The sequence below is a fragment of the Myotis myotis genome, unplaced genomic scaffold (assembly GCF_014108235.1).
Source record: "Myotis myotis isolate mMyoMyo1 unplaced genomic scaffold, mMyoMyo1.p scaffold_m19_p_5, whole genome shotgun sequence".
NCBI lineage: Eukaryota > Metazoa > Chordata > Mammalia > Chiroptera > Vespertilionidae > Myotis > Myotis myotis.
The window spans coordinates 43,650,393-43,938,750 of NW_023416357.1; the positions used below are offsets into that span (position 1 = coordinate 43,650,393).

The 288,358-nt window shown below is 43.0% G+C and overlaps 4 protein-coding genes and 2 long non-coding RNA genes across 13 annotated transcripts; 3 read left to right on the top strand and 3 right to left on the bottom strand.

The window, feature by feature from the left end:
• Positions 1 to 6,057: 6,057 nt before the first annotated feature.
• MTX3 (metaxin 3) lies at positions 6,058 to 20,601 on the bottom strand. 3 transcript variants are annotated; one of them, XR_004967637.1, is made up of 10 exons: positions 20,482 to 20,601; positions 19,912 to 19,981; positions 19,455 to 19,531; positions 17,929 to 18,021; positions 17,238 to 17,420; positions 17,016 to 17,092; positions 16,360 to 16,517; positions 14,883 to 14,971; positions 11,994 to 12,195; positions 6,058 to 6,450 (listed from the first exon to the last, which is right to left on the bottom strand). XR_004967637.1 is itself a non-coding variant. In XM_036309877.1 (9 exons), exons 1-9 carry the CDS (start codon positions 20,560 to 20,562, stop codon positions 12,085 to 12,087), a joined length of 939 nt encoding a protein of 312 aa, XP_036165770.1. In that variant the 5' UTR covers positions 20,563 to 20,601; the 3' UTR covers positions 6,058 to 12,084. The 3 variants fall into 3 exon arrangements, 2 of the variants coding, with proteins under 2 accessions (XP_036165770.1, XP_036165771.1); XM_036309877.1 differs by having other exon boundaries at positions 6,058 to 12,195; XM_036309878.1 differs by lacking the exon at positions 14,883 to 14,971 and having other exon boundaries at positions 6,058 to 12,195.
• LOC118656473 lies at positions 20,205 to 48,661 on the top strand. The gene is made up of 4 exons (XR_004967638.1): positions 20,205 to 20,620; positions 44,098 to 44,199; positions 46,231 to 46,314; positions 48,286 to 48,661. It is a non-coding gene; the product is annotated as an uncharacterized LOC118656473 (long non-coding RNA).
• A 9,614-nt stretch (positions 48,662 to 58,275) lies between these two features.
• On the top strand, positions 58,276 to 105,746 carry THBS4 (thrombospondin 4). Its single transcript, XM_036309752.1, has 22 exons — positions 58,276 to 58,594; positions 64,495 to 64,698; positions 81,162 to 81,409; positions 83,722 to 83,830; positions 84,212 to 84,294; positions 84,627 to 84,678; positions 84,889 to 85,091; positions 86,549 to 86,686; positions 89,289 to 89,357; positions 90,213 to 90,365; positions 93,330 to 93,434; positions 93,991 to 94,098; positions 94,510 to 94,669; positions 95,673 to 95,791; positions 96,640 to 96,692; positions 99,168 to 99,361; positions 100,533 to 100,711; positions 101,584 to 101,632; positions 101,732 to 101,928; positions 102,504 to 102,676; positions 104,904 to 105,043; positions 105,524 to 105,746. Exons 1-22 carry the CDS (start codon positions 58,510 to 58,512, stop codon positions 105,583 to 105,585), a joined length of 2,883 nt encoding a protein of 960 aa, XP_036165645.1. The 5' UTR covers positions 58,276 to 58,509; the 3' UTR covers positions 105,586 to 105,746.
• Positions 102,674 to 136,240, bottom strand: LOC118656426. 2 transcript variants are annotated; one of them, XR_004967609.1, is made up of 3 exons: positions 133,728 to 136,240; positions 104,859 to 105,035; positions 102,674 to 103,188 (listed from the first exon to the last, which is right to left on the bottom strand). It is a non-coding gene; the product is annotated as an uncharacterized LOC118656426 (long non-coding RNA). The 2 variants fall into 2 exon arrangements; XR_004967608.1 differs by lacking the exon at positions 133,728 to 136,240 and adding an exon at positions 105,775 to 106,478.
• Positions 136,241 to 145,132: 8,892 nt separating this feature from the next.
• SERINC5 (serine incorporator 5) lies at positions 145,133 to 240,154 on the bottom strand. Of its 5 annotated transcripts, none has more exons than XM_036309970.1 (14): positions 239,958 to 240,152; positions 202,047 to 202,465; positions 195,188 to 195,355; positions 194,248 to 194,286; positions 173,636 to 173,814; positions 172,834 to 172,916; positions 171,284 to 171,377; positions 165,104 to 165,315; positions 162,223 to 162,318; positions 158,344 to 158,470; positions 151,322 to 151,388; positions 148,495 to 148,534; positions 147,431 to 147,575; positions 145,133 to 145,465 (listed from the first exon to the last, which is right to left on the bottom strand). In XM_036309970.1, the coding sequence occupies exons 2-14, from the start codon at positions 202,059 to 202,061 to the stop codon at positions 145,318 to 145,320; spliced, it is 1,413 nt and encodes a 470-aa protein (XP_036165863.1). In that variant the 5' UTR covers positions 202,062 to 202,465; positions 239,958 to 240,152; the 3' UTR covers positions 145,133 to 145,317. The 5 variants fall into 5 exon arrangements, with proteins under 5 accessions (XP_036165863.1, XP_036165864.1, XP_036165862.1 ...); XM_036309971.1 differs by having other exon boundaries at positions 202,042 to 202,465; positions 239,958 to 240,150; XM_036309969.1 differs by lacking the exon at positions 202,047 to 202,465 and having other exon boundaries at positions 239,958 to 240,154.
• Positions 240,155 to 276,331: 36,177 nt separating this feature from the next.
• Positions 276,332 to 277,411, top strand: SPZ1 (spermatogenic leucine zipper 1). The gene has a single exon (XM_036308957.1). The coding sequence runs from the start codon at positions 276,332 to 276,334 to the stop codon at positions 277,409 to 277,411; it is 1,080 nt and encodes a 359-aa protein (XP_036164850.1).
• Positions 277,412 to 288,358: the final 10,947 nt, after the last annotated feature.

Below are 288,358 nucleotides of genomic sequence, written 5' to 3' on the forward strand. Positions count from 1 at the left end.
CCTCAAGAACACTACATTCTTTTGATTTTCCTCTGATCTCATTGCTGCTTCTCTCCCTGATCTTTTAGTATGCAGAATGTCCCTGGGCTCATTTCTAAGTTTTCTTCTTTTCTGACTTAAACCCCCTTGATGATCTCATTCTGTCTCATGGTTTTAAATAACATCTTTATCCTGATGACTCTTCTATGTGTATCTCCAAATTTGTGTCTCCTGAACTCCAGACTCATATCTACTCAAGTGTTTACTCAACATTTCCACTTGGATGTTTGAGGCCCCACAAACTGAACCTTTCAAACACAGAACTCCTAATCCCCCTCAAAAGCTATTCTACTCTGTCTTCCCTGTCTCAGTTGATGGCAACTTGATCCATCCAGTGCTCATGTCAAAAGTCTTAAAGTCACTTGACTTCTCTTTCTCGCACAACTCACATTTAATCAGTCAAGAAAACTTGTTGATAGTACCTGCAGAATATATCCAGAATCCAATCCTTCTTACCACTGCTCATTCACCTGAACCACCACAATCTCTTAGCTGGGGTACTATAACGTAGTCAACAACTTGTCTTCCTGCTTATATCCTATCCCCAGTGCAAAAGCTCAAGTAATCCTTTTAAAAAGTAATAGTGATATCACCTCATTACACAAAGGCTTACAAGTGCCTACAAGTTCTTACCTGGTCTGCTCTCAGCCCTTAGCTCACTGACCTCATCTTTTTTACCTTCCCCTTTGCTCATTCCCTATTTCTCAGACATGCCAGACAAGCCCTACATTGGAGCCATTATTCCACCTATACCCAATGCCTAGAAGGTTCTGTGTCAGATATCTGCAACCCAACACTTCTTTCAAGTCTTTGTTCAAATGTCATCTTCACAATGAAGTCTACCCTGCCATATTTAATACTGTCACTTGGCACCAACCCAGCACTGCCAGCCCTCTTATCCTGCTTTATTTTTTCTTTCCCATAACATTTATCACTTTATACTATATTATATCATCTGCTTATTCATTAGGTTCATTATTGTCTCCTCTGCTATAATGTAACTACCACAAGGACAGAGATCTGTGTTTTGTTCATTGATATATCCTCAGTACCAAGAACAATGCCTGGAAATAGGAGGCACTCAGTAAATACTTGTTGAATGAATGTTTTAGCCACAGGGGTTCCTGTTACAGACAAATATTATTGGGACAGGTGACACATTTAGCTGCAAGCTTCCAATTGAGCCACTAACACATCTTATAAGCTAGAACTGGAACTACAAGTGACATATCTTTGACATCTCTCCTTTACAGCTCATTCCTTCAACATATTCTTTGCACCAGTGTTCTGGTCTTCTCCTCAGGATGGGGAATAGGTACAGTCAACATCACTTGCTTAGGTTTGTCCTCCCTAGAATAATTTGGTCCTTTTCCTCTTCATCTCTCTGGAGTCCTCACTCTGACCCAGTTCGGCAAGTCCATATAATTGAAAAAATGAGAAGTGGTGTCTCCATTAAAAAAAAAAAAAAAAAGGAGATTCCTAAATTAGGCCAAATCTATAGCCTTGAACAAATCTGATTTAGCTTATTGACATCTAGAGAAAATACAAATGGCCACTAGACTTTTATAACAAGAGAGAAGGATAAGGGATAGTAGTAAAACCAGCAAAGGGCTGGGATAGGAGCTCAGTGTTACTAGAGGTTAACATGAGAGCACTGGAAGCAAGAGAGATGAGCATGGATGGAAGGAATGGACCACCTCATGGGGCAGCCATTGTGAGACACAGATCTTATTTTGGCTTAAGCTGGACTCCTGTGTTAACTCACCAAACGTTTTATGGGGCCACCATAGTGCTGCTGGATACCCTAGAGGAAGCTGCTCCAAGAATTCTTGGAAACACCCACTGAATGAGAAATGCCCGTAGAAATATAGCAAATAATCTTTCCTGCTAAAGCTTTTCTGAAGATCCCAGGCCACTTCCACAGTGCTCTCTATACTATAACACTCTAATAACCATATGGATCAACCAGAGGGGAGCTGAGTTCTTGCTTCATTAAGTACTGGGATTTTGCACATAATAAGTCCTCAAAAACTCTGCTTCTTACATAGCACTGAATTTAACCTTGGTCCAAAAAAAAGAAATCAACACTGAAAGTATCAAATCATAGTAGTGGGCATATGTAAGCATTCGATAACCATTAACTCCTGCTTCCTATCTCTCTTATTCTCCTCTGGTACCCAACCCATCTCCTCCCCCCGCCTGCCCCCCCAAACCTCCTTTGAGATGACTATGTTCCATGTTTGTCTCTTTCATGGTGTATCTGTATTTCTTATTTGGCCCCAGATGTCAGATTGGCTTGCATTACTCCAGGATGAATCATATGATTTCCTGTCCATGTTCCTAACCTTTCCAGCTCCTCTTGTATCATTTCTCAGTCATCCCTGCTGTTTACAATACCTCTCAATTTAAAGCCATCTGCAAATCTCATTAACGAAACACTGATCCCTCTCCCCCACAATCACAGGACATGTTGAATAAAACAAGACCTATTCTCTTCCTTCCATTCGAGGTACTAGCACCCTAAGGTACTTTAATTTATTACCATTTTTAATATGACTATATTATGCATTTGCTCCTATTCTCTGCAAATCTAATGTGAAAATCAGGATTAATCATTTTTTAAATTGTTATTCACTTTACAAAAAATGTAATACCTTTAACTAGTCATATTTCTGAGTATTCTTACTCTTTACCTTACAAAAAATAATCACTCAACTTTTCAAGGCTAGGTATAGACTTGGATATAGGTATTTAATGTCCTTTTGCCACTTCAGTTTGTAAGAAATTGTTTCTTTGTAGAGTTTTGAGAAAACTTAAATTCTTCTATTTTAATAGTGAGCTTCTGGGGAACCCACCACTTTTCTCACTGCTGATTCACTGGATCTTGGCTTCAACTTTTCTCACTCTTTTTCCTGATATACTAAAAATGTTTTCAAGTCTTCCTTCCTTCCTCAAAAACTTTCTGAACCTTTTCAATGTTCCAAGCATTGTGCTAGGTGAGGGGATAATAGAGCTCCATCTTTTATGATGTTCTTGATCCAGGAAAGAACCTGAGGGAAGTAACACTGTTGACACCTGCCATATTCTGGATCTGCGGTGTGTTGTCCCATTTACCAGTAGACCACACGAAAGCCCCATTTTACAGGTAAGAAAACATGTTGCAGAGAAGTCCGGAGATTTGCCTTTTATGTGGAATATGAATAGACAAGTCACAGAAATACAAATGGACGACAGCCATATGGGGAAACATATTCAACCTTACTAATTATCAAATAAATGCAAATTAAATAAATAAAAATATTATTTTTTACCCATGAAGTTGGTGAAGAGAGAAGGAATGTGTAAAGCTGGTGGGGTGGCAGTAATCAGGCTCCTCCATAGGGCTGCAGAGAATATAAAGTTCAATCTTCCTGAAAACAATTTAATATGTAGCAAGGACCATTACAGAGGAACTTACTTTAATGTCCCTCACAAGGGAATGAAATAAACAATGCTACATTTATACAATGAAATTACACATAGCTTTTAATAATCATATAGATTATGTAATGACCTACAAGATTTTCTGAATACTAAGTGAAAAAGCATATTACAGAATAGTACATACTATGGGATTACAATATATACAGGGTTGTTCATGTGTGTGAGTACTAGTATATAGAAAAAAAAAGACTGGAAGCATAGATACCCATGTTAACGGGGTTTTCATAAGAGGTGGAATGGGGCTCTTTCTATTAGTATCTTCTACATTTTAATCATTAAAAAACAAACACATAAAAATATTCATTCATTCAGATTCAGTTATTCCACTGCATTGCAATAAACAGTAATGCAGATTAAGAATCAAGTAATTTGCTCAAATCGCCATTTTGGTATCTTGTGTTAAGCCTGGCTTTCAACTCTAAAGTCCACTGTCTTTCTACATCCCATTCTTCATCTCCGTAGTTCCAATTATATCATATCTAAACTTCTGTGTGTGTGTGTTTTCCTCTTAATTTCTACTCCTACTATACCTCTTTTCACCTTCTTCTAAACCATTTTCGAAGTAAAATAGTCACCCTCTGAATTAGCTGCTATATGTAATATAAAATGTAAAACATCTTCATCAGATAGATGAAAAAGGAAATTTCCTCCCTCATGGTAAAACTGGGACAACCCATATCATCAGAATAGGCACAATCTGACAGTCTTCAAATAAGTTAGTTTGCTTCTTGCATTTAAAATAAAACTGAAATCTGTTTGATCTTAACTGTGATATTTAGTAAGTGTCATCTTTCTACACAAAAAGATTTCTTAACTTTTTCAAAGTGGGAATTCTTGAGAGGATCACCTTTCCCAAACTAGGATCTGAGCAACCAATCCTTAATTGTATTCGCACATGTTAACATTTTCCTATTCTTTTCACTCCCTTACTCAAAAAGTAGGATAAATGTAATAATCTCTTTCCCACTTGGAAGAGTACTTTTGGAGCCTTGAGTTGGCTGTGTTGGAAATTAGAAATGTCTTTGATGATGCACAGCTGTCTTCATTTCTTAATCACACAGGTCTAACGCATTCCAGGAGGCTGACTAATGTACCTGGAGAAAGGGACCCTAGTTTCTCATTCTTTCTCCTGAAGTCTTATCAGTTAGATCTAGAAGGGACCAGTGTCTCCTTTGCTCTACAACTGGAAACTTTCTTACATGATGATATTGAGTCAGACAGATCCTTACATTTCCCCACCACCACCCCTTCTTGTTCTCATAACCAGTCCTCTCAAACATATGGGCAGCACTCAGTGATCTCACAGGTTCCCTTGATCTCAATCTTCCTGCTATGGAGATTCACTTAGGACAAGATCCCATTATGACAGAACTTAAGTTTTCCTACCAATAGCTTCTATTATTGGCAAAGGAAAAACAGAGCGCTGTTTATCTTGTAGCGTACCATCACTGGACAAGTAGTTACCCAGGAGTTTCTGAGCACCCAAATGGCTCCAGACCAAAGCCAAGCCTCTGAGCTGGGCAACTAAGAAGCAAAGTTTCTGAAGTTCTTTGTTGTGTGGTTCTCTGGTTTGTGACTCCAAATGCTGTCTTCCCTCAAAAGAATTCCATTATTCCATAATACTATTCTTTCCTGCTCTTTTGCTGAAGATAAGTAATCATTGTCATCCACCTCAATCCACCCAAGGACTGTTCATCTGGAACCCAAAGTTCATAAGCAACTAAGATTTGTGTTCTTTAGGGATAGCGGGCATCTCATATGAGAAAAATATATACTTACCTGAACAGCTCTACTTGGAAGACTGATGCATTTTACTATATGTAAATTATACCTCAATTTAATAAAATACATTCTAACAAAGATACTCATTCTCTCAGGGAACCTGCCCTTACTTGACTAACAGCTCTACCACGGTTCTCTATACCCATATATCCTACTCCAGCCAATGTTGCTCAATGGTTGAGCATCAACCTATGAACCAGGAGGTCATGGTTTGATTCCCAGTCAGGGCACATATGGGGGTTGCAGGCTTGGTCCCTGGTAGGGAGCATGCAGGAGGCAGCCAATCAATGATTCTCTCTCATCACTGATGTTTCTATCTGTCTCTCCCTCTCCTTTCCTCTCTCTGAAATCTATAAAAACATATTTTTTTTAAAAGCAGAAAAAAACGTATCTTCCCTCCTAACTAAAATTGCACTGTTTTTCTCAGTGTATGTCTTCCATTCAATTACATGGGACATTGCTGGACTATCTAGGTGGGCAAAAGGGAAACTTTTCAAAAACTTAGACTGCCAAAGGGATGAGAACTGTAGCCCTGAGAAGTTGTGTGAGTTGTCTGAGGTCATGCACATAGCAGTGGTCTAGGGAGCAGGCCTCTAACCTCACTTGGCCTGGGTGGAAAGAGCACAGTGATCTCAATGCACCGTAGAAGAATAAACATTTTAAAAAGAACAATCCCCTACCTACCTCAGTCCCAACACTGAGTAACTGTTTCAACCACCCAAAAATTCACCTCAAGGAATAAATAACATCAAGTCAGGATTTAATAAACATCCAGGCAATTTGAGATTTTATTGTGAAAACAGCTATTTTGACATTATATCCAGTTTCTCATTTATCAGAATAAATTCTTTACAACATTATCTTCATCACCAATTCTGGGCATTTATATATTGTCTCTGAGTAAAACATACTCACACTAGACAAAGCTAGAATATTGAAATTATGACCAAAATTGCTTATTTTAAGATTGTTTGTAACAAAACCATAGTATTTTTACTGGAACTGATATTTAAAATGTTTACCATTCAAAGATAAGCTTGGTGGATCAAAGCCAATAATTATGTACACACATATATTTCTTACTCATCTTCTCTGCTGTCCTTCTTCCAGAAAGCTAAAGTTACATCCAAACACCTCAAATTTCCACTTCAAGACAAACAGAAAAATGGAAAGACATTATTTCCTATTTTACAAAATAAGATATAAAATCAAAAGAGAAATAAAACTCATCTTTATGTAATTAACATAAAAGCTTGAGTACACCTTTCCTTTGCCAAGAAATAAAGACGCCAGCAATGCAAAAGGAGCCAACAGTGCAAAGAATGAAAGGCCAGCACTACCTTCTCTGTAGTTCAGGACTCGCTAAGCACTGATGCAAATTCTGGCACGTCATTTTCCTTGATCTCCAAGGATCTGGGATATATAAACTCAATGATTAAAAGGCATTTCTCTGACTTTGCATGAGGAAAACTGAAGAATCAGAACAAAGGTTCAACTGCTTTTCACATGGCTAGATGTTCCCCATTACACAACTCAAAACCCAAAGGCAAGCTTTCCATCAAATGCACTCCAAAGCATTGCAGGTGTTCCGAATCTGCAACTGTACACACTACAGAAGACAGACAAAAGCATCCTTGTACCTGATGAGTAACCTGGTTTTATACTGGAAATGAAATTAAACATACTTAGTCCTCTGCAATGTGGAGGCTAGTGAGGTTTAAAATTTGGGGGATATAGAAACTGCTGAGAATTTAATAAGAACTATAAACCCTCATGCCAAAAAATATACAATTCATGTTTAGACTGTCTTCAGGAATGTCTATCAGAACTTGAAAACATTAACCTTCCTTTGCTTTGTTCTTAAAGCAACTAAACTTTCTAGGACACTGTGTGTGTGTGTGTGTGTGTGTGTGTGTGTGTGTGTGTACGCGCGCGTGCCCGCGTGCATGTGTGTATACACATACTTATATACTAGTATGTGCATGTGTATACATACTTATGTGTGTACATATTTATATATATATATATACGTATATAAATATACGTATTATATATATATAAAATAACCAGCTTGTATGTGACTTCAGTGCTATAAAAACGGTTTGGACGATTGTTCTGGAATTCCAAGTTGATTCCCTCTGTCTCCTAGATGCCTATGAACTGGTTAGTTTTCTGAAACCACCAGTTCACAAGCCGACTGGGATTCTAGGGAAGGTGGCGCTCGACTGGCCATGGGTCTACCATGTGCCTACCTAACCAACCAGCACACCTGCAGCCACCCATCTCTCAATTTACGGTCCAAGGGGGTCTTGACCTGTCTCTTCCCATGTACCACCATTCACCAGAGGGACACCAATGGGAAACCTTCGCAGTGAATACAAACACCCAAAACACTCTAGGGCAGCATTTCCCTAAGTGTATTTCTCAGAACACAAATCTCACAAAATACCTATTTAAGGAAATCCACACAAAAATAAGATACAGGTACTTCTTGGAGATTGAAACCACACAATAGCCTACCAAAGGTTCTGAAAGGCCTGCAGTAACTTAACTTTGTCTAACCCAGGGGTGGGCAAACTTTTTAACTCGAGGGCCACAATGGGTTCTTAAACTGGACCGGAGGGCCGGAACAAAAGCATGGATGGAGTGTTTGTGTGAACTAATATAAATTCAAAGTAAACATCATTACATAAAAGGGTACGATCTTTTTTTTTCAATAGTTTTATTCATTTCAAACGGGCCGGATCCGGCCCACGGGCTGTAGTTTGCCCACGGCTGGTCTAACCCGACACTTCCCAAATTTATTTGACTTTATTCATATAATAACGATATATGCTGCCAAAATACACCTTTAGGAACTACTTCTCCAAGAAACTAAAACATGTCTTTAAAAAACTTACAGTATAATTTCCAATCAATAATGAAGATACAAAACGACTTATTTTTCTGTATAAAGAAACTACTTTGTTTTGCTCTGAATACTTTTCTATCAAAACAAAAAACCCTTTCCCCTCTCTATTTAAAAATGTCCACGTCAAAGTTACCCTTTCTTATATCATTGTTCAAGAATGTTAATTCTCATCATTGGCCCCTTCATCTGGAACAAATAGCTGCTGTCTATTTTTGATTCTGAGATTACCTCTCCACCTCAGTCACAATAGTTTTAAGTCTAGGGCAGGTAATCTGCATCCCAACTACATCCCAACAAGAGTTTGGGCTAAATTATTTTGCAAACCCTTATAAAAATATGAAAACATTGAAATGTAAATTCCACAGAACTGAACAAAAACAAAGGCAAAAGATATAATTCCTAACACCAACAACATATACAAAAAGTCCATCCTCACAACCCAAATTATACTCTGTGGCTGTGCTCAGGATTTCAATTAATAAATAAGAAAACCAAGACAAAGTCAATTACTAAATCCCTGTGAGCCTAAGCCAGTGGTCGGTAAACTGCGGCTCACGAGCCACATGCGGCTCTTTGGCCCCTTGAGTGTGGCTCTTCCACAAAATACCACGTGCGGGCGCACACGTACAATGCGATTGAAACTTCATGGCCCATGCGCAGAAGTCGGTATTTTGTGGAAGAGCCACACTCAAGGGGCCAAAGAGCCTCATGTGGCTCGTGAACTTCAGTTTGCCGACAACTGGCCTAAACAAAAAGCACAGAGGCATGCTGCACCTTCTTCATTAGAGTGTGAACCCCCCGTTCATCTCCTAACTCTGGGCGGTTAGAGAGGTAACACATGCAAAGCGAAGGACTACCACCTGGAGACACAGAACTATTTTCAAAATATTTTATCCTCAAGAGTAAACCTAGGTACCAAAGGAAGAAAAAGATAAAAACATTTGTCTTTTTTATGCCTTTTTAATACAAATCATAAATGACAGTTGATGTGGGATCTTTCTCAGGTGGGAATTGCCTGACAATTTTCTAATACTATACCACAAATATAAACACGAAAATAGTCTCTTTTATATTCTCCTCCACCATCACCTCCAAAAGAAAGTAAGTCACAGCAATTTGTTTAAGACTGTGGACCATTTAGCTCAATAAACTCGAACTTTATACAAAGCATATCCTGACAGGCTGATCACAAGCTCTCTGTCCAGTCTGGAAAGCTGTTTCTAGGTATGCAGCATCTCTGCGGTGGTTTGTGCTCACTGATAGCTTCCTAGTATCTCAGTGATTTATACCAAAAGAGCTTAACTAAGTAAACCAACATATAAATTTTCACCTATCTAAACTACATTTTGCATCTTAGAAGTAGTCTGGAAGCATCATGGCCTATGTAGTGTAAGGCTAAAGGCAGTTCAGAGCAGGAATGACCAAAAGGAAATAAATCATATTTAGTCATCTTTACTAATAAAGGACAAATACTTGTTATTCTAAAACTAGAGGCCCAGTGCACGAATTCGTGCACGGGTGGGGTCCCTCGGCACTGGCTGGCAATCGGGGCTGATCAGGGCTGGCCGGCCAGCTGGCCAGGGAAGGGCCCGCGGGAGGTTGGCTGAGGGAGCGCGCGTCATAGCGATCAGTCGACCAGTTGTTAACGGTCGCTTAGGCATTTATATATATAGATGATGTCTTTTGATTAAACTTTCAACACATGAAATCTTACAGTATGCTTATTGGCTGAAGTCTATGTTGTAAGAACATGAGCTCCCACATTCTTATAAAAACTTAAATACATTTTTGTTATTCATGGCCATTAGTGGTTTTACTGACATAAAAACTTACATAGCCCAGTATTATCTCTTTACTTTGCCTATAGAGAAATTTGGAATTAAATTTATCATTCAATTTTATAATCTGTTAGTGTTGGGATAGCTCTTTCTCCCACAAATTTTTTATTTTTTAAAATTTTTATTTTTATTGCCTGTTTTACATGTGTTTGACAATTGTAAGCCACTTCAAATGCGTTTTGGAAGTTTTAATACAAATCATAATGAAAATGACGAACCCTGACTAAAGCATAAACAGATGTCTAGTCAATGTGCTAACCCACCTCCTCCAACATACATCAGTCCTAGAAGACAACACAAAGCCCTCTGGTCATGATTTCTAATGTAGAAATATTCATATGGATTTCGGATTGCTGGAAACTAAAGAAGATTAATGCATAATGTGTACACACTCACTCTCTCCCACCTGTTGCAAAACTTACATGAAATTCATTAGTTACTTTCCCTAAATGCATCCAAACAGATGAACAAGATATTGAAGACCACCTTGTTTCTCACTTTTAAAAAGAAATATTTACAAGGACTTAAAGACTCCTACATAAATAGTTACTGAAATACAGAACAAATTGAGAGAGAGGATGCAGGTCAAACACAGCTGAGCTCACATGAGACAAGTCTTGACTGCAAAGCTGTTTTCTTAGCCTGTGGGTTTCTGCAGGACGTGATAAGGTTTGCTGAGCACCATAGTGATCTTTTAAGACACTAATCAAACACAGGGTCCTATATTTTAAAAATCCCAGAAGTGGTTTTAGGACAACAGAAGCACCTTAGCCACTAAAGTAATATTCTATCATAAGTAAAATTACTTGCACAGCAAATCCTTTAACAGGTCAGCATCCAATAAATAGAAAATATGCTTTAAAATGTACTGCTATTCCCAATTATTCCACTGGATGCTTTAACTATAGTTAAACTACATAAAAAATAATTAGTTGTCATGAAACTTTTAATTACATGATATGCTTATTATGAAAGAGCACTGGTGTGAGCCAAGCATGATGAACTTGGACTGGCACACAGTAGGTACTTCTATTACTCTAGTGGGGTTCCTTTTCAGTAGTGTCTAAGAAAGGGACAAGTTTCAATAAAACTTTACAGCCTGGCATAATAACGATGAGCAACACATTCAGTTCTCCTGAAATCGCTTCCAGAAAGAGATGACCAGAGTTAAAGATATACTGAAATACAAAGGTCTAAAGTTGCCACATTCACCCAATAAACTAAAAGAGCCCTTACTAACCTAGATTGAATATGTCAACAAATACTAAAGTGCATATACATGTCAACAAATACTAAAGTAATACTGAAGTGCATATGGTCAGATTTATATTTATATAACCACTTTTAATATTTACATATGGTACTAACCCCCCCCAAATGATTAGTCTTATGAGAGCATAATTAAAAAGCACATTCCTCATTGCTTTTTACAATTAAATACAGGCTTTTCTATGGAAGTAAATAGAATATTAGGATAGTATATTTTTCCTAATGTCTAAAATTAGGCATCTAATTTCTAAAAAGAAGTAAAAGGCCTCAGCCATAGGACCACATATTAGTTATTTATACTGCTTTAAGAAAACTAAAATTAATAAATTAGCTTGAATAAATTAAGAGTGCACATTCAGAACAGAATTGTAGCTTTTGGTCAGCAACATGTGAACCATGTTTTAGCACAACAGAAGCACCTCAGCCACTAAAATAAGATTCTCTTATAAGTAATTTTTCTTTGCAAAAGGCAAAAATCTGCCAAGATTAAGACTGGTTGTTGTTTTTTAAATATATACAGTACATTATGTTTTCTCCCCCCCCCCCCCCAAGTTCATTTAGTATTTATTTTGGTGGTATTTAAAGTGCATTGCCAGCTAAAAGACAAGCTTCCTAATTTAAAAAAATAGATGTCACAGAAAGTTTCTCTTGCTTTAGAGTCTTCCTCATACCTATTAGCAGCATTTTCTTTTTGTTTTCACACAATTAGTATAAGAGATTACTGCAATGATCATATGACTTTGACACAAAGCATGCTGTCTGTCAGGGTGATAGCCGCTGTAAGGAATCGCTTTCTTCTGCTGCTGGAGTCAATTTAAGTGTTGGCAATTTCCGAGGAGGAAGTTGAGGGCTTTGGCGAAGATTGTCATCCATCTGTGGAAAGCACAAAAGGTACATCTGACTAATGGCTGTGGCACCCCTTATGTGGACTGCGGCTCCCCATCCAAACTATAGCCTAGAAAAGTACAGAACCATATGTCTCTAAAACTGCCAGAAAACCTTTTTCTTGCAAATAATCTCTCAAGAATTCTAAATGTCATACCTCAAATACCAGCTGAATCAGTATATGTAAAAAGCAATATAGCTCATCCTTGGTGCCTTCACAATATTATAGTAAATCCACAAAATGAATGTTCTGTTGAACTCAACCATAGCATGACTTGGTTTAAGAGGTCTTCTAACAGTAAAAGCAATACTTCTGTTATTAAGCTCCACAGTTTACACAGTTTGTACACATACAATACCTCATTTGTTTTTCCCAACATCATTGTGAAGGAAAAAACAGATACAATCACTCCCTATTTTACAGATTAGCAAAATAAAGCTCAGAATGGTTAAGGAATTTGCATTCAGTTGCAAAGCTAATATCAGAGCTGACATTTGAACATAAGTCTTCTAGAGAAACAAATTAATATGGAGCACATTGAAAACATGTCCAAGGGTTTCAGACTTACCCTTAGGAGTACATTAGCATCCCTGGAAACACTAGGAGAGGCGTTATTTAGAACTGAGTCAGATCTTAGAAAACTACCTTTAACCAGAGTACCCTGCAAACAGGGCTCAAGACTCCAGTGCTGGTGCTGAGCTCACTGTCAGTTTCACTTCAAAAAGACAGCTGCCATCAAAGATTCAAAGCCAACAGAATATAGCATCTTTTTACCCACTTGATATGCATGTTTTTTAGAGTTCTGAACACAACTCCCTCTTATCTTCTCAAGATGCTCTTATAAAGCAGAGTGCAAATGTTTCAGCAGAGGTACATAGGACTTGCAGGACAGGAAAGAGAATAAAAGATTAACTTTTAATTTGCCAATGAAAAGAGTATCTCCAGTGAATTCTTTGAATCAACTGTGTTAAGATGTCTTCTTTTCCTTGCCAAAACTAAGTTCCTGAAACATAACTCTTAAAAAAAAACACTCTAGATTTTCTGTCCAAACAGTGAGCAATAGTAGCCATTAGGATTTGTTGCTCTAATGCAGCGGTTCTCAACCTGGGGGTCGAACGACTCTTTCACAGGGGTCGCCTAAGACCATCGGAAAACACATATATAATTACATATTGTTTTTGTGATTAATCACTATGCTTTAATTATGTTCAATTTGTAACAATGAAATTGGGGGTCACCACAACATGAACTGTATTAAAGGGTCGCGGCATTAGGAAGGTTGAGAACCACTGCTAATGACTTGTAGCAAACAGTGAAGCAAACTGAACAGCAGGTATGAAGGGGTGGGGCAGTGCTGAAATAGGGTCAAAAAACTTCCATATATTGATGATGACCCAAGATGAAGTGTACATGAATTTGCCGCATATAGGCAATGGAAACTATACTGGACAGCTTTCACTTAGCAGATAATAGTTTCAGAAATCTTTCCATTATCCATACTTAACAGAATATATTTCCTCTCATGAGAGTTACTGGTTTGGACAAAGAATTAAAACAAACTAGGCTTTTACTTAGCTTACCCAAACTTTAGTAATGAACTCTTAGAATTTTACTGCCGTTTTACTCACTTCTCAAGTTCTAACAACACATAAAATACAATAAAAAGAAACAGAACTGTCATTCCAGAGAGTGGCACTTATAAACCTAGTAGTACTAGTAATGGATACATAATCTCATCCATGAGTTAGATGGCTGACTAACTGCAAAGCCCATGCTGGATTCCAATTTCTAGGGTTCAAACAACCTCTCTAACTCTTGTCACCTGAATGACCTTGGCAGGTGACATAAGCTACTCTTGAAGCTTTAGTATCTTCATCTGTAAAATGGGGATGATAAAGGACTTGTACGCATAGATTAAATGAGATAACTCTTATAAAGCTAATACAATATAGTGCCTCTTACTGCTAGCCAGTGTCATTAGGATACACTGTTCCATTAGTTTTTGAAAGAATTAAGTATTAAGGATAAAAGCTAGCTTACCAGACACTTGCGGGGGAGGGGAGGAGAAATGCATAACTCTCTTGTAATTTCCCAATTAGAATCACCATTGAAATTTTCATTGTTGGCTCTCTTGCCTACCCAGTTCCTCAATATCTCTCTCACCAAATGAATACCCCAAAATGGCAAAATATCCACACTGATAAAAAAAATTGTGCACCACTTTTAGAACAGAGAAGGACAGGAAGGAGAAAATATAAAGCAGTCCATGTGGAAGAAAGAACAAGACATCATAATACAATTAACAAGAAAGGATAAGCACAGATGCTTCCAATCTCAAGAAATGTTAACTTTTAGAGACAAGCAAGCAAGAAGTATTTTTGTCTTCTTTTTTTTAAGCCAGGCTTTTGGTCTCCTAATTTGAAAAATACTAATTGTGTGGTAAACGTAAACCAAAAACCATCATCAGATCTTTCCCCAAAGTTATCAGGCCACTTTTGACTTCAAAATACTATATTATACTATACACTTTAGTAAATGTATATTTAAACAGCTTTCTGAAAAAAAATTAGCTCTTTTTAAAGGTAAAGTTAATTCATATCCTAAATTACAATATTAACTACAGAAAGGGAAATACTAAATTACTACTTTAAAAAATGATTGAAGTAAACTTGACCTTTTCAATCAAGTTGGATTCCTTATTTACAAGCTGTGTGAGTTTCTGCAGATTTGCATCTACCATTTCTTGTCCAGCAGGAGAGATGCCTAAGAAGCCAGGGACAGAAATCAGAAAGACAGGAAAATTTGAAAGCCTTTAAAGCTGTTTACATTAAAAGAATTTTGACCCTCCCAAGTGGCCCACCCTCCAAAAAAAGGCAAAGAGAAAAACCATTCTGCATTCAAAAGCAAACTTAAGTGGGAAAGCAATACTCCAAAACCAAACCCTAAACAAAAGGACTAAATTTGTCCACAGAGTAGACAAAGTAACAAAGTTGGCCAAGTGGGTTGCAGCTAGCCAAAGTGATTAGTAAAAAAGCACAGCACTCCTCATTTCCTTCTCAAATTTAAGTAGTGCCTTTTCCCCAACCATTCCAAATATGTCTTTAGTTACAACTATTTGGATAGCTTTCTAAGGCAGTGACTCCAAACAGGTATCCATCCACCTGACATCCAAAGTATTTGGAGGGACTTAAAACAGAATACGGATTCCTGGGATTTATCCTTAAAAAACTCTAATTTGGCAAATCTGGTAGAGGACCCAAGCTTTTGTATTTGTCCTGTAGACAGGTCTGCCAACCACTGCTTCAAAGTAACAAAGTTGCCTGGCCAGCTGTGGCTCAGTGGTTGAGCGTTGACCTATGAACCAGGAGGTCACGATTTCATTCCCAGTCAGGACATATGCCCGGATTGCAGGCTTGATCCCCAGTGTGGGGCGTGCAAGAGGCAGCTGATTAATGATTCTCTCATCATTGATGTTTCTCTTTCTCTCTCTCCCTCTCCCTTCCTCTCTGAAATCAATAAAAAAACATACATTTTTTTTTAAAAAGGACAATTTCTGCCAAGTCTTCCAATACAAATTTGGTGTTCCAATCACTTAAGCATGAGGCCTTACACTCCTAACAAATCATTTTCTAAATGACAGGTGCCCTCTGTTTACTGTACCTCCAGTCTGATGTAATCAGTTTTCAAGTAGTAGAATTATAGGGGTGTACCTCACCAAAATCAATCTGCTACTGATTTCTGTTCATGCATGAAAATGCTAGAAGCAACATTTGAAGTAATTGCCCATTTGCATTAGGAAAAATGCTATCTAGAAACACCTCAATAAATATCTGTAGTTTAAACTTTTTGAAGAAAATGACCCACTTCAAAGGGGCAATATTTAAAGAAGAACAAAAAGCAAGAAATGTATAAAATCCAAAAGAATAGAAAAAAAAAAGCAAATATTCATTTCCCTATTTAAATAAGAACTAACATATGGGAATAAAAATAAAGTTGGAGAAATGCAACTCTTTGAAGCGTTATATATAAACCAGCTTTTAAAGACAATACACAAACTTCTTTAGTAAGTAATGAATCTTGCTTATGTGTCCTTAGGAAAATTTGCAAATCCTCTTTACAAACAAAGATTAGCTGAAGAGAAGCCACCTTACCTCCAAGACTAAGCCTAAAATAAGTGTTGAGGATGTCATCACAAAAGCGACACAGGTTGGAGAGCTGTTTCAAATGTTCTTGTAACTGAACTTTAGGGAAGCGTACTTTATAAAGAGGTGCGAGAAAACCAAACACATAGGCATCCAAGGTAGAAGGCCTAAAAATAAATTCAGGATTTTTTAAAATCACTTAAGAAAATATTAACTTGGGATTATAAAAAAATTTTTCTCAAATATAGTAATCAATTCTGAAGTATACAATTTAGTGTTTTTAAAAGTTTACTATCCATTATAACTTATAATAAGGATGCAAGTAGAATTTTACTCAGTTGTTTTTTAATACTGTAACCATTTATTTTATTTAGAAGAAAATCAGTTGCAAATTAAAATGCATTTTTACTCACATGTATTATATAGTAACTGGAGACAGGATGGAAATAGTCTTAGATGTTTTCAATACACATATGCAGTATATTAAGTCAATGTTAGATTACCACCAACAGAAAGTTTCCCCATAGTAAAAATCCATTAAATGTTTTTAAAGTGAAAAACTCACTTTTGGGAGAGCGGGAAGACAAGAGGACTTGCTTTAAATAATTGCTCATTGAATATATGCACACAAAACATCAGAATGATTTTTAAGGGAATGCACTCACGTATCTCCAAAGAAAAACTGAGATGTTCCCAATCTGTTTGACAGAAGATTTAGGCACTCCTTGGCATCTCTGTATATCTAATAAGGATGACATTACATCTCAGGAGGAGGACAGATACTCCAGAACTCCTTTTTAGGTAGGTATCTATGGATTAGCTCATCTCTGCATCTCTCTTGTCCCTCCTCAGGAGGGCCCTCGCTCTGATAGTAACCTCGACCGTACCTGTGCTTCCACTTCTCGGAGGTGGTAGAGGGGAGGCTCTCCTCTGGTCAGGAGAATCCTAGTCAGTGCTCCCTTAGACATTCTTCCAGGAAGGATCAAACTCAAGGGAAAGGGAATTCGTGAAGCAAACCATGGCTTTGTCACAGTAAAGTAATTGTCACTTTCAACCCAGAATGTGTGAAGCTGCAAAAGAAGAGAAAAAATACTACAATGATGTTCTTTAATGAAAAGGTCACTCTATTGATGTGCAAATTTTTCATAAACATCTTTGTATAAAATGACTTCATACAAATTTTCCAGGTAGAAAGACTCAAGGATTAAACAAGATTTTAAATGTGTTTTGTTGGTTACTATATCCCAGGCACCCAGAACCAGGCCTATCACATAGAAGGTGCTCAATAAATATTTGCTGAATGAATGGAATATATTTCACCCAATTCTATATATGGAACAATAAACTCCACCTCCCAAAAAGAATTTTTATTTCCAAAATGACATTATTTTTCACTTTATTGTTTTGCATACTAGTTGAATGTCTAACAGAATCCAGTTTCACAGGAACATGAAAGAATCAAGATTAATATATAAGTGAAATTTCCTCTCTTAAGCCCTTTTTGTTATTTTCCTTCTAAACAGACTAAGTGCATTTTTGGTAGATCATTAAAATATTGTAATATTCACCAATGCTCACCACTGCAGGAAGAAGCTTCTCTTCAAGGAGAGCAATGTAAGCCAGGGTATCTGCCCCTTGTCTTGCAGAGAGTTCATAATCAGCATTATATTTCTATTAAAAAGTATAAAATAAACAAAACACCTCAGAAGTCAAGAGCATCCCCAAAGAGTGAAGCTAAATAAACTAGGATTCCTATTTATTCTTCCACAAAAATGGCAAACATGATATTAAAAGGGGGAAAAAGAAATATAAATTTAGTAACAAATGCTGTTTAACGCAAATGTACAGTATCATGCACACAGTAAAGTCAATAACTTACGATTTTTTATTCACTACTACTATTTCAGTAATTATTAATGACCAATTTCATACAAACTTATTAAAAGAAGCTATTATTATTTTTGTTAACAGTAAGGATAAAGTTCTAACTGGTTACATTTTTCCCCAGTAAAAAAAGAAAGAAAAACTTCCAATTTAGAAAAACTCTAAATTTTGTTGCTGCAAAATTTATTTCTTTTTTTTTTAAAATATATTTTATTGATTTTTTACAGAGAGGAAGGGAGAGAGATAGAGAGTCAGAAACATCGATGAGAGAGAAACATCGATCAGCCGCCTCCTGCACATCCCCCACTGGGGATTGCCCGCAACCCAGGTACATGCCCTTGACGGGAATCGAACCTGGGACCTTTCAGTCCGCAGGCCGACGCTCTATTCACTGAGCCAAACCGGTTTCGGCGAAATTTCTTTAAGAGGGAAAAAAAAAGTGGCCCTGGTTTGTGTGGCTTGTTGTCCCATATACCAAAAAGTGGCAAGTTCAATTCCCAGTCAGGGCACATACCCAGGTTGCCAGGTTAGGGGTTCAATCCCTAATAGGGGTGCATGTGGAAGGCAGCCGATCAAAGTTTCTCTCTCACATTGTTGTTTCTTTCTCTTTCTCTCTCTTCCCTCCTCCACCTCTAAAAAAAAAAAAAAAAAAAAAATCACTAGAAAAAATTTAAAGAATTGGCAAAATCAGTGGTAACTTTTGCATTTATATGTCTTAACATATTTATACATTTTGAATACATTATAAAAATCTTTACATATTCAAATATCTTGAATACAGTATTGCATGAAACATTTAACTACAACTATCAGTTAAGTGTTTTTTAAAAACTAAAATAAATAGTTGCTAGTTGGTGGGATTCCAGATGTCATACCTAGCACAAAATGTGTAGCAAGTATGTAACTAAATTGACAATCATGTCAATAAGTGTAATAGCAAAGATGGCTAAATTGAATCTGCTTATATCTAAACTTCAATAAAATCTAAGCAAAGTGCATAAAAATATAAGTGGACTATACCTCACTTTATAACTTCCAAAATCACATTATAACTCATGACTTGAAAGTTTTTTTATATTAAACTCCAGGTATCCTCAGGTGTCTATTAACTTGGCAAAAAGAATTTTTTAAAAATCTGCAAACCTTACGATGTGTTGTGTGTGTTTTTTAAAGCAACATGCAGGGATCAACAATCTACTTCTTCAAAAAGAACCACCCACCTGTTTTCTTAAAAAGTTCAGTATTTTTGCTGGTTGAGAAACAATCTTGTCTTCAGTGGTCAAAATTGGTACATCTCCTATAATCAAAACAACAGTCTACATACAGGAAACATTTTGATCTCCTCTTAAGATATTCCAATACTCTAAACACTATACCAATTGCACATTTGAAGGGGGGAATGAGTAAGCTCATTTTCGTTTTTTGCAATTTCACAAAGAGCACTTGGATAGAACATTTTAATTTCTCATAATTTCCACGGATTTGGCTTGCACTTTGAAGTATTATTCAGAATGATCAAATCATAAGCAAAACACAGCCAAGGTCATGGTAAAAAAAACAAACAAAAACAAACTAAAATCCCAAGGTACTCCATGGCTGTGTGCTTCAGCGCTTTAAGGGGGGGTGGGGGGAGGCCCTTAAAGAAGGTAGAAGGGGCGTTATAAGTTTACACTGTACCTCTTGAACCTCTCCAGGTGTTATCTATGACACTGACTTTCAAGGGTGCGCCAGAAAATTTGGCGTAAGCCTGAAACAGAGTTTGCAATAAAACCTTTTAGACTGAGCACGTAATGCACATCTGCAGAGCTGCTTTACTTCACAGCCGGTTCGAAGACAGAACCTCTCGACGAGGGGGCGCGGCCCTTCCCCCATCTCTAGCCCCGGGAGCACGCGCGCCGCTACCCGGCTCTTGGGAACCTTGTTCTTCCCCGGAGGATGGGGGCGGGGGGGGGGGGGGGGGTGCGGCGCGTGCCCCGCTTCGGGCTTTCACTCCACCGCCCAGATAGCTTTGCAAGGACGAGAATAATAACGCGGGAGCCGGGAGGAGGAGCGGGGAGTCTCCCGCCACGCCTCGGCGGGGTCGCAGGCCAGGGGTAACTCTTCAGCTGCAGGCAGCCCGGGGCCGTGCAGCGCCCTGCCCGCCTCAGCCCGCGGGAACCGCTACCGGCCGCCGGCGCCGGGCCGGCCAGCCTCGCGCCTCCGGCCCCGCCCCTTCCTGCCCGCCCCTGGCCCGAGCAGCGGCCTCACCATGACCACCAAGGACTCGCTGTGGACCGACGGGAGCCCCCAGCCCCCTCCCCAGCAACTGAGCTCCAAGGGGGCCGCCATCTTGCCGGGGCCAACCTCTGCTATCCCGGAAGTACTTCTGCTGCCCGATTTCCGGCAGGTGAAAGTGAGGGGCGGGGCTCGGGAGGGAAAGGGTCCCTTTGGGCTCTAAGAGGTACGGCAAGGACCGAAGGTGGGTACAAAGCACGCTTAGAACCAGCTTGGCCTAGGCGTTAGGAGTCCTGGGCCTTAACTCAGACCCATCAGTTATTCTGTAAATATTTATTGGCTGCCTAATGTGCCCCAAACCCTTAAACCTTACTACCCTGAGCCTAAACTAACCTGTTCGTAAAATAGGTAAAACTGCTTATTCACAAGATTGTTGTGTTTAACATTATGACAGGAGGAAACATATTTGGCATACAGTAGGCACTTAATAATTGCTCAACCCCTTCACCCACACATTTGGCCTCTGCCTCTTTCCACGCTCAGTCTCAACTGTGTCATCCTCATGTTAACTTGCTCCACCCTCCTTGAAAGGAACCCTGTTCCTGAAATTTGTCAGGTGAATTCTGCTGTCTTTCAGGATAAATTATGTTTGTTCCCTGCCATTGCTCTCTCAAAAATGAGCTTAATTGTCACTTTCCCAGGGATGATTTTACAAAGTTAGGAACTACTAGGTTCCTGCAGCCCCTTGTACGTATTTCAATTGTAGCTTCTATCCCTAGATACAGACCTTTTGCTTTTCACTTCAGGAAGCTCTTTGAAGATGGGACAAGGCTGGCTTCATACTAGTAGAAGTGAGACCTGTGCATTCGCATAGGGCCCTGTGCTTAAAAGGACCCAACTTCCTTAATGTTCTGCTGTTATCATGATATTCTTAATTTTTGAAAAAGGGACCCCGCATTTTTATTTTCAACTGGGCCCTGCAAATCACATAGCCAGTTGTGTCTGTGAGCCTAATGGGCATGAACTAAATGTTTCTGGAACATCAACTAACAATTTCTCAGAAAACTGTTAAAAAGAGAAGATAGGTCTTGAGAATGCCATGATCCTAACATGCTTATGGGGTCCTGGAGTTAGGACTTGTGTTCTATGTCTTTTTTTCTAGAAAGCACAGTAGTCTTTCTGGAATACCCTCCCAGTCATTCCTCTCAGTTTTCTTCCTTACCTCTGCCCAGCTGAGATAGATGGGTCCCCTTAAGCAATTGAGAGCTCAAAACAAACCTCTGCAACATTTCATAAAGGTACAATTCAGCAAATAATTGTAGGCACTCCCTTACTGTTCACATATCCATCTAAAGCTTTTTGTCATGTTTCAAAGGCAAGAGTTCTCAGAAATAGGAAGGAAAAGGCATGTCAAAGGTGGAAATCCATTAGTAATATGGTGTAATTGGGAGATAGTTAATATATGTATTATTAAAACTAAATATGAAAACATTTATTGTGCAACTACTGTGTCCAAGACACTGTAAGGCTCTTGGAGAATACAGAGATAAATAAGTCACGAATTCTATCCTCAGGAGTTTATAGTCTACAAAGGAGACATACAACTAGGTGTAACAAGTCATAGTATCATGAGTAAAGTTAGAGATATAAATAAAATTTTATGGAAGCACAAAGCAGGAATGAAGCCTCCACTGTGAGACTAGTGGAGGCGCTCTCTTCAGTTTTCAGTGAACAGAAGGCAATTCAACTTTCAGGGAACTGTTTTAAAGGTCAAAATTCCAAACCATAAAGTTCAGAATCCATATATTACAATCAGGCATTTTAAATATCATACACAAAGAATGTGACTTCCCTGAGTCTTGTCTGTGGGGTAGATGGGGGTGGAAGTGGATGCACATTCCTAGTGGATACATAATTCCTCAGTTTAGCCTTCTCCCTTACTGCTGCTGTTACACATGTCAACTGCATTTGTTTTAAAGAAAAATTAAATTTCTTCTCTTAGTATTGAATTAAGACAGAGAATAGCATGCTGTTGCATCTAATGAGAGAATCCTTCTCACAGGTTTATTTGTGCTTGTTTAATAGCAGTCTTTTATTGCTGCAATTCCTTTTGAGAATCTGTATTTGCTAGATTGAAGTTAAAATCAAAGTGCTGCTGATTTCACAACAGGTTGAATATTGTTCCAGAGAACCACACAGAAAGCTGAAACCTTCAGGAATTATGCCTGGTATGGGTAGTTGGCCCCTGTGTCTTTTTCTGGCTGCTAAAGAGTATTGTTCAGAGTTCATCAAAATCATTTCAGATTTCTGCCAGGAAGCATACTATCTGCAAAACATTCATGTATGAGTGGGATGACCTGAATCACAGCTTTTTAATGAGTATTCCAGACAATGTTTTCCCTGCAAAAGAACTATTATTTTTCAAGAGATGGACAATAAAAATGACTTCATGTAGTCATAGTCATCTAAACTCAGGAGACCTGACCTTGGCTTCTATTCCTACCCCTCATGTATTTCTTAACTTGGGAGCCATGGTGCAGGTTCTACTAGAATCTGTTTATCTGGGTGATTAAGCATCTGTGAAATGGTGCTATAGGCAAAGATGAAAGGTTTGTGACAGTGCTCATGTAGTGTGATCCCTTATGGGGAAGTTGAACTAGAGAGCCTTGAATGGCCCTTTCAACTCTAAACTTCTATAATTCAATTCCATGTTTAGACATAGAATCCTTGGGAAGGAAAAAAGCAAACACTGAGTGCAAGTCAGGACAGCTGGTTTCCTGGCTGAGTCTCCAATTAGCTATATGAATTTGTGCCAATCATTTTACCTTTAGTCCTCAACTTATTCACTTAAAAAGCAAAGGTGTGTGTGGGGGGGGGGGGGGGGGGAGAGTTAGCTCTGAAATACTATCCTTCTATGTGTAATGAACATTTAATAATAGATTATATTCATGGAGCAATTTCTATATACCAGAAATTGGTTGAATTATCCAAAATAACTCATTGGATCTTTATAATGACTCCATGTGGTAGGTACTATTATGTTCCTGTATTTCCAGGAAAGGAATTAAGGCATAAAGATGTTAATGAACTTGTTAAGGTCACCTAGTTAATAGGTGATAAAACCAGGATTTGAACCCAGCCAGTCTGGGCTTATACTCTTCACCACTATGGCATACTGCCTATAGACTTCTACGTAATTCATTAAAAATCCTAGTTTCACTCAAACTGGAGTTATCAATGCCATAATATTGCTATTACAGTGGGGCCTTGACTTACGAGTTTAATTCGTTCCGTGATGGAGCTCGTAACTCAAATTACTCTTATGTCAAATCAAAAAGTGAATGAGTGAGACACGTAATGCTGGGCTGATGTTGTGGCGTTCACTGTGACGTTCGCTGCACCAACTAGCGGTGGGGTATCTGAAGCTGGTTCGTAACCCGATTTTTAGCTCGCAACTCAAAGCAAAAAATCAGCCGAGAGACGGCTCATATCTCGAAAAACTCGTTAGTCGGGACACTCGTAAGTCAAGGCCCCACTGTATTACTTCTTTTAGTAGTATTAAGTCACTAAACAAGTTCACTAAGCAACTTCTATATTTGCAGCACACTGTAGGCCAGTGGTTGGCAAACTGCGGCTCGCGAGTCACATGTGGCTCTTTGGCCCCTTGAGTGTGGCTCTTCCACAAAATACCACGTGCGGGCGCACATGTACAGTGCGATTGAAACTTCGTGGCCCATGCGCAGAAGTCGGTATTTTGTGGAAGAGCCACACTCAAGGGGCCAAAGAGCTGCATGTGGCTCGCGAGCTGCAGTTTGCCAACCACTGCTGTAGGCTATCAGGGAATAAAAACGCATGTTCATAGTTGATAAAACAAGGCCTACATATTTGAGGTAACTGTAGATGATTGGGAGGTACCATTTTGTCAAGCAGATCACAAGTCTAGTGTGGTTTTAGACAAAGGCTGTCACATGCTGCAATGCTTGGCAAAAGCCTAGCGGACAAATTAGGATATTAGCTGACCTTGGAGGGTACAGTGGATTTAGAGCATGGACTACGCTGCAGGAGCAAAGCATAGAGATGGAATGACTATGGGAAAGAATCTGAAGATAAGTAAATGGATGCTGGATTCAATAAAAATTGGGAGAATGATTAGAAAAACTGTTGATTGATTAACCTGAGAACCAGAGGTGGTGAGAGTGAAAGGCCTGGGGATATACAGTTTCGAGAAGGTAAAAAAGAAGAGTAAACATCCAAATACAATATTAACGGATTCACATTTTCATAGATGAAAGATGGAATGCTATGTTGCATAGATAATATGAACCCATAAATTGTATTAAATTAAGCAAAATGTTGTGATAAATGAAGTGAAGAAATGCTGCTGCATAGCATTAGAAGAAAGTTACCTGGCACCCTTGCACTGAGCATTTTTCATTGACTAGGTTGTTACAAATCAAACGGCAAGGGATCCCACTCCAGGAAAAAAGAAAAAAACTGCAAAGAATAACTGAAGAAATTGGTATTAGGAATAGGGACCCCTATGGTAAGATCATGAGGAATGTGACACAGATAAAGGAAGGAAAGATAATGGACAGGAACAGAAGACCCAAAATAAAGTTTTTGCAGGAGATGACAGGGTAAATCTACATACATTGAAGGTAAAATTGGCTACTTGTGAACAAAAGCCTTAAGATGCCAGGGAGAACAGGGATGGGATCCTAGAAATTACCCTACAAGTTAAAAGGCTGAGATCAGTAGCTTAGCCGTGGAGCTGGCATTGAAAATGAGAGACATGCTTTCTCTCTGACACTGGAGGAAGTTTCAAGGGGAGGATGGGATGCTGAGTTAGCTCAAGTCAGTTACCTTCAAATTTCCCTGTTACATTAGGAAAAAATGTAAAAAGCCTGAGAGAAAGAGATTTGGGCTTTGAAAGAGAGAGAATAATTTAGAGAATGTGCCAGGGAGTTAGTAAAAAAATGAGTGGAAGAATTGCTGACGGTGGCAAAGTTTAAATTTAAATTAGTATGAAGGAGATAAATCAAGCGAGAACCATAGGCACGCTAATAATTAGGTGCCCTTTCAAACAGATATTCTTTAAATATTTATTCAACCTTTTTTAAAAAATGGAAATGAAGTTAGCTAGAGAATGTAACAGGATCAATTTATATTTTGCCAATTCTGTCTGTTAGAAGTTCTATGTGGTGACCTGGGCTTAGTTTCCCTTAAAGTTGGGTCCTGAGAATGATGTAGGGAAGAGGGAGGAAACAGTTCTAGGAATTGCCCTAGGAATTAACAGAAGATGGAATCTATAACTTCAGCAATGGGGCTCAGCCATCTGTAAGTCTAGCTAAGGTAGCACAGTTGTGTGGAATCTCCCTATGGTACTGTGCTGTCCAGAAGTTTAAGTGGGGAGACAGGTTCATTTATTCATTTGCTATCAATTTATCAGGCAGTGATATAGATTAAAAGTGATTCATTTTGCTCCTCTAGCATAGTAAGCCTATTGTCTGTATTTTGTATTAAAAAGAATTACATGAAACAAAAATAATATCTTCTGATATAATGATCAATTTATGTAAAAACAGGAATATTATATTTTAAAAGTGAGGATGGTAAAGGGTCCTAAATGGAAATAAGGTTTCTATGCATCATTCAAAGTGATAAAACATCATATACCAGTAGACTGTGATAAGTTATATGTGTATATTGTAATACCTAGAGAAACCATTAAGAAAACTATACAAAGTGACATAGTCAAAAACACTAAATAAATCAAAATAGATTTCTAAGAAATGTTCAAATAACCCACATAAAAGAAAGAGAGAAAAAAGGAATAATTAAATGACTAGCAGGGATCGAACAGAAAACAATCAAATGACAGACTTAAACCCTACAAAAATCACTAATTTCTCCAAATGTAAATGGTCTAAATACATCAATTAAAAGACAGATTGGCAGAGTGAATGAAAAACAAACATATGCTATCTACAAGAAACTTCAAACATAATGACATAGACAGGTTAAAGATAAAAGGATGGAAAAGCTATACCATGCAAATAAAGATCAGGAAAGAAAAGTAAGAGTTGGTATATTAATGTCAGATGAAGTGGACTTCAGAGCAAAGAAAAAAATGCTGGAGACAAGAGGGTATCATATAACAATAAATGGGCCAATCCACCAAGAAGTCATAGCAATCCTAAATGTGTGAACTAAACAACAGTGCTTCAAAGTACATGAAGCAAAAACTGATAGAAGTGAAAGAATAAATAGAAAAATTATAGTTACAATTATTCCCCACTCTCAGCAATTGATAGAATTACTATACATAAAATAAGCAAAGCTCTAGATAAATTAAACAACAGGATCCAATTGACATTTATCGAATGTTATATCCAACAACAGCAGAACCACATTCTACCAGGGTAGTCCATATACTGAGTCATAAAGCAAACCACAACAAAAAATTTTAATAAAATCATACAAAATATATTATTTGACCATACTAGAATCAAGCTAGAAATAAGTAACAAAAAGACAACAATAAACTCTCAAACACTTGAAAATTCAACAACATACTCCTAAATAATCAATGGGTCAAAGACAAAGTCTCAAAGGAAAAAAATACAATTAAATAACGAAAAAACAAATTCTATTAAGAGAATGAAAACATAAGCCACAGACTGGAAAAAATATTTGCAAAACACATATGTATTAAAGGACTTGTATCTAAACATATACAAAGAACTCTTAAGGCCCCACAAGAAAATAAACAACCAAATTTAAAACTGGGAAAAAAGATGTGAATAGACACCTCTTCCAAGAGGATCTATAGATGGACTAAGATACCTCATCCAAGAGGATCTACAGATGGACTCGACATCATTTGTCACTAGGGAATTGCAAATTAAAGCAACAATGAGATATCACTATACACCTGTTAGAATGACTAAAATGGAAAAAGGAAAAAAAACTGACAATGGCAACTGATTTACAAGGGTGTGGAGCAACAGAAACTCTCGTTCACTGCTGACATGAATACAAAACTGCAAGACAGTTTGGCAGTTTCTCCTGAAGCTAAACATTGTCTTACCATATGTTGTAAGTTGAATGTTCCCTTCCCCCTAAAAAAAAGGTATTCTGAAGTCTTAACCCCTAGTACCTGTGATGTGGCCTTATTTGGAAATAGGATTTTGCAGATGCAATCAAGTTACAATGAGATCATACTGAATTAGAATGGGCCCAAATCCAATTACTGTTGTCATAAGGAGAAGGAGACAGAGAGACACAGACACGTACAGAGAGAAGATAGCCATGTAAAGATGGAGGCAGAGCCCAGCCGGCATGGCTCAGCGGTTGAGCATTGACCTATGAACCAGGAGGTAACGGTTTCAATTCCCAGTCAAGGGCACATGCTGGGTTGCAGGCTTGATCCTGTGTGGCACCTGGAGGAGGCAGCCAATCAATGATTCTCTCTCATCATTGATGTTTCTCTCTCTCTCTCCCTCTCCCTTCCTTTCTGAAATCAATAAAAATATATTCTTTAAAAGAAGAGGGAGGCAGATATTGGAGTGATGCACCAACAAGCCAAGCAATACCAAGGAATGTGACAACAACCAGGAGCTAAGAGCCTTATTGTGCTGAGCACATGAGTACAAGAGATATTCAGAAACTTCAATGAGATGGCAATTAAAAATGTGGACCTTTGTATTTAGGACATCTTTTCATTAGCAGGGCCCTGAGATTTAAATGTTTTCCCAGAAGTGCTGCTGAGTGATATTCAGCTGACCACTGAGTGATGTGCAGCTGACCACATGGCTCTCCACAATTGGTAATGATGAATAAGATGTACAGCTGGGATTAAGGAGCTCTCCAGGACACAATTTTATCACTAGATAAACTCCTGGGATTGAGTCTACCTTGGGAATCATCCATATGATATACAACTAATCCAGCATCCTCTATTTTGGCTAAGGACACATTTCAGAGTTTTCTTAAAGAAAAAGAAATGCTATGTTTGAATATATATACAGAGGTGAGCAAAAGTAGGTGTACAGTTGTGAGTATGCCAGTTTATTCTTGTATTATTATTTATTTATTATTATATTATTTATTTTTATACAACTGTAAACATATTTTTGCCCATGCCTATATATCCAAATATATTACATACTAGAGGCCTGGTGCACGAGATTCATGCACTGGGGGGGGGGGGGCAGTCCCTCAGCCCGGCCTGTGCCCTCTCTCAGTCTGGGAGCCCTCGGGGGCAGTGGGGCAGCAGCCCTCTGGGGCAGTTGGACATCCTTAGCACTGCCGCCACCGCAGCTGTGCTTGCCAGCCGTGAGCAGTGAGCCCAGCTTCTGACTGAGCGGCACTCCCCCTGTGGGAGCACACTGACCACCAGGGGGCAGCTCCTGCATTGAGCGTCTGCCCATGGTGGTCAGTGTATGTTGTAGTGACCCATTGTTCCACCATTCGGTCTATTTGCAAATTACCCTTTTATTATATAGGATATTCAATTCAGTGGAGGAAATATAAATGAATTTATATGTATACTAGAGGCCCAGTGCACGAAATTCGTGCACTCAGAGGGGTCCCTCAGCCCCGCCTGCACCCTCTTGCAGTCTAGGAGCCCTTGGGGGATATCTGACTGACAGTGGGCCTAAGCCGACAGACATCCTTAGTGCTGCCATGGAGGCAAGAGAGGCTCCCACCGCTGCTGCTGCGCTCGCCAGCCGTAAGCCCAGCTTCTGGCTGAGCAGCGCTCCTCCTGTGGAAGCACACTGACCACCAGGGGGCAGCTACTGCATTGAGTGTCTGCCCCTGGTGGTCAGTGAGCATTATAGCTACTGGTCAAACAGTAGAATGGTTACTTAGGCTTTTAAATATATAGATATTTATAATGTACATATACACATTATGTTATAAATGACATAATTACATTTTATTTATATAATATTTTATATACTTATATGACAATTAATTATACTATATTTAATATATATTAATTATATATATTATTATATAATTGTGATATTAAATACAATTATGTTTATAAAGTATATTATGCAATAATTTATATGTATATAAATTTATTTATATTTCCTTTAGTGAATTAGTCCCATTTACTAGGAATAAAACACATTAAATTCACAAGCCTCACTTTTAAAGGTGGTAATTAAAAAGTTATGAACAAAGTATAATTTGCTGAAATGTTTGAAAATTAGTTGGTAAAATAATCCTAGTTATTTCCAGAACTTAAGTCATTCCGTGGTATTGTTCAGTTGTGAGGGAGCTGTAGTAACTTTTCCAGGTTAATAGGCTACCAGTAATAATGGAGAACAAATAAGCACTGCTTTGTGAACTTCTGCCATCTGGATAAGTGGGGTTCATTATTGAGGCATTCTTCACTTTATACATAAGTTATTTTATTTTTTTAAATTAAGATCTGTGTGTTTAGTTTATTTTTTAATATATATTTTATTGATTTCAGAGCAGAAGGGAAAGGGAGAGAGAGAGAAAAACATCAATGATGAGAGAGAATCATTGATTGGCTGCCTCCTGCACACGCCCTACTGGAGATGGAGCCTGCAACCTGGGCATGTGCCCTTGACTGAAATCAAACCCGGAACCCTTCAATGCACAGGCTGATGCTCTATCCACTGAGCCAAACCAGCTAGGGCTATACATAAATTGTTTTAAATAGCAAACTCCCCTAGCATTTAGAAATTAATATATATATAATTCTATCTATACACAATTATATCAGTTGTGTAAGATGACACATATCTGGTCTGAAACCCCACTTTATTCCTATTGAAATGTCAACCATTACATCAATGCTTTAAATGTCATCTTAGCAGACTAAAAGGCATTAGTGTATATTTTGAGCAATGGAAGTGATTTAGAAAGATGAAAGAGTCCAATGAGTTTGAAATGGTGTCACAAGACAGTTTTACATCTAGATTATTCACAGCTCTTAAAATCTTCTGCTTCCCATAGTCATCAAGGTGTTGAAGCCACAACATTAGAATCAAGCCAAAGGTATATTGAATAGGTATATAAGAGAATATATGTTGACTACTTGGTGAAATGTCTCTGTATGTGAATACTTGTGAATTACTATTCATTTTGTATTACTGTATCTACTCACACCATACGGTAGCCCACACATAAATGTGCCTCTGGTTTTCTATTTCAAATGCAGAACTAAGTCTTATATCCCCACAGCCCTCAGCAAACACATAATAGATGCTCATAGTTGAAGGAGTTCCCTTAAAGGGGAGGGAAGGACACAACACATGTTCAACTATTTAAAAAATGGAACTTGTATTGCCTATTCAGTTTGCAGTGTCTGACTCATCCATTGCTTCTCATCACAATGTCTACCACTCCTTATAGTGGTTTCCACTGACGTCTGTTCTATCTTTCCATTGCATCTTCTTCCCCACTTTTGGAATCTTCCTTCTTTTGCTGATCCCTGTCTCCAAAAGGTATATCCATCCCTTTGCTTCCCAATACTTCTGTTTCTGTCACCATAGCCTTCCATTTCACACGTCTGATTTCCATTATAAGTATGGGACAATAAGACTATTACATCAATAAACACCATTTGCCCCTCTTTATTGGAGTAGATAATTAAGTGACCTTGAACTTGCATTCAAGACTAATTAAATACTGAAAACCAACAGGATAAAGGAGCATGAGCAAGGCAAGTCCAGAGGGGATTCTCTTGGGTATATTTTCCACTGTGGAACAGTGACTCAGCATAGCCGGAGTGGTGCTCCAAGAACATGTATGTGTGTTCAAGGGTGGGTGGAGGAAGGCTTACAAGGCAGGAATTGTTGTAGAAGCTTCTTCAGGCAAAAGAAATATTCCCAGAGGATCTCCATTTTGAAAATTTTATTTTTGCTGATCTTTTTATGTGTAGATGTATTCATTATGTACATGGACCTGTTTTTAAAACAGTGTCTTTTTCCATTTATTTTTAAGATAATTTGAATCTTTAGCACAATATTAAAATATTACTCTATAATTCAAGGTCATATTTGCACTGAATAAATTAGCTTAATTCAAGTGTCACATTGACTAGGAATATTAAGTATATGAGCACATGCTCTTAGTGCTTGGAGCACCCAAGGAATTGCTAGGTAATCTTTGGATGTGTTGGCATAAACATCCTCTTCAGAGGAAGGAAGATGTTGTTTCTTGACTTTCCTTGAGTTACAGAGTAAATTCCTCATTGGTTGGAATCTGGAGAATGTCTTCCTCATAACCATCAATGATTATTTGAAACATGAAGAATGAAGTACTTCTTGAATATATGGTAAATAAGAAGAAACTCTAGGCATTCTAGAGCAGTGGTTCTCAACCTTCCTAATGCCATGACACTTTTATACAGTTCCTCATGTTGTGGTGACCCCCAATTTCATTGTTACAAATTGAACATAATTAAAGCATAGTGATTAATCACAAAAACAATATGCAATTATATATGTGTTTTCCGATGGTCTTAGGCGACCCCTGTGAAAGAGTTGTTCGACCCCCACAGGTTGAGAACCACTGTTCTAGAGAGTGGGAAATTGCTTAGCATTTAAAGGGATTCTAAAATAATACAGGCCTACAAATTAGTTGCATAGACATTAATTTCAATCTGTAATGCAATAAATAATCTTCATTAGACATAAAAAAGATAATTTGTATTTACAGATATGGCCAACAGTTTATAAAAATTAACACAGACCAGTTGACTCTAAATTAAACTGCTCATCTGGTCCATAAGTATCTTTCTTCTATTTGGATTTCATAAGCCAAATGGTGTCTTAAAATTGGCAAGCGTAGTCCCAATTCTGTTGAATGTATTGAACATATTTTTCTATGGAAAAATGTTATGAGTACAAAAACAACATCTAGAGGTGACTGTCAATATATATATTTCTTGCATGTACTTTGTATTTGTTTTTATATTTGAAAAATACCTTAGGAAAAGTTTGGGTAACAGAATTAGCAATAGAATTATTGGATTCCTCCTCACAATAACTCTAGGGATAGTATTATACTCATTTTATATTTCTATCTCTTTCAGTTTAACAAGCATTTATTGAGTTTACTAAATGCTGGCACTAGTGATACCAAGATAAGTATGATGTAGTTACTGAATGGTTTATTAAAGAAAATAATATGACATCCATTCCATGTAGTTCATGCTGGTGGGGTAAGTTCAGGGTGTTATGAGATATGGAGGAAGGATAATTCATTCACCCATCTGCAGAGGGCTTGGAGATGAAGCAGTGTCAGGTAAGCTCTCTGCAGGCAGCTGACCAGGGGAGGAGTTCTCGGCAGACATAATAGCTTCAGTAAATCCATGGGGCAGAGAAATAGTATATGTGGTTTCAACATTCAAGAGGGCAAAGTGAGCAATAAATAATGATGAGAAATAAGACCACATAGTCAGAGTCCTATGTAGCCACCCTAAGGAATTTGGGCTTGGAGGCACCAAGAGTAAATATTTTATCCTGAAAAGTCATTACATGAAGATTTATTTTTATTTTTATTTTTTTTACCCAGTTCTGTTTGTCTCCAAAGTCTATACCAGTGATGGCGAACCTTTTGAGCTCGGCATGTCAGCATTTTGAAAAACCCTAACTTAACTCTGGTGCCGTGTCACATATAGAAATTTTTTGATATTTGCAACCATAGTAAAACAAAGATTTATATTTTTGGTATTTTTTTATATATTTAAATGCCATTTAACAAAGAAAAATCAACCAAAAAAATGAGTTCGCGTGTCACCTCTGACACGCGTGTCATAGGTTCGCCATCACTGGTCTATACTTTTTACACTAAATCATACTTACTTCATAGGCATTCTCAAAGTTAACTATTTACCAAAGGTGTAAATAAAATAAATCATATTATAACAAGGACAAAATACTAATTTGGAAAATTGCTGGGAGCCGGTCCATCCTTGCTGTTTCAAGGGACCTGGCATATATGGCATACTGTTCTTAATATGTTTTCTCACCTTCTTGGCACTATGTGTTTTAACCAAGGTCTCTGAGAAAGGTTGTTTCCCCAGGTAGGGATTTTCCCCTGAAGTTAGGGAGGGAATAAAATCCCTTAACTAAGTGCCAGGCGGGTAATTAATCACTTTAACTACGAACAATCATGCTTAAGCTACATAATCTTTACTCCCTGGAATGGAGATAAGAAACGCCCTAACCTTTGTAATAGAGATTGATAGGATTGAATCAACTGGTATAAATACAGATGTAACAAGACAGCAAGACACAGAACTTAGAACACAGAACTAGGAGAGACGGAACCTAGGCACAGAACCTACACAGAACGTTCTCTAGAGACAGAAGAACTTCGCTGGAGAGAACATGGCAAAAGATCCTGGACTGAGCCTGACTACAGAAATTGGCAAGAGAACCTGACTAGAACCTGGTGACTGAACCTGGCTGGAGAACCTGGACAGAACCTGGCTGGAGAACCTAGCAAGACAACATGGACACAGAACCTGGCTGGAGATCCTAACCAGAACTTCACTGGAGATCCTGACCAGAACTTGGCTAGAGATCCTGGCTAGGCTGCTGATCAACTGAACGCTGTCTCCGTGTCATTCCTTCTTCGCCAACTCCGTCCACACCTTTGGGGACCCCTGGACCCGCTGGGGTTGGACCCCGGCAGAAAATAATATTATTTGCAAAAGCTAGTATTATAATCCTACTTTCAACATTCTTTGAACTTTGAGTCATTGATTAGACATCTTTTACTCTCATATTTTATACCATACTATGCACTCTATTTGGTTTTGTTAACTGTCATTAATATTAAAATAGCAAACTCTCCAGCATCTAATATTGGACTTACACTTGGTGGCTGCACAGCAGACACTACTGCCTTCAGTAGCTGCCTGACATAGATGTGCACCTGAGACTAGACCTTCACATCAAGGGCACCTCCTTCAAGGCACATCTGCTGGGCCTGATGGGAGCAGAGGTCTCTCCCAGTCCTGGCATCAGGGATTGACATCCCCTCAACGGATGTCAGGGGAGGCCCAGTTGCTAAGGATGACTCTGGTGCCCCTAAACCATTAGCATTTCCCAAACGGGAACAGAGGCCCAAGGACTATGCCCTCGGCTGTGTTTACCAGTCATCCTGACCCAGGAGGGCGGGGAAGCACCCCTCTGGATGACCTCATGCTCCTTCCTAATGTGAATGGTCTTCATCCTTTTTTACCAAGTCATTTAAATAGAGAGGGTGCCGAAAAAGTGAACTATAATCGCTTGGTGCGGAGCAGAGAGAGAACATTTTATATTCAAGAATAAATTGTCCAAGCAGTAAATGTCATTGGGGTGAGTCCTGTAATGAGTCAGGAGAAAAACGTAGGACAGTTGAGAAACTCCAGAAAGAGAAAAAAGGAAAGACTGAGAACTAAACAAAAGAGCATTAAATGCATACAGATTCAGAAAAAGACTTCTGTACACAATGGAGAAGCCTAACTGGTACATACCCCTGCCCAAGAGGTAGGTAGAAGAACTATTATTTCAATGAAAGTTCATTGCAAAACTTTTATTTCATATTTATCTTTGTAAGTTTAATTAAATGCCCTGATTCTTATCATAAAACCAGGGAATGTAATTTTTCAGTAAGAGCAGGTTTGTTTGTTTTTTAGCACTTTGTATTATAGCCTGTAACAGGTGAACGAGCTGCAAGTTCAATATTGTGGTTAATTCCTGGGATGGAGAATGAAGAGTGGAATTTTCAGGAGAGAGATAGAGAAGAGGCTTCAATAATTTGTTGTAACAAACAACTGAATAGTAGGAATGAATGTTTGTTATATTATTCCTTACACCTTTATAAATGCCTAAAACATTTCATAACTTCCAAAAAGTGAATTGGACATTGGGACAATAGTTAGGGAAAGGAGAGACGGAGCAAGACAGGTGTCAAAGGGGTAGGAGATGAGACCAAGAGAAGAAATAGGGAGAGAGAAAAAGAGAAGGGAATATTTTAGACCCGAAGAGCTTTGTGAAGGGTTAGAGTACAGGTCACACCATGCTGTTTGCTAGGGATTTGCCCTGTCAACTATTGCCCTGATTGAATACGCTCTCCAACCATTTCTCACCAAATATGAGGTCAAGGAGCTGCCCATGGCACTCTGATATCTACAACCCAGACACAAAAGAAGTTCTTCCAAAGAAGGAAAAATGGATAGCAAATGCAATTCCCTCAAAAAAAAAAAAAGAAAAGAAAAAAACAATGAACATGTAAGTATGAATGAACCTAAAGCAGCTCTAAACTACTCCCTTTGGGGGCAGAAGCAGATGCCTCAGCCCAGTTCAAAGTGAAATCCTGTATCCCTCAGGACCCCTTTCTTGCCATTACATATAATTTACATGCAAGTTGTCTGCATGGTTAATCTTCAACTATAACATCTGGTGTTTATAATCAGAAACAGATTGGTGAGAGATTTTGGAGTTCTTCATATATTGTGGGTTTTGAACATTTCTCTTCAAGTCTGTTTATTTAAAAGTTGAAAGTGCAGCAGAGTACAGGGAGATATGTGATGGGAAGTAGGAGGACAGGCCATTCATACTTGGGGCTCCCCTAATGTGGCATAATTGAATCACAGCCAGAGAGGCAAAAATAAAGGAAACTAAAAAGGACAACTCTTTTAAAGGGCTTTGAAAGCCTTCCAGCTTAGCTTTCTCACTTTCTACCCACAGCAGGTAGCTTCCACAAGGAACCCTAACTACAGTGGCTGAGCTGAAGTTGGAGTTAGGTCTTCTGAAGTGTTGTTCAGGGTTGCCTTAAGGTTTTGGTTTTCTCTTCAAATTGAGAAAATGGAAAAGTTTTAGGGATCAGCACTGCATTTGACTGGCCTGGGGAAATCAGGATCCTATACCTTGGAGCTAATGCTTTCAAATGTTGGTGACATGGTGCAATTCATCATGCTCATTCTCGAGCACAGGTCTGGGATCCTGCCGGACACATCATGCAGGCGAGGCCTTGGCAGGACACTAGGTTGGACCCTTTTTGCTTCTCACCTGCTGGAGTTTCCCTTTCTCAATGGCCTGTGGATTTGATACAGAAATTCAGAAAAATCTAGAGATAAACAAGTAGATGAAATATGAGAGAAGTGTTTACCCACTGGGGCAAAGCTGCAACTTGGAGCATTTTAGGTCTGAGGTAAATAAAAAGTAATGATCAATTAAAAATTAGGATAATAATAATAACTCAGAAATGACAGTAATTAGACAAAGTTCATGTGGGAAAGTTGCCCTAGATATATTTTGGTGCAACAGAATTCCAGTGAGTTTCCTTGTTGTTTTTCTTAGCTCCTTGTGTGAACATTTATCTTAGTGCCTCACTACCACTAAACAGAAAATTCAGAAAATAGTATGAATACCTTCCTTGTTAATGTAATATTCTCCAGCTTTTTCTATATTGGCATAAAGTAATACATTATGGATTTCTTAAAGCTTAGCAGCTTGTGGTTCCATATGTAATAAAAATAAGTATAAAGGGTAATGTAATTAGTAAATTGGCAGTTATCTGAATTAACTATTCTTTAAATTTTACTTTATCAGACATGCCATATTGTGATTAAATTAAGTCGTCTTTAGTATATTCTAATATTCCTAAACTACAAAGCATCTTCAACTTGGTAAAGAGAGCCTGGCTAGGAAGGAGGGGCACTAGATGTGAATTCTGGTGAGTTGTAGTCTGGGCCAGGTTCTGCCGTGTGTTGGCCTGAGGGGTTCACTTCCATTCCCTGAGCTTCAGAGTCCTGTTTTATGTAAAGAGGGGCACCGATCCCCCTTCTGCCTGGCTGGTGCAGAGCTGCAAGAATCCAGAGAGATGGTACATGTTAAAGTTGTTTGTAACCTGGAACACTATGCACACGTTTATACTTTGTGGCATTGTTTTTTAAGTGAAGGGTTTTGTATACATTTTCATTTTCCTGAAAAATAATAGTTTCCAGAAAAGGAACGTGGAAACTCCTTTTTTGTTGTTACAGCTATAAAATACAAGGAGGTTTCATTTCCCAGCTTGGTCAACTCTCCTCTGCTCTAGTTCTTTTTGGAGCTTGACCTCTCCCCTCGGATTCTCTTACCCATCACCGTCAGATTGGAAACTGTTCCTCCATTGTAGCTCAACACCACCCTGCTGGCACATTCCACAGAGAAAATGTCTGAAGTGGAAATGGCTGAGGAAGGATTCTAACTACAGTTGCAAAGCTGGCTTGGAATGAAGGAGGCATGCCAGTCATTCATTCAGGAAATGTTTACTGGGCACCAACTATGTGCCAGGCACTCTTCTGGGTTCACAAATAAACAAAACAGGCAAAAATGCCTTCTGTCATGGAGCTTACATTCCAGAATATGAGACCAAAGACACCGAAGTCCCAGGAGGATCAGATAAGGAAGGAGAATGGATGATGCCCAATGAATAACAGTATGAAACCCAGGAGGTGTTCATCCTTATTCATAGCTCCACAGGCCATAGACATGCACAGACCCAGACTTGACCATATTGGGACTGGATACTAATAGGCAGTCATTAAGCTTATTTTTTCTTATGCATTTCATAGACATATATAATAACATGGTCTAAAAAGACTAAATTAAACAGTAGTAGTTTTTTCTTGTGTGAATACTTATTTTAGTGCCTCAATGCTACTAAACAGAAAATCCAGAAAATAGTATGAATGTCTTCCTTTTTAAGTAATACTTAGTGTCATTTACCACTGGTGCATCTGCAACCTTGCAAGGAGATCCTCCATGCTGTCCCGAATCACCAAAAGCAGAGCCTAGTGCCGGGGCATCCTCGCACGTCCCGGAATTCGTTTGTACCATAAAGTCAGGTAGCTAGTGTTCAAGGTTAGCTCCCTCTAAGAAGCAGACATTCCTCTGCTACCCACTATGTATGCCCGTTCTGTAGGACTCAGCAGCTACCCAGGTCCTGGTTCTCAGTCAAGTTCAGCCTCAATACTAGAATCCTGTCAATTGACACAGTTCTTGAGGCCCATCTGCCTCAGGGGCCCACCTTGTCTGTGAGTGAAACTGAAGCTCAGAGAATTGATGAGAAGCTCAGGGTGAGCCAGTGGCAGAACCTCAACCAGGATTCAAGTCTTCCAACCTCAGCTCATGTTGACATAGCATTTATTTTTATGAAAAACAAATATTATAGTTTGGGTCTTGTTGTCACTTTTCTTCTGGTGATGTGAATGGTATATTGGATTTTATCTGAGACTAGAGGCCTGGTGCACGGATTTATGCACCGGTGGGGTCCCTCGGCCTGGCCTGTACCCTCTCTATCCAGGACACCTTGGGGGATGTCAGAGAGCCAGTTTCAGGGCTGAAGAGGGACCATGGGAGGGACCGTGGGCGGACTCCAGGGTGTGTCCAGCCTGTCTTGCCCAGTCCCAATCAGCCGGACCCCAGCAGCAAGCTAACCTATGAGTTGGAGTGTCTGCCCCCTGGTGGTCAGTGTGCATCATAGCAACTGGTGGAACAGTTGGATGAATGGTCAGACACTTAGCATATTAGGCTTTTATTATATAGTAATTATCAGTACTGATTATTTATATTCTTCTCAAATAATAACTACTTAGTTTTATTTTAAGGGTGAAGAAAGTAGTAGATGCTCCTACAAAAAAAGGAATTGAAAGACCCTGATTTGTATATTTGGGGTAAAATCTTAGGACAAATTGGGCCTAGGTCCAGAATAAATGTGGACCATTCCTATCAGAGCATAAGAGCATAAAAATGTTTATTATATCACATCAGTGTTAACAAAAATCAGATTGATAGACTTTTCAAAGAAGAAACTAAAGATAATCTCAGGCTGTGCTCATAGTAATATAGTCTTTCTGAAAGATGATTAGCTTGTTTACATACCACGTTAACATAAAAGATTTTTTAAACCAGTGAGCATCTTTTAATTAAAATCTGTGCTTTAAATAAAGACATAAAAGCAGTTCCAGCAGTGAAAAATTAAGGCAAATGTCTCCATCTAAGGTGGGGCTGCCAGATAAATACAAGATGCCCAGGTTAATTTGAATTTCATATGAATAACAGATGATTTTTTTCATATAAGTAAAAACCAAAAATCTAACTCAGCTTCCTGTATTTTTACTTCCTAAATATGGCAACTATAATCTAAGGGGGCAAATTCTGTTTCCAAATACTGCTCCTGAATAAAATCCAAAGTACATGATAGACAAGTAATTTGGAAAATAATTTTATATCTCACTGAAACAGGGTTCCTTGACATCAGCACAATTGACATTTGGGGCCAGATAATTCTTTTTTTTTTTAATATAGTTTTTTATTTATTTCAGAGAGGAAGGGAGAAGGAGAGAGAGACAGAAACACCAATGATGAGAGAGAATCATGGATCAGCTGCCTCCTGCATGCCCTGCACTGGGGATCGATCCTGCAACCTGGGCATATGCCCTGACTGGAAATCAAACTGTGACTTCTTGGTTCATAGGTCAATGCTCAACCACTGAGCCACACCAGCTGGGCAGGGGCCAGATAATTCTTTGTTGTGAGGCTATTCTATGTATTGCAGGATGTTCAGCAGCATTCCTGGCCTCTACTCAGTAGATGCCAGTAGCATCCCTCAGTTGTAACAACCAGAAATATCTGCAGACATTGCCAGGACACTCCTGGATGGGGGAGGGGTGTCTGTGTGTGGCGGGGGGGAGGGGGGGCAGGGGGGAGGGGGAATTAACCTTTTTGAGGACCACTGTTCTGAGGGAGGAAACTTAAGTAAGTGTGATACATGTATTTTAATAGAAAACTAGCCTGTCCTGGACTTGAAGACAGAAGAGAAAGCCATACTCTGGTTTCTTTCTTTTCCTTCCTTCCTTCCTTCCTTCCTTCCTTCCTTCCTTCCTTCCTTCCTTCCTTCCTTCTTTCTTTCTTTCTTTCTTTCTTTCTTTCTTTCTTTTTTAATCCTCACCTGAGGATATTTTTCCATTGATTTTTAGAGTGGAAGAGAGAGGGAAAGACAGAGAGAAATATTAATATGAGAGAAACACATCAATTGGTTGCCTCCTGCACACGTCCCATCTAGGGCCTGGGCCGGGGAGGATCCTCCAACTGAGGTACTTGCCCTTGACCAGAATCAAACCTGCAGTCCGACACTCTGTCCACTGAGCTAATTGGCTAGAACTCTGGTTTCATTTTACAGCACCTTGGGAGAGACACCAACGAGAACTGATGGGAAGTGGTTGAGAGGTTGCAAAGCTGGCGGATGTGGGATTGCTTTGCAATCTGAGGCACTGTAGAGAAGGTCCTGCTTCTCAAGGGCTTTGAGAGGAAAAGGCCGTAGGAAGTACTTGTGAGAAGGCTCTGATTCCCAGCATAGTCTCATCCAGGCTCTGAAAGAACAGTTAGTACAGAGTCTGCTGATTTCTGGAAAAGGAGTGTTTTATTTGGATAGCAATAAGTGAAATTCCAACCTAGACCACCTAGCTGAATAATCATGCGTGTGTGTCCAAAACAAACAAATTGCCAAGAGATGTGTAGAGAACCAGAGTGGGAAACTGTTTACGACATGATTTTCAGAAAACAATTTGGCAGGGAATTTTGCTAAGGTGCTGTTGCTTTTATTTTCCCCAAGAAAACATATGAATTTAGTTTGCTGTCTAAACCAAAAAGGTAATGTGGTTATGCATATTATAGAGAAGTTTTTAAAGCATTAACCTTTCAAGTCCTTGTGACTCTAATTACTGTTCTTTGTTTGTATATAGAGAGTCACTAATCATTCCTTCCTGTAAGGAATTTTCAGTTCTAATCCTATTTTCCACTCAAATTCTGCATGGTTGCCAGATTGGAGTGAAAAATCAAATCCACTTCCAGTGAAGAGAGACTCAAAAGAACAGTAGTTCAAAGAAAATTCCAAAGAAAATGCATGAACTTCTTATTCTGCCTTTATTAGTTTTAAATCTACAACTTCATATTTTGTGAGGATAATGCAAAAAAAAATTTTTTAATTGAGTCATTCTAATTTTTCCTCCTGCATGCCCTCTACTGGGGATTGAGCCCTCAACCCAGGCATGTGTCCTGACCAGGAATCGAACCAGTGACCTCTTGGTTCATGTGTCAGTGCTTAACCACTGAGCAACACTAGCCAGGCTAATTGAGTCATTCTAACTAAATGTAAGAGATGTATTTCTATTATGTCAAGGCAATTCTGCTGTAAGGGTGAAGAAACTCAGTTCTTGTTCTCAGTTCTTTCTTTAGACAAACAAAATAAATGATGCCTAAAGATGCAGCAAAGACCAATTGCCCTTAAGATAAAATCCAGAATCCTTACAGCAGTCTACAAGGTTCTAAATTATCTGACAGGAATAGATCATTTTCCCCAACTCCTAGGGTAAGCTCCTCTAATATATAGACCCCAAATAGAATAGCTCAAATAAAACAAATTTGACCAATCTCTCTTATAACAGATTAGAAGTATGCAGATGGTCAGTGGTCCAGGATTCATGGGGAGCTTGATCCATGAAGTCATCCACTGACCCAAGTAAAGTGTGTCCCAAAATTCACGCAAGAAGTAATTTTGATAGAAAACACAGGTTTATAATTAAAAATTGTAAATTTTTTATTGATTCATAAAGTATACAGTATAGGGTTATGTATGGAATAGCACATTGGGTAATGGAGTCTGGGCCTTGTGTCCCTTGACCAGACTCAAATGGCCTCCACAAATTTGCTGGCACATACGCAAAGCCGTGGTCTTCATTGGTCTTCATTGTCCCTGCTCCTGGGCCATAATTGGTACTTGGTAATGCTTATCAAATTGAAGGGATTGAAATCAAAAGGCAACAGATATTAGAATCTGATTCAATAAACCAACTAAAATTAGGCTTTTATTTTTTGTTGTTGTTGTTAATGCTCACACAAAATTCAAATCTTGCGTGAATTTTGGGACACCCTTTACTTTCTATCTTGTTGCTCTGAAGTCATTCTCCTTATCCATATGTTCAAAGCTGGCTCGCCACTGAGAGGGCAAGGGCTACGCCCTCCATCTTACCCCGGATCCTCCATATTTAGCTAAGCAGCAGCCATCAGCCATGTGCTCGGCAAGGAGCTTCTTCCCGGAAGCCCAAGCCTCTGCTCTTTAAACTAACCAATGACGATCAAGGGAAGTGCGCACCATAGACACAACCACATCCTGTGTAACAAGACCCCGACTTGCACCTGGCCAATCGGCAGGGCCCACAGTCCTCTCTCCTCCCCTTACTCCAACCCCCCTATAAAACCCCTCTTCCCACAGAGCTAGCTCTCTCTCTGCCGCTTGCCGCTGCGTCGGTGAGTATGGTCGGGGAGCCGAGCTAGCTCGAATAAAGACTCTATCTGCTTTTGCATCGGACACGGCGCTCCCTGGTGGTCTTTTGGGGATCCTGAAATCTGGGCTTAACAACCACCACCCTCCTTGTGTTCCAACCTGTAGAAAGGTAAGCAGAGAGGTGGGCAAATAGCTTTCTTTTAAAGATGTGTTACAGGGTGAGTTTCCTAGGAAACAGACTCTGTGGTGTGCATTAGTGTGTAGGAGGTTCCTTAGGGAGTACTCCTGAGATCAACACCTGTGGGGGTTGGAGAAGAAGGGGGAGGAAGCCTAACTGGGAAGAGGGAGAAGTTAAGCCACAGGATAGTCTTAAGGTCTCAACTGACCTTTTGGGGAACACTGATGAAGACATGGCCCTTAGAGTTGGGATTTGAATTTGGGCCTTGTGTCCCTTGACCAGACTCAAGCTATTCTAGGAACAGGGCATGGCCTTGGATGAGTCAGCTCTTTTCAGCTGAGGCAATTCCCAAAGATGGCTGTCAGCTAATAACCTTCCAGGTGGCTAGGTGGCAGCACAACACAGCAGCTATGAAAAGATATAACCTGGAAGTTGCAGAAACCCATTCAACTTACATCTCATTATCTAGAACTCCTAGGGCGGCCACCATAGCTGCCAAGTCGGCTGGGAAATACAGTCCCCGGATGGAGGCAATATACTCAGCTATGAAGGGGAAGGAAGGGGAGAATGGACATTGGGGAACAATTGCAAGAGGGAAGGAAAATCATTGCTTCAGTTTATTCCGTTTATTGACTTTTAAATCAAAAACTATTTTACCAAAGAAGCTACCCACAAAGCCCAGAGGCAAAAAGAGAGCTAAAAATGGGACAAGAACTGAGAGGTGATGTCTTGAGTAATGATGACTACACCAAACTTAGTTAGATTTTGCGAATGAGCCATCACAGATTTCCCAGAGCTCTGTACAAAGGGGTTCCTGTTCCCCGCAACCCCAAGTCACGAGGAGAACTAAATGAAGCAATATCTGACTTTGAGCTCTATTTCTATTTCTACCTCTGGAATTAGATGCTTCTCTAAAACCTTCTACATATCAGAGCAAGTCACTTAATGTAGAATATAAAAGGTACTGAAATGTGATTCTGCTTCTATAAAGAAAACAGTAATTATATTGACCGAAATCAGACACAAATCAGATAGCACTAATACAAATTTATTACTTTCTATTAGTGGTACTTGGGTATTTGGCATAATAATGGTGTGTGGAAAGAAAGGAAACTAAGAAAAGCTTAAATGCCTGCTTCCCCTCTTTCTAAACAAAACAGCTGGACAAGTTCCTGCCACTAACTGGACCAGGGATTGGAACCTATTATGAAAAGCGCCATCTATATGCTAAGCACAAGATCAGCAGCCTCTGAAGAAGCCTGGTAATAAAACTCTTACCAATAGCAGCACTATTAAGTAGCATGGGACTAAACAGCCAACTGATTCTCTCATGAAGTTGGAATATGACAGAGAGAGGAGCCAGTGTGCAGGAACAGGAAATCATAGTAGAACTGTAGAGACAAAAACTGAGGGAGATGAGCGACCAATTTCTGACTTCTACAATGGCCAATGGGCTCCTGAAAGTGCTTTGTTTTCTTCTTTGAGGGCAAATTCCAACCACAGGTTGAAGCTAAGATGCTTATGAAGCCCCAGGGCTTCTTACTGAGACAGCCCCCCACTCCCTAAGGCTGTAGATTCCTGTGCTTCTCTTGCCCCAGCATCCTGACCTCCAGCATCCATCACTTGAAGCTATCTGAGTGACTCCACAACTAATAACTTAAACATGCCTAGTGAGAAAGTCTCCATCCCCACCCACAAGTATGGTGACACTAAGACCCAAGTTTACAGCTCAGGAAACTTCATTCCTACTGAAGTTGTGGTGTTAATATCTTCAGATTAAAAGGTATCTTTAGGAAATAGTCAGTCTTTCCACTGGGACCTCATCCTAGACTCTCCTGCACAGCACTCAACTCTGCCAAAGATCCTCTCTCCTCTTCCCTCTGCCTCGTCCCCCTCCTCCCACCACACCAGTGCTGGCATCCATGGGACTCCTTAGCTGCACATGAAGGGGCCTACGTGGAATCCTATCTCTCCCCACCTCTGGGATTTAGCCATAGCCAAGCACATGGGATAGGTAAGAGTAAGAATTCCACAGGTCTGGGTTTAAATCTTAGCAGTGTGGTCTTGGAAAAGTCATGTATCCGCCCCAAGCCTCCAACTCCTCATTTGTAAAATAGGAACATAATAAAAAGTATGGACTTTGGTAAGAATTAAGTGAGGTAAAATTAGCTATTGGCACAGGGCCTAGAATGTAGTAGGTACCCAATAAATGACAGCCGTAGCAGTAGCTACCTCATAAATAAGCCTATTTGGAGGAAATTTACCCTAAGGTAAGATGAATGTGAACTTGACCCAGTAATAAAACTTCACAGGTAGAGATTCTGAATATAGATTGGTGCCCAGCTCTTAGTTCTGTCTCCTGGCCCAGTTTCCCAATAATTCATTGTCAAGCCCCCTATAGAGGTGGGGTTATACTAGTAAGTAAATTACGAACAGAGCTGTTTCATTAAAAATTCATTGAAGCTTTTGGGTGTTATAAGGCAGTGTTGCTTTGGCACCACCACAACTTCCTAAAATATATATACACCACCTAACCAGGAAAGAGTCAGTCTATTAAACTGCACTTCAAAATGCTGCACAGCTTTGGAATCTCACAGGATCCAAAGCATCAGAGGGTACTCAGCAGATTGGCACTAGTATCCAGCAGACATGACTATGGTCCCCAGCTGATGGGACAACAGTACCTAGTAGACATGAGTATGGTTCCCAACAGATAGAATAATGATCTCCAACAGACATGACTGCAGTCCCCAGCAGGCATGACAGTGATCCCTAGCAGAAGTGGTGATATTTCCAGAAAGAGCAGAAGAGTGCTCTCTTGATATAGCAGGACTCTTGGAAGCAGCAACCAGCTCAGGCTGATTGAGACCAAGAGCAGTGCTGGAGCCCAAGGGTGTGGTGCTGGCCAATGGTTGGGAGAAGAGTGGAAGAAAATGGGGTGGCTGCCCATATTTATTTATGAACATATGCATATTATAGCCCAAGGTCCAATTTGGGGTATGAGTGTAGTGGAGGAGACTGTGAATTGAAGCAAAGTGAGGAAAATGGGCAGGGAGCTATGGAGTGCTCTTCTGTTGCCCAGGATCCTCATAAGAGTCAAATGAAGACCTTCATTTACAGCCCAGTATTTCAGTGAGGAAGTAGAAGAGCACTGGTCTTTCCTCCCAGTCTGCTGCTGACTCTCTGGGGGAAGTAAATGAACACCTGTGGACCTCAGCTTATCCATGGAGGGAAGAGATTGTACTCATAACTGAGAGGCCCTTTCTTTGATGATTTTATTCCATCACTTCCAGATTCAGATAAAACCAAGAGCTTCCTCACACTCCTTCCCTGTTGAAATGTGTAACTCCAAAGAACTTGGAAATGTTAGCATTCCGGTAAGTCATCTTTTAAGGGACACTTTACATCCTTTAAAATAATTAACATTCAATACTCAACCTTAGAACATTATCTTAATTTAGATGAGAAAAGATGAAGCAAGGAAAAGGTGTTACCCTCTCATGGTTTTATTTTTGGCATTAAAACAAAGCTCCAATAGGAGATGGGAAGGTTTTGTTTCTTTAGTACTGAGCTGGTGGCAGCATAAGCTAAGTAGGAGTTGACTGTCTCAGGTATGGACTTCTCCTAAGTGGCCCAAGTATCAAGTGCAGCCTAGATGAAGGATGCCCAGGGGCTTGCATGGCCTGGTCACAAGCGGGAGACCTTCTGTGAAGGTCTACAAGTCCCTGGGGAGATAGGAGGGCATATTCTAAAGAGCTGAAGCTTGCCTCACTGTTGGGGGTGGGAGTGAGATAATCAGTAATCTTCCCCACCACCGCTGCCTCCTGCATGTCCCCTACTGGGGATCAAGCCTGAAACTCAAGAATGTGCCCTGACCGGGAAATCTAACTGTGACCTCCTGGTTCATAGGTCGATGCTCATCCACTGAGCCACACCAGCCAGGCCATCATGTGTTTTATTGAAACTACATCATTCATATCATTAGTAAAATGAGTGCTGATTGTTGACACTCATGGAGCAGGTCCCCGGGAGGCCAGGTGTCACAGGGAAGACTGGCAGATGGTTCCTTTTCATGGTGAAAGCACCAGAGAACAGGCTGGGGATTCAGTCTCAGTGCTGAAACTCTTCTCCTGTCAGTGTGTGAGGGAGGCTGAGGAATCATCAGCAGACTAACACTATTGTCATTAAAAGGTTTCTCTTTCGAGATGGACATCAGCAGCAGCAAGTCCTAGACCAGTGGTTCTCAACCTTCCTTATGCCGCGACCCTTTAATACAGTTCCTCATGTTGTGGTTACCCCCGACCATAAAATTATTTTCGTTGCTACTTCATAACTATAATTTTGCTACTGTTATGAATCATAATGTAAATATCTGATATGCAGGATGTACTTTCATTGTTACAAATTGAACATAATTAAAGCATAGTGATTAATCACAAAAACAACATGTAATTATATATGTGTTTTCCGATGGTCTTAGGCGACCCCTGTGAAAGGGTCGTTCGACCCCCAAAGGGGTCGCAACCCACAGGTTGAGAACCGCTGTGCTAGACAAACTACAAGGAAGCCAATTTAATTGAAAGTTGCTCAGCAAGCAACAAGGCTGATGTTTAATTGGGTCAGCTTATAATTACCTGATGCATCCATTTGCACCATGCGGCCTGTCTTCCTCTTGGACCAGAAGGGCTGTGTGTGGGGCCAGGACAACCTTTCTCTGGACAGTACTCGCATGTCCACCGCCAGCTTTTGCCTCACTGACTCTATCCATGCTACCATTCCCAAACATCAGTGTGTGACCAATTCCCTTTCTGACGGAGAAAGTCTTTCCTTAGATGTGTTAAAACCTTTCATGAGGACAGGTTAAAGTCAAGTCTCTCCATTGCATGAGAGGGGACTGCATACTGGGTTACCCATTACGTGTGCTCAGCTGGAAAAAGGCTATTTCCTTCCATAGCCTAATTCTCAGGGTCACCCCATTGTTGCCCTCCTCCTATGTAACACCTACACTGTAGTCTTAAAATGTCACTTTGTTTTATTTCATTTCATTTTTATTTTCTATGTTCTTTAGAATGTCTCCACTGTTTTTTTGAGTGGGATTGCTCTGGAAAAGGTTGTTATATTTAGCATAAGTTGAATCAAGTGAGATGACAAATTCAACTGCCATAATCAGCTTTAATGCATCAAAGGAGAGCAGATTCTGTCCCCATTTCAATTTCAATTTCAGAGACAAAACTGTGTCCATAAATGATGAGCAAATATACTTACATTATTACTACTAGCTCTAAAAGTTGGTCAGTAAAGTATTACAACATGAGGTAATAAGTTTTCATTTCTCTTTTTCATAATAGATTTTGCTTGTCTTGTTAGAGGCTTGCACCAGCAACTGCTGAAAACCCACAAACATGGACAAATTGCTTTTAATTCCAACCTTGGATGAACTGATTCAAATAGGATGGATTAATCTATTCCACACTCTCTGTGCTGCTGCTAATGAAGAAGACTAAAGAGCAAATGAAATACCTCTCACCTTTTCTTTTGTATTGTCGTTGGGCTTGGGATGCTCCAGACCAAGCTACTCTATGAGGTTGTGACACTTCCCTTAACACAAGCCTCCACTTAACAGCCAGGGGAAACCTTTCCCCTAGATAGCTGAATAGGTTACCATCAGTTTCCTCAGCTGCATGAGCTCCACCTCAATTGATAAACAGGAATATTTATAAAGAAAAATAGAGAAATAAAGGAAAAGTAAGCAAACGTTATCTATTGTGCAACAAGCAAATCTCAGAATCATAGCATTCCATGATACCTCACAGCCCGTGACAATAGAATAATTATTCCCCAGTGTCAATGGCAGTTTATTTTTATTCCGGGACCTTACTTGGCCTGAACCAGCCCCCCAAATTCTCTATTTTTCTGATCTGTATGTTGGCCAACGTATCTAGCTGGACCTGTATACAAAGAGTTACCCAGCAGTGAGATTTCTCTGTGTTTATATATAGTAACACAGCTTCTCCCCTGATTTGGAAGCTCAATTTTTGCCCTAGGTTACCACAGGAGCCAAGAGCACTAATTCTGCTTACAGTCAGGGTACTTAAAATTTCCTCTAAGCCAGCGGTTCTCAACCTGTGGGTCGCGACCCCTTTGGGGGTTGAACGATCCTTTCACAGGGGTTGCCTAAGACCATCAGAAAACACATATATAATCACATACTGTTTTGTAATTAATCACTATGCTTTAATTATGTTCAATTTGTAACAATGAAATTGGGGGGCACCACAACATGAGGAACTGTATTAAAGGGTCGTGGCATTAGGAAGGTTGAGAACCACTGCTAAGCCCTGCTGAACTTTTTTTAACAAGAGGGTTTGGTGCCCCCTTTCTCAGAGAACACACTCTGATTGTTCAAAGATTGTCACGGCAACCTACTGCTTCCCCACTCCTCTCATTTAGGCCCTGGGTAATATATCTTTAAAAAGTCAATTACAAATAGTAGTATCTGAATGAGAGAGAGAGACAGAGAAGAAAGAAGGAGGAGGAGGAGGAGGAGGAGGAGGAGGAGGAGGAGGAGGAGGAGGAGGAGGAGGAGGGGGAGGAGGAGGAGGAGGATTAAACAATATGTGCCAGGAACTTGTTTAAATATTTATATTTATTCTCTCACCTAACAAGTGCTATTGGCATCTTCACTCAGCTTACAACAGGTACCATTAGCATCTCCATCTTACAAATGACATCCCATCTAAGGAATAGGGCCATTAAATAGCCTCCCAAGGACGTACAGTGATGGAGCTAGGATCACAGCCAGATAGTATGGCTACAGAGCCTGCTGCATTACTGCTTGTTTTCACCAGCCCTTTTCAGAAATATTTCAAATTCACAATGCCCTGGGGATTGGCTTCAGGAAACTGAAGTAGATCCCCAACCCTGGAATAAACAACTGCTGTTAAGTGAGAGCCACAGTTTGTAAGGCACCATCCTAGACCTAATTCTCATACAGCTCACACAGTAGGTGTCATTACCATGTCCCAGTGAGGAAACAAACATCACCTACTCCCCAGACAGGAGTTTAGGGACCACTCAAAGGCCATACACCTAGTCAATGACAGGTGGTGTGGCTCTGTGTGCCCTTTCTCCAGATTAGACACAGCATCCATGCATGGACAAGGCTGGGCCATGACATACTGTACTGCTGACCACAGCCATTTTTAAAAATATATATTTTATTGATTTTTTAGAGAGAGTAAGGGAGAGGGATAGAGAGTTAGAAACATTGATGAGAGAGAAGCATTGATCAGCTGCCTCCTGCAAAGCCCCCACTGGAGATGTGCCTGCAACCAAGGTACATGCCCTTGAATGGAATCGAACCTGGGATTCTTCAGTCTCCAGGCCAACGCTCTATCCAGTGAGTCAAACCGGCGAGGGCAACCACAGCCATTTTTTAATGGTCTTTGAAAAGTATAGAGGAAGAAAAAACAAATACTAGAAAACTGAGTTTTTGGCCTCACAAAATCCTATCCAATAAAAGAGAAACATGGTAATTAGCGTACGACCGCTACCCTTCCCATTGGCTAATCAGGGCGATATGCAAATTAACTGCCAGCCAAGATGGCGACCTGCAGCCAGGCAGCTTGAAACTAACATGAGGCTTGCTTGCTTCAGTGACGGAGGAAACCAACATTCCCTGCCTGCCTTGCCGGCCTCTGAGCCTGCAATTTGAAACATTGTAACAAATATAGAAGCTAAACAAAACCCCAAAACCTGCTTTCAGCGAGCCGGGATCTCAGAGCTGGAGTTGATACAGAGTTTCGATTATAGAACCTAAACAAACCAGATACCTGCTTTCAGCAGCAGAGGCCTAAGAGCTGGAGCCTCAGAGCTAAAGCTGGCCCAGAATAAAAAAGAAAAAGAAAAAAAGGAGCAGTTGGGAGCTTCCATCACCCGCCAGCCTGAAAACAGCCCTCAGCCCCTCACCCAGGCTGGCCAGGCACCCCAGTGGGGACCCCCACCCTGATCCAGGACACCCTTCAGGGCAAACCAGCCAGCCCCCACACGTGCACCAGGCCTCTATTCTATATAGTAAAAGGGTAATATGCCTCCCAGCACCAGGATCAGCATGACGGGGGCAGCGCCCAAACCCCCTGATCGCCCTGCGGCTCTGTGTGTGACAGGGTGTGGGGCCACAACCTCCCTATCGGCCCTGCTCTGTTCCTGACAGGGGAAGGCGCCCCAACCCCCTGATCAGCCCTGCTCTGTGCCTGATAGGGGGTAGCTCCCCAACCCCCGATCGCCCTGCGGCTCTGTGTGTGACAGGGGGCGGTGCCCCAACTCCCCTATCGGCCCTACTCTGTGAGTGACAGGGGGGAGCTCCCCAGCCCCCTGATCGGCCCTGCTCTGTGCATGACAGGGTACCGAGCTCCAACCCCCCTGATTGGCCCTGCTCTGTGTGTGACAGGGGGTGGCGCCGCAACCTCCCCATCGACCCTGCCTTGAGTGTGACGGGGGCAGTGCCCCAACCCCCCAATCAGCCCTACCCTGAGCGTGACTGAGGGTGGCATCGCAACCTCCCGATCCGTCCTGCTCTGTGCATGACAGGGGCGGCGCCCCAACTCCCCAATCGGCCCTGCTCTGAGCCCGACCAGGGGCTGCACCTAGGGATTGGGCCTGCCCTCTGCCACCCGGGAGCAGGCCTAAGCCAGCAGGTCATTATCTCCCGAGGGGTCCCAGACTGCAAGAGGGCACAGGCCGGGCTGAGGGACCCCCCCTTCCCCCCGAGTGCACAAATTTTTCTGCACTTGGCCTCTAGTCTATATAATAAAAGCCTAAGCGACTGTTACGGCGGAACGGCCAGAACGACCGGTTACTATGATGTGCACTGAGCATGAGGGGGTAGACGCTCAACACAGGATCTTCCCCCTGGTGGTCAGTGCACTCCCACAGCAGAAGGCCTGCTCAGCCAGAAGCCGGGCTCATGGCTGGCGAGTGCAGCGGCAGTGGCGGCAGCGCTAAGAAGCAGTGAGGCGAGTGGTAAGGAGCAGTGAGCAGGCGGATGGTAAGGCGCGAGGGGTCCCTGACTGCAAGAGGGCACAGGCCGGCTGAGGGACTCCTCCTCCCAGTGCACAAATTTTGTGCAATGGGCCTCTAGTATATTAGAAAGAAATAAGTTAAATTAACAACAAAAAATTCATCCTTAGGACTTCATTCACCTAGTATGCCCAGGAAGCAGGGTTTGTGCATTGCTCAGATGCCCATTCTCCCCAGGGCTGTGCAGCAGAGTAGAGGAAGCTGGGTTGGGTCAGGGGCGTGAGCGGGCGTCCAGGCTCTGGGATTTCCTTGGGAAGCTTGTTCACCCTCCCTGGCCTTTAGTTTTCTAGACTGTACAATGGGAATTATAACCATCCTCATTGTCTTACCTCATTGTCATGTAATTAGGTGAGATCAAATATAAGGCAGGGCTCTATAGCCAACATATTTAAAGTTGATTACTATTATTATGTGGGCTAGCTAATAAGATGCTTCCACAGAAAAGAGAAAAAGATGGGGTGGCCCGAGCTAGTTTGACTCAGTGGATAGGCCTGCGGACTGCAGGGTCCCAGGTTCCATTCTAGTCAAGGGCACATGCTCAGGTTGCAGACTCGATCTCCAGTAAGGGGCATGCAGAAGGCAGCTGATTGATGATTGTCTCTTATCATTGATATTTTTTTTCTCTCTCTCTCTCTCTCACTCTCTCTCTCTCTTTCTCTCTCCGCCCCTTCCTCTTTAAAATATAAAAGTATATTTTTTAAAAAGTTTCACTCTCCTTTAAATAAAAAAAGATGGTGTGTGCGCCTGAGTGCTTATGCATGTACATGCACATATATGCATGCATGAATGTGTGTTCAGACCCATATGTATAAGTAAGTTATGTTGTACAAATGAAAATGAAAAGACTAGCTGATGAAGTATGCTAGGGCAAGTCTGCAGGCTCCTGATTTTAGCTGCCACACTCTCAGATTTGCAGACAATGTTGAAAGCTTGCTGCTGTGACCAAGATAAGACGAACAGTAGCCCTCGAAGGACTAGCACCACAGCCTGTGACCCCACAGCCAACTTTAGGGAGTTGCAATGGACATGGAGCTCCACCCAGAGGGCCCTGGGAAATGAGAGCTTATATTCCAGGGAGTGTGGGGATGGGGGGCGGGGTGAAAGATAAAAGTATTAAATGGGGCATGGGACTCTGACGGGTACTTTAACAGGAATGATCACTCGGTCCCCCTGGATGAAATAAGCTTGTCCTTGAGGGATCCTATACTGCTTCCCACCATCCCTCCCAAAATCCTTCCTCACCCCCTTTCTCTCTTTCTGTTCCCCAGTTCCTCTGCTGTGTTTCCTCACCTCTGTTTTTTCTGCTAAAACGTTTACTTTATTGGATTTGTCATGCCTATTTTCCTTACCTGCTGTCAATCTTTGACTGCAGCGATGAAAATAATCAAATCACTAGCAACCATATCCACGCTCGGAATTACTTTTATGAAGGGACATGCCAGAACTCCATAAGGTAATCTCTTTCTGAGAATTGTATAAGTTGGATTTTTAATTTACATGTATGATAAAACTGTAATGACTTGTGCCCTTCAAATCATAGGTCTGAGTACAAGTCAGGAGGGTAAGGAATGGAGTATCAGCAACGAAGGAGTCCGCTGGTGTTTGCTTCCTCTTCCCATCTGCTTTTCTGCTTAATGAGTAAGTCTAACATAACGGGTAGGATTGCCAGAAAATGTAGGGTCTAGAATAGGGGTCAGCAACTTTGTCTGCAAAAAGCCATAGAGTTAATATTCTAGGCCTTCTCAGGCCATACGATTTCTGTTGCAAACATTCAACTTGGTGTTATGTCACAAAAATAGCCAGTGAGCATGGCTGTGTTCCAATAAAACCTACTGACAGACCTTAAAACTGGAATTTTACATAATTTTAACATGTCAAAAATCATACTTTAAAAACATATTTTTCCAACCATTTAAAAATGTAGAAACTATTGCTAGTTTGCTGACTCTGCAGAAATAGGCAGTGAGTGGGCCAGATTTGGCCTGTGTGCCACAATGGGCCAATCCCTAGTCCAGAACATTTTATATATTAAGTATATTCTTTATATTAAACCCATTGAAATTGAAGTTAATTATCTCTTTTTGCCCATCCACTTCCCCTAAGTCTGTTAATTTCTTTTAAATATGTTTTTATTGATTTCAGAGAGAGAGAGGAACATCAATGATGAGAGAGAATCATTGATTGGCTGCCTCCTACATGCCCCATACTGGGGATCAATCCCACAATCTGGGCATGTACCCTGACCAGGAATTGAACCTTTTGGTTCATAGGTCAACACTCAACCACTGAGTCACGCGGCCAAGCTATTAAATTTTTCCCCACACTTACCTCCTATTCTGATTTACCAGTACATCACTCTTATCTACCTTCACCTATTGTTTTTTTCTCCCTATAAACCTCACATAGAATGCCAAAGCCCCACCTGTAAGCACCCAGCACTGTGGTGGGCACTAATAAAGTGCAAAACACAGAGCCTATGGCTGACCATGTTGGCACAGTCAGTTCTCCATTCTCTTCTCCCCCTTCCTTCCTAGTCCAGTCCAGTCCCACAATAGAAGCTGAAAGCATCAGTCCTCACTTTCCCAATCCTCCCTGGCAGACAAGACGTGGGTATGTCTGTGACCCACTGTGACCTGAGGAGAAGTCTGTTTGGGTGTTCCTAGGAATGGGTTTGCTCTGTGAAGGGAGGCAGGGTGAGAGAGAGAGGGAAAGAGAGACAGAGGGAGAACAAGAGCAGAAGCCTGACCCTTTCCTTGTTTTCTGCTTTTGGATGCTGTCATGTAAAGAGATGATGTGTGGAGCTGCAGCAGCCACCTTGCACCTCAAGGGGAGTCCAAAAGCTGACATAGAGGCATAATATTGTTAATTCACTGAACTACTACTACAACTCTCTGGACTGCATGTTATAGGAGATAATAAACCCGTAGGGTGGGAATTCTGTTACTGTCTTACACAGACAACCTTCATTTTGTAAAGCTTATATTGTTAGAGGGGTGATGTGACACATAAAATGCAAAACTATTAGAGGAAAACACGAAATACTTTTAGTGCCCCTTGATTAAGAAAAAGCACATATCAACTATTCCCTCCTTGGCAGCCCTAATCTATCTACATCAAAATATGTTCATGTCTCTCCTAGTAGTTCCTGGCCTATCTTCATCTTCCACTTCACAGGCAAGCTTCTTGAAAGTTATTTTACTTTATTATTAACCTTACTATCTCCACTTCCTATCCTATCGTCCTCATTCCTCAAATGGCAGTATTCTGCTTTTCTTTCGTCCACACTGCTCCATCAACCCGCTTTCAACAGTCACCAATGACTTCTGTGCTGACTACCCAAGCACGGTTTTTACCTCTTATCTTGTTTGACCTCTCCACAGTGTTGATACTATTCACCAGGCCTCCCAGACGCTGTACTTTGTTGATTTTCTTTTCCATCTTTCCATCTTTATTGCTGACTTCTCCTTATTGACTGATCTCTGAATGTTAGTGTTCCTCAATGTTCTTCCCTCATCTTACACACTCTTCTCAATTAGTCTCATCTATCTCTATGGCTTTAGTTGCTACCTATAAATTAATGATGCCCACACCTATACACCTCTCTCCCATGTAACTAAATGCCTAATGGACAGCTCCATTTGAATGTGTTGATGATGCCTTAAACTCAACATGGCCAAGCCAAATCATCACCTCCCCCTCATATCTCAGGGAACAGCACTACAACATACCAAGCTGCCCAGGTCACAACCCCAGACATCAGGACGGGTATCTTGACATCTCCCTCCTTAGTCTCGCACATAACATGCATTCTCTCGGCTTGCAATGTTCTCCCCTTACTTTGTCACATGGAGAACGTCTCCTCGTCCTTCACGGCCCAGATGAAAAGGCAGCTCTTCTAGGAAGCCTTTTCTAAATCTCTCTACCTATAAGCTGCTTTCTTCTCAGCATTTCCTTCTTTCTTAGGACATATGTCTATGACAGCTTTTATCATACTTTTTATATCACCTGCTTGTCTGAGTAGACTATGAGCTGGAAAACAAGAACTGTCTCATCCATCTTTCTATGCAGGGCACAGTCTAGACCAGTGGTTCTCAACCTTGGCTGCACATTAGAATCATCTGGGAATCTTTTTAAAATCCTGATTTCATGAGGCCCAGAAAATCAGGATTTTAAAAAGATTCCCAGATGATTCTAATGTGCAGCCAAGGTTGAGAACCACTGGTCTAGAAGGTTGTCAATAAATATTTGTTGAATTAATTAATGAATGGACACACAGTAATTATTTGTGGGATAATTGATTACATTAATGAGAAAAAAGTTATAATCAAGCTTTCATGCCTGATAGAAAAAATATTCTTTCTAACACAACACTTTTGTCAATGATTGGATAGCAAACCCACATAATTTTTACATTTAAGATTGAAGAAAACTGCAGATATCCAGATCAGCTGCTTTAGGGCTCATTTGTAATTAGCAGTACTAATTTTCCTGGTGACAGTTAACTACTAAAACCTTTCATGTGTTAGTTCTTTCAGTTAGGTTAAACATGCCCCGAGGAATTCAAGTAATATTATTCATTTGCTTATAAACCTTTTACCCCTTAGATTAACTTCAAACCAATTCAAATCAAATTAGCTCAAATTCGAAACTCCAAATGAATAGAATTTTAGCACATTTTGCAAATTTGCTTTATATCTCATTATTTTGTTGCACTCTGCTTCATACTTTCATAGCAAATACATTCAGACATCTGGCACTAAATTGGGGGTTTTCCTGGCTCAGTCATCATTATTATCACTGGACATTGCAGGAACTGCCATGTGGAAGGATTTTGTATTGTTTAATGAAGGAGAGCAGTTACTTTAAGAAATGCTAATTGTCAAAACGCTCTCTGGAGTTCAAGTTCGGTAGGCATAATTCCTATTTGTAACAAATGTCCTCACAATTGTATTTCTGGTTATTTTTCTAAGGAATGTTTGCACAGTTTTTTAATAAAGTATATTGAAGAAGTTTAATGAGAGTTTTTGGTTTGTTAGAAACATGCACACCCTCTATCTCCTCAGTGCTCTCCTATGTAGACATGTGGTGGCTCATTCCATACAGTGACTTCTGTGTAATGTGGCATTAAATGAAACCTGGATTTGAATTACGTTAGACCTCAAATGGAAAAGAGCTCTGGAAATAGCTGGGAAAGCTCCAGGTCATTAGCTGTAAGTAGAATCATAATTGGCGAGGGGTTACTCCTGCACAGTTTGGAAATAAGCTGGTGAGTTAATCTTCCTGTTTGTGGCAGAGAGCTTCTTAAACTTTGAAAGAAATTATTTGAGACATAAAGGTAGGGATAGAAATACTTTGCTGGATCTTCTCCATTCGTCAAGATGGTTTTGGAGGGAAAAGTTTGCCATTGTTCTGAATTTTTTTTTTTTATTCTAGTTAATTCACATTATTTTGGAGAGCTTTGCCTAGGAGGAAAACTAATTTCTTATGTTCCTTACCTCTCTTTCAAGTCCTACTCCCCTACCTTTAAATTCTCACGAGGGATCTTTTGGGAGGGTGAAACAGAAGTGGGCAGACAGAAATTGAATTGAAAATAAATTCTCCAGAAAGCACCACCGTCCTGGAAATGGTTCTGTCTGAATGGATTCTTTGAGAGGTGTTCTGTTTCCATCAAAAACGCAAAAACTTTCAAACGTTCACTGTTCAGGTCTCAAAACTTGATGAGAAAAATGTTCAACATTTGAGGTATTCAAAAAAAGCCTGAACAAACGAAAGAAACCAATTGCTCTCTGGACCACTTTAGGAGAGAGTTGCTGGAGAGCCTTCATGGTTCGTTCAGAAGGGAAACCAAGATGAGCCTTAAAAAGTCTGTCCAAACGATGTTCTCAAACAAAAGGACAGGAGGTGGGAGCCTGATGGTGCCCAAAGCTAGGCGTCAGTGTCCTTTCTTCCTCCTTTCTCCCCTTTCTCCCCCTTCACCTCCACCCGGTCCCGCACGCCTCCCCGCCAGGCCCCTGCTGCCCATCCTTGCTCCCCCTCTAAACCCCTGGTGGTCTCAGGCGCCTCCACGCCCAGCAGAGAGCCCAGAAGGTCCCGGGCTTCTGGGCTTCTCCACACTCACGCCTCCCTCTCTGCCGCCCTGCTCCTCGCTCCGGCCGCCCCCTCTTCCCGGCGAAGGGGGATCCCAGCCAAGGGGGCCGCCCCAGCCTCGGCCCTCCCCCTCCTCCCAGGGACCCGCCGGGCCATAAAGCACCGGGCCGGACCGCCCAGCCCAGCCGCCAGCCCGCCAGCCCACCAGCTCCGCGCAGCGCCCGGACGCCAGCACCGCCCCCGACGGCACGGCGGACGCCGGTCCCGCACCAGCCCCGCACCGCGCACTCTTCACCTGCGCCGCCCGCCCAGCGTCCCACGCAGACCCGCGTGCCGCCCGGGGATACCGAGGCAGGACCCACGCTGCCGTCGCTCCCGGTCGCCCGCGAGGATCGGGGAGAGCCAACATGCTGGCACCGCGCGGAGCCGCCCTGCTCCTGCTGCACCTGGCCCTGCAGCCCTGGCTGGGGGCCGGCGCCCAGGCGCCCCAGGGTAAGTGGGCTCGAGCCCCAGACCCCTCGTTCGCGGAGCCCGCCGTCCCGCGCTCTTCTTGGTTGAGTGGAGGGACCAGCTTGGCGGCGTGGCTCCCGGGGCCTCGCTGGGCACCTCTCTGTCCCTCTGGGGCCTGAGTCAAAGCATTCTGTGTATAGTATTTCTGAGACTCCATTATCCAACGATAAAATCAATTCCTTAAACAATAGTGGGGGGGGGGGGGCGGTTCCAAACCTTATTTTCAGTCTATGCAAAAACGTGGGGTTTTCTTCAAAGCTGACCCACCACATGGCCCCAGACCTCTAACATACCCCGCCCGGAGTGGGGTGAAACCCGGGTTCTGCCCCCTGAGTCTCAGTCCAGATGGCCCACCCTCTCCCTTGCCCCCTAAATCCTTCGTGGGGCCAGAGCGATGTTCACCCAGTCTGAGACCTACATCCCGGAGAAAGGCGCAGTGTTATTCCATTTGCCCTGCCACTCGCCTTTTTTTTTTTTGCTCTAACTTTGCTTGGACCCCAAAACCTCCTTAGAGGGTTGGCTTCGTCTCTTGATTCCTGAGATAAACAGAACAGGAAGGGCTGAGAAATCCATCTTTCTCTATGAAGAAGTAAACATTCGATAAATACAATAATTGAAAAGACATCTGGATAAACCTCAAACCTCTGTGTGAGATGGGGTGAAAAATAGCCATTAGGCAGAAAGCACTTAAGCTTTAACAGATTTTTTTGTAAAGGACGAAAGGAAGAAACTGTTTTAGCAAGAAAAGATCTTAGGTGATGACCTTCATCTGTTTGAAATTGGTGCCCTGGGTTATTTATTACTGATTAAGGAAATACAGCTGGAAGAGACACAATAAAACTTACTCCTCACTAAGCTAGAATGAAGAACGCCTGTGAGGGCACTCGCAAATCCCTTCCCCTCCATTGCAGTCATCACCCACTGGAACTCTGCATTTCACCAAATAACGCATTTTGATGCCAGATCAGGCAACCAGGATTGTGGTTTCAGGAGGTACTGTACTGCTTTTAGTTTGCATTGATATTTTTGAAATGCTATAGTCTATAATATTTATTCATTGTGACCTTGCTTCTAAGAAGGTAAGGAAAAGTTTTGTTTTTTTAAAAAATTGAAGTATAATTGACATATATTAATTTCAGGTGTATATTCAAAAATTGCAATATTGAAAAATGATCACCACAATAGGCTACTTAATACCCATCACCATACATAATTACAATTTTTTTTTCTTGTGATGAGAACTTTTAAAATCTACTCCCTTAGTAGCTTTCAAACATGTGGTTCAGTATTATTAGCTGTAGTCACCATGCTGTACATTACTTCCCCAGGACTTGTTTGTTTTATAACTGGAAGTTTTTACCTTTTGGTTCCCTCCTTCCCCAACCCTGACCTCTGGCAACCACAAATCTGTTCAGTATCTAAGAGCTTGGGTTTTCATTTTTTTAGATCCCACATATAAGTGAGATCATACAGTATTTGTCTTTGTCTGATTTATTTCACTTAGTATAATACCCTCTAGGTCCACCTATGTTGTCACAAATGGGAAGATTTCATCCTTTTTTATGGTTGAATAATATTCCATTGTATATGTACACCATATTTTCTGTATCCATTCATCCATCTGTGATACTTAGGTTGTTTCTATATCTCAGCTATTGTAAATAATGCTGCAATGCACATGGGAGTGCATATATCTTTTCAAGTTAGTGTTTTTGTGTTCGTTTTTAGATAAGTACCCAGAAGTAGAGAAGCTGAATCATATGGTAGTTCTATTTTTATTTTTTTTTTCAAATATATTTTATTGATTTTTTACAGAGCGGAAGGGAGAGGGATGGAGAGTTAGAAACATCGATCAGCTGCCTCCTGCACACCTCCTTCTGAGGATGTGCCCGCAGCCAAGGTCCAGGCCCTTAGCCAGAATCAAACCTGGGACCTTTCAGTCTGTAGGCCGATGCTCTATCCACTGGGCCAAATGGGTTAGGGCAGTAGTTCTATTTTTAAATTTGAGGAACCTTCAACCTGCACCAAGTTACATTTCCACCAATGGTGCATAGGGTTCCCTTTGCTCCATGTCCTCGCCAACTGTTTCTTATTTTTTTAATTAGCCTTTCTAACAGGTGTGAAGTGATAGCTCATTATGGTTTTGATTTTCATTTGATTACTAATGTTGAGCATCTTCACATATACCCATTGACCATCTGTATATCTTCTTTGATTTTCTGCCCATTGTTAAATCGGATTGGGTTGTTTTGTTTTTTGCATGAGTCCTTTATATATTTTGGATATTAACTCCTTGTCAGATAAATGATTTGCAATATGTTCTCCCATCTAATAAGTTGCCATTTCATTTTGTTGATAAATTTCCTTTGCTGTGAAGAATCTTTTTTATATGAGAAAGTTAGTTTGTTTTTTTTAAATCCTCACTCAAGGTTATGTTTATTGATTTTAGAGAGAGAGGAACAAGGAGGAGAGAGAAAGAGAAAAAGAAATGTTGATGTGAGAAACATCTATCAGTTGCCTCCTATATACACTCTCACCTAAGATCAAACCCACAACCTAGGTATGTGCTCTGACCAAGAATTGAACCCACAACCTTTTTGGTGTCAGAAAAGTTGCTTTTTCACATATTTCAAAAGTTTTCTTATTGCAGACATGATTAGGCGGGTTTGAATTTATGGGTATAGTATTTTGTGTTATGTGAATTTTTGACATTTGAACACACAACTTCCTAGTGTGCTACCAGTACGGATTTTGCTTATCCTTAGAGAGAGCTACCTGTATTGTGGAGACTTGAAATTAGGCTGTACTTTCTAAATTATCTGGTTAATGTAGTTGCTGTAGATTATCTGATTAAGTCAAGTTTCTGATCGGTTCTTTTACTGAGTTAATTATTCTTGCAATTATCAGCTCAAATGGATGATTTGCTTATCTCCTTCCTCCTCTGAGCTAACCTTGTTAATCTTATTAGTATGTATGAATTCAATTTTCATACCATGGTGGTTAGGCTCATTGATAGCAGTAATTTCACCTCTAACACTAGAAGGTTGTGCTTAGATCCTGGTGCTATTACTAAAATGTAATAACATTAAAAGAAAATTATATATCTCATTTCCTTTTCAAAACACTCTCCAAATTCATTACCAACTAATTCCAACTCTGCCTCTTGAGAGAGAAGCCAGTGGATTAGACAAACCAAACAGATTGAAGTTCGGCAAATTTAGCTTGAGCTAAATTATGGAAGTGATCATAGTCAAAACAAGAATCAGGAGTTCTTGAGTTTAGTTATGAATGCTGTTCTCTCACTTTAAACACACATCCCTTTTCCAAAGATGCCTTGTCCTGGAAAGAACTTTTAAACATATTGCCATATTGCCCTCGCTGGTGGAAATGTAACATTTCCATTCTCTGCAAGTTTAAAAATTTCTGTTTCTCTTTTGAAGTATAGTAGAAGTCTTCGTGTTTGGGGAAAGTGGAGTGCTAGGGGGAACATAATAGATATTATGCTTTCCTACACGTCTAGTAGTAAATTCATTATTGTGTAAGGTTCTTCATACCCGTGAAAGAAACAATACAGATTCAGTCTGAAGACAGGTTGTTTTTTAAAAAGAGTAGACATTCTTTTTTTTTTTTTCCTAAATTTTCCAAAAATTGAAAGGGAAAGAGGAAGCAAGAGTAGACATTTGCTTATCTCCTTCCTCCTCTGAGCTAACCTTGCTAATCCTATTAGTATGTATGAATTCAATTTTCATATCATGGTAGTTAGGCTCATTGATAGCAAGAGTAGACATTCTTAAGTTGTTTTTTTGCCTGTTGGTTTTATAACTTTTATTTCTTTTTTCTTATTACTAATGCAATACCTGTTCACTGTTAAAATAAAAAATGGGGGCAGGGACTGGGTAAACAGAAGGAAATTTAAATATTTATAACTGTACAACGCAGAGACAGCTACTATTCATGTTAGTATTTTGTTGTGTTGTCTTTCAAATCTTTTTCTTTCCAAATATATATTTCAAATGGGATCCTGTTATATGTATAGTTTTATATTCTCTTTTTTCCACTTACTCATAAACATCTTGCCATGTCTATAAGTAGTCAGCTGCACTTCCTTTTTTAATACATAGTATTCCACTTTTTGAAAGGGCCAAATGTATTTATCCAGGGCTCTAAGATAAGTTGTTCCCAGTGTTTTGATATTACAAATAATGACAGCCCAGCCAGTGTGGCTCAGTGGTTGAGTATAGACCTATGAACCAGGATTCCCAGTCCGGGTCCAGGAACATGCCCAGGCTGCTTGGGCTTGATCCCTGCAGTAGGCAGCCAATAGATGATTCTCATCATGGATGCTTCTATCTCTTTCTCCCTCTCCCTTCCTCTCTGAAATCAATAAAAATATATTTTTTAAAAACCCACAAATAATGAATTGTCGAACAATTGCAATGCCATAGGATGACTTAATCGCTGTTGAGCCCTTCTTTCTCCGCTAAGGACACTGTTTTCATAACAAAGTGCTGTGCCACAGAGCCTCCAGTTTCTCACCTCTTTCATTCAATTTTGACATAATTCTTCCTTCACAGAAATTCTAGAATTACTACTGGTGGTGAATATCTTTGTACCTAAGTAATTTACCATGCTATCCTTTATTTCCTTAGGATAATTTATGTGAGTAGAATGCCTAAATCAAACAGCATATATGTCTTAGGGCCTTTGATACTGTTATGTAAACTGTCTTCAGAATAGTTATACCAATTAGATCTTACCCACCAGTATATGAGTTTCCACTTCCTGAACCCTCATCAACAGTTAGGTATTATTGTATTCATTGTTTATGCAATTTAGTGAAAGTATTATTAAGTTAGCAATTCCTTCATCATTAGTTAAACATATGAACATTTACGTATATAATTATTTGCCATTGTAACTCTTTTTCTGTAAATTGATTTTTCATGATTTTTGCCCATTTTTCTATAAGGATGATTATTGATTTTAAGAGCTATTTATAATTATGAATAGTACTACACTTTTAGTAACCAGATTATTGTATCCAGGAGACAGCTATGGAACTGTTCAAACAATATTTGCATAAAACAACAGAAATACTAAGTAACTTATAGTGAGTTAGACCCAAATTTGGCCATTGCCTTTTAAATAACTTTAGATGTACTCTCTCATACCTTTAAGTATTAAAAAGTAGGAGAGAAAGTGCTGCTGGTGTGAACAAAAACAACTTAATCCAGTTTTTGTAAACCAACTCTATCAGTCAGGTAACAGGAAATAGAGACCACATTGTCTTGTTTCTGCATTGGGATTTTTTAACAGAAATATTGGAGAACTGTACGTGCATGAAGGGAACTTAAGTCGCACAAAGGAAGCAAACCATTTTTCTGACACTTATCTCCCACCACATCCATGCTTTCCACTGCATCCCCTGTGTCATTTGTCACTGGCCAGGAAAATACAGTTGGCTCTGGTCCAGGAGATGCATAAGGAACCCCAAGGACTCCAGAAATTCACTAGGTGGGGACCTAAGAAAAGCAATGACTTGGATGCTCTCACCTGTTCCCTTGCACTTGAAGCCTCCAGTGCTTTGCCCAGTGGGCATTTTCAGAGCCACTTCTTCAGCCAAATGCACTTGGGACTTGCAAACTTAGTCTTCTCTTGGAGGTTATAACCTAGTGATAAATACTGTGCTACCTCTCTTCTGGTTCCAAATGGCCAGCCACTGTAAGAGTGATAAGACCTGGGGAGTTTGGCAATGTGGAAAATGACCACATTCGTTTACATTACTTTATAGCTTTCTGTCCATTTGTCCCCCCCTCAAAAAAAGGTGTTTGCCCCAAAGTTAAATATTTTACTGATTACCTCTTTCTCTCCATTCTCTCCAGTCTTTGACCTTCTTCCATCCTCCAGCCAGAGGCTGAACCCAGGTGCCCTGCGGCCAATCCTGACCGACCCCACCCTGAATGAGCTCTATGTGATCTCCACCTTCAAACTGCAGACTAAGAGTTCAGCCACCATCTTCGGCCTTTACTCTTCAACTGACAACAGCAAATATTTTGAATTTACTGTGATGGGACGCTTAAACAAAGGTAAGCACATTTGCAGAAATCATTTTCTTAAAAATCCTCTTTTTCTATTCCAGGATTTGAGGTCTACTTTTCTTAAGATGGTTCCCTTGTACAGTTTTTTTTTCTCATCCACTATTTATTTGTTTTCAATACCAAATTCTTCTCATTGTACATTTACCTATACAGAGAGAGCGAGCTGATGTTGGGAGAAAGAATGAAGAAATGCTTGTGGCCAAAATGCCCTCTGATATTGTCCCTCTTGTTATTCTGGATCCAGTTCTGGAAGAGACAAGAGCCTGGACAGTAAGGCCATTATCTTAGTCAGCTCTGGCTGCTTATAACAAACACCATAGCCTGGGTGGCTTGAACAACAGACATTTCTTTCTCACAGTTCTAGAGGCTTGAAAGTTCAAGATCAAGGTGCCAGCAGCTTTGGTTCCAGGTTAGGGAACCTGGGCCCTGGCTTGTAGACCGCCACCTTCTCACTGTGTCCTCTTATGACCCTTCCTCATTGCGTGCCACTGGGAGAGAGTGAGCTTTTTGTCTTCTTCTCCTTAAAAGGACACTAATGCCATCATGGGGGTCCTATTCTCATGACTTGTCTAAATCCATTTATCTCCCCAAATCCCACTTCCTAATACCATCACATTGGGGTAGGGCTACAAGATGTGGATTTGGGGGGACACAAATATTCAATGCATAACCATTTGTATGTTCCCTTGGAAGCATGTGGCTTAGCAGACCTAACTCCTAGCTCTGCAAGCACCTTCCTGGACTTGATGAAGCGACTATACCTCAGCCAGTAAAACTAAATAAACTGCTCTTTTCCACTGTTTCATGCCAATTTACACAGACCTGTCATCTGTTTGGTCCCTTTACTGTCAAATGTTTTACTGTCAAAATGAGTTACTACAAGCACTAAAAAATTACTCTCAAAGAATAAGGTCACTACTTTTTCATCTCTTTCCCTTCCACCTATGCCTTGGGGACAACACCTGTTCCTGCTTATTGAGGAATGAGACAGATATGTGTTTTGCTTTTAATAATAAAAAATGGACCAGTCCTTTTGGCTAGATTTTATATTTATTTCGGTTTGCGTTACAAAGTACATAGATACTTACAGTGCTCTAGGCTCCTAGTTTCTAATTGTGATGGAACACTTAAGTCAGCAGGCATTAGGAGCTGGAAGACATGCCTAATTCTTAGCTTTCATGGGACTATAGAGTTAAAAGCAAGAAGAATGAGGTTTTAACCCCTTCTTTTATGTCACATGCCAACATCCTCTTTTCCTTTTCCCACTCCACTCACAAGTCTGATTTCTCTGTGCCTCGCAGCCTCTCAGGGGTGAGGGTTCCCATAAGGGAGTCTGGGGACAAGGTTCATGGCTCTACATGGTTCATGGTTCAGCCATTCCTCCTCCCTTCGCCCCATCAGCAGGCCTGATGGGAGGCAGTTTCACCCATCTCCCTGCCTTGAATCAGCCCCATTTTGCCACACATCTGTTGAAGGAACTGCTTATCTTCTAACAACCCAGCTACTCAGTTTGTGATCAGTAAACGTTACCCATCTTCATATGAACATCAGTAGCTTCTCATTAAACTGTCTATTTAAATGCATGGAAGATTTTCTTTTAGCTCTCTCAGCCTCGTGGCTAAAAGGCTCTCTGTAGAGTGAAAACCTCTGCTTCTAGCTTTACCCCCTCACTGAATCTCACCCTCTACTCCTGAACTGGTCAGAGTGTGTAAACCCATTGTGGAAAGTCCATTGCCTGGAAACACAAGGAAGCAGCTTACCTTGAACTGATTCTTTCTGTTTGGTAAGCAGGAGTAAAGCTAGATACTATATGGGCAGGTAGATTGATAGGTAAGGGGATTGTTAGTGTGTTTTGTTTGAAGAACCAGCAGTCGTGATTCAGCTGTAAATCCCAGCTGATCACCATGTTAGAGGAGATGATAAGAGGAATGCTGAGCACCTCTGCACCCTCCAACCTATTAGAGGCCATCGGTAGCTCTTAGAAAAAATATTTTTAAAGAGTTTGAAAAGAATCCAGAAATGAAAATTCTCAGAAAACAAAGAGGCATTTATACTAGTATTAGAGTTTAGAGAGTTGAATAATTTCACATAGAGAAGTTTCACTGGAGCAATAGGAAAAAGTACAGAGACTTACCATCACTGGTGAATCAGAAAGTTCTAGGAAGGAGCAGCAGCCCATTCTGATTGAAATGAGAAAATGTCTCTGAGTCCAACAGGTCCAAGGAAAAGACATGACATATGGTTGTGACGCCCCATTGTGGTATTCAGGTGGCCTGACATAGTTTATGGAGGGTGGGGAAAGAATCGTCTTCCTAGCAGGTGAGCCCCCGTCATTACTCAACTGGCAAGGCTCAGCTGATCTGTCCTCTTGATTTGCATGGAGCACAGTGAAACAGTCAGAAATAAAGCATGTGAGTAGGAAATGGGACCCGTCTTTCCCTCCATTAAAGGCAATGAATTGGGAGTGGGTGACTATACAGATGGTGTCAAAGAGCAGGGCCCTTGGAGAGCTCCTACAATAAACTAAAGTGTATCCCATGAAGACTGTGAAAAATAAGTTTGTTACTGGGCAATATCCAAGTCATCTTACCATGGTGGCCTCATTATTATTTGCAGAGCATAAGCCCTGACCCCCGAGACCTTTTGTGGCTTCCCATTCCAAACTGATTAAGATATAAACACCCCAGCTGTGCATTCAGGGCTTTCCCCTGCATGACTCCCACCCAGCCTTTCCTCCTTCCAACCCTCCATGCAGCCTATACTTCAGCTGGATGGACTGGCTGCCAATCCCTGAACCCAGGCATGCTGTCTTTCCTTCTCCATCATTTTGCTCTTGACCTCTGCTCCCTCCACACACATTCTGAAACATCTCCAGATACCAAAATCCTATATATGCAAGACCTACCTCAATCTCCTTCTGACACCTTTCCTTATATGACTTTGTATCTCTGTGGAAGGCACTAATCTTCGTTTGTCTTGTAACTTGAATTACCTCTAGGTCTTTTCTCTGGTAGGTTGTAAGCCCCCTCAAGGCAGAGACTGAGCATCCCTTAAGTCACCTTTGTGTCTACTGCTGCACCGAGCACAGTGCCTCATACGTGGACGTGGTTCATGAGCAGATTGAACAGAATAAATTGAGGCTGAGAAGAATAGCCTTGTTTGTTAAAGAAGACATACACTATTGTGCAAATTCTGGAAGTACAGAGTGTCTGTCATGTTGAGGTCTGATTCAGATTCACTTTTGAATGAATGAGTGTTGAATACCATTTGGATGAGAATAGAAAAGAAATATAGGTAGTACTTCTGATAGAAATTATTTATCAGATTATTAGTAACATGGGTGGTCTAATCTTGATAGAAATAAGCATTCTACAGAAGCATCTGACTGAATAGATGGATATGGTTGCTGCTTTTCTAGTATCTGGCATGGAAGCAAATTTCCAATTAATATCCTGCTTTTGAATTACAGTTAAAATCTTATGGCTGTGCCACCATGAATACATCTCTGCTGTTAGCTTCAATTGCTCTCTGTGAAGTGGGGATGAAATAAGAGCTGCCTCACAGGTTGATTGCAATAAGTGACTTATATGAAGGATAATAACTTTTTTATATTATGAAGCTCAATAGAAATGCCAGTTTCTTCTAGAACAGTGGTTCTCAACCTTGGCTGCACGTTAGAATCACCTAGGAATCTTTTTAAAATCCGGATTTCTGGGCCTCATCTCCAGAAATTCTGTTTCTTTGTTACTAATGTTGTGGCCTCGTCCCCATAACAAAGAAACAGAATTTCCGGAGGATGAGGCCCAGAAATCAGGATTTTAAAAAGATTCCCAGGTGATTCTAATGTGCAGCCAAGGTTGAGAACCACTGTTCTAGAAGGAAGGAAAGAAGAAGGGAGAGATAGATATCTCTGTACCATTTAAGCAGCTGTCTTCCAAAGATGATGATTGGGTGAACTCTTGATGAAAGCTTCCCCTTAAGAAAAAACAGGTGAGAAGAACTGCTTCATTTGTTGTTTTTACTTCTTTTTCAATTACAGTTTACATTCAATATTATTTTGTATTAATTTCAAGTGTACCACATAGTGGTTAGACAAGGTGTCCCCCCTGATATTTCCAGTGCCCACCTGGCACCACACATAGTTACTACAATTGATTATAAACCCTATGTTGTACTTTATATCCCCATGACTATTTTGTAATTACCAATCTGTACTAAGAACTGCTTCTTGAGTCTTAATTTGATCTCTACAGAAGAACAACTTGGTGCTGTGGAAGTGAAGGGAACCCAAGATTTTGCAGTAATTACTGGAGAGTGTCAGTCAAGCTTCTAAGTAAGCGTAAGGGTAGGAGATGTCAGATAGTTCAGGGCTTTGGAGAGATGTAACAGTTTAAAAATTAGAATTTGGAACCCAATAATGACGGGTAAAAAATGAGGCACCTCAAATATTTACAATAATATTCATGACACCCTTATGATGTACCAGGACAGTGCGAAAGACTTGCCAACACTCATTTTCCCTTTTAACTTTCACAATATTCTTATGAGGTACCCTTGAATGAGCTCAATTTTAAAGTGATTATATGCAGAAAATGAAAGAATTTTAGTGAACTTTAGGACAAATGCCCAGAGGGTTAAATAATTATTCATGAATTTATGATTACCTGGAAAGGAAAGCTGGGATTAGGGTTTACTAAAAGTAAGTCATGCCAACCGTTTTTTGTATGTAAAGTTTCTAAGCTAACAGATCAAAAAGATGCTGTGAGCATAATATACACTGAGTGGCCAGATTATTATGACCGACCAGATTATTATGACCACCCCATCAGTACTCCAGTGACACTTCCAAAAATACTGAATATTGAAAACTTCCTACGCAAACACTCTCAAGGTTTTATTATTATTATTATTATTTGCAAAACTAATTCACTTCATTGTACTGATGGGATGGTCATAATAATCTGGCCACTCAGTGTATATTGACTTCAGAAAAGGTATGTTACTCATTATACCTTTCTGAATAATATAAAAAAGAATGAGCTAGATAAATAGTACTGTTAGGAGTTGGTAAGTTGCCTTATAGAAAACTATCTAGTGGTTTTGACAAGTCTCTATCTTGGGCATTTAACTGTTCAACTTATTAGTGATTTAGATGAAAACATGGATAGTATTTTATCATGTTGGTAATTGGCACAAAGCTAGAAAAGACGGTTGAATATATTGAATGCTATGATTAAGATTTATAAGGCCTTATCAGACTGGAAAAATATGCCACCATTAGTCAGATGAAATTTAACAAGAAAAAATGTAGATCTACCATCTAGGAGTGAAAAGTAAATTGCAGAAGTGCAGGATGTGGGACATCTATCCCAAGAGTTCTGGTCAACAACATTAAGAACCAATCAGTGTTGAGCACAGCACCTGACATAGTAGTTGCTCAAAATGTTTGCTGATTGAATGGACAAACAGAGACAGTGATGCAATGGTTTTAAAAAGTTTCTTTAATTATAGTTTTGTTAATGCACAGATGTGCCCATATGAGGGAGCTAATAGTCCCACTGTACTCTGAATTGTCCAGGCCACATCAGGATATTGTGGCTAGTTCTGGACACATTTCACAGGGACACTAACAAGTCAAAGATTACCTTGAGAGTCACCCAAACAGCACGCCCTTGAGCCCCATTTTTCACCACATTATTAGTCAAAAAGTGAAAGAAAATGGAGAAATAAAAAAGCCAGACAGAAGAACAATTTGGTGCTATGGAAGTGAAAGAGATAAAAGTTGACTTAAAATATTTGAAGAATATCATTTGGATTTAGAATAAGATTAAATCTGTCTATAGCTCTGAAGAGTAAAATTAGGACCGTTTGGTAGAAGTCAGAGGAAACAAATACTGGCTCTGTATTAGACAAATCTTGGAGGGAAATCCAAAAGTGGAATGGTTTTCTGCACACAGTAATGAGTTCCTTGTTACTGGAAATGAGGTGGTAGAGGCTGCATTTGTATTGAGGGAATTTGTGAAGTGAGATGTTAAGCTGGATGACTTACAATGACAATATCCTGTGGCTCTTCTAAGGCTAAAGAGGTCAATGGACACTTAAGAAGTTGCTTTTCAGCCGAAACCGGTTTGGCTCAGTGGATAGAGCGTCGGCCTGCAGACTGAAGGGTCCCAGGTTCGATTCCGGTCAAGGGCATGTACCTGGGTTGCGGGCACATCCCCAGTGGGAGTTGTGCGGGAGGCAGCTGATCGATGTTTCTCTCTCATCGATGTTTCTAACTCTCTATCCCTCTACCTTCCTCTCTGTAAAAAATCAATAAAATATATTTAAAAAAAAAAAAAAGTTGCTTTTCAGCTCTCTCTATAACATGACCTTGGGATTCTGTGCTTACACACTGCTTTGTCACCTATCAGATAGTTCTTACAGTGATGAGTCTCACAATTTCTCAAAATATAAAGCTCTCGGCAGATGCTTAATATAATTGCTGTGCTTCTTTTTAGTGGATGATTTCTTTGGGGGGTGTGTGTGTGTGTGTGTTCTGTACACTTTGCATTTGTTCAAACCACTCTAAGAAATTTTTAAAACACACAGATTACATTTATCACACTTGGGATTCACCCAGAGTACTTTCAGGAAAAGCAATTTGATGATTTACTTTTCATATATATCTCCAAAGCACTAAAGTTACAAAGACCTAGTGTATAGGGCATAAAGATAAATAAGCAAAGGTGAACAAGAATATCCATCACAAGAGACACTAATGGCAAGAAGGCTGTTTAAAAATGTACAATTATTTAAAAAGAAGAGGAAAGGTTGACACCAATGGCTTTCATCATGTATTTAAAAGTGTGAAAGAGCAAAGCCATTTGCCAGGCAGAGCAGAAATCCCGAGCTTGCTGCCTGCAGCCAGGTCACTCTGAACTTCTTTGCCCAAGCAGACAAAATATTATCATTTCCAGTTCTTTATAGCTGGCACTCTGCTTCATTGCTTTGACATTCAACACGTAATATTTTTTACCACCAGGTCCATTTAAAAAAAATAAACATCCCCCTTTGAAAATTCATCCCCAAGACAGCAATATTTCACATCTTTATTGCTTGGGTTTGCTTTTTCATCTCCTGCCAGTCACTGAGATGGGATTTAATCAGGTTAGACTACATAGTTCCTGTGTCAGGCTGGTACTCAGACATGGAAATGCAGCCCTAAAATCAGGCCCCAAATTGTTAAGTACACAAAAGTGCTAAGTTTATAAGAAAAGGGTTTATATAAATAAACCAATAGAAACTGTTCCCCACATTTTAAAAAGGATTGTGGGTTACACAGAGTGGACACATAAATTGATATCAGGTAGCATGATTCCTCCCACTTTGTTGTTCTTTCTCAAGATTGCTGTGGCTATTCAGGGTCTTTTGTGGTTCCCTGTAAATTTTTTTATTTATTCTAGTTCTGTGATATTCACCATTGATATGTTTAAAATATTATTTATTTTTTGAGAGAAGGAAAGGGGAGGGAGGGAGGGAGGGAGGGAGGGAGAGAGAGAGAGAGAGAGAGAGAGAGAGAGAGAGAGAGAGAGAGAGAAATATCGACATGAGAGGGAAATATTGATGTGAGAGTGAAATATCGATCAGCTGCCTCTTGCAGGCTCCCTACCAAGGATAGAACCTGCAACCCTGAACCCACAACCTGGCATGTGCTATAACTGAGAACCAAACCAGCAACCTTTCAGTGCATGGGAGTATGCTCAACCAACTGATCCACACTATTGTTATTTTGATAGGAATTGCTTTGGGTGGTATGGACATTTTAATGATGTTAATTCTTCCTATCCATGAGCACAGTATACACTTTTTCTTTTTTGTATCTTCAATTTGTCTGTATCTTATAATTTTCCAAGTAAGGTCTTTGATCTCTTTGGTTAAATTTGTTCCTAGGTGTTTTATTTTATTTATTTATTTAAAAATATATTTTTATTAATTTCAAAGAGGAAGGGAAATGGAGAGAAAGATAGAAATATCAATGATAACAGAGAATCACTGATTGGCTGCCTCCTGCACACCCCCTACTGGGGATCAAGCCTGCAATCCAGAAATGTTCCCTTGAGTGGAATCGAACCCAGGACCCTTCAGTCCGCAGGCTGACCCTCTATCCACTGAGCCAAACCGGCTAGGGCTTATTTTATTTTTATTATGCTGTTGTAAATTGGATTGTTCTCTTAGTTCCCTTCCTGATAGTTCATTATTGGTGTCTAAACATGCAACTGATTTGTGGATATTTATTTTGTATCCCGCTATATTACTGAATTTACTTATCAGTTCCAGTAGTTTTTCGGTGGAATTTTTAGGGTTTTCTATATACAGTATCATGTCATCTGCAAATGACAGTTTTACTTTCTTTCTGACTTGGATGCCTTTTATTTCTCCTTCTTGTCTGATCTCTGTGGCTAGGACTTACAGTACTATGCTGAATAAGAGTAGTGACAGTGGACATTCTGTCTTGTTTCTGATCTTAATGGAAATACTTTTAGTTTTTGCCCTCGAGTATTATTTTAGCGTGGGTTTGCATATATGGGCTCTATTATGTTGAGATGTGTTTTCTCTATTTCTGCTTTTCTGAGAGTTTTTATCATAAATGGATGCTAGATTTTCTCAAAAGCTTTTTTCTGCATCTATTCATGTGATCGTATGATTTTTATCCTTCATTTTGTTTATGTGGTATATCACGTTAATTGATTTGTGGATATTGTATCAACCTTGCATCCCAGGAATGAATCCCAGTTGATCATGGTGTATAATCTTTTTAATGTATTGCTGGATTTGGTTTGCTAATATTTTGTTGAAGATTTTTGCATCTATGTTTATCAGATATACTGGCTCATAATTTTATTTCTTTGAGGTATCTTTATCTGGTTTTGAAATTAGGATAATGCTGGCCTCATAAAATGAGTTTAGAAGTCTTCCTACCTCTTGAATTTTTTTAAATCATTTGAAAAGGAGAGGCATTAGTTCTTTGAATGTTTGCTAAAATTCTCCTGTGAAACCATCCAGTCCAAGGCTTTTGTTTGTTGGATGTGTTGTGAGTTTGTTTTTTAATTACTGCTTCAGTTTCATTATTTGTAATTGGTCTGTTCATCTTTTCTGTTTCTTCTTGATTCAGTTATGAGAGATTGTATGCTCCTAAGAATTTATCCATTTCGTCCAAATTGTCCAGTTTGTTGGCATATAATTGTTTGTAATATTTTCTTATAATCTTTTGTATTTCTGTGGTTAGTTTTGCATTTCTTATTTGACCACCACTGAAAACAAAATGAAGTTGGAAGGGCAACTTTTATTAACTCCATGTAGAAGCTTAAGAAATGGACCCTGAGTAAAATGGACAAGCCCAGGCTCCCATAGCTATTAAGTATCTGAGCCATAACTGGAATCTGAGTCCTGAAAATGCACACCTAGGGAAGTACCAAGGAAGTGTAATGGGAATATGAATGAGACAGATACCTTTCAACCATAAGGAAAAAGGAAGACTTCGAGGCATAGGGTGCATCTGAGCTGGATCTTGGCTTCAGATACATAGGGATATGGAGAAGCAAGGAGAGCTATGGAGAAGAGAACATTCCACACAGAAAGAAAAGGATGAGGGAGGCTGGAGAAAGCTGGCGGGGGGGGGGGGGGGGGGGGGGGCGGGACAGAACAGATTGTTCATCTTGGCTGGGCATCAGCAGCATGGAGAGTTATAAAGTGGTGAGAACGTTGGGGTCAGTGCTGGGATAAGGAGTTAAGACATTATTTAGGAACCACCAGGGAGCTATTGAAGGATTTTATTTACTTGATTTCATGTTGCTTTGAGAAGGCAATAACTTGGTCAGAAGAGGCCTATAAGAAGCTCCGGCTATCAATCCAGAAAAACTGCAGAAAGAGACCTTAAGTAGGAAGGTGAGTCAGGAATCTGACAGAGAAACCCAGGGATGAACAGAGCAGAGGCAGAAATGCCATTTGAAGATCTACAGCCTTCAGTTCTAATCAGATGTGTTGAGTTCTTTTTACTCGCCCTGCGGGAGAACCAGGCGGAAATCACCACACAAACTTGTTTCAGCTATTGAATGAAAAGCGAGCAGAACAGAATGTGCCACAGCTGAAGAAACAGTGCTGTGCCCAGTGACTGTTTTCCTGAGAATGGTGCTTCTGGGGGAGGTGATGGGCAGAGGTGTGGTGGGCCCAGAAGACCACTCCTTCCAGCCTCAGGGCACTGGCCTTTCTTCTCCTTGGAGGGTGAAATGATTGTCTCACTCTATCGTATTTTGATCTCTGTTTGGTCCCCCTCTGCTCTGTGTGTGTGTGCTGGGCTAAGTCAGGGAGAGCTGAGCACTGGGAAAGGGAGACCTGGGGAGAAGAAGGCACCACATCTGTTGTCTCCACTCTGAAGGTGCTGCCGCGGAGAAGGTCACCCAGTAGGCTTCAGGCTCCTGGGCCAGAGCTTAAGCTGTGTCTGGATTCAGTATGACTGATGTGAAAATATTGAGTTTTCTGAGCAGGTGCCTATCTGCCTTCTGGGGTAGTTTTACTGCTCTGAAGATAAAATAAGTATAGAAGCACTGAAGTAAGGAATTTTCAATAAAAAATGAAAAATGGGAGCCATAAGAGAAATGAGAATTATTGGATCAAGTATGAAGAATGGTAAATGTCAAAGCACTTGATAATATTTTTGCTAACAGACGTTGTGAAGATGGAAGTTTCCATAATTCTTCTTTTCCTTTTTTTTCCTTCTTGCTATTGTTACAAGACCTAGGAGCAAAAGGAATTTGTCACTTTATTGTTGCATTGCAACACAAAGCAAGGCACAAGTACCTTTAAATGGCAGCATGAACACAATAGTAGGTTTTCTTACTTGCAATAAATCTTGAATTGCCAGTCTATAAATCGTTTATATTTTATGTGAAAAGTTTTAATGCAATCATTTAATTATTCATTGAAAGTTCATATTTACAACATTTAATGTACACCTGTTATGTATAAAGTATTCACTAGGTACTAGTTATAAAATTAAACTTAGCTATTCAATTATGAGCATAAATCACACCCACATGCCGTGGAAAACCTATTATAAAAGCAAGTGAGATACCCGTGAAAATGTGTTCTTTGAATTTCACAGCCATCTCAGCTTGGGTAGCAAAACCAAGAGTATTTGTTTTAAGCCACTCTGTGTATCCTCTTAAACTGTTAATATGAGGAACAGAGATTGTGGCCATAATGAGACTAATGAGATACTGAGTATACATGTCTGTGACCTAACTGAAGTTTGGTGGTCTAAGTGGTATTTTTATTGACCTATTTAAAACTCCAGGTACTTGCAGAACTGTTCAAAAGAGTTAAAAAAAAAATACCAGTTTAAAAATTAAATCAGTGCATGTTTGGGTTTAATTTGTCCCTCTTTGGGTATTGTATATGTGTCCAAGTTCCAGACATGCAGTTAGTATTATAAATTTTCAACAATCTATATATATAAAGAGCCAGGTGCCATCGCAACTGAACAGACGACCAAACAGGCTGAATGGGGTGACAAGGCCGGCAGGGGGGTTAGTGAGGGATGACCAAACGACTGAACGGCAGGCTGTGTGGGGCAATCAGGCCGGCAGGGGGCACAGTTGGCGGCAACCAGGCCAGCAGGGGGGGCAGTGAGGGGCGACCAGGCTGGCAGAGGGGGGCAGTGAAGGGTGACCAGGCCGGCAGGGGGGGCAGTGTGGGGCAACCATGCTGTCAGGGGGGCTGTGAGGGGCGACCAAGCCGGCGGGGGGGCAGTTGGGAGTGACCAGGCCAGCAGGGGGGCAGTGAAGGGCAACCAGGCTGGCGGGGGTGGGGGGAGCAGTTGGAGGCGACCAGGTTGGCAAGAGGGTACAGTTAATGGTGACCAGGCTGGCAGAGGGGGCCAGTGAGGGGCGACCAGGCTGGCAGGGGGGGCAATTGGTGGTGACCAGGCCAGCAGGGGGGCAGTGAGGGGCGACCAGGCCAGCAGGGGGGCACTGAGGGGTGACCAGGCTGGCAGGGGGGTACAGTTAATAGTGACCAGGCCGGCAGAGGGGGCCAGTGAGGGGCGACCAGGCTGGCAGGGGGGAAGTTGGGGGTGACCAGGCCAGCAGGCAGAGGCAGTTAGGGGCGATCAGGCAGGCAGGCAGGTGCGCAGTTAGGAGCCAGTGGTCCCGGATTGTGAGAGGGATGTCTGACTGCAAGTTTAGGCCCGATCCTGAACCAGCAGTCAGACATCCCCCGAGGGGTCCCAGATCAGAGAGGGTGCAGGCTAGGCTGATGGGACCTCCTCACCCCGTGCATGAATTTCATGCACCAGGCCTCTAGTATTCAATAAAGGGGTAAAATTTCTGTTTAACCCATATTTAAAATACCTCAAGAATTTTAATTCATGCCTATTTTCTTCCCTCCCACTATTTTCTTTTAACATCTTTATTTTCAATATACCACATTTATTTAAGTCTTACCAATGCTTTACTTCAGGAAACATAGTATTATTCTATAGTCTAGGTCAAACATGTCAAACTCAAAGGCTAACATAGGCCAAATAAACAAGGTATAAGTTTATATGGGCCACAAAAAAACAAAAGCTTCAATTTTCATAGAAACATAGGTTTATTTCAATAGAGACATGCTGAATACCAAGGGCTGAAATAAATGAGTAATTGTTTACATAAAATAATAGAACATTTTAATAAAAATTAATATTTTTTCTTGAACATTAACTTACCAGACACTGAATAACTGCGCAAATTAATAAACATAACACAAATATTTTTCTTGTTCTCCAAAAGTGAAATATTTCCTGTTGCACACACCAAACAAGTCACTCCAAGACTAATGACATGGCAATTGGCTGCTAGTATTAGTGGAGAGAAATGATGCTTCTGCACGTAATGTGTGTAAGGGAAATGCATGCAACACGATTATAGTAATCAGTCATTAGCGAATGTTGTAGTTTGTTTTTCATAATTATGAATAACAGGATATTATAAAAATTAAGTTACAAATTTTTATTAAAACGTTTCTTACATACTGTTACATTGGCTGGGCCACAAAAATACTCGTTGTGGGCCACATGCAGTCCATGGGCCAAGTGTTTGACATGCTTGATCTAGCTAGTCTGCCCTGCCAGGTCCCATCAAATTTTATCCTAATATATAAAAACCCAGGGTCCATAATGACTGACCAAAGGCTCGACCAAACACCAGAAATTAGTCCTGCAGTCAGTGCTGGGTCACTGTAACCCAGTGACCCAGCACTGACTGCCGAGGGGGCTGCAGATCAGGCCTGAAGAAAGGCAGGGTCTGATCCGCAGCCTCTGTGGCAGCTGTTGATCAGTTGTAGCCTCTCTCTTTCTCTCCAGGCTTCGCCAGCAGCCCTGCCTCTCTTTCTCTTTCTCTCCAGACCTCCACAGGGACTGCTGATCAGCCTCACCTCTCTGATCAGGCCCGGAGATAGGCCCAGAGATGCTGACTGGCATAGAAACCGACCAATCAGAACCAAATCTGGGTGAACTGTGAGGAGCCAATGGCTGCTTAGGAGGTGGAGCTTTTGACGCTGACTGGCATAGAAACTGACCAGTCAGAACCAAATTGACTGGCAGGGTAGGGCAGTTGGGGGCGAGATCAGGCCGGCAGGGAAGGGCCGTTGGTAGCAACCAGGTTGGCAGGGGAGGGCAGCTAGGGGCGATCGGGCAGGCAGGCAGAGGTAGTTAGGGGCGATCAGGCAGGCAGCAGGTGAGTGGTTAGGAGCCAGCAGTCCCAGATTGCAAGAGGGATATCCGGTTGGAGAGGGTGCAGGCTGGGCTGAGGGAACCCCTCCTCCATGAATGAATTTCGTGCACTGGGCCACTAGTCTCTCCATAAGCAAATAGTCGTGACCACAGATACAGAAGAGATCTTCTATGTGACTCCTCTCAGCATCTCTGTACAACACAGATCCTAATGTGAACTGGCCCTTTCCAATCATGGTCAAATGGAAAAACAAATTTAGTCAGAGTTTAAAAGAGGTGGGAACATCAACCTAGAAATTCTGATGTGGAAAAAGCCTTAAGGTTTCATAGTAGGGATTATTTTCTTTGGCAATACTGCCACATAAACAAATATTCCTGGCTGGCTACTCAGTGAGGCAGCACCAGGTTGGCATTTACACTCTACAGAAAAGGTACCGAAGGAAGAATGGTCTGAATACTTGCTACAAGTCATACAGATAGACAGCAGCACATTCTGGGTATACACATGTAATTCATTTAGTTGTTGTTGTATAAGTAATGCATGCTTCTTGTAGAAAATAGTCAATGAAGATAAGCAAGAGAAAAAAGCACATCATCGGGCACTGACCATACTAACGTTGACATTATCTCCTGGTGATTTTCTATGTATAGGTATATACATCTATATACGTACACATATTTTTCTGAATGAAACTACAATGACTCATAATGTCTTTGCACTCAACAAAATACTGAAAATGTCTTTTCGTGTTTGTAATTACATTTATTAGGGTAACATTGGTTAATAACATATAAATTTCAAGTGTACAATTCTATAACACATCATCTGTCTGTTGCATTGTATGTTCACCACCCAGAGGCTAGTCTCCGTCTTTCACCGTGTACTTGACCCCCTTTACCTTCTTCATCCTCCCCAGCCCCTTCCCCTCTCATAACCACCATACTGATGTCTGTGTCTATGAATTTGTTTTGTTCATTTGTTGCTTTCTATTTTATATCCCACGTATGAATGAAACTATATAGTTCTTTCCCTTTTCCTCTGACATATTTCACTTAGCATGATACCCCCTAGAACTATCCATGTTGTCACAAATAGTAATATTTCATTCATCTTTATGACTGAAGTTACTTCTGCCCCTTCACAACCTGCTTCTACTGCTGCTGCCTCACCCACTTGCTCTGATATGCCCACCATCAGATGTTTCTGCCTTCTGCCTCACCCGTTTGCTCTAATGTGCCCACCATCAGATGTCTCAATGTGTATCTCTCAGACGTGTTTGTGTGTTGGGCAGGGAATCCTTTGTTGAATTATAATTGTCCAACTTGTAACTTTTCAGGGGAGAGACCAAAAGGTTCTCACACACTGCCATGATGCGGTTACTCTCTTTTTGTGTTTTTAATATGTAATAATTCCATAGCATTCCATTTTATGGTTATACCATTACTTAAGTAGCCAGCCCTTTTTGGATGTACATACTGTATCAAATGTTTGTTATAATATTTCTGAAGTGAATGTTCATGTCCATACAGATTGGGATTTTCTTCCCTAGTGTCAATTCCTAAAAGTGGCATTGCTGGGCCATAGGGTCTGTACAGCTTTAAGGTTTTTATACACATCGCTAAATTGCCTGAAGAAAAGTTATACTAATTTAAGGCTATTACACCCTGGGCAGTTGAAGACTTTGACTCTGACCTTTGGAGCTGCAATTATGTCTTTACTACATTAATTATCCAGTGACATTTACACTCAGTATTTGACCTTGTTCCTAGGATTGTTTCTGATGATGAACTTGAGCTTGGCGCTGGTATCTGTGGATGGACCCAGAGGTGTTCATGGTGGATTCACCAAGGCCTTGGAAGCAAATTATTTTGCTCTTTATAGCAAACCTCACCCAATGGGCTTCACTCCCAAAGGCTCAGCATCCAAGAACAGATTTTAGTTCAGGGCTCAATATATTCAGCACAATAATGGAGTAAAAAGCAAGGGAGAAAACCAGAATTTTAAAATTTGCATGAATATTTATTTAGTGAGCTTAACAAGATATGTGAATGGATAGCTACATGCATAGGGGAAAAAGAAAAAAAGAAAAAAAAACAATGAAAAAAACCACCAAAAGATAAGGTAGTGTATCCCACTCCTTGGTTTTTGTTGTTTTATTTTGTTTTGTTTGCAACCATGGATACCTTTGATGTTCAGGCTGAGCATTATTAAATTGAGGATGGATTGCTGAGGGACAGTATGACAGATTACACCCATTTCAGTATATGCTTACAAAGGACTGTCCATGCCTAGCATTCTTTTAGTCATGAAATAACCATCCTCAGTTTCAAATTCTAGTCCTGCCACTTCCTGTGTCCTTGAGCATGTTCCTTCACTTACCTGAGCTTCACTTTCCTCTTCTGTAGATACTAATTTCCAAAGATTGCAATGAGTAGAAATTAAGTGTTCAAAGCAAGTAAGGGCAGCCCCCAGAACCATGGTAGTACTCAGTAAACGTTTGGTGATGAACTCACGCGCTAAAGAGCTGACTTCGATTTAGTGGATTTTTCATGGGTTCTGTTTGCTCATTGTACTTAATCACTATCTGATATTATATTGTTTATTTTCAAGTTTGCTACTTTGTCTCTCCATGAGCACCTTCAGCACAGAACCGACCCGTCCCTCTTATCTCATTGTTTACTGATCTGTGCTTGGTTCCAGCCATCCTTCGTTACCTGAAGAATGATGGGAAGATCCATTTGGTGGTTTTCAACAACCTGCAGCTGGCTGACGGCAAGCGGCACAGGGTCCTACTGAAACTGAGCAATTTGCAGCGAGGGGCTGGCTCCATAGAGCTCTATGTGGACTGCACCCAAGTGGATTCTGTTCACAATCTCCCCAGAGCCTTTTCTGGCCTCACACAGAGTCCTGCGTCCATTGAATTGAGAACTTTCCAGAGGAGGGCACAGGTAGGAACCCACAAATGGTTCTTCGAAGTGAAGAGATGAGCTGTTGAGGCTCAGGGGACGCAGAGGGAGGTTATGAGTAGGTCTAATTCTGGCTGCATGGTAGAATCGCCTGCCAACTTTGATAAACCACAGATAGAGGGCCAATCCTGAAGATGAACTGAATCAGAATCTATAGGGGTGATGCCTAGGCAACAGTGTTTTTTAAAATACTGATTTTTAATGTGAAGTCAAAATTGAGAACTTCTGCCCCGGCCAGTGTGGTTCCGTTGGTTGGGCATGATTCCCCACACTGAAAGGCTGTGAGTTCAAGTCCCGGTTAGGGCACATACCTCGGCTGTGAAGATGTTTCTCTCCCTCCCCCTTCTTCTCACTCTAACATCAATGCATGTCCTTGGGTAAGGATGTGAGAATTAAAAAAATTGAGAACTGCTTTTAATGATAAACAGATTTTTGGGATACAGTTTTCAAGTTGGAAATAAATTACAAAAATTTAAAGACTATCTTAGGATTATCTATTTTTAATTTTTCTATAGTTATTATTTTTAACAAAATTTTAAAAGAATGATTGGAAAATGCCAAGCAATAAGAACATTTTTCACAAGATCTTATCAGAACATCCCTAACAAACAGGATCTTATTGCCAACTTAGTTCCATGTGCCCTTAAAAATTCCATCTCTTCTGTCTTCTTTTTTATGCCATGATGATGGTAATTCTTTCATTATAACACTGCACCTACTACAGAAATTGCCACATGTATTTATTTTAGAATTGCGTGCTAGGAAATACTTCATTTCCTATAAAGAACTACTATTCTTTGTCCTTTCCATTAATTATAACTCTAACTGGTCATAGTTCCTGAATTTTATCTGATATGAAAGTCAGTGCCAAAATCAGTAACTATGTTCATCTGTTGTGGCCCATAATGTTGTCCTCTCACTATCAAGTCTCATTTTCCATTTCTATTTTGTTACATGTGCTTTAGTTACAAGCTGCACTGAGCCCTTTGAACAAAGAGGCAGGGTGTAAGCAATAATTTCCATTACAGCTAAGAATACTGAAACATTTTAGATAATATTTTTTAAAAACTATAACTCTGATACTAGACTTTTGTGCTTAAAAAATAGGAAGCATTTTTAAGCAGAAATTCCAAGAAAATTAAAATCCACATTTTTTATTTTTGTAGAGATAGATATAGCTCTATGCATATGTATTTAGTGTAGATTTATATAAGAGAAAAAAATGAATACTAAACTTTATTTCTGAACTCCCTAAGTAACCAAAATCAAAATGAAATTATGTCACTGACCATTTCAGAAATTAGTGTCTAGCACCAAATAAGTCAAATTTCTAAAAGCCAGGAGTCAGCCGTGACAAGGGTCATCAAAAACTATGCTTATTGGAAATTTCTCAGAAGTCCTAGCTTCTTAGACTATCAGCAGGGACCACAGTGCTCTATCTTTAGTCACCTACTCATTCACTCAGTCAGTCAACAAATAGGCACATTCCAGGCCACTGTGGTGGGCAAAACAGTCATAGTCCTGCCTCCATAGACCTTACAGTCCAATGTCCAACATACTATCTGTTGCGTAGCACATGTTGAATACATCTTAACTTAGCTTTAAATAGTAGAATTCCCCTGCAAATCCTTAGCATACTCATTTTTTAAATAAAAATGATAACTTTACATTTGCAGATAATATAACATTTCTCTGTCATATATAGATATAATGGATATGAGTAAGTTACAAAATAAAGGAGTGAGGAAACTGGCTTTGTGACTAACAATGAATGATTGACATGAACCAGTAAAGTGAAAATATGATGCCAACTACCTAATAATCATAGAATATACTGTTTATTCATTCTCATAAGCCAACAAAATCCGAGACTTTGCTAAAACCTGAAGCCAGTACATTCTGAAAATAATACTCTTTAAAATCAGAATGAATAAGTAAGATATTTATTACAGTCTAAACTTCAGAAACAAATTCCAGATAATTCTTAAGTGGCTCCTCAAAATAACTGTTTACCATGAAGGAAAAAGCCTGTCTTCTTCTCAGAGCCACTTTCATGAACTCTGAGGCCAAGTTGAATGTCAGCGTTTTCCTCAGCTCCTGGCTGAAGTTCCGAGTTGCTTCAGTGAAAAGGATAGGGCTGGCAGGATTTAGGAAAAATGCAAACCCACAACATTACATAAGATGTCAGGGTCCAAGTATACAGGGCTAGTCTGTTAGGAAAGTTGTGTGAATATGCAGACACGTTGGCTTTGAATGCACTAGCACTGTGTGGTATGAATCTGATTTTTCTCCAGGATTTCTTGGAAGAGCTGAAGCTGGTGGTGAGAGGCTCGCTGTTCCAGGTGGCCAGCCTGCAAGATTGCTTCCTGCAGCAGAGCGAGCCACTGGCCACCGCAAGCACAGGTGTGGTCTCTTGGGCACTTTGCATACCTTCTTCAACACAGACAAACCCCCAAGCCCCCGAATGGGCTGGGTCCCGTCACCAAAGGGTGGGCTGTCCACAAAGCGGTCCTACGGGAGGTATCTCCAGAAATCAGGCTCTTCGGCCAAAAGCCAGGGCACAGAATATTTTCATTGCTCTTTTTTTATATTTTTATAACTCACATGGATTTTGAAGTCTCCAGTGGCATCATGACCATTATTTTTGAGATGAATTACACCAAGTTAAATTCCTACACCCTAGAATTTTGTCATGATTATTCTCTGGGAAATCATTTGCTTTTGAGTGACTGTAGAAATGGCTGTCACTGGCTGAATGCTCTTTACCTTTCGTTGTTGCTATAGGAGACTTTAATCGACAGTTCTTGGGGCAAATGACACAACTAAACCAGCTCTTGGGAGAGGTGAAGGATCTTCTGAGACAGCAGGTAACAACCAGGACATACCATCAGAAAAGCCCGAGAAGCTCTGTGTGTGAGCTCCTGGAGCAGCAGGCTTACAGCACAGCAGCGGGCAGACCAGCAGCCAAGCTCGTGCAGCCCACCACCCTGGGACTCTGACACCAAGGCTTTGGAAATGGGGGGCAACCATGTGCTAAACACACCAGGGCTCCAGGCAGAGGGGGAGCCATCAAGGGTTACTTTAGAACTACTTTAAGAAGTATTTAACAGCTTGCTACACGTGGATTCTTTCATTCCTGGATTATGTATCAGGTGCTCTTTTTCAATCTTTTTTTTTTCCCCTCTTCCCATTTCTAAAGGTCAAGGAAACATCGTTTTTGCGAAACACCATAGCTGAATGCCAGGCTTGCGGTAAGTGCTTTTCTAGTAACTGGCTCATTCTGAGCTGGACGAGCAGATGCAGACTGATGAAGGGCCCAACCTGGGGTGAGGCAACATTGGCTGCAGCTTCTGGAGGTTTGGCACAGAGGTGGAGGGAAGAGAACTTCATTGAAAAACCAAATTTTATTTTGTGTCAGTTATGTTCCCTGGTGGTGAATAAGCCTATTGTTTTTCTTCTAGGTCCTCTTAGCTTGCAGTCTCCAACCCCAAACACACTGGTGCCCCAGGCACCCCCTGCGCCCCCAGCACCCCCAGTGCGCCTGTGTGACTCCAACTCGTGTTTCCGCGGAGTCCGATGTACCAACACCAGAGACGGCTTTCAGTGTGGGCCCTGCCCCGAGGGCTACACAGGAAATGGGATCACCTGCTCTGACATTGATGAGGTAAGAGTTCGACTGCACAGGGTAGAGGCTCCCTAAATACCTTGCACACCATACAGCTAATGGAAAAAGAAGCCAGGCTGATGACTAAGGGATGACTTGGGTTGTCCTCCAGGCCACTTAAAAACTACTTCCTGATGAGTCCTTCGAGACCATGAGCCACTGTGAGCAGTGGGAGGAAGGAGGCATGACACATGGTTGTGGCCGTGTTCGTAATACATCTCTCTGTGTCTCCAATTCTTCTCGTTGTCCATGTTGCTACAATACTGAGATTTCAGCTTTATACTCTAACATTGATTGTTTTTCTTAAACAGTCTGTGTTATACTTGTGATTTTTTTTCTGCACTTTTGCGGAGATCTGTGTAAGGGTATATTCCAGAGGTTGCAACTGATTTCTTCAAGCTTCCTAAAATAGAAAAGCAGAGGGGAGTCTCAAACCAACGAGACCTGTTGAGGCCCCATAACCTGTGAGTAACTAAAAGTGCCAGGGATGGAGCCAGAAAGACCCACACAATAAATATAGGCTGGTTGCATGGCTGCCAGATCTGCCGATGCAGACTGTTTCAAGATCATGACTAACCAGTCAGTAGTCTAGTCCCCAAGTAGTGTTCATAGTGGGTAGCAAGGCTGCCATCAGAATGTGCTTTCTCCTCCCAGCCAGCCAGAGGAAGGTCAGAAGGAGACGTGGAGGGGGTGAGGAACATGCAAGGACCTTAGACACACACACACACACCACCCCCTTGTAGGTTTGTGGTAGCTCCACTGATTACCGCCCCAGGTAGTAAGCAATTAAGATGGCCTCTAGTAATCCCTCAATTGCAGACACATCTGTACACAGTTCACAGAACTGCATCTGGTTTTTATCCGTGAGCTGGAAATTTCTCCTTTTGAAAGGGCCAGAAGTGGTCATGTTTTTTACATTAGTTGAACTGGTTAAAAAAGAAAAAAATCTCCTAGACTCCAAGGGCCTCGGAACTGCCATGGGCTTGCTAGGGCACAGAGACAGGCCCAGACTCTGATGGATCACATCCAATTGAGGAAACAATTACCCTAGCTTTGTGTTTTCAAGGTCTTTTCTTTTGAGTAGTTGTGTTGGTTCAATAACGCCTTTGGACTCACCTAACAGCCAGCCATCAAGTGATCTGAGAGAGCTGTCCTTTCATTGATCTGTAAATTCCAAGGTAGAATATCAGGGACTTGACCCTGGGAAGTGGAGGGATTAACATTAAGACCCTTTCCAGTTGGCTGTGCATTATTCTGTAACCCAGCAAACCAACTCCAGATTGTGTGGGTCAGGGATTCCTAGGGTAACTATGACATTGGAAACCTTTATTTCCTTTTACCATTCTGATCACCAAAAACTGAGTTAAATGAATAAACAAGTTGTGCAGCTAGATAAATGGAAGTGTGAGAGTGTTTTCTCCATGGGACTAATGACTTTGAATTTTTTTTCTCTCCAGTGCAAATACCATCCCTGCTACCCGGGTGTGCGCTGCGTGAACTTAGCTCCCGGCTTCAGATGTGACGCCTGCCCGGTGGGCTTCACAGGGTCCATGGTGCAGGGTGTGGGGATCAGCTTTGCTAAGTCAAATAAACAGGTGGGCTGACGTTCATTTCTACCCTGATTGCCAACTGAGAAACCCTGGTTGGTTCCCACCTCCTTCTGTATAAGCCTTTACCTCCTTGAGCAGGCGATGCCATGTCGAATCTCCCAGGGCCAGTGAGCAAATCAGGCATTTACTAACTCATTTCTGAGTATGTTTATAAAGTTTAGTAGGGAGGGAACTCTTAAATTGGGATGACAGAGCATCACTAGAGAAACAGTGAATGAGGTAGCTCTGAAGATGGCCATGATCAGAAGCTGTTTTAGAGATGAGAGGATTTCAAGAGTAGAAATAATTCCCTGAGAAAACCCACCCCCACTCCCACCTCCCCACCCGCCCCCCACCCCTGCTGCTTCTTATATAAGCTGTAAATTGCCCTAAGCATTTGAATACTTTGTGACAGTCTCCATTTGTTTCCAAATGCTCTATATCCTGGTCATTATTTAACTGGCTGACTGTGAAATTCTTTTTGATGTTTTCAGCCCTTAAAAATGGTTGGTCTATAAATATATTTTACTACCTTAGGGAAGTTATTAGCTTTAAAGAAGGGCAGGTTCATTATCTCCTAGCTGCCTATCAAGGGATTCCAGAGGGCATCATTTTTTTAGAGTAGAAAAAGGAGGCAAGCCAGACAGATAGGAATGACAACAAGCCATTAGAGTAATGACCCGGAGTTTTCCTTCCTCTCCTCCAAAAACAAAATCTCCAGAACTAAACCAAGGAAAATAGACGAAAAGAAATAGAAGGTGCTTTATGTAAGCTATTCAGGAGCACTTCCCAGTAGATTTCCAGCAATGTGGTAGTTTGAACTGAAGTAGAAGGGAGTCACCTTGATAAAATTTAACAGGAAATTTTAATGCATCACCAATATCAAAAGAAGTAATAAGAAATGTTCCCAGGTTCTAGAAACGAAGAGGGAACTCAAAACCAGAGCTATGGGTGGAAGCTAATGTCACAGCAGCTCATGGGAGGTAGCACTGGGTAGAGGTCCCAGGGGTGGGGGTCCGGGGTTTTAGCACCTACAAGAGTACAGCAGATGTAGTCTTGAACCATAGGAAGATCTAACAACCCTGAACAAAGCCAGGAGCCTCAGAGAACTATGTTCCCCGTTACAAGGAGATGTGAAAACTTTCCAAGCCCCCCAAATCAACAAGGAAGCCGATGGCAGTTTGGGGGCAAGGTTAACACAAATGAAAACTGTCCACAACAAATCAAAGCTCCAAGCTTGTATCACATACAGTTGTGAGCTCCACACCTGTGTTACACATATAACACAGATATACAAGCCAAACATTAACACGAAAACCAGCTCTGCAGCAGTAAGATCCCCAGAGCCCTGGCTAATACCAAATGCTCATAAACAACAATGGTAATTTATATGAAGATGCTACCATGGAAAATGTGATCAATATAAGTTCAAAAGGATAAAGAAGAAAGGAAGCAGTAGACACCATACTTAAATAATAGAGCATTGCGGGGGGGGGGGGGGGGGGGGGCAGTACGCACATTTGAGAAATAGCCAAATAAAATTTATTCAGTGAAAAAGATAACCATTGGCATAAAAACTTAATAGACGAGCAAGACAACTAATAGGGAGTGTATAGATTTCAAAGGTAGAACTCAGGAAATCAGCCAGAATGCTGCACAGAGAAATAAAGATGTGGAAAATATGAACGAGAGGTTGAGTCAACAGAAGAGATTAATGAGAAAGTCCAATATTTATTTAATTGTAGTTCTAATGAAAGAGTAGAAGGCCCTGGCTGGTTTGGCTCAGTGATTAGAGTGTCAGCCCATGGACTGAAGGGTCTTGGGTTCGAGTTCCAGTCAAGGGCATGTACCTGGGTTACAGGCTGAGCTGGAGAGTATGAGGGAGGCCACCAGTTGATGTGTCTCTCTCACGTAGATGTCTCTCTCCCACTCCCCCTCCTCCCTGCCTTCCACTCTCTCTACAATGGGTGGGGAACATCCGGCCTATGGGCTGTATAAGGCCATAGAATTCATTTGGTCTGGCCCTGCCAAGGCATTAGGGGTGAGTTAATTAAATGTTTGACCAAATATAGCAGGCTAATTTTTAAGTTGATAATTTTCTATGGCCCATGAATGAAAGATGTTATACTAGTAAATGTGAAAAATGGCCCTTGGCAGAAAAAAGGTTCCCCACCCCTACTCTAAATGATCAATGGAAAAAAATACCCTCGGGTAAGATTTAAAAAAAAAAAAAAAAAAAGGAAGAAGAAAAGAAAGAGTAGAAGGAATAGGAGCAGAGGGAAGCTGAGAATTTTCCAAAAATTCTGAGGTAGAAGTACATTGAGTCCCAAGCAGGAGAAAGGAAAAACTTCCTGACTAAAAGGGTTGTGGAACAGATTAATCAAACAAGTTGTCTTTTCTGAACCACTTTAAATACCAAGTAGGCAACTATCACTTGAAATTAGGTTAAGTACAGACTGACACAAACACAGGGAGATGGCTAAAATGGCACCCCGATTTCCATTCTGCCTGAAATTTCCTGTCTTCACTTCAGACAAGTATCAAAACACAGCAAAATTTATTTACATTTCTACTAAAAGGAACGTCTCTTTAAATCCTTCTGCACTAGGTCTGCACTGATATTGATGAGTGTCGAAATGGAGCGTGTGTTCTCAACTCTATATGCACTAACACTTTGGTAAGTATTTTTCATGGCTGATGTGATCAAAGCAGACCAGTTATTAAACCAAGTGTATGTTTATGAATCATAACCCCAAAACACACATAGAACATATGGGCATAACTTATTTGATTGGCAAATGAGTTTGTGCTGAAAAACAGTTTTCAATATGTAAAGTAATTTCATAAGTATAATTTTATGACTGCCAAACTTGTTTTTTTACTCTTCTGCCAAAGTTGCAGTGTTGGGCTTTTTTTTTTTTTTTTTAATATATTTTATTTATTTTTTTACAGAGAGGAAGGGAGAGGGATAGAGAGTTAGAATCATCGATGAGAGAGAAACACCTATCAGCTGCCTCCTGGGGATGTGCCCGCAACCAAGGTACATGCCCTTGACCGGAATCGAACCTGGGACCCCCCAGTCCACAGGCCAATGCTCTATCCACTGAACCAAACCGGTCAGGGCACAGTGTTGGGCTTTTACATAAATATTAATGACAAATATTATCGTTTTTGTATTTTAATCAAACCATCTCCCTTGTCCCAGAGCAAACTCTAACTTCACCTCCCAGAACATGATGGAACGTTCAGCCCTTCTCCCTTCCCCCTCAGTCAGAGTGGTGGTTCACCATTTAGCCCTCTGACTCCTGTTCTATTCCTTCAGGCCGACAGGGCCTGCTGCAGCTTCCAATCTGGTGACGTCTTCCCCAATATTCCCGCCATCTTATAAGACATACATGTAAGCAGAGAGACAGCATGGATCTCCCTTAATCCAGGCACCATTGAGTACACGTGAAAGTAAACACAATCGCAGTACCTTTCTTTGCTCACAGTTCTGACTCCTGGTTCATCATCTTATCTTTGCTCCTTTCAGGGATCTTATCGCTGTGGGCCTTGTAAACCCGGGTACACTGGTGACCAGACGAGGGGATGCAAACCTGAGCGAAACTGCAGAAACCCAGAACTGAACCCTTGCAGTGTGAACGCGCAGTGCATCGAGGAGAGGCAGGGGGATGTGACGTGCGTGGTAAGTTGTTTGTCACTTGCTTTACCGTTTTACCTTCCTCTGTTTTAAACATCACCCCAGTTTCTACTTGCTTCAGGGCAGAAGTACTCAAACATGGAAACATTTCCATCAAGATCAACATAGAATGTAATAGTAGGAGGGTCAGCTGAGTTTGTGGGGAGCAATGGGAAGCTCCTCTAACCAGCAGCTGCCTCTTCTCTCCCTGTTGGCTGTGGGTTGACACTGTCCCCTTGGGCAGCTCATTGGTGGAGCCCCCTGCTCCCAAGCACCCTCTGTGGAAGGCCTGAGAAATGAGCAGCAGGAGGCCAAGGAGCCTCCTTCCCTCCCTTCCATCTACTGCCCTGGTGATTTATGTGTATAACTTATTAGCCTCCTGCTGTCATTTCTAACTGTCCTCACCCTTAAGACATCCCCTTTCAAAATCTGGCCCCAGGAGGTGGGTGGCAGGGGCGAGGTGATAGGCTGCTATAAACCCTCAGAGGGAAACCACCTGTCTCCCCCGGGGGAGGGGGAAGGTGGGGACAGAGCCATTCTCTGTGTCTACCTTCACCAGGTGCAGGAATAGCCCAGTGGAGGTCACTCGCCTTCCTGTGTTTCCCAACCCTGGAGCCGATCCAGGGAGAAGGTGGCTGAGGAGGGCAGGGCAGTCTCAGCCTGACGTGAGTCTCGTGCCACGCTGGTGTCCTGGGCCCTTGGCGAGGAAGGCTTGTTCCTGTCATCCACTCCCAAACCTCAGGCTCCAGAGTCTTGGGGATTCTAGGCACTGAGACATCAGCCATGTTCAGCCACTCACCTCCTCCTCCCTTTGCAGTGAGCCAGGCCCTGGCAGGCGACCCTGAGTCTGACATTCACAGGTTCACAGTGAGCACGTCCGAGGGGCAGGATGGATCTCGGAGACTTCTTCCCTCTTCGCTATACCTCAAACTTGACTTCCTTGAGCCCCCAAAATTTTCTACCACTTTTCAAATAGGAGAAATGAGAAGATTCAAAACTAAGTTGAAGAAATAAATATGATGCCATCAGCTCTCTCTGGCAATACAAAGTGCTGATGAAGGAACAAGCCGGGTCAGGGGGAAAACCAGTTTCCCCAATTCCTACTGATTGGGCACGATTATCATCATCGAGAGGGAAGTGTATATCTATATTTAAATCCTCGTTTTCTGTGAGCAAATTAACAATTTCCCTGGGATGGTGGGTGATCGGGCTCTTAATATGTTTTTGAATTTGTAATAAGGCACAATGACAGATGGTAAAAGATTAATACACTTGGTGTGACTACTAAAATAATTTAATCTGCCAGAAAATAGCTCATTAAAAATATATTTGTTCCTAGAGGAAATTTCTTCTTCATTAAAATGAGTCAAGGACCATACCCCATAACTGAGCTTTTCAGGCCTTCTGAAGGCCCCGTGGAAGCAGCTGAGCAGACATAGGGGAGCTGCGGGAGGGGGTTTTTGGAAACCTGCCTTAAATCTCTGGTCGCAGAAGGAGAGTGCAGATGATTGAGAACAGGCCGGCTGCCGCTTAGGCAGTCACTGGTCTTAAATCACCTTATTTTGATTAGCGAGGCCAGGAAATGTAGCATTTACTCATGTGAAGTTTCTTTTCCCTTGGCCCTGACGCTGTTCCTCAGACTCTTTTTCCTCTCCCTGCCCCTCTAGCTCCCGGTGGTTTTCCAGGCCCCTTCTCCCATGTTCTTCTGTCTGCCCCTCCCATGGGCGCCCAGCCTGCTCCTGGGCTGAGCTCCCAGGTACCATCTCATACCCAGGACACCACTTACGGAATGATTTCTTCTCTCCTTGGTTTGGCTATGGACTATCAGAGGAAGAACTCAAAGTGCCCGTTAACCAAATATACAGGGCAGAAGACCCTGGGCTTGGGTTCAAGTCCCAGCTCTGAGGCCCTGAGCAAGGGACCGAACCACTCTGAGCCTGGTTGCTGCTTGTGTGAATGGGATAACAGACCTTGCAGCAACTTCATAACAATTGGAGACAGTGACTGTGGGGTCTGGTATGGAAGGACTGGCGTTTCAGTGCCCGTTCTGCTGACAGGGAGGCTTGCTCTCGGCGGCTGGTGGAGGCCAGGATACTTGGGTAGACTTTTCCAGGGAAGGAGTGAACGACACACAGACCCAGCACTGTGCCTCTGGAAACCTCCCGGTAAAAGGGTATAAGCAGAGGCCAGGCACCTCAGGAGGTCCCTCCTCTGGTGGAAACTGATCTGGAAGACTTAGATTCAGAGAGAGGACTGTGGTTCACGAAGGATAAGGAAAGCGCCACGTTTCCCCTGAGAAAGGAAATTGGACAATCATATGGAGAACTTTGGACAGTAACTCAAAATTACAGACACCTTGAACCAGGAATTTCTCACTAAGAAACCAGTGTAGAACACGCATACTAGAGTTACTTGTTGCAGCATAATTTTCCATCTAAAAAAGTGTTTAAAACCTAACACCCACCAGTAGAGCACTGGTTGAATTGATTGAGGCACATGCATACCACCTTATGTATGATGTATCTGTTGCCATTTTTAAAAAAGACAACTCTACATGAAGTGGTATGGAAAGAGCTCCGAGATATAATGTTAACTTTTAAAAAATCAAGATGCAGAATGGCATATATATATTTTACCAGTTGTGTGAGGGGATAGAGGAAAGGAATGATGTACATTTGCTTGTCTGTGCGTAGCCTGTCTCTCAGCATGCGTTTGGGAACCGATTACCTTGCTTGCCTGAGCTAAGGGAACAGGAGGGGAAGTTACACTGTAGCCCCTTTGCACCTATTGAATTTTGAACCATTAGACGATTGAAAAAACAATTTAATCGTTTTAAAATCCTTCCCAACAAGGCTGTCTGGCTCTGGGCCCCACTCTGGGGAGGTGCACACGGGAGCAGAGGCTCTTGTCAGCCACCAGCCTCCTGCCAGGCTCCGCTTCCCAGGCCTCTGACAGGCTTTCCCTTCACAGTGCGGAGTCGGATGGGCTGGCGATGGCTACTTCTGTGGGAAGGATGTGGACATTGACAGTTACCCAGACGAAGAACTGCCATGCTCTGCAAGGAACTGCAAGAAGGTACGCGGGGCAAATAGGAATATCTCTCTCTCTCTCTCTCTCACTCGCTCGCTCGCTCGCTCGCCATGACTGATACAGGGGAGAGGTTCTGTCGGTTCCATTGAAATTTGCATTGTTACAGGAGCTACTTCTCAGCTGTAACAAAACAGCGATCAGTAATAAAGTCAGGCAGCCACAGTTGTCCTGAGATTTAGTTTAAAACATGTAGACAGGTGGTGTGGGAAACAGGGAGACGTTGGTAAAAGGGTACAGACCTTCAGTTATAAGATAAATAAGGTCAGAGGATCTAAGGTTTAATATAGTGACTATAGTTGATCACACTATTATAGAGTTGAAATTTGCTGAGAGAGTAGAACTTAAATGTTCTCAGCAAAAGAAGGGGGAAATATGTGAGGTGACAGATCTATTAATTCAATGGGGGAATCCTTTCACAATATGTACATATGCAAATCATCACACTGTACACTTTAAATATCTTCAATTTTGTCAATTATCCTCAATAAAGCTTTAAAAAAGACATATGTAGATGTCTTTCTGAGCTGTGTTTCCCCCTTAGGACAACTGCAAGTACGTGCCAAACTCTGGCCAAGAAGATGCAGACGGAGATGGCATTGGTGATGCTTGTGATGAGGATGCTGATGGCGACGGGATCCTGAATGAGCAGGTGCTTTGTGGGGAGGGCCTGTGAATTGCCACATGCCACGGATGATGGAAGAAAGCCCTTGAAGTGAACTATTTCTATTAATCATCCCAAATGTTAGTTTCCATGCTGCATTCCCACAGCACTGCAACTTTTTATTCTAAGATCATCAAATGTTTAAAATATAAAACTGACAAAGTTGGGCCTCCTGAGTTCTGACAGCTCATGACCATCTGAGCCCCTCTAGCCTAATCTCACAGGCTGTAGGGTGCCTATGAGGTTGGATTATGAGTTTAATGATACCCAAACCATAACATGGAAATTAACCATGGGAAACCTCATGTCCCTTTAGTCCCCAGCATCCACCACAGAACCAAGTACACGGTAGGGAAGCAGTAACAGTCGGAGTGAGTGTTCGGTCTTCTGATCCTGTAGGATAACTGTGTCCTGACTCACAACGTGGACCAAAGAAACAGCGACCAAGATATCTTTGGGGATGCCTGTGACAACTGCCGGGATGTCCTAAATAATGACCAGAAAGACACTGATGGGGATGGAAGAGGGGACGCCTGCGATGATGACATGGATGGAGATGGTGGGTTTGGCTCGTTTTGTATCGTATTTGGGACTATGGTCCTTTTGCCCTGTTGTCTTTGAGGAGCAGGAAGAGAATTTCTGACTAGGAGGGCCTTCCTAGTGGTGGTTCCATGCAGCCTGCATCTGGGGACCCAAAGTCCACTTGTGTCTGTGGGAGGAGACTCCACAGCCCACGCCACTATTTAAGAACCTGGGTGTTTCTGGAACTCTGTATCATTGCCGGAAACCTTGTAGGAAGTACTTCTAGCAGTGTCTTGTCAGGGCTGTGTCTTTGTAGGGCAGAGGTAGGGAACCTCCGGCCCACAGGCTGTTTAAGGCCTGTTAAATAATTTAGGCTGACCCTGCCGAGGCATTAGGGGTGAGTTAATTAAATGTTTGACCAAATATAGCAGGCTAAATTTTTTTGTTGTTCTTAATTCTCACCCTAGGATATTTTTCTATTGATTTTGAGAGAGAGTGAAAGGGAGCGGGAGAGACAGAGAAACATCGATGTAAGAGACACACATCAATTAGTTGCCTCCTGCACATGCCCCTCACCGGGACCGGGGATTGAGCCTGCAACCAAAATATGTGCCTTTGATTGGAATCAAACCCAGAACCCTTCCATCCCAGGGCTGATACTGTATCTACTGAGCAAAACTGGCTAGGGCTAGCAGACTGATTTTTAAGTTGATAATTTTGTGTGGCTGAGGGATGTTATGAATATCCAAATGGCCCTTGGCAGAAAAAGGTTGACCACCCCTGTTGTAGGGTATCTGTCTTCCAGATTATACCTTTCCCCACTCCCCACTGTCCTACACACACGCACACACACACACACGCCATCCTTTGACCTTACCTCCAGATAGCTGCTGGGAAAGTGGTGGCTCTCTGAGGATGGCCCAGGCAGAAGTCACTCACCACATACCTGTGAGGGCCTGATCTCTGCAGCCCCCAGAAGTGTGTGTTCCAGACCCGTCTGTGCTGTTCACCTGACTCAGAGAAGCGTTCCTTTCTCGTAGGAATAAAAAACATTCTGGACAACTGCCAGAAAGTTCCCAATCGTGACCAACAGGACAGGGATGGCGATGGCGTGGGGGATGCCTGTGACAGTTGTCCTGATGTCAGCAACCCTAACCAGGTCAGTGGAACATAGGGGAACTTGAACTCTTGGCTGAGCGCCTCTATGCAAAGATGCCTGTAAGACCAGTGTCTCGAACAACCAGCAGAGCCCAGCAGCTCAGTTCTTTGCTGTTGCCATATGCCTACCAGAGCAGAGGTGGCGAGTTGCATACTTGGGCCTGGAGGGGATAGGAAGACCATTACAGGAGATCTGAGCCCCTCTGGACTAATCTCACAGGCTGTAGGTGCCTATGAGGTTGGATTATGAGTTTAATGACACCCAAACCATAACTTGCAAATTATCCATGGGAAACTTCGTGTCCCTTTAGTCCCCAAACCCTTGCACCGACTGTGTATGGACATTTCAGATTATGTTCAGTCAGTGACGTGCTGTTTCCCTTCCCACTCCTCCTTCCTGTCTGGATAATTGGGGGGTGATGTGTCATGTATTTTAAAGCCTGAGCGAGGGGAGTCATTGTTGCCCTCTGTGACTCGCTTTCACTCTGGCTCAATTCCAAACTGCACAAGCAAAGCCAAGCCGGTGTGCCTTGTCCCCGTGCCTATGGTGGCTCCCTTCCGACCCGTGCCAGGGCTCCGCGTCCCCACCTGCCATCGGGCGGCCCCGGTGCCCTTTCTGATCAGCTCATCTGGTGTGTAGGCAGCCCATCCGTGGAGCCTGATATTTTGGAAGCTTTTCTTGAAAATTGTGCCTACACCAATATGGTGTTGTCCTTTTGCAGTTTTGCACTGTCCTGATTCCAGAGAAATAATCCTGAGACCCAGTGATGATGGGCAGGGTCAGCCTTCTCTGGAACATTCTGTGCACACAGGCCCAGGGATAAATAACATGTTCTGTTCTCTTTGCAGTCTGATGTGGACAACGATCTGGTTGGGGACTCCTGTGACACCAATCAGGACAGGTATGGTGCCTCTCCCAGCTGCACAGGGCCAGAGGAAACATCTGGAGAGTTGCATCCTTCAGAGCTTTCTGCTGCTTTGGGATCTCTCTGGGTCGATGGAGCTGCCAGTGGGACAGTAGCCCTGACCCTGACACCTCACCTCCTTGAAAGTTCTGTATTTTGGCGGGGGGGTGGGGGGGGGGGATGGTATCAGGAGTGCCACTAGGCACTCTAGCAAGGGAAAGTTTATGACAGGAGAGGCAGTCTAGTATCATACTTCAGAGATGGGCTCCAGAGTGACACAGCTAGATATAATCCCAACCCTTCACTTATAAACTTAGGCAAGTTACCTAATCTCTTGCACCCCAATTTTCTCATCTATACTAGTAAAATGGGGATGACAATAGCATGTAGCTCATAGGACTACTATGATGATTACTTTGCGAAAAGTGCACATTATAGTTTCTGTTACATAGACAGCACTCAATAGATATTAGTTCTTCTATTATATTCTCTTGGCTCTGGAGAGCTTCACCCACATCCCAAAATAGAAAGCTGTCTGTTTGCTGCGAGACCACTGTGTTTGTTTGTTTGTTGTTGTTTTCATCGTCCTTGGAATTTTTCATTCCACTTCTCATATTTGAGTGGAACTATTCAATGTAGATGAATTTTGTCAACCCTGTTGGCCCCACATGGTTAGAGTTCTAGGTCAAGGGCTGGAGCAGATGCTGCAGAGACATCACCAAAAAGGCAGACATGTGCAGCTCTGCCCTAGCGGCTCCTGCAGAAGCAGGCTCTAAACCCTCCCAATCTCCACGGGAAGCATGGCACAGGCGGCAGGGCAGGGATTAGGCAGGGAGAGGACTCCAAAAGGCAGAGCAGGAGGAAACATAGCTTCCCTTCTCAACCTCTCCCCAGAGGTTGCCCTACAGGTGGACATTGCTCAGGGTCAGTTCCTGTAAAGCCCCATCTTCGCCCTGTGCTCAACGTCCTTGCTGCACAGTACACACTGGCTACCTGAACTTAAACGTACTGCTCAGTCTCTGAGTCTCAACTTCTCCATCTGCAAAGGAGAGATAATTGTCTCTCGAAGGTTGTGGTGAAATGAGAATGTAGGTAAAGCTCCCGACACAGTGCTGGTCCTCAGGTGCCCTGCGGAAAAGGTGGCTGTTGTTATCACAGCATGAGGAGAGGCAAGTCAGAGACAGCCTGACATAGGAAGTGTCCGCTTTTGGGTGGAAGGTGCAACTGGTACCCTGATAACTTCCCTAAATGATGTCAAGAATGTTCCCTGTTGCAGGTCATCCTGCACTCTGAGTGCCATCTAAAAAATGTCTAGAATATCCTGTCCCATCAGCCTCTAGATATTTGCATAAACTAAATGACTCATTCTGCTACATTTTAATCCCCACAATTCTGAACCTTGGGGAGGAGGCTAGGAACATTTTTGCATGAAAATTTTCAGGGCTACATAGAATGGCTGCTAATGGAAATAGTCTGTCTTATGATTTTAAAAGCAGCCCTGCTACCTGCATGGGAATTCCACCGTGTGAGCTGTGTCATCTCCTGGTTGCCCAGGTTGGCCTCACTTTCTTTGGGTCTCAGCTGGGAAGCCTGGCCTGAAGGCCATAGACTGGTCCCTGGCTTCCCTCCCCTGTCCCATCCTGGATGAGATAGGAACAGTTCCCAGCCCAAGGCAGGTCCTGGGTGGAGCCAGGTGAAAGGAGTTATGTGCTCTGATCCAAGATCGTCATGGGGTGTCTCTGTCAAGCAGGGAAAGCTCTGGGGACAGGGCACTAGGCCTGGAAGGGAGACCAGGTGGGCAGAGAGAGAGGACTCTGAGAAGTGCTGTAGACCAGGACTGAGCCGAGCCCCATGCTCCCCTCTCAGGAAGGGGCTCCCTATTTCCTTTGCCACATCTGATCCTTCTTGGGTCTACTGGCCAGGGACTGTGGAGAGTAATAGAAAAGAAAACATTGTAGGGCTCCCTAAGACCAAGTACTTAGAAGAGTTTTTTTCCTATATTAAAATTGAATATGGAAAATCTTAATCATTTAATCTTCATAACAGCCTTATGAAGGGGGCTCTGTTATTCCCATTTTACAGATGGGGCACTGAGCCATAGAGGGGTCCAGTACCCTGCCTGGGTCCCACATGCTGCTAAAGAGCTGAGCAGTCTGGCTCCACCACCTCTCACTCTGTTCCCTTGGCACATTCTCTCAGTCCTGGGTCAGCTAGTAGCCTCCAGGAACTGATAGGAGCATCTCAGCACAAGATCACAAACTTGACCCTTATTTCTTGCCTAGGAAGTGACCTATTATTTCATCAGTGGAGGAGGTGGGAAATGGTCTCTGAGGCCTACAGGCAGCCTTATCTAAGGACACATGTGTCTGATCAAAGACCAGGCCTGGCTAAAACCCCCAACCCAGACTCTCCCTCCTGAGAGCTGGACCCTTATTGCCCTGTGACTCCAACTGCCTTTCTTTTCTCCCACAGTGACGGAGACGGGCACCAGGACAGCACAGACAACTGCCCCACCGTCATTAACAGTTCCCAGCTGGACACTGATAAGGATGGAATCGGTGACGAGTGTGATGATGATGATGACAATGACGGCATTCCAGACCTGGTGCCCCCTGGACCGGACAACTGCCGGCTGGTTCCCAACCCGGCCCAGGAGGACAGCAACAGTAAGTGGGCTCAGCCCAGGACTGCATGGGACTCTGGGCTCCCTTTGGCAAGGCACAAGGTGGCACACCTCTCCCAGGACACCAGCTTCTCTGAGTAGCCACAGCTTGTGTGGACAGTAGATGTCTGGTAGATACCATTCTCCAACTGTCAGAAAAAAGCTGCTATGCAATTCTGAGGAGCCCTAGGAGGAGAGCACGTGGGCAGGGAGCAGCCACATGCTCCCGCTCAAGGAGCCTGGAAAGCTGCTCTGCCATCTCACTCCCCTCACCAGGAGTCACAGAAAAGGAGGAGAGAGAGAAGGCACAGCAGCCAATGGCTTAGGTGGGGTCACAAACTCAGATGTCTGCAAGGACCAAGCCAATAAGGAAAGGTGTGCACCAAGCCAGAAATGAGACAGCAGTGAGGACTGTGGTGAGCCATGAGGGCCCACCCATCCACAGCCATGCAGATTCCAATATTTTAGTACCATCATCTGAACAAAACATACTTTGGGCCAGATTCAGCCTCAGAACCACTATGGTCTTAGAGATACATGTTGGTGACAATTTCCATGCTTTTTATACGTTATAGTGTAGAGAGTTGTGTAGTAAGTTCTATAGCAGTGATGGCGGAACCTATGACACGCGTGTCAGGTGACACGTGAACTCATTTTTTTGGTTGATTTTTCTTTGTTAAATGGCATATAAATATCAAAAATATAAGTCTTTGTTTTACTATGGTTGCAAATATCAAAAAATTTCTGTATGTGACATGGCACCAGAGTTAAGTTAGGGTTTTTCAAAATGCTGACACGCCGAGCTCAAAAGGTTCGCCATCACTGTTCTATAGGCATTTGCTTATGTAGAGTCAGGCTTAAAACCCACCAGGTGGTTAACCCCACTGTTTCAGAGGACACCCAGGGTTTCTTGTGAGGCCCATTTTGAACAATTCCCCTTCACTGAGTCCCCAGGTACTTCTTTTGGTCACATACAGAGGGTTCACCAGGACTGAAGGGTGGGCCGGGGCAGGCTCAGATGTGACTCATGTCAAGGCCTCCTTTCCCCACTGGTTGGAAGCCCTGCCCTGGGGTGACCTTGGGCTCGCTTCTGTTCCGTATCCAGCCCCCCTTCTCTTCAGGAGTGATGGTGGGTGCAGGCCTTACAAGTTCCCCCCCTCTTCCAACCCACTCAGGTGACGGCGTGGGAGACCTCTGTGAGACAGACTTTGACCAGGACAAGGTCATCGATCGGATTGACGTCTGCCCGGAGAATGCTGAGGTCACCCTGACCGACTTCAGGGCCTACCAGACCGTGGTCCTGGACCCTGAAGGGGACGCCCAGATTGATCCCAACTGGGTGGTCCTGAACCAGGTGGGTCACATGGTTGCCAATGTCTCAGCTTTGCCTGAACACAGACACAGGCCCCCTGAGAGTGGTAAGTAATGTTCAGAGAGTGCTGACTGTGAGTCAGACACATTCCACGTCACAGTTACTCCTACAGTAGCCCTATGACAAAGCGCTTTCACTGGCCCCATTGTACAGATGATGAGATCAAGGCTTGTAAAGCTTAATGATCGCTCGTGATAGCACTGCAGCTAAGAGGCTGAGATTGCTGAATGGGGACCCAGGCAGTCTGACCCCACAGCCAAGCTCCTGATTTCTCCAGGAGACTGCCTCCCCGTGTAACTAAGAAGGAAGGCACATGGAGGCTTAGAATTTCCAACACCACCCAGCAAGACATTCATTAGAAGTGTATGTTCTCTGCCAAAACCGGTTTGGCTCAGCGGATAGAGCGTCGGCCTGTGGACTGAAGGGTCCCAGGTTCGATTCCGGTCAAGGGCATGTACCTTGGTTGCGGGCACATCCCCAGTGGGGAGTGTGCAGGAGGCAGCTGGTCGATGATTCTCTCTCATCGATGTTTCTAACTCTCTATCTCTCTCCTTTCCTCTCTGTAAAAACTCAATAAAATATATTAAAAAAAAAAAAAAAAAAAAAAAAAAAAAAAAAAAAAAAAAGAAGTGTATGTTCTCCAATTAAGGCTTTATTGAGTCAGCTTAAGTGACAGTTTTAGCAAAATTATTTCTATTCGGCTTTGAGCCCCAACAAGGAAGAACAACCCCTCGGATAATGCAGTCTTTACATGGAGGTCAGACGTCGCTGAGCGCTCACCCACGATGCCTGAGGTTCGGGGCTCACTCTGCCCCTTTGAAGAATGCTCCTCACTCCTTCAACTCTCTCCACAGGGCATGGAGATTGTGCAGACCATGAACAGCGACCCTGGGCTGGCAGTCGGTATGTCCAGGGCCTTCAGTACCACTTGTGTAGAATTCATTCTTCCCAGCTACCCGTGTGGCCTTGTCTGCTTTTCTAATTATATTCTGATCTCTACAGGATACACGGCTTTTAATGGAGTGGACTTTGAAGGGACCTTCCACGTCAATACCCAGACGGATGATGACTATGCGGGCTTCATCTTTGGTTACCAGGACAGCTCCAGCTTCTACGTGGTCATGTGGAAGCAGACGGAGCAGACGTACTGGCAGGCCACCCCGTTCCGGGCTGTCGCAGAACCTGGCATTCAGCTTAAGGTACGGGTGAAGTCACTCATGTCAATTCTGTGCCCTCGCCCTCCTTTTAAATTCCGTCGTCTCCCATGTGGCAATGGTTGCATTCTGGCTAGTGTTCAAGTCAGAGAACAGTAGAGTCCACCCAGGTCCTTGCCTTCATTCCTATGTACAAGCTACCTTCTGGGTGGCTCTAGTGGTGAGACCATCAGTCCTAGTAGGATCCAAGAGGTGGAGAAGATTTGGGGGTACATCTCAGGCACACTGTTGGAAACTGTTTCCTCGATGGGGCCAACTTTATACAGGAGGGCTGAGAGCTGCCTCTCCCTCCTGCTGGAGAAAAGGCGTATTTCAGAACCTTCTTGGAGCAAATGTGGGGAGCAATGGATATATAGCAGGAAAAATATGGGATGGGTTAGTGGAATATTAGCCAGTGCTGGTTATCAAAGGGCTAGGATCACCTCAGTAGAAATGGCATCTTCAGAATTTATGCTTTTGTCCAAATCCAAGGCAGCCAGATTGCCTCATCACCACCCCACAGATCCAGGGAGAGTGGCCTGTGTGTTCTGTTCTAAAACCCTGCTCCTGTCATTGTCCAGGCTGTTAAGTCTCAGACAGGTCCAGGGGAGCATCTCCGAAATTCCCTGTGGCACACTGGGGACACCAGCGACCAGGTCAGGCTGCTGTGGAAGGACTCCAGGAACGTGGGCTGGAAGGACAAGGTGTCCTACCGCTGGTTCCTGCAGCACAGGCCCCAGGTGGGCTACATCAGGTAGGCGGACGACCCATCTCACCTTGCGCCGGACGCAAAGCACACCCTCATTCTGCATTGCAGGCCAGGGTTTGAGACCTTGGGCTATGGCTCACAAAAAGAGCGGGGAGGAAGACTCAGGCTGACCCGTGTGGCTGAGTCTCCATCCACACGTCCCGTGATCCCCTGCGCTGTGTGATCACTTACTCATGAATATTTCACACTGCAGTGAATCCCTTAGAGTCTGTCTTTCCTCCTGGACATAAGCTCCACGAGGGCTGTGCCTTATTTCATCTTGGTCTACCAGCACCTGGCACAGTGCCTGGCATGTACCAGTCTTCATGTAAGTCACTGTAATCTGCCTTATTTCCCTATAGGGCTATTTTTAAAACAAACTAAAAACTGTTCTCAGAAGCTAGGATGGCTTAGGACTATAGCTGTGGAATTTAGACAATGTACTCACTTTCTCATTCCTCCAGCTTATGCAGTGTGTTTACGAAGTAGCATGGATTACAGTCTCCTGATACAGCAGCCTAGTGGGGAAAAGGAAATCATGAGGCTAATTCTTCGAGACCTCACATAGAATGTACTGTTTGTCTCACAGTAACATGGTCTTGTTCTCAACCCTGTTAAGTCCAAGGCCCCTTTTTTATAACACATTTTTAACCCCCTCTTCTGTCTCAAATGGAATCATAGAAAACTAAGAATACTTTATAACCAAATCATGTAAATGCTTGCACCTAACCACACCAAAACACACAATGAAAAAGAGACTTGCACCCATCCCTAGGATCACTGTGAAGGTAACATTCTAATAACATGGATTATTGTGATGGTGACTTCAGTATTATAATGGTGTTGCCAACAGGAATGTGAATTTCTAAAATGGTGAACAGCCTCTTTTTTAATCTTAATTTTTCAATTACAGTTGACATTCAATATTATATAGCATAGTATAACATAGGTGTATGTATAGTGGTTAGACATTTCTATAATTTACGAAGGGAGCCCCGCCATAAGCCTAGTACCCAGTTGACACCATACATGGTTATTACAACATACATGGTTATTACAATATTATTGATGATATTCCCTATTTTGTACTTTACATCCTTGTGACTACTAGTATTTTGTAACTACTCTCCACCTTGGATCTATACTTCTTAATCCCTTCGTCTTTTTGTCCCACAAACATCAGTTTATTCTGTATCCATGAGTTTGATTTTTTGCTTGTTTTTTTAATATATTTTTATTGATTTCAGAGAAGGGAGGAGAGAAACATCAATGATGAATCATTGATCGGCTGCCTCCTGCATGCCCCTTACTGGGGATTGAGCCCGCAATCTGGGCATGTGCCCTTGACCAGAATCAAACCCGGGACCCTTCAGTCCACAGGTCGATGCTCTATCCACTGAGCCAAACCAGCTAGGGCCATGAGTTTGTTTTTGAACAGCTTTTTTTTTTTTACTCAACAGTTTCTCAACTTACCCTGGAAAATTCAGTGCACACAGGGCAGGCAAAAAGTAGGTTTACAGTTGTGAGTGCACAAAACAGTTTATCCTTCTATTAATTATTAGTAACTGTAAACCAACTTTTGCCCATCCCTGTATCAAAACAGGGCAGAGAATACATGTTCACAAGTAAAAGGGAGTTAGAATCTAGGCCCCGGTAATGATTAAACAGGCTCCTCACCTACCTACGTGTCCTCTAGAATGAAGGACAAGTGTTGATTGCTCTCTCCAGGGCCTTGTAAGCCACCCAGCAACCCTGGCTTCATTAATGCCACAGTGACAGCCAAATTTCTAAAGCCCTGCTGTAGGGAGTGTCGCTCCTAATGAAAGTCATTGCTCCGAGGTGCCACCAAACGAAATAAATCAGACCTAAGGAAAAGCAGCTTTTCTTAGGCATGGCAACTAGCCAAGGTAACTGTCAGAACAATGAAGCCACAGAACTTCTTGGTCCTGGGTCATATTATGGTTGCTCTGTAACTGACAAGTACCCATTGAGTGGGACTCTGTGCCCACTGTCTTGTTAGGCCTTTGGGAAGACATGGTCCCTGAACTCCTGGAACTTCCCATCTAGTAGGGAAGGGGGAACAGCGAGGGCACAATCCAAGTCTGTGAAAAACAGAATAGGAAACAGAGCAAAGATGCACCTGTCCAAGAAGTGGGAGCTCCAGCCTCAGGATGGGCACATCACCTACCTTGGTTTGAGCCTCATGGGTCTGCTCGGGCTGTGTTGTCCACAGGGTGCGATTCTATGAAGGCTCCGAGTTGGTGGCTGACTCTGGAGTCACCATAGACACCACCATGCGAGGAGGCCGGCTCGGCGTCTTCTGCTTCTCCCAGGAAAACATCATTTGGTCCAACCTTAAGTATCGCTGCAATGGTAACGTACATTCTTGTTACTGCACAATATCACTAGAAGTAATCAATTAATGCCACCTCATTTCTATAGCACACTTTCCTCCCCGAAGCCCAGCATTTACGCCACATATTCATTAAAACCTGGTCGTCCCTGTAGCTGAAGTAAAAGGTAGATCTCATTTTTCCTATTTGATAGATGAGGACATTGAGACCCATGGAATTTAACCTCTTGGCATAGGGTTTGAGGTTTAATTTTCAGGCAGCCTTTATTTGCATACAGCTCTAACATAATCAGACTCAGCATTTACTCTGCCTGCTGATTTCCTTTCAGCCTGTGAATGAGCCCTCCTGGGCTTCGAGGCAATGGTCCCCCAAGCAGCCTGAAGTAGGAAATGGTGGACAGGCTGACAGTGCCCCCTACAGGCTGCCTGCGCTGGGTGAGATGGAGCAGCATTCCTGTGTAAGGACCCGCTCTAACCCCTGTGCCTGTTTTTGTTCGCAGACACCATCCCAGAAGACTTCCAAGAGTTCCAAACCCAGAATTTTGATCGCCTGGATAAGTAAACCCAAGGAGCAATTCATAACTGCTTTTCCAAACACTAAAGCCATATTTTTTTTAACTTCCTACAACTTTCTTTATATACACTGTGGCTTTCTTTTACCTCCCCAAATGTATCAAACTTTTTATATGAGCGTAGCAATAAAGAAGAGATGATTTCTAAAAACTGTGTCACTCAGGCATCACTTACACACCATCAAAGCCTCGGCCACAGCTGTGTTGTCCTGAGGCATCCACGTTGAACCTGCAGGGGGATCTTTGTTCCTCAGACCAGGTCAGTCAACAAGACTGAGCATGTGTGGGAAACAAGGCCCAGGCCAAAGGTCTCATCTTCGGTCACTCCAGTTGGCATCACACAAAAACCTAACAGTTCCATGCTCACCTCAGCAGCCTCCTTACCTGGAAACGTGTTCAGAGACACCTTCCCTATGAAGATTCTTCCTGACCTGTCCTGGGGCTTAGTTCTTCCTGATACCCTCCTCCACTCACATCTCCACAGCGACTTCTATCCCCGCACGGGCAGCAGTTATGCTTATTTATATGTGTATTTGGCTCCCCCTAGTGGGGCATAAGCTTATTGAGCATAAAGGACAATCAGACCCAAATGCCTACTATAGCCATCCTTTGGTATCCACTGGGGATTGATTTCAGGACTCCCTATAGATTCCCAAATCTGCAGATGCTCAAGTCCCTTAAATAAAATTGCAAAATATTTCCATAATGTAAATCATCTCTAGATTACTTATAATACCTAATGCAACGTAAATAGTTGTTAGACTGTATTAAGGATTAATGACAAGAAAAAATGTCTACATGTTCAGTACAGACCCAACCATCATAGACCTAACTACATAGGACACATCAGCAACAATGTAACTCTCCTTCCACCTCCTCTCCCCCACCCCACCCCCATACTTTAAATCTGTGGTTGATTGAATTCACAGATTCAGAATTTGTGGATACAGAAGGGTGACTGTACCTGGAATGTGGTAGATAGCCAGTAAATGCTGACTGCATCAATAAACGCCTCAACTAACAAGGACGTTAGTGTGGATGGATCCCATAAGCCTTCCTACAACTTAAAAAGCTCCTCCCAACATATGCTTACCTATGGTAATATCAGTAGCATCGCTATATGTACAGGGCAGAAACTTGCCTAATTTGTGTACTAGCCTTTCTTCCATTCCATTTGTAAGGCAAAGATCCAAGCCAATTTTTATAAATTCTTTAAGAATTTTGTTTCCAAGAATATTGCTGGGTAGTAATATTGTCTCCTACTCCAAAATTCCTGGAAATATCTTAAATCATAAAGGATAAACACTCACCACAGTTTTATAATTTCAATAGTCAGAAAATACAATGGCATATGCATGGCCAGTATGAGATATGGAGGATTTCAGGACACACCCCTTCACATGTAAAGCCTGCACGCGTATTCAGGACATTTGATCTCCTGAATCACCATCTTCATTGCAACAAAATAGATGGACCTTTACTTATACTAAGTAAAATAAGTCAGAGAAAGACAAACATTGCACTAAGGTGTAGAATATTTTTTTAAAAACAAATAAGCAAAACAAAAATAGGAACAGACCCATAGATATAGAGAACAAGCTGATAGTTGTGTGTGTGTGTGTGTGAGGGGGCGGGGGGGGGGGAGATGGATAGGAAAAAAGTTAAAAAATGATTGTTTAAAATAATAAACTCCACAGCTGAGTGCTCCAGATGGCTGGCAGAGCTCGGTCCCTCCCAACACTGCCAGGAAAAGTCACAGCTCCAGTGCAAAGTACCCTGGAAAAAGGATTCATTTCACTCCTTTACCTAACCTGTGCTCAGCACACAAGTCTCCCCTTCACTAAGTTGTTTAAGTCACTAAATAACATCAAATTTACACATAAAACACAATAGAAAATCACTGTCGGGAGCACATGTGTCCACAAAACAAGAGTTGTCCAAGTGTGAGCATCTGTTGCCACATTTTGGGATTTTTTTCTAAATATTAATTGCTTATTTTATAGCACCCCCTAGAGTAAACCACAGCAGATTGCCAAGATCTAAAACAAATGTATAGAAAGTTTTCATTGAAAAGTTTCTTCACTAGTATGTGTATGTGTGTATGTATATGTGTGTGTGTGTGTGTGTATTTCCACTAGTATATTTTAATGAGTTATCCTCACACAAGTCCATCTGCTCCCACCAGAATTCTGAGGATCAGGGGTTGAGAAATAACATCTCAAAAGTCCCTTCGGTCCTGTAGTCTCCATGAGCTCCTGGAGGATTAGCATTATGCAATATTCATCTCCATGCCCCACCCTCCGCCCCTCAATCAAGTATACTGTATGTTGATTGGAAAAACCAAGGCACAAGACCAATAGCAGAAAGCTTCAAATTCTCGATTCAGGAAGATGGCGGCGGTATAGGCAGACGCGTCCCAGGTCGTGTCCCTGAGCAAATGGAGTGAGCAGCTGAAACTAGTAACATCCACCCCGAATTGGCGAAATTCCTCAGCTGGCGAGACGGTTTACAGCCGGGAAGAGCAGAACTCCCCTGGAAAGGTAAAAAAAAACCAGGGATTTGGGCAGGAAAGTTTGCCAGACCTCTGAGCCCAGAGAGTCGGAGGGAGACCGCGTGGCAGACAGCCGCGTCCCTTGGGACAGGCACAGCCCCTGACGGGGGAAAGGAGAACCGCGGGATTCCTGGCGCTGCCGGGGGAATTGAGAGCTGGGTCTGTGATCACAGAGGACTGAGCCTAAAGGGGGCAGCCTGAAGAGCTGACCAGACCATGCAGTCCCGGTAAGAGAAGAAGCTTACAGAAACCAAGCCTTCCCCGTTTCCGCGGCCGGCATTTGTTTGTTTGTTTTCACTGAACCCTCTTCATGGGACATTTCGGATACAGACACTCACCTGTGCTGAAGAGAGGGAGAGTGTGCGGAGGAGTGGAATCTGGGGAGAGACTGAGGAGAGAAGGGGGGCCGGGAGAGGTGGCAGCGAATTGAGTGCTGAGACACCCCTGAGCCCACGTCTGAGGCAGCCATTCTCTCCGGAGAGTGAGACTCCTCCCCCCAGCCCCCAGGCAAGGAGCACAGCCACACCCAGATTCCACCCTGTAGGAGATCAAGGATTAAAATAACCTGATCAGTCCCTGGGAGTTAACAGGGTCTGGCCTATAGAGGGATTTTCAATCCCAGCAACAACACAGCACTGGTAACTCTTACGCAGCCAGCTCTGGGCAGTGAACTTCCACTGGACAGAGAGGCCCTGTAGCCTCAGAGGCCAACCCCAGAACACTGCCACCCAGAGGCTGACCCACAAACTGACTCTTTGCTAAACACAAAATAAGGCAATCTGGGAAACAAATGCGGCTTGCTTTAAAATAAGGACTGTGGTTTACAACACAGAGGAACAGTGTATCGCAGGGAAACTCAACACTCTCCTGAATACCTGGCAGGTCTAAGGCGAGCCACACTGAAGAATAGAAGAACCGAAGGACCTTCACTACTGCAATATTTTTTTTTTTTTTTCACCTTTTAACTAAGAAACCAATTTTTTTTCTTTTTTTTTCTTTTTTTTTCTTTTCCTCTTCTTCTTTTTTTTTTTTTTCTTCTTTTTTCCATCACCTGATTTTACCCTTTTAATTACTACCTTCTTATTTTTAACCAGTATTATTACTGCTACCATTTTACCATTTTTTTTAAAGTGCCATTTTATTTTCTCTTTATTTTATTTTGGGATTAGTGTTCTCCATTCTATTTTCATCGTTATATTATTGGTTGTTTCTAGTTTGCATTTATCTCCAGGAAGCTGTTGCTGAAATTTGTTGGGATTAATGGCTGTTCTATAGGAGTATTCTCCTCATATTAAAAGTCTCTTCCCCTCTTCCACTTCATTCTCTCTTTTCGCTCTTTTTTTTTTCTTTTCCTTTCTCTTCTCGCTTTTACTTTCCCCCCTCCTTTTTCCCACTTTCATTTTTGCACTCCTTTTTTTGGTCCCTAATTTTCTTTTCTTTTTTCTCTTTTCTCTTTTTCTCTTCCTTTTCCTTATCCCCTAATTCTCTTAATTCAGGTGCTCACCTTTATTTGGGGTTATTAATATCATGAATATATTTGTGTATAGTGCCTGGTATGTGGTGCCTTGTTGTGTTGTATTTTGTGCCTTTAAATCAACACAGCAGATCCAAGCAACAGCAACCTCCTGAGCACCACACCCTCTGCTGAGGAACAGCAGCTGTACGTGAAACCTCGCCCCACCAGCCAGAAGAGCCACCACAGCTGTGAACAGCACCCACCAGAGGAGTTGCTGCCAACTGAAGAGCAGCTGTTACCGCAACCGCCCGAAGAGGAACCGCAGACCAAGGAGTCACTGCCACCAAGGGAGCAGCCACTGAACGACTCAACGTCTAGATATGTCAGTGAGATCAAACATGGGTAGACAAAGAAACCCCCAAAGGAAAGAGAAGGAGGACTCTCCAGAAAAGCAGCTAAGTAATACAGAGGCATGCAACATGACAGAAAAAGAATTCAGAATAAGGGTCCTAGAGTGCATAAACCGGATGGAGGAAAAAATCGACAACCTCAGCAAGAAGCAAGAAGAAACAGATGAAAAAATCGATAACATATGGAAGAAGCTAGAAGAAACAGATGAAAAAATCGATAACATATGGAAGAAGCTAGAAGAAACAGATGAAAAAATCAACAACTTAAGTAAGACCCAAGAAGATATGAAGAGTGATATAGCTGCAATGAAAAACTCCATTGAAAGTATCAACAGTAGACTAGGAGAAGCGGAGGACCGAATTAGTGATTTAGAAGACAAGGAAGCAAAACACACCCAAAATGTACTGCAATTGGAGAAAAAAATGAAAAGACAGGAGGAGAGCCTAAGGGAGCTTTGGGACAACATGAAACGAAACAACATACGAATAATAGGGGTACCAGAACAACAGAAGGATGAACAAGGATTAGAAAACCTATTAGAAGAAATAATATCAGAAAACTTCCCTGAGGTGGGGAAGAAAAAAGTCACACAAGCCCAGAGAGTCCCAAACAAGGTGAACCCAAAAAGACCCACACCAAGACACATCATAATTACCATGGCAAATGTTCAGGACAAAGAGAGAATCTTACAGGCTGCAAGAGAGAGACGGAAAGTTACATACAAGGGATCTCCCATTAGATTGTCAAATGATTTCTCAACAGAAACACATCAGGCCAGAAAAGAATGGACGGAAATTTACAAAGTGATGCAAAGCAAAGGACTGAATCCAAGAATACTCTATCCAGCAAGGCTATCATTCAAACTTGAAGGGGAAATAAGAAGCTTCACAGACAAAAAAAGGCTAAGGGAGTTTATCACCACCAAGCCAGCAATGCAAGGAATGCTAAAGGGACTGGTATAAAAATAAGAAATAAAAAGCTCAGAAAGAAAACAGCCACACAAAAACAGAAATGCCTACAAACAAGTACCTTTCAATAATAACTTTAAACGTAAACGGACTAAATGCTCCAAACAAAAGACATCGAGTGGCTGAATGGATAAAAAAACATGACCCATACATCTGCTGTCTACAAGAAACCCACCTCATTAGAAGGGACTCACACAGACTGAAAGTGAAAGGATGGAAAAATATCTTTCAGGCAAATGGAAAGGAAAAGAAAGCTGGGGTAGCAATACTTATATCGGACAAAATAGACCTCAAAGTGAAGGCCATAACAAGAGATAAGGAAGGCCACTTCATAATACTAAAGGGATCAATACAACAAGAAGATATAATCCTGGTAAACATATATGCACCCAATGCAGGAGCACCCAAATTCATAAAAAAACTCCTGGAAGATATCAAAGGAGACATCAACAACAATACAATCATAGTAGGGGACTTTAATACACCACTGACAGCACTGGATAAGTCCTCTAGACAAATAATCAGCAAAGATATAGCAATCCTAAATGACTCACTAGATCAGATGGACTTAATAGACATCTTCAGAACACTTCACCCGAAAGCCAGGGAATATACATTCTACTCAAATGCTCATAGGACATATTCAAAAATAGACCATATATTGGGTCACAAGCAAAGTATCCCCAAATTCAAGAAAATTGAAATCATAAAAAGCGTCTTCGCAGACCACGATGGCATAATATTAGAAATAAACTACAATAAAAACAACCCAAAATACTCAAACACCTGGAAGCTGAATAGCATGCTATTAAATATTGATTGGGTTACCAATGAGATCAAAGAAGAAATTCGAAACATCCTGGAAACTAATGACAATGAAAACACAACAATCCAAAACCTATGGGACACAATGAAAGCAGTCCTGAGAGGGAAGTTTATAGCTCTACAGGCCTATCTCAACAAACAAGAAAAAATGGTAGTAAATCATCTAATTCTACAACTCAAAGAATTAGAAAGAGAGCAACAAGAAAACCCCAGAGTGAGCAGAAGGAAGGAGATAATAAAGATTAGAGCAGAAATATATGACATAGAGACCAAAAAAACAATACAGAAAATCAATGAAACCAAGAGCTGGTTCTTTGAAAGGATAAACAAGATTGACAAACCTCTAGCCAGACTCACCAAGAAGCAAAGAGAGAGGACCCAAATAAACAAAATCAGAAACGATAGAGGCGAAATAACAACAGACCCCACAGAAATACAAATGATTGTTAAAAAATACTATGGACAGCTCTACTCCAACAAACTAGACAACCTGGAGGAAATGGACAAATTCCTAGAAAAATACAACATTCCAAAACTCAATCAGGAAGAATCTAAAAATCTCAACAGGCCAATAACTATGGAAGAAATTGAAGCAGTCATCAAAAAGCTTCCAGCAAACAAAAGCCCAGGACCAGACGGCTTCACAGGGGAGTTTTACCAAACATTCAAGGAAGAACTAAAACCTATCCTCCTCAGACTACTACAAAAAATTCAAGAGGAAGGAACACTTCCAAGCTCATTCTATGAAACCAGCATCACCCTAATACCAAAACCAGGTAAAGACAACACAATGAAAGAGAATTACAGGCCAATATCCCTCATGAACATAGATGCCAAAATCCTCAACAAAATCTTAGCAAATCGGATCCAGCAGTACATCAGAAAGATCATACACCATGACCAAGTAGGATTTATCCCAGGGATGCAAGGATGGTACAATATCCGCAAATCAATAAACGTGATACATCACATAAACAAATTGAAAGAAAAAAACCACATGGTCATATCAATTGATGCAGAAAAAGCATTTGACAAAATTCAACACCCATTTTTGATAAAAGCTCTCAGCAAGGTGGGAGTAGAAGGATCATACCTCAACATAATAAAAGCCATATATGACAGGCCCACAGCCAACATCATACTCAATGGACAAAAACTAACACCATTTCCCCTAAGAACAGGAACAAGACAGGGATGCCCCCTCTCACCACTCCTGTTCAACATAGTACTGGAAGTGTTAGCCATTGCAATTCGGCAAGAAGAAGAAATAAAAGGCATCCAAATTGGAAAAGAGGAAGTAAAACTGTCCTTATTTGCAGACGACATGATATTATACATACAAAACCCTAGAGACTCCATCAAAAAGCTACTGGACTTAATACATGAATTTGGCAATGTAGCAGGATACAAAATTAACCCCAAGAAATCCGAGGCATTTCTATACACCAATAGTGAACTTTCAGAAAGAGAGATTATAAAAACAATCCCGTTTACCATCGCACCAAAAAAATTAAGCTACCTAGGAATAAACTTAACTAAAGAGGTAAAAGACCTCTACTCAGAAAACTACAGGACGTTGAAAAAAGATATAGAGGAAGACATAAACAGATGGAAGAACATACCGTGTTCATGGATTGGTAGAATCAACATCATTAAAATGTCCATACTACCCAAAGCAATCTATAAATTCAACGCACTCCCCATTAAAATACCAACGGCATACTTCAGAGATCTAGAACGAACTCTCCAAAAATTCATCTGGAATAAAAAAAGACCTCGAATAGCTGCAGCAATCCTGAAAAAGACCAAAGTAGGTGGGATCTCAATACCAGATATCAAGATGTATTACAAAGCCACTGTTCTCAAAACTGCCTGGTACTGGCACAAGAATAGGCATATAGATCAATGGAATAGAATAGAGAGCCCAGAAATCAGCCCGAACCAATATGCTCAACTAATATTTGACAAAGGAGGCAAGAACATACAATGGAGCCAAGATAGTCTCTTCAATAAATGGTGCTGGGAAAATTGGACAGATATATGCAAGAAAATGAAACTAGACCACCAACTTACACCATACACAAAAATAAACTCAAAATGGATAAAGGACTTAAATGTACGACAGGAAACTATAAAAATTCTAGAAGAATCCAAAGGCAACAAAATCTCAGACATATGCCGAAGCAATTTCTTCACTGATACAGCTCCTAGGGCACTTGAAACTAAAGAGAAAATGAACAAATGGGACTACATCAAAATAAAAAGCTTCTGCACAGCAAAAGAAACCATCAACAAAACAACGAGAAAACCCACTGTGTGGGAAAACATATTTGCCAATGTCATATCCGATAAGGGCCTAATCTCCAAAATTTATAGGGAACTCATACAACTTAACAAAAGGAAGATAAACAATCCAATCAAAAAATGGGCAAAGGACCTAAATAGACACCTTTCAAAAGAGGACATTCAGAAAGCCAAGAGACATATGAAAACATGCTCAAAGTCACTAATCATCCGAGAGATGCAAATCAAAACAACAATGAGGTACCATCTCACACCTGTCAGACTGGCTATCATCAACAAATCAACAAACGACAAGTGCTGGAGAGGATGTGGAGAAAAAGGAACACTTGTGCACTGCTGGTGGGAATGCAGACTGGTGCAGCCACTATGGAAGACAGTATGGAGTTTCCTTAAAAAACTGAAAATGGAACTCCCATTTGACCCTGTGATCCCACTTCTAGGAATATATCCCAAGAAACCAGAAACACCAATCAGAAAGGATATATGCACCCCTATGTTCATAGCAGCACAATTCACCATAGCTAAGATCTGGAAACAGCCTAAGTGCCCATCAGTAGATGAATGGATTAGAAAACTGTGGTACATCTACACGATGGAATACTATGCTGCTCTAAAAAGGAAGGAACTCTTACCATTTGCAACGTCATGGATGGAACTGGAGAGCATTATGCTAAGTGAAATAAGCCAGTCAATGAAGGAAAAATACCACATGATCTCACTCATTCATGGATAATAGAGACCATTATAAACTTTTGAACAATAATAGATACAGAGGCAGAGCTGCCTCAAACAGATTGTCAAACTGCAGCAGGAAGGCCGGGGAGGGTTGCGGGGCAGGAGGTAGGGGGGTAAGAGATCAACTAAAGGACTTGTATGCATGCATAGAAGCATAACCAGTGGACATAAGACATTGGGGGATAGGGGAGGCTAGGGGATTGTCTAGGGCGGGGGGATAAAATGGACACATATGTAATACCCTTTGTAATACTTTAAGCAATAAAAAAAAAAAAAAAAAAAAAAAAGAAAGCTTCAAATTCTCCAAAGAATCCAGTAGGGGGCAGCAATCCCTTAAAAATAGCCCTATTCTCAAAGTCACCAAGAAGGTTAAATGAATGTTATTCCCAACACCTTCCACCGGTCTTTTTGTTGTTAATCCTCACCTGAGGATATTTTCCCATTGCTTTTTTTAGAAAGAGTAGAAGGGAGAGACATACAAAAAACATCGATGTGGACATCAATTGGTTGCCTCTCACACGCACCCTCAGGGCGGGGGATCAAACCTACAATCAGCCTCAAATCCAGGACCCTTCCATCTGTGGGCTGACACTCTGTCTATCCACTCAGTCAAACTGGCTATGGCCTACCCCAGTCTTAATCAGTAATGAAGAACAGTCTCACAACTGATTGTCTCAATTGACTGTTTAATAGTAAAAGACTGGTTAGTGATTTCAATGCATTGAAAATCTTCAGAAAGAAAGGAGAATGTTTTGTGGACCAATTGGGGGGTTTGGGGGGGGGGGAGTTTTAAAGTTATTAGTTTTCAAAATCCGTGCCTCTTAATGGAAACAACTTAACCAAAAATCTGTCACAGAATTTTGAGATCCATTAAAATAAAGTTTAATGAGAAAAAAATAGCTCTATTCTGAACAAGCTGCTCTCCTTTAGCTGAGATGATTTCTAAAGTTTATGAAAAGTAAAATAATGACTACAATTTATTAAACACTTCCTCTACTCCTAGCTAACTGCTAATGGTTCTGTGCTTAAGAACTGTTATTTACCAAAACATACAACTAACCAAAAAACAACCACCCACAAAACAACCTAATTTGAATTATTGTGAATTATTCTCTGAATGAACACTGAAACCTCATTTTCTTTGTTATCTTTAAGAATTGCCTAGAGCAGGCTCTTTCCTTGCCCCTCAACCTAAATTCACATGACAGTCTTCTGTGAGAGCCAAGCAAAGAGCTATTCATCCATCGGTTCATCATTCATTCATCAAACACACACTAAGCAATTACTCTGTGCCAGGCATTGTGCTGGGCCCTGTGAGGGATCCAAAAGGGTACACTTAGGCCAGGCTTCTGTGTGAGTGAAAACTATTTTCATTCTAATACTGGTCGTAACTGCAAAAGTACCATTTATTTTAAAATTGGACCTCTAGCCCTAGCCAGTTCAGCTCAGTGGATAGAGCATCGGCCTGCAGACTGAAGGGTCCCAGGTTCAATTCCAGTCAAGGGCACATGCCCCAGTAGGGGGCATGCAGGAGGCAGCCAATCAATGATTCATCACTGATGTTTCTATCTCTTTCTTCCTCTCCTTTCCTCTCTGAAATCAATAAAAATATATTTTTAAAAAGGAATTTAAAATTGGACCTCTAGATACCCTTCCCTCTGACTTTATTTATAAAGCATTTGTCTATTAGAACCCCCACCTACTTAATCCTGAGAGTTTGGGGGTTTTTTTTATCACCACCCAAGAATGTGTTTATTGATTTTTATTTTTTTAGAGACAGAGGAAGGGGTTGGAGGAAGGAGGAAGAGAGAAAATGAGGGGCGGGGGGTGGGGGGAGGAGGGGAACATCGCTCAGTTGCCTCTCATACATAACCAGACCGGGGAGATCAAACCCACAACCTAGGTATGTGCCCCGACCGGGATCCAACCCTAAACCTTTTGGTGTCAGGGACAATGCTCCAGCCAGCGGAGCCACCTGGCCAATCCTGACACTTTTCAGCTGGGTCACAACGGGCCTTGTCCTAATGTCCCACCGGGAGGAACAATTTTCCAGGCCAGAGAGCAGCTTCCCAGGCCAGCATGGGGGCTTGACAGAAGTTGAGTCAGAAACCATTTGGTCTGCACAGTGTTTTCATTCTTGCTGGTTTTTTGTTTGTTTTGCTAACGTGAACAAACATTTAAAACTTGGCAAAGTTCACATAAAAATCTGTATTTCCAGCTTCTCTTTTAAAAGAAATCAAAGGCTCTGGCCACACTCTCTGCATTCCTGCACAGAAAACTTGCAGACTGCTATGTCATTTACACGCCCAAGTCCCTTTCTCCTCAGCGTCTCCTGCCTGGCCCCTCTCGGGGCCTGAGTCCGAGACCCTCCACTCCACACGCCCACGGCTTTCTGCAGGGAGCAATGGAAAGGTTGGACTCCACTCTTCTGGCTGACAAGCTGTTAGGTAACTTGTCCCTAGTCCCACAGCTAGTGAGTGGCAGGGCCTGGACTCTAACCCAGGAGTCCTAACTCCATGAACAAGAGATGGGGGGGCTCAAATTGGGCGATGGAGAAGAGTTTAACAAAGGGGCTAGTTATGAAGGTGGGGGCAGGTTTCAGGAAACTACGTTCCCCTTCCCCTCACCCACCAAGCACAAGACGGGAGCTGTTCCCACCATCCCTGAGCAAGTGGAAAGAGTGTCAGTCTTCCTAAAGAGGGTCGGGGTGCAGTGAGGGCCATCCTGCAAAGCTGTGGCCTTGGGCAGAGGGGTACAGCCATCCTGCAAAGCCCCACGGAGAAGGAACCCAGGGGATAAGTAACCCAGCCTCAATCCTCTCCCCTCCCCCACTATTCACACTCAGCTGAACCAAGGTGCGGACCAAACCTTCATGCCAGCCCCTCCCAACAGAAAGCAGAGTAGAGGCAGGTGGGCCCCACTTTTGCCCCAGGACAAAGGAGACTCCGGTGCACATGTATCCCACCTTAATTAGGCTCCACCTCAGGGCCCTCCACCTCAGGCACCGGATCCCCCGCCCCAGAAAAAAAGGTCACATTGCCAACAAGGACAGGAGGAAAGAAGACTAACAATAATAGTAATGTCTAGACTTGGAGAGCAGTCCACTTGTGCACATCACCTCTGATCCTTACAACACCCTGTAAGGGCAGGGAAGGGACCGGGGAGCAAGAGGATTCCTGTTTGTAACTAAAGAAACTGAGGCGCAGGATGGTAAAGGGGCTGGCCAATAACACCTATTTTACAAGTTGCAGAGGCAAGACTCAAAGCCTGTGTCCCTGGCTCTGAAATCATCCTACAGAAATTGTCATCAGTTGTGCACGGCAGGCCTGAGATGACTGTTCTCCTTCAAAAGCCTCCTTGGCCAGTGGCCTTGATGAAGGACAAGACCCAACGACTTTTTGTGGCTTTTTTTTATTTTTATTTTTTATTTATTTTTTAAAAAATATACTTTATTGATTTTTACAGAGAGGAACGGAGAGGGATAGAGAGTTAGAAACATTGATGAGAGAGAAACATTGATCAGCTGCCTCCTGCACACTCCCCACCGGGGATGTGCCCGCAACCAAGGTACATGCCCTTGACTGGAATTGAACCTGGGACCCTGAGTCCACAGGTTGACGCTCTATCCGCTGAGCCAAACCGGTTAGGGCTGTGGCTCTTTTTTAGAAAGGAAGGAAGGAAGAGGGGGGACGTGGTAAAGGGAGAGAAAAAGATATACATAGATCAGTTGCCTCCCGTACATGCCCCAGAATTGAACCCAGGATCTCTGGTGCATGGGAAGCTCCAACTGAGCCACACCGGCCAGGGCAGACCCAACAACTCTACACAGAGGATCTGATTATCTCGGGCTTGGAAAAGACCTCACTGGGCTCCATCTTGCTTCCCAGTGCACACATGGCCTTGCTCACAGCAGGGAAACTCATTCCCACAAAAAAATACTGTCGCCGATGCTCTGGGTGGCCTGTCCATTTCTCTTACCCTTTGTCACTCACTGATGCCAAACTGCCAGCACCTGCAGTTGTTTCAGAGTTTCTCTGGGACTGAGGCCACTTTTTCTGCCCAAGTAGCCCCCAGCAATGTCCCCAACCAGCCCCTCACCTTGTGGGAATGCCCTGAGCCATGTACTGGAATCACCCCCAGCTGATGGCCTCAGTGTCACTGCCTCCCGTCCCTGCCTTGATCTCCACTCCCCTACCAAGGGTTCCTTCCATGTATACAAGTTACAATGCTTATCGCAGGGTCTGCTTCTGGGGAAACAAAGCAGAAGTAAACCCCCCTCAGCACTGGCCCACACACATTTTACTCCAGAGCCCGAGAATCAGATGTTTGAATGGATGCCCTGTGCTCGTGAGCACACCCAGAGACTCGGACATTTCCAACTTCTCTCTGAACCAACCATCCCAAAGGCATCCATATCCGGCAGCCATGCCCTCTGTGACTAGCCCAGAATCCAATGAGTAAAAAGAAAACAAGAACATAAGGGATTAGTGGTAGAAAAGCCCACAGACCTTGATAGGCACTCCTTAAATATCTGCTCATCAGAGAAGCCAAGGGCAGCAGGTAACCTTGGCTCCCAGCGCCCCGCCCCACCCCTTCTCTCCATGAATAATGGCGCAGAAACTGCACTTGCTGTCCCAAACGATTCTTCTGCATCTTCAGGAGAGGGTGCCAGGAGCACGCTCTCGAAGCAGCCTGCTTGCTGATAAGTGCAGCGCCACTGCAGCGAGCGCAGCTGTCGCCCTGTGGAGGCGGCATTAAGTGGCTCATTAAGTGAGGACCTTTGGCAGGTGGCCTCACCCTTGCCACCTGCCAAAGGGAAAACTTCATTCACAGAAACTCCCTCCCGATTCAGGGATCCTCTCAGGAGTCTCCCTGGCAGTTTGCTTCCATTTCACAAACAATAAGCGACAGGAAACTCACTACTCCATGAGGTAGCCTACCCTATCCTTGGAAGGTTCTAATTATTAATAGTTTTTAATAACAGACATTAATTAAACATTTACTATGTGCCGGGCACTATTAAAAGTGCTTCATCTGTATGAACTCATTGAATTCCCACACCAACCCCATGAACTAGCTGCCCTGTTACCATCCTCAGCACAGAGAGGTTCACAGATTGCCCGAGATCACAGAGCTGACAAGAGGCAGAATGAGATTTCAAACAGAGGAGGTCTCCCTCCAGACCTTCTGGGGCTGCCCTTTTCTTATCCAGGGCAGAAATCTCCCACATGACTTAGCCTGTTTAGACCCAGATTCTTGTGAGATTATGAAGAAAGCCAAGAACCCTCAAGTACCCATGTGCATACGGCCCCAAATTTTTGCGGATAATTTCAGGGAGTCAACTGACTCCAGCCCCTGGCGCACGGGATAGGAACCACCGCCAACACACCACCACAGAACAGGCTGCTGTGGAGTCTGTTTGGAAGTCCCTTTCCACGTCCTCATGTTCCCCCAGGCTACACTTTTACAGTTCCACACGCAGAGTGTTCAACCTCACCAGTGACCCAAGAGAAAGGAATTTAAACAAGAATGAGATTAAAACAATAATGAGTGCTATTTTGTACTTTTGAAGCTCGCAACCATAAAGACTCAAAAATCACGTGCTCGAAGGGGTGTGCTCATTTGTTCTGCTGACACTGGGCCTGCACGCACTACCTTTAGGAAGAGATTTGGCAGCACACAGGGAAGAGTGATGAAAGTACCCACAAGCTCCTGACCTGATAATTCCATTCCCAGATTCCAAGTCAGTGGGTAGATGGAAATGAAAGCCACATGTGGAAAGACAGTCTAGCAAACTCACCTCTAAGAGAAAAAGAGGAAAAACTGAATGCCCAGCTAAACAATCGGGAAGTTAGGCATGCCCTCTTTGGAGTGTGCCCTTCTCTAGGGCACGTTCTTTAAAAAACACAAAAACCTGGGGCCACCATGGGGCTTGCAATTAGGGGAAGAGCAGGCAGCAAAACCCCTGAACCGGTCTCCAAACCCTTTTTCCGGTGAGCCAGCAGCCCCACCTTGGTTCGTTCCTTTCCTATAAGCCAGTGGTTCTCAACCTTGACTGCACATTAGAATCACCTGGGAATCTTTTTAAAATCCTGATTTCTGGGCCCCATCCTCCAGGAATTCTGTTGCTTTGTTACTAATGTTGTGGCCCCACACCATAACAAAGAAATAGAATTTCCGGAGGATGAGGCCCAGAAATCAGGATTTTAAAAAGATTCCCAGGTGATTCTAATGTGCAGCCAAGGTTGAGAGCCACTGCTCTAAGCCATCTAGACGCCAAAGCAGCCCCACCCAAGCTCTCCTGTTGCGTCTTCTGTTCTAAGCCCTTCCCGTTTCACTGTCCCGGCTCTCATAAACATACTCTCAAAGTAAAAATAAAAAATTTTCAAGCCAATTGGGAAAGTACAAGTTAATATAGTCAGTAACATAATGGAACATATCAAACAATGGTAAGTGTTATAATAGTCAGCAGAAAGAAGGGGAACAGGGAAAGCAACATCATGACTGCTGTAAATTAAGGGGTGGTAAGGTAGGAATATCCAGGGAGCCTCAATTTACTTTTTAGTGCTTCATTTTAAAAGATGATGGGCCAAACAAGCAGAATAAAAGCCCTTCAGAGGGGAGAGGCTATAAAAGGATTAGAGGAATACTTAAAAGAAATAAAAAACAACCCTATAAGTAATATTCCCCATGAAATATAAGATATGAATACTTGTGCCTTCCCCCTAAAAATCATATGTTGAAATTCTAACCCCCAAAGGTGAGATGGTCTTAGAAGGTGAGGCCTCTCGGAAGTACTTGGGTCATGAGAGTGGAGCCCCCATCAACAGGATTTGTGCCTTGTAAAAAAAAAAAGCCCCAGAGAAAGCCCTTGCCTCTTTCACCGAGAGAAAAGGACCGGCTATGAGCCAGGAGGAGGGTCCTCACCGGAGGCGACTGTGCTGGCGCCGTGACCTTGGACGTCCCAGCCTCCAGAACGGTGAGCAACACATTTCTGTTGCTTATGGGCCACCCAGTCCATGGTACTCGGTGTTAGCAGCCCGGACGGACTAAGACAATATGCATCCATAAACAAGAACAGAGGCTATATTTAGGGAGGGAAAGGAATCATCAGAAAACAGAAAAAAAGCTCGTGGGAGTTAGGATTATGATAGCTAAAATAATAAATTCACCAGAAACTCTGGAAGATAGAGGACCCGACCCAGTAAAGGAAACAAAATAAACATAGGGTGGGTGTCCCCAAAAATGTATGCACACACTTTGAATAATTATAAAGGCAGTGTTTATTAAAACACATTTCACATTTCATTTTCACAATTGAACTATCAGCTATTAAAGTGTGTATATATTTAGATAGAAAATGGGAGACAAAAAAAAAAGACCAATTACAATATCAATATCTACCTAATAGAAGTCCAGAAAGAGAGAGCAGAGACAATGTTCAGGACAGAGTTTAACTGCCCGCCCCCAGTAGGGCAGGGAGGGGAGGATCTGGCCCCTTTGGGCTCTATAGGGTGAGGACACTGCCTCCAACATGGCCACACTCAGGAGTGGGGTCCCTAAGGGGAAGTGATAGGTGCCTTTAGGAAGTGAGGGGTAGATGATGGGCAGCCCAGAACTACAAATATCACCAAACAGGAGCACATGTTGACACCTAGGAAACAGACATTCTTCTCTCTGTTGATAGAACACCTCACATAGGATCTTCGAAGCTTATCAAACGTAAAATCTCGCCCTGGGGAAGGGTTCTTGTGCATGCCCTTCACATGGGTTATCTCCTTCCAGCCTTACAACCAAGCAAATAGAAAATACTCTTGCCCCATTTTACAAGTGAGAAAACTACCGCCCAGAGAGGTTAAGAAGCAACTTCACCCAACCAATGAGGAGGAAAGCCAGGATTCGCACCGAGTTCATCTGACTGTGGGGCTTGCCTCCTGACCCATACGTACAACACAGGACTTCACATGCCTCCCTCCCCAGGACTTGCCTCCTGACCCATACGTACAACACAGGACTTCACATGCCTCCCTCCCCAGGAGGTCCCGAGGGCTCCCAGAGACCCAGGGGCCCAGCAGCCTGGGCCCTAAGAGGACCTAAGGTGGGTCGATGGCCGTGGGAGCCTCAGCAGAGCCGTGCGCCAGGGCACATAGCGCAGCATTCGTCTCAGAGCCCCCGGCACCCTGGCCACCGACAGGAGGCCGTCAGCTCTCCCCATCACTGTTACTTTCACATTGCATATATGAGTATATTATTTCAGGTGTGAAACGTGATTCAATATTTGCATATATTGTGAAATGATCACCACAATAAGTCTAGTTACCATCCGTCACTACATACGGTTACAAACGTTTTTGTGGTGAGCACTCTTAAGATTTATTCACCTAGCAACTTTCAAACAAGCAATACACTCCTGTTAACTACAGTCACCATGCTGGCATTACATCCCATGACCCGCTTATTTTATAGCTAGAAGTTTGCACCTTTTGACCCCCCGTTCACCGATTTCATCCCCCCACCCACCTCTGGCAACCACCAATCCTGCCCCTCCCCCTCACTCAGGGGCTGCCCCCAGGTGTGCTCAGGCTGTGGGAGAGGACCCCCTGCTCTTTCCCAGCTGGGAAGCCAGGCAGAGCAGGAGCTGGGAAGTTTGGGGAGCCCCCTATACAACAGACAAGCCCCCCAACCCCCACCCCGTGCTTCCCCAGCAGGAGAGCAGTTACACAGGGAGCACCTGGGCTGCTGGGAGGTTCCCAGGCACAGGTGTGGGTCGGGTGAGGCCCCCTCAAAGCGCTGTCTTTTCTGTCTCTCTCCCCTACTCCTTTCCTTTAAAATACGTACTGATGTGGACAGAGAAGTTCTCAGGGTTTAGGAAACCTTCCTTCTAACTCCACGAATGAGAGAGCTCTATAAAAGTTCCTGAAGTGGGTCCCAATTTCAGGCCATAAATTCAGGTGCTCAGAAAACAAACCTTTCCTATCACTGAATTTTTTTTTTTATCCCCATGCCACTGACTTAGCAGAAACGTGGCCTCAGTTTGGAATTTGCCCATCCCCCCGAACTGTCCGAGCGTTGAGGGATGGGGTGTTCAGTGCCTTCTGGTTGCCCATGTGTCTATAGGGTGTCACCTATTGTCACTTACTTTGTGCCCTGCACAACCTCAGGTACACCATCCCAAAATTTTCTGTTGTTAAGGTAACAAATGACCACAAACTTAGCAGCTTAAAACAACACAAAGATACTAGCTCACGGTTTCTGTGGGTCAGAAGTCTAATGGGTCTCACGGGGCTAAAACCCGGTGCCAGCTGAGCAGGACTTCTGTGGTCTCCCAAGATCATCAGGCCTCTGGTCCAATTCAGTTCTTCGTAGCTGAAGGACTGAGGTCCCGTTCCATTGCTGGCTATCTGCCCAGGTCACCCTTTGCTCCCAGAGGTCTCTCTCTGGGCCCTGCACACACAAGGGCTCCTCAGCTCCAGCTACGGGGCAGCAAAGGCTCCTCACACTTGGAAGACCTCTGGCTCCTCCTGCTGCGTCTCGAGACTCCGCCTCCCCTTCTGCTGCTCCATTGGGCCCACCTGGGTATTCAGGCTGATGTCCCTATTTTAGGTCAGCTGATTAGTGACTGTAATTCTACCTGCGAAATCCCTGCCCAGCCGTACTAAATGGTGTTTCGTTGTATAACCAGGGGATGGGAGAATGCGCAGGGGAGAGAAGGGATTCTGAAATTCAGCCTACCACACAGACCCTGCCCCCCACACCCAGTGAGACATCAATACCCTTCAAGGTCATGGCCCCTTAAGGCTGAAGCTTGGCTGCCACTACTGTGGCTGTCTCAGGAAGGAGCTCGCTCAGCTTGAACCACAGGAGGAAGAGAACCTCTGTCTGAACACACCGCACCAGCCATTCCTCTCTGGAGCCTCCCGGGCTCCGTCCAGGCTCAGAGCAGAGTGTATTCCCCTCACACCATAGGAGCCACCATTCCTATACTGTCTTGGCTTTTCCTACCTCCTCCCTTCCCCGGCCCTTTAGGAATCCTTTTTGTTGTGTCCAGAGGAAATTACCCTCTCATCGAACCCCCATAACCTGAATACTTTGGCTAGATCCAGAGTCCTGTCCTTGGCTGGCAGGGGGCGGTGATGCTAGGCTTTTCCAGTCTGAGGCCAGGTCTCGCTCTCCTCTCTGTCACATTCCTCACCTGCGGCAAAGGGCCTGCGAGTCAGCTGCCAGCCCCTTTCAGAGGGAGGTGGAGGCCAAAGTGGGGAGATACGTAATATTTCATTGTCTTCCTGCCACTCTCCAGACCGGGCCTAGTCTTTACAATGCCCTTGGTGCTTAATCCGTCACAGGTCCCACCCTCAGTGACTAAGCTAGAGCAGGCACCTCCCACCCAGGCTTTCCCTTCTCATGGCGGAGAGAGGGGCTGGGGGCAGCTCTGAGGCCTGCACCCTATTTGTCTTTTCTCTTCACTCTTCAGAGGTCACCTCTGTGTGGCCTCTTTCCCTCCACTGCCTACCAAGTCTGCGGTACTTTGTTATGGCAGCCCTAGCAAACCAATACAATGTTAAATTTACATCCACAGTGTATGTGTTTTAAACATTCATTTGTAATGTAAATATTTTACAAAGACTACAACATTTCAGCCAGTTTACATATATTTGAAACCATGCCACCCCTCAGAAAACGCCCGGGCTGTCTCTATATACCTGTGAGCAGCCCCAGTGCAGGGCTTCGGCCGGAGAAAACCCCGCAGCCCAACTGGAGGGCTGGAATGATGGTGTGCCTGGACGCAGCCTGCAGATCTGCCTGAGAGCCAGCTGGCACCATCAGACAAAGAAGGCTCTGAGCTTTCTCATTAGGCTGGCCGCGTCCCAGCTCCCTCCTCCCAACCCCCACAAAACCATCTGGAAAATGAAAATAATATCTTCTGCTTCCTACCGAGCTCCAGGGACCCTGTGAGGGACAGCGAGAGATTAGCCACTAAGCCCCCACATTCCTAGAGAAGGTTGCCCTGGAATAGGTTATTGTTGGGCCTACTTTGCCCTAAACGGCATAAGCAAGACACTAATCCGAGCTTTCTCCAACTGCCCTGGCCTCAGAAGCTTCTAGCCCACCTGATTGGAGGCGAGCTGCCCACAGGGCTCCCTGCAGGTTCAACCACCTGACAGGTGAGTCAGCCGCGCTATGCACTCAGTGAGCTCTTGAGTCACCTGGGGATTCGTTAGCATGCAGATTCTGATTCAGCCCATCTGGCCAACGTCCTGAGCTTCTGCATTTCGCCCTGGCCATGTAAATGTTACTGGTCAGAGTGGAAAGGCGCTAGACACACAGCAGGAGGCACTTCATCTCAAATGCTTTCTGGCAGAAACCTGGATCCCAAGCAGGCAGCCTGATGGTTGTTTGGAGGGAAGTGTGATGCTCTCCCTGGGGTCCTGGCCAGCCGCTTTTCCTCGCACTTCACGGTGGGCACACTGCCCCAGAGTCCGGGCAGGGCTTGGCAGGCTTGCAGCCCAGCACCAGCAATTAACCTTTGGTTAGGGCTCTGGGATGCCATCCGTGTGCACAGCTCAGTTTTAGAGCATCCCTGAGAAACCACGCAGCCCCTCTCCAGATGGGCTTCTGTGCACCTTCCCTCCCTCCAGCCCTGGCTGGCCAGGCCCCAGGGTGGATTCATGCTGGTTAATTGCACTTTTCCTGGCAGGGCTTCCAGGCTCATGAAATTCATCTCTTGCCCAAGGCAGAGGATCAGCAGACAACAGAGAGCAGGGCTGTAGCTAATCAGGTGCAATCACTTCTTAATGACACCTATTTGCCCTCCTAATTATCAAAATCGTGCAACTCACCCTAGAAAATGTAGGAAATGTTGAAAACTATAAAGGAAATGACCTTGCAATTCTACAATTCAGAAATACTCTGTTTTAACATTTGGAAGAATGTTCTTCCGATCTTTTATGTGCTGAAGTATAATTGGTATACAGTTCCACACTGGGCTCCCAAATTCTTTGAAAGCAGGATTTTCAACAGCTGCATAATCGTTTTCCCAAACAGGCTTTGCACAAGTGGAGGGCAGGACTTGTTCCCTTTTTATATTCTTAGCATTTGACAAACAGGGGGTGTTCAACAATTTGTTGAATAAATGAAAATTTCCTCTAAGTTTGCTGTTTACTGCATAAAAGACCACATACTTCTGCTATTTTTCACTTCTTTTAAGGTATCAGTGTGCTGAAATATGATTTCAATTCCAGCTGAATCTCTGAAGGTTTGGCAAGAGTATTACAAAAAAACTATCAGCAGAGGTCAGGCCATCGAGAACTCTTCTTAGGCTCTAGTAAACCTCAGGGGATTCCTGCCCCTGCTGGCAAATGGGGAACATTTTTTAAAAAAAATAATCTTTAATTCTTTAAAGATTAAAAGTAATAGGGTGCTTCATGGATTGGTCACAACAGGAACTCAACACTGGAAGGGTTGGCAGCTGTCAATTCCACACACGTGTAAGAGAAACCCACAATCTGGCCTCCGGGGGAAGCCCAGGCCGGGAAGGCTGGGCCCAGGGGCAGAGCGGAAAGGCTCCCCTTTACAGCAGAGACGCAAAACCAGGCCCCTCGCCTGGGGCCCCTCGGCCACCCTGGCTTGTCTCTCTCCTCCTTGGAAAAAAGCAAGTTAAATTCAAACACCTTTATAAACTTTAAACCAGGCTCTCCTGTCAGAGTCAGAGCCAGAGACTTTCCATTCCCTCTTGTGCTGAGGGTATTTTTTTACCTGGGTCTCCCATCCGTAACACTGATCGCTTCTGGGAAGGGGATAGAACTGCACATCCTCTAACCGAGCAGAAGGTGCACAGGCCCGGTCAGCCCAGATCACTAGAAAAGCCACAGGAAACTCCAGTCCATTCTCCCCATTTCTGTCTCTGGGACTTGCACGTCCTATCTCCGTGCCCCGTGGGCGAGGCACGGAGGGCAAGGGCGTCCTCACCTGCGTTCTCCACCACTGTGGGCAGAAGCTCAGCAACAGAACTTGGGAACTGGTGGCTTACCTCCGAGAGGAGGTGCCGGGGTCCAACCCCAGCAGGTCCAGGGGTCCCCAAAGGTGTGGACGGAGTCAGCGAAGAAGGAATGACATGGAGACAGCATTCAGTTGATCAGCAGCCTAGCCAGGATCTCTAGCCAAGTTCTGGTTAGGATCTCCAGCCAAGTTCTGTCTAGGATCTCCAGCCAAGTTCTGTGTCTAGGTTCTCTAGCCATGTTCTCTCGCTGGGTTCTCCAGCCAGGTTCTGTGTCTAGGTTCTCCAGCCAAGTTCTGTCGCCAGGTTCTCTAGCCAGGTTCTCAAGCCAGGTTCTATTCAGGTTCTCCTGCCATGTTCTGTTGCCATGTTCTCTCGCTAGGTTTTCCAGCCAGGTTCTGTCGCCATGTCCCCTCACTAGGTTCTCCAGCCAGGTTCTGTCCAGGTTCAGTCACCAGGTTCTAGTCAGGTTCTCTTGCCATGTTCTATCCAGGTTCTGTAGCCAGGTTCTGTCTCTAGGTTTCTGTGTCCAGTTTCTGTCCAGGATCTTTTGCCATGTTCTCTCGCTAGGTTCTGTCTCTAGGTTCTGTCTCCAGTTTCTGTCCAGGATCTTTTGCCACGTTCTCTCCAGCGAAGTTCTTCTGTCTCTAGGTTCTGTGTAGGTTCTGTGTTCTAAGTTCTGTGTCTTGCTGTCTTGTTACATCTGTATTTATACCAGTTGATTCAATCCTATCAATCTCTATTACAAAGGTTAGGGCGTTTCTTATCTCCATTCCAGGGAGTAAAGATTATGTAGCTTAAGCATGATTGTTCGTAGTTAAAGTGATTAATTACCCGCCTGGCACTTAGTTAAGGGATTTTATTCCCTCCCTAACTTCAGGGGAAAATTCCTACCTGGGGAAACAACCTTTCTCAGAGAGGTGACCTTGGTTAAAACACATAGTGCCAAGAAGGTGAGCAAACATATTAAGAACAGTATGCCATATATGCCAGGTCCCTTGAAACAGCAAGGATGGACCGGCTCCCGGCAAATTCCCCCTTTTTTATTTTTTAAAAGCAGGCATTAAAAAGAAAAACCCCAAATGCTCTCTTGTATCAATTTTAAGAGTAGGATTAGTGCTTTCCGCTATTACCTGAGTCCTGATCTATCACCCCAGGGAGAGCTTGCCAATCCTTCACTTTCCCGGGGTGGAAAGGCTGCAGTGGGGTTAAGGATAAGGCTCCTTGGGCCTACCTCCTCCCATGCCTTTACATTTACCTTTCCTTCCTCAGAAAAGCATGGACATACTTCTTGTATAAAACATTCTGTCTGACTGGGAGTAACCTTAATTCCTCTGCTAGCAAGCATATGTGTTAAAAGATCAATACAGAGTCTTATTTCTTTAGACTCAGTATGGCACATCTTCTTAATCTAAAGATCAATACAGAGTCTTCTTTCTTTGGACTCAGTATGGCACATCTTCTCAATCTAAGAATCAATACAGAGTCTTCTTTCTTTGGACTCAGTATGGCACATCTTCTCAATCTAAGTTCTGTACTATCCACCTTCTTACCCTACTTATCCTTTATAGGGGGGTCTGCAGTACCCTGGTGGAGTCCTATCCGTCCCGAGTGTGGGGTTCTCAATTGGGGGGGGGGGGGGCTTACCTAGGGGAATCCTGTTCCAGGGATTCCCAAAGGTGTGGATGGAGTTGGTGAAGACTATCCACCCTCTTCCTACGGTGGAGTCCTATCCATCCCAAGAGTGGGGCTTACCTAGGGGTTGCTGTTTGGGCGCCAGATGCTGGGGTCCAACCCCAGCAGGTCCAGGGTTCCCCAAAGGTGTGGACGGAGTTGGCGAAGAAGGAATGACACGGAGACAGTGTTCAGTTGATCAGCAGCCTAGCCAGGATCTCTAGCCAAGTTCTGGTTAGGATCTCCAGTGAAGTTCTGGTCAGGATCTCCAGCCAGGTTCTGTGTCCATGTTCTCTTGCTAGGTTCTCCAGCCAGGTTCTCCAGGTTCTCCAGCCAGGTTCAGTCACCAGATTCTGTAGCCAGGTTCTTCAACCAGGTTCTGGCTAGGTTCTCCAACCAAGTTCTGTAGCCAGGTCCTGTCCAGGATCTTTTGCTAGGTTCAGTCACCAGGTTCTAGTCAGGTTCTCTTGCCATGTTCTATCCAGGTTCTGTAGCCAGGTTCTGTCTCTAGGTTCTGGGGCCAGCTTCTGTCCAGGATCTTTTGCCATGTTCTGTCTCTAGCAAGGTTCTTCTGTCTCTAGGTTCTGTGTAGGTTCTGTGTCTAGGTTCTGTGTCCTGTTGTCTTGTTACATCTGTATTTATACCAGTTGATTCCAATCCTATCAATCTCTATTCCAAAGGTTAGGGCGTTTCTTATCTCCATTCCAGGGAGTAAAGATTACGTAGCTTAAGCATGATTGTTCGTAGTTAAAGTGATTAATTACCTGCCTGGCACTTAGTTAAGGGGTTTTATTCCCACCCTAACTTCAGGGGAAAATCCCTACCTGGGGAAACAACCTTTCTCAGAGAGGTGACCTTGGTTAAAACACATAGTGCCAAGAAGGTGAGCAAACATATTAAGAACAGTATGCCATATATGCCAGGTCCCTTGAAACAGCAAGGATGGACCGGCTCCGGCAAGGAGGTCACACCCTCCTCCAGCTATTCACTCACTCCTTCGCCAACATCGCGGAGCCAGGCCTCTGCTGGCCGGGTGGGGGATGCCATCTACCACAGCAGAGATTTTCACATAAAAATATTTCTTTAGACTCAATTTTAAGAGTAGGATTAGTGCTTTCCGCTATTCTTCTCGTGGCTCACATAAACTAATTACTAAAATTTTGCGGCACAGCAGAATATATTTTTTGCCAATCTGACAGACACACAAAAAAGGTATAATTGGATTCATTCACACTAAACGGCTATTGTCATGTTGGCTGTTGTCATTTTTTTTATTTCTCAGTCTAAGGGAAAAGAGGTCAGTGCCTCTGACTAAAGTCAGGTTTTGTATGTTTTAAAAATTCTTGCAGGGCACTGATTGGAAACCGCTGAACAGTTCCAGAAGACTCAGGTTCATGGAGACTGTTACTCACGCCCCCCCCCCCCCCCACACACACACACACACTCTGGCTCTGGCCACCTGAAATGGTGGAGCCCTTAACTACAATGACTAAGCATGAGCGTGAAAACTAACTGAAAGGGAATGGCTAAGGCTGAGACTCAGGGTAGACAGACTGGTTACCAGACCACTTTGGAGCTGGGAGCTGGCCTTGCCCCTGCACAGTTGGGGACCTTTCCCTAGCTGGGCAACCTCAGTCAGTCCTAAGTCAGGCCCTTCACTTGCCCAGGACAGATTTCAAAGATGAAACAGAATAAGAATAGAGCGAGTTTTATTCGAATAGAGCAGTGGTTCTCAACCTTCTGGCCCTTTAAATACAGTTTCTCATGTTGTGACCCAACCATAAAATTATTTTCGTTGCTACTTTATAGCTGTAATGTTGCTACTGTTATGAATCATAATGCAAATATCTGATATGCAGATGGTCTTAGGCGACCCCTGTGAAAGGGTCGTTGGACTGCCAAAGGGGTCGCAACCCACAGGTTGAGAACTGCTGGAATAGAGAAAAAGAAAGAGGCCAAGGCACAGGTGCCACTGTGAAAGAAGCAAAAAGTATGTGGCAGAGGGGACACGGGCCAACTGGAGAGTGAGTTGTGCACGTGGCCAGTTCTTGGAATTTTATGTGTTTGGGCGGAGGGGGTAGGGGTGGGGGTGGGGGAGGTGTCTCCAAGCTTTGTGGTGTCAAATTCTGACTCTGCCTTCTGGTTGGGAGGGATTTCCTACCACTAATTGTTTCCCTTCGATCCTGCCCAGCAGTGGAGGCTCTGGTAAGAGGATGTCAGCTCCCCGTTACTCATCCCACTTGTCAGGATTTCCCCCTAACTTCCTCTTATCCTGCCTTCGTCCCGGTTCTACTGTGTCACTTACTGGCTGAACCACCACAGATGGGAAACCACCTCATTTGTAACATAGGCTGGCCTGGTCCCTAGCATATGTTAGGTGCTCCAATGTTAGTAACGATGAAGGTGACGATGATATCTGACACAAACAAGAGAAAGGAAAAGTTACTGATAATTGCATAGGGCCAACTGCCCCCCCCCCCTTCCTTAACTAGGCGAGTTTAAGTTTTTAAAAGCTCCCAGTAAAGGTATCATTATGAACTATGGAATATACAAATGCACAATGGCCTGCTTATACATCAAAATAGAACTCTGATCCACAACCTGTAGTAACTATTCCAGGAAGCCAAATAATAACCTTTGTAGCAATCAACCCAAAATGGCCAGGACTTGATTATTAATAACTCACAGCTTCCCTAATTTTTGTCCCTCCTTCCAACTTAGGACTGACTGGAGAAAGTTAGAAGTGCCTTCCGATCAGTAACATGGAATGCCCCACTGCTAGTTAGCCCACCTAGAACTTCCCTGTGCCACCAGCAGCCAATCAGAGTCGAATGAAGTCTGCCTTTTTTCTACTGTCAAGCTTTTCCACGCCCCTGTCTGCCTTTGAGTCTGCCAAGTGCAAGTGAAGGTGGCTGACTCCCCAGCCACATAGAAGCTCAGGTAGCCTTTATTGTTCTTGTTTAGAGAGTCTTCATTTCCTTCCACCATACCTTTTTTTCAGAGGAAGAAAAGAATCCTTTAGGGTCATCATTTTGAAAATTCAGTTCAATACAATGAAAAACCAAAATGGTGGGGTTGGGGGCGAACTAAAAATGAGTTAATTTCGACCACCAAGAAGAATTGGGACAGAAAAATACAACTAGGCAGAGATCCAATTTGGATTACAAAAAGCTAGTAAGATCAGTACAGTACTGACTAAAAGCCAGAAGCAAATGAAGAGTCAATTAAGCACTGAGGTTTTGCTGTGACAATATGCAATGAGATCCAAGATGTACTAAATATGAGGTTTCCTGCCAAGGAGAAACATAATCTTCCCTACTGGCGAAAGTCAGATTTCATGACATCAGCCAGATAACCACAAAAGAATGCATCTTGTAATACAGGCTGTCTCTAAGCTATTGGGAGACTATGCTCTCCCCAACCAACTAACCAACATTCATCATTTACTGATTTATTATTTATTTATTTAACAAACACATTCCATTTCATAGCCACCCTTTTTTAAAGCAGACAGGTTGAATAGAGACATATGTAAAATACAAGCTCTCCAAAGTATATTATTTTTCTTCAATGTTGTGAGTTATATCTTTCTAAAACCCTGTTTTATACATTTCACCCTTCCTATATTAAAAGCCACAAATTATTTATACATTGCCTATTTTGTCCAAATGAAATTTATAAATTTTAATCTAGCTACAAAAGAAATATATATTCATTATAGACATTTCCCCAAAGAATAAAATAATCACGTCTATACATTAGGATACATTGACAACATATATTACAGGGAAAAAGTAAACTGCAAGAATTTTTAAAAATTTCAATTCCCATTATGATAGAGTGTATTATTATTCAAAATAATTGCTGCCCTGCCTGAGGGAAGATAATACTTCCCTGCCTCACTGCATCAGACTTGGGTATGTGATTATGGCAAACTCCTTGTGGGAGGATTATGTAACCCCACTGAGTTGACCTCAAGATTGTCCACGAGGCCCTGGCAGAGTAGCTCAGTTGGTTAGAGTATAGTCCTGATACACTAAGGTTGCAGGTTTGATCTCCAGTCAGGACACATATAAGCAACCAATGAACACATAAATAAGTGGTAAAACAATTGATGTTTCTCTCTCTCAAATCAATGAATAAGTTTTTTAAAAAAGATTGTTCATGAGAGTTGCTTTGATCAATGCAGTGATAATAGAAGTGAAGAATGCCACCTTTAAGCAGAAGTTCTAAGAGACACCATGTGTTTCCACCATGTTCTCTTTCTCTTCCATGAGTGTAGGAGAGAAAAATAATTTTCCTTCATCCTTCTAAGTTCTAGGCTGGGACCTATACAACAAAAGAGATTAAGAAGAGAAAAATAAAACAAACAAAAATGTATTGATATGCTGTAGGGGAGAAGAAATAATTTTTCTCTTCCTTTCTGAGCTCTTAGCCAAGACCCCTATAATAAAAGACATAATAACAAAAAGAAAACAAATAAAAGTTAATTAACGTGTACCTCATGTACACATGGGAGATATCCAGGGAAAAAGAATAACTCTTAGGAGTGGTTCAGGACTCAGGCTTAAATATCTTCTGCTAAAGTTGTGGGGAGGCCAATTATGGGGAAGTACCCAGGGAAAGTGTGGTAAACAAGAATAAGGTTTGTTATGCAGATTTAAGGTAGTGCCTTTTCCATTGATAAGGGTTTAAAGTTGCTTCTGGGGATTAACTTTTGTCCTTTCTGTAAAGAGAGGAGGAAGCGCACCTTTATAAAAGAATGTTCTGCTTTTAGGCAAATAGGGAGAAGGCACAGAACTTTTCTTGTATCTGCTTCTCAATTGCCTTCAGTTCAAAATAATCCTTCAGCCGAAATGGGCTATTTTGCAGCACTTTATCAGCATCAGCCTGGCTCTCAGAATGAAGAGAACTCTGAGCAGAGCTGCAGACAGACAACAGATCTATGACATGAGTAAGAACTAGACTACAGTAGACCTGAGACATGAGTCAGAACCATTTATCACTGTCTACCACTGAGGCTGTTGGAGTTGCTTGTTAACATAGAACTATAACTTACCTACACTGACCTATACACCCAAGTGTTTCCTGAGTTTTCCTTATGTCTAAAGAGAGCTTTTATGCATTGATATAAATAAGTTGAGTTTCAACTTATGTTTTACATATTTAAATTGTATATTTTAAAACTTAGTTTCTAAGCCTTTAAACTTGTTATTTACAAATGGAATTAATTTTCTGTTAATATTTTATTTTATTTTATGCCTATTTATACATTTGATAAAGTCTATTCAAATGTTTATCAAATTTAAAAAATTAAATTTTGGAAAATTTAAAGTGTAATCTAATTTTAATACATCTAATTTTCTCAAGCCCTTCAAACACCCAAAAAGAACTAATATTTCTATAGACAAAATCTTCCTAAACAGTTAAAACACACTAAATCTAAAGTTTAACCTTATGAATTTAATAAATTATAACTTAAAAAATGATTTCAAATTTAATTACCTGTATCTTCTTTGGAATTTTTATTATTATGTCCTATTCATAAGTCTTTCACTCACCTTAAAAGGCAGAAAAACGCACATAAAATACTGTAACAATTACTAGACATAACTTAGCTTGTTACAAAAGGGTCTTTGAAAGTATTATTTTCTGGCAAAAACAAGATATTCCAGACCCTCAAATTTCCTGCCTTAAAATGTTCAATGTGCTTCTCCCCAGGGAGCCCTCAGTCCTTCCTTGGTCTTTGGCCTGGAATGTAAATAAGATGTGTCTGCAAAGCAGCCCCTGGAGGCCACAAAAGAAAAGCCAGGAATTCACAGTAACCTTTGGTCTGACATCCTTGAACCCAAATCCCAGGGTTTTTTAAAACATATTTTTATTTATTTCAGAGAAGAAGAGGGAGAGAGAGATAGAAACATCCATGATGAGAGAGAATCATAGATCGGCTGCCTCCTGCAAGTCCCCGACGGGGGATCGAGCTCACAACCCGGGCATGTGCCCTTGACCAGAATTGAACCTGGGACCTTTCAGGTCACAGGCCAATGCTCTATCCACTGAGCCAAATCGGCCAGGGCCCAAATCCAAGGTTTTTAAGTTACTGAGGTCCAGTCTGTTATTCAACTGCAATTCCTTACTGATATAATCATTATCCAAACAGAGAAGCCCGAGAAAAAGCTCTCCATAGAAAAGTGGGAAATTGACCTAAAGGGGAAGACCTTGAGTGGGGGTGGGTGGGTGGAGGTTGGGGATAGGAAAGAAAGGAGATGGGAAAGAGGGTAGGGGGAGAGGTGAGATTTGGCAGCCTCTGTAACAATTGCACTTAAGGATTTTAAGAAGTTTGCTTTTCCCCCTCATGTGTAAAATGAGAACTAGAATGTCTATAGGATCACTGTAATAATTACACCAGACACACATCAAGTGCTCAATAAACATTAGCTATCATCATTATTTAAGCTGGGCCTCCGAAATGTAATAGAACTGGGGACTGGATCACCTTAAGAAATCTATTCTTTTTTTCTCTCTTTGCCCCACTCTCACAACTGCACAACCGCCTTAATCCTCTGTCTTCCTGCAAATTGGTTTTTCCATAATGCCTAAAATAGTCACTAACAACATCTTTCAAGTTTCCCGACTCCTTGGTTCAAGTTAACAGTCAGTCTAAAGCTGCACTGTCAGTTCCAAGTCCAAATTCCAGAGAGGCTGATTGGCCAGCTTAGATGGAAAATCTTCTCCTGGGTCAATGAAAACATAGCTGCTCCTGCTATAACCTTGAGAACAATTCCAAAAATATGGGGGGGGGGGGAGGGTAGTAGGGTGGGGGCACTGCTGTGGAGACAAAACAGGAGGTGAACACGGGCACATTTTCTGAGTGCGCAAGGTGTACGTTCTGACCAAGACTCCCTCCTGGACCAAACTTCAGTCAGGCTCCTCTGAGCCCTCTTCTTGACTCCACCTTGACCTTGGCCTTCTGTGGCCATCCTGTCCTCACCATGCCCATATAGCCAAACTTAGCAAGAGTGCCCCCACCCTTGAAATCTGATCAAGTTCTTCAACCCCCTCCTTCGATGTAAAAATCCTTGACCTACTTTTAGCAAGAATCCCCTTACCCTGGTGTCTCCTTAATTTTCCATCCACTGGATCCCCTCCCTCTGCTCACTAGCTATAAATCCCCACTTGTCCTTGTATTCAGAGTTGAACCTAAGCTCTCTGCCCTATTGCAAAACCCCCATTGCAATAGTCTTGATAAAGTCTTACCATTGTAACAACTATCTGAAAAACTTTTTCTGTAATACTTTACACACACAGGATTTGGATTGCACTATATATGTATACATATGTTCTCCAAAAAATGTATACACATTTTGAATGATTATAAAGACAGTGTTTATTAACATACAGTTCATTTTCAAAATTAAAAAGAATCTACAGAAATGAGTAATTTTTTAGTTAATGCCTGTTTTCAAACTGATGACTGTCCTGATCCAGGCACTGCTGATAATGCCAAGCAATGGAATCGTAAACGTCAAGAATAATTTTGTTCGTCAACTTGCCATTTTTGTACCTTAAACTTTATCTTTTATGTATCCCCATAAAAAAGACTAGTAGACAAATTTTCTTTGTTCAAAGCTTAGTCTGGCTTCACCCATTATTTCAAATCAGTTAAACTTGAAAAGGAATGAAAATTATTATCAGCTATTAAAGTCTGTATATATATATATATATATATATATATATATATATATATATATATATATAGGACACCCTGTCGTTTTTTTAATTAATTTTATTTAACATCTGAAACACTCAATGAAGTATTTTTCAACAACACTTTTATTATTAGCTACTTATAATTTCTAAGATGCCACAAGTAAAATATAATCTCAGAGGTTAAAATAATAATTTGGGTATATTGGATTAAATAAAAAGTTATATATATAAATATGACCTCAGGGTCAAGATAAAACCCCTTGTTAAGATCTCAGAAAATGCCCTGACCGATTTGGCTCAGTGGATAGAGCGTCAGCCTGCAGACTCAAGGGTCCCAGGTTCAATTCCGGTCAAGGGCATGTATCTTGGTTGCGGGCACATCCCCAGAGGGGGGTATGCAGGAGGCAGCTGATCGATGTTTCTCACTCATCGATGTTTCTAACTCTCTATCCCTCTCCCTTTCTCTCTGTAAAAAAATCAAGAAAATATATTGAAGAAAAAAAAAAGATCTCAGAAAATGCTTCTCATGTACTCCTGGCTGGAAAAATGTTTCTAAGAATCTTAAAAGTGTGCCTTCTAATCTTGTCAGCTAGACAATAGAGCAAAGAGCTTGTGCAAGAATATGGGTATATCAAGCTCTGCCCTGTAGTCCAAAGTGGAGGGGTGCTGTATCTGGAAAAGACTGGTGGGGATGGTTTCTAGTTAACAGTGAAGATTCACAGACAACAATGTTTTTAAGAGAACTGAACAGAAACGCAACCAGCTTGCACTAAAATAATAGTTTAAACTGAAGTCACTGGGCTCCCAACCATTTGTGAGTGGGGAGCAGGCTGAACTATTCAGCTGCAAATCAGGCCTTTCAACATGGAATAAGTTAGTATGACCCAAAAGGAGGAGCTAATAACTAAATCAGGTCCAGTCATGGATGGATGATGTTCCTGGGGTGATTCCTGGGGTGTGGTTTTGTGGGAGCAGAGACTTGAGAACTAAAAAATCCCATGATTTTAAGTGCAATGTGAACAGAAACAGAATAACTACAATAATCACTTTCAAATGTGGGGATGAGTGAATGTAAAAATCAGTTAAATCTGAATAAGGTTTGTAATTGAATTAACCATGTCGAGTCCAATAGGTCTAATAAGATGAGGACAATGAATTCAGCAACATGGAGGTTACCAATGACCCTAAAAATCAGTGTCTGAGAAAAGGTGTGTGTGAAAGCCTTATTGCAGTTCAACTCAAGAGTGAATGGATCTTCCTGAATCCCCACATAAGAACACGACCCAAAACCCATGGACAACATTTACCACAAAAAAGTGGTGAACCCCAAAGTACATCTGGGATGGATGAAACATGCAAAGTCAACAGTGTCAGCATCTATCAGGGAAGAAACAGGGAAAAATTGAGCAGATGAGAAATTCAGAGACAAAAAGTAGGATGGTAGTTTCCAGGAGCTAGTGGGAAAGGAGGAGAGACTGCTGTTTCATGGATACAGTCTGTTTCAAAAGATGGAAACAGTTCTGGAGGTTGATCGCACAACAACGTGGATGTACCTAACCCTACTGACTGCACACTTTAAACAGTTGAGATGATAAATTTTGTTAGTAAAACTCAGGAAACTAATCTCATAAAAATGAGGATTAGAAGTATCAAGATTAATAAAAACAGGAGTGATATACAATACTACTAAGGAAAATTTAAAAGATCTATATACATGAAAGCTGTAACCATAAATTAGAAGAGTTACTGTTGCTGTGATGGCAACTCTTCCCAAACTGATCTGACTCAATGGCATTCCAATCAAGGGAATGGACAAGTTAAATCTAATTTTAAACTTGTGTGTGTGTGTGTGTATAATTGATTTCAGAGAAGGGAGAGGGAGAGAAAGATAGAAACATCAATGATGAGAGGGAACCATTGATCGGCTGCCTCTTGCACACCCCCACATTGGGGATCGCCGCAGGTCGATGCTCAACCACTGAGCCACACTGGCCAGGCTCTAATTCTAAATGTTAAAGGGAAATGCAGAAGACACAGAATACCCAAATATTTAAAAAGAATCACATTGGAGGGCACTCATTACCTTCTTTAAAGACTTACCCTAATTCTCATATTTAAGACAGTGTGTCACTAGCATAAGCATATGAAAAAGGAAGCAGGCCATGGGGCTTTCAGCCACAGAGAAGCTAAAAAGCCTGGGTTTCCATGTCTGTATTTTTGTTCTTGAGAACATAACAGACTCTAAGAAGCTTAAGAGAGAGTTGATTGCCCTAACAGGTTTGGCTCAGCGATAGAGCATCCGCCTGTGGACTGAGGGGTCCCAGGTTCGATTCTGGTCAAGGGCATGTACCTTGGTTGCAGGCACATCCCCAGCAGGGGGTGTGCAGAAGGCAGGTGATCGATGTTTCCAACTCTCTATCCCTCTCCCTTCCTCTCTGTAAAAAATCAATAAAATATATTTTAAAAGAGAGAGAGAGAGAGAGAGAGAGAGAGAGAGAGAGAGAGAGAGAGAGAAAGAGAAAGAGAGAGTGTTGATTGCTCTAGCCCAGTGGTCGGCAAACTCATTAGTCAACAGAGCCAAATATCAACAGTACAACAATTGAAATTTCTTTTGAGAGCCAAATTTTTTAAACTTAAACTATATAGGTAGGTACATTGTTATTAACTTCATTAGGGTACTCCTAAGCTGGCCTTTGCTACAAACGTCCTCAATCTGATTGAGGTACGTTCGCTGAGGTCGACCCCTTCCAACTCTCCCATCCACACTCGTCTTGTATACTTGTTTCGTCTATCTCCTTTCGTTCATCCTCTCTATATGTCCACACCATCTCAACATACCTTTCTCAATCCTCGACACTACATCTTCTTTCACTCCACAACGCTCCCTAAAATTAACTTAATAAACTTTACTTACAACTTCGCACTGTACGTGCACGCCCGCATGTGGTATTTTGTGGAAGAGCCACACTCAAAGGGCTAAAGAGCCGCATGTGGGTCGCGAGCCGCGGTTTGCCGACCACTGCCCCAGCCGGTTTGGCTCAGTGGATAGAGTGTCAGCCCACCCTCAGATTGAAGAATCCTGGGCTCAAGTCCAGTCAGGTTTGATCCCCAGCCCTGGTCGGGGCCCATGTGGGAGGCAACCAATTGATGTGTCTCTCTCACATCAATGTTTCTCTCTCTGTCTCTCTCTTCCTCCCTTCCCCTCTACGATTAACATTTGAAGGCAACATCTTGGAAAACACAACTTGCAAGACTTTTAATTATAAATGTGTCCAACAGAAGGGAGAAAAAACAACATGGTTTTCAGTTTCAAATTTTATTAAAGTACAGAGTTAACAAGTTTTGAGTTTTCTACATAGGAAAAGACTGGTCAACTTCAGATGCTTCATAGAAAAATTAGCATTCAAAAAACAAATATAAGTCCATAGTTGCCTTTGTGACTAAAGGGGGGAAATGTTTAAAAGTTACCAAAACTCTAATCATATCTGAGACCATTATAAATTTCAGAGTAGATTTACCACATATATTACATTTTTAAAATTCTAATACTGTAAAACATAACCACATAATTTGGCTACAGCTAATTATTTCAGAAAAGTTTAAAAAATTAACAAAGTTATGACTATAAAATTTTTGTAGAATTTTCTTTATAAAGTAAAAAAAAAAACAAACCCTTAAATCTTTAATTAATGAAAACAAAACAATCCTCTTAAATTTCTTATAAATAGCTCTCAAGACATATATTACACATCTGCTTTCCTTACCTGAGAGGATTTCCCAGGATCCTTCACACCAAAGGATTACCTTCAAGAATTCTTCCATACCTTTACTCACATATATATCACTAAACTCCTATAGAAGTGAATTTGGATATATGTATTCTTAATCCACCCTTCCCCAATTAAGATTTTGCTGAAAGAATTTTACTTTAAAACAAAACAAAAGATGCCTCTTTGGTAAAATGAACATCTCTGCAAATGATTTACTGAGGAAGAAAAAAGAGGAAGATCTTGAAAATGTCGAGCATTAGTTCCGAAGATCTGTGTAAATAAATAGCTCTCCGACCAAATTAAGTAGATCTAACCTTAGAGAGCCCATCTCTGCCTGAAATGCAACACTGTATTAAAACATCTGAGTCTTGCCCAGCCGGTATGGCTCAGTGGTTGAGCGCTAACCTATGAACCAGAAGGTCATGGTTTGGTCAGGGCACATGCCCGGGTTGCAGGCTCCATCCGCAGTGGAGGACATGCAGGAGGCAGCTGATAGATGATTCTCATCATTGATGTTTCTCTCTCTCTCTCTCTCTCTCTCTCTCTCTCTCTCTCTCTCTCTCTCCCTTCCTCTCTGAAATCAATAAAAAAATATTTTTAAAAAGTAAAAAAGAAAACGTCTGAGTCTTTACAACTGTATTAAAGATGGCAGGAAACACGATGGCCTTAAGAACAAAGCCATAGGGAGTTCGTGCTATTGGAAATTAAGAAGGATGTCCTACAGAGAACCGCGTGGCTACTGCACTGTCCCTGGTTGAAGAAAGAGGCCCAATGTTCTCTCTGTGCAAACAGGGTCTTAGCCCACGGGCACCCTTTCTTAGTTACAGGATAAACCCTCTTTCCTTTCCAAGAGGGGCAGGACACGCACGCACAGCAAACTGAGAGGCTATTTAGAAAGGCAGTCGAGGGAGAAAAAAGCCCAGGTAGCTTAAACGCAGGCTCTGCATTCCCTTTTCATAGGTAATATGAAGCACCAATGGTAGTAAACTTCTGGCCAAAATTAAGCACATAATTTAAATTTCTTTGTTAATCCTCATTGAGGATATTTTTCCATTGATTTTTAGAGAGACTGAAGGGTAGGAGAGACAGAGGCAGAGACACATCGATGTGAGAGATACATCAATTGGTTGCCTCTCGCACATGCCCCGACCAGGGCCAGGTATTAAGCCTGCAACCGAGGTACGTGCCCTTGACCAGAATCAAACCTGGGACTCTTCAGTCCGTGAGCTAACATTCTATCCACTGAGCCAAACCGGCTGGGGCAACACATAATTTTTCAAAGCCATATTAAAAAGGCAGAGGGTGACAAATGGGTGGGTGGAACTAGCACAAATAGCAGTCACCCATAATGAAGAAACTTCTGAGGAACTAAAACTAAACACTTTGGTGTGGGAGCCCCCCTGCTGGCCATTCCTGACGGGCACCAGAGCCCAGGTCCCCAGTGACCTCACTCTCCCACGGCCACAGGAACACAGTCCGTTACACCACCAAGGAGCTCCACATATCTCTGGCAACCAATTCCTTCAAGCCATTTCCCAAGAAACTGTGAGAATAAAACCAAGACAAGAGCAAGACCCAGTAAGGACAAAGTAGGGTGTCCGCAAGCTTTGATAGAAAAGTCTCTGGCGTTCAGTCAGGTGACATGTCTGGTTACACAGCAACACTCGCAAAAGAGCCCCTCCCCCGCTCAGTCTTTTTACCCACGGAAATGAAGGGGAAATGTCCCACATTGGATGAATAGCACAGAGGAAACAGAGTTTTTAAAACTCTTTGGGCTTTCATCACTAAAGGAATCTGACCAGCAGCTTCTAGGGATGCACTTTTTAAATTATGTACAAAAAGTTGTAGGAAGCAAAAGTCTATTAATTAAAAAAAGAATTTACCAAATGAACACCATTGTTATAGTAATTCAAAGCAATTGGCAAAATTTTTCCAGTTTCTTAAATCACGATAGCACAAAAACATAGGCTTCTTTAAACCTATAGTTGAACGTTGACTCATCACCTGAGTATTGTTTATTACAATGAATAATCATGAAAGCCAACTTAATTTATATGCCCACAGTCCTCAGAGTACATCCACATCTCTCTTGATCATTCAGATACACTTGTTTAAATTTTCAGTTGAGAATAAAAAACCAGATGACTGTAATTATGCCTCTTGTGTCAGACCAAATTTCAGAAAGGAACTACAGGCCACAAACCAAGTCTTAAGCCTCTGGAAACCGTGGGTTGGCTGGGCAAGCTAAGGAAGGAAGCGCCCAGGGCCCTGCCATTGGCAATGGCCTTTCTTTTGTGTTTCCCTGAGCATCTTTCTGCAGGGGGAGGGGGAGGGGGCCAACAAAGGCCAGCCAAGGAATACTTTGTCAGCCTGACCTTGACTTGCTGTAAGGACCAGTTCCAAAGTCACATAGCTGGCTACCAGACCCAACTAGCAGGAAGAAAACCTAATAAAGCTAGTTACTGATACAACCCCAGCTCTTGATCCGCCTCCTCCTGTGGTCTTTCCTAAAGCCAATCTCCCTTCCTCTGGCCACTGCAGCAACCAGGAAGCTGCTGCTACACACACAGTCCCACTCCCTCAACCGGTCCCCACTCCCAGTGCTCCACTCCCAGGGGGTAGGCTGCCCGTGGCAGCTCTTCATTTTGTGGCTCCAGATCATCTTTCAACTGCTGAGCACAAAGAACTCCTGCCTAACAAAAGGCTCTTTCTCACACACAAGTGCCTTTTAAAACTGAATCTCAGACGCTGTCAGTAAGGCAAGTTCCCAGAAGAATCAATCTGTTGTATTTGTTTTCCTCGGAGGAGGGCAAAAAAGTAGGAATGAAGTATTTGGCTAATTCCCAAAGCCAGCTTTTTGGCACACTGGAGCCCAGTTGACGTGGGACCCAATTCTGCCCAACTCATACAGTGGGGCACAGACCAGCTTTTCCATCTCAGACCTTCTCTGCCGGGGAGTTTGAGGAGTCTTTCCATCCTGCATGAGACACTAACAGGACACCCCAAGGTGTCTCCACTGGTCTCTAACAGACTTTCCACCAAGTAAACTCTTTTCCTGACTGAGAACATCAGCACCGAAAATGGACATCTTCTTGGGCAGCTGCCCGAAGTCCAGTATCTCATGCGGATTAGCTTACAAGTATGTGTTTTAGAACTTTCTGTGGATGTTAGTGATGGCTCCATTAAAAAGCCCCACCGTCCGTCCACCTTTCCTTCTAAGTATATTTGGTCACTTCTACTTGTTTAACCGGCTTATCTGGTCAGCCCTGTCGAGGTGCTGCCTGTGATCCCCACCTCAGCAAATCTACTGCAAAACCCCACAGTGGCCATTAACGGTGTGGCTCCCTTACACATCTGGAAATCAAAAGCCCTCCGCCTCCACCATTTCAAAGGCCTCAAGGTGGAAGAGAAACTGGGGGGCTGACCTTAACACTGAAAGGGGCGCAGCAGGCTTCAGCCAGAAAGCAACCTTCCAGGTAAGGCTCTATAGTATTATTACTGTTAATAGCACGAACAAGTAAGACCATAGCTCTCCATTGTTCAGACAAAAAAACAACATGAATATTGTTCTATCATTATGTGAATAACTCCACAAATAAGAGTCGTAATTATTGCAGTGACTCTGATCAGGTAGTGATAATCCGGGAGGGGGGGGGGGCGGGGCGGGGTGTCACACAGGTGGTGATAGCAAATTGTGCTTTGTCACATAACAAAGATACTGAACCCAGAAAGGATGAGGGGACCTCGAGGAAGGGCAACAGAAGGACAACGGCAGATGTGATTCCCAGCATCACAACTTCCAAGGGAAACGTCTGGGGGCCCGGAGGAAGCAGCACAAGTGGCGCTAAAAGCAGGTGCTGCCTCTTGTGCCCTATAAATACCAGGGGGCTGTGTGCGGGGTCCCGCAGGCCCAGGTGTGCACAGGGGTCTGCATTCTGTCAGGGGCTGAAGGCCCAAGATTTTGGCATGTTTTCTATTCCAAGGATAAGAATGACAGGCCACACAAGGTAAATTTCTACCCCTGTGAGGTGTCATACTCCAAACTGTTTTGGTAAAAACGTGCAGAAGAAAACTATTAGCCTAACTACCACCCCAGTTTTTAGAGGTAAGACACATACAAAACATAGCATCACTCAGGATCAACTTGGTTAAAATTTTCAATTCTTTTGGGATAACTTGGTAGTTTCTTTTCGAATTTCAGAATTAAAAAGCTCATCAGGTGATTTTTTCCTCCCCTGAAAGCCAGGGGAAGCCAGCTTTTCGAAAAGCGCCAGTCAGACCCCTGGGACACTTGCTCAAAGGACGTCCCTTCCAGCTGCAGGCCTCACACATAGAACTGCCGAGAAGGACAGCAGAGGGGCGCCACCAGCGTCCACAGGTACAGCATCACGCACATCCAGCAGGAGGCCATCTTGACCCAGAAGATGGACCAGCTCCCGCTGAAGAAGGTTTCAATGTAGGCACTTTCATAGCTGTGGGAACGAGAGAGCCATCGTGGTCAGCGCAGGAGGAGAACCCGTGGGAGAAGGTCTCTTCTACCAAGTGTCTCCCTGCGTTTGCCCCCCGCCAGCCTTTCCTGTTTTCCTAACAACTGAATTCTTCTATAATTCACACCTACTTAAAGCATGCAACTCAAGGACTTCCATGTGCACAGACTTGTGGAACCACCACCATTGGTCAACTTTAGAACATTCTCATCACCCCAAAAAGAAAACCTGCACCCATAGCTGCCCTCCCATTTCCTCCCCTCCTCCTGCCCCCAGCAGTCACTCATCTACTTTTGGTCTTTATGGATTTGCCTATTTGGGACATTTTCATTCTCATATGGAATCATGTGGCCTCTTGGGACTGCTCTTTTCACTCAGCACAATATTTTCAAGGCTTATCCCTGCTGTAGCACGTATCGGTATTGCCCTTTTATTGCTGAATAGTATTCCATTGTCTGCATGCAGCACGTTTTGTTTACCCATCATCAGTTGATGGGCATTTGGGTTGTTTCCCCTTGTTGGTTATTAGCAATGCTGCCTCTGTGCACCCCGTGTACAAGATTTTGTGTGGCCATAAACGTGCCTCATCTTCACTTGGATGTAATATTTGGGAGTAGAGTTGCCAGATCATGTCCTAACTCGATGTTTAACATTTGGAGGAACTGCCAAACTGCTTTCCAAAGCAGCTGCACCATTTTCCAGTCCTCCCTGGAGTGCAGGAGGGTTCCAAGTTCCCCACATCCTCAACACTCACTATCTGCCTAATTGATCACAGCTCCCTCCATTTTTTTCCTTCAGTTTCCCAAGCCAGAAATTCTTGGAAATTTTCAAAGGATCACGGGGAAGCATCAGAAGCTCCCTTCCTATCTTCTCCTTCAGGAAGATGGTTGGGAAGATGATCACTTGGTTTGAAGCCACCACCCACCACCCCCATCCCCACAAGGTACTCCTCATTCCTCTTCCTCATTTCATTTTTCACCCCAACACTCACCCCGATCTGACACACTGTATCTGGCTAGGTTCACGGTCTCCCCCATTAGAATGCAAGCCCTGCCCCCCAGAACAGTGTGGCACGTGGGAGCCACTCAAATGTGTGTGGAATGAATGAATAGAAAGCACAATAAGCCTAAATGCCTAGCCCATGTGTATCCTAATTTATATCACGTTCGTGTCCAACATAAAGTTTGGATTAAAGAATAATGCAAAGAGAATCTGTATGTTGTGACAGGGAAAAGAGTCTGTATGTTGTGACAGGGAAAGCCAGGTGTATCCTATACTGCCACGTTAATAAAAAACAAACAAAAAACCTCAAGGAGGGGCGGGTAATATGTGTAATCATATTTATGATAAAAATTATAAATGCATAGAAAAAGAATAAAAGAATATATACCACATTGTTAGCAGTGGTTGGGGGAGGAGTCACTGTTACTTTTTATATTTCCATATTAGTTTTTTTAAAAGCTGTTTTAAGCTTTTGTCATGAAAGTGTGAAGGAAAAAAGGACAAAATACAAAGCAGAAAAGGGATAAATACACAATGCAGATAATGTATACAGATGATGTATTATGGAACTGTACACTTGAAAACTATAATCTTATCACCCAATGTCACCCCAATAAGTTTAATACAATTTTTAAAAAGCAGATGATTACTTAAGAATTCCAAGTGCTTCCTCCATTACCATTACTATCTCTTCAAGACTACCCATATGCAGTTAACCTTCCTTTTTTTTTTTTAAGTTGCAGTAAGCCTTGGCAATTCCCAGGGTTAAAAGTATGCCACTAGACTAAACTTGAACTGTTTTGGTAAAGGTGAGCACAGCTTGACTTGGAAAACCATTTAGCTGACCGTGGAGATTTGCTCTGTGCCTCAGCACCATATGGAACAGGACTCACCTTGCTTTTATAAAGACTTCCCCTTCTAAAACCCCTACGAAGGTGGGCCACTCACTTGAACCAGTTGGTGACGGTCATCATCACATAGAGGGAAGCCAAAAAGAAGACTCCGTGGAAATAGGAATAGCTGTAGACGGTGCTTCTCTTCTCATCATAAATGACGCCCGGCCCCTCTTTCATATTCTGTGGGTCTTCAGTGTCTGTGAACCACAAAGCCAGCACCAGCTCAATGAGTGAACACATGCACACTGACCGCTTTAGCAAAGACACACTCGCTTCAACCCAGGGGCTGTTCCGTAGGAAAGATGCCAAAAGCCACTTGTACCTTAAGGCATTTTCATCTATGCCAAAAGCACAAACCCCCCACCCTACCCCAGAACCTTCCTGAACAGGATGAGTTACCTAACATCCCATATATTTTATTTATTTATTTTAAATCTATTGAGGGATCAAGTCAAGTTTATTTATTTTTATTGATTTGAGAGAGGGGGGGAGAGAGAGAAAAAGAGAGAGAGAAACATCAATTTGTTGTTCTACTTATTTATGCACTCACTGGTTGATTCCTGTATGTGCCCTGACCAGGGATTGAACCCACAACCTTGGCATATACCAGTAGGGACCACGCACTAACCAACTGAGCTGCTATATTTAATAGAGCAGGGGGGAAAAAGCCATTAAAAACACAAAACTTATTATAAGCTCAGAAGAAAGTGAGAAAGAGTAGAGAACTCCTCAAGCCCCCGGGATCCTCCAATTCAAGAAGAAAAGTTAAGTTGAGGAAAAGAATGGTCCAAATTATGGTGTCAGGATCTCTTGGTATTTTCCAAATTTTCATTCCTTTAAAAAATGTACTTTCTGCTTCTCTAAATCTCACTGTATAACTTAAATATGAGCCAAAATATTAGACTGATTTCTTGCCTGCCAGAATAGCGAAACAAACCAAGAAAACCTCACAACCCTTTGGGGAGAGTATGAAAAGTACGTACACGGTAAACTGGCTGTGGAAAAAAGTTTCCCCTTACCATTCAGTTATTTGTACGTGAATCCCAAATGCCTACAGACTAGAGCAACAGGTCTGCAGGGCCACACAGATGCATAGAGGGCAAGTTCTCTACTCACCTTCTCCATAGGGACCGAAGCAAAAGCAACACCGAGCTACCTGAGAGAGCAAAACCAACAGTCAGGTGACTTGCTCTCCGCTCCCCACACCAGTAAAGCACTAACGGCCACTGCGTGCCAAGCCGCCCCCGTCTGAATTATATCCCAGGCCCGGAACTGCACACTTTACCCCTTCGGGAGGTGTTAACGAAGCACCTGCTCTTCCCAGATGCTCCAGGTGCTGGTGATGGGAAATACAATGGACTGAGGGGAGCTGCCTTCAAGGGAGCACACTCAGTTACTGCACCTGCTGTGGCAGACAGTCTCTACACTGCAGCTCCCAGGCTTTGCCCCAGCAGTCACCCTGCCCGAGGGCAAGCCCTTCCTGGACAAGCCACAGGAATGAATCCCACAGCAGGGGGGAAAGGGAGCAGCCACTGACCCCTGGGGGACAGGCCCGATGGGCCACATTTTCCCTGGAGCACTTGTTGGGGGTCAGCAAAGATGTGTCCGGCCTGCAGTGCCCTCCAACATCACCCTCGCCCTCGCCCTTGGTCCACTCTGCCTCTTCCCTTTCTTTTCTCACTTTCCTTTCACTAATATATCTCCTGCTCATCAAACTACCTGGGCAGCTGCCTCTGAAAAACTCAACCTGAAACACAAAGTGACTGAGACAAGGTCCCCGCTCTCATGGAGCTTACTCCTGGTGCTTCGCTCTACTCGCTACTTCATTAAACCCTCTCCAACCTCTGAGGCTGGGATGATTATCCTATTTACAGTTGAGGAGACTGAGGTCAGGCAACTAGCTTAGTGAAAGAAGCTGGAACATGAGTGCGGGATGAGAACTCCAAGGCCCATGACTCACAAGAGGCAACCAGTAGCATGTGACATCTAGGAAGTGGTGGGGCCAGGAAAATCAGCGATGGTAACGCGAAGGGATCTGGAAGCAGGAGGCCTACCTACACTTCCTGTAAAAATCAGGCTGCTCAAATGGCACGGGGTGCCGAGGTCAGGGATGGTGGGATACTTCCCTTTGAAGAGCCTTTGGTATCTTTCAAATTTCGTACCAACTTACTCAACATAATAAACTTAATTTTAAAAATATCAGGTTATGAACAATAACTACATGACTTCAGAAGTACGCTCGTAAACAGATAAGAAACACAAGTACCAAGGAGGTCGGGGAAGTGCTGGGTGCTGGACACTCCAGCTGATAATATTTTTACTACAAAGAACAGAGAGCCAAGGACAAGGACATGGGAGCCTAGGCCTTCACCCCATTTATCCACCTCATGGCCACGTCCCTGTTTCCCTCCTACATCAAGGGAACTTGTAATAGAGGGACTGGCCTTGACAGAACCTTGCATCGAGTGGCACAAAGACTCACTAATTCATTCAGGGAGCCCAAGACATGGTGTGCTGGGATCCCAGTTCTTCAGAAGCTTCAGTTACAAGAAACGAACTCTCTTTCAAAGGAGCACCCTGTGAAACGTGATGCAAGGGGAGCAAACCCATCCTGCATGCTCCCCACTTCCGGAGGAGACACCGGACATTTTCCTCGGAAAAAGAAAAACATCCTATCTCAAATCGTACTTAGAGACTCACTGTTCTTTGCACATTAACTCTGTGCATGACAGGGATACTGAAACCATACGGTACCACCCCAGCAGGTGGTCACCCAGTCGGTGGTGAGAACAAACGCCTGCCTTCCAGAGACCATTCTCTTATTCGGTCTCCTTATTCATTCTCTTATTCAGTCTCTTTTTTAAGTGACAGAAAGAGCTGGGGAATGATGCTGGCAGACTGACAAGCCCTCACAATGGTTCCCTCTCTCCAGGTCAGGTGCCGGAGAGACCATCCCCAGAGGTGCAGCTGCAGAAGGAAGAACCCATCAGATAAGCCAGGGCTCTTAAATCCAGGGAAAGCTATTAGGATGCAGCCAGGGCGGGATGCCAGGCAGGGTTCCCAGCCCAGCCAGGCCAGGAGCAGCAGCTGAGCTCTTGGGTATCAGTGGTTAGGAACACAGGCTCATAGTTACATGCTGGCAAATCAAAAGTTTAAATGACTTTGCAAAATGGAGAGAAAACCCTCATTGGGTTTTTATGAGGATAAAATGAAATGACATATGTAGCACCTAGCACAGTGCCTGGAACATAGCAAGTGCCACAAGTCTTAGCTATCACTGGACTTTCCATTCTTGGGGTCAGGGCTGAGTTGTTTCCTGGCTGCCTCCATCTGGTTAGACCTTTTTAAATCCTGGATGTTCCAATGTAATAAAATACACTCTGCTGACCACTGGCATCTGCCGACCAGTATGATTCTTTGGACATTTATTGTTCCCAATTCTTTACCCAGTGAAATGCCCACCTGATGGAACTGACACCCTTAAATATGCTAATGTACAGACAATGCTCAGCCGTGTGGCATACAGCAGATGCGGTTCCTCCCCTTCTCCATCGTTCTCTCCTCCTTCGGAACAGCTATTACATAGCCTCACAGTTGTGCTATGCATGGAGGGCACAGGCAGGTATAAAACAGAGGAATGGACTAGAAATTGTAGAAAACCACACACATTCCATTATGACAGAAGAACAAAGAACAGCTTGACAAAGCCACCCCGGCCTCTGGTGGGAGGTGGGCAGCAGGACGCCACACAAGAGGCCAATCTTGTTGGAGGAAACGCAACGATTTTAATCCCATCGTATATATAGGATATTTCTTTATGAATAAAAACTGTCTTCTTGGGATCATGGAATGCAGATCAATAAAGATACAAATAAACATACAAAGCCTTCCTGGGAAGTGGGTCTTCTGAGAAAAGCAGGACAGGAAAGGGAAAGAAACTTACTTCCAGTTCGGGAGCTGCATAGCGCCCCTGCAGAGCATCAGAACTCGATCTCGTTGTCGATGTCAAACTAGGAAACAAACAGAAAGGTCAGCAGAGCACATGGACGTGCTATGTCCCATCAGAGGAAGGGCAGGGCTGCTGGCCAATGTCCAGTGAGAGACTCACGACACCCACAGTCCTCCCCGCTTAGATAAACGTAGTCTATTTAATATCCACTGTATTCCAAAACTGGCTGACTGATTCTATAGCTAATGTTTTGACATGAATTGCATTAGATCATTTTGTGCAAAGAGAAGTTGGTAAAGAAAAATAAGGCCAAAACCAGTTTAGCTCAGCGGATAGAGCGTCGGCCTGTGGACTGAAAGGTCCCAGGTTCGATTCCGGTCAAGGGCATGTACCTTGGTTGCGGGCACATCCCCAGTGGGGAGTGTGCAGGAGGCAGCTGGTCGATGTTTCTCTCTCATCGATGTTTCTAACTCTCTATCTCTCTCCTTTCCTCTCTGTAAAAACTCAATAAAATATATTTAAAAAAGAAAAAGAAAAATAAGTGTCTTTTGGTCCCATTATCTTGGTTTTTGCCTCTCTTCCCTTAACTGCCAAAATAATTTTCTGATTTCACTTTTATCATTCCCCTCCCTTTGACCATTCTCACTTAGAAGGGATTAAAAGCAACAGAGGAACCCAGAGATGGCAATAAAAATCCAGGGCATTAAAAACAAAGGGCACATTACTTACTGTGGTAATCAGCCTACAGCAGAACAAGGTTTTCTGTTTAGAAATTCAATACAGACTAACTAGCTGTGGATGTGATTTTTTGAAAAATATCTTCTTGCCACTTTCCCCATACCTTGAGAGGTAAAATGTTATAAAATTTTACTTACAGGAGTAAAAAAAGTATTTATTTTCCCTAGGGGAAAAGGGGGGAACATTTTAAGCAAATTATACTTAGGGTTCCATCTAACTGCATAAATTTGCTTAGCAAATATTTACTGAAGGTCTGCCACGTGTTAGGACCTATTCTAAGCACTGGGGACTCAGTGAAATCCCTGCCCTCAATGCAGCTTTGGTGCTAATCTGGAGGCAGGTAGAGTGGTATGTGTGTGGGAGGGTGACAAATTGGGGAGTGTTGCCTAGTAGAGGCAGGAATTAGCAGGTTCTTTTCAACCAAATAAACCTCATGAGGAAACACTGCCTTCTCTGCTCATTATCATCCTCTTTCCCAAGGAGAGAAGAGATCAATGAGATGCAAATCTATATATATAAAAGCCTAATATACTAAGTGTCCGACCGAATGGTTGACCATTTTGTCGACCGTTTGGTCAACCACTCGACTAGTCGCTATGATATGCACTGACCACCAGGGGCAGATGCTCTGACCAGTAGGTTAGCTTGCTGCTGGGGTCTGGCCGATTGGGACTGGGTGAGACGGGCCAGACACGCCCTGAAGCCAACCTCCTGCAGTCCCTCACTGGCCTCTAAAATATGTCTTCTAATTAATTTCCTTTCAATGTGCATGAATTTGTGCACTGGGCTTCTAGTAAACAATAAAAAGCCTTAGTCATAAAAAGGTCCTCTGGGATCCAAGCTACTGCTTCTTTTGTGGTCCATTGAAGACCAATAGCATCACTTTCATTTCTGCTTTGAACAGATGGATGCTAATTGAGGCCCACTCCACTCCCACTTCCTGACTCTAAGCCTGGGTAGATGAATGACAGAAACATTCCAATGGCTGTGCACCCAAGAAATTTACACCTTGCTCCTGCATTTAAGTGTGCTATATTTTGTGCCTTTGAATTATGATTTAAGATAGTATACAGTTTCCATGGGGATAAATATAACTTTCAATTTTAGGAACAGGTCAGTATCTGGAATTTTCATCTAAAAGATGATTTAAAGAGAGTAGAATATATATTCATTTTATAAATTCTTTGCAATAGATCGTTCCAGAAAAACAAAGCTTTGATTCTGGCACTTTTGCAGCTTCACTTCCACCATCAGCACTGAAAGGGGAACTTTGTATGCTTCTTGAAGTACCTATATTCAGTTCATGGTGATGTGTGACTTCTACAAGTAGATGTTACTGTAAAATAAGGTCTTTATTCAGTAGTGGCCTTTCCCCACAAAACACTTTTCTTGGGATTATTAAGAAAATATTGTTTTTACAAGCTCTTACAAAACACAGAAAATTCTTACTGTCTGTATTCTGGCTGCTATTGACCCATCTGTTTGGTCAGTGCAAGACAAACTGGTATAAAATAATTCCCGGATTATCCATAATCTCTTATCTCCTAGACCTAAAATGTGAGTGGTGTTAACCAGGACTTCCTGTGGGGGGCGCAGGAGACTAACAGTATTTGGTTGGAACAATGCTTTCCCATACAGAGAACGTCCACTACACGGCAGCATGGCCGCTGTGCCTGGTCCCCGTCACAAAAAGCAAGCAGTGGCTTTCAGGCATCGTGACAACCAAAAAGATAAGATGCCTCTCTGTACCTTTGCCCAGGAACCACTGCCCTGCCCACAGTGACAAAGAGATTCAAACACAGGTGCTCACGCACTGGCCAAATGCCCCCAGATTACAGAAAATCTCTAAAACCATGTGCAGACTTTCCTATGGGACACCACAGATTCTGATTCCCTCACACACTTGCAGGGCAGGCCTTTGAGAGGTCCCATGGCCATTCCCAGCCTTTGTGCGGTGAATTCAATTATGTTCCCGCTGCTGTGTAAATGGTGACGCACAGCTCCCAAAGGAGACCGGAGTCCTTGGGGAGCGTGGGGGAGGCCTCAGCAGGTCCCGGAGCAGAACATGGGAATTTCTAGCTGGCTGGCTGGCAAGTGGAGGATTCCCAAAGTAAGATACACCCCCTCCCTTTCTCTTAAAGCAGAGTATCAGGCCCAGAACACACGAGAATAGACAGCCCCCTTGATTCACCAATTGTTCTCTTTTTAAGCCAATCTCTCTAATGCCAACTTACCAACCTTGTATCTATGTCCACACAGTATGCAACATGGCTGTGAATGTCCCATTTTCAACTAGCCAGTTGGAAATTTAATAAAGATTCTTTCTTAGCTTTTATAACTTTATATCCAGTTTTTTGTTATGCTTAAGAGAAAATATAATCCTTTCTTGTGTAAGCTGTCTAGGAATTTGAAGTAGCTGGGTAATGTTTCACAACACAAGTGCCTCCTGATAATGTAATTATGTGAGTCATCTAGCTTATCTTTCTACCAGAGTGAAGAATGGACCTTACTCCAAGCCAACAAAAGGGGAAAAGTTCTGACCCGTCTCTCCAAATAGCCCAGCAAAAGAGACTCAAGGAGAGGTGTCCTGAAATCGGGGGTGCAGAGCTGTAGGAATAGGCTCCATACCCATTTTCTTTTAGGTACAGTGAGGGGATTGAACTCGATTGACTCCAGAATTCTATCCAGTCTGACAGCTTGAACTTGAAACCAACAGAAGAATACTCTCAAAATCCTGAGGCCAAGGAGGGAATTAAGGAATAGTTTGGGGAAGCCAGACCGAGGAGGGTGTGGGGAGACCGGCCTACAGAATGAGCCATTGGGGCGCTCCTGCATGGGGTCCAAGCTGTGACACTTCCTCCTCACAGTGATGCCTGGAGGCAGCAGAAGGGGGTCTGGAGAAAGGGTAGCCTCGGTCAGAAAGCCAGGGAGTGAGTTTGGGCCGAGCCCTTCTTCAAGCTGAGACCACAAAAGAGCAAAACACACTCACAGCGAGTGTGTCAGCAGCAGGACTTGGAACAGAGAGCCAGGAACTGAGGACAGAAGTCATCATGAGAGCCCCTAAAGTGGTGTGAGTGTGTGTGTGTGCGGGGGAGGGGGGGGGGCAGGGGGGTGGTGGTGGAATGCGTGTGTAGGAGGGACTCCTATACATGAATAGGTAAGAAGACAGCACAGTGAGCCTTCTATGACCTTACAGAAAATTCAGCCCCAGCAATCCTGGACTTTCATTGAAAATGGGTGATTTCTTCTCCCTTTAATGTGCATACACACTACCTAGTCTTTTAGCTTCCTATAGATTCTATTATTTCTAGAAATTCCTGCAATCGTGTGCAAATGACAGTTTCCACCCAACCTCTTTTTGTAACATCTTCCAAACTTTCATTCCTCTGAGTCTGGGAGGAAAACATAAACTCTAGAAGCCGTGATTTGAAAACCTCCTGATTGGCTGCCTCCCACCCCCAGCAGGAATTCCCTTTATTCACCGCTCTACTCACTAGGCCTGAACTCACTTCCCTCCGGGAGCTGCAGTGAAGACTGAGCAAACATTGATCACCCCCCACACACTACCCCACACTCCCCCCCCCCCCGCCCCCCCCCGCCTCCCCAGCCCCCCTCCCTCTCCCCCCCACTCCTCCCCCCCTCCCCACCCCCCACCCCCTGCTGTGGAGCTTCACAGTGTGTTACACACACCCCGAGCGCCACCTGGTTACCCTGCCCTCGACTTGGTGTGTGGCTGCTGTTTCCCACCTCCTCTTCCATCTGGCACTATGGTTTTGCAGTTTAATTACTAGCATTCGATTAACATTTGCTATTGGCATTTAGACAGACTTTAAGTAGCAGCTGTCAGCTTTGAACGTTGTTACCTTTTGGGGACTATCAGACTAGAGTCCCTAGACCATACCAACCTCCACTGTGGTGCCTCTGAGGTCCGGAAGAAGTGATGTTTTATTTAGCATCACTCATTCAAGGGTGGCGGTGAAAATCTGATAGGGTAAAAATTCCATGCTGCAAAATGACACCATTTGTGGCAATTCTATCTGCACTAAGTAGAATTTTTGCCATCTTTCCATTGATAGGTTTAAAGCCCTGCCTTACCTAAGGGGCAAACATTTTTTTAGGTATCTAACAACCCACAAAAACATATGATTTTAATCTTTCAAAGTTCTTTATAGTTTTTTTTCTCTGATAACAAGAATAAAAATAAATCATAGCCCTGGCCAGTATGATTCAGTGATACAACGTCAGCCCACACAAGGAAGGGTTGTGGGTTCGATTCTGGTCAAGGGCACATACCTGGGTTGCAGGTTTGTCCCCAGTTTTCTCTCTCTTCTCTCTCTCTCTCTCTCTCTCTCTCTCCCCCCCCAACCCCCCCCCCCACACTCCCCCCGTCACTTCTACTCTCTGAAAAAGCAATGGGAAAAAATATATATCTTCAGGTGAAGATTACTAAAAAAAAAAAAAAAAAAAGTCACCACTATTACAAATTTGGTTCCTTTCCTTCCTGATTTTTTTCTATATACATAAACACAACTATATTTTATTTTAAAAATGGAATACTCTATATTTATAGTTTAGTAACCTACTTTATCCAACACTCAACTTATCAGTGTTTTTAATAGGCCAATTCAGAAAAAAACATTTGAGAGACCAATGAAATTAGCCATGTTGCTGCCCTTTTCCCCAGAAGCCAAACAATAACAGACTCAGGAAGAAAAGGCTTGCTCAAAAGAAGGAAGAGCTGAGAATCAGGATTCAAAACTTGGGCGCCTTTATGTTTTTTTCTGAAAACATTCATTGACTTGGGCCTGAATCCTATCTATTTCTGTTAATAAGTGGTACTCAGTGAACAATCGTGTCATCATTAAAAATAAAAGGCCAGAAACTGGTCACCAGGTGTGGAGGAGAGGCTGTTCCGTGACAGCCACTGTCTGTTCCGCAAGCTAGACCTGGGCCAGAACAGAGGTTGCTTTCTGCAAACCCCCCTTAGAGAAGGTCTGATAATAACTAATGTTCATCTGACATAACTCCGAAGCCTCCCTTGACTCCTGCTACATGCTGGTCCTGGAACAGGTTGTTGTCCTGACCTGGTCAAGCACGTAAATTTAATTCCCGTGCCTGGTAGTGTTGGAGCACCACCCCCACTTTACCCTATATAATTCTTTGGCACCTGCCAAGAGGCACAGGGATTCATTTGGTCCTACAACCGCCCACGACATGCCTCGGACGTCAGTTTTCCTCAAAAAACGCTGCTAATTACCAGACTGGAGTGGCTAGCCTCCTTCTCTGCCCTCTGTTTACAGAGGTTGATTTTCAGTCCTGGGGCTTTTCCCTGGGGCTGGGTGTACTAACACCATGGTCCCTCCTGGTGCAACGAGGAGGCTGTCACCATGTCAAAGACAGAGTGAGCATCAATGTCACCACCACCTGCAACACAAGCAAGTACTTGGTCCCTTTCTAACATTAGGGGGTGGTAGAAGCTATAAGAGAAAATGCCAACTTGCCCGGAAAGATGTTTTATTTACACAAGGTATCACCAACAGCATCATTTCATTTCAGCCAAAGGAAGATTATAATGCGCCCAGGACAAGTTGAAATGTTTATATACTAAAACATATCCAATAGAACACAGAAGTAAAACCTAAACATGAAAAGGTTACTGTCAAAGAGGAACGTAATTATCAGTGAAACATCTACCCAGAATAAGAAACGAACCATTTCTGGTCCTTACTTTTCTCTCTCTCTAGCAATCTTTTAAACATTTTAAAGGTATAAGAACACTCACCGTAAGCATGTGAAATGCAGCCTGCTTACGTATCACACCCACTTTTGGGGAGCTCTGGACTCCTTAATGGCACTGTGGGTTTTAGCATAAAAAGAAAAGAGGGGTACTTCCTGTCTTTCCTAGACAAGGCACAAAATGACCGTGTGCGTAGTGCTTTGTGTTTTGCATCAACAGAAGAACAAAGGGTATTTCCCTTGGATTAGAAAGTTCCCCAAACATCCTGGCGCATACCTCACTTTGTGTTCACTTGCCGTCCAATAATGCTTTAGCAAGTAATATTCAATCGTCTTTTAAAGGGTTGCAATGTATCACATCCTTATTTTATTTATTCCCTATAAATATAAGACAAATGAAGTCCAAACACCTATTATTTCTATTCTCCTTCTTCCTTAGAAGGCATTTGTTTTGCTGCCTCGCAGCTGCTAAAACTTATTTAAATTCTTCTCCTGCACATTAAAAGTCTGTGAAGATGAGCTCAGGCAATCCTAAAACTTACCATGAATATAAGATGCACGCAAACAAGAGAGTGGTACCCAATCCAGTCACCAAGTTTTCGTCTCTGTACAGGTCCTGACCAAAGTCAGGCACACAGATCGTAACGTTCTTCCCATGTGCATCCAGAACTTGCAAAGGAAAAACAAAGTAACCACAGTTAAATCAGAAAAACCTGCTGTAACTCACTCACTCATTTGGGGAAAATTCAGGTAGCTTAGAAGAGTCAAGACTTATCACTGGGAACTTCTACTCTATAGTACAACTCGACTCAGGCTAGACTGTGGCTATTTCAAAGCACCCCTCTCCCACCTCACACCTCTGCAAACAGGACCCCCCGATTCTAAAGGGTTCTTCAGTTCACGACCTTTGCAAGAGCCTTGCTCTTTTTCACCACTATTCAAATATTACACAGTACACTTAGATTCTTTTTGTTGTTGTCATTAATCCTCACTCAAAGATCTTTTTTTCCATTGATTTTCAGAGAGAGTGAAATGGAGAAAGGGGGTAAGACAGAGAAAGAAAGAGAAACATTAATGTGAGAGAGACACATCATCGATTGGTTGTCTCCCACACAGGCCAGGGATCAAACCTGCAACCTGGGTATGTGTCCTTGACTGGAATCAAACCCCTCACCCTTTGGTGCTTGGGTCGACATTCTAACCACTGAGAAACACCCATCAGGGCAACTTAGGTTCATTTTTCAGTTTATTTGGCAGCCGCTGAACAGAAATAATGTACAGATAATTGATCACTCTCTCTGGAGGTGTGATAAGGGCATTCAACTACCAACTGAGTATCAGATAACAGCTATCTGCCCACAACCTCCCCCAGATAACAAGTCATTTTACTGCCAGTAACAGGATGACTGTGACCTCTTTCAGGCTGTAACCTGGGAACCTACTGAGGTTGTCTGGATTTTAAAAATATTTTGAGAGGCTACATAACAAAGATTTCTGTAGTATTACCATCAGTGGTAGTTTATTTTTTGTCTAACACAGTCTTCAATTTTGAACACCCAATCTAGGTCTGATTGCCAACTCTGTACCCATAAGGGACAGAAACCATTTTACAAACGTACATTCTAAGCGTTTGAAGTTGGACTAAAATTATTACTAGTACTCACACTTGAACAGTAAACATAACTGTGTATGCTGTGGTTAAAGGCATCTTTATTCTTAGGCCAGTGAAAAATGTTTTCTTAAAAACTGACCAAATATGAACTTTGCTATTTAAGTAGTACCACCTGAAATTAAAAATAAAAGTTGGTTTTTTTTTGTTTTTAAGTGATACCTGCCATTAAAAAGAAAACTATGTTAACTAAAACCCCAATAAGTTAAAACCAGAGATTAATATATAGTTATAAAGTCCTAAAGAGACCAGGTTTAAATAAACTTAGTCAAAATAGAACTTTGTTTAAAGAAAAATTATATCCAAGAGCGTCGGACTTCAGACTGAAAGGTCCTGGGTTCGATTCTGGTCAAGGGTACATGCCTGGGCTGCGGGCTCAATCCCCAGTAGGGGGTGTACAGGAGGCAGCCAATCAATGATTCTCTCTCATCATTGATGTTTCTATCTCTCTCTCCCTCTCCCTTCCTCTCTGAATTCAATAAAAACATATTTAAAAAAAAAATTATACCCAGGGTAGACTATACTTTATATAAGGCCTATAATTATATCACTTCACACTATAAATAGCTATAAAAACAAGACGCATACATAGTACGTGCATATGCTAAACCTTTCAAATTATCTTTGCCTTTGCTTTCTAAATAAAATTTTAAAAAAGACCTTCAATTTTGTTTTTTACTGGCAAGACTCAGGGGCTTATACAATTACACTTTATAATATAATCCTATATAATAAAAGTGTAGTATGCAAATTGTCCCCTCAACCGGGAGTTCTTCTGGGAGTTTTGACCAGGGGGCGGGGCCGGCCAGGGGAAGGGAGGGAGGCCCTGGACAGCTGCAGGCAACTGGGGGAAGGGAGGGAGGCCCCGGCCGACTGCCACCAACTGTGATATGATGTGAGGTGAGGTGAGGTGCAGTGATATAATACAACACAATACAATATAATCTATAGTAATAAAAGGGTAATATTCTAATTAGATCAGACATCCTTCCGGACAAAGCCATGATGGCGGGGGCTGAGGCAGAGGCAGTTAGTGGCAATGAGGCTGGTAGGGGAGCAGTTAAGGGGTGACCAGGCCGGCAGGGGGGCAGTTAGATAGCGACCAGGCCGGCAGGGGAACAGTTAGGGTGCGACCAAACCAGCAGGGGGCCAGTTAGGGGTGACCAGGCTGGCAGGGGGGCAGTTAGGGGGTGATCAGGCCAGCAAGCAGAAGCAGTTAGGGGCGATGAGGCAGGCAGGCAGGCAGGCAGGCAAGTGGTTAGGAGCCAGAGGTCCCAGATTGTGAGAGGGATGTCTGACTGCCGGTTTAGGCCACATCCGGCAGTCAGACATCCCCCAAGGCATCCCAGATTAGAGAGGGTGCAGGCCGGGCTGAGGAACCCCCCACCCCCGTGCATGAATTTTGTGCACTGGGCCTCTAGTCCTATATAATAAAAGCCTAATATGCTAAGTGTCCAGTCATCTGGTCAGCCATTCATCCAATCAAAGTGTAATATGTTAATGATATGCTAAGGCCACTCAACTGCTCGCTATGATGTGCACTGACCACTAGGGGGCAGATAGTCGACTGGTCGACCAGTCGCTATGATGTGTACTGACCACCAGGGGGCAGACGCTCCGACTGGTAAGTGAGCTTGCTGCTGGGGTCCAGGCCGATCAGGACTGAGCGGGACGGGCCAGACACACGCTGGAGCCCTCCCGCAGTCCCTCCCTGGCTGGCCAACCTCTCTCCCTGGCCCCGATTGTGCACCAGTGGGGTCCCTTGCCTGGCCTGTACCCTCTTGCAATCCGGGCTGAGGGAATCCTCCCCCCGCCCCCCCAGTGCATGAATTTCGTTCACTGGGCCTCTAGTATAATATAATATAATACTTGGATAGTTCTCAAATAACCATTGCAACTACGAAACTAGCTTATCCTTATATAGTACCAACTATGTTTGAGAAACTGAATTCTTAAAAATCACCTTATAAAGTAGTAATCTTATTTAAGTGTCTTGTTATATTAAAATTCTTATTTTAAAGGCAAGGTGTCTAGGCAGAGAAAGGTAAGGAACTTTGTACAAGTTACTTAAGTGGCAGCACCAGGCTACCAGGCAGTCCAACTCTAATGCTCATGCATGCTCTGTTGTCTCTATAAATAAGTGTTATTTAAGATGAGCAATTCAAGGTCACACACCCAGCAAACAGTGCAGCTGGGCTCAAATCTCTTCCTGTTTCTTGCTTCCCACTTCCATGTTTTTTCCACTATTTGTTTCAGTCAAAGAAATGACTATCTGAAGAAAAGTAATACCCAACTAAAAAAACAACAACAAAATAAACAAAGAAAAATAAAAAGATCCCTTAAAAACAAAGCAGAGAAATGCAGAGTAGGCCTAAAAGCAAACTCAACAGTCCACCTTTGTACATGTCTCTCCTACACAGCAGGAAGACTAGAAAGAATAAATTTTCATCTTCATAACCCCCCTTAAGGTCTTTGTTTATTGAAAAAGTCTTAATCATTTCTCTATTTTGATTTATTTCGAGTGAGGGGGAATAGCTCAGTGGAAGAGCACGTGCCTGGCATGTATGAGACCCCGGGTTCAACTCCCAGCATCTGCAGCTCGGCCTTCAACACCACTCCTGAAGGAACACAGGCTCCTCTTGATTTACTGCATCCCTGATATTTAAACACTAGCTCACAGAGACACATTACTTCCTCCACAAATGAAAATATCCGTGCCACAAACACATGCTCCCTAACAAGGCCAACTTACCCACTTCTACAGGTTTGCTGGACAGAGCTGAGAAAGTGAGATACGTGACATAGCAGCTTATGAGCCCCGACTGCAGTAACCCGGAGTGGGGCTGCCCTGGAAAATGACAAGAGACAGAGTTTAAGACAGTGTTTTAAATTTCAACAATAATAGAGCACCTGCTTAAAAATATATATATAAAAAAGGTCTCCCCACCCTCCAAATGAAAATGATTCCTCAAACTTGGGCCCTGCCTTTAAAGGAAAGAAGAGGTATATAATGTGTTTGTCAGGTAACAAAAGATTTTGGGGGGAGGGAGTTAGCTGCTATTTTCAAGGTGCCAAGCTCTGCCAAGTTCTCTACCAACACCTTATTTTTATAACTATAGCTGTACTTAAACATACCGCCTGGTACCCCTAAAGTTCATAACATTAAGTTCTTTTTTTTTTTTTAAGTTTCTTGTTGTTATCCTCACCCGAGGTTATTTTTTATTTATATATTTTTTATTTATTTATATATTTTTTTTAGAGAGAGTGGAAGGGAGGGGAAGACATTCAGAGAGAGAAATATTGATGTGAGTGAGACACTTTGATTGGTTGCCTCCCACACGTGCCCCGACTAAGGCAGGGGATTGAGGCTGGGACCCTTCAGTTCACAGATTGATTAATGCTCTAACCACGAACAACGCAGCTAGGGCAACATTAGTTCTTATATCACAAGATCTCAGAAGAACACTTGCCATTATTATTTCTGAGCTCACATGGCTTAGACAGGTAAATGATAGATTTCATAGGCCATGGACTCCTGATTCTACAAGGACAGCGGACACTTACTGTCCGTGACAGTGGAAAAAAGCTCTTATTCATCAGTGAATAAAAACCTTTGGGACCTAGCTGAGTTGGCTCAGTGGATAGAGCATCGGCCTGGGAACTGAAGGGGCCTGGGTTTGATTCTGATCCAGGGCACATGCCTGGCTGCAGGCTCGATCCCTAGTAGGGGGCGTGCAGGAGGCAGCCGGTCAATGATTCTCTCTCATCATTGATGTTTCTATCTCTCTCTCCCTTGCCTTTCCTCTCTGAAATCAATAAAAAATATATTTAATTTAAAAAAAACAACCTTTAGGAATACCAGAGCTGGTCCAGGCCAAAGAGGAAGGTTATGGGGCTCAGCATTCCCTGGGAGGAGGGCTTTAATGTTACAGCATTTAAATTAAACTTAGTGTTTATATCATTGAGAGTAACCAGGATGTGGAAAAGTGATTTATATTTTCTTGGTGAAATTTTCAACCACCTGCTGGCATGAAAACATTTAGTTTTATCCATTCTTCTCTCTGGTTAAATTTGTTTCCAGAATTATATTTATTAAATTACAATGGCCAATAAAGGTATAGAAACATACCTTTTAATAATGATGCTTTTTGGGCAAAGGAATAAGATTTACCTTAACAATTAATGGCATTAAACTAAATATTCAAAATATTATAACTATTTCAAAAGGTGGGATTTTACCCAAAGGATATTTTAATCTGAATACTAATAATGTTTTAGGAAATTCTTAACTGACCAATTAAAGTGATTTGAAAGAATAATACTCTCAATTTCAATAATGGACTTGAAATTTTTAGTACAGAAAAGCTTTTATATTATTCAACATCAGCTCCTTTTAACTCACCATTTTAGAAAGGTTTCACGGGGCTATAAATTTATTGGCCATATTTTCCTTTTCCTAGCTAGAAACCTAAATGTCATTTTTTTTATCACCTGTAGAGTAAGACACCTACAGGAAACTTGAAACAAAGGACAATTCTATCTATAACCAAAGACAACGCACTGGCTTAAGATATCAGAAGTCATTTAAAAAAGACAATTGATGCCTATACTTTCTAAAGTACTTTCAAATTCCATGTCTCTTCCTTTTGGCTTTGAAACAACCATGAGCAAGGTCAGGCTCACAGGTTTCTGTTGGCTTTGCTGAGAAAGGGCTTGAGTCTGATGAAGACAGCTCATGAGGCCATGTGCTAGGTAAGCGGAGATCGGATTTCCTGCTTCCTAACCACACTGTCCCTGGTGGCCAGCCTTGAGAGAAAGATGAGTCCAGAAACAGCTCTTTCTGGAGCCTTCTCATTCAAGTTTTACAAAGAGAATATAGTGAAGAGCTCAATATACAATAAGGGCATTTCCATTTAAAGGCTCCTTGTAGTACTCTACTTAATAACTAGAGGCCCGGTGCATGAAATTCATGCATTGGGTGGGGGGGTGGCCCTCAGCCCAGCCTGCACCCTCTCCAATCTGGGACCCCTTAGGGAGATGTCCAACTGCCGGTTTAGGCCCAATTCCTGTGGGCCTAAACTGGCAGTCGGACATCCCCCTCACAATCCGGGACTGCTGGCTCCCAATAGCTCACCTGCCTGCCTGCCTGCCTGATTGCCCCTAATCGCTTCTGCCTGCCAGCCTGATTGCCCCCTAACCACTCCCCTGACAGCCTGATCGACACCTAACTGCTCCCCTGCCAGCCCGGTCGCCCCCAACTGCCCTCCCCCGCTGGCCTGATCGTCCACAACTGCCCTCTCCTGCTGGCCATCTTGTGACCACATGGGGTGGCCATCTTGTGCGAGGGAGTGACAGTCAATTTGCATATCATCTCTTTATTATATAGGATGGTAAAATCTATCTCCTTATTTTATTGGATTAATTATGTTTAGATCTTTCTTGACATAAGCCATGCTTGACGGTCACATTCAGCCCATGTGGAGCATGAAGAGGAGACTGGAGTCCCACCTTTCCTATTGCTGATCCATGCGCGGTACATTAAGGAATGATGTTTTTTAAAATTATTATTATTATTAGGTTTGCTAAAAGACATTATACTATAAATAAGGAAGAATGGAAAAAACTGTGCTTACGATTTTGGACACAGGGTGAGATGGCGACCAATGAAATCAGTACACACAGGCCTCCGTTTACTCCCAGGAGAATTTTGTTCCCCATGCAACCATCTTTCTGTGTATAAAACACTGCCATCAAAATCAAGCCTCCAGTGGCGATGGAGTACATGATGAGGGTCACCAGGGACAGAGCGGCGTACCACAGCTTGTTGTGAGTGGTTCCTGCAGTCCTATTTGTCCAGGAAGTGGGTGAGAGGGACAAGAGAAAAGACAAGTCAGTACCGGCCACTACTGACCTACACTGACTAGTACCATTAACTAATGCTGTCCAGCCCCAAGCCCATCAGAACCGAGTTGTCCAGGAGACCTATCATTCTGCCAATGATTATGCCACATCAAAGCGAGAAGGTACAGGTAAATATGCAAAAACTTCTTGGTTCAAGCTGAGAATGTGTTCTAAATACTGAAAGAATTCTGTTTTTGACTCAAGTGTATCCATCAACTATAATGACTATCCACAGGCTTTCTGAATGTGAATTACCCTGGGACAGGTTTGGGCAGTATTATTACAAAGTGGCTCTCTGCTGGAGCTCACTTCCTGTCGCCCCTATAAACCTAGAGACTGGAGGTGCCATGGTGCTCACTCCAGCGCTGCCAGCAGCTCCTGCTGACGCCCATCTAGTCTTCAGGGAGAGGAGCGAATTAACTTCTCTCAGAGAAAGACCGCAGCTCTGTTATCGCGCTCTGAAAGGCAGACTGTAATAGTTCTTCTCCACAGCAATGCCAAGTGTGATCAAGGGGAAATATGACACTAAACGAAAGGGGAGAAAAAAATCAGGCAGAGAAAGGGTAAACAGTTTAAGGGGATGTACAGTGAAGAATCTAAAAGAGGAGATTAATGTGCTTTCTAGTTTACAACTATTAATAAAGGGATGGGAGACATTAGTGGTGGTTTAACAAGCTAGAGAAATTGTTCGGAACAAAGAAAAGGGCGTGCTTAAAAACGCTAAATGAGGAGGACGGAGCAACAGGAAGAATGGCTTGAATCACTGTCATCTGCCTTCGGATTACACTGCCCTTTGTAAGCACATTCTCACAAACCTTCAGAGAAAGCAACTTGCTTACAGGTTTTGCAAAACTGGAAAGTGTTCAAGCAACCCAGCTAAAATGTTTTCATGATGAAAAACTTACTGCAGCCAGAGACAAAGAAAATAGGGAGGGAAAGGCCAAAATGATGATGACCATTATATTCCTGAAACGAAGCCAGGCATTCCAGTGACCACAAAAGTATTTTAACATAAAAGGCACGCAAAGGAAAGGAAGAGAAAAACGAGACTCAAGAATAGAAGAAAAAAGAAAAATCTAAGAGCCAAATAGTAATGAATGACACACAGAGAGAATGAATCATGTAGAAAAAGGTCAGCACTGCTGACCAGTGTGTGGGTGGGGCCCAAGGGTTTCTTCACTAGCCTTCTGGATTATATTCTTAATATATGAAGGACTTTCTTACAGTTAATTTATGCTTAATTTCCAGTTTAATCTTCAACCCTAACCTCTCCTCTCAACTCCAGTCTCATAATATCCAACTGTTCTGCATCCTCACTTGGAAGTCTAATCAGCAAGTCCAACTTAACAGGTCCCGAGTAACTTCCCAATGTTCAGACCTCCACCCCTAAACCTGCTCTTATTCGATCTTGCCAACCTCAGAAAATGGCAAGTCCATTCTACCCCTTGTGTGTCTGTGTGTGTGGGGGGGGGGGGGGGGAGGGGCGAGGAGGAGGTGCGGGGGGGGGGGGGGCGGTGGTGATGGGAGGTGTTAAAGGAAAGAACTGCAGTGGCTCTGTCTTTCTCTCCCTACTGCTCTCCACTCCCCTACTGCCATGCCATCACCAGCAGCAAATTCTGCTAGTTTCAACCTCAGAATGTCAGAATCTGACTGCTGCTAACATCTGGCTCCAAGCTACCTCAGCTCTCACCTGGATTATCTCCCACTGGCCTCCTTACTTGCACCTCCAACTTCCTCTAATCTTTAGATTAGATTAGATTATGTCCCTCCAGTGCCCTTCTACTTTCTTTATTTTTTATCCTCATTGGAGGATATGTTTTTATTGATTTTAGAGAGAAGTATTGATGTGAGAGAGAAACCTCAAGCAGTTGCCTCCTGTACGCTCCCTGACTGGTGATGGAACCCACAACCTTTCCGTGTACAGGATAACACTACAACCAACTGAGCCACCTGGCCAGGGCCAGTCCCCTTCTATTCATACAGTGGCCCCAGAAGCCCTACATGACCTGGCCTAGTGCCAACTGAGACTTCATCTCTGACACCCTTCCCTCCCTCACACTAGAGTCCAGCCACAGTGGACACTCCTTTGCTCCTTAAACAAGCACAGCAAGGGCTCAGCAGTCTTGCCTCGGGCTCTCCCCGCTTCCTTCATCTCCCTCACACCTCATCAGGAAGCCTTCCCCTGCCCCGCTCTCCCCAACTCCCACACCCGCTTTCTTTTTCTCCAGAGCACTTTTCACCATTGAGCCCATTACTTATTTGCTTGATTAATCAAGTTGATTATCTCTCCTCCCCTCCAGAGGAACGTAAGCTCCACAGAGCAGGACATGGTTGTGTTCCCTGCTGTTCTACTGTGGAGGGGCTGGCAAGTAGCAGGTACTTGGTGCAAGGCCCGTTGATGCTAAAAATAACTATGCAGCAAGTTAGCAGAGTGATGCGGCTCCAGATCCAGTGGGTCCCCCTGATGACATCTTGTTTTCACAAACACCTCTAATAAGTGCAGTGACTTATCTTTACAGTGTTGGTGCTGCCACGCAGTCACATTCCTTGGGAATCAATGCTAAATGAGGAGCACGTGAGATGAGAACAGGACCAGGCAGCAGAGCCGAGGGCACGGTCACAGCAGCAAGCAGGTACCAGGTGGGGAGTTAGCTGGGCTCAGGCTTGGGGTTGGGGTTGGGTCAGTAAACTAAACAACATAAATTGAAAATACAGAAAATGGGTCTTTGTCAGAAATACCTGAATATACCATCTACTTTTTATTTCAGTTTGGTACAGAATTGACCCTTCTATTCACAAAATTTCAGCTAGGAATTACTAAAAACAAGACAACAGGCCCCAGATAAAGTGCTTTATGCTAAGACACCAAACCAAGACGCCTAGTTACAGTGTGGCTTTCCCAGAAATAAGGACCTTAAACCAGTCCATCAGGAAGCACCTGGTGAGCACTATTAGGGAATCTGCCTGAGAGACGCTGACATCCCCAGAGGAGGTGGCCCTACAGTGACCCACCCCCTCTCCCTTGTGTAACTTCCTTGTTCCTGCTCCCTTCTGCTTATAATGGTCTCATTCTGCACAGATCCTTGGAGCTCCTTTTTATCTGCTAGCCTGGATGTTAGCCAATTCAAATCAATTTTCTGCTCAAATAAACTCTAAAACGTTTTTAATATGCCTCAGTTTATCTTTTAACAAAAGAACAAAAACACACTAAACATCTAGTCCAAACACATCATTTTACAAGTGTACAAACTAAGGTCACAGAGGCCAAGAGACCTGCCTACAGTGAAAAGCCAGAGAGTGAGGGACTTTACAATCCGCACTCTCCTGGTTTCCAGGCCATAACCTCCCTCTCCCACTGCCTGTGCGGCCTTCTCCTTCTCAACATCTTTACAAAAAGAAAACGAAGGGGAAAGTACTTTAGAGTGATATGAATAGTCTATTTTCTAGACCAGGGGTGGGCAAACTTTTTGACTCGAGGGCCACAATGGGTTCTTAAACTGGACCGGAGGGCCGGAACAAAAGCATGGATGGAGTGTTTGTGTGAACTAATATAAATTCAAAGTAAACATCATTACATAAAAGGGTACGTCTTTTTTTTTTTTTTTTTTAGTTTTATTCATTTCAAACAGGCCGGATCCGGCCCGCGGGCCGTAGTTTGCCCACGGCTGTTCTAGACTAACCTTGTAAGCAAGAGACTGTTTAAAAACACAGCAAAAACTCTAAAAAAAACCTCTATTTTTATGTAAATGAGTTTACATAAAAATAAAAATTAGTGAGCTTCCTAGCTTAATCCTAATTTTAGGCAAACCATCCAACCAACTATAAATATGTTGACAAAGGGGTTTTGTTGGGATATTGGCCTCAAAGCCGGGACAACAGCAACATCATTGTTGCAAAGCTTTTAAGCCATTCTTATTGAGTGGTTTCTGGAAAGTTTTTAAAGCAACAAAACTCTTCCAAAAAGCCTGTTAAAAGTTGGCATCAATAACCAATCCCAGAAAATGGCTTCAGCATCAATCAAAACATTAAGATCAAAGTGAAGAAGTACAAGTATTCTCAAGAGAATATGGTATTTAGTGGGCAAAGCTGGTACTCAGTATCAGAGATGTTAATATTTTACCAGGAAGTTCCTTATTTGAAGAATATTTGTGAAAATTTTAGGAGAACTTTCGAATGACACATTCTAATAAGGAATTCAGAGTGAACGTACAGTAAGACTTATCATGGAAAGAGTGATATGTAATCAATTAAAATGCATTTCCAATTTATTGTGCACAACTAAGAAAATCAGGGTCACATAAAACTATAGTCACTCATTTGACTTATCTCTAGGAAAACTTTGCTGCCTCAAAATAAGATGGAGTAGAGACCTCAAACATAAACTACTAGGTTTCAGGGATGACTCAAAAAGCAGGACAGCATGCCTAGCTGGTTTGGCTCAGTGGATAGAGCATTGGCCTGTGGACTGAAGGGTCCTGGGTTCGATTCCAGTCAAAGGCACATGCCTGGGTTGCGGGCTCAATCTCCAGTGGGGGGCATGCAGGAGGCAGCCTATAAGTGATTCTCATCATTCATGTTTCTATCTCTCCCTCTCCCTTCCTCTCTGAGATCAATAAAAAATATTTTCTTTTAATAAAAAGCAGGAAAGCATGCACAAACTTACATATGAGCACTTCTCAGAACTAGAAATTTTTCTTATCTTAGAGATTAAGACTTGAAAAATACCAAAACATATCTGTATTGCTACTTGTATGGCTATTTGATATGCTGTCAACATTTTAGAAACTGGCCATAAGCATTTGGATACATACTACAATATTTCCCAAATAATAAAATGATTGCCCTGGCCAGGCAGCTCAGTTGGTTAGAGTGTTATCCCAATATGCCAAGGTTGTGGGTTTGATTCCCGGTCAGGGAACATACAAGAATCAACCAATGAATGCATAAACAAGTGGAACAAGTTAATGTTTTTTTCTTTCTGTCTCTAAAATCAGTAATAAAAATTTCATATAACACTTTCTAATACCCGCCCCTCCCCAAAAGTATAAAATAATCTGATGCCTACAAAATCAACAAAATAACAAAAGCCTTACTGGGTGCAAAAGGCAGTGATTGTCATTCATCTTTTGTAAGTAAAGACAGAGAGTTGACGTGCTTTGTCCAGAGTCACAAAGAGTCAACTTGGCCTTAGGACTCAGGGGGCTGGACCCTTGTCTGGCCGCCATTTCCTCAATGTAGCTCAGCAAGAATAAAAACCAGTTATTAATAGTCTGGCATTTCCCACTTATCCTGGGATATGAATTCCACTTTCAAGGCACATAGAAAGAGTCTGTGTTTTTCAAATGCAGGATGGCTTTCTAAGGTAGCACAACACATCTTCCTAAGGAAGGGGTCCTTTTACGCTTACGCAGTGGTGAACAAACAAAAACTTTTTTTAAAGGAGAGAACTATTCCATCACATCTTCTTTGCAGGAAGGGAGCCTCTAGCTCCAAAGTATTTTTTTTTTCTCTCCTAAGGTTGGAAGCCTAAGATGAAGCCTGCCCAAGTTTTCAACACAACCACAGAACTGGGGCCAGAAGGTGCCACGAATGGGGTTGAGTGTGGCCAAGTCACACTGTTGGTTGACTTAGAGCCCAAATGAGAGCGGGCAGGCAAGAAGAGCCAAAAGGTGAAAAGAAATGAAGTAGGAGGAAGAAAGGCAGAAAGAATCGACAAATTGTATGGGGGAGAAGTAAATGAACAAATCCAAAGAGCAAGAGAGAAGGGAGAATGCCGGCAAAACTGTCCCTGTGGTAGGCAGGCTCTGATCCCTGCCAGTGAACTCAGAGAGGGCCTTTGTCAGCGCTGTACTGTGGGCAGAGTCTGAGTCAATGAGTGAGTTTACTTGGAAGCTTTCCATAAGGGCACATACCAGTTCTTGTTCCATTTATGTGCGAACTCCACGAGCAGGATGAGCTGGATGCCTATAAAGAGGAAGGCTCCGATGGCTCCCACATAGCGCCAGACTGCAAAAGAAGGCCACCCAGAAGGAGGTGACACGACTGTTCCCAGTGTTCGCTCAAAAGAGAGTAATGACTACCGCCCATTTTTACCACATGCTCACTGTACCCGCAACACGTTTAATTCCCACACAAGCGTAGTCTTATTAGGCCACTTTACAGATGAGAAAAACCTGAGAGTCTGCCGAAGGTGACAAGGTCTCTTAGCCAGTAATGGGTGTCACCAGATGTGAACACAGACAGTCTGGCTCTGGTGCATCCAAGCTTAACCTCCATGTTACAACTGCCAGATATTCCAACAGACGTAGTAATTCATAAAGTCAACACGGCCCACAACTTAAAAGTGAAAACACACATTGCCAGAAAAATCAAGGGTTCTAATTTTATTGGATAGGGAGGCACCAGTGTCTAGGAAGGAAATGAGGCTCAGACTTGGGGACCACGGTCTCAGATTCTACTTGGGGCTCTGTCACAAAGGCGCCCTAACACTGGACGAGCCAAGTCACATCCCTGGGTTACAGCCTGTCTATAATAATGACTGGGCTGGACTAGAGGATGCTAGGTCCCTTCCCGTTCTAAAGATATTATTCTAACACATAATATTCTAACGTCTGTGGGGAAGAGAAAACCAGCTAACAAGCATTTTAGGTAAAGATAAGGCGTGGATGTAATTTCCTTAAGGAAGACATAAAATTAGTGTGATCTTGAAAAAGCTGGACCTTCTTCATAGGTGACTCTTTGAGGGTCTGTAGCTGTTCCTCATGGACTGACACAATGTGAATACTTTCATCATCTTAACTAGGAAAGTGAATTCATGTGGGTTGAACAGTACTTGAACCACTGAAATTCAGACCTCCCTAACTCATATGAATAAGGGCTATGATGAAAGGCTTCATATTAAATTGTTTTGGGTAGTTCCATCAATAAGGAACACAATCCAGTGTTATGTAGCTTCACGTAAGGAAAGTTTAGAAATGGACTGGGGGTTGCCTCTCTCATCCCATTAGAGCTGCAGCAGGTTTAAAGCGCTAAGAAGCCTGTGTTCGGAGCCCTGGCTTTTCCGAGCCACACTCAGAAAGAACAAGGTCCCAGGGCCTCTTCAAACATGGCTGGTAGTGTCAGGGTCACTTACTAAACTGACCTTCACACAAATTTTAAGTGCTTCATTTTCCCTTCATGCCCAGAACCTTACAATTATCATTTTAATTCTTCAGCCTGCTGAGTAACTAAAGGTCCTCCCACAGCCTGCCAGGCGGGGAGGGAGTGGGAAGGGACAAGGAGGAGGGGAACGGAGGGGAATAGGGAGTAGGGAGAGCGGATAAAGTGTGGGCAGGTCAGGATTTTTTTTTTTTTTTAAGCCACAAGAAAGTCAGTAATTCAAAATATCAAAGGCACCCTGGACTGTGCTTTTGACAACTTTACAAAATGGGTAAAAACGTAATGAACAGAAACTCATTTGTACCATTCAGAAAGGTCTCCTGGTCTGGAATGAAGAAAGCGCCTGAGCACATGGCCCCCAGAAGCAGGAGCTTGAAGAACCAAAAGCTAGAAAGAAAAAAAAGAAAGAAAAAAAGAGGAAATGTATTTAAATGATATTCAGTGAAGGACAAAAGACCTCTTAGAAGGTAAGCACGTCCAGCCATGGTTCTGCCCTTGGCACTGTGTTCTCCAAATCGAGGGGAAGTAATTAAGTGACTGGAGACCGCCTTTTCCCAACATCAGACAGGCTCGGCGTGGCCTCTGGTTGTGCAAAGCACCATTTAGTTGCAGGGGTGGAAGTGACCCGGGGAAAGGTCTTGGTTCAAGAAATTAACTCTTGCCGAAACCGGTTTGGCTCGGTGGATAGAGCATCGGCCTGCGGACTGAAAGGTCCCAGGTTCGATTCCGGTCAAGGGCATGTACCTGGGTTGCGGGCACATCCCCAGCAGGAGATGTGCAGGAGGCAGCTGATCGATGTTCCTATCTCATCGATGTTTCTAACTCTCTATCTCTCTCCCTTCCTCTCTGTAAAAAATCAATAAAATATATTAAAAAAAAAAGAAATTAACTCTTGTCTTCACTGCCTTTCTCATTATAGTACCAGTGCTACAAATGGGATCCTAGCTCTTCGGCCACTGTGCGGTGACAAGTGTTAGGTCCCACCTTCCCAAAACCAGTGTCAGCAATTTAAGTGGGAGGGAGAGCAGTCAGAGGTCCAACGATTACAAGTGGTCCTAGATTACGTTCTGAATAGAAGATGAGGGAAGCGAATGCTGGAGACTTGCCCATTGTGAATGTAGGCTCTGCAGCTTTTGCTGTTGTTGATATTTAAGGTCAGGAGGCAGAAGATAAAGAAGAAACAGGCCATTCCAAAGCAGACTCTATACACCGCAGAATACCCCACCAGCTTCTCACAGGTGTCACCAGCTTTAATGCCTTTACAAATGTCTTCGTAAAAAGGAATCTGAGGAAAAAGAGAAAAGAGTCACCTGTTAGAACTGGTAAAGGGGCTGTTGTGAAGTGCTCCTTCCGCCTACACGTCCAAGTCCCATGTGGAAATGCACAAACACTGGGAAGAAGGCCCTCTTCCAAAGGCTTTTTCTTAGTTTCCTCTGAATCTTTTTTAAAGATTCAGTGCTCATGATGTACCACTCAGCCTTTACTTCCCCAAATGAATGTGGAAATCCAGCATCAGAATTTTTAATACATGGATATATTTTTCTTGAAATGCATAAATGTATAGCAAAAAAGTGAGAATTCCCTCATTCCCACCCAAAAATGTCCTCTCCTCAGGAGAGTTAACAACTTGGTGAATATTTTTATTAGTTTACATACATAAATGTGTGTGTACACATGTATGTATATATACCCCATACTTATACACAGCACACATACATACATACATACATACACTATATAGTACCATATACATTTCTCTCTCTCTTTCTCTCTCTCTCTCTCTCTCTCTCACACACACACACACACATACACAGAAACAGCTTTATTAAGTAAAAGAGTATATATTATTCTGTAACTATTTTTTCCTAATTAATAATAAGCTGGAGATCTTTCCCTATCCTATCTAATAAAAGAGAAACATGGTAATTAGCGTACGACTGCTCCCCTTCCCATTGGCTAATCAGGGTGATATGCAAATTAACTGCCAGCCAAGATGGCGGCCGACAGCCAGGCAGCTTAAATTGAACATGAGGCTTGCTTGCTTCAGTGACGGAGGACTGCAACATTCCCCGCCTGCCTTGCCGGCCTCTGAGCTTGCAGTTTGAAACACTGTAACAAATATAGAAGCTAAACAAAACCCCAGAAACCAGCTTTCAGCCGGCTGGGGTCTCAGAGCTGGAGTTGATACAGAGTTTTGATTATAGAACCTAAACAAACCAGATACCTGCTTTCAGCAGCTGAGGCCTCAGAGCTGGAGCAACAGAGCTAAAGCTGGCACAGAATAAAAAAAGAAAAAGAAAAAAAAGGAGCAGTTGGGAGCTTCAGTCCCAGCCTGAAAACAGCTCTCAGCCCCTCACCCAGACTGGCCAGCACCCAATGGGGACCCCCACCCAGAAGGGTGTGTGACCAGCTGCAAACAGCCATCAGTCCCTCATCCAGGCTGGCCAGGCACCCCAGTGGGGACCCCCACCCTGATCCAGGACACCCTTCAGGGCAAACCAGCCAGCCCCCACCCATGCACCAGGCCTCTATTCTATATAGTAAAAGGGTAATATGCCTCCCAGCACCAGGATCAGCGGAGCCGAGAGGCCTCCCAGCATCGGGATCAGCATGACAGGGGGCAGCGCCCAAACCTCCTGATCGCCCTGCGGCTCTGTGTGTGACAGGGGCGGGGCCACAACCTCCCTATCGGCCCTGCTCTGTTCGTGACAGGGGAAGGTGCCCCAACCCCCTGATTGGCCCTGCTCTGTGCCTGATAGGGGGAGTTCCCCAACCCCTTGATCGCCCTGCGGCCCTGTGTGTGACAGGGTGCGGCGCCCCAACCCCCCCACTCCACCGGCCCCGCTCTGTGTGTGACAGGGTAGAGCCATAACCTCCCCATCGGCCCTGCCCTGAGTGTGAGAGTGGCGGCGCCCCAACCCCCTGATCAGCCCTGCTCTGTGGGTGATAGAGGGCGGCGCCCCAACCCCCCCCCCCCCCCACGGGCCCTGCTCTGTGTGTGATGGGGTAGAGCCATAACCTCCCCATCGACCCTGCCTTGAGTGTGACAGGGGGCGGTGCCCCAACCCCCCAATCGACCCTACCCTGAGCGTGACTGAGGGTGGCATCGCAACCTCCCAATACGCCCTGCTTTGTGCATGACAGGGGGCGGCACCCCAACTCCCCAATCGGCCCTGCTCTGAGCCTGACCAGGGGCTGCACCTAGGGATTGGGCCTGCCCTCTGCCACCCGGGAGCAGGCCTAAGCCAGCAGGTTGTTATCTCCCAAGGGGTCCCAGACTGCCAGAGGGCACAGGCCGGGCTGAGGGACCCCCCCTGCCCCCCCCCCCCGAGTGCACAGATTTTTGTGCACCAGGCCTCTAGTCCTATCTAATAAAAGACAAAAAGGGTAATTGACCGTACCTTTGCTACACTTCCCATTGGCTAATCAGTGCCGTATGCAAATTAGCTGCCATCTTTGATGGCGGCTAATTTGCATACTGCAGGCAGGGCTGGCCAGCACCAGACGCCATCTGGGCCCCATGTGCGGCCCTGGGCAGCTGGGCTTAGGCGGGGCGATCGCGTCACCTAAGCCCCGCCCCAGCCGTGACCCCTGTGTGCCGCCTAAGCCCCACACCGCTTAGGCCCCGCCCCCAGCCGGGACCCCATGGTGATCGAGAGCAGGCAAGTGCGGAGGGCAGCCTGCCCCCAGGTGGGCCTGCTCCTGGGATCGCCATGGCAATCCCAGAGCAGGAAAGTTCCCCACAGGCCACACCCAGCAGGGCCTGCCCCCAGTCTCTGCAGTGATCCGGTGATCCATGAGCAGGAAAGCGCAGCCTGCAGGCAGCACCCGACCCTGGCCACAGCTCAAGGGAGAGAAAAACACGCAGTGGAGGCCAGGAGCCTGAGAGATCAACACAGAGGGGCGCCTGCTCCAAGCCTCCATGGTGTGGCTGGGGGCAGGCTCCCAGCGGACACACACACACACAGCACCTGCTCTGAGCCTCCAATGCAGCTGGGGGCAGGCCCCCAGCGGACACACACACACACACACACAGGACGCCTGCTCCGAGCCTCTGCTGCCAGACTGTGGCTGTCAGTAGGACATTCGGACTGTGAGAGGGGCAGGCTGGGCTGAGGGAACCCCACCCCCCAGTGCACGAATTCCGTGCACTGGGCCTCTAGTTAATATATACAAGCATACCTTTTTAACCACCATATTATCTTTTAGAGTAAGGCTAGATTAAAACTGATAAGCATTCCCACACTGATCGTGGTGGGATGGGCTCTTGTTTTGCTATCACAGACACTGGTTCAATAACACTGCTGCGCATGCCTCATGGCACACATGCCATTATTTATGTAAAATAGACGCCAGATCCACAAATGGAATCAGTGAGTCAAGTAGTATCAACATTTTAAATTTTGAAGAGATAAAGTGAAATCACACTTTCAAAGGCTGCACCAGTTTATATCCCACCAGAACTATCTGAGCCTGCTCAGGTTACCAACCTGAACACCCAATTTAAAGGTAAAAAACAGCCCTAGGCAGTGTGGCTCAGTGGATAGAGTGTCACCCTGCAGACTGAAGAGTTCCAGGTTCAATTCTGGTCAGGGGCACATGCTCAGATTGCGGGCTGGGTCCCTAGTAGGGGGCATGGTGTGCAGGGGGCGGCCGATCAATGATTCTCTCTCATCATTGATGTTTCTGTATCTCTTTACCTCTCCCTTGCTCTCTGAAATCAGTAAAAATCTATTTTATAAAATAAAATAAAGGTAAAAAACACTATCCTGTCTCAATGTCCATTTTCCTCATTACTAGTAAGGTTCACTTTTTTTTCATAAATTTATGGCCATCTGTATTTTTCTTTGTGAATTGGCTGTTAAGTTTTTTCCTGATCCACTGAAGCTATTTATGCATATTAATCTTCTGATGAATGTTGGCAATGGTTTATTCTAGCCCCATTAGAAGGTTTCAAAGTAAAACCTATTTATATTATCAGAACTGAAATCTTATATAACGAGAACAAGAAGTACATTTCTATGAACATAGAATTAAGGATTTAGTCAGTGATTTAAAAACGTATTTATCAACATCAAAGCTGAACATTCTTCAGAACAGAAAAAAAGCTGAAAACACAGTAGAGCTGTAATTCACAAGACAAAAGATAACACAGAGGAAAAAAATGACACAAGCTGGAGATAAAATTGAAGCATGATAATTTAGTTTCTTCCCCAGGAAAGATCTTAAAGAAACACTAATAACTGCGGCTATTAAGATTCCCATAAACAAAAGGAAGACTAAACTTAATTGGAGGTCATCTTCCTGACTGGATTCCCTCACCTCAGAAAAGGCCTGTAGCCATGACTATACCTGAATCTCAAACACGTTTTTCCTAAACAAAACATATTTTTCAAAACTATGCATGAAAGATTTCATAAAGAAATATCAAAGGTTTTGTAGTCAGCAAATTTTTTTTAGATCAGGGCAAGATGTAAATGCATAAAAAGACACTAATGTATTTTTGACCAGGCTATCAAACAAAGTAGCACACATGTAGGGTTGCCAGAATGTCTAGGTAAATTTAAATTCCAGATAAATAATGACTGATTGTTTTATTTGTACAGCATTTATTGCTGTGTAATATTCATTCAAATCTTTTCTTCCCTTCCTTCTCTCTTCCACTCTCTCAGCAAAGCTAATTTCTCACACACACCTCAACCACCTGCAACACTTTCATCCACACTAGCCCATCTTTCAACTCCAGCTCTTCTCCACCTCCTGCCTCAAACCAACTTCTCTCCTTCTTCTAAAATCCATTTTAAAAAGCATGCTAATGCCAGGAGGCATGAGCTCCTATCCAATCAACCCCCACAAATGCCCTCCCGTGTTGATTCCCATAGGCCCTTAGGCTCATCAAAGGGTGAGTATGTGGCATGGCATATTTCATCCAAAATAAAAGTAGGTAAACAACCCCCTGCTCCAAATACTAAGGCCTGCTTTATGCTCTGTGGGTGACTCAGTCATTTAGCCTTCAGTAAGTAGTGAGAATTTTTAGGCAAAGAACCTCGAGTTGAACAAGCTGGCAGGATTTAGCAAGGGGAATTTGCTCTGATTAAATATTTGCTGTTCCAAACTCCATCCCAGTTTTGGAAGAAGAAAACATACATCACACACAGATTCCACACCATGGGGTGAAGGAGCTGGGCCTGCTAAGGGTGTTGCCTCTGGGCATCCAAGGACACTGCATCTGTGTTGTTTCTGTACAGACCTGAGGGCCAGTGGCTTCCTCCCAACCCTAAAGGCAATCAAACTGAAAGCCACAGATTACCAGCAAGAATAAACAGCTCACTTCCAACCCTAACTCCACCACTAACTTGGGAAAATTACACACCTTCCTGAGCCTCAATGTCCCTTCTCATACTATGAAATACTACTGCCACCCTGTATATCTGAAACTAATCTATAATAATAAAAGCGTAATGTGCTAATTAGACCGGACAGCGGGACGACCTTCCAGACGTCCTTCCAGATGTCCTTGTGGACAACCTTCCAGATGAAGCCGAGGCTGCGAGGGCCAAGCCCCTTGCACGAATTTCGTCCATCGGGCCTCTAGTATAAAATAATATCGAATGCTAACTGTAATTGAAAAATAAAATAATTTAAAGAAAGAATACTGCCACCCACCTCATGAAGTTGCCCTGAGAATTAAATCAGTTAATCTTTGGAAAGTCCTTGCCATAGTTCCTAATCCATAAAACTCATTAAGTAAACTTTCTTAATTCTGAAGTATTATCTTTTTTGTAAAAAGAACTTGGAGGAGGGAATCAGGCACCTGACATGAACCACTGACTGCCTGGTTGATGCATACAGATTTACACATGGCGGGAAATGAGCATCTCAGAACTCCACAGATGCTCTCTTCACTTTCCAAAGGATTCATATTGAAAGATACAGTATTCACATACTTGTCTTTTGAAGACCTAGTCACCACCCAAATCATGGAAGAGATGTTAAAAACATCAACACAAGAATTAAATTCAGCCGGGCCAGTGTGGATCAGTGGTTGAGTGTTGACCTATGAACCAGGAGGTCATGGTTCAAGTCAGGCCACATGCCTGGGTTTCGGGCTCCATCCCCAATGGAGAACGTGCATGAGGCAACTGATCAATGATTCTTTCTCATCATTGATATTTCTATCTCTCCCTCTCCCTTCCCTAAGAAATCAATAAAAATGTATTATTATTGCCCTAACCGGTTTGGCTCAGTGGATAGAGCGTCGACCTGTGGACTGAAAGGCCCCAGGTTCGATTCCGGTCAAGGGCATGTACCTTGGTTTCAGGCACATCCCTAGTAGGAGGTGTGCAAGAAGCAGCTGATCGATGTTTCTCTCTCATCGATGTTTCTAACTCTCTATCCCTCTCTCTCCCTCTCTGTAAAAAATCAATAAAATATATTTTAAAAATGTATTATTGTTTTTAAAGAATTAAATTCAAAAGGATGGGAATAGGAGAAAATCCACATAATTTGTGCACACAGGAGAAATTAGAGTTAGGCCCCATAACCAACTTTTATCTCAGGCAAATAAATATGGAAATGGAGAAGAGGAAGATGACAATCATGTTCCCATAATATCAAAGTATAATTTGGGAGAGATGAGAATATGGCATATTAACAAAGTCAACAATTCTTACATTCCATATCAAATTTCTAGGGCACTGAATGAAACTAAGATGCAAAGAAAGCTTTGGGCAGCTCAAACCCCCAAAAGATTAGACTTGACCATTACCTTTAACCTCATGATTCTGAGGGCCCCCGATTCTAGTACTGAGGACCAGAACATGTCAGGCATTTAAGTTTCTGGTCATAAAAACTAGAACTAGATCTGCATGTTCTGTTTAATATTCCTTATTTGAAAATGAATTTCAGAACCAAGAGCCTCTCCCAGTCTGTCTGCTTCCCCGCTTTCTGATATTCTACTTGTCCTCAAACTTTCTAAGACAATACATTTTTCTCTGTGGGTCCATGACAGTGATGTCTGTCTGTTACCCACCAATGGACAGAAGCTGTGAAATGGGAATGCTGACATCAGCTTCCATCCTCCCGTAGACAGCTTCTAGGCAACCAAGGCTCATTTCCCAATAACATTATCTTTGAGGCCGAAACCGGTTTGGCTCAGTGGATAGAGCGTCGGCCTGCGGACTGAAAGGTCCCAGGTTCGATTCCGGTCAAGGGCATGTACCTGGGTTGCGGGCACATCCCCAGTAGGAGATGTGCAGGAGGCAGCTGATTGATGTTTCTCTCTCATCGATGTTTCTAACTCTCTATCTCTCTCCCTTCCTCTCTGTAAAAAATCATTAAAATATATATAAAAAACAAAAAACAAAAAAAACAAACATTATCTTTGAGGCCCTTTGTGGGATGTGAGGACTATTTAAAAAACAGTAACAACCCATCCTTGCTTCTCTTTTGTTTGGGTTTCTAAACATTTTGAAGAGAAAAGTCTACATTGTGTCATTATTAAAACCATAGGAGGAACAAAAATTCCTCACGCTGGTTTTATTTGACCCTGACACCTCTGAAATCAGGAATTTAATGCCCCCACACAGTTGCTCCTCCCAATCTTGGAAGCAGGCCCCTCCACCATGGGGATCAAACAGCCACAATATGATTAGACAGTCAGGAAACAATTCTAATCAAACTTGAAATAACAAGCTTTCATTCTGAACAAAACAATTCACCGAGGGCTGACTCATTATGGTCGTGAGAAGGGCTCTCCCACAGAAGGGGACCAGGGATCTGCTAATGTCAGCCTCTGTTCTGAGAATTAGGTAACATCAAAGGCGGAATGCACAAAGAAGAACCACACCACTTACTGATCTTGAAGGAGAACTGAGAGTCAATTTCAGTGAAAACTTATGAACTGTTCAAAGAGCAACAGCACTGGGGGCTGGGGGCCATGGAATGGATAGATCCTGTCTGCTGATTTGATGTGGCCTATCCAGGTATGGGCTTTGTGTTAGCGGGAAAATATGATTATTCCCCACTCCCACCCCCACCCACAGAACATGGTTTAATGAAGGACATTGTGCTGCCCTGAAAGAAACAAGGCCTGCTGAAGGATGCCACTTAAACAGAGATGCCGAGGTTTCTGTAACAGGAGGACTCAATGTCTCAACAGACAAAGCTTTCTATTTATTTGGACCGCTTAATCAAACAAAAGACAGTGAGCCCCAAATCAGCTCTTGTTGTGAATGTATAAGCCTGGCATACAGTGGTGTCGTATGTGCAAACTCAATGATGTGCCATGACTGTCTTCTGTAAATATTTTTTTAAACCCAATGACATTATTATGTACTATACATTACACATAATACACTTGAACATATAGGATAGCAAGAGTTTGACCATTCACATCTGCTGTATTACAGGTATTATTCTAGGTTGTGGGGATACAAGCAGCGAATAAAACAAGTTAAGAAAATCCATGCTAACAGGGAGCTAACTTTTAGTGAAATGCTCTACCATGCTCTACCATGGGTGCTCTACTTCATGAATACTTCAAGCATTTTCATGGTTAATTTTCACTATTCATTATTTTTCACCATAGGTGGGGCATGAGAATCTAATAACCCCAAAAGATTAGACTTGACCATTACCTTTAACCTCATGATTCTGAGGGCCCCCGATTCTAGTACTGAGGACCAGAACATGTCAGGCATTTAAGTTTCTGGCCCAGCATCTTTCCCATTTTACCATTTGTTAGACTTAGAATTGGGGGTACCCAGCAACAAGGAAACTAAAATACACTTATTTTCTCCATTCCTACTTCTTCTTGATCACCAAAAGGCTTGGTTTGGCTGTATAAGTCGAATACTAATTATCTATACCTGAGAATGCTCTCAAAAGGCCACACAGACTAAGACATACATACTGTTAAACACATCATGCTAAATTTATTGCTACATTATTCTTGCCTAATCCACCCAGTGTGTGGTTCACGCAGCCCAGTTAACTGCAACTTAAGCAAATATTATGGTATCCTCAGCACAAAGCTTAGGCCATTGAAGTTCCCGCTGTGGTGAGAAGGGGAAAATTTAACTGCATATGACATGCACAGAGCCACTGAAGATCTAACACAGGACTCAGCAAATGACAGCTCCTGCTTATGTAAATAAAGTTTTATTGGAACACAGCCATGCTCATTTGTTGGCACATTGTTTTGGCTGCTTATGCGCTACAATGGCAGAGTTAAGCAGTTGCTAGAGACCACATGGCCCTCAAAGCCAAAAATGTTTTGTAGCTAGCTCTTCACAGGACAAGTTTGCCCACCCAGGGACCACCAGGAAGACTAGCTAAGAAGTTGTGCAGAACTGCTGAAATATAAATTAGCATCTCAAAGGCAAATGACAACTGGTGATAACTTACTCTACAGATCAAAAGCCAAAGGACCAGCAGAGAGCACAGCAGCTCATTTGGACGCCTTCTGAGTGTCCCAACACCCTGCCCTGCCTTCTCCACACCTCAGACTCAATGCTGTCCCCAACTGGAAATTGTGCTTAAGAATCCAACCATACGTCTCCCACATTTTAAAAAAATATATCTTTATTGATTTCAGAGAGGAAGAGAGGAGAGAGAGAGAGAGGAGAGAGAGAGAGAGAGAGAAACATCAATAATGAGTGAGAATCATCCATCAGTTGCATACCCCATACTGGGGATCAAGCCCACAACCCAGGCATGTGCCCTGACCGGGGAATCAAACAGTGACCTCCTGGCTCATAGGTCGACCGACGCTCAACCACTGAGCCATGCTGGCCGGGCTCCACATGTCATTTTGAAAGCAGCAAATGAAGTTTTTAATTCCTCTGCCTGTATAAACAGTTTTCTGGAAGGGGCGTGGAGGGAATGGGGGGAGACACGCCTGCAAGTGCCAATGCTTTTTCTGTGGGTCAGAGCCCTCAACAGCTCTGACAGAAAAAAGTCCTCACATCTGTTATGCAAACAGCCTGTGGAACCAAAATTAAAATCCACACTGATGAAAGCCGGCATGTCAAGAGATAATTGTAGACTTATTTTAAGACTGTAGAAACAGCCTCACTGAAATTTAAAAACCACACCCCAAAATAACGAACTCCCTTGGGATTAAGCTCAGCCCTGCTTTAGAGGGATGTAACACACTCCATTCCCTTTTAAAAAACCTCCCACCTCACCTCAGCCCCCAGACTCCAGACAAGGAAGGGGAGCAAGCATTCTTGAGTTCTAATATGACCCAACGGTCAACGGAGTGATAGCTGAGCTGACACCACTGTTTCCTATATATAGTCTCTAAAGCAGTTCTCATATGTTCAGTTTTCAAACACAACTGTGTACACACCCAGTCTATCTTTGTGGGGCTCTTTCTGTATATACAGAGTGGGGCAAAAGTAGTTTTACAGTTCTGAGTACATGAAACACAACTATAAACCTACTTCTGCCCCACCCTGCACTTACCACACTGTTCGCATTTTCCCTACCTGAGGTCCCGTTCTAAGAACAAAGACTATGTGCTACTCAGACCCACATCCCTGTTCTCGACCCATTCCCTAGACAGCCACATAAGCTGACGCCAGGTTGCAGTAAAAGGAAAGAGAGCATATATTTCAAAGGTACTGTTGAAAGGAGAACGGGCAGCTGGTGCTCAAAAATCCAAGCTCCTTGATAATTTGCAAATGGGGTCTGTTACAGGTAAAAGTTATGAGTAAGGAGTTCAGGGTCATGGACTGTGTTGATTGGTCAGTTATAGGGTTCCATGGTTTTCCTCATGTAATTTATTTCTCCCCTGGCATCACACTGTCATTCTGTTTGGGGTCCTTGTTACTGGGGTCAAGAGGTCTTCCTGTTTCCAAACAAACCAGAGTTCTGCAACCCATCTTGGGACTGTCAGTCAGTTCTGTTACCTTCAGAGCAGAAAAACAGATCAATCCATCTTGAGCTTAAAGGGCCACATCCTTTCCTTATGTCAAACAATATATTGCCTGAAACCTGTTTTACAGGAAGATCTCCAGGCTCCTGGACACGGCTGTATTCTTTATTAATCTTTAAATAGAAATCATGACAGCCAGCTCTGGGGGCAAAAGGCATTTTTCCTTTCATGTTTTAAGTTCTTCTAGCTGGGCTAATAATCAAATCAACAGAGGCAGATTAACAGGAGAAAGTGTACAAAGTCTACTATATGAATGTATATTCAGGGGACGTAAGAATAGAGACCCAAAGTACTGCTGGGTAAAAAAATAAAATAAAATAAAATTAATAATAATAATAATAATAATAAAAATAATAAAAAAAAAAAACACAAAGTACTGCTGGGTAGCTGAGATTTATATGGCATTTCCAAGCTAAGAAGACAGCTGGGTAGGAAAGGCAGGTCCATGGCGAAGGAAAAGCAAAAGCTTGGTGAGCAAATGTTTGCTGACATCTCTGTATGAATGGCCCCCCTGGAACAGATCCTCCATCTACACTCCTTCTAGGCAGTAAAAGGGGAAAGGTTTTTTCTGAGTCTTTTGTTTCCCAATACTCAACCAGCTTAAAATCAATATCCCAAAAGCCATATCTTGGGGGTGGCAAACACTGCTTCCCTTCACAGCAGAGCTAATTTAACACGTTTGACTAGAAGTTAAATGTGAGTAATTTTTATAATGTGTTATTGTTTTTCATCCCAGCACCTCCCAGGGAAGGAAGGGAGGGAGGGAGGGAGGGAGGGAGGGAGGGAGGAATTACATGACTTAAAAGGTTTTTTAAAACATGAACTCGGATTACAGTTTACCCAAATAACACTATCACCTACTTTTGAACTCTGTGTAAAGTATCAAGACTCAACTCGTCACAATATTTATGTTTCCTGCTCCCAAGCTTTCTGAGGCTACTGTCGCTTAGTTCGTTGTGTGTTGTGGCATTTGTCCATTCCCTCTGGGCCATGTCTGTAACGACAAAACTGTTCATTTCTAACTAAGCATCTATCTGTCCTATTTATCAGCAGACCACTCCAAGGCCCCATCTGAGGACAGTTGCTTAATAGCTGCTTTTGATGATGACAGGACAAAAGGGTTAGGAAAACTTCAGTTCTCACATCTTATCTTTCTCCCCCGCCCACAGCCAGACACATCCTGAAACAGAGATCCTGTTAATGTCTGATGCCCCCCACCCCACCCCAGACCCCCAAATGCTTTGGGTAATGGATCCTGCAGACCAAGGACAATAACTATTGTTTCTTGTATTTGGGCTCCTGGCAAGCTCATTATTGCTGGACAAGGATCAAATCTCTTTGTCTTTGATTCAGACTCAACACACACACACACACACACACACACACACAAGCTCACAGCGGGATATCTATTAGTTCAAATCCCTGCCTGTAGCACAAAACTATTTCCCACCATCATTACCCAGAATTCACTAGTGCGGAGGGTGAAACCCCAGCAATGAGAGAAGCCAAGGAAGGGAGTGTTGCCGGAACTCTCTTTTCTCCCACGTGGCGTAATGTCTAGATGGAATTTAAACCACAGATAGACTTGCTTGGAAACCCCGGAGGATTGAAGAGGTGGAACCTTCCCACAGGGAAACTCTGATTCAGCCACGATGAGAACCTTCCCTCTGTGTTCTACAGGGACCTTGACATCGGATGGCCCAAACCCACCTTTAACCTCACTGATACACCTGACACAGGGGAGGAGAACAACGAACTCAGATGCTGTTCAGATAGAGAACTTTTGAAAGGCATTCTGTCTTGGCTGAATTTTAACACAATGCTCCTGAATCGAAGAACTGGGTCAGCAATATAGTATACATGTTTGCTAATTTGACGCTTGCTCTAACATAAAAACATAAAACACCAGCTAAGAATGGAGAGTCTGCTCTAGAGTTCAAAGTCCCATAGCAACACCTGGTGCTGGGTCTCAGGTACACTGTTCTCTGACGGCTCAACCAGTAAACACCAAAGCCAAAACAAGAGCCCGGCTCTCCCGCTTCAGCCTGCACACCTGCCATTCTCTGCTGGGACAAACCACACGGTGTTCTGGACCAAAGTGGAATATTTTTCACTGCTGATGCTTGCTTACTTTAAAAAGGTGATTACACCAAACACAACTCGAAGGCAGGGTGTATTTTACATGCAAAGCCAGCGAATAAATAAACTCCAGATTTGTGGTTGCCCCTATTTTCTACCAGACTGAGTCAATTGTCCCTTGAGCCCAGCTTTTGGCTTTCACAACAGGAAGTCGGTGGGGTGTGGTGGGGGAGGGGGATGGAAGATAAGCTAAGAAAGCTGCCCAAGGTGCCAGGTGGTACTGTTTCCAGAAGAAATACTTCTCCCTCACCATGAACTCCAGAAGAAAGATTAGGAATTGGGAGGAAGGATAGCTTTAAGGCTTTTCCTGTTACTTCTATGAATATTTGCACAGCAACCAAACCTAGTCACACAGGCAGAAAAAGCAGCAGTCCTGAGTTCTAATGCCACCTCTACCTCGTGTCAGAGCCTTAGACAAGCCCGCTCCCCGTGCCTGTCAAATGAGGGGGTTGGTTCAGATTATGACTAGATTCTCCCACTTTAAAAAGCTAACGCTCTATTCAAATTATACTCTAAGAGAGATCATTGTTTTCTCTGCTTAACACTGCATGATATTTTCTGTCTTTTCACAGGGCAGACCCTCAGCATAAATGTGAGTTGTGTCCTTTTTTATCTAACTAGATCCTTAGTAACTCAGTTTTATGTATTTTTTTAATCCTCTGTGACTAGCACAGAGAGGGCTTTCCCACAACCAACACTTACTCTAATGCAGATATATACATATATAGACTAACCAAAGCCAGAAACTAAAGAGCTACCCCAAGAAAACAAGAGAATGAGAGGGGTGGGGGGAGTTCTTAAGGCTCAGGCACGGAGGAGATGATCACTTTGTTCTGGTGATGAACAAGATGTGTGTGTGGCCTTGGGACTAGAATGTCTACAAATAATCTCCTGACTCCCTTTCATTTACTTTCACATAATCTGATATTACTACTGCTATGATACATTAATTTCTCATCATTGCATCTCCTCCTTCCTCCTTCTGGTGAAGACAATGAGACATGTGGCAGTGACAATGACTGAGAAATGCATACCAAAAAAGAAAGTTTATGTGTCATCCCCAGGGTATGAAAATACAGACCGGATTTTCTGAATAAATAGAGAAAAATCCTTGAAGCCCATTTTACTTTTATTCAAAAGGCCTAAATCCAGTTAGCGGCCTCAATAGCAACCCTCTTTTTACTTCGCTGGAAAATGTTGGACTTCATGATAAATGCAGAGACTGTGATTAGAATATGTGCTTAAGATTTTAATGGGCGTGAAGTGGGCTAGGAAGCCAGGACAAGAGAAATGGGAAACAGACCGTTAAACAGCAGTTTGCAGCCATTTAGTAAGTCCTATCTTCCCTAAACCAAGGACACTTAAGAGTAAATAGTTTGGCTCTGGCTGGTGTGGCTCAGCTGGTTGGGCAGGTTCGATCCCGGGTAGGGAGCATTTAGGAGGCGGCTGATTGTTCTCATATCGATGTTGCTCTTTCTCTTCCTCTCTCTAAAAATTAATAAAAATATATTTTTTTAAAAAAGAGTAAATAGTTTGCCCTTCTCTTCTCCAACCAGAGGGTAAATAGCTTAAATCACCCTACTCAGGGAGATAGCAGAAATCCAATTAGTACCACTGTCAACCACACCCAAAGACATATGAAGTTAAGGGAATAAATCTCATTTTGGTACATCAGTATAAAGCTGATAAATATATTAGAAATCCTTCCTTAAGACCTCACCTAAATACACTGCCTTTAAAACTCCCCAAAACTAAGGCCCCAGCCTGGCGGGGGTGGCTCAATGGTTGAGTGCTGACCCACGAACCCTCTATACTTGTCCCCAAGATCCCCTTTTCTCTGACATCTTAGTGAGCCAAAGAAGCTCAGCCTAGGCTCATTTCCCCAGCTAGTCCCTCTCGGATTATCCTTGCTACACTGTCCTCAGCTTTAATAAATGCCCTCTAACATTCACCTGGACTCATGTTGTGAAATTTTTCCTACACAAGTCAAGAACCCACACACCACCGGCCAGCCCTAGGCAGATCCTCTCAGGGCCAGGTCCCTTTTCCAGTAACAGGGAGAGGGCTAGGTGATGGATTTAACTTGGGGAAGGAGGGGTCTCATTTAGATTCAAGTTGGGGTCCCACCTCTACCCTACATTAGTCCCGACGTTGAGTGATCCATAGAGCCCAGTGCACCACAGTGATCAGGACAATTTTTAAGCAGTTACTTGGATAAATATGCCAGATCCCGACATGCAAAGGGTAGACTAGTTATGACCGAGAAGGGTTCCTGAGGTCTTGGCCTGGGGATATGCATGTAGATTGGCACAGACCACTCCAGAACACTGAGCTACTTCTATACTGCCCACCAGTATGGGTGAGATAGAGCCCTGTCCATTTTGACACTTACAGCCCTTTCAAACACGTGTGAACGCAAAGGATTTAAGTTATTTCAGGAGTTGCAAATTCAATGCCTTTGGGGTGTTGGCTGGAGGTGGGGGAGTGGGGGGAGACTAGGGTTAGGGGGAAGAAAGGGGAGTAGGGGGAAGATGTGAGATAGGCTACAAACAAGCATCTTGGAATGGGGTCTTTGGTGAACTATATAGCAGGCTAGCCCTTCTAAAGGCAGCCCAATTTATTTATTTGCTTTTATTGCCCAAACAAAAGCCTATAGTCCAGTGATGGCGAACCTTTTGAGCTCGGCGTGTCAGCATTTTGAAAAACCCTAACTCAACTCTGCTGCCGTGTCACATATAGAAATTTTCTGATATTTGCAACCATAGTAAAACAAAGACTTATATTTTTGATATTTATTTTATATATTTAAATGCCATTTAAGAAAGAAAAATCAACCAAAAAAATGAGTTCATAGGTTCGCCATCACTGCTGTAGGCCAATTCACAACTCCTAGGCTAAGAGAGTACCACGTTTAACTGAAATTGCAGGTGTGGCTCTGGCTAATGGGTGGGGCTGAGGGCTGGGACTCTAAAGGGCTGGCATGCTTACTTTCATCAAGTCCAGGGAGAGAATGGAATTCAGAAACTACTTTGAAGTCTCGGAGGAAACTGCAGTCCGGGGTCTCCCTCTTATCTGCATCCTGTTAGGTCTTGTCCACTGTTCCTTTGAAGCCCACTCTACCCTGCAACATTATCACCCTGGGCTGCAAAGAACCAGTAAGCTCTTTCATCCAAAGAGAGAATAACAACACGGGAGCTGTTCCCACATTACCACTCACTCAGAGGAAAACTGACCCAGGCCAGGGAGAGCAGAAAATAATGTGTCAAGTAAAACATGTTTCCTAAAGAGATCACGTAAGATTAGAAAGAAAGCATAATGCCCTCTAAAACCATTGAGGGAACAAGAAAAAGACGGCTATCAAAATAAATATCTTAGCAGAGTCGATGTGGCTCAGTGGTTGAGTATCGACCCATTAACCAGGAGGTCACGGTTTGATTCCCAGTCAGGACACATGTCGGGATTGCCAACTTGATCCCCAGTATGGGGTGTGCAGGAGGCAGCGTTCAATGATTCTCTCTCCTCATTGATGTTTCTATCTCTCTCTCCGTCTCCATTCCTCTCTGAAAGCAATAAAAATACATTTTAAAAATAAATAAACAAGCAAACAAACAAACATCTTAGTGACCTCTTTTCCCATTACAAGGAATAATTCTTCAAATTTTAAATTTAAAATAAACATACAATGGGGGGGGGGGGGAGGAAACAGTCTTCCGCATTGTGGAAGATGTATTTTGGTTCTGAAAAAATTAAAATGTGGAAATTGAGCCATCTCAGGCACCACCTATTACCCATCTCAATGAATTGGAGCAGCCCAGGCACCAAGTGGAACGTGGATAAGGAAAATGGATCTAAGATGCTTCAGGTTAGGAACATGCAAGGCTCCTCCCACCTGGGCCTGGTGTACTGACCTCACAGGGAAGAAGGTTTGAGGGCCACATGAGTCAACTGTCCTCCCCTTGGTTTTAGGGGCCTCTCTTCCACAGAAAACAATGAGTCCTTTCTCCGCTCTCCCAAAATGCCCGTAGCTACCCAGGGCGCCCCAAACTCAAATGGAGAAGTTACATCTTGACTTAGTGGTGCAAGTCAAGAGGCCTAAATCCCTCACTCATTTTTTGGGGGGGGAAGGGGGCGGGGGGCATTCTACGTTCTAAAGTGGATTTTTAATCCCCAGGCATCAAATATGGCAAGACTGTACCACTTGAATGACATGGTAACAGACATGAATGACTTGCAATCAAATGGGGAAATACTCCAGGAGACAAAATCGCACCCTATTCAACCAGCACAGCAGCGCTTCCTCTGAGCCAAAGCTCTCACGGGAAAGAGGAGCGCCCCTAGTGGGAAGAAGCAGGGCGAAGTTTGGCCCAGAAGCTCCTTGTAGTTCCCTCTTGTTCAAACTTAAAACAGAGCACATTCTGACACCAAGGCAAAAACTGAAAACAAGTGAAAAGGCTGCTGCCCTCGTGTTCTTAACGCATGTAACAAAGGCCCAGGTGGCTTTGGACAGAGACCTGTCCATGGCACATGAATGCTGGGTGGGAGGCAACTGCATACTCCCTTCCGGCCTGTTACCAGCATACTTGCTTTTTCCTCCTCCCATCACAGCTCAAACATTCTCTCAGGCCAACAATGAGGGGGCGAGGACTTTAGCAGAGGCCCAGTGTGCTTCCCCATAAGGGGACCTTTCAACACCCACCCTCAAGCACCGCCTGAGGATGAGGTCAGACTCTATTCTATAGGCCATGAAACAAGCTGACTTTGTGATCAGCTGGCCGGCCTCCTGTGAGGCCCTAACGATGGAAAAGGATTGGTTTCGCCCACAGGGACCTCATTCCCAATGCAGGAAGCCGAGCCAAACCATTTTTAAATAAGTACATTCAGGGACAGGCAAAGAAACATTTATAAGAGCCTCTATGAAGCTCCCATTTATAAGAACCCCTTCTCTCTCTCCTCCCTTCCTCCTTCTGCTCTGACCCCAAATCACACCACACACACAGTCTCTCTCTCTCTCTCTCTCTCTCTCTCTCTCTCTCTCTCTCACACACACACACACACACAGTCTCTCTCTCTCTCTCTCTCTCTCTCACACACACACACAGTCACAGACACACACACACACACACACTCACCACTGCTGGGTCCACTGCCCTAAGTATCTCTGTTTCTCTGATGACAGCCTCCTCCTCTATAATGACTCTACAATGGCTACCCATTTAACATCAGACCATGGTCAAATGACACACCTGAGCGCTGAAATTCCTGAAAGACTTGGTCATTTTACCTGCTCATGTCTAATCTGTCCTTCTACACATGTCTGTTCTTGTTGTTTTCTCTTCTCTCTACCTGTACAGTTTAGTCACTAAGAACACATTCTGCCTGGGTTCAAATCCCAACTCCACCAACCAGAACTGGAGACCTTGAGTTAGGTACTTACATGACTCAATGCCTCAGTTTCCTCATCTGGTGAGTAGAACAGTGACAAATGAGATGACACAGGTAAAAGTTCAGAATAAAACCTGGCACATGGTATCACCCAATAAATACTAGCAATTAACACACACATTATCACACAAGTCACTTCCTCCATGAAGCCTTCCCTAGCAACACGACTCAATATCTTCTGTTTGTTAAATGTTCTGCAAACATCAGAAATCATAGATACTGGCCAGTGTTTTTCCGGACTATTTCACAGGGCAGGTTAGTCGGATGGTAATTCAAATGTTAAAATTATTATTATGAAAATCACATCCTAAAATATGTACCTGTAGCCCAGATGGCATGGCTCAGTGGTTGAGCATCTACTTATGAACGAGGAGGTCACGGTTCGATTCCCAGTCACAGGGCACATGCCCAGGCTGTGGTCTCGATCCCCAGTGTGGGGCGTGCAAGAGGCAGCCAATCAACGATTCTCTCTCATCACTGATGTTTCTATCTCTCTCTCCCTCTCCCTTTCTCTCTGAAATTAATAAAAACAAATACATACATACATACATACATACATACATATATACATACATGTGGCTCCAAAGTGATCGCTTCCTCCAGTAACAACGTTTCTGATGGGTTTGCCACTAAGAGATATTATATATTTTATATGGTTTCAGATTTTGTTTCTTGGATCCAAAGTTTAATTCTACAGAGATTGAATACTATTTTATGTTTTTAATATGTTTTTATTGACTTTTAGAGAGAGAGGAAGATGGGGGGAGAGAGAGAAACATAGATCGGTTACCTCCTAAATGCACCCTGACCCGGGATCGAGCCCACAACCTGGGCATGTGCCCTGACCAGCAATTGAGCCGGTGACATTTCAGTGCATAGGACAATGCTCTGAACTGAGCCACACCAGCCAGAACTGAAAACTTCTTAAGGGCAAAGAGCAGAGATTGCACCCATAGACATCTGGTCCACACTGGGAGTTCCTATCAAAATACCACAGTGAGTCCTCAGGTCAATCCTTGTTGAATTTAAATAGAACATTAAGTTACCTAAAAAACAAAGGTAGTATGTGGAAGGTTAAGTGGACCTTCAGAATAAGAATTAAAATCTATCCAGTAAGCCCTGGCCGGGAGGCTCAGTTGGTTGAAGCACTGTCCTGTACACCAAAAGGTTTCAGGTTCGATTCTCAGTCGGCGTACATACAGGAGGCAATCAATCAATGTTTCTCTCACAACTCTCTCCGCCCCTTCCTCTCTCTCTCTAAAATCAATAAACATATGCTCAGATTAGTATAAAAATAAAATCTACCCTGTTGGTATTCCTCCTCTTAAACATCTTGTCACAAACATAGAAGATTAAACCACGGTAAGAGGAAGACAATCCAAGACAAACACCATCAAGATAGAGTGAAACCTGTGCAAACTAATAAGGCAGCCTTAGTTCTTGGTCTCAGGGCCCCCAAACTTCCATAGAACTTCGTGCCTCCTCTCATATGGTCCTTATTCATCTCCACCTTGTTTTATGCCTCAGAAGATTATGCCTTGTCTTCTGAATTATCAGCTTCGTTTCTCACAAGTTCGAATGCCCCACGGCGCCCACTGCGGTGCCTTACTGAGTAGTGAGAGTCCACTGTGTGAAGCAATCAGAGGAGAATCTTAATCTCACAAGTTTCGATAGTAGTTCTGGTATATTCCAGATCATACAACCACAATTATAAAAAGCATTACCTAACAGAAAGCTTCAAAGGGCCTACTTTAACGAATGGATAAGAAAATATCAAGTGAGTTTTTTAAAAACGGTGTTTTGATGCACTTGAGTGTATTTAAAATAGTCTGTAGTTGCAGCATAAGGTTGGGGAGAAGGAACACTTCCTCAGAGTGCTCCTGGGAATGCCATCTCCATTAGGGGAGGCGTTCCAAGAGCACAGAGCACTTAGCTGTAAGGGCAAAGGGGCCTTGCAAAGCTCACTTTCCTCTCCTTTTTCCTCAGAAGGGAGCTGCCCCAAGGAGCATTAACTGTTCCTCTTCCCAGCAAATGGTGCCCCTGCAGACGAAGCCTGCCCTGGCCCGGTGGACTCCCCAAGTGAGTAAGTCTGACTCATTTTGTGGATCAGTAGTAGGATGCCCACTTCCTTGCAGATACAAGCCACATTGTCTCACATCAGGTCTGTGAGGGGGAAAGGTGATGTTTGGCATGTACCTGCTGACACTGTAGTCTTTTTGTCGATTTGTTCAGAACCTGGGAGGGGAAAAGATGGTGTTGTGTGTGTGTGTGTGTGCGTGTGTGTGTGTGCGTGTGTGTGTGTGTTTAAATATGTTTTTATTGATTTCAGAGAAGAAAGGAGAGGGAGAGAGAGATAGAAATATCAATGAGGAGAGAAGCATTGATCGGCTGCCGCCTGCATGTCCCCTACTGAGGATCAAGTCCGCAACCCGGGCTTGTGCTCTGACCAGGAATCCAAACCGTGACCTCTTGGTTCATAGGTCGATGCTCAACCACTGAGCCATGCCGGCTGGGCAAGATTGTGTTATTTATTGGACTCCCTCAAAAACCACAACACATCCCCGCCCCCATCATCTGGCTGATTAATAGCCTACTATGGGGAAATTCCAGAAAAAAAAGTCCTGTATGTGTCTCTATCAGCATCACATGCCAGGTTTACCTCTACGTACATTACTCGAGAAATGGCTGGAACTGCATCCTCACCTCTGGAGACACCCACGCTACAAGTAACATATCCAGAAAAGTAAAAATGGCCCTATAGCTGCCTCATTATCTGTGGGATGATCACAGGCTTTATCATACTTCCCCTACAGGCCAAATTAAATGTTTTATAACAGCTACTTCCTGAGATACTGGCAGCCATCCTTAGAACAAGAAAAAACTGTACATCTAATCAGAAATGCTATAAACAAGGGTAAGACAAAATATGCAATCCTCTCCATGAATAGCATCAGTCTGCCTCCACACTACAACTTAAGACCAGGAAAGCATTAAAGTGGCTTCCCTGAAGGTTTGGAGAGAGTGAGTGCACCCAAAACCACACTGGGGTGGGTGGGCCCATCCGCTAAAGTGGGTATTTCCCACACACCCTCATCAACCATCAGAAATGAGAAGAGTTGAAACAGGGCAGACTTACGTGCTCTTTCATCTCATTAGCCACGGTTTGTGACATCATGATGCAGCAGAGGACGGCGACGAGAATGAAGTAGAGGGCATACATGAAGCGGGTACTCCGGGACTGTCGGATCTTGGGGCAACAGCCACAGCAGAGGGAGCAGCCAGCAGTCCCACAGCAGCAGGCCAACTGAAAAAGAAACACAGAACATCCTCTTAAAGCCACTGCTTTATAAACCTGCTAACCCCAGCCCTCTGTGGGTCAACCTTTCAGCTACCATTTTTCTGAGCCATCCTGCCCATAGAGCATGCTGGAACAGTTTAGTATGTGAACAAAGCTTTCAGCAGAATGGGTTTCAGGTTGTCTTTAATGATAAGCATTAAGGCTTGGGAGATGCCCAATAATTAAACAGAAAAAGCACTATAATCATTACTCTTAGGCAAAATAAAGATTTCTGGGGTCGGCTAAAAGCAAAAGAGGCCAAGAACTAGAAAAAGGCCAAAGTGAGGTGAGGAGAACATGAAAAACAGGGAATCGGGCTCAAGAAAAGGACTGTCAAAATCCATGAGCAAAAGAATGAATTGTATGAACACCCAGGCACATGCTGGGATGTAAAGGCTATGTATGCTCGCACCCGTCCTCCTCTGCAGGAAATAATGGGAGTGTCCAACTTGAAGCTCTCAGGGAATAGATGCCTCTTACCCACACAGTGTTTTCCGCAGCTTCACGCCCCTAATGTAAGCTCTCAGGCTAATGTGCGGGGCATGGGCTCAGAGGAGCAGAGAGCTCCTCTGTACCATTAATAGCACACACACCTTTTATTTGGGGAGACCAGCTCTTTTTTTTTTTTTTTATCTCTGATTGGGCTTTATTGGCAGCTATACATTTGGGGATACTAAATAAAATATAGATTAAGTTTCCAGGTTTGGGTCTGGTGCTAATTTTTTTTCTTTTCAAAACTATTTTTTAGAATAGCTTTAGGTTAACAATAAAATTGAGAAGGCAGTACAGAGATTTCTCATATTGACTCTTACTCCCATACATACATAGCCTCCCCCATTTATTAATATTACTTATAAGAAAGGTACTTTGCTGTTGTTGTTAACACAGATGAACCTACATTGATATATCACTATCACCCAAAGACCATGGTTCACTTTAGGGTTCACTGTATAGTCAGTCAATGGGTTTGGACAGATGTAAAATGATACATCTCCATCATTATAATATCATACAGTGTATTTCCACTGCTATAAAAGGAAACTAGATCTTTAGTAAAGCACAGGGCAATAGCCCTAGCTGGTTTGGCTCAGTGGATAGAGCGTCAGCCTGTGGACTGAAGGGTCTAGGGAAGGGGTGGGAAACCCCTGGCACGTGTGCCAAACATGGCACGCCAGTAACTTTTGCTGGCACGCGAAACGCTCTCTTATAATCTTCCATTTAAATTTTTTTCTTAATATCAACTTCTTTATTTTTTCAGATAATTCAATGTAGGTGCATCTTAGATAAATAAATAATTTTACATAACATGTATACATTAAAAAATAAATATATTTTTCATCATCATATACTGTGTTTTTGTTGCTCGAATGGATTTTATTATTTCTTCAAGGTTCTTCACATACGTACACTTTAAGAGATATCAAGTAGGCGTAACATGTTCTCAAAAAAAATTAGGGTTGGCACGCAGAAGAATTTTGAGTCAGAGATTTTGTGGTTTTGGCATGCACTCACAAAAAGGTTGCCCACCCCAGTCTAGGGTTTGATTCCCACCAAGGGCACATGTCCAGGTTGTGCACTTGATTCCCTGTAGGGAGCGTGCAGGAAGCAGCCAATCAATGATTCCCTCTCATCACTGATGTTTCTATCTCTCTCTTCCTCTCCCTTCCTCTCTGAAATCAATAAAGATATATATTTTTTTAAAAAAAGCATAGGGCAACAGAGCGTAGTGTTGTTAAAAGCTCAAGCTCAGAGCCACCCTGCCTGAGTTGGGGCTTGGGTCTGCCACCCACTACTAATTCTGAACCATGAGCAAGTTACTAACCCCTTTTAAGACTCCTCATTTATAAAGTGATAACAATATTTATGCTTATGCTGTGGTCTCTTGGACCTAATCAGACACACCTGGTGTCAGGGAGGGATTTCTACAAAAGAGATTATAAACTGCAAATAACAACTAAACCTATATACAATACAGTACAGTCTATAAAAAACCTACAACCTAACAATTCAGTCTCTTGATAATGATTTGGAATGAAGTTCAAGACCTTGCACAGCTGCAAAACAAGCATCAATTAGAATGCCACACTATAAACACACTTACAATGAGAAGAGATCATAGGTAAGCAGGTATAAGACCGGTTGTAATCACAGGATGTTAAGACAGATCTTGGGAATGTCATTTCCCAAGTTATTTCATCTACTTAATGAAACCGCCATTGTTTGAGCCCTTGGACATTCTGCACTATATCATTATTTTAAAATTTTGCTAATGTACTCTCTCCACCTTCATTCAGTTTCCCAAGCCATCTTCCTCAAAAGACTCTTCTTGCTTCATAATGTTAGGTCACTGCTTTGTAAGATTATTCTACTTGGGCTGAGCTAACAGGCCACACAAGTGGGACCCCAACACCACTGCCTGTGTGGTATTCTTACAGACTCACCTTCCTTTACAATTCACTCCATCATGTCTTCTATCCCCGATTTTACTAACTTCTTTCCACTCACATGCCTTCCAAATTCTTTCTCAACTATCTCCTTCATTGGTTGCTACCTCTTTAGTTCTGTGGTCTTAGATAATCAGTCTTACTGTATGTCAAGTTCAAATGCGATTAATAAAATATTCTATTTTGGAAAACATACATTTTTAAACACTCTCCTGTTCCATGATAGAACTTTGTCACAGCAGAATCAACATTTAACCTTAATATCTCCACAGAAGAGAAAAATGAACAGACATGTACATAATATGTGAGCCTAACTGGTCATTTAAAGACAAATTAACAGTGACAGAGAGATGTGATTACGGAAAATGTGAAAAGAAAGTCATACTGTTTTAATCTTATTCTATTACTAAAGTCAGGTGGCATATTATAGATCTGACTTTTCAAACGGCCTTATTTTCACGTTCACTCTCTATATAATCCTATGGTATGATTGACAGATATATATATATATATATATATATTTAAATCCAATAGCCTTTTTCTAGTAGTTATTTATCAAAGCAAACTATGTCAACAACCAAGGGAACAAGTGCATTATCTTTAGTTAAAAAAACACTAATATACACAAGTAGAAACTCAAACCAACATCCATAAAAGAAATGTTATATTAGCCTCTAAAACAAATCTCACGGCCCTGCTGATTTACCACTTCTTTCTGGAAAAGCAAAATTTAGAATAAAAGGGGTTCACACCCAGCCCCTGCCACTTATGGCTTTTTCACTCTGAGTATGTCACTCCCCTAATCCTCACTTTCAAAACTGGAATAATTCCTGGCCAGCCTAATTTCCAGGCTGTCACAGCTTGAAGAGAAATGCCATGTCTTGTTACCCCAGCAACAGAGGGCCAAAACTTTTCACTGAACAAGTCAGAGTATAATCCTATATAATAAAAGGTTAATATGCAAATTGACCCTAATGGCAGAACGACCACTAGACCAGTCACTATTATGTGCACTGACCACCTCTCTGATCGCCCAATGGTGAACGGGGAACCGGGGGCGGGTAGCGGGGGATGCAGGTGGCGCCAGGCCAAGGCCCCCGCCCCACCAGTCACCACAGAGGGCAACATGTGGTGGGGTTGGGGCCGGCGAGTGGGCGGAACAGCCAACCTCTCGGTTCCTCCCCCAGGCTGGCAGGCTCTGATCACCTGATAGTGAATGGGGAACTGGGGGTGGGTGGCGGCGGGGAGCAGGGCTGATTGTGGGAAGCTGGGGAATATGGCCCTGATCGCAGGCCAGGCCTAGGGACCGTACCCGTGCACAAATTTCATACGCCAAGCCTCTAGTAAACAAATAAATATAGAACACCAAGAGTAAGCCCTATGAACTTTGGATAATAATATGTCACTATAAGTTCATCAATTGTAACAAATGTACCACTCTGGCAAGGAGTGTGGATAATGAGGAAGGACTGTGCACCTGTGGGGCAGGGGATGTATGGGGAATCTCTGTACCTTCCTCAAATTTTCTGTAAACTAAACTGCTCTAAAAATTAAGGTCTATTTAAAAATAACAACAACATGCCCAGCCAGCATGGCTCAGTGGTTGAGCGTGGACCTAGGAACCAGGAGGTCACAGGTCTATTCCCAGTCTGGGCACATGCCCAGGTTGCAGGCTCGAGCCCCAGTGTGGATGTGGAGGAGGTAGCCGATCTCATCATGGATGTTTCTATCTCTCTCTCCCTCTCCCTTCCTTTCTAAAATCAATTAAAAAAAACCTAAAAAAAAAAACACAATAAAAATAACAACAGAGAAACGAGCAAAACAGGGTCTATCAATGCCTCAATACATGGATGCTGACTGAAAAGTGTACAGTAAAGTCATAATGGCAACATTCCTCAAAGGGCTGGCTGTCCCATTCCACAGGGCATGTGCACAAGTCCTGCTCCATGATAGAACTTTGTTGCTTTACTTAGTCTTTTTCCACACTCTGAATTTCTCACACCAGCATTACATCACAAATGGGCTTTAATCTGTAGGTACCGCACACTCTCCTGTTCCACAAGAAATTATGATGCACTCCGGAAGGACACAGTCAATCTCTTTGGAGGCCAAAGCTTGCAATTTCTCTACAAGTTCACCCTGCATGTATACTTACACAGGGGCACAGAGATTTAGGTGTGAGGTTATTCACTACAAGCATGGAAACAGTCTTATTCTCCAGATACACAGGGACCAGATACATGAATTATGGGCTATCTACACAATACAATGTAGTTAAAAGAGTAAGTCAGTGTTCTGGGCTGAACTGAGTTATCTTTTCCACCCACACACTCTCCAAATTTACAAGTTTAAGTCCTAACCCCCAGTATCTCAGAACATTTGGATATAGGATCCTTAATAACGTAATTAAGGTTAAACAAAGTCATTGGAGTGGGCCCTAATCCATTATGACTGGTGTCCTTGGAAGATAAGATTAGGACACAGACACACAGAAAAACCATGTGAGGACACAGAGAAGACGGCCATCTGCGAGCTAAGGAGCAAGATCTCAAAAGAGACCAAGTCTTCAACTCCTTTATTTCAGACTTTGAGCCTCCAGAACTGTGAGAGATTAAGTTTCTGTTGTTTCAGCCACTCAGCCTACATACTTTGTTATGTCAGCCCAGCAAACTAACACAGTCATTATGCTCTGATATTTTATATACATGCGTGGCTTTATGTGTGGTGTGTGTGCGTATGCAATGACCACTAACTGATGACCTGTAGAGCGGGCCTACATGTGGGGAGGAAAAGAAGACATCTACTTCTCACTGTTCCACTCTCTGCTTGTGTGTTTACCATGTGCATGTATTACTGCTGTAATTTTCAAAAGAAAGAAAAAGACTAAGTAAAGCAACTAAGTTTGATGATCCTGCTATAAAAGCATTTGCAAATGTCGCATTGACTCATGGGATTTATTTTTCTTTCTGAAGCAGCTTTCCCTCCCCTTAGTGAAAAAGAAAAATATCAAAGAGCCCTTCACACCCTCCCTCTGGCTAACTTCCTCTGAAACAGCAACAGCTTGAGTAGCCAAGGCTTTTCGAAGTACTCCGTCCTTGCCAGGGCAGAGTCTGAATGAAAGGATGAGCCACTGCTTGCTGCTACCTGGAGCTGGGCCTCACCCCAAGCATTATTTTCCTTCTCCTGTCTAAGGATCCAGACCACACACACACACACACACACACACACACCACAATAAATATCAGTCTCCCTCCCTGTCTTCCCACTGGCCTTGGGCACAGACAGTTCTTCTGAGGCCTAAGCTGGGGAATGTGAGGAAATGTTACAAAAACATGAGCTAGGGCTGGTAGTAACTTCCAGGTTCTTCTACTGTCAAATTGGAAAACCCGATTCATTTATTACCTAGACAGCAGTCCCCAACCTTTCAAACCTCGCAGACCACCAGTGGCCCATGGACCACCGGTTGGTGACCATTGCTCCAAAGGTTTCTTAAACCAGCGGTCGCCAACCTTTCAGACCTCATGGACCACCAGTGGTCCACGGACCACCGGTTGGCAACCGCTGACCTAGAATTCCCAGGCAACACCACCAATGGGAAAGAGCAAAGAATCAGGAAGAAAGCCCGATGTCATAATCAGTGTGAGCATACACACACCATGTTATCTTACTCATAGGAGTCCCCCTCTCTCTATCAGTCTTATTCTCACAGGGCCAAGAGGCTTGGTTGGCTACCAGGTTATTAAACCCACAGGGACCAGGAGGGAATAAGTGGGGGGAAGAGCAAAGGTCTGAGGACCTGGATTCCAACTCTGTGGCTCTGGGTAACTCCCTTCCCTCTCAGGGTCTTGGTTTTCCTCACTTGCAAACTCAAGGAGCCTAGGTGACAAACAACAGGTGGTGGGAAAATAGAGGTTTCATCCCACACTCAACTCATTGCGGCAGTGGCACCCTGGAATGCTGTGCTGGGTTCTAAGGCTGAATGGCTCAGCAGGGAAAATGCAATGGTCAGCAGGTACCATCTGCCAGAGACATGGTGGCATCTATGCAAGAGGTGATCTGACATCCCTACCATCCATAAATGCTTAGATGTTGAAAACAAACTGTAAGAGGCAAGCACAGTGAGTTAACCCCAACGCGAGAAAGAAGAGAGAAAAATCAATAAAAAAGAGAAGAACTGAACAGTGGAGCAGTCCAAAGCTCTCCAAGCATCTCACAGGTACTGTGAGCATCCCTCTAATTGCTTCATGGTCTCTGTTCTGTCAGGTACAGCTCACACAGCAGCAGTGAGAGAACTCATTCATGACGATGATGGCCCAGGCATCACATTAAGCCACGCTCCCTTGGCTCCACTTAGGGAGGCGGCAAGTACGCAGGACATTCTGTCACAAGAACCAGCCCAAATGTGGGTCACATTTTTTAGTTTCGATGCTTTCGTTTTTGGGTGTGTAAATTCCTCAGCAATGTGGAAACCATTCATCAAAAAGACGTTTTCCTCGAGGGTTGTGGAGAGCCAAGCTGGCTTTAGGACATCTAAACTCAGTCCAAACTGCAAAAGGAAAGAAATCTTCAAATCTGGCACCGCCCTTCATTCAGTCCCTTTTCCTGACTTGGAAAAACAGGATCACTAGCAGAACTGAGGAAAGACAGAAGAGATTTTTTTTAAAAACTACATTAATTATAGTACTGTTCCTAAGAAATGGGGGGGGGGGGGGGGGCGGGGTGCGCAGTGAGGAAGTTCCTCAAAAATAAAAGCTGCTGAAGCCATTAGAAGCAGAACCCAGGTGTTTCTGGGCATACTGGGGGATTATAATATCAAGGAAATATAAGAAAAATATTATTAAAGACAAAATTGGGTTCAAATTTTTTCATTAAATGGTGCTCTTGATAGGGGCAAAAACAGAATGTTGGGAAACCAGCTAGAATTGTAAGAAATAATAATCATGCTTTGTTAACCATGATTGTTTTGTTCTGATTAAGGAAGGCACATTCTAAATGCAGTCCATCCTCTCCATTTGGAGCTGCCTATTATCATGGAAAGATTAACATCTTTGTTGCAGAAACCAGGATCGCCAGCCCTTTAAAGACCCCAGCCCTCTGCTTACCTGTTAACTGCCCATTTGGCATACCCTTTGGCTACCTCCCCATGTAATATTTGTTCTACCCAATATAAGCAGGGGGCTTATGGTGGGGTGCAGAGCAGATTTTTGTGGATGACCTGCTGCTCTCCCATACTGCTGGCAGTATTAGAGTAAACACTCATATAGGATTCAGCCCTGTCTCTGCTTAATTGGCTCAAATAGTGACAGGCAGCACGGACCCATTGATTGTCTGGTTACACTCTCTATTCTTTAATGATATTTAGCTTTCCATATCTTTCAGTAACATACAATACTATTCCTGGAATGTCACAGCCCACTTTCCTTCTTTCTCCTTTGAGGCTTTGTATATCACGTGTGGTCAGCAGAGAGGCGACAAATAATTGATTCTACTTTGATAGCAATATTCATTTTAAGTTCTAGATTTCACAACCAACATTTTGCAGATCATTCTCCTCACTCCAAGCTCAGAAACAGCTTCCCATTGACATACAGACTTTTTTCCCCACAACAGAAAGGCGGCAGCGGCGGCGGCGGTGGTGGTGGTGGTGGTGGTGGTAAATTAGCAACTCTTGTTCCCACCCCCCTCCGTGGTGCCAGGTGCTGTCCTTTCCTGGTGGCTATGCAAGGGACTGACGGCACTTGAAAGCCAGGAGAACAAAAACACACAATTCCTCTGCCCCACAAGGATTATCCCCTTGCACCACACAGGGTTGCAGGTAGTCCCTAATTCACAAAACGATTGTTTCCTAAAACTCAGCACATATTATATACTGTGTTAGTGAGTTGGTTTGTATGAGCTTACAGTGGATTTCTCCCTACAAAAGAATATTGAGCCACCTATAAAAGCTTACTTAATCCACAGTATTAGCTAACAACAATGGACACTTAGTAATTAATCTCTCACTCCTGCAAGGCACAAAAAATATTATTATTAGTCATTATATCACCCGCACTTTACAGAGCTGAGACAGAGGCTCAGAGAGGTTGGGCAACTTAAGGTCAGAGAAAGCTGGTAAGTAGCATAAAGATGGTGAACAGGACAGAAAGCACTGACCTGAAACTCTGGTTTCCCACAGAGGGGAGACTGGCTGTGTGAGAAGGAGGCACAAGAGGAAACAGTTTTTCTCTTTTGTCCTTGAGTGTACGGTAAGCAGTCAGCAAATACCTGGAGAAGGCATCTCCCTTTTTGGGCTCCTTCCTCTCTCCCAGGCAACCTCTGGTCTCAGTGGACCTGGGTGACCTCTATTAGAGCTCTGCCCCAAGCAGCTGAACCACCCCAATCACCAAGCCCCCTACCTCACCATCAAGTCCCGCCCCACATTCAAAGCCCCATTCCTAATCCTATGAAAATAGCCAGATCATCCATTCACTCAATTATTATTATATTACATACCTACTGTTTGCAGTGTTAATTCCTGGGAATGCAGCAATAAGAGACCTTGATTCTCCCCTCACGAAACAAGAATACCAAGGTATACATAAGAATGACCATCTATGTTGTTTAGAAGAGAGAAAGGAAACCTGGATGTTCCATGAAAGAGTAATGATCACTGAAATTGCGGTATATACACATTATTGAATACAGGGCACCTATGGAAATGATACAGATTATACAGAAAAAGTCACTGCCAAGATGTCCACACTGTATTAATTGGAAATAGTTAGTAACACCTGAGTATAGAGTATGATAGCATTTGGGGTAAAAATATAACATGACATAGATCAGCAATAACAACAAAAAGCAATCTAGAAGGATATCCCAGGATGTCAACAGTAGTCAACAGAGTTGTAGGATTACAAGTGATATGCTTTTCTGTATTTTCTGAATGAGCACATATCTTATCATTAGAAAAGCATTACAAATTTCTATTTTGGAACAAAACAAAGCCACATCCCTGTTCTATCTCCTATTTGGTAAGCACTCAAATATTTGTTAAATAAATCAGCCAATGAGAAATGAAATCCACTTCAGTGGTGATTGGCAGAAAACAGCCACAGTGAACTATCATTCTAACTATGGCATAAAACTAGAAAATTCATGTCCTGGGCTGGTAGCTCAGTTGGTTAGAGCATTCATTATCCCAATACGGCAAGTTTGAGGGTTTGATCCCCAGTCAGGGCACATGCAACAATCAACCAATGAATGTATAAATAAGTGAAACAACAAATCGATGTTTCTCTCTCTCTCTCTCTCTCTCTCTCTCTCTCTCTCTCTCTCTCTCACCAATAAAAAGTTTTTAAAAACTAGAAAAATTTACTGTACTATACCTTTAAAAATGATTAAGATGGGAAATTTTTTGTTTTTTAACACAATAAAAAATAAAAATTCTTTAACTCCTGTAATATTTTTTAGTTTTATTTATATAAATAAACATTTACTTGGTAGAATTTAAAACAAATAAACATAAAATGAGAAAAATTAAACAGCTACCTATACGTAAGTCCAAGGAGTTGAACAAGCTATATATTTGCCCAACCCAGAAATTAGCTCAGTTTCTTACATTTTTCTCTTTTGAGTTTAAAGAATCCCTTAAAACCCCAAGGTTTTCACAGTCATTCCCAAAACTGTGGCAGCAGGATCTGGGGGTTTGTCAGAAAGGAGGTTCTGACAGGTGGTTTCTCACACAGGTTCCAAGATTCCAGAACATGTCAGTTTCCACAATCAACAGCATTTCCATGAAAAGCAAAGTCAAGGGTCAGCGTCCTTCCTTAAAGGACACTTAGTACCCAGAGGGTCCAAGTCTGAAACGGGCAAAGACAGGCCGTGAGCACACGCGGCGTCTGACCAGGGGCTGGAACAAAACCAGTTCCCCGGGTGGGGAGTCCCTTTCTCACGAGGTTAGGGTTACTTTCAGCACCAAGGAATGTTGACCAAGTTCTCTGTTCTCAGACAGCAGTTGGATTCTTTGAAACATTCCATCACACCACCCTCCACATGTGATATATTTTAGCAGGTTTAAGGTTAAAAGGTAAACTAACTCCACTTTCAACAGAAAACAAACATTCCCGGGAGATCACTTAGAGCAGGTTGTCAATCTCAGCCCCATGACATTGGGGCCTATAATTCTTTGTTGAGAGCTGTCCTGTGCACGCCTCCTTGGTCTCTACCTACAAGATGCCTCTACCACCATCCCCTCCTCCTCTGCCTCACAAATGGTGACCATCAGAAATGTCTCAGACAATTGTCCTCCCATCTGTTGAGAACCCCTGATTTAGGGGTTAAGAGCAAGAGCTATGGAGTCAGGCTGTCTAGGTTCATACCCAACCTCGAACACTACCTGATGATGCGGCCTGGGACCAATTCCCTAGGTCTGTTACCTCAGTTGTAAAATGGGAATAAAAAATATCTACTTCAGGGTTTAATGAGACAATTCAGGCAAAGTTCTCAGCATAGAGCCTAACAAAGGGTACACCTCCTCCCCCCTCCCCCAAAAAGCCAGTTGTTATCATCTGCATCATCACAGTCCTCTCCCTCCTTCCCAGAGATGCCCATTCTCTTCAGTCCATCAAGTCAACATGGAAAGAAGTAAAGATGGGGGAGGGGGATCAAGCATTAATGCCCGATTTATAACAGTTTTTTTCATTTTCTGCTCAGAAATGCATCTGTTGAAGGAAAACACTTCTAGAAACAAAATTCCTAAGAGCTGAACCCAAGAGAGCCTCCTAGCCACTTGGGGAAAAGTTCCATGTGTTTGGAAGCACTTCTTAGGTGCCCAAAAGCCAAAGCCATCTGTATGTCCTCCAAGGAGCGAACAAGGCAGTCCAAACACTCATTTGCACCCACGAAAGCCACAAATACCTGCCGCAGAACAGGGCTGAGAAAGAGGAGTTAAGCGAGTTCTAGAGGAGGGGAAAAAAGGTGCAAGAAAACAAAGCCTTAAAATTCAAAATAGAAAAGTCTAGAATGTGGGAAGAGAAGTGCTTATTAGGTTTAAATCATTGTTTAAAGTTGGTTTTACATTTCCTCATTGAAATAAGGAGGGAAACAATCGTACTTGTTTAACTTTATAAGAACTTAACAACAAGCAGTTAATGAAACACAAAATCCCAAATTTGCCTGTTTGTGTCACGGAGATTATGCAGTAATGGAGAAATCTGCCGAGCCCCTTCCGAGAGGTGCTTTATGCCAGCCCAAGCCCTGCCAAGCCTCGGAATGCTTCACAGCCTGGCCAGAGAGCCAACCCCCACCTACAGCCAAGCACGCTCTGGGACAGGGAAGTGGGGATGAGAAACTGCCCTCTGCCCTCCTAGGCTCTTCCTGCTGTTCGAATTACATTGACATGAGGCAGATTAGATCAACAAGAGAAAATCACCAACTTTTATTACATACCTACTACATACATGGTTCAGAGACAGAAAGTTAAAATGAGGTATACACGGCATTCTGAGCTAAGGATGAGGTAAGGCGCCTTGGGGTTTCCGAGGGGAGGAAGGTAATTTGCAGGATGATAAGAGGAGCAGATGTTCAGTAATGAGAAGTCTGCCCTACCCCATAGATAGGTCATAAACAGTTATTTCTGGTGGTAACTGACATTACGGGCAAGCCCCCCAATTTAAATCTTTAAAGGAGAGGTAAAAGTTTATATTGATGAGGAGGCTAAAAAGCTAATTCCAATGTAACCCTGATGTTTGGGGGGCTAGCAATCGGAATCCATGCCAGCCAGCCCAGTGTACATTCTTGATAACCTATAAAGTCATTACTTCTTTCCAGAAACTGGTCTTGCAGAACCTGTTACAGAGGCCATAAAACTGTGGACAGTGCACTGCCCCAGAGGGAGAGTTATTAACGCTGGCACCAGGCAAAACCATCATATATGGCCTGGAAACCCCCAACACCTGGGGGCCTTCTTGCAAGGCCCGAGAAAAGGACCGGAAGCATAATCCATATTTGCGGGACAAAGACCACAGGGAGATAAAAGGAGAAGCCCCCTGCATGTTACTTTACTCAGATTTGGAAAATTATTCCCTGATTCTGCTGGCATAAACAAACAGTGTCACTCCTTTTCTCTAAAGTGTCGCTTGTTTTTTCTGTGGTCTTCTGCAACATTGGGGTCACAGGGTCTCGATTGCCTTCATTTCAAAAGGATCCACATGCCAAAGTAGCACATCTGGGGGGTCTCGTCTGGACCCCTTCAGAGAACGGATGTGAGCTATGTCACCGGCTCAGACAGTTTGAGCGGGGAGGATCTCAGCGCTCAGTTAGGCCAATAATTTTGAGTGGTTAGCAGTGCACTAACGAGTCAAATTCTATGTGCAACTCCAATACATAAAACATATGGATGCACTATGATACTACAAATCCATATACAACAAATGTTTATCAAATGTTTACTAGTGACCAGGCACTGTTCTGGACGATAGTAGTACAGTTCCTGTCCTCATAAAACTTGTATCCTAGTGAATTTCTATTATAAAACCCCGCATCCCAAAATCTTACCCAAACTGAAACCTGCCACAGCACCTAAGCTGGGAGCCTCTCATCCAGCCCCTCCTCTCATTTTCCTGATGTGAATCTGAGGCTCAGGATGGTTAGGCGATTTGGCTCCAGGACAAATCCAGGGTTGAGCATCCGTGGGCCAGCAAAATACACACCAGTTGAAACAACTCAGCAATCTGGAGGAAGGATGCGCTAATAACTGAGCCTGTGGTTCTCACGCTTCTGCTATCTATAGTGCAATAAACTAACAGACAATCCAAACATCTAAATGAAGTCACCATAAGTAGGTCTAAATGATGCTCTGTTGACCCTAGTAAGAAGGTAGTAAATGTCTGTGTCTATTGCATTTTAAAAGGTTTCCATCTCAACAGTTCAAATGAAAGGCTGGCCACAGAGTTAGCCCCGGGATGGCCATAAAACTGAATGCTCCGGAACAGCTACGGGGTAGGGGTGGTAAATGCCCAACTTCCTGATGTACCTCCCTCCTTGTGAAAAGCAGAGAGCAACGAAGCCCCTCCTCCCATCCCACATACAAGGTCAATTGCTGGTCAGTCTCCCTCCCCACAGCACAGAAAGGTGCCACGCTTCAAAAGACACTTCTGACCCACTGCCTGGTGACAAGACACTTCTGACCCACTGCCTGGTGACAAGACACCTCTTTGAAGGACAGTCTAGCTCCTGTGGTTCCATGCAAGGAAGCAGTCGGGATTTCACAGCATTCTATTCTTTTTTTTTTTTTTTTAAGATTTTTAAATTGACTTTTAGAGAGAGGGGAAGGGAGAGGAAGAGAGAGAGAAACATCAACCTGATTGATGGCCTACCTCCTGCACACCCCTACCAGGAATGGAGCCTGCAACCTGGGTATGTGCCCTAACCAGGAATCGAACCGGCCAAGCAACTGAGAGCCACACTGGCCAGGTCTAATCCTATTCTTTTTCATGCACAAAGTGCCCAATAAAAGATGATGCTTCAAACTTGTTTTCACATAAATGAATAGAAAAATTGGAAACAAATGGCAGGCAATGGGCCGGGTCTGGTAAACCCATGGCCCTAAGTGGATGTTGTGGATGGCAGGGCAGGAGCAGGAAGGAAGGGGAGAGGGAGGAAAAGGCCCACATTCACTTAGACTCCTGTTCCTCCTGGGGAAACACAGGGCTGACACTCACCCCTCCCTGTAATACACTCCATCCTTCCAGATGAAAGCCGGGTGGCCACATGAAATGCCTGGTTTAACAGCTCTCGCTTGGAGCTGAAGTAACAACTGCACTGCTTCCCACAGCTGAGGAAACACTTTCTCACAGTTCATCTCACCATTCATCAGCCCCAACCAGCAGGAAACCTTCTGTCCAGCCCTCCTCTCCTTTCATCCTTGAAATATATCTCCTCCCATCTCTGCTGGAAGAGGAAGGATAAAGAGGTCTGTGCCTTTCCCAAGCAAATGTCCGCAGGCAATTGCCTTTTCAGCTGAAGCCCTGCCAGAGGCCGGGTGGATGTGACCAGCACCCCCTCTATCTGTTCTGACCAGGTCCTCGTGACAAAGCTGCTGCACAGGCCCTGGGCAGCACTGGTGAGGATGCTTTGATTCAGGTACGGGCCGCCTCTGTGGCGCCAATTGGGAGGCAACTATCACACACATGCACTCCCCCCTGCAACAGTCACACCAATTTGAGAAACTTCCTGTTAATATTCTTAAACTACATTTGCAAAAGGAACAAAGGCCAAATGAAGGAGCCCAAGAAACATATTTTTTTCCTATCTAAATACCAACAGATCCCAAGAAACCAGAAACACCAATCAGAAAGGATATATGCATCCCTATGTTCATAGCAGCACAATTTACCATAGCTAAGATTTGGAAACAGCCTAAGTGCCCATCAGCAGATGAGTGGATTAGAAAACTGTGGTACACCTACACAATGGAATACTATGCTGCTATAAAAGAGAAGGAATTCTTACCATTTGCAACAGCATGGATGGAACTGGAGAGCATTATGCTAAGTGAAATAAGCCAGTCAGAGAAAGATAAATACCACATGATCTCACTCATTTATGGATAATAAAGACCATTATAAACTGATGAACAAAAATAGATACAGAGGCAGAACAGCATCAAACAGACTGTCAAACTACAGCGGGAAGGCCGGGGGGGGGGGGGGGGGGGGTAAGAGATTAACTGAAGGACTTGTATGCATGCATATAAGCATAACCAATGGACACAAGACACTGGGGGGTAGGGGAGGCCGGGGGAAGGTCAAGGAGGGGGGGAAAAAAGGAGACATATGTAATACTCTTTGTAATACTTTAAGCAATAAAACAAAATTTTAAAAAATACCAACAGAAATGAAAATATTCTTACATGGGGGCCCTCCACCCCAACTTTCATTTTTTTATTCATCAGGGCATTGCCTGTGCAAGCGAGATGGGTGGGAAGGGGGAATCTAAAGAGAGGTTTCCCCTGAGGCATTCTTTTTAAGGAAATAAGTCACTCCGCTGGGGAGTGGTATTCCCTTTGCTTTTTAAAACTATAAATATAGTGCTCTTCTATCAGCCCTAGACTGTGAAGACCAGCACCCAGCATCAAAAGCAAACACAATGGATCACAAAGCCAGGCTGATGCACAAACTAAATGAGCTGCTATTGGTAAACAGGCCAAAGGGGTAGGCAGGTCAGGAAATGGGCCTTAATTACAGTTATTTGTTCATTCAAACCTAGCATTTCTCAGTCTGCTTGGTGGAGTGGATGTTGGGCTGAGCAGAGGGCTCCTTTGAAGACTCTGTATCTGTCTTGCTCCCCCTTCTTTCCCTAGAGCCCCAAGGGGCAGGAAGTAGGTTGGGGCCTGGGCAGAGCTGGCAGGCAGCCTTGACCCTCCATGGGGAGAAAGAAATCAGACAGCCCTGGGCCTGAACTCCAGATAGGAAGCTGGGGCGGGGGAGGGGGGGTTGATAAGGGAGAAGGCAATACAGTAGGAAGTAACTAAAAAATCTTTCTGGACCTTGACTTGGTGGTGGTGGGAGGAGGAGGCCTAGGGAGACCAGAGCTTGCTTTAGTGAGGAGAGCAGGTTCGGCAGGAATGTGGGTGTGAACCTAGCCTAGAGGAGGTGATAGGAAAGTGAAGTGGAGCCAGGCCCCCAAACAGACCAGCCCAGAGCAAAACAAAAGCAGAAATCTCTTTGCAGCAAAAGCAGAGAGCACTGGCCAAATTCTAAAGTACCTTTCAAGTGTGGTTCATGAGCCAGGGGCACAGGCACCGCTGGGGGCCTGTCAGGTCCCAGCCCAGCCCTACTGACTCAGAATTGGAATCTGCATTTTATAAGCTCCCCAAGTATCTATGGCTGGTTCACACTTGTACACAAACTCAGGACTATGGTGAGTGTGTTCCTTCTGCAGCGGCAGGGCCTTCTGTTCTGAGTACCCAGTATCTGAACAAGTCCAACGGCAGGTGCAGGTATGCAATCAGAATGCACCTCTCAACAGTCCTGTGTTTAAAGAGTGCATCCCACACACCTAACAGCAAGCCTCCCTAGCTCTTTCTTCAGGATTCCTCAGTGATGACAAAATAAAAGCAAGTTTCCCGTGGGATCCAACACGACGTCAATGCCACAAGGAAAGGGAATGACACAATGAAAAAGATGTCTTTACATAATTTAATATAAAAAAATGCTAGTAGAAACTTCCTTAGGAAAAGATAAACACCATAAATTGAGTTTCAATGAAAATGGTCCCAACACCACTCTCTAGGGCAGTGATGGCGAACCTATGACACGCGTGTCAGAGGTGACATGCGAACTCATTTTTTTGGTTGATTTTTCTTTGTTAAATGGCATTTAAATATATAAAATAAATATCAAAAATATAAGTCTTTGTTTTACTATGGTTGCAAATATCAAAAAATTTCTATATGTGACAAGGCACCAGAGTTAAGTTAGGGTTTTTCAAAATGCTGACACGCCGAGCTCAAAAGGTTCGCCATTACTGCCCTAGGTCTGGGGAACATGCGAATGTCCTGTAAGAAGAATCCCCCACCAAGCAACCCTGGCTGGACCACTGTTTTCAGGTGATTTCTCAGTGGCAGGGCAGAGCTTTCCTAATGCACTATCTCTAGCCATGGCCTCTCATTAACACCAGCAAGTTTGGTGCCCAAAGGAAACAAGGATTTGTGGTATGGTAGTCCCTGAACACAGATTTTACTCTGTAAGAACAAAACTGGGCCCACATGGGAACAAGACCCAAAACTGCTCCAACCCAGGAGTCCTTACATGCTGCTACCTTATCACTCCTGTGCCACATGCTGGACCAAGGGGCCCATCACTGATATTAAGTCATGGTAAATGTCTCCTATTTGCAGGAACAAAATCTAATAGTTATTTTCTGCATTCTTGATGCTCCGGAGGGACTGCCCCTCCCAGGGCTAGCTAATTCCTAGAGAGAGCAAATTATTCCCTGTGAGTATACCTTTCATGTGCAAACCAACCAATCTAGGGCCCATATTCTGGACCACCTCTTCTGCCTGGTTCTTCCATGCTAGGAGGTAATAATTCTCTGCCCTAACCATCCCAGGACCAGATACCAGACAACTAAAAACCATCCTTATACTGCAGAGCCTACTGACAGTATCTATAAAATCATATCTAGTTCCTATCACTAACTTTCTCATGATAATGAGTAAGAAGCACCATGCGGCACTGGCCGGTGTGGCTCAGTTGGTTGGGCGTCATCCTGTGCACCGAAGGTCACCAGTTCCATTCCTGGTCAGGGCACACGCCTGGTTTTGGGCTCAATCCCCAGTGGGGAGCATGCAGGAGGCAGCCAATTGATGTTGCACTCTCACATCAATATTTCTTTCTCTCTCTCCCTTTCCCATCCTTTCTCTCTTAAAAAAAAAAAATCAATGAACTAATAATTTAAGAAAAAGAAATACTATTCTTTACATAGAGAACAAATTTGAAAATCAATGTTCTAATCAAATTAAATTTTATAGACTGAATTCCTGTATCCTTAATCATGCAGAATAACTTGAAATGAAGTTGTTACTTAAAATTCTAGAGCAAGAAAACAAACAAAAAAACCCCACTAAGGTTGAACCTGTGATGATACAACATTCGACTAGAAAGTAAGAAGGGCCTGATGGCAGGTATTTTGCCAATGTCCAGTCTTCCTAAATAAGGCAAGGAGGAAATTGGGGGAAATGGAGAGAAAATGGACTAAAATAGATAGCAGAAACAATAGTACTGACAAGTTTGTAGAAACACAATTTATTGAGCACCTATTATATGCAACATATACTTCACTAGATTCTTTATATACATTATAGAATTGAATGTTCATCAGAATCCTATGTTATTATCACCAACCTCTATTCTAGATGAGAGTTGATCAAATAACAAAGACCTCCTAAGTCAATTTCCCCCCCTACTTTTATAATGTTAACTTATCAGTGCAATGCTTTTTTTGGAGGGAGGAGGGCAGGAACTAAACACTGCCCTTACCAGTCTACACAATGCCTTTCTGAAAATTATAAAAAGACACAGCCCTGGCTGGTATGGCTCAGTTGGTTAGAGTATTACCCCTCATGCATCAAAAGGGCACATGCCCAACTTGCCAGTTCGATCCTGGCAGACAACCAATCGAAGTTTTTCTTATACATCAATGTTCCAATCTCAATCTCTCTCAATCAATCTCTTCCCCCCCCCCCCTTCCCCTCTCTAAAATCAGTAAAACATATCCTCCAGTGAGGATTAAAATAAAAGAAGAAAAAGGCACAGCTTGAGTAAGCAACCAGGAACTGGATTTCAGCTCTGCCTGCCCTCTCAGCTGACCTTGTGTAGTACACAAACTGTGCAACCTTACGCGGCAGTCCTAGCTTCCGTACGCTCCCTCCTGACCTGCTGAATCCTCCTGTCTGGATTAAGTTCCTCTTATAAACTTTCTTAACTCTATCAAATTCATCACAATTGGAATTAGGTATCTTGGGAATGATTTATTTAAAATCTGTCCCCTGCACTAGACTCTATATTCAGCAAGGAAAAGATTATCCATCTTGTTCCAGGCTGTGCCCCCATGCTAGCCTGGTGCCTGCAACAAAGCGGGTGCTCCATAAATATCTGTTAACCAATTCAGGAGCGTGTTGTCTACCAGGAGAAATAGGACTCTTATTGAAATAACTGGCATGGGATGGACAGGCACAGAGCTAAATGAATGGTGCATGGTGCAGCCCCAAAGAGAGATGTGACTTCTAGCTGAGGTCATCAGGAAATGCTCATGGAAGAAGTGGTGTTTTGTTTTTTCTTTTTTCTTTGTTATTATTGGAGCCAAATGTCTGGCACCAACCAAAGACAAATATAAAAACATTCAGAAAAAAACATTTCTACCATCTAAGAGGAAGCATTGCTTCTTGATTTTTCTCTTTGTGTTTTAAAGATTATAATGGCAGGCATGCCCATTTATGGGATTAGGAAATTGTGTGAGTTCTATGTCCCAGGGGCACTTCCCTCATGATACTACACTCTCCCATTCTCAGGCTTCCACCAGTATAAGACTTTGATCATGCCTTCACAAACTTACTGTCATTCTAACCTGATAGCCACTGTATGTGATGGGCAGGGAGCATAGCCTTATTCCTCCATTACAGGGATGAATGTGAAACCTGGATAAGTTACCTTACTTTAGGAACGCATTCTAGTTCTTTCTGACATAGCCCCCTGCATGGGAAAGAGTAATGGAAGCAAACCTCTAAGAGTGCAAAGAGAGAGTGGAGACTGGTAACACTAGAAAAGACCAAGACAGCAGCTTTGCTACCTCGATGCTGCTTTGCCCAGATTACGCTGTGTGCAAGTGTTATATGCACACGCATATGTGTCATGAGTACACACATGCGCATAAATGTACACCCAAGAAGAGCAAATAAAGCTCCAGAGTCATAGCAAATAAAGCTCCAGAGACAGAACAGAGCCCCAGCGCCCCAGTCCTATTTCAAAATGTCAAACTGTGCGGCAAGTCCCACAGTTTAAGAAGGGAGAAAAATATATGCTCTGCTGCCATTGAAACACCAAAAAGTTAAAGATGGGAGTGTCCTAGGCAGCCAGGAAGATCCTTCTACCCATAGTCATTATAAATGATAATAACCTACCATTTCTCAAATACTTCCTAAGGTGCTTCCAAGACACTGTTTCATTTAATCTTCAAAAGGGCCCTCTAATGTACACATCTCAATCCCTATTTTACAGACGGGGAAGCCGGATTTTCTGATTACAAAGCTCATCAGGATTCCAAACACTGTTTTTACATCACCACATGTCCAGGAGACCTGGAATGCACTGTTTTGAAGCCTCCTCCTTCTGCCCTCATAGAGAAACATAAAATCAAGAGACCCCAAAGCAGGCGTGTGCAGGGTAGGCCCGATGCAGTCAGAAGAGCCCATTGGACCTGCATCTTCCGCACCTGCCCTCACCGAGCGCCACTCCGAAGGCTCACTGTGAGAACACAGCCATGGCCTTCGGATTCAGCAGCATTCTGAAAGGCATTCTTCATTCTTCTTATATGTTCTGGCAATGGTAGTAATAATAACTTTTTTTGAAAAATAGAAAATATTATATTGTGTATTTTCTAGGTACTAGGTGGGTCCTAAGTTCTAAGCATAGATTCATTTCCTCATCACAACCCCATGAGGTAAATATTCATTTACCATTTTTTTCACTGGTATCTTTGACATTTTTTTTCTCACAAATGAAAAAGTATTAATTTTTTGGCATGAAAATGTACTACTTTTATTATACTCAGAAAAAAATTCATAAGCTATGACTTTGAAAGAGTGATTGAAAGAAAAAATAAGAAGTAGAGAAAGACAGAAAGAAAGTGAGAAAAAAGAAAAAGAACGTCATTCTGTGTTCCCCCCTCCCCCCCCTGCAATGAGAAAGCCGAGCTGGAGAGAAGTGAGGTAACTTTCCTAAGGTTCTGAGATGTGAGCTCAGTCCACTAGGTCCTAAAACTCTCACCCAAACTTCTATGGTGCCATCTCTAAAATGGAGCATCCATCAAGAGTTGCTGACATACACTCACAATAAAATTGTTTTGTACAGGAAGGGATGATGTGTAAAAGTTTCTAGCAGCCCTGGATGGTTTTGCTCAGTGGTTAGAGTGTGGGCCTACAGACCACAGGGTCTCAAGTTCTGTTTTTGGTCAAGGGCACGTACCTCGGTTCAATACCTGGCCCTGGTTGGGGCGCAGGTAGGAGGCAATCAATCAATATGTCTCTCATGTCGATGTTTCTCTCTTTCCTTCCCCTCCCTTCCTTCCATTCTCTCAAAAAAAAAAAAAAAAAAATTCAATGGAAAAAATATCCTCTGGTGAGAATTTTTTTTAAAGTTTTTAGCAATTATTTTAAACTCCAGCTATTTTGGCACTGGTAGCAAGCATAAAATCTGTCCCTTTCAAAAATGTCCCACAACTCACATTGTTCCCACTGTTAATATTAGAATATCTCCAACTCATTCTAGACACAAAAAAAAAATTCTTCAAAATTAACTATTACAGCAAGATACAAAGCAAAGACAGAAAACAGAAATTATTCTTAGGCTTAAAAGAAAATTTATTGATCAATCCAGAAAATTTCCTTTCCCTCAAAATCTCACCTCAATACTTTATTATCTATATAAACACTTTTTTTTTTTAATTTAACAACTTCGGATCATCTCTTTTCAGAGAATGCATAAAACAAAATAGCTTTGAAAACAAATTTGAAGTTATCAAATAACTGAGAAATGACCAATGGAAACAAACAAGAATTTAAACTCACCTATATTAAACATTCACAGTTTAAGTCAACACTAAGAAAGGATGAAAGTAAGCAAATAACAGAAACTTGCTCCCTAATGTAGGTAGAAATCTCATGGCCAGTGAAGCAATGCAAAAACACAGACTTGTCCCCCCTGCCCCATATCAAAGTTATGATGACGAACATCTATAAGGATTACAGGAGATCAGCTATGCAGAGTGCTTACAGCTCATGGGCCTGGCATGTAATAGATATTCTACAATAGCTTGTAATATTAAATGCTTATTCCATTCAATACAAGGTTACTTATACTCTGCTCCTCAGTCACATCTACAAAATAGAGATACTAGTAGTTCCTACATCACAGGATAGATCATTCGGGTGAAAAAATATATTCCAAGCACTTAGAACAGGGATCTTAGTTACCAATGTTATTCTTAGTGCCCCCAAAGGAAGCTCAGAGGGCTGGTACCCGCACCTCATTACTCAAAAGCAGCTATCACCTTACTTCCTCAAACTCAACCCATAGCTGATGCTTGGGAAGACCTCCCTGGTGGCTAGCTCTCTTCCCACTGCTCAAGGCACTTCCCAGGGGAAAAGCAACCCAAGGGCTCCCTTCCTCTGGGCAGCTCAAGCTGCTCTAGAAACTGGAAACTTTAGCATCCGCAGGTCCATCAGCCAAACCTCACATCTCACCAAAAAGCTCTTCCCTTTTGTATTTCTGTTCCCTGGTGTTTTCCAAAGGGAATTTGAGGGCAGGGGAGTTTTAGAGCTACCTAAACAAATAACAAGGCCATAGCTCCCAGCTGTGCAGCATCACTTCCATTGGGCAAGTTCTGTCATCCTGTGAAGCTGTTACTCTTATTCTTCTCCCCACTGCAGGAATGAGAAGCTTGGGCACTAGGAAATTAAGTTGCCCAAGTCACAGCTTTTTAGGGGTGAGGACAAGACCCAAATTCAGGTGTGATTTCAAATCAGCATAACTGCCTCACCAAATTAAAGGGGGGGGGGGGGGAACAGCACTTTATTTTGGAAAACTCAATCAAAATTCATTTCCAATTAAGTTATTGCTTACTAAATGAAAATATTAAATAAAGAACCAGCTATGCTCCCACATAGCAAGGAAGTGTACTTTATAGTCCTGCCAACCCCATTATTCAGGAGCAGTTTAACTGATATATGATGGCTCCAGTTTCTACTGCCAGTGTTTATGTTTTGTGATTTGTATAAACAAAATCATCTCTCATGCCTCTGACAACATCTACTACCACTCTGTGTAACTTGCAATTAAACCTCTGTAAATATTTAACCTCATGCTCACACAGACATGAGTCAACCATCTAAGAATGATTAAGAGTGACCAATTCCCAAACTGCAGTCTCCAGCCCACAGACTGACAGTCCCAGTGTGTCTAAATCCTAGATGAGTAATTCTACAATGTATAGTCAATTTAAAAAATTAATACAATTGAGAGCCCAGCAATAAAGCCTAACATTTATGGTTAATTAATGTTGGACAAGTGGGCCAAGATAATTCAAGGGAGGAAAGCAGTATTTTCAAAATAGGGTGCCAGCACTGGATATCCAAATGCAAAAGAATGGAATTGAACCCCTTCCTTATACCATACACAAAAACTAACTCAACATGGATTAGACCTAAATGTACAAATTAAAACTATGAAACTCCTCAGAGAAAACCACAGAACTATATCTTCATGGTTTTAGGCTACGCTAAGCATCAGTGGTTAGAGTGTGGGCCTGCACATTTACACCCGAAACTAACAGAAAGTAATACTGAATGTAAACTGTAAATGAAAAAAAAAAAAAAAGAAGAAGACCATAAGCACAAGCAACAAAAGAAAAAATAAACAGGCACATCAAAATTTAACACAACACATTTATGCCATAAATGATACCATCAAGAAAGTGAAAAGATAACTCAGAATGAGGTAAAATATTTGCACCTACCTTGTAAGGAGCTGGTATCTAGAATATATAAAGATTTCTTAAAATTCATTAATAAAAAACAACCCAATTTAGAAATGGACAAAGGATCTGAATAGACATTTTCCCAAAGACATATAAAGGGACAATAAGCACCTGAAAGATGTTTAACATTACTCATTAGGAAAATGCAAACCAAACCAAAATGAGATAGCACTTCACACCCAATAGGATGGCTATAATTAAAAAAAGAAGAAAAGACACAGTTATAAGTGTTGGGAAGGATGTGGAGAAATTAGAACCCTCATACACTGTTGGTGGGAATGCAAGACACAGCAGCTTCTTTGGAAAATTATTTGGCAGTTCCTCCAAGGTTAAATATAGTTATCATACGATCCAGCAATTTCACTCCCAAGAGAAATGAAAACATGTCCACATAAACACTTGTAGCAAATGTTGCGAACCGCACTACTTAAAACTGCCAAAAAGTGGAAACAACCCAAACAACTATCAACTGATAAATGGATGAGTAAAATACAGTATATTCATAAAAAAGGAATGAAGTACAGACACAGGCTACACCATGGATGAACTTTGAAATCATTAAAAAAAAAAACATGAACAAAGCTATCATAAAAGACTGCAGACTATATGGTTCCATTCCTATGAAATTTCCACAATAGGCCAGTCCATAAGATCAGTAGTTAGTTGCCAGGGCTCTGAGGAAGTTTCGGGAGAAATTGGATTAACTGCCACTGGCCACAGAGGTGACAAAATATCCTAAAAATTAGATTACAGTGATAGCTGCACAACTCTGTGAATATACTAAAAACGACTGAACTGTATACTTCAAATGCGTGAGCTATATGGTACATAAGGTAACCAATAAAACTAATTTTATAAATTTTATAAAGAATTTCTTTAATTAAAAAACAACCTAATATAGTCCCATTCAGACAAATAAGCAGGAGTCAAAAAATAAAACTTCAAATAATAACTTTAAAAGTTTGGGCACTTCTCCTCAACAGAGAAGTAAAAGCTTGGGCATTTTTCCAACTCCACATTAAGAATAAAAATAAAACTATGAGGGTTTTTTTGAACACCTGTTAATTTAAACAGGAATAAAGTGCCCCCAAGGGCAAATTCCCAGCACTTAGGAGCAATTGTTTCACGAGTTTCTTAAATTATTGGTCAGCTATAAAATGCTTTGTAAAGTTTACATAAAGTATTTCATGGACCTTTCAATGTTCAGTTTTCTTGAAGAGACTGCACATTGAAATGGCTGAATCTTAGCACTAGAGCTGCCATTTCTCTAACAATTTCCTTGTCTTGTACCAAAGCAGCCCCTTCAATACCTTCCAATAATCCATAGCCAGCTGGAGCCCTCTGACAAAGGCTGAGCATCTTGGCACCCACTTTTACAGGTGGCATACTCTTTTCTCTAGTTCTGCTCACCTCAGTACACTTGAGTTCAGAAAAAAAATCTACATTTACCTATGTAAATTGTGGATAAAGATAAAAATAAACTATACCACATATCCATACCAGCTGCACAAACAAACTGACAACTCTGTTTCCTATCTTAATGCAAAAATGGGTTAAATCTGTTATCTCTAAACCCACTTCCTAAATATAACATACACACACACACACACACCACCACCACCACCACAACCACCATCTCCTCAAGGGTCAGGGGTAATATCAAAATGAAAACAGTGCCAGAAAATGCAAGTTTTTAATATGTTATATTATATATATATATATTTTTTTTTTTTCCTAAAACCTAAAGCTTACTAAAACAAGCTTGAACATTTTAAAAGAAGTAGCCAACACATGCTCATGATAAAGATGATAAAGTCAAACAGCACAGCAAGGTTTCAAATAAAAAGCAAATGCCCTCAACATTATCCCTTACCCCCCAACCTCCTGTTCTTACTCCACTACATTACCACTGTTAACATTTCTAGTATCTTAAAAACTCTCAGATATCTAGGCATACACAAGCATACATAAAAATATGTGGTTATTCCTTTTTCAAAGCTATACATAACTTCATCATATACATACTGTTCTTTAATCCTTACTAAATACTATATATTGGAATCTCTCACACACAAATCTGCACACACATTTTCTTCATTCTTTTTCATGAGAACTTAGTATTCCATTATATGGAAGGGCTAGTAACTCATTGTAGTCTCCACTATTAATGATCAATTAAAATGCACTGCATTTGCCTTAGCTGGTTTGGCTCAGTGGATAGAGCATCAGCCTGCAGACTGAGGGTCCCAGGTTTGAGTCTGATCAAGGGCACATGCCCGGGTTATGGGCTCGATCCCCAGTAGAGGGCATGCAGGAGGCAGCTGATCAATGATTCTCTCTCATAATTAATGTTTCTATCTCTCTCTCCCTCTCCCTTCTCGTCTGAAATCAATTAAACTGTATATATTTTTAAATGTACTGCATGTATTTCTAGTACAAAAAATAGTAAAATTGTTACATCCAAGAACACAGACATATTTAATTATGATTCAAAGATATTATACTAAGTTTAAACATTCCTCCAAAGGTGAAAAACATGAATCCACAAAGGATATCAACTTGTCAACTCTGGGGTATCACACTTTTAAACTTTGCCAGTCTGATTAATGAAAAATACCTCATTTTGAATTGTTATTTTCTTGTAAGACTAAAAAAGCTTCTTCTCACATGTTTATCTTCCATTTGCATTTTCCCCTAGACTATCTATCCCTGACCTCAGTTCATTTTTCTACTGTGTCTTTTCTGTTGATTTAGAAGAACACTTTTTAGACTTGTCCTATGAATCACTGTGTATCCTTTGTATTTTGACTTTGTTTATATTTTTCTATAAACCAATTTCTAATTTTTACATAGTCAAATTCATCTATTTGGCTATGTGTCTTCCACCCATCACAATTAGAAAAACCTTGACCATTACAAAATTATTATTTTACTAGAGGCTCAGTGCACGAAAATCATGCACTCGGGGGAGGGAGGGTCCTCAGCCCGGCCTGCACCCTCTTGCAGTCCAGGAGCCCTCGGGAGATGTCCGACTGACAGCTTAGGCCCACTCCCCAGATTGCAAGAGGGCACAGGCCAGGCCGAGGATCCCCACTCGTGCACGACTGAGGCCAGGAAGTGACTCAGGAGGTTGGTCAGCCACGGAGAGACCACAGGAGGGCTCCAAGGAGTGTCCAGCCCTTCTTGCTCAATCCCAATCAGCCAGACCCCAGCAGCAAGCTAACCTACTAGTCAGAACATCTGGCCCCTGGTGGCCAGTGCACATCATAGTGAGCGGTTGAGCGGCCTTAGCATACATTAGCATTTTACACTTTGGTTGAATGGATGACTGGATAACCAGACACTTAGCATATTAGGCTTTTATTATATAAGATTTTTAAAATGTTTTTATTGATTTTTTTTTTTTTTTTTTTTTTTTTTGTTAGAGAGAGAGGAAAGGAGAGAGAGGAACATCAATGTGAGAGACAAACATCGATCAGTTGCCTCCCACACACATGCTAACTGGGGACAGAACCCAAAACCTGAGCATGTGCCCTGACCAGGAATTGAACCAGTGATCTCTTGGTATATGGAGATGATGCTCCAACTGAGCCACACCGGCTGGGCCCAGATTATTATTTTAAAAGTTCAGCCCTGACCAGCCCCTGTACCTATCTCCAAGGCTCCCTTCTTCTGACTTTCCAGTGAGCTAATAAACCAATAGCCCTGTCTTGGCTCACTTCTGTCACCGTGACTTTTTACTAAGTTCATGCAGCCCAGCGTGGCCCACTTCTTTCCTGTATCATTTCTAAAAAGCCAAAGGAGCCCCACCTAGGCTCTCTCCTGATGCCTCTTGTACCTTAAGCCCTTCCTTCATTTCACTGTCCCCAGCTTTAATAAACATTCTCTCAAAATCACTTGGACACATGTTATGAAGTCTTTCCTGCACGAAGTCAAGAACCCACACAACTACTGGCCGGATGGCCAAAGGCAGACTCACTCTTGGCCGAGCCCCGACTGGTAACAAAAAACTCAAAAGAAGCTTATTCACAACTTACAATTTGGGTACTGCTATCCCAAGGAAAAGTGTCAGCCCTACCCATAACAACTAACACTAATGAACCCATATTCTGAGCCTGCTACTGTTCCAAATGCAAAATCCTATGAAGATACTAGAAATTACACCGTTTTACAGATGAGAAAACTAACGAAAGGACAGATCAAAGGCACACCACTGGTAAAAGGCAGAGACTACTCGGAACGCCTATTACCAAAATCAGCTCTTTACTCAACTATACTGCCTCAGGGCTACTTTGGAGTAACCTCACAAGGTGATCTGATCATGAATCCCTAAATGGGCACGTCCCAAGCCTGTAACTTATTTAGTAAAAGGTTTTAAGCTAGCCCTGTCCACTGTTCTTGTGCATCTGTAACACACCTTTGAGACACCAGGAATATTACCCCACAATTATAGTATTAACCCTCAAGAAAGCACATAATCTTGTTAACTCTCCTGTAATCCAATGCCTACCCTGCTTTCTCCCACCTCTATCTAATCTTCCTTGTTCCCTCCTTAATTTCAAATGCATAAAAGAAGCTGCAAAACTATTATTCTCTGAGCATTTGAGATCTTTGGTCCCCAGAATATGTCATTAGTTTGGCTCCAATAAACTCTCATAATTGCCCTGGCTGGTGTGGCTCACTTGGTTGGAGAGTTGTTCGTATACCATAGGGTCACAAGTTCGATTCCTGGTCAGGATGTGTACCAGATGCAGCTGATCGATGTTTCTCTCTCACATAGATGTTTCTTTCACTCCCTCTCCTTTCCTCTCTCTAAAATCAATGAAAGCATATCCAGAGAGGATTAAAATTTTAAATAAATAAACTCTCATAATAATTATCTACAGATTTGAACATTTCTTACATCAACACTATCAATTTTAAAAAGCCTAAAAATGCACACCAGAACTAAATGAATTCTCTCACTTATAAAGCATGCTTTTTCCTAACCTTCCAAACATATAACTTTAGCTTATCTTAAGCACGACCTCTTAATGTACTTGTGAGCAACAGTTAAACTTCATCCGAAGTACAGCCTACATCTTTATGCTAAGTTTTGAAAGTCCATGTGTCAAGGTGGTTCTGTGGTGGAATCATCTACCTTGCTTATTTGTGTTGTTTTTCATCTCTCTAGCTATGTAACTACTAGAAGTAGGATTCAGACCATTTGGCAGGAGTTCTAAGCTGTATGAAAACATTATCAAGCCCACAGTGGTTCTTATCTGGGCAGCACCATCCCATCCCCCTGGGGCCTTGCAGATTGCTGGCCATGAAGGTGGGGGCAGTGTTTTCAGAGACTGGTGAGGGCTACTGATACCTGAAGGTTAGCACGCATGCTAAATATCAGCTCTCCCAGGACTCCCGCAGGAGAACAAACTGCCCCATCCAAAACACCAACGGCACTGCCCCCGCACACATTCCTCCCAAACGCCATAGCTGAACAAGTTTGTAGCTTTTTCTTTATCTCTTCTAATAATAAACTTACAGAATAGATGATTCTTAAAAATATATTTTTTGTTATTGATTTCAAAGAGGAAGAGAGGGAAGGAAGAGAGAGAAATAGAAACATCAATGATGAGAATCATTGATAGGCTGCCTCCTGCACTCCCTTTCCCCCAACTGAAAATCAATCCTGCAACCAGGGAATGTGACCGGCAATGGAAACGTGACCTCCAGGTTCATGGGTTGACATTCAACCACTGAGCCACACCTGCGGGGCTAGAATACTAGTAGACACTTTTTCTTTCTTTCTTTCTTTTTTCAGAAGCCCTGGGCTTTGCTTACAGTACCTGATTGTTATTACTCTCAAAGTCTTACAAATACCTGGAAGGGCAATGCTGAGTGGAAGAGAGGAGGGGACATCTCCTTAATAATCTGGGAACACCCTCAGACTCCCCATAATGAGGGGCAAATGGAACGAAGCATCAGCCTTCTCCCGCACTCTGAGCCCTGCTTTCTTTCTGCCACACCACAGCAGGAAAAAGTTGGAGACTCAGTTCTGCTAAACCTCTTGCTTCCAAGAAAATGCAACCCCATGACAACCCTCATCCCGCCTCTCCCCCCATCATAAGGAAATAATTTAGCGCTTCATGCTTCTCAAAGCCTGCAGCCAGAAGCCACTGCTGGGCATAACAATTTGCATAGAGCGGCTCATTGGTTAACCAGATTTTCCAAACGGCCTAATACCTCTTACTCAGCAACCTGCAACTTTCACAAACGACTTCACTTGGTAAGAAAGCACATTCTTTAAAAACTGCTTTCTGATAAATCGTATGATCCACAGGCAGAGCAGAACTTTCTGGGGGAAAAAAAAACGTTTTAAGCAACTGCTTGGGAGCTTACGAGAAGAGACAAAAGGTTTAAATTGATTTTATTACAGCAAAATACAGGTTAAAAACACACGATGAGATTTCAACCAAAGGATGAGGTTGAAAATCTGCAGCCATGAGCTTTTTGTTGAACTGCTCTGCAAAGACAGCAGATGTCTTCAAAAAAAGCCCCAATAGCTACCCATTCACCTCTTGGCATTTACCGAGTCAACTGTGTCCTGGGCACTGGGGCTCGGCAAAGGCCAGGGGAGCAGGGTGGCCCCCGCTACATGCTGATGAGCTGTGGCCTTGGAAGAGGCCCCATCCCTGGGGGCCTGTCTCTTCCTCAATGACAAGGCGGGCATGCTGCTCCCTGGAGGATCCTTCCAGCTCCAGAAGACCCAGTGACCTCCCAGATTCTCACATTCGCCACCTGAGAATGGCAACCCACGCCAGGAATGAGGTATCACTCCCATCAGAAGCCTCACAGTCAGCAGGGACACTTTCTCTGGCTTACTCCCCACCAAAGACTTCCCAAGATGGTTTAATTTCAAACAGCCTGACCATTATCCTTAAAAACGACATATTTGAGTGTGCTGAAAGTTCCAAGATTTGAGCTTCCAGTTGAACTTTCTCATACCCAGAGGCACAATTCCCCTCTGTCAGCACATCTCAATTTTCAGTTTATGGTTTGGGTAGACACAAGAGATCCCCAAACCGGCACCAGCAGCCTCAACCCAACTATGGGCCTCTGCGGCCCAGGAGCACAGCCTCCAGCCGCCATGAGGCTGCCTGCCTCTTCTACCTACCATACAGAACAACGGCAACCTCTCCAACACACAGGCAGAAAAGTCATTTCAGCCTCGGGAGACCCCAAAAAAGAGGAATTACACTAGAGCTCCCAAAAATGAGGTAGAGCTGGGAGGTGGTTTTGAAGATAGGAAGTTCCTGTCTCTGGAGTTGCTGGCTTATTATGATATGAGAAATCTGAGAGCAATTGGGTAGCAGGGGCAGAAGATCCTTCCAGAGTTGGTCCCAGGAGGGTGCGGGCAGCTCTGCCCTCACAGCTAACGGGACAGTGCATTGGTCAGCCTTTCTGAAGGAGGTCTGCAATGTCCAGGGCACTGAGCTATTCATCCTACAGTTGGTTGTGCTATGCAGTGCTTGTGCTGAAAACATAAATTTGTTCCAACAGGATTAACATTGAAGGAGTTCAGGGCATCTCACCCCAAAATACGCTGCTTTGACATGTTGATTATTTTGACTTAAAAGCATTTGAGAAACAGCAGGTGCAAGGTCACCCTGAGCCCCCTTTTTCTTCCTGAAAGAAGGAGATACAGCTCCCACATGAAAGGAGGCCTCCCGGTACCAGAAAGAAAGACATTAACAAGGACAAGAAGTTGAGACAGAGAATTCTATACAAACAGACCTTGTTAAAATAATCCTTATCTTCCTTTCCACCTCCCCACATAGTTTAGTCACTTTTCCACAACTGCTTCTTTGTTTAATATAAAAGCACGTAGGTTTCACCATTTCTTTTGATCTTCATTTCCTTATGAGGGTGCCCAAGTCCCATTAAACTTATAGATTAAATAACTGTGTATACTTTTCTCCTGTGAATCTGTCTTTGTCAGTTTAATTTTCAAACCCAGCCAGAGGCCCTAAGAGGGTCAAGGAAAACATTTTCCTCCCCCTACCATGTTAGGGGACAGTTCAAGCATAACAGGATGTGCCAATTTGTTTGTGAGAAACACTAACTGAAGGCGGAAAACTGCGTCCAGCTGAACTGAGCTGCATGGGAATATGAAATGCACACACCTCAGTTCAACCAACCAGTGTGTTCTGTATGAGTCACTCTGCAGCACATCTGGTGTTACAACTTTCCACCCAATGTCAGATAACCCTCCTCCCACTACTTCACAATTCACAAGCTGCAAAGTCTTCCAACACCCAGTTCTACAAGCAAATTTCAGGTCTTTTACAAGGTGAAGTGCCAACTTTTTCATGTAAAACTGTAATGCCATTTTTACTAGGTTCCTTTGGTTTTTTAATGTTATTAACAAAGTTTTTGAAAGCTGTGCCCCAACCCCATTTTCCCCACAAAGCCTGTTTTTGTGTGTGTGTGTGTGTGTGTGTGTGTGTGTGTGTGTGTGTGTGTGTGTGATTTTGCACAGTAAGATTTTTAGGACACATATTCTCTCTATAGTGAGAGAGAGAGAGAGAGAGAGAGAGAGAGAGAGAGAGAGAGAGAGAGACATCAATCAGTTAGTTGCCCTCCTTTGGTGGCCCGACCCAGGATGGAACCCACAGATTTGTGCCCAGACAGGGAATCAAACCAACAACCTTTCAGTGCACAGAACATTCAATCAACTGAGCCACTCCAGCTGGACTATAACAGACACTTTTAAATGTAAGTCTCAGATGGGTTGAAAATTAAAAAAGGTAGCAAGGCCACCAGACAAAGGCTTGAAGTCAAAGAGCATTACCAGAGACCAAAAGGATCATTTTAGAAGAGAACCAAATCATTAAGAAGACAGAACAATCCTAAATGAGCTTCAAAATATATTAAACAAAAATTAACATAACTAGTGGGAGAAAAAGACAAAAACAATCATATTTGGAAAATTTAATACCCTTCTCTCAGTAATTGGCAGAACTAGATAACCCTCCCAACCGCCCCCCCCCCAAAAAAAAAACAGTAATGAAGATTTGAGAAACACCAGCAACCAATTGAACACAATACCCAATAATTGTACAATATATGTTCTTTTCAAGGGCACATGGAACATTCACTAAGAAATACCATATTCTGGGCCATAAAACAACAGGCTTAAACGGAGTTAATATATACATAATGTATTCTCTGATCATCACAAAAGTAAATTAGAACTCAACAGCAAAAATACGCCTGGAAAATCCTCCTGCACTCCCCCGCTGGTGATCACCTGGGCATGTGCCCTTGACCGGATTCGAATCCGGGACCCTTCAGTCTGCAGGCCAAAACTCTGTCCACTGAGCCAAACTGGCTAGGGCTCTATTGATTTTTAGAGAAAGTGGAAGGGAGGAAGAGAGATTAAAAAAGAGAAACATCGATGTGAAAGAGACACATCGATTTGTTGCCTCCTGCTCCCGCCTGACCACGGCCAAGGATCGGGCCTGCAATGGAGGGAGGTATGTGCCCTTGACCAGAATCAAAACTGGGACCCTTCAATCCTCAGGCCGATGCTCTATCAACTGAGCCATCCTCCTGGTGTCTGCTGCCAGGCAAGGACAGGACAGGCATTTGCAATGACTGGACTGGGGGAGGAAGATCCATGTTAAGCTACCAGCTGTGTGGGTGTCAAGAGGCAGTCATGATGGCCTCAGCAGCTTTGACTTCAAGACTTCTGGATTACTGCTACAGCGGTGTATTCTTAAAATCAGGAGTCTCCTGGTTCTTGCTCCTCTAGTTCTTTTATTTCTTAAACAGAATTCCCAACATTAAATTCCCTTCTTCTTAAAATAACTAGAGTGGCCTCAGTTTCCTGCATTTGAACCCTGACACACCTGCAATGCCACTGAGTAGAGAAAATAAAATGAAATAAACATTGCTAAAAGAGTCAGTTAAAATAGAGCAGGAAAGCTATTAAAGAAGTGGGGCCTATGAACATCCCAGGCCTCAGTTCTCAGAGCTGCTATTAGGTTGCTGACCTGTTGCTAAACTCAGCTCAAGGCTGAGACATAAACATCCTGGAACAATTGCTGCATGGACATACTAGTACATGCAACTCTACTTCCTTCCTTGTAGTTTTCACCTCTCATTTGCATATTACAACTAACCCATTCTTTTTCACCTAGCCAGCAATCCTTCATTTGCACAGAGGAATTGCACTTGCTATTTTTGCCTTTTTAAGCCTTGTCTTTCTTTGTTCTGTAAGAGCACAATTTAATTTGCTACCTTAATCTGTGCTTCCCAGGTTGCAACTCTTTTTGCTCAAATAAATGATTTATCTTCTTTATTACAGCTTTGCATTCTACATTGGGGTTTGTTTTGTTCTGTTTTGTTTTACATTGGGTGTCCTCTGGGGTCTTTCCTGCAGTCATAAAATGCCTTTGAGAAGCTGAGAAAGGGTTAAGGACCTTCTTCCAGAGAAAGGTGTTCAGAATACACCCAGACACAACTGTGTGTGTGTGTGTGTGTGTGCACTGCAGGGCTGCATGGAACCCCTGGAGCCCATTCCCAGGCACTCAGCGCTCCACCTGCTCCCCCATGAAGGCTCATTTACTCCCAGGGGAATGTCTCCTCCAAGGGACACTCTGCTTCCTTCCCTTTCCCAGGCATAAAAGGTCCAAAGCTGAGGTACACAAACCTCAATGGGGTCTGCCAAGAAGTTCTGCCCCAGAAGAAATCTTATACTAAGGAAATCCAGCATCAATTGACTAGTTGCTCTGCAGCATAAAAGTCGGCCTCCTGCTGCCTTTGGATTTTATTATGCTAGGCATCCAATGAATATTTATCAATGGACATGTCGCTGTAGGGGTTGTTACATGCCTCCTCCTCCACCACCACCACCCCCCACCCCCCGCAAACAGCAAAAGAAATAAGTTGACAATGTCTTAGGATCCTTATGAATAATGCTACCAAACCAAAGAAAATTCATATTCCTTGAGAATGCTATTTTCATTACTATGGTTACAAAACACTGCCATTGTTTCTGAGACCGCCGCCAGAGTTCAATGAGCATGGAGTCAAGAACAAAAGACTGAATTCTTCCCCCATTTTGGTGAATCACACACACTAAGGATCAGAACATTAGGGGACTCAGCCCCCATAACATAACTGAGATACAGTGAGAACAACAACAAAAAACAGAAAATAAATTCCATAAAGAACTCGTGTAAACAGAAGTCTGATTTTCCATCTCTCCTGGTTATCTTTGCACAAATCAGATCCGAGTGTGTTTTTCCTCCTTTTGTTTTGACTAGACAGTTTTCATGAGGGGTGGGGGAGGAATGCTGTCTAATCACCATATAGTGTAACCCTACTTCAAAACCACAAATTGTTTCGAAATTTATTCTGTGATAAAAACCCACTCCAAGTTTTTCTGTAACAGCTGCTTTCCTTAAACATCAGCTTAACTGTAATCTCACAAGGCAAACTACATTTGAAAAGCCAATAGTAAAATCCTGTTTTCTTTAAAATTCAAACAGATGTGTTATGTAATCAAACCAATCAAGTATTTGAATTTCCTACACACACATTACACTGACTCTCAAATTATGTCCTAAAACATTTTAAAATACCATTTATACACAAGCTAGAAGATAAGAGGACATCGCCATTAGGAATGTTTTAAAATACATTTTAACTAGGGTCACAAAGGTTTACTTTGGACTACCTGGAAAACCTGATCGTGAGGGACAATCAGTGGCTCAGATTTGTAACGATGATAGTGCTCTCAGCATCCAATCTCAACTCTAAATTAGAACTGACAACAGCAATATGTAATGAAAATTTACTGACAATGCTGCTCAGGGCACTAAGAGAACACAGGATCTTTATTTATAATTACAAATTAAAATACGGAAAGCCGCTTAGTCCAAGGATAAAATGGAATTGAGTCCAATGGCTAGTTCTGCTTATGTGATGACTTCCTTTTCAATGCCCAAGTATCATAGATGACTTTGTTAGAGTAGCCAGCTAGAAAGATATGCGCTGGGTAAGGCATTCAGGGTTTGGAGGGGATAAATGAGAGTGGAGACAAGCCAAAAGGAGACAATGAAGGCAACAGACCCCTATGTGAGGAGAGTTAGAGCCCCTCGAGAATGTAGTCTAACCAGTGGCATAACACCTGGATGAAGGAGACATATAGCTTGAAGTTTTTTTGTTTGTTTGTTGGAGAAAAAAAGGAGGGGGAGGCTTACTTAGGGACACTCCAGCCTAGCGCTTGGTTTGGTTTCGGCCAGCTGAGTTAGTCAGTCTATATCTGAGTATACCCCTTTACTGCAAATAAATTCTCACCTGCTTTTGCTGCTATTTGTTGTGTCTTGTTTGAATTCATCCTACAAGAAGACAAGAACTAAGGATGAAGAGTTCTGTCTTGAGCCAGAGGCAACCCTGACCACTGACACACTGGCCAGGTGCTCTCTGAAACACAGCAGACAATGCCATCACTGCAGCTCTGCGCAGCCTGAGGTTTCTACTAGTAAATGAGATTTACATGAAAACACGATGGGGAAACTGAAAAGCTTCCATGGCTCAGAGTTGACTCACTCCTAGATACTCACTATCTGTGGGGAATCTACAGGTTATATTTGCACAGAAAATGGATAGCAGCAAGCCTAGGGAAGAGGGCGCTGCCTTTCAGCTCATCAGTGAGAGATGGAGAAATGAGTCAGTGGCTGCCTTCCACTCCCTACAGGTTGTGCCTCCTCAGCCCTCCCAGCAAAGTCACCCCACGCAGACTTGCTGCAGCCCAAAGCCATTTGTCAGCTCCCCAGGTCGAGCTCTAAAGCAGCGCAAGAAAACAAATCTGAAAAAAAGCAATCTCTCGAGAATGCTCCACCTAACTAACAGGGCAACGTTCACTCTCTCAAGGTCAGTGACAGACTCATCATTCCAACAACCTGAACTTGGCTAACTACACAAAGACCTCTACAAACCACTCTTTCTGCATCAGCTCAACAGTCCAACACCAGCCGAGTCACCATTGTAGGAGAGCAATTATGTGTGCATTTTGCCTGTTTTATAAAAATGAATAGAAAAATAAAACTGCCAATACTGGTAAGAAGCACAGGACTCAAACTAAATATAACAAAAAGAGATGGGGCACCTTTATACCGAAGGAAAACAGTGACTCAAACACCATCTCGACTTATACTTTCTGTGTAAGTAACTGTAAAGAAAAAGATCAAAGTTGAAATATATTGTTGATGATGACATCTAAAAAGGGTGGAAGTATGTAACCACTATGCTGTATGCCTGAAACTAATCTACACTAATAAAAGACAAAGATGTCAATTGACCATACCTTCGCTATGCCCATCAGCCAACCAGAAGAGTATGCAAATTAGCCCAACAAAGATGGCTGTTAAATTTGCATACTGCAGGTGGGGTGGCACAGTGCGATCCGCCTGCCCTGCCGCCAGCCGCCGCCCGCCCCGCCCCCCTCCAGGCCTGCCATCCATGTGCACAGCCCGGCGTCTGGCGGGGCGGGGCATGGCGGATCGCGATCTGCCCGCCCCGCGCCCTGCCCCGCCGCCCGCCAGACCTGCCGTGTGCAGCGGGCAGCGGGTCAGGGTGGCATGGCAGAGGGCCTGCCATCTTCGACCCAGCGTGGGATCCGGGCCTGCCAGCTGCCACCTGGGGAGCGGGCCTAAGCCAGCAGGTGGTTATCTCCCGAGGGGTCCCAGACTGTGAGAGGGCACAGGTCGGGCTGAGGGATACACCCCCCCACCACCACCAGTGCACAAATTTTTGTGCACCGGGCCTCTAGTATAAAATAATATTTGTCTATGGCCATACCACCCTGAATGCGCCCGATCTCGTCTGAAAATAATATTTAATGTCAACCGTAACTGACAAAAATAAAGAGTCACCCTAATGTAAACTATAGTTAAGAATCCTATTAATAAAAGCCTATGTGGTTGTCACGCCCTCACACCATGATACCCTCACGCTGCAATGAGCAATCACCAGGAGGCTGCGTGCACAGCAGGTGCACGCAGGTGGGTGGGGCTGTGTGCACGTGCAGGTGGGCGGGGTCTTGATGCTGCATGCACAGTGCAGAGGTGGGTCCCATGACTCCGTGCAGCACGGAGGCAGGACCCCTGGCTCCGACCTACCTCTTTGGTACAATCCATCAAGGAGCCCCAGATGGGTGGGCAGGGCCACCTCTTTGGGGAGATCGATTGTGGGGCTCCCACACTGTGAGAGGGCACAGGCCAGGCTGGGTGACCCATGAATTTCGTGCACCTGGCCTCTAGTATATCAATATTGCTTTATCAGCTATAACAAATGCACCACACTAAAGCAGGAGGGTAATAGGAAAACTGTGTGCTAGGAGGTAGGGACAGGAGGTATATGGGAACTCTACTTCTATGCTCAATTTTTCTGTAAACCTAACAGTTTTAAAAATAAAGTCTTAATTTTTTTAAAAAAAAGGAGGATGGTATAATTAGGTATTTTCTTCATTATTTTTAGCCTTTTGGGAAATGAAACACACAAACCTATTAACATGTAAACCTATAAACTGACTTTCACACATTAAACTTTATATAACAACTCTGGAGAAATTGGTCATGTTTGAAGGTAGAGGGGTACTACCTCACTGTAAGCCCAGAAAACATTAATGGCTGTAAAGGATTGGCTAGTGCATGCTAAAAAATTTCCTTGATCATCCCATAAAAATTCAGCAAAAGGAGCAGGATTGAATGTAGCATCTACAACATAATCCCAATTGTACAATGTAAGATCATATGTGTTAAATATAATTGCATTATAAAATATAAAACATGGTTCCCTCCGGATGATATGTGATTTTGTCCTTCACAAATACCCTAAATTGTTCAAAAAAAGCATCAGTCATGGAAAGAGAGAACTTTTTGTTGTGTCCACCCTGAATTCTTTCCAAGAGTGGAAGCAACACATAATATACTGATGACCTAATATTTCCAATCACTATAAACAAACAGCTATAGGAGGAAAGAGTCTGTAACCAAAAACAGACAGGGGCTTCAAGGAGGCCACAGTATGTACTCTGTCTAGGAGAGAGGAAACACATACATGCAGTAAGCATGAAACAACTCCAGTGCTTCAGAGGACCAAGTACGAGGTGTTGTGCACAGGTCTAAGTGCAAGTTCCAGGGGAACTTTCAAAACAAAGGAAAGACCTTGCTGAGCAAATGCTTCTTGAAGTTGGCCTTAGAAGTAGAGATTTGGGTGATATAGAGAAGGAAAGACATTTCAGGGAAAGCCTTACTCTTGTATGGTGTGTAATTTTTAACCTTTAAAGACGTCTCCATGGAGTGTGTGTGTGTGTGGTGTGTGTGTGCGTGTGTGCGTGTGTGCGTGTGTGTGTGTGTGCGAGAGGTGGTCAGTTGCCTTGATGAGGAAAACCCATTCCAGCTAACATTTAATAGTAACTCAGGCCACCCTCAAAGCCGTCTCCTGCATGAGCTTCAGGAACCTCGAACTTGAATGACCCAGGGGCTGTTAACCAATGGAATCTGCGAGAACTCTTGGCACATACAACTCCGCCCAAACCCCTGCGTGAAGAGACTTGACCAAACTTTACCGTGGCCTCTAGCAGCCTAAGGCTGCATCCCTGGGATGACCCAGCCACCTTTTGCCTTTGGAGTTCTTGTCTGGAAAAGCTCGGAGCTGTCAAAAGAAACATACTGTTTGTTCGAGTCAACACGTAGGACAGGCCTCCCTTTCTTAAAGCATTTATTAAAAGGGGCTTACAACTGTGAATCCCTCCCTGTCCCTTTGACATGTGCGAAATGTATTCCTACAGTGTAGGAGTGTCTTTCTCAAGAACCCAAAAGCCGTGCCTTTGAAATATAATCATCAAGCGGGTAGGATTAATCTCCCAGTCTCTGTGGAAGGAGAGAATCCTAACTTCCCTGCTAGCAGACACAGCTGGCCTAATCATGTGTACACTACCAAGCCTTTGAAACTTCGCGCTTCCCTAATACTACTCGAGCCCCCACTTGCTTGTCCTCTGCACTCCCTCATTCTCTCTTTAAAACTCTCAGTCACCTCCATGGAAGTCAAAATGGAGCGAGGCTTTATCCCCTTCTATCAGTGATTACAAAATAGAATATGTTTCAGTGCTTTAAAGCCTGGCTTTATTTATCTTGGACAATGGGTAGTCCCAGGTGGCATTTGTGGCTTTGTTAATTAACATAACAAACATTAGAAATGGGCTTTCATTGGGGAAAATCTCAGTGATCAAGTAATATGATCCAACTGGAAATACCTTAGCCTGGGCCAGTGATGACGAACCTTTTGAGCTCGGCGTGTCAGCATTTTGAAAAACCCTAACTTAACTCTGGTGCCATGTCACATATAGAAATATTTTGATATTTGCAACCATAGTAAAACAAAGACTTATATTTTTGATATTATTTTATATATTTAAATGCCATTTAACAAAGAAAAATCAACCAAAAAAATGAGTTCGCATGTCACCTCTGACACGCGTGTCATAGGTTCGCCATCACTGGGCCCTGGGCATTCCTATTCTTTCTGAACTGGCTATGAGGGCAGACTGAGTCGTCAGCCTGAGAATGGCAGCACGGACTTGATCCATCCATGTGGTCCTGCTGATTGGCAGTCTCAGTCAAGTTTTCCCACTAGAATGTGTCCCACCTGCCTCAGGTGAACAGGCAACTTGTGTGTCGTGTACCAAGGAGGGCAAAGGGCTGGGACTTCATGAGGTCTCGGGTCAGGCTGCTGCCTGCCAATTATGTCTGCATGTGTGGCAGAATTTGGTCTGAGACCTGCTTTCTTTATAACTTGGAGCAGGTCATGAGAAAGAAGCTAAACTTCGTCCACCCATAACTACTGGCAACCACCAATATCTAACAAAACGGCCTAATCACTGTGTAAAACTGAGGTAGGTCCACTATCAGCGACAGTGAGCCAGTGATACTCATTATCATTTATGTATGCTGTAGTAAGAATAAGCAGGAGAGTAGTCACGTGCTCCAACTCTCAGGTGGAACGGTGTTCAAGGCTTTGCGCCACCATCAAAAATCAGTCAAGTGAATGTCTTTGTCTTGCTGCAGAAGGAGGCTAATTAAAACATTGCCCACCTTTTAGGTGTGTTGTGAAGAATGAATGACACAATGTAGATAAAAACAGACAGCACACTGCAGGCATGAAATAGACGTAAGCTATTGTTCTTATTACCATTACTGTTTACACTTGGCTAGAGTAAACCCTGCCAAGCCTTATTCTTGATTTGCCTTGGAAGGGCTGTCTAGAATGTCTCAATTATACCTCTCACTTCCCCTATGACAGTATGTACTACCATTTTCTATAGCTAGCTTCCCCCACACTTGCATCCTCCAATTACCCCATAAGTTCCAAGAGAGCAAGCAAGGTCTTGGTTCAACATCCAGTTCCCAGAGGCCTACCTAGGTACGGGGTACCCAGAACATGTTGAGTGATCTCTCTCCTCTAATGTCTGCTTCCATTAGCATCCATTAACCAAAAGCCTAATCAAAACCTAAGTGTATATCAAAGTCAATGAAAAAATAAAATAAGCAAGTCTGGCATTGCTTAGTGGTTGAGCATCGACCTAGGAACCAGGAGGTCATGGTTCGATTCCTGTCAGGGCACTTGCCGGGTTGTGGGCTTGATCCCTAGTGTGAGGCATGCAGAGGCAGCTGATCAATGATTCTCTCTCATCATTGATGTTTCTATCTCTCTCTTTCTCCCTTCATCTCTGAAATCAATAAAAATATATTTTTAAATAAATAAATAAGATGACCTGAAGACTATCCAGGACAATGGCCACTAACAAACTAAAAAAGATTTGGGGAGTTCCTTACTCTGTGCCAAACCTTGTACTAGAGACTGTTATCACATGAAATCCTCATAACCCTAAGAAGTATTACCATACCCATTCTACAGTTGAGGAAAACTGAGGTTAAAAGAGAATAAGTAACATGTACAGTCACACCAGCCCTCACTGTCCAGACTTCGCAAATCAAACCCAGACCGGAGTCCAAAGCCCAGGCTCTTTTCTGGGTTATACATTGTTCCTGATGTGTTCCTGATTTGAATATTTAGTTTTTTTAATAGGCATCTCAAATGTAGCAAAACCCGGGCCAGTGTGGCTCAGTTGGTTGGACCATCGTCCCATACACTGAAAGGTGGCGGGTTTGATTCCGTAGGGGTGGGTAGAGAAGGCCACGGATTGATGTTTCTCTCTCTCTTTCCCTCCCTCTCTAAAAACCACAATAAATAAATAAATAAATAAATAAATAAATAAATAAATAAATAAATAAAAATGTAGCAGAGCCAAAAAGAATACTATGGGTTTTCCCTGCCAAATGTCCTGTTACCTATCAGCCCCCTATTCATCTCAATAAATGACACCATCATCTATCCAATTACTCAGGCCAAACATGGAATCTCTCATTCCCACACCCTGCACTCCCCACCACCTGTGATGACCACTGAGGGCAGGGACATTTATCTGGCTCACTGCCACATCTCCAGCTCCTGGCACATAGCTGGTGCTGCTGTACTGTGATATAAAAAGACATATATATTTGGTCTTCATCCCCCATAGGGGAGGCCCAGGACTGGTGAATGGTAGCTGAAATGGGGGTGGGGTATGGAAAGGCCCAGTCGTGTGGAACTAAGCCCTTAACCTGTGGAATAGTAACTCCTAACTCCAGATGGTTAGTGTCAGAATTGAATTGAATTGTTGGGCATCCAGTTGGTGTCCAGAGAATTGAGTAATTGGTTGCCTGGGGTAAGTGGGGACCTTATTTATTTATTTATTCATTCATTCATTCATTCATTCATTCATTCATTCATTTTTATTGATTTTTAGAGAGGAAGGGAGAAAGAGAGAAAACTGATCAGTTGCCTCCCCCATAGGCCCAGAGTGAGAATAGAACCCACAATCTGAGTATGTGTCTTGCCTGGGAATCAAACTGCCACCTTTTAGTGTAAGGGGGTGGGAGGGGAGGGCATTCCAACCAACCCCATACATTTGATGTCAGAAGTGCTGTGAGTAAAAACAGTTCCTAGGTGCTCAAACAAACAGCTAAGTTTCTGCTGGTTTCTGAATTTTTTAAATGCAAGCTCCATACGAATGAAGTCATAGTGTCATCACCCCCTCACTGCCTTGAGACCCACTACAGTGATGTCTCAAGCAGTCCCAAGAAAGCAGAAGGTAACTTTTCTGTGATGAATGGCCAGGATTGGGTTCTTTCCAAAGTCCTGACAAGGGGATTTTAGAAAGAAGTCATTAAATTCTGTCACAAGATCAGCTATACCAATAATCCTTTTACAGGGCCCACCTGAGTACTGGTGATAATTTTCAGAGCTCTCACTTAGCTACTTGGACTGACAGAAAGGTTCACGGGGCTTTCAAAGAACTGGTGGCGATGCCCCAAAATATCTGCGATGTAATTACTATGCATGAAAAGTATTGCATCAAATTGGAAAGTATCTCAAAACAACAATAAAAGATTCGCAAAGCTTTCTTGAGATTCAGAACATTCAGAAACCAGCTTTTTCAGGTCCACGTTGGTCCGGGAAGCCCCGGAAAGATGGGAAGCATCCTCTCTCTCCTTGCATGACTCAGGGCTAGCCATTCACCTCACGTTTAAAACCTCAATTTTCTCATCTCTGAAGGCCAGCTTGAATGCATGCCAAGTACAGTATGAGACCTCAAAAACCGAGCCATAACTCCAGTGGCCACTCCAAAGAGGTCAGATTATCTGCATCGGCCAGTATATAGTACAATCGGAAGGTTTCAGAAATTAGTAACAATTTAACCTCTCCATCACTTAGGGGCTGGCCTCGCTTGTCAAAAGCTGAATGTGTTAGGAAGCAAGAACATCTCTGACCCTGAATGCCCCCAGAGTTAAGATTCTTTTGTGGAAACAACCATGCTAATAATCAGTATGGTCTGGGAGGGCTTTACCTCTTTCTTTTTTTTCTAACTGCAGGAATGAGCGAGAAATTAACATGAAAGGGCTAAAATCTATTATTCTGCCGTGATGCACTACCGGTAGGAGACGCCTATTCCAAACGGGCATATGTTTCAAGACACCAAGAGTTTACCAAATGAGAGTTACAAAACAGGCTCGGGCAAGTTCAGTTTCAACCCGGGTGGGGAGGCTCGCTCTACCCAGGCAGCCGCGGTGGCGCCCCGCCGGGGTTGGGTCGGGAAACCCGGGAGGCAGGGCTTCGCCTTCCCTGCGCCTCGACCTGAGCGCTGTAGTTCGGAATCCGGGCTTGGAGACGTTCCTGAAGGTACGGAGCCAATGCTCTAGCCTGGCAAAAATGCCAAACGCAACCTGCATGCGCCCTAGGACCCGAGTTTTGTTCAGAGCTTGGGAAAGGAGATGGTGCCCAAACCCGCGTCTTTCCCTGGGTGAGCTACGGAACTCATTTGTGTCCCGGGAGGAGATGACACCCTCCGGGAGCAATAGGGATCTTCCACCAAGCCCTGCCCACCGCGCCCCAGCGAAGTCCTGAAGGCCGGACCGGGAGACCTCGGGATAGACCCTCGGGCTTCCCCGCGTCCCTGCGCCCGCCCGCGCGACACTGGGTTTCCTCGCCTGCCCCGCGCCACGCTCAGGCCCGAGGCAGTCACCCAGGCGGCGCGGGGTCTGCCCGGGGCGATCCACCATCCGCACCACGTTCCACCCCGGAGCTCGGGGGCACACCCAGGGAAGCCCGCGCGGTGCCTAGGCTCCCGGCCCCACCGCGCGATCCGTCGACCCCGCGCGGCACCCAGCCCAGCTCACCTGGCCCGCACAGCACTGCGCTGACATCGCGGCGGCCGAGCACCACGGCGCCCGGGCTGGCTCCCAGCTCCCCTCCGACAGTCCTCGGGCCCGCCGGCCTCGAGCGCCCTCCGCACACGCTCAAACCTCCACCGCAGGTAGTCCGCCCCCAGCTGTGCGTCAGGTACCAGGGCCCGGGTGAAAACAACCCTGAGCAAAACCCACCGCCGCCGCAGGCCCCGCCCCTCCCGCCCCCTCGAGCCCCGCCCTCTATCCGCCCCGCCCCGCCCCGTCCCGCTCCCGCCCCTTCCCGGGCGTCGGGCGGCGGAGCAGGCTCGGCCTGGGCGAGCACTTCCGCTGGCGTCAGGCCGCTGGCGGCAGCTGTCACTTCCCGGTGTGGCATCAGGCTCCGAAGTCCGCCAACGGGGGGCCGGCGGGCTGTGCGCCCTCGGTCCCCTGGCTCCCGCGAGCATGCCGACGCCAACAAAGCAGAGATTCCCGGTCCTGAGCTCACCGCCGCCATGGGGGCCGCCGGGGCCGGTCCACCCTCTGCCTCGCGCCTACGGGGATCGCCACGGGACCCCAGTCCCTGAAATCCCTCTTCCTTCCTCACTGCCAACTTTCGGGAAAGTCGTCTCTACCCGGGCTTCCTCGGATCCGCACTGGGCTGTGCCGCCCTGATTTCCAGGGCGCTGGGGGGGATCCAGCGAGAGCCCTGGGCTCACACCGCTCGGTATTAGTCTGTTGTACAGCCTCTCCTCCCTCATCCATGAGAGCGCATCCGCGGCCCAGGGACTGTTTGCTTCCCTGCGTTCTCTCACCTGGCCTTTCTAAAAAGGGGGTCCCCAATAATTGCTTGTTGCATTCAGAAAGCAGAGAGGGGTGCCCCTAATTTTTCTCCCTACCCAAATATTCTTCTCACGGCCACTTCCGCAAGAAGGATTTCTGGCTGTAGCCGGTTTGGCTCAGTGGGTAGAGCCTCGGCCTGTGGACTGAAGGGTCCCAGGTTCCATTCTGGTCAAGGGCATGTACCTTGGTTTTGGGCATATCCCCAGTAGGGGGTGTGCAGGAGGCAGCTGATCGATGTGTCTCTCTCACTGATGTTTCTAACTCTCTATCCCTCTCCCTTCCTCTCTGTAAAAAATCAATAATTTTTTTTTTTAAAGAAGGATTTCTGTTCAGAAGAACTTTGCCCCAAGCCCTTTTGTTACCCAATCCCTTGAGTTCGCTGGTTGGGGTGTTCTATTCAAGAAATAGGCATGGTTGTGGCTAGGCAGTTTAATTTACTTGCAGCAAGCAAAGGAGATAAGGAATTCGCATCCAAAGCTCTGCTCTGTCTCCCCCAAGGGAGGCTTAACCATTGCTTATATACACTGTTTGGTTAACTACATGTTGATTTCGCCCTTGCAGTTAACTTACCCTTTCTAGCTCATCCTGTTTGAACTGCTTCTGCAAAATACTGTGATATATTTTAACATTTAACAAGTATTCATTAGGAACTGCCCAGACTTTGAGACCCTTACCTATCTTAACACTTTTAAATCAGCATTACTGTACCTACTCATTTTAGAAATGAGGAAAGTGAAGTCCAGACAGGTTAAATAACTTGCTCAAAGCTTCACAGCAAAGCTGAAGGGGCAAAACTGGGACTGGAATCAGAACCCACCTGTGTGATCTGCACATGGCTCAAGGCTTGCCCTTGAGTGGCTTCCAGACAGTCTTTGGCAAGGAAGTGACTGGCTGGGCAGTTCAGGAAGCAGAGACTTATGAGGAACGGCAATTAGAAGAAGAGAAGTAATGGAGCGGGCCCTACTCAGCCATAGAAATGAAGAGAGTTGACTCTAAAAAGAATTTCTAATAATAATAAAAATTTTAAAAAATAATTTTTAAAAATTGTGAACAGCATAAACAGTATTAGGCCAGTGTGGCAATTCTGCATGGTGGCAGCCCACGATTCATGAAAAGCCAAACCTCTCACCGAAACTTCAGTGAGCTCCATCATTGGCTGCAGCTGGCACTTTGGCCCCACCTCTCACTAACTCACTAACTCACCCAGAGTTTCCATCCTGTGGGAAGAGCCAGGCAGCTTCCGGAGAAAGGGAAGGTATGAAATCTACATAATGTTTGAGCAGGCTGGGACTCTGAGGCCTCTTAGCCTTTGACAGAAACTGGGGTTCACAAAATCGGAAAACTCTTACCAGGGAACACTGGGCCGGAGACAGAACTGGTGGTAGGATTCCGGCCTCCTGACCTCGAATCCTGTGCTCTTTTGACCAAATCAGTGCCAACATAGGAGAATTCCGTGACTATATCCATGCCAGCCTTGCAGAGAAAGAGAACACAAGTCTTAATAACCTGGGGATTTGTAGACTGTGCCCCAAGTTACAAAAAAAAACTAGTAATGGAAGCCTGAGCTTTCAGAGCCAGGTACTTGCAATTTTTAACTGTACCAAGAACTGGCTGGGCCATCATCCGCAAAAGGGAGCTGATAATACATCCTGCAAGGATTAGATAAACTCAGCCTGCAAACCAGGCAGTACAAGGCCTTGTCTTCCTAAGCATGACCAAATTAGTAGCCCTGACTGCTATTCATAAGCAAGTTTAAAAGATGTTAAATAAGCTATGCAGGTTGATTCCCCTCTTCCTGCTGGAAGATCTCACAGGAATTTGGCCGTGTCTGGAGGTGCAGCCACCTTCCTGGCTCTGGGGGCTGTGCAGTTACTATTTAAGGTCATGTTGGTAGCATCCTTTGCATCTGTGGTAGGTTAACAAGAATAGAGGTAATGTCAACAGACATAAAACAGTGGCACCTTAATTTTAAGTACTCTGCAGACTTTTTCAAGTAAGACTGTTGTACATGGTGTTCCTAACATGTAGGTAGTTTTGCAGTCCATCTCTTTTGAAGTGGCTGTTTCAGGAACAAGCAGTAATAGACCTGTTATAATAAGACTATAGCTCTTGGCAGTCCATGTGAAATAGTTTCCCCTCAAAAAATTTCTTAAATTAACTGAATTCGTTCTTTTTATACAATATAATTATATATGTATATATAACATTATAAATAACCATCTTATAAGTTGCTATTTTCCCTCTTGAATTTGAAGATTTGTTTTTTCCTTCTTAGGAAGGAGAGTTCAATGTTGACTTTAAAAACACCACACCCTGGACTAAAAACAACAGTGGCATATATATGTTATTAAAGAAAAAAGCATAACCATAGACATCCACTTTTTTTTAACCTTTAATGAATTTAGAAAACTCCTGGTTCAAAGGTCAATGCTCAACCACTGAGCCACACCAGGCTTCACTCCAAATTTAACTTCCACTTCAAGATTGGCTTAAAAACAAATGAAATTCTTCTACCTCCCTAAAACCTCAACTTAAAAAAAAAAAGCCTAGAGATGCGTTCTGTTGGGTTTTAAATATTGAGGAGGAAATTTCTCTAATATTCACTTATAAAGTCTCTAGAGACCTCACTCTAGGAGTGGAAGTTTAATTAATTGCAATTACAAGTAAATAATAAAGTATTCATTTAGAACCAAATAGTTATAAATTTGGGGCCCCAGGCAAAAAATAACCAGAGCCCATAGTGCCCCCACCCCACTCCTGCTGGTAACGGAATTCTCCTTTATTTCTATGAAATTAATATCTACACAATGTTTTTTAAATATCAAAAACCTTTAAAATACAAAATGAAAAATAGCATCTTCCTTCTGCACAACCTACCTTACGGTCCCCTCCACAAAAGCAACCATTATCAATTATTTTTGCAGCTTTCCTTTCACATTTTCAAATAATATTCTTACACTGAATATTATTATTTCCTGATCTGTTGATTATATTCTGTATCATCTTTTTTTTAAATGATTCGAGAGAGAGGGAGGAAGAGAGAGAAAGAGAGAAACATTGATTTGTTGTTCCACTTATTTATGCATTCATTGGTTGCTTCTTGTATGTGCCCTGACTGGGGCTCAAACCCACAACCTTGGCATATTGGGACAACACTCTAATCAACTGAGCTACCCAGCCAGGGCCTCTTGTGTATTATCTTTTATGTTGTGTTATGTTAAGCTGAAAGCTTAACCACCGAGCACTCCCATCTGCCCTCTTGCCAATCTATATCATAGTTTTCATAAAAATAATTGTCAACATATGTAATTATTGCTAATAAAATGATTATATAATGAGAGCATTTCTTTCTTAACAACTTTTTATTTTTCGGTCCTATCCCCTTTTCCTGGAGAGTCAGCATATTCTAGTGGTTAAGGGTAGGGACCCTGGAGCCAGACCCTCGATCAGATCTTTGCTTTGCCACTTACTCGATCTGTGATTTTTGAGGCTGTGACTTCTCTCTGCACTTCAGTTTCCTCTTCTATAAAATGAGAAGGTTTAATAAGTTCTATACATATGAAAGCACTTAGAACAGCACCTAACATGTATTAACTATTTGCATGGTTAGCTGTGTACACAATCTTGATTTTTCTCCATTTGTCTATCTGCCTGTCATAATTCTTTTTCTCAGGTACTCAACCTTAAAGAGAATCCATCAATTCCATTTTCCCAAGAGCCCTCTCTATCTCCCACACTGCTGGATCCTGCCAGGCTGCTGCTGCACCACTGCCAGCCTGGCGACCCTCTTGCCACTCTCTGTTGGTTGTCTGGCTGTCTGTGGTCCTCTTTCTCTCTTCCTAGTTTTGGTGAGCACCTCAGCAGCTTCCAGACTCCAGAGCCCCTGTTTTGAACCCTTAACTTCCCTTGAAATGCTCAACTTAAGATAAAAAATATTCATCTTCCTTTTTAACACTAATCCTTCCATTGTGCCTCATCCTATGTCTAATTCCATGACCTGTCACCTTGATTTTCTGTCTCCCAAGCATTTTCAATCCTTCCTTTTAAAGGGGAGGGGGAAATTTTTTCCTCTTTTCCCTCTTAGTTCTTCTGGCTGGTCTAATAATCAAATTGACGTGAGACAGGTTACAGGAGAACTTACTATGTACAGACAGGGGTTCCATAACAACATGGGACCCAAAGACAAATAGGGCAGTTAAGGCTTATATGCCATCTTGAGCTAAGAAGAAAGGGGGGTAGTGGTTTGGACTTCAAAGGGGAAGCAGGCAATACACAGATACAGGAGAAGGAGCAAACATTTGGCAAATTCTTGCTGGACCACTCAGAGGGGTGTCTAACAAAACAACTTTGCTTGGTTCCTCCCTGTCTGCCACATTTAGTTCATCTTGTGCTAAGGAGCAGTTCTTTCTATATTAATTCCTTTAAACAGGTAACCGGGGAGCTAAAAGGTTCTTCTTGAGTCTCTTGTTTCTTAACAATAACAAGCTTAAAACAAGATCCTAAAAAGGCATATTTGGGGGTGGCGAACTCGGCTCCCCCTCACTTTCTATTGAATCATTCTCAAGCTACAAAAGCAGGTCAAATTTCTATTAATTTAAACAAATGACGACCTCTCTTTTGTGGCCAGACAGGGACCTGACAGGAGAAGGTCTACCTCAGGCTGGCCTGTAGTGTGTGGGTTTTTGACTTCATGTAGGGAAGATTTCACAGTAGGAGTCCAGGTGGGTTTGAGAATACGTTTATTATAGCAGGGGACAGTGAAACAAATGAAGAAATTAGGGTAGAAGGAACAGCAGGGAGTGCCAAGGTTGTGCTCTGCTTTGGCCTCCAGAAATGTTATAGGAAAGGAGTGAGCCAAGATGGGGCTGCTTTAGCTCACTGGGAAGTCAGAGAAAGAAGGGGACTTGGAGACAGGATCAGGGGGTGAGCCCAGGCTGCTGCCCACTGCTCCCCTGGTTGCAGGTCTCGTGGGGATCCCTAGAAGTAAAAAGTTTGCCTAGCCTGGGTGGCTCAGTGGTTGAATGTTGACCTGTGAACCAGGAGGTCATGGTTCAATTCCCCATCAGGGCACATGCCTGGGTTGCAGGCTCCATCCCCAGTGTGTGGCGTGCAGGAGGCAGCCGAACAACGATTCTCTCTCATCATTGATGTTTCTCTCTCTCCCTCCCTCTCTCTCCCTTTCTCTCTGAAATCAATAAAAATGCATTTAAAAAAGAAAAAGAAATAAAAACTTTATGCCCTGGAAGGCGCATGGGAGTGCTCTAGAGCAAACCCACATTGAGTCTTTGTCCTGGGGACTTTCTATTCTAATCCCTTTTTTCTGAAGGCGAGAATCTTAGGGGAGGGTTCCATAGACTACTCATCAGCTTTCCAGGTGCATTTGTCATATGCTGATGCATAAAAATGAGTGTGTGTGGGAGTTTTGGATTATCCTTTGGTCTGTTCTACTTTTACCTTAGATGTATCTGGCTTTAATGGTGTTTGTTATTTGTTCCCCAACTTCATCTGTCCTTGGGTTTAGCTGGCACACGTGGCATTAATTGGGTCTTTGTTCTCTCTCTCCCAGGCAGAGTGATTTAGGCATTTTCTGATTAGGGAGGATTTAAACCATTTTCTCCCAAGTGTCCTTGGTTGGGGAAGATAAGGTCTTGTGTGTGATTCACAAGCTGGCTGTAAGCTGCCCAAGCTGTTTGGCCTTGTTTAATTTTCCTGTTTCCCCATTCCACTTGCCCAGGAATTTTTCTAGCTTCTTACTATCCTGCCACACTTTGGCTCAGCTACCACCCTTCCCCTCTTTCTTTCTCTAAAACGTCTGAGGCGAAGTTGGCGTTTCTCTCTCCGGAACCCACCCTGGCTGCCTTTGCCCCTCCAGGCCATGGAGCGCCGCGCTGCTCTGCTCCTCTTGCTTTGGACTGGAGGGATGACTCCTCCTTGAAATAGTTTTCTTTTTATCTCTTTAGCCAAAGGCAGAAAGAAAATTGAATGTAACTCCACTAATTCCTCTCCGCTATTGAGAGGAATTTTTTTTCATGTGCTTTTATTTTTCCAAATTCACGTAATGACTGCAAATAACCTATAATGTGTTACTTGGTTACGATTTTTAGGGAAGATGTTTTTAGGAAACCGGAGAAATCTGTTTGTAATGATCGCCAATTCTTTCTTTCTTTCTTTCTTTCTTTCTTTCTTTCTTTCTTTTTTTTTTTTTTTTTTCTTTTTTTTATTTTTCCCCCCCCCCCCCCCCCCCTTCCTTTCTTTCTTTCTTTCTTTTAAGAGGACATTTATTAAAGCTGGGGACAGTGAAACAAGGAGGGGCCTAGGATAGAGGAACAGGAGAAGGACTAGGTGGGAAAATGAGCCTAGCTGGGCCGCTTGGCTCACTAAGAAGTCAGAGAAAAGGGAGCCTTGGGGACAGGCTCAGGGGGTTAGCCCTAGAGGAGCTGCTATTATGGGTTGACTCAGCGAGATAGACCACCGACTCGGAATTTAAATTTAAGAGCCTTTATTAAGCTGGCCAGCTGACCACAGTCACAGCACCCTGCCGAAGCAGAGGCTGAACTGCAGTGCAGATTACAGGAGTTACATTTTATTATTCAATTTTGTGGAGGCCCAGAGAAAATGTGTCTTTCAAATTCTGGGCCCCCCAATATGGAGGAAACTCTCTTTATTTATACTTTTTCCAGTCTTTTGTCTCCCAAATTTGGAATGAGACTTCCGGGCCTTCTGAGAAAGAAGGCCTACATGCTGGGAAGGGGCCATGAGACCATATCTCAAGGCCTGGCCTGATGTCAGTACCTTCCTATCTATGTGTTTTAGGAACAGACAGCACAGCATGACCCGTCTGGCCAAAGTGCCAGATATGCAGCCCAGTACACTGCCACTGCCCATTGCTCCCTGGTTGCAAGCCTCTTGGGGTCCCTTAGAGGTTAGGAGAGGCACGCCTGTGGGGGAAGAACCGGGGGAAGGGAAAAGGATGGGCATGCTCCTAGGAGGGAGAGTGCACCACCAGTTATTTTGAAAGTACAAAAGCTAATGATTCTTCAGCACTCATATGGTGGTTTAAGAGTTTTGCCTCAGTGTTTTAAAGACTCTCCCTTTAATCCACTCCACATTAGCTTATTGTTTGTCAAGTGTTTTAAGTATAGATAATACTGAAGGGGCCAAAGTTTTGCCACTCTGAAGCTGCCTTCTTGGGATATTGATTTTAAGCTGTTTCTTAAGAAACAAGACTCAGAAAGAACCTGTGACCTTCCCCCCTTTTCTGCAAGAGATTTAGACAGAAAACTGCTTCAGGAAGATCTTAGGACTCTGCCTTAGCCTAATGTAATTAAGGCTGGTAAGTAAGAGGGCTTCAAGCAGGTAGGTAGGTGCCTGTTCGCTAAATACTCCCTGTGTCCCACTGTTTCCAAGTTGTCTAGCAAGGATTTCCCTGCCTTGTGTGTTCCACTCTTCCTCAACAACCTCTAAATCACCCATTCTCACTTCTGAAATCGAATACCCTGTTCCCCGCCTTTCTCCTCTGTCCAAAAATGTCTTATATACCCAATGTTGCCTAACTGACTTTTGTTTGTTTGCTTGTTTTTTTAAATATTTTTTATTGATTTCAGAGAGGAATAGAGAGGGAGAGAGAGATAGAAACATGAATGATGAGAGAGAATCATTGATTGGCTGCCTCCTGCACGCTCCCTACGGGGGATCAAGCCTGCAACCCAGGCATGTGCCCTTGACTGGAATAGAACCCAGGATCCTTCAGTCCGCAGGCCAATGCTCTTATCCACTGAGCCAAACCAGCTAGGGCTGCCTCACTGACTTTGAACTTTTCATGGACTTATCATGCTTATGTGAATTCCTCATGGGCAGTATTAAACTTTTATTTTCTCCTGTTAATCTGTCTTTGTTAATTTGGTTATTAGTCCAGCCTAGAAGAATTTAGAAGGTAAGAGGAAAAGTATATTTTTTTAGCCCCCACAATAGAAAGGAAAATACTCCTTTATAACACCCCAGGGAACCCAAATTAATGAAGAGGCCAGGGGGTTGTTCAACAGGTTTTTCATCATCAGTCAACCCTTCTGGGATCAAATTAATTTTTTTAAGTCCTCTTGGATTAGGAGCCTAGTCTTAGAAGCAGTGGATATATATACACATATAAATATATTCTCGATGAGAATATATAAAATTGATATTAAGATATATATTTTCCCCCTCCACTCCTATCCTGGTTGTATTCTGTACACTCAGATTTTGAATTAACCTTTCTGTTAAGAAAACTCAGTGGAAAGGTTTTAGAAAGGTTTTGTCTCTCTAAATTAAAATATGCAATCCTTTAAAACAATAAAGTATTGTTTTTTGATAGAGAAAACAATACTTGATTTTTAGATAGAGAAAAGGAGATAGAAACATCCATGAGAGAGGAACATCATCAATCTGCTGCCTCCTGCACGCCCTCCTATTGGGGAGCAATCTGGCAGTCTGGGCATGTGCCCTGATGGGGAATCGAACCAGCAACTGCTTGGTTCCTGGGTCAAAGCTCAACTGCTGAGCCACACTGGCTGGGCTGCAACAGTCTGAGTAGATTTTTGAAAGTCTCTATTTTCTTCTTTTAGAAATAAATATTTGGGTAAGTCAAGCAAGTAATCATTGCAGTCACTATTCACTTTATTATGAACTTTCAAAAACAATTCTGAAAACAGCTCATTTCTGTTTTTCTGTATACAAAGGAAAAGTATTCTGACTTTGATTTTAAAATTCAATCCAAAGTCTTTTCATATCCTGATTTCAAGTAAATATATTCAGAAAGGCTTGAGGTTGAGAAAGACAAAAATGGTTAATCCACTGTAATTAATTACCTGAGGGGAAATACGAGAGGTGAGCCCATTTCTTCAAACAAGAACACTTTGTGTTGTCTTATATTTTTAATGTGCACACAAAGAAACTTCTTCTGTAGGTTCCTTTTAAATTCATTTTATATGATGCATCCTTTGAAGTAAGCTCTCTTTAAAGGTGATTGGTTTTAAAAGAACCATAGCCAGTTAACTGCCTGTGAAACCACATGGGGCTCATGAAAATCACTAAAGAGCTTTCATTGAGGGTTTCACTTGAAAGATGTTTACATTGTTCTGTAAAGGACTGAAAAGCAGAAGGGCTTCCTGAGGTTTTACAGGAAGACAATCCAGCTTATTTATTCATAAAGGATTTTGGTTACAAAAGAATGTTTTAGATTCAACAGTAGAATTTTATTTTATTATTTTTATTTTTTAATGTACATATTATTAAATGATATTTTATTTTATTTATTTTTTAAAATATATTTTATTGATTTTTTACAGAGAGGAAGGGAGAGGGATAGAGAGTTAGAAACATCAATGAGAGAGAAACATCGACCAGCTGCCTCCTGCACACCCGCCACTGGGGATGTGCCCGCAACCAAGGTACATGCCCTTGACCGGAATCGAACCTGGGACCCTTCAGTCCACAGGCCGACGCTCTATCCACTGAGCCAAACAGGCTACGGCTAAATGATATTTTATAAGCAACTAGAGCTTCTGACAAAACTGTCAATGAAACACCTAAAGTGTAAATTGCACACCAAAACATTGCAATTAAAACTTGACTCTCATAACTTTAAAAAATTGTGTAAATTAGAATTACTGAGTGATTGAGGAAAGGCAACAAATACATCAATAAACTTTGCCAAAAAACCAATAACCAAAGGCAGTATATCGTGAGAAAAACTCAAGTGAAAAAAGAAGTGAAATATTTAATCATGTCTGAGAAGGAATCTATTAAGTAAAATTGGACTTCCCAAAAAAGTTAGGCCAATCATAACCACAGGAAATGCTTCATACTTTGCTTAAATACTTAAAATCACACTATAACCAAAGGAATATAGTAACTGTACATATGCTGATTACAAAAAAGGAAGAGTCAGAGGAGGTTCGGAAGTGCAGAGGTACGGAGGTGCACAAGCCAAGGGCTGGCAACTGAGGATGCAGCTGTCTTTTTGAATTGGGAGGGAGTCACAAGCCCCTGACTGCTCCAAACTCCAGTTCCGGGTGAGGCTCTGGGGACCCAGACTCATACAGGGAGAAACTGGACTGTCTGGCAGCGGGCAGAACTCAGAACTCAAGGGCGGCTTTCTCTCAAAGGTGCTTGCAGGGATTACCAGGACACTGAGACACGGGGCCCCTTAGGGCAGGGCTGAGGATCAGCCATAGCTGCTTGCTCCGCCCTTTGATTCCCTGAGACCCCGCCCCACCCAAGCTGCAGCAGAGGCTTTTGCATATGAATGCCCTGGCCCTTTGCAATCTGAAAATTACCTAACAAACTGCAGCTGGGCTAGACAGACCCAGAACTTCCAAGAGAAGGCCCAACGCCCCACAGCAGCTTGCATTGCTTCACAGCTGGGCCTCATTTGGGCACCTCCAAACCCCAGACAAGGAAGGGGAATCTGCAGATCTCTTCGTAGCTCCTTCTGGGTAGCCTCAGTCAAAGGCTAAATTAGCACCTCCTTAGATCCAAGAGCCAGTGTACCCAGTGGTCAAAGTGGGACCATCCAATTACAACTCCTCAGATCCATAAGGGACACACTCAGCGGGCAGGCTCAGTGAGCACCAACGCCCCACAGAAGCAAGTCTTGCCTCATAAGGGTGTCTTCAGCACAGGAGTTCTCCCACCGTAGATACAGCTGACTCTCTCACAGCCAACTGGCCTGGAGGTCAATCCCTCCCAGTGATATCTACAACAATCAAGGCTTAACTACAACAAGACTGTGCACAAAGCCCACAAAGGGGAGCACCAAGAGTGTCCTCCTCAGGTAATTGGGGAGGCTGAGCCACTGGGCCCTATAGGACACCTAGCACACAAAGCCACTCTACCAACACAGGGAAGCATAAAAAATATGGAGACAAAGAAACAGGTCACAAATGACAGAATTGGAGAAAAGCAAACAACTGGATATAGAGTTCAAAACCACACTTTTAAGGTTTTTCAAGAACTTTCTAGAAACCGCTGATAAATTTAGTAAGACCCTCAAAAAGACTGGTGAGACCGCCGATAAATGTAGTGAGACCCTCAAGAAATCTAGTGAGACCCTCGAGGTTATGAAAAAGGACCAACTAGAAATTAAGCATACACTGACTGAAATAAAGGATATTATGCAGAGTTCCAACAGCAGACTAGAGGATTGCAAGAATCAAGTCAAAGATTTGAAATACGAAGAAGCAAAAAACACCCAACCAGAAAAGCAAAATGAAAAAAGAATACGAAGATAGTGTAAGGAGCCTCTGGGACAGCTTCAAGCGTACCAACATCCGAATTATAGGGGTGCCAGAAGATGAGAGAGAGCAAGATATTGAAAACCTATTTGAAGAAATAATGACAGAAAACTTCCCCCACCTGGTGAAAGAAATAGACTTACAAGTCCAGGAAGCGCAGAGAACCCCAAACAAAAGGAATCCAAAGAGGACCACACCAAGACACATCATAATTAAAATGCCAAGAGCAAAAGATAAAGAGAGAATCTTAAAAACAGCAAGAGAAAGACAGTCAGTTACCTACAAGGGAGTACCCATACGACTGTCAGCTGATTTCTCAACAGAAACTTTGCAGGCCAGAAGGGAGTGGCAAGAAATATTCAAAGTGATGAATGCCAAGAACCTACAACCAAGATTACTTTATCCAGCAAAGCTATCATTCAGAATTGAAGGTCAGATAAAGAGCTTCACAGATAAGGAAAAGCTAAAGGAGTTCATCACCACCAAACCAGTATTATATGAAACTCTGAACAGTATCCTTTAAGAAAAGGAAGAAGAAGAAAAAGGTAAAGATACAAGTTATGAACAACAAATACACATCTATCAACAAGTGAATCTAAAAATCAAGTAAATAAATAATCTGAGGAACAGAATAAACTGGTGATTATAATAGAATCAGGGGCATAGAAAGGGAGTGGACTGACTATTCTTGGGGGGAAAGGGGTGTGGGGGATGCGGGAAGAGACTGGACAAAAATCGTGCACCTATGGATGAGGACAGTGGAGGGGGGGAGGCGGGGGGGGGGGGGTGGAAACCGGGTGGAGGGGAGCTATGGGGGGAAAAAAGAGGAACAACTGTAATAATCTGAACAATAAAGATTTAATTTAAAAAAAAGGAAGAGTCTACATATAAAATAGTTCATCTCAGTGCCTTCCTTGAAAAGGTGACTCATCAGAGCTCTGTAATTGCTTACAGCCATAGCCTGCCTCCAGGCACATTACAGGTGAGGCTGCAGAAAGCCCTTGAAGAGCATGTGGCAGTGAAACTGGACTCCCACCTTCATCATCCAGCAAACTTTCTTTGTTCTGCTTGAGAACAAGTGCAAATAGGATGTTACAGCTTATAAAATCATTTCAGTGATGTTGACCCCATACAAACAGGCTTGTTGATATTCAGATGGTTTCTTTCCAACCCATGTTCAGCTGGATTCCAAGCAAGAAGTCACACCATTTATTTTCTGGGTAGCTTGCTGGGTTGTGTGGATCAATAGAATATACTTCTCGTGTTTCTAAATGAAGATCTCCTTCCGTAGAGCTTTTATTTGTATAATAATTGCTTTCTCTGTGTTTTGATATCATGTATGAGGTGACAGCAATCAAGAAGAGCAGAAATAGACAACTTATACAGAAAGACCACCAAGAGGAGTGAGTGTGCTTTGTCATTTGCAAACAGCCAGGCGAGGGTTCCATCCGTGATCCTCCAGGCACCGGCTCTGGCGACTGCCTTCCAGGGTATATCCGTCTTCACACTCCAAAGTAACAACTGCTCCATGCTGTTCCCAGACTCCAGCCCCTTCTGGATTCCATTCATATACTCTGGGGAGCTACAGTTCACATCTTTACAAGAAGGGGCAGGTTGGCTCCAGGTGCCCTCAAGTGTGCAAATACGGAGTGCATCTCCCATGAGCAGGTAGCCTTCGTCACTCTGCAATTCTAGGTGTTTAGTGTTTTGCTCTGCCAGTGCCAGGTGGATGAACTCTTTCTGTTTGATAACACAGAAATTCCAAAATAGCAGTAGATTCACCACCACCCACCATCCCACCCTACCTCCTACGGATAGAATACTTTGGACAGTATTCCCCCCACTCTTACACCCCAAAATAAAATCAGACTGGCATCAGACATCATATTCGCAACACTGGATGTTAGTAAACAATGAAGCAACACCTTCAAAATTCTGAAGGGAAATAATTCCCCACCTAGAATTATATAGTACAATAAAGTAAACCATGTTTATATATAAATGACAGTGGGGGAGGAAAAATATAAATGACAGAAAGTTTGGCAATATCAAAAGGTAGATGAGAAGAGTTGAGTTTAAAAAAAGGATAAAACCATTAATGTCCTTTTCTTATTAATTCAAGAGCTATGGTAGGCAGAATAATGGCCCCTCAAAGATGCCCATGTCCTGCCCTGGCCAATGTGGCTCAGTTGGTTGAGTGTCATCCCATGCACCAAAAGGTCACCAGTTCAATTCCCAGTCAGGGCACATGCCCAGTGCGGGCTTGATCCCCAAAAGGAGGCATGCAGAAGGCAGCCAATAGACATTTCTCTCTCACATGGATGTTTCTCTGTCTCTCCCTCTTCCTTCCTCTCTTTCTAAAATCAATAAAACAACCCTAGAGGTTTGGCTCAGTGGATAGAGCATTGGCCTGTGAACTGAAGGGTCCCAGGTTCTATTCCAGTCGAGGGCAAAATGCCCAAGTTGTGGGTTCGATCCCCAATAGGGGGCATGCAGGAGGCAGCTAGTCAGTGATTCTCTCTCATCATTGATGTTTCTATCTCCCTCTCCCTTTCTCTCTGTATTCAATAAAAATATATTTAAAAAAATAAAAATCAATAAAACATATATTTTTAAATGCCCATGTCCTAATCCCAGGAACCAGTGTATATGTCAGGTTATATGCAAAGGGAAATTAAATTTTCAGATGTAATTAAAGTTACTAATCAGCTGACTTTGAGAGATTATCCTGGATTATTCAGGTAAACCCAGTCTATAATAATAAAAGCATAATATACTAATTAGACCAGACAGCCAAATGACTTTCCAGACATCATTCCAGACATCCTTCCAGATGAAGCCACAGTGGCAGGGGCCAAGGCAGAGGTGGTTAGGGGTGACAAGGCAGGCAGACAAAGGGGTTAGGGGCAATCAGGCAGGCAGGCGAGTGGTTAGGGTGATCAGGCAGACAGGCGAGTGAGTGGTTAGGGGCAAAGAGGCAGGCATGCCGAGTGGTTAGGGGCAATCAGGCAGGCAGGTAAGGGAGCAGTTAGGAGCCAGTCGTCCCGGATTTCGAGAAGGACGTTCAACTGCCAGTCAGACATCCCCCAAGGGGTCCTGCATAGCCAGATGGTACAGGCGGGGCTGAGGGACCCTCACCCACCCCATGCACAAATTTTGTACACCAGGCCTCTAGTGAAATAATAAGCCTCTTTATACATGGAAGAGAAGGGCAGAAGAACGAAAACCAGAGAGATGGCAGCATGAGAAGAACTCAGCCTGATGTTGCTGACTTTGAAGATGAAGGAAGGTTCCATGGGCTAAGGAATACAGGAAGCCTCAAGTCTAGAACCTAGAAGAGGAAAGGAAACGGATTATCCTAGAACCTTCAGAAACAAACAGCCCTGCCAACACCTTGATTAAAGCCTAATAAGACCCATTTCAGACTCTGACCTCTAGAATTACAGGATAATAAATTTGTGCTGTTTTACGGCAGTAAATTTGTGGTAATTCGTTACAGCAGTCCTAGGAAACTAATATAAAACTCAAGAAATATTCTCTAAAGTTGAAGAATCAAGGGAGAAAAGTATAGGTATATAAGCTAAAGTTATACAAATAAAGGCTTATGGAAGTAGGCAGGTGATAGGAATGCATGAAGAAGGCAGGGTATAAAACAATGTGACAGGGAGGAACATAACGGATTGGCCAGTGAGTGCACACTACTATCTCATCTGAAGACACTCAGTTCAATGTTAAGAAATGGCCCAGGCCAAATAAAGGCAGCTGTGGATAAAACATGGCCAGAACACCTTTCCTAAGAAAATAAAGGAAATAAAAATAGTAATTACTGGGAGGAAAGAGGCAGAAGGAAGAGAGAGTCAGAGAGCTGGAGAAATTATATAATTTCTCATGTACCAAAGCAGGAAGTAAAAGGAAAATGTAAAATATTTAATATACCAATGAATATCTACAGAGGGATATTAGTTTGGGATAAGAAAGTTACCATTCAAAGAGCTGAAAACAGAAGCACTCTGGCCTAGCTGGTTTGGCTCAGTGGAAAGAGCATCAGCCTGTGGACCAAAGGGTCCCAGGTTTGATTCCCATCAAGGGCACGTACCTGGGCTGCAGGCTCCTCCCTGGCCCGGGCCCTGGTCTGGGCTTGTGCAGGAGGCAACCAATTGATGTGTTTCTCCACATCAATGTTTCTCTCTTTCTTTCTCTATCTCTTCCATTCTCTCTAAAAATCAATGGAAAAATATTTTCTGGTGAGGATTAAAAACAAAACAAACAAAAAACAAAAGAGAAGCACTCTGAGATTCAGGAAGTTGTTCCTGAATAACCCTTGTGTAATGTTGGTGGGAAGGTAAACTGGTGCAGCCACTATGAAAAACAGTATGGCCCTGGCTGGTGTGGCTCAGTTGGCTGGGTTATGTCTGTGCACTGAAAGTACATACTTTTGAAAGGTTGCTGGTTCGATTCCCTGTCAGGGCACATGCCCAGGGTTGTGAGCTCAGTCCCTGGTAGGGTCCATGCAAGAGGCAGCTGATGGAAATGTTTCTCTCTTCTCTCTTCCTTCCTCTCTCTAAAAATCAATACAAAATCTTTTAAGAAAAGAAAACCAATATGGAGGTTCCTCAAAAAGTTCAAAATGGAACTATGAGATGATCTAGCAATTCCAGTTCTGGGTATATATAAAAGGAAATGGAAGCACTGTCTGTCTTAGTTCTTGATAAAGCCCACATAAACCAATTCTATTTGGTGTCCTTCACAAGCTTTAAGAGTGCAAAAGGTCCTGAGTTTGAGAACTGTTCTAAAGAGGGCATGGTCTTCAAACTGGGTGCACTAGCAAAGGCGTACAAAAGGCAGTTTTAGAGTCTATTTCCAGATCCCTAATGTCCATTTGAACTCTGTGCTGGCTTCATAGAGTTCAGAATACTGTACCTCATTGATTCTAAGATGCTCTTTCCAACCTGCCCCTACACACACACACACACACACACACACACACACACACACACACACACGTTCGTATTTCTGAATTCCAAAGCTTTGACCAGGTGACAGTTGATAGGTGATAGTTGTCTTTGCCTGACACCTTATGGTAAAAACAGGAAAGTGCCAGCCTCCGGATGAAGAACAGATGTCAGCGACTTAGAATAAACCCCTTGAGACCAGAGTGAAGCAGTGTTTCAAGAAACCCTGCATCCCCAATACTCTTCATGACCGAGATGTGTTGTATGGGGAACAAGGGCATGACTCTGAGTGGAAGAGCGTTCGGTATGAGCCACTCTGACGTGAAGACAGATTGTTTTAAAATATCTATTTTATACGTTAAAGATAAATCTATTTCAATAATTTTTAAAGCTTTGTTATAAGTATAACATTTTAATGTTATATTCCTAATCATTATAATTTATAATGCTTAAAGCCTTTTGGTCACAGGAAATTAAACAAAATAAAAATGTTAACTTTTTAATTGCAAAGAATTATGAGAGGTGATATAAAAAAATGTTCAAGCACAGCCCTAACTGGTTTGGCTCAGTGGATGGAGCATCGGCCTGCGGACTGAAGGGTCCCGGATTCGATTCCAGTCAAGGGCATGTACCTGGGTTGCGGGCACATCCCCAGTGGGGGGTGGGGGGGATGTGCAGGAGACAGCTGATCAATGTTTCTCTCTCATCAATGTTTCTGACTATCCCTCTCCCTTCCTCTCTGTAAAAAATCAATAAAATATATTTTTTTAAAAAGTTCAAGCATAAATACATATTACATTAGGATGAAAATCTGGGGGCAAGGGGAGTGAATTGGAAATATGAATTCAAGGAGAAGAAGGAGTGATATGACATTTCCCGTTGTCAAAGAGCCTGTTGCCTGGGCCAGTGTGGCTCAATGGGTTGGAGCGTCCACCTGTACACAAAAGGTGGCAGGTTCGATTCCTGGTCAAGGCATGTGCAGGAGGCAACTGATCAATGTTTCTCTCTCACATTGATGTTTCTCTCTCACCCTTCCTCTCTCTAAAAACCAATAAAAATAAAACAGAGAAGCTTGTTTTTTTAAAAAAATTAAAAAGTAAAGAGTAGCTTGCTTGTGTTTTTTGAAAATGGATGGCGGTGCATATCAAAACCTCTATAGTATTTGGAATTAATGGGTACGTTTAAAAGAATGATGTAAGTTTATTCAAAATTTCAGCATGCAGGAATTATATCCCATGTACGTAAATAAAATTTGATGAGAAATTTTGGTTGTCAAATAGAAATGCTTGAGTGAGCACATACTTTTGAAAAAACTTTTATGTGGCATATACTAGCAAAAAGGTTTGAAGACTGCTAATCCAGAACTTTGACAAATATGATGTTCATAGGATTCAACCTAACGATAGGAAAAAGGGGCATATATCTATGGAATGCGTGGGGTTGGAAGGGCTTCATGAGTATTTTATCTTTTACTTTTTGTTGGGACTGGAATAGTTCTTAAGGCAGCAACTACATCCCAGATAAAGGAACTCCTTAACCCTCTCCAGCTCTGACTCAGACCAGCGCTGTCTGTGGCCTTGAGCCCCAACACTGTGCAAGTGTGCACAGGGGAGAAGGCTTGGTCAAGGGCAAGGCACCGATGTGCAGGTCAAATGAGACTCCTCTGAGGAGCACAGAGTGGCGGGTTAGGGCAGATGAGAGTGTAACTGAGGATGCAGAAGATCGAGTTTAGGCTGAGTTCCAGCTTATTTGAAATAAGAGCTCTGACAAGCACATCTAGGAAAAGAGATCATTCAAGAAATATTCAGATTGTGTGGGACCTCTCTCACACACACACACAACCTTTTCCTCCTGAGTAATTCATACCCAAACTCCCCCACTGCTAGCCCACAGAATGCTCCAGATTGCTTTGGAATGAAGACAAAAATAATTCACTTCATCTCCCTTCACATTCCATCGCTGATCCCAGCAGCTATGCTTTCTCAAGGCAGCTATCGTGGCTGGGAGTTAGAAGGTCCCGGGGCTGGGCTCTTAGTTAAAGGACAGGATCCCTCTTGCTCATGTGAACAGCCTGTTTCCATGTTTCATTCACCTCTTGATTCACCTTTCTTTGATTCGCCCAATACATTTCTCCCCAGTTTCTATGAGTTCTGGACCAGACAAGGCCAGCACAAGAAAAGAACATTAAAAAATCAGCTTCACTTACGAACAGACATGGAAAAGTCCTGGATGAAATACAAGCATCACTTCCACTGACATTCCATGGAGCAGAACATAGTGACATTACCACGTTTACTTGTGCAGAAATATAACCTTCACTCCAGGCGGCCTGTGCCCAAATGAAAATTGGTTTTAACTTCTCAAGGAAGCCATTTCCCCCTCCCTCCACTCAGCAACAAGGTCAAGATAAGCCACTTTCCTTACTGTCCTCTTCTGTGATATGCACTTATTTCTAGTTTAAAAGGGCTCGAGATTCTGCAGACCCCACTTTATAGAGAAGTTTCCCATTAGACTCTGAGATGGGTTTTGTCACCTAACCTCCTGTATCAGAATCAACCTTCAAAACTGAAATTCAAGTTTAAGAGCATTTGGAGATGCCCTGAGGGAAGAATCTGGTTTCTTACTTCCTCTGAATTCTTACTTTCTGTTCTCTTTAAAAAAAAAAATAAAAATTGTTTTTGCCAGCTCAGCAATGTAGTTACATAACTTAAAAAGTATTTATTCTAGCATGCATAGCTGTTTCACTGGGAAGTTCATCCAAGGTATCCAGACACCATCCTGCCCAAGTAGAGGTTCACTCTGATATTTTCAGAGGTTTATTTAATAAAATTGCAAAGGACAGCTAATCCTCATTTTACACAAACTATTTCAGAGAATAGAAAAAAGGAAAGTTCCAAAATTCATTTATAAGACTTGTTTAACCCTGACACCCAAACCAGACGTTAGCACAAAAAGAAAATATTAAAATCACTCTCACTTATAAACATTGATAGAATTACCACTAGAATTTTCAGTTAAATATTCTAATAAGCTCTCTTTTTGTGCTTAAAAGATGGTTTATAAACATAGATGGAAAAGTCCTAAATAAAATACAAGCAAATCACCTGGCTGGTATGGCTCAGTGGTTGAGCATCGACCTATGAACCAGGAGGTCACTGTTCAATTCCCAGTCAGGGCATGTGTCCAGGTTGCGGGCTTGATCCCCAGTGTGGGGTGTGCAAGAGGCAGCTGATCAATGATTCTCTCTCATTATTGATGTTTTTCTCTCTCCCTCTCTCTTCTTTTCTCTGAAGTCAATAAAAACGTATTAAAATATTAATAAACTAGAGGCCTGGTACACAAAATTCATGCACTTGGGGGGGGGGGGTGTCCCTGAGCCCAGTCTGTACCCTCTTGCAGTTCAGGAGCCCTTGGGGGATGTCCAACTGACGGCTCCAGACACCCTTAGCGCTGCTGTGGAAGCGGGAGAGGCTCCTGCCACCGCTGCTGTGCTCGCCAGCCATGAGCCTGGCTTCTGGCTGAGCAGTACTCCCCCAGTGGAAGTGCACTGACCACCGGGGGCAGCTCCTGTGTTGAACATCTGCCCCTGGTGGTCAGTGTGCATCATAGCAACCAGTTGTTTCGCTGTTCAGTCAATTTGCATATTAGCCTTTTATTATATAGGATTTTGAGGAGCAACAGTTGGAGGGGCTGGAGAAAGGGGGAGGCCAGATGGGACTAAATGAACTGGAGACCTTCAGAAAGAAGCTTATTTTTAGGATCTTTCTAGGGTAGAGAGTTAGAAAAGCCCAAGGGGAATCTGGATGGAGGTCATGCTGCAGGGGCCCGGAGGGACAGGCCACCCTGTCTGCCCATGCAGGCTGTGGATGGCGTGACCCTAGGGAGCACCAGTCACCTTGTACTCATTACAGATTTGTGCACTTATTACAACCATCTTGATGTAAAAGGCAGGAAAGCATCCTGGAAGCTGGAGGTAGTGTCTGTTTCTAATTTCCACATAGATATGTGCCACTGGCTACCTGCACTGCTGAGGAGAGGGTCTGACTGTGCAGGGCTGGAATAAGATCTGGCGATGGTCAGCCCTGCTCTGCTGGGGCTGATCAGCAGACCCTGAGTGACAGACAAATGATGACTCTGACACAACTGTTTGCTGTGAAAGAGAGGGCTAAGGGACCGCCTAGCTAAAGGAACCAGACAGCCTCGATTGCCTGCCTCTTTAGGCTTTTATTGTAGCAGCAGTTTGAGAGAAAGTTTATCTTTTAGATACAATCAGTAGGGTAAGTAGTCTTGGAAGGACACATGCAAGGACACCTAAAGATCAAGCATAAAGATTCCGGTAAACACCTGAGGGCTCAGACTTATTTGGAAAAGTCAAGGCAGGGTGTGCTACCTTCAGCGAGGTTCCCCCTAGAGGCCCCCAACCTTTCAGAGATTCCTCCTTACAGACTTTCCAAGTCTCCTGTGCTCCCCGACACTGCTCGATTCTGGAATTAAGATCTGGGTGTCGGGGCCAGATGCTGTACAGCAGGATTTCCTGGGGGACTGATGGATCCTCTTCCTTCTTCCAGACTTTCCTTCTCACACAGCTCTGCCAGGAATCAGCTTCAACTGGTGACCCACTGCCTACTCCGGCCTCGGCTCCTTTCTCTGCTGCCTGCTGGCCTCAGCCCTCCGTTCCTGCCATGCCACCATTCCCCACGCAGCTCCACAGCCTGGTTCAGTAAGTGCCTTGGGAGCCTTCCTAGGAAGTAATTATGTTGGCATTTTCTTCAGGGAGAATGCTTCTGCCCATAACGAGAGAGAGATCTGAGGCAACTGGCAGCACACTGAGCAGAAATTCCAAAACCTCTTGGGGGAAAAGAAGTCTTAGAGCAGCGGTTCTCAACCTGTGGGTCGCGACCCCTTTGGCAGTCGAATGACCCTTTCACAGGGGTCACCTAAGACCATCCTGCATATCGATATTTACATTACGATTCATAACAGTAGCAACATTACAGTTATGAAGTAACAACGAAAATAATTTTATGGTTGGGTCACAACATGAGGAACTGTATTTAAAGGGCCAGAAGGTTGAGAACCACTGTCTTAGAGAATTGTCCGGTTATCAACAGACCGTCAAAGCTACAAAAAATTTTCTCGTAGAATCCAAGATACAAACAAGAATAAGAATCTCTGAGGAAGTGAATTTAGAGATGCAGTCAAAAGGCCTGAAGGAAGGAACCGAATGCCAGTGGCAAATCCACACATTAGTTTAAGCCCCAAGAACAGGAACGCAAAGAACCAGGATAAAATATTAGAATGCAGAAACTCGGTGGAAATATTGCTGAGGGTTTTTTCAATAGCTAAATAAATCTTTAATATTTCTAATTGCAAATGTACAGAAATTGCACAGCCTCACAGTCTTAGAACACCAACAACTTTCTCTGTACATTATTCCATAGTTAAAAGTTATTGCTGACTTTTGACAAGGTCTTTGGCCTTTAATGAAGTTCATCTAAGTGAAGGACCAAAAGCTGAATCCCAAAGGGTAAAAAAGGGCTGCAGTGGACCTGAGAGAGTTGGACATTTACAACTGGAAGCAGAAAACTGAAATTTGCTCAGTTTGACCTAATCAAACACTGAACGAAATTTCCAAAAGACAAAGCAAGTGCTCTTGCTCAAAGAAAAAAAAGAAAGAAAGAAATTCAAGTTGTGAGTAATGGCATTGTGCAGCTGAAATAGCTGGCAGGTGACCAGACCGAGAAGTTAAAAAACAGATGATGGATTGCTCACAAAAGAAACCTTTGTTAACGATCGTTGAAAAAGATAAAGGTCATTTCCAATCCAAACTGGGTGCTGAGTGGCTACCACAGCAAGGGCTGGGGAACGGAGAAGTTGGGCCATGGATCATGCTCACTGCTTTAAGCCAAACCTCTGCTGGAAAAGGAATACGTAGCTTTTCATCAGAAAGCCGATCTTTAATAAACTCTCAGGCAGAGGCAGCATTCTCCCAGAGAAGCTGTTTCAGGAAGAGTCAGAATGGGGAGAGCAGAAATATCAAGTGGGTATTTCCACACGCGGGTAAAATTCCACACACGGAAAAATTCAAGAGGAGGAGGAAACAGCACAGTAAAAAAAGATCTTATGAGAAACCAAGATGGCGGCATAGGTTAACGCCTGAGATAGCTGCCTCGAACAACCAATTCAAGGGTACACCTAAAAGACTGAACGGACATCATCCAGAACCACAGGAAGGCTGGCTGAGTGGAAATTCTACAACTAGGAGGAGAGAGAATATCATAACCAGACTCAGAGGAGGCGCAGTGCTGAAGTGAAATACTCAGGTTCGCAGTGCGCGCAGAGCGGGCTGGCGGCAGAGGGCGCGGTTGTTGTTTTCAATCGGGAGGGAGTTTCAGACTCTGAGCTCCAGATCCGGGCGAGTCTCTAGGGACCCAGACTCAAATGGAAGAAGCAGGACTGTCTGGCTTCGGTCGGAACTCAAAGGCAGCTTTCTCTCTGAGGTTTGCAGCGGTTGCTGGGACTCTGTGAGGCAGAGCCCCTAGGGACGGAACTGAGAGCAGCCATAACTGCTCGCTCCGGCCCGCCCTGTAGATCCCCGGGGACCCCCCCCCCCCCCGCCCAAGCCCTGTGCAGAGCCATTTGCCGGATAGCCTCAGGCAAAGGCTAGATTAGCACCGCCCTAGAGATCCAGCACAGAAGCTCTCCCACTGCAGACACAGCTGACTCTCATAGCCAGTTAGCCTGGAGGTCAAATCACCCCCAGTATTGCCGACAACAATCAAGGCTTAACTACAACAAGACTGCGCACAAAGACCACTAGGGGGTGCACCAAGAAAAGATAAAAAAATGCGGAGACAAAGAAACAGGACGCAAATGTCAGAAATAGAAGATATAGAGCTCAAAACCACACTTTTAAGGTCTCTCAAGAACTGTCTAGAAGCTGCCGATAAACTTAGTAAGGCCCTCGAAAAGACTGGTGAGACCGCCGATAAATGTAGTGAGATCCTCAAGAAATCTAATGAGACCCTCGATATTGTGATAAAGAACCAACTAGAAATTAAGCATACACTGACTGAAATAAAGAATATTGTACAGACACCCAACAGCAGACCAGAGGAGCACAAGAATCAAGTCAAAGATTCGAAATGCGAAGAAGCAAAAAACACCCAACTGGAAAAGCAAAATGAAAAAAGAATCCGAAAATACAAAGATAGTGTAAGGAGCCTCTGGGAAAGCTTCAAACGTACCAACATCAGAATTATAGGGGTGCCAGAAGATGAGAGAGAGCAAGATATTGAAAACCTATTTGAAGAAATAATGACAGAAAACTTCCCCCACCTGGTGAAAGAAATAGACTTACAAGTCCAGGAAGCACAGAGAACCCCAAACAAAAGGAATCCAAAGAGGACCACACCAAGACACATCATCATTAAAATGCCAAGAGCAAAAGACAAAGAGAAAATCCTAAAAGCAGCAAGAGAAAGAAACTCAGTTACCTACAAGGGAATACCCATACGACTGTCAGCTGATTTCTCAACAGAAACTTTGCAGGCCAGAAGGGAATGGCAAGAAATATTCAAAGTGATGAATGCCAAGAACCTACAACCAAGATTACTTTATCCAGCAAAGCTATCATTCAGAATTGAAGGTCAGATAAAGAGCTTCACAGATAAGGAAAAGCTAAAGGAGTTCATCACCACCAAACCAGTATCATATGAAATGCTGAAAGGTATCCTTTAAGAAGAGGAGGAAGAAGAAAAAGGTAAAGATACAAATTATGAACAACAAACATGCATCTATCAACAAGTGAATCTAAGAATCAAGTGAACAAATAATTTGGTGATCATAATAGAATCAGGGACATAGAAAGGGAATGGACTGACTATTCTTGGGGGGGAAAGGGGTGTGGGAGATGCTGGGAAGAGACTGGACAAAAATCGTGCACCTATGGATGAGGACAGTGGGTGGGGAGTGAGGGCGTAGGGTGGGGCGGGAACTGGGAGGAGGGGAGCTATGGGGGAAAAAAAGAGGAACAAATGTAATAATCTGAACAATAAAGATTTAATTAAAAAAAAAAAAGATCTTAGGGACCCAAGTTTCTCTTCATGATATGAACAGCTGCTGATTGCGAATACTGCGGCATGAGCTCTGGCGAGAAGAGGCAAGCCGCTAGCTAGCCAAGACATATTAACACGTGTGTATCAAAGGATAATACATTTTCTTTTTTCTAAATATGTATTTTTATTGATCTCAGAGAGGAAGGGAAAGGGAAAGAGAGAAAGAAACACAAATGATGAGAGAGAATCATTGATCTGCTGCCTCCTGCACATCCCACACTGGAGATAAGCCCGCAACTCAGGCATGTGCCCTGACCGGGAATCGAACCTTTACCTCCTGGTTTATAGGTCAATGCTCAACCACTGAGCCACACCGGCCACGCAAGGATAATACATTTTCAAAAGCCAGGGATATCCAACCAACCCCAGGAAGATGATAACAATAGAAACTTTTCAAAGAGAAATTTACTCATCCAAGTTTGGTCTTTGGGTCCACCTTTTGAAATAAGTGTAAGCCTTTAACTAGAATCTCTTACTCTTTTTTTTTTATTATTAAATATATTTTATTGGTTTTTTACAGAGAGGAAGGGAGAGGGATAGAGAGTTAGAAACATCAATGAGAGAGAAACATCGATCAGCTGCCTCCTGCACACCCCCTACTGGGGATATGTCCGCAACCAAGGTACATGCCTTTGACCGGAATCGAACCTGGAACCCTTGAGTCCACAGCCCCATGCTCTATCCACTGAGCCAAACCGGTCAGGGCAGAATCTCTTACTCTTGTTTTCATGGAATAGATCTGTGAAAGTGAGCTGGTGTCTGTCAATGGTCCTGTATCTGGTCCTGGGATGTCACTTCAGGCACCTAAAATAATATCTATTTCTAATTATGACATCCTGGTTTAGTTTCATATAGTAAATCTTACCAGGAAAACTCATCAAGATTTTACACTTATTCATTCTTCCTACAAACATGTATGAAGTGTCTTTCATGAGTCAGGGGTTTTACAAGTGCTAGAGGTACAACAAGGAACGAGACAAAATTCTTGCCTCTGTAGAGCTTACATTCTGACAGAGAAAACAGATGAGGAATACTACATTGACATGACAATGACAGGCAGGGATAAGGTGTAAAGGACTGAGTAGAGGAGGAGGGGTCCTGAGAGTGCCACTTCACACCCGGGGGCCAGGAAGGCTGCACTCAGAGGATGGCATTTGTGCAGAGACCTGAGGGGAGGGGATGAGCCCTGTGAAGACCCGGGAAAGCCGCCAGGCAGGAGTGGCCCGTGCAAAGGCCCTGTGCCAGAAGCACACCTGGGACGTTGGGGAACAGCAGGTGTTTCAGGCAAGAAGAACATGTTTGAACGCTGAGTGCTGAGAGGTGAGAAATGAGAAGGAACATCCTACGTTCTCACATATACAAGGAAGTGAAATTTCTAATGGCTCCAAGATAGGGTAGGCGGGGAAGTGATGAGAGAAGATGCTGGAAGGGTAACCCCCCTGCCAAGGGCTACTGTGCATTACAAGTCGTGTTAAAGAGTTGGAACTTTAGCCTAATATGTTACTATCACACGTAGAGTCCTTACTACATGTCAGCGAAGTAGTAAATCCTTCACTAGGATTTCTCACCTGGTCCTCATGAATATCCTATGAGCTTGGAACTAATGTTATTTCAGTTTTATGGAGGAGGAAACTGAGTCACAGAGCGGGCAAGTCCTTTGTCCAAGGACCCAGGGCTAGTGATAGCAAAGTTGACAAAGAACTCCCATGTCAAATGGAATCCCACCCCTGAACTCTTACCCTCCACTATTCTGCGTTTTACAATGATCCCTGTGACTGCAGTGGAATGAAGGACATAGAGGGGAAGGAAAGGAACCCATTAGAGGCAGGGGTTAAGGGGAGACACGCTGGTAAGGGGACCTCGATCATGAGAGTGCGGTTGAGGAGAAAGAGATGAGTGTGAGAGAGGCTTAGGAGGTGGATGGTTACGATTTGGTGTTTGATTGGATGCAAGGAGGGAGGGGGGAGGGAGGAAAGAGAGAGAGAGAGAGGAGTCAGAGATGATTTCCAGATTGCTGGTTAATTAAACTCTGTGGGTACCATTTAGGAGATGATAAACGAAGCAGTAAGATCACTGTCATTTAAAAAAAAAAAAAAGTCAAAAATCAACTTTTTTAGAATTTTGGAAATTAACCAAAGGCTTATAAAACTCCAAAGAGCATTTATTAAAGAAATGACTGAATCTCTGAAAGGTGACTACCATTCGTGGTGCTTTATCTTGCCCACTCTCCTCCTCCTTTCCCCAGTTCTGCAATAGCCTCACAGTTTTAACAGCTATGAAAGCCAGCGCCCAGCAGCAGGGGTAGGACAGGCCTGGAGTTCCCAACAAGCCTCCTCGCAGGGATCTGTCCCTATTTGACCTCACTGGAAGCTCCCTGAAAAGCTCAAGACTGGTCTCTATTTAATCTGACTGCGAGCTCACAGTGTAAGAACAGCACTATCACCAAGGCCTTTATGAAAAACTATTAGCTGTGCCCCAGCTGGTTTGGGTCAGTGGATAGAGCGTCAGCCTATGGATTGAAGGGTCCCGGGTTCAAACCCGATCAAGGGCACATGCCTGGGTTGTGAGCTCAGTCCCCAGTAGGGGGCGTGCAGGAGGCAGCCAATCAGTGATTCTCTCATCATTGATGTTTTTATCTCTCCCTTCTTCTCTGAAATCAATAAAAATATATTAAAACATTAAAAAATTTAATAAGTATTAGCAGCAATTGTTCAATATTACAGCTGCCTGAGGTGAGAAACTTAAATGAAATAACTGGGGAATGAGTCACTCAAAGGGGCCTTTGAAAACTGAGGCGTATTCCTGGGAATCTGAAAACTATGCACATAGAAAGACTGAGTAATCAGAGTGAGGCACAAAATTAGGGAGGCTGGTGCTATGGAAGGAAAAATAAGTCACACTTCATTGAATGCTTCCTGAGTGTAGGATGCTATGCTCGGTGCTTACAGTAACCTGCCTCGTGGATCAGTACAGCCACAACCCGCAGGTAACAGCTGGGGAAACTGAGGCTCTGTGAGATCAGGCAACCAAGTGGCCAAGGCAGCAGGGCTCAGTGGTCTTGCTGGGATTTGAACTCAGGCTGCCCGGCTTCAGAGTTTGTTCTGGGTCTGGGTGTCTGCCATGGCCAAGCGTGTAAAACGCAACTGAGGGGACTAGTCAATAAAGCTGTAAAGCTGGGATTTCTCGGCAAGGAGGCCTTGGAGGAACTTCTTGAAGCGCTGAGGCAAGAAGGCAGATTCTAGTGGTTTGAAGAGTGAGTGGAGTGAGGAAATGGAAACCGAGTACAACCATTTGCTCGGAAAGAGAAGAGCGGTGGGGTGTCAGCTGGAGGATGGTGAGGATCCAGGCTCTTTTTCATTTTTAGAGATTTCAACATGTGTAAGAAGTGTGATGCAGCCACTGAAATGCTTGGTCTTTCAGGGGGTGAAACGGTCTGGCATCCTGAGCCCACAGGAGAGAAGGGAGGAAAAAGGGAGATGATGCTAATTCTGACCAGCAAGAGAACTGAGATCTAACACCCTGACACAAACAACTTGTGTTCTTCTTAACTTTATTCTTGTATAGATCTCCTCCTTTGCCGTTTTTGCTTTAGAGATAGAAGCTTGTCTTTAGAAATTAAGAAAAAAGCCCTCGCTGGTTTGGCTCAGTGGCTAGAGAGTCGACCTGCAGACGAAAGGGTCCCAGGTTCAATTCCCGCAAGGACACATGCCCGGGTTGTGGGCTCTATGGCCAGTAGGGGGTGTGCAGGAGGCAGCCAATCAATAATTGTTTCTCATCATTGATGTTTCCATCTCTCTTTCCCTCTCCCTTCCTCTCTCAAATCAATAAAAATATATTTTAAAAAATTAAGAAACAAGGCAGAATTGATGACCAAGAAACATCATAGTGAAGGAAGATTATATATATCACTCTGTAATTCTTTTAATGTAATTACATACTCATTAGTCTTATTAATTACCATAAAAGCATGACAATGTTTGGCTGATAGCACGTCATCGTGATAATCTGTCTTCAGAGCATCCTAGGGTCCTCACACACTGTCTGTATCCAGGAGTTAGAAGCTGCGTGGTCTACTCAGGCCAGCAGTGATTCTAACTGAAAACCAGGGTGAGTAAGTTCAGAGACTGATGTACAAGTGTGATGATTATACTTAACACTACTACATAGAACACCGAAAACATGCAAGAGACTAGATTGCAGGTGCTCTCATCAAACACACACAAAGTGAGCACTACGTGAAGAGGTGATATGTGGCTGGTCATTTCATTCGCCTCACAGTGTCCTTTACCAAGGGAAAGGTTTTAATTTTGAGAAATTCCAATTTATCAATTTTTTCTTTAATGGTTTATGCTTATAGTATTGTCTCAAAACACAAATCAGCAAGTCCAAGGTCACACAGATTTTCTCCTATGTTTTCTTCTGAAATTTTACTTTTGTAATTTATAGTTAAGTATAAGACCCATTTGTAGTTAAATTTTTTGTAAGGTGTGAGGTTGTGTTAAGATTTATTGTTTTTTTGCATATGGATGTCCAATGTATCCAGCATCATTTGTTGTCTTGCCTTTGTAGCTTTGATAAAAATGAGTTGACTATATTTGTGTGGGTCTATCTCTGAGCTCTCTATTTTGTTCCATTGGTCTATGTGTCTACCCTTTCACCAATACCACACTGTCTTGATTACTGTATCTTTAGAGTAAGACTTAAAATTAGGTCATGTGAGTCTTCCTACTTTTTCTTTTTCAAGATTGTTCTGGCTGGCTGTTCTTACAACACCCACAAGAGGGCACTATGGAGTCTAATTTCTCACGAGGGTGCTGTTCTCCAAATGCCTACAAGGCGGCGCTATTGAGCATAATTACTTACAAGAGTGCTGTTCACAGAATGTCCCAAAGAAGGAAGACGAAAAATGGCTGCAGAGTAAGTGGATGCTACACAGACAAGGTCCCAGGACCAAACTAGAATTGCAACTGAATTACAAAAAAACATCCTGAATAATCCACTGAAGACTAGCCGGAGAAGCACGATAAACCAAGAATGGAAACTGGAGACTGCATGGAGATGTGTAGGAAGGGCAGAGGCGCAAAAGGGCTGGCCAGACTCCCACAGAGAGCAGCTGACGTTGGGGAGCGATATCTCAGCTGTGGGGTCTGCCACTGAGAATCCTGGTGTCTAATCCCCAAGCTGGGCCCCCAGCAGAGAGCACCAGAACTGAGAAAGTTGCCCACATAACATCTGGCTGTGAAAAGCACCAGGGTTGCTGTCTGCCAGGGAGAGATGGCTGGAAATGCAGGCACCCTCTTAAAGGGCCAACACACCAAACTTTGTGCGCAGTCACTCACCTGTGCTCCTAGGGAGGCAGGGCAGAGCGGGCTAGAGCTATGTGAGCAGAAGCAGGGTTGAGACCTCTGAGGTGAGAGCTCAGAACGCAAATACCACGGCTTCCTGTGTGATCGTTGCCTCACACTGAGGAGGTCGCCTTTCTCAGGTGGACCTTTGCTACACAGGCAGTTCCTGCCTGAGGGGACACAGTTGTCCCACTCTATTGGAAAACACCTTGCCCCATGGTGGGGAGCAGTGGTTCTCAACCTTCTGGCCCTTTAAATACAGTTCCTCATGTTGTGACCCAACGATAAAATTATTTTCGTTGCTACTTCATAACTGTCATGTTGCTACTGTTATGAATCGTAATGTAAATATCTGATATGCAGGGTGGTCTTAGGCGATCCCTGTGAAAGGGTCGTTCGACCGCCCAAGGGGTCGCGACCCACAGGTTGAGAACCGCTGGTGTGGCGTTTCTGAGGCCCATTAAGAGAATGAGAATGAGAATGAGCAGAAACAACTGCCCCACCCTATCGGAAAACCTCTCACCACACCTGAGGAGCATTACCCACGGCTACTTAAGAGTTAATCCAATCAGTCTGCAGGTAGAGGCTGGTCTCTGGAGGCTTTGAGTATTTGCCTGACCTCTTCAGTCAGAAACAGCATTTGACAATGTCCTGCACTAGAGATTGAGAGGCATAGCAGCTCTACCTAATAATAGTCACAAAACCAAACAGGCAGCCAAAATGAGCAGACAAGAAAACATGCCCCGCCCCCACCCCGCTAACCCCAAGTAAAAGAACAAGAGAATTCTCCAGAACAGATAAATGAGATGGAGATAAGGAATTTACCTGATATAGAGTCCAGAATAATGATGGTAAAGATGCTATGAGGGTGGTATTGAGCCTAATCCAGTACTGGGGGGTTGTTCTCTGAAAGACCAAAAGCAAGCACTATTGAAGCTAAACTCACACCAGGGTGCTGCTCTCTGAATGACACAAGAAGGCCCTGTTGAGTCAATCCCTTACTAGGGTGCTGTTCTCTAAATCCCAACAAGAGGGCACTATTGAGCCTAACCCAATACTGCAGTATTGTTCTCTGAAAGATGAAAAGAGAGCACTATTGAGCCTAATCCCTTACTAGGGTGCGGTTCTGAGAATGCCCAAAAGAGGGCGTTATTGGGCCTAAAAAAAAAAAAAAAAGATTATTCTGGATATTGTGGATCCCTTGAATTTCCATATGAATTTTAGGATCATCTTGTCAATTCCTGCAAAAGAGGTAGCTGGGATTTTGATAGAGATTGTGTTGAATCTTTAGATAAATTTGGGGTTTTGTTATCTTAATATCAAGCCTTCAAATCCATCAACATGAGATGTTTTTCTATTTATTTAAATCTTTAATTTCTGTCAATAATATTTTATAGTTTGCAGAGTGCACTGTTTGTTAAATTTTTCCTACATACAGCCAATTCTGGTTATTTGCAGTACTTATAAGTTGCTACCAAGCCCAACCAGTATGGCTCAGTGATTGAGCATTGACCCATGAACCAACAGGTCACCAGTTCAATTCCCGGTCAGGGCACATGCCCGGGTTGCAGGCTCGATCCCCAGTAGGCATGTGCAGGAGGCAACTGATGAATGTCTCTCTCTCCCATCAATGTTTCTCTCTCTCCCTCTCCCTTCCTCTCTTTCTAAAAGAAATAATATATTTTAGAAAAATGAAATTGCTAAAGGTATAACTTTAAAAAAATAAAGTTCTACCAACATTGAATTAGAGAGGACAGAACTGCTTCTAAGGGAAATACAGTTAAATTCTTTTTTTAAAATTCTATATATTGTTAATCCTCACCCGAGGATATTCTTCCACTGATTTTATTTATTTATGTATTTTTTTTTTAGAGAGAGAGTGGAAGAGAGAGAGAGAAACAAAGTTAAAGTTCAATTCTTGTGAACCTCTGGTCACATTTTTGTCGGTCAAAATGCTATTTGTATTATATGTAGGTTTGTTTGCCGGAGTACTTGTGAAACAAGCCGGTCTCAGCAGCTTTGAAAACCTGCTCTTCCACAGAACCCTTTTCCTGTATAACACTTAGCAGATACTGAAAAATTCCTCCACAGCCTCCTGATCTGCAGAGCCCACCTCCCCTGCAAGTTTAACAAGTTAAGGCAGGAGGCTTGAACTCTAATTCCAGCTCTCCTCATAACTAGCTGTAACTTTGGGCAAGTCACTTAGAATCTCCACTCTCAAATTCTGAAGAAAATAAGACGACATTCTGAGAACAGCACCTTAATAAGGAATTAGTTACAATGGTGCCCTCTTGTGGACATTCTGAGAACAGCACTCTAGTAGGTGAGGAGTTACAATAGCGCTCTCTTGTGGTCACTTTTAGAATAGCACCATAGTAAGGGATTAGTTGCAACAGTGCCCTTTGTTTTTCATTTTAAAAAATATTTTTATGGTTAGTATTACAGATATCTCCCATCCTTCTTCATTCCCCCCTCCTCCCAGCCCCTACTTACCCGCTAAGTCTTCACTACCTTATTGACCGTGTCTATAAGCTATGCATATAAGTATATAAGTGGATTAGTTGTAATAGTGCCCTCTTGTGGACATTCTGAGAACAGCATGCTAGTAAGGGATTAGTTGCAATAGTGCCCTATTGTGTGGATAAGACTATCTTCATGATTCCACCCATTCTAGAATTCAGTATTTAAAAAAAAAAAAAAAAAAAAAAGTTTGTATAGTAATTTTTAAGCCCACAGCACCACCTGGTGGTGAAAGAGAAGAGGACATGCTGAGTAAAAGGGTAGTAGACTGTCCAGCTACATCTGTATTTTGCTTATTTGAATAAATTTTCACATTTTCTTTTTTTTTTTTAAATATATCTTATTGATTTTCTACAGAGAGGAAGGGAGAGAGATAGAGAGCTAGAAACATCGATGAAAGAGAAACATCGATCAGCCGCCTCCTGCACATCTCCCACTGGGGATGTGCCCGCAACCCAGGTACATGCCCTTGACCGGAATCGAACCCGGGACCCCTCAGTCCGCAGGCCGACGCTCTATCCACTGAGCCAAACCAGTTTCAGCAATTTTCACATTTTCAAAAAATGTATTCCTAAACTGGCTACACACAAGTGCAATACCACACAGGTCATTATGTTTAAAATCACACTCTGCATAGAATCCCTTGTGTACATAAAACTCTTATCCTCGAATAGCCATTAGTTGATATTATGCTCTGGTAAAAACAAAAACAAAAAAACCCACCCTATTTGACAATCAAAACAATTACACAACATAATATTCTAATTATACCAAAAATTTCACTATATTAAAATAATTATTCATACATATTTGAACAAGAAAACAAATGACAGTATTTAGTTATAACTCCCCAAATAAAATAAGTATCTATGAGTCCATACTTATATAAACACATAGTTGAATAAATGAATCAATGAATCAATATAGGAAAAGAGACAGCTCTTCTTTACAAAACAATTCCAATCAATCAATATAAAAGGAATGAGAAATAAAATACCACCATTAGATCACCACTGTAATAATTGTTATAGGCAAGATCCAGCTCTGTACACTAAAATTATACTGTATAGGCAAAATTTTGAGGAGAAACAGGATAATTTTATAGACTCAGAATATTTCCCCCATTTTGTTAATTACAAAGGGAAAGACAGTAACTTTTTAGTGGAAAAATCTAACAGACATCACTTAATAAAATGACCAAGGTTAACATGACTAGAAATAAGGCATATTGACATTATGTACTTTTTAATATGATGTATTTTTTGTTAAGGCAAACTAGATTTGAAGAAAAAAATTCTATACAGATTTTCTCTGTGATAATATTAGAAACAGCTTTTTGCTCTTCTTTTTGCATTTCTTTTTTGAAAGTCATTAAGCTATGGGAAACTTATTAGATAGCAATGGTAAGACAATCAAATGTGTTTCACTTCCATAGGTATCTCCTGGAAATATGGGTTAATAAGGAAAAGAGGACCACTCTGAATATCTATTAGCATCTACACTAAACTCAAATTTCAATAAAATTAACAGAAATGTTTGAAATTCATTATATGTGTAAGGAGGTAGAAAATATTTAAAATCCCTATTTGATGAAAGGAAAGGAATTCTTTGGCATCTTGATTAAGCTATCTTGAACCAGTTTCCTTAAAAATCAAAGACAATGATAATGTCAGATTTATGTCTAAGAGTAGCAAAAAGCTGCACGCAAAAAGAAAACAACAGAGAATATATTTTCTTTTCAAATATCCATAAAACACATGTGAGCATTGATAATCTATTAGGCCAAAGAGAAAATATGAATTTCACAAGGCAGAAATATTATATTTTGTGATTACAATGCAATACAGGTAGAAATTAATAATCAAATCAGAAAAAAAAAAGTTTCATTGTCCTGGAGATTAAAAAATTATCTGAAGTGATGCCTTGATTCAAAGGGGAAATGCCAACCAAACTCAAACCTTATGAGAGGAAACAAGTGTAAGGGCAAGTGTAGCCTCGCTGGTAGCATCACGTAAATTAGAGAAGGTGCCCCTGTGCGTAGAAAACGGACCAACATGCTGTATCTGTGGAGAGTCAGCCACAGGGTGATGGCTCTGAGCCCACTGCCTGGAAGACGAGCATGAGCTCAGGGAAACTTCAGCCAAAGTGAGTTGGTAACTGTGAAAGGGAAGAAAAAAAAATTTTTTTTCCCCTAAAAATAAAAGGGGAAAAAAAACCCGAGATTATAAATTTTCCCCAAAATGGAAAGCAAACCTCTAGTTACTAAAGTCCTTCCGAGTAAGATTTTGAAGGCCAAGAAAAAGTCTCACTTAAGGAATAAACGTTCTTTGATTGAACTTAATGTTCTCAAGGTCACTTCAGATACTTTTCTATAACCCGCTATAGGATCTTAGATATTTGAAATGCTTAAATTGTGCCATTTTAACAATTTCTTCTGAAAAGTAACGATTAAAAACTTTTCTATCACCTGATGTATGTGACTCGGGGGCAAGCGTGCTAAGCCTGTCTCCGAGGATGCCTGAATTTGGAGCTAAGAAAAGTCCCAATTTGTAAGTGTGCTGTCGAGAACCGAGAACCGTTCAAATGCTCTCTCCTTACTGCGGTAGAATATCTTTGAATGGTCTGACTCCTGACCTTTCCCTAAAATCATCACACACACAAAAAATGCAGCACCGTGGGGGTCTGTTTTGTAAGGATAATGTTCTCTGGGGGGCATCTCTCCTTGAGCGGAAGCCGTAAGGGCTCCAGGGGCTCCGAAGGCATGGGGGGATCGCACCAGGCAGGACTCTCTCAGCCAGGCACACAGGTGGCAGGGAAGCACACTGCGGGTAAGGTGGTGGTTGTGGGTGGTGGGGATGAGGTAGGAGAGTCACTAAATTCAGTTTGAATCAGATGAATAAAATCCTAGAGATCTCTCTGGAGTGAGGAGTAGGGTTAGCTCAAGGGCGGTTCTGATACACGAGTCACTGGGGAGGGGGTAAAGAACTTCAATTGTGACACAAAGGAAACAGAAGCTGGGGGCAGGCCACGATGGTGCAGTGACAGAATAAAGACCTGGTTGCTAGGGTCAGAGAATAAATGCCAGAAGCCGGGAGGAGGAGAGATGGGGCCCTAGGTCCTTTCCAGTCCCCTTTCCCACCCACCCTCCCCCTTAGGTTGTCTGAGATGTCACCTCCCACCTAAACATCATCTACCGGGTTTCAGACTTTAACTCTGGTCTCTGACTTCTGCTTAGATCCATGTTCTCTTATCATTTGTGTAGAGGACCATCAACTTCCTGGAATCTCTAAGGGTTTCTTCTTGCCTCGTGCCCCGCTCACCAGCCCTACTAACTCAGCTGCGATGGAAGGGCCCAGCCTCTGCAGAACTCCTAAACCTTCTCCCAAACCCAATCGAGACGCGTTGGGCCCTAAGACTGTCATTGCCTTACTTGAAATAGAATCACTCCCCCCTGTCTCCTGCAGTTCTCACTTTTCCTTAAGTCATAGTTGCCATCGAGAGACTAAACAACAGGCTACAAAGAAGTGCGAAAAATTATTAAAAGAAATTAAAGAGGCTCTTCAAAACATGAAGTGTCATGAAAAGAAGATTGCAGAAACAAAAGAATCTTCTGAGGAAACTGATATCGCTGAGGAACTGTCAGAACTTAAAGAAAAAGTCAGAGGACTCGATAAAATAAATAAAGTGCTATTGAAAAGGCTGCTTTTCAAAGAACAGAGTGCGAAGAAACAGATGCTGATGTTGGAAAACCAGAGCTCAGACGACAGTGTACAAGGTTGGGCAAGGGATGCGGTAAATCCCTCAGAAGAAGGAAGAGCCGTTAATAAGACTCAACTAAGTAAGGAAAAAGCAGAGTCTGGATCCCATCATGTTCAAGAAGAAAATACCAAACTTAAGAAGAACATGGAGCAGTTACTACAGGGAGCGGAACTCTGGAGTGTGCAACACGCGGAGCTGAGTGAACTCATGAAGTTGTACCAGAAATCTCAGCACAACTTAAGAGCAACTGGTGAAAGTTATGGAATCCGTTTCCAAACCCCACTGCATAGCGTGTTCGCTAATTATGAGCTGGAGGCCCAGATGAGGAAACTGAACCATAACACGTATTCACTGCACGTGATCACAGCTTTGCTGGAGAACGAATGCCAAATCCTGAAGCACAGAATGGAACTCCTCAGGGAGCTCCATCGTCAGAAAGACGCAGCTCTGCACAAGAAGCCGATCCAGGTAAACTGTGAACAGGACAGGAAGGCAGGAAGGTATAAGCAGGATATGCAAGGCACGGAAGTTACATTTCAGATCAGAGACAGATATTATAAAAACCTGGATTCTTGTAATAAGAAAGCTCGTAACAACAGATTCAATCGTTGTCTTGCAAAAGCTCTTCGGAGAAATAAGAGGCCAGTCAGCAGACTAAGGTAGAAACTACCAAAAGCAGAAGGAAAGGCAATTCTTAAAAAAACTCTAAGGCATCCAACTCCAGGCATCATCAATCACCAAACCTAGGGTAGATCTGCTGGTTCAACCACGAAAAAGCTATGGAACAAGAAGATTAACACATTATTTATTACATCAGTAGTTACATAAGTTTGGTCTTTCATGACCATTAGTGTCAACATCAAGTTCCTAACTTGTCATCTTTACAACCAGCCTGTCTTTGTTGTTATTAGATAGAGACCCTATGACACCTTAACCAAAGTAAAAATCTGAATAAAAACCAGAACAAAGAAAAGGTTTTTTTCTTCTTTATTAATCATTACCTGGGGTGAGGATAGGGCTCTGGGGGAAAAACTGTGTAACACTTTATTTTTTTTTTATTTTTTTTTCATTTTTCAAAAGTTTCCCATGAGTTATTTTTTTTTAAATTAAATCTTTATTGTTCAGATTATTACATTTGTTCCTCTTTTTTCCCCCCATAACTCCCCTCCTCCCAGTTCCCGCCCCACCCTACGCCCTCACTCCCCACCCACTGTCCTCTTCCATAGGTGCACGATTTTTGTCCAGTCTCTTTCCGCATCTCCCACACCCCTTTCCCCCCCAAGAATAGTCAGTCCATTCCCTTTCTATGTCCCTGATTCTATTATGATCACCAGATTATTTATTCACTTGATTCTTAGATTCACTTGTTGATAGATGCATGTTTGTTGTTCATAATTTGTATCTTTACCTTTTTCTTCTTCCTCTTCTTAAAGGATACCTTTCAGCATTTCATATAATCCTGGTTTGGTGGTGATGAACTCCTTTAGCTTTTCCTTATCTGTGAAGCTCTTTATCTGACCTTCAATTCTGAATGGTAGCTTTGCTGGATAAAGTAATCTTGGTTGTAGGTTCTTGGCATTCATCACTTTGAATATTTCTTGCCATTCCCTTCTGGCCTGCAAAGTTTCTGTTGAGAAATCAGCTGACAGTCGTATGGGTATTCCCTTGTAGGTAACTGGGTTTCTTTCTCTTGCTGCTTTTAAGATTCTCTCTTTGTCTTTTGCTCTTGGCATTTTAATTATGATGTGTCTTGGTGTGGTCCTCTTTGGATTCCTTTTGTTTGGGGTTCTCTGTGCTTCCTGGACCTGTAAGTCTATTTCTTTCACCAGGTGGGGGAAGTTTTCTGTCATTATTTCTTCAAATAGGTTTTCAATATCTTGCTCTCTCTCATCTTCTGGCACCCCTATAATTCTGATGTTGGTACGCTTGAAGCTGTCCCAGAGGCTCCTTACACTATCTTTGTATTTTCGGATTCTTTTTTCATTTTGCTTTTCCAGTTGGGTGTTTTTTGCTTCTTCGCATTTCGAATCTTTGACTTGATTCTTGCGCTCCTCTGGTCTGCTGTTGGGTGTCTGTACAATATTCTTTATTTCAGTCAGTGTATGCTTAATTTCTAGTTGGTTCTTTATCACAACATCGAGGGTCTCATTAGATTTCTTGAGGATCTCACTACATTTATCGGTGGTCTCACCAGTCTTTTCGAGGGCCTTACTAAGTTTATCGGCAGCTTCTAGACAGTTCTTGAGAGACCTTAAAAGTGTGGTTTTGAGCTCTATATCTTCCATTTCTGACATTTGCGTTCTGTTTCTTTGTCTCTGCATTTTTTTATCTTTTCTTGGTGCACCCCCTAGTGGTCTTTGTGCACAGTCTTGTAGTTAAGCCTTGATTGTTGTCGGTAATACCAGGGGTGATTTGACCTCCAGGCTAACTGGCTATGAGAGTCAGCTGTGTCTGCAGTGGGAGAGCTTCTGTGCTGGATCTCTAGGGCGGTGCTAATCTAGCCTTTGCCTGAGGCTATCCGGCAAATGGCTCTGTGCAGGGCTTGGGCGGGGCGGGTCCCCGGGGATCTACAGGGCGGGCCAGAGCGAGCAGTTATGGCTGCTCTCAGTTCCGTCCCTAGGGGCTCTGCCTCTCAGAGTCCCAGCAACTGCTGCAAACCTCGGAGAGAAAGCTGCCTTCGAGTTCCGACCGAAGCCAGACAGTCCCGCTTCTCCCGTTTGAGTCTGGGTCCCCAGAGACTCGCCCGGATCTGGAGCTCAGAGTCTGAAACTCCCTCCTGGTTGAAAACAACAACTGCGCCCTCCGCCTCCAGCCCGCTCTGCGTGCACTCCGTACCTGAGTATTTCACTTCAGCACTGCGCCTCCTCTGAGTCTGGGTATGATATTCTCTTTCCTCCTAGTTGTAGAATTTCCACTCAGCCAGCCTTCCTGTGGCTCTGGATGATGCCTGTTCTGTCCTTTAGTTATATCTCTGAAGTGGTTGTTTGAGGCAGCAATCTCCGGCGTTAACCTATGCCGCCATCTTGTTTTTCAAAACTGTGTAACACTTCAATAATGAATTTTTAAAGCCCACTTTGTAAATGCATTTCCCTTTTTCCTATTATCCATTGAAGTGTGAGAAGTACTGGAGTTAAAAATAATGCTGACAAAACACCCCTACAGTTTTTCTCTTATAAATTTCTCCATTCCCTGAATCTACTTTTCCCCAATATTCCTCTCAACTAGTGAAGGTAGACATACCAGGCAGAAGAGGGCCCTGGGGAAGGACACTGGGCTTGTTTAGAATACATGTATATCTAGATTTTGCTCTGCAGAGAAGTTCCCTCCATGCCTTCAGGTGGTGCAATAGGATTAGCCGAGGCAGAAAGCAGTGTCTTCTGTTACGGGAGCTGGACTTCTAGTTCCAGAAACTATGGAGCAGATGCATTTCTCTCTATTCCTCCCATCAAGCAAGCAAAAAACCCTTCACATATGTATAAAATGGACACAAGACTCTGAAAGATGGAGAGAAGGCGAGAGACTTTCCAGTGACCCTGGATTTAAGGAACAGTATGGTGTTGAGTTCCCTCGGTTTTCTTTTTGTCTCTTTTATATCCCAAACTGAGTGCTTGAGGAGCCCACAACCCAGAAATGCCAATTCATTTAGACAAAATATCCCATCCCCCCTAAAGCCTGCTTTCTCTTGCCAATGGATGAGGAAAGGAACAGCATGGCCAGACAAATCTTTGAACAAAAGCTGTCCTGCTCTACCTAAACTGCAAGGAAAATGCCATGCCTCCATCCTCACCCCCATTATCAAACTAGAGGCCCGGTGCACCAATTTTTGGACGGGGGGAGGGGGGCTCCCTCAGCCCAGCCTGTGCCCTCTCGCAGTCTGGGACCCCTCAGGAGATAACGACCTGCTGGCTTAGGCCTGCTCCCGGGTGGCAGAGGGCAGGCCCAATCCCTAGGTGCAGCCCCTGGTCGGGCTCAGAGCAGGGCTGATTGGGGAGTTGGGGCGCCGCCCCATGTCATGCACAGAGCAGGGTGGATCGGGAGGTTGTGATGCCACCCTCAGTCACACTCAGGGTAGGGCCGATTGGGGGGTTGGGGCACCGCCCCCTGTCACACTCAAGACAGGGTCAATGGGGAGGTTTTGGCGCCACCCCCTGTCACGCACAGAGCAGGGCCCATCAGGGGGGTTAGGGAGCTCCCCCCTGTCACGCACAGAGCAGGGCCGATCAGGGGGTTGGGGCGCCTTCCCCTGTCACGAACAGAGCAGGGCCGATAGGGAGGTTGGGGCGCCGCACCCTGTCACACACAGAGCCGCAGGGCAATCAGGGGGTTTGGGCGCTGCTCCCTGTCACACTGATCCTGGTGCCGGGAGGCCTCGCGGCTCCGCTGATCCCAGGGCTGGGAGACATATTGCCCTTTTACTATATAGGATAGAGGCCTGGTGCATGGGTGGGGGCTGGCTGGTTTGCCCTGAAGGGTGTCCTGGATCAGGGTGGGGGTCCCCACTGGGGTGCCTGGCCAGCCTGGATGAGGGGCTGATGGCTGTTTGCAGCTGGTCACACACCCTTCAGGGTGGGGGTCCCCACTGGGGTGCCTGGCCAGTCTGGGTGAGGGGCTGAGGGCTGTTTTCAGGCTGGCGGGTGACTGAAGCTCCCAACTGCTCCTTTTTTTTTTTATTCTGGGCCAGCTTTAGCTCTGAGGCTTGGCTCCAGCTCTGAGGCCTTGGCTGCTGAAAGCCGGTATCTGGTTTGTTTGGGTTCTATAATCGAAACACTGTTTCAAAACCAGCTCTGAGATCCCGGCTGGCTGAAAGTAGGTTTCTGGAGTTTGTTTAGCTTCTATATTTGTTACAATATTTCAAACTGCAAGCTCAGAGGCTGGCAGCGGCAGGCGGGGAACGTTGGCTTCCTCTGTCACTGAAGCAAGCAAGCCTCATGTTAGTTTCAAGCTGCCTGGCTGCCGGCCACCATCTTGGCTGGCAGTTAATTTGCATATCGCCCTAATTAGCCAATGGGAAGGGTAGCGGAGGTATGGCTAATTACCATGTTTCTCTTTTATTAGATAGGATACTTAGTGGTGAGCCTAGACTTTCACCATCACCTGGAGGTAATGAAGCACTCCTCCCCTTTCTTCTGGGGTAGTGCAGAGGAGACGTGGGGGTGGGGAGTGGGGGGGGGTGGAGGAGGGGCTCTGAAGTTCTACCAAAAATTGATGGTAACAAAGTACTCCTCCCCAACCCCCTTCCCCCAGTAGGGTGTAATGTCAGTGGAGACCACATGGGTAGCCTAGATTTCTATACCCCTCCCCTGCTGACACAGCACCAGCGGAAGCCTGATAAAACAGAAGATTTAAATAAGATGCAGGGCCTCATAACATAATGCCCAGATGTCTAGGATACATAGACAAAAATTACAATCATACTAATAACATCTCAACTCGAATGAGAAAAGACGGTAGATGCCAACAATGGCATGACACAGATGTTGGAATTATATGACAAGGATTTTAAAGCAGAAAAACTGGCTCTCCAAATTTCATAAATGGTATAACCCTACAGATTCAAGAAACTGAGTGAACTTTAAAAAGTATAAATTCAAAGAAGTTCAAGGCACTCATGATCAAATTTCTGAAACCTACAAAGTAAAATTCTTGAAAGCAGAAAGACTCATTAGATGTAAAGGAACAATGACCCAAATATCACAAATTTCTCATCAGAAATCATGGAGGCCAGAGGGAAATGAACATTTTTCAAGAACTGAAAATAATGTCAATGCAGAATTGTTTACCCAGTGAAAACAATTCTCCCCTTTCCGGCCTAATAGATTCAGAGGAGAAACATGCTTCAGAAAGAAGATCTTAGGATGCCACCTTAGCCTAATTTGAATTAAGAATCTATATATACAAAAGGCTAAGTGACCATCCAACCGTCCGACCAGCTGGTACCTGTGATGCGCACTGACCACCAGGGGGCAGATGCTCAACACAGGAGTTGCCAAGCTGTGGTGACTTGGCAGCGGTGGTTCTCGGGTGATGCACTCTGGAACCAGAGAGGAGGGAGTGCGGCCTGACTTCCTTTCAATGTGGACAAATCTGTGCACCGAATGGTAACTAAGAGGGCTTCCGGCAGGTGGGTGCCTATTAACCAGATACTTACTGTGTCCCACTGTTTCTGAGTTGTATAGCAAGAATTTTCCTGCCTGTAATTGCCCATTCTCACTTCTGAAACCTAATATTCCATTCTCTCCCCTTCTCCTCTGTCCAAAAAATGTCATATATATATATACCCAATGTTGCCTTACTGTCTTTGGAATTTTTATGCCTATGTGAATTCCCATGCACACTTTTCAAAATGATTTTCTCCTTTTAATCTGTTAATTTGATTATTTGCCCAGCATAGAAGAATTTAGGAGATGGGAGGAAAATATTAACATTTTTATCCCCCACATAAATAATAATAATGTCTCTTATATAAAACCCTCATTATGCAGTCAGGACAAAGATGAATATTAAAACCCCAATAAAGATGGGTATAATCCCCACCACACGTTCTATTATGAATGAAGCATAGGCATAAGAAATTTTCATCTGTTAGAAGTACTGAAAATACAATTTGAAATATTGTTTCCTACTCCATAAACCAACATTTTGTTGTCATGTTTGGAATATGAATTACTTGATAAATAACCTAAGAGCCAAAATTCTCCTATTCAAGCCCTTAGTAAAAGAAAAACATTCCCAGTGAAAGAGTATTGCAGGAACTAAAAGAATCATATGTTTTTCCATTTGCCTTTCCCTCTATGAAAACTAACATCTACACTGTTCTATTTTCCAAATATCTTTGAGTAATAAAACATTGTGTAGTTCATTTCTACACTTTACCAGATATGTGGTTGATATTATCAAGAACAAAATTGTTAATAAAATGAATTGTAGCTTTAAAAAATGTATTTTTTATATTGATTTCAGAGACGAAGGGAGAGGGAGAGAGAGATAGAAACATCAATGATGAGAGAGAATTATTAATTGGTTGCCTCCTGCACACCCCCGTTGGGGATCAAACCCGCAACCTGGGCATGTGCCCTGACCAGAAATCAAACCCCTGGTTCATAGGTTGATGCTCAACCACTGAATCACACTGGCCAAGCAGATTTTCCTATTTGTGAAATTGTTTTGGTATCATATGATGGGAGAGACTGTATCAGCATTTATTCCCATTAAAATGAATGGAAATGGCTCTAGCTGATTTGGCTCAGTGGATAGAGCGTTGGCCTCCAGACTGAAGGGTCCTGGGTTCAATTCTGATTAAGGGCACATGCCCGGGTTGCGGGTTCCATCCCAGTGGGGGGTGTGCAGGAGGCATCCAATCAATAATTCTCTCTCATCATTGATGTTTCTACATATATCTCTCTTCCTTCCTCTCTGAAATCAATAAAAAATATATTTAAAAAATTAATGGAAATGAATGACAGTCATTAATTGATGCCTAAATATTATTTTATTTGTATATTTGTGAAAATGAACAATTCATTTTGCGTTTTTCTTTTTTTTTTCTTTTAAGGGCCAGTCTCCAAGCCACACAGTGTGGGAAGTCCAAGTGTTTTTCTTTTATTATTTTTTTTTTGAATAATCCATTTTGTATCCTGCCTTTATCATGGACAACATATTTTATAAATATTTTTCTATAGCAGTACGAATAACTATATGGGTGAAGATTTTAAAGCAGAATTTTGTACATAGTCCTGTTTAATGCAGTTAAGCTTTAAATATTATTTCTTCTCAGAGTCTTCTTTTTAGTGTTAATTTATCCTGCTGTGCATGCCTTTCTCCTAGGCACTTTTCCATTTAATATAATCCCAGGCTTTTGGGCTTACCACACAACTTGTGACTTGGAGGATATGCAAAAGCTAGTAGCATATGACTTGATTCAAATCCACTGTAGAATTTTCCTCAAAGAACATAATACTTTTTTATTTATGGGTAGAAAGTTATAGTGTGCTGACTCTTTTTCTGATGGTTGTGTATTTGATGATGGTTGTGTATTTGATGTTTTATTTCAAATCATAAGTTTTGGTTCCCAAACCAATCTCAAGATCCCTCTTTGTAAGCAAAACTAGCAACAATTCATATCAAAAGCTGTGTACTTCCTCTTTCACTGTTCTGACTACAGTTCATTTCTATTCTTAGGATAAATAAAGCAGGCAGGTCTTACTGTGCTAAAGCCACATCATAAAGCTGTTTTGCTTCATGGTCCAGGAATTCTGGTTCATTTCACTGCCCACCCTGCTTTCCTAGCTGTTAAAAACAATGACTCGTGACCACAAATAAGGAAGGAATAATCATAAACTTGTAATATTCCATGCCACTGGGGAAATCATCATCCCAGTCCACAAACTTTAAAAAAAAATATTGTAGAGTGAGAGATGAGTATATCATGTACTTTCTTGGTTCAATTATGCAAGATTTATTACTAAACATGTTAAATTTTTGTCTGATATTAAATTATAGACATTGACAAATGTCTTTATTGAAGCTTCAAGACATGTTTTATCTCTAATGTGATAGAATAATATGTATTAGCAAGTATAATTTTTTGCTCCAAATAATATCAGCCTGGTAGTTAAATTTTTTCCTCAGCTGGTCATACATATTGGATTAGCTTATTAATAGTTATTTTCCTGAGGTTATATTGTCTTTCTATAGTAAATATGTGTCCTGCTGTGGGAAATAGAATTTGAATAGAATAGGTTAAAAAATAGAGGAGTCTTAAACCCCATATATGAGAGATTTGAATGTTATTCTACATTTTAAATTTGTAGACATACATGTACACACACACACACCACACACACACACAGAGTTTTTCAGCTGTACCTGTAGACATTTGTCCTAGTGGCCTGGAAGCTTTATTAAATTCTTATCCATTCTATCAACTATTTTTCTATTAGTATTCATTTTCATGCATTTTTTTCTCAATGAAAAATTTCTACATATAGACTAGACTTCCCTTTCTCTTGCTTTCCTAAACACATTTTAACAGTTCATCTAAAAGAAGCACTTCCCCATATGACAAGTGCTGGAGAGGATGTGGAAAAAAGGGAACCCTAGTGCACTGCTGGTGGGAAGGCAGACTGGTGCAGCCACTAGGGAAAACAGTATGAGTTTCCTCAAAAAATTAAATATGGAGGTGCCATTTGACCCAGTGATCCCACTTCCAGTAATATATCCTAAGAAACCCAAAACACCAATCAAAAAGAATATATGCACCCCTATGTTTATAGCAGCGCAATTTATAATAGCTAAGATCTGGAAATGGCCCAAGTGCCCATCAGTAGATGGGTGGATAAAAAAAGAAACAGTGGTATATTTACACCATGGAATACTATGCAGTAGTAAAAAAGAAGGATTCTTACCCTTTGAGACAGCATGGAGAGTGTTATGCTAAGCAAAATAAGCCAGTCAGAGAAAGACAAGTATCATATGATCTCACTCATATGTGGAATCTAAAGAATAAAATAAACTGACGAACGAGGCATAGAAAACATGGAACAGACTGTGGAATCACAGGGAAGATGGTGGGTGGGTGGGTGGGTGGGAAGAGATTAACCAAAGAACTTATATGCTTATTAGGGGGTCCCTTGGCCTGGCCTGTGGGGATTGGGCCAAAACTGGCAGTCCAACATCCCCTGAGAGGTCCTGGAGTGTGAGAGGGCACTCCGCAAAGTCGCAGTCACTCAGCAGCTCCTGCGTTGAACATCTGCGCCCTGGTGGTCAGTGCACGTCATAGCTACTGACGAGTCATCTGGTCAGCCGGTCGCTTAGGCTTTCATGTATATAGATAGTCATAACCCATGAACACAGACAATAGGGTGATGAAGGCCTGCGGGGTGGGTGTGGGCCAGAAGGGGTCAATGGGGGAAAAGTGGACATCTGTAGTACTTTCAACAATAAAGATATGTTTAAAAAAATTAAAAAAGCACTTACATAATTTTAGCCATGGAACTGTTTGCTTTTTCTCCAAACAAAATTTTATGATGAGCTGTTTTATACTAGTCATGTGAATTTAACCTATAATTTCAAATTTATAGCAATTATTTTTAGAAAATCAATCAGCAAGAACAAGGAGGCTGTTTTAATCAATCCAAATGTGAACTCAGGGTTTGTAGATGGCCTTAACATACAATTTATGTCTGGGTTTGTTTGGGCTATGAAGTGAAGAGGACATTCTGATTCACCCACATCCTGACAGGTATTTATTAGCTTCACTGTCTGGATACTCTTAAGTTAAACAAATGGTAGAGGAAATCTAGACAAAAATGAATTACTGGCAAAGGAAGTATCAATTTGTTGATGACCTCCACATATTCCTATATAATACATTGAAAGCTCAGACTATTTAAAAATTGTAGTAAAATGCATACAACATAAATTTACCAAATTAACCATTTTAAGTATACAGTTTTAGAAGTGTTAAGTGTATTCACAATGTTGTGCAAACAATCTCCAGAGCTTTTCTCATCTTGCAAAACTCTATATGTGCCCGGCCGGTGTGGCTCAGTGGTTGAGTGTCGATCTATGAAACCAGGAAGTCACAGTTCGATTCCCGGTCAGGGCACATACCCTGGTGGCAGGCTCGATCCCCAAAAGTGGGTGTGCAGGAGGCAGCCTACCAATGTTCCTCTCTCATTGATGTTTCTATTTCTTCCTCTCCCTTCCTCCCTAAAATCAATAAAAATATATTTTCAAAAAACAACGAACAAAACTCTATATGCATTAAACAACTCTCCACTTTCTCTCCCATCAGCCAGTTAACCATCTTTTATTTTCAGGGTCTGTGCATATGAGTACTCTCAGTACAGTACTTGTCTTGTTGTGACTAGCTTGTTACATCTTTAAGATTCATCCATACTGTAGCATTTGTTAGACTTTCCTTTCTTAGGCTGAATAATGTTCAAATGCATGTATATACCCCCTTTTGTTTACCCACTCATTCCTCGACAGGCACTTGAGTTGTGTCCACCTTTTGGCTATTGTGAATAATGCCTCTATGAACATGGAAATACCTCTGACCCTGATTCAGTCTTTTGGATATAAACCCAGGGGTGAAATTAATGAATCGTATGGTAATTCTGTTTTTTATTTTTTTAGGAACTGCCATACTGGTTTAATTTTTATTTTTCAGGTACAGTTTACTTTCAATATTATTTTGTATTGGTTTCAGGTGAATAGCTTAGTAATCAGATAATCATATACCTGACATAGTGTTCCCCTTGATATTTTCAGTACCCAGCTGGCATCATTCATAATTATCACAGCTTCCTCCACCCTGGCCTATGTGGCTCGGTTGAGCTTGTCCCATGCACCAAGAGGTCCCTGCTTTGATTCCTTTGTTTGCGATCCCCAGTGCTGGGCATCCAGGAGGCAGCTGGTAGATGTTTCTCTCTCTCCCTCTCCCCTCCTCTTTCTCCCTCTCTAAAATCAATAAAAACATTTGTTTTTGTAAGAAAGCTGCTTCCTGCCCCAGCCAGTGTGGTTCAGTGGTTGCAGTCTCCTCCCCCAGCCCAGGCTCTGGTGAGAGCGAGTACAAGAGGCAACCAGTTGATGTGTTTCTCTCCCATT

Coding starts and splice junctions, on each gene's coding strand:
- THBS4 (XM_036309752.1), top strand. CDS start 58,510: ATGCTGGCACCGCGCGGAGCCGCCCTGCTCCTGCTGCACCTGGCCCTG. Junction 96,693..99,167: donor TGTGACACCAATCAGGACAG/GTATGGTGCCTC, acceptor TTTCTCCCACAG/TGACGGAGACGGGCACCAGG. Junction 102,677..104,903: donor CCCCAGGTGGGCTACATCAG/GTAGGCGGACGA, acceptor TGTTGTCCACAG/GGTGCGATTCTATGAAGGCT.
- SPZ1 (XM_036308957.1), top strand. CDS start 276,332: ATGGAAGGGCCCAGCCTCTGCAGAACTCCTAAACCTTCTCCCAAACCC.
- MTX3 (XM_036309877.1), bottom strand. CDS start 20,562: ATGGCGGCCCCCTTGGAGCTCAGTTGCTGGGGAGGGGGCTGGGGGCTC. Junction 19,532..19,911: donor CACCTGGAGAGGTTCAAGAG/GTACAGTGTAAA, acceptor TTTTGATTATAG/GAGATGTACCAATTTTGACC. Junction 18,022..19,454: donor TGAACTTTTTAAGAAAACAG/GTGGGTGGTTCT, acceptor ACTTTTTAATAG/AAATATAATGCTGATTATGA.
- SERINC5 (XM_036309968.1), bottom strand. CDS start 234,949: ATGTCAAAGGGACAGGGAGGGATTCACAGTTGTAAGCCCCTTTTAATA. Junction 171,378..172,833: donor CCAGGAGACCTTTCTGAATG/GTACAAATGAGT, acceptor CTTCTTTTGCAG/TCTGGCGCTATGTGGGAGCC. Junction 147,576..148,494: donor CTTCGGTCCCTATGGAGAAG/GTGAGTAGAGAA, acceptor TGTGGTTCACAG/ACACTGAAGACCCACAGAAT.